This window comes from Diprion similis, chromosome 3 (assembly GCF_021155765.1).
Source record: "Diprion similis isolate iyDipSimi1 chromosome 3, iyDipSimi1.1, whole genome shotgun sequence".
Classification (NCBI taxonomy): domain Eukaryota; kingdom Metazoa; phylum Arthropoda; class Insecta; order Hymenoptera; family Diprionidae; genus Diprion; species Diprion similis.
In genome coordinates this window covers 6,785,231-7,018,070 of record NC_060107.1, presented here as the reverse complement: position 1 = coordinate 7,018,070, position 232,840 = coordinate 6,785,231, and the positions used below count along the sequence as shown (strand labels likewise).

The 232,840-nt window shown below is 36.0% G+C and overlaps 15 protein-coding genes and 1 pseudogene across 27 annotated transcripts; 11 read left to right on the top strand and 5 right to left on the bottom strand.

Moving 5' to 3' along the window:
* Positions 1-13,194: 13,194 nt before the first annotated feature.
* LOC124404202 (prothoracicotropic hormone-like) lies at positions 13,195-14,119 on the bottom strand. The gene is made up of 3 exons (XM_046878151.1): positions 14,085-14,119; positions 13,688-13,960; positions 13,195-13,433 (listed from the first exon to the last, which is right to left on the bottom strand). The coding sequence occupies exons 1-3, from the start codon at positions 14,103-14,105 to the stop codon at positions 13,266-13,268; spliced, it is 462 nt and encodes a 153-aa protein (XP_046734107.1). The 5' UTR covers positions 14,106-14,119; the 3' UTR covers positions 13,195-13,265.
* A 7,704-nt stretch (positions 14,120-21,823) lies between these two features.
* LOC124404459 lies at positions 21,824-37,573 on the top strand. Of its 3 annotated transcripts, none has more exons than XM_046878596.1 (4): positions 21,824-22,100; positions 32,128-32,215; positions 36,835-36,930; positions 37,003-37,573. In XM_046878596.1, exons 1-4 carry the CDS (start codon positions 22,005-22,007, stop codon positions 37,347-37,349), a joined length of 627 nt encoding a protein of 208 aa, XP_046734552.1. In that variant the 5' UTR covers positions 21,824-22,004; the 3' UTR covers positions 37,350-37,573. The 3 variants fall into 3 exon arrangements, with proteins under 3 accessions (XP_046734552.1, XP_046734551.1, XP_046734550.1); XM_046878595.1 differs by having other exon boundaries at positions 36,835-36,966; positions 37,003-37,572; XM_046878594.1 differs by having other exon boundaries at positions 36,835-37,568.
* Positions 37,574-48,031: 10,458 nt separating this feature from the next.
* Positions 48,032-49,803, top strand: LOC124416803 (hemolymph lipopolysaccharide-binding protein-like). The gene is made up of 3 exons (XM_046898141.1): positions 48,032-48,161; positions 49,058-49,139; positions 49,278-49,803. Exons 1-3 carry the CDS (start codon positions 48,053-48,055, stop codon positions 49,675-49,677), a joined length of 591 nt encoding a protein of 196 aa, XP_046754097.1. The 5' UTR covers positions 48,032-48,052; the 3' UTR covers positions 49,678-49,803.
* Positions 49,804-50,510: 707 nt separating this feature from the next.
* Positions 50,511-51,649, top strand: LOC124404004 (annotated as a pseudogene).
* Positions 51,650-59,117: 7,468 nt separating this feature from the next.
* LOC124404872 (protein lin-7 homolog C-like) lies at positions 59,118-61,933 on the top strand. The gene is made up of 6 exons (XM_046879338.1): positions 59,118-59,328; positions 59,623-59,664; positions 59,847-59,959; positions 60,159-60,404; positions 60,506-60,760; positions 61,867-61,933. Exons 1-5 carry the CDS (start codon positions 59,292-59,294, stop codon positions 60,662-60,664), a joined length of 597 nt encoding a protein of 198 aa, XP_046735294.1. The 5' UTR covers positions 59,118-59,291; the 3' UTR covers positions 60,665-60,760; positions 61,867-61,933.
* Positions 61,934-62,223: 290 nt separating this feature from the next.
* LOC124404868 (rho GTPase-activating protein 1) lies at positions 62,224-67,430 on the top strand. Of its 4 annotated transcripts, none has more exons than XM_046879331.1 (10): positions 62,224-62,565; positions 64,139-64,246; positions 64,995-65,138; positions 65,306-65,489; positions 65,601-65,819; positions 65,893-65,991; positions 66,357-66,544; positions 66,620-66,820; positions 66,911-67,017; positions 67,106-67,430. In XM_046879331.1, exons 1-10 carry the CDS (start codon positions 62,517-62,519, stop codon positions 67,277-67,279), a joined length of 1,473 nt encoding a protein of 490 aa, XP_046735287.1. In that variant the 5' UTR covers positions 62,224-62,516; the 3' UTR covers positions 67,280-67,430. The 4 variants fall into 4 exon arrangements, with proteins under 4 accessions (XP_046735287.1, XP_046735290.1, XP_046735288.1 ...); XM_046879332.1 differs by having other exon boundaries at positions 62,227-62,565; positions 65,309-65,489; XM_046879333.1 differs by lacking the exon at positions 62,224-62,565 and adding an exon at positions 63,000-63,150.
* Positions 67,431-67,936: 506 nt separating this feature from the next.
* On the bottom strand, positions 67,937-72,894 carry LOC124404871 (ras-related protein Rab-21). The gene is made up of 4 exons (XM_046879336.1): positions 72,470-72,894; positions 72,210-72,377; positions 71,382-71,500; positions 67,937-70,982 (listed from the first exon to the last, which is right to left on the bottom strand). The coding sequence occupies exons 1-4, from the start codon at positions 72,617-72,619 to the stop codon at positions 70,742-70,744; spliced, it is 678 nt and encodes a 225-aa protein (XP_046735292.1). The 5' UTR covers positions 72,620-72,894; the 3' UTR covers positions 67,937-70,741.
* Positions 72,895-73,994: 1,100 nt separating this feature from the next.
* On the top strand, positions 73,995-83,429 carry LOC124404870. Its single transcript, XM_046879335.1, has 6 exons — positions 73,995-74,219; positions 77,019-77,127; positions 77,852-78,005; positions 78,099-78,276; positions 78,416-78,602; positions 78,717-83,429. The coding sequence occupies exons 2-6, from the start codon at positions 77,054-77,056 to the stop codon at positions 79,324-79,326; spliced, it is 1,203 nt and encodes a 400-aa protein (XP_046735291.1). The 5' UTR covers positions 73,995-74,219; positions 77,019-77,053; the 3' UTR covers positions 79,327-83,429.
* A 7,653-nt stretch (positions 83,430-91,082) lies between these two features.
* LOC124404313 (rhythmically expressed gene 2 protein-like) lies at positions 91,083-92,131 on the top strand. Its single transcript, XM_046878348.1, has one exon. It carries the CDS (start codon positions 91,254-91,256, stop codon positions 92,022-92,024), a length of 771 nt encoding a protein of 256 aa, XP_046734304.1. The 5' UTR covers positions 91,083-91,253; the 3' UTR covers positions 92,025-92,131.
* Positions 92,132-94,571: 2,440 nt separating this feature from the next.
* On the top strand, positions 94,572-108,582 carry LOC124404437 (laminin subunit gamma-1). Of its 2 annotated transcripts, XM_046878557.1 has the most exons (26): positions 94,572-94,838; positions 95,224-95,576; positions 98,559-98,820; positions 100,654-100,955; positions 101,044-101,249; positions 101,471-101,574; positions 102,554-102,742; positions 102,867-103,092; positions 103,228-103,484; positions 103,567-103,739; positions 103,810-103,942; positions 104,011-104,235; positions 104,362-104,550; positions 104,711-104,896; positions 104,989-105,191; positions 105,278-105,493; positions 105,563-105,839; positions 105,931-106,106; positions 106,192-106,322; positions 106,517-106,627; positions 106,736-106,934; positions 107,085-107,322; positions 107,408-107,583; positions 107,648-107,833; positions 107,960-108,077; positions 108,227-108,582. In XM_046878557.1, exons 2-26 carry the CDS (start codon positions 95,436-95,438, stop codon positions 108,460-108,462), a joined length of 4,860 nt encoding a protein of 1,619 aa, XP_046734513.1. In that variant the 5' UTR covers positions 94,572-94,838; positions 95,224-95,435; the 3' UTR covers positions 108,463-108,582. The 2 variants fall into 2 exon arrangements, with proteins under 2 accessions (XP_046734513.1, XP_046734514.1); XM_046878558.1 differs by lacking the exon at positions 94,572-94,838 and having other exon boundaries at positions 95,175-95,576.
* Positions 108,583-109,796: 1,214 nt separating this feature from the next.
* On the bottom strand, positions 109,797-115,118 carry LOC124404441 (syntaxin-6). Of its 2 annotated transcripts, XM_046878568.1 has the most exons (7): positions 114,837-115,116; positions 113,789-113,991; positions 113,212-113,306; positions 113,035-113,094; positions 112,675-112,907; positions 112,455-112,549; positions 109,797-110,170 (listed from the first exon to the last, which is right to left on the bottom strand). In XM_046878568.1, the coding sequence occupies exons 1-7, from the start codon at positions 114,869-114,871 to the stop codon at positions 110,094-110,096; spliced, it is 798 nt and encodes a 265-aa protein (XP_046734524.1). In that variant the 5' UTR covers positions 114,872-115,116; the 3' UTR covers positions 109,797-110,093. The 2 variants fall into 2 exon arrangements, with proteins under 2 accessions (XP_046734524.1, XP_046734523.1); XM_046878567.1 differs by lacking the exon at positions 109,797-110,170 and having other exon boundaries at positions 110,789-112,549; positions 114,837-115,118.
* Positions 115,119-115,663: 545 nt separating this feature from the next.
* Positions 115,664-120,897, top strand: LOC124404440 (probable medium-chain specific acyl-CoA dehydrogenase, mitochondrial). 4 transcript variants are annotated; one of them, XM_046878565.1, is made up of 10 exons: positions 115,664-115,835; positions 115,972-116,050; positions 116,241-116,408; positions 117,955-118,055; positions 118,972-119,052; positions 119,357-119,487; positions 119,747-119,855; positions 119,930-120,070; positions 120,151-120,423; positions 120,607-120,897. In XM_046878565.1, the coding sequence occupies exons 1-10, from the start codon at positions 115,821-115,823 to the stop codon at positions 120,757-120,759; spliced, it is 1,251 nt and encodes a 416-aa protein (XP_046734521.1). In that variant the 5' UTR covers positions 115,664-115,820; the 3' UTR covers positions 120,760-120,897. The 4 variants fall into 4 exon arrangements, with proteins under 4 accessions (XP_046734521.1, XP_046734520.1, XP_046734519.1 ...); XM_046878564.1 differs by lacking the exon at positions 117,955-118,055 and adding an exon at positions 117,440-117,540; XM_046878563.1 differs by lacking the exon at positions 117,955-118,055 and adding an exon at positions 118,368-118,468 and having other exon boundaries at positions 115,665-115,835; positions 120,607-120,896.
* A 1,344-nt stretch (positions 120,898-122,241) lies between these two features.
* LOC124404444 (arabinogalactan protein 1-like) lies at positions 122,242-190,726 on the top strand. Its single transcript, XM_046878571.1, has 2 exons — positions 122,242-122,541; positions 190,634-190,726. The coding sequence occupies exons 1-2, from the start codon at positions 122,253-122,255 to the stop codon at positions 190,660-190,662; spliced, it is 318 nt and encodes a 105-aa protein (XP_046734527.1). The 5' UTR covers positions 122,242-122,252; the 3' UTR covers positions 190,663-190,726.
* An 891-nt stretch (positions 190,727-191,617) lies between these two features.
* On the top strand, positions 191,618-221,468 carry LOC124404438 (nuclear hormone receptor FTZ-F1). The gene is given in 6 exon segments (XM_046878559.1): positions 191,618-192,463; positions 213,055-213,743; positions 216,913-217,171; positions 217,391-217,491; positions 217,702-217,749; positions 217,751-221,468. Coding segments are annotated over 6 exon segments (2,064 nt in total). The 5' UTR covers positions 191,618-191,712; the 3' UTR covers positions 217,967-221,468.
* Positions 219,223-223,632, bottom strand: LOC124404442 (glycine cleavage system H protein, mitochondrial). Of its 2 annotated transcripts, none has more exons than XM_046878570.1 (4): positions 223,132-223,632; positions 222,469-222,612; positions 221,725-221,977; positions 219,223-219,361 (listed from the first exon to the last, which is right to left on the bottom strand). In XM_046878570.1, exons 1-3 carry the CDS (start codon positions 223,280-223,282, stop codon positions 221,748-221,750), a joined length of 525 nt encoding a protein of 174 aa, XP_046734526.1. In that variant the 5' UTR covers positions 223,283-223,632; the 3' UTR covers positions 219,223-219,361; positions 221,725-221,747. The 2 variants fall into 2 exon arrangements, with proteins under 2 accessions (XP_046734526.1, XP_046734525.1); XM_046878569.1 differs by lacking the exon at positions 219,223-219,361 and adding an exon at positions 220,648-220,894 and having other exon boundaries at positions 223,132-223,631.
* Positions 223,633-224,470: 838 nt separating this feature from the next.
* Positions 224,471-228,110, bottom strand: LOC124404439 (protein arginine N-methyltransferase 5). 2 transcript variants are annotated; one of them, XM_046878561.1, is made up of 12 exons: positions 227,990-228,110; positions 227,441-227,583; positions 227,244-227,362; positions 226,930-227,153; positions 226,563-226,745; positions 226,271-226,480; positions 225,958-226,166; positions 225,613-225,735; positions 225,346-225,521; positions 225,059-225,262; positions 224,774-224,955; positions 224,471-224,684 (listed from the first exon to the last, which is right to left on the bottom strand). In XM_046878561.1, the coding sequence occupies exons 2-12, from the start codon at positions 227,527-227,529 to the stop codon at positions 224,532-224,534; spliced, it is 1,872 nt and encodes a 623-aa protein (XP_046734517.1). In that variant the 5' UTR covers positions 227,530-227,583; positions 227,990-228,110; the 3' UTR covers positions 224,471-224,531. The 2 variants fall into 2 exon arrangements, with proteins under 2 accessions (XP_046734517.1, XP_046734518.1); XM_046878562.1 differs by lacking the exon at positions 224,471-224,684 and having other exon boundaries at positions 224,792-224,933.
* Between the last annotated feature and the right edge of the window lie 4,730 nt (positions 228,111-232,840).

Genomic DNA, 232,840 nt, shown 5'->3' with positions numbered 1-232,840 from the left:
GTCACACTAGATTACATTAGTTTTATCTTGAAATTACAGAGATGTGTCAATAGCGAACGATATAGTAGCTATTGGTAATGCAGTTTTTTTGTCGCCAATCTTATTGCCGTCAAGAATATCGGTACGGCAGCGAACGACTTACCATCAATCACGCAGCGCGCGTGCAGCGTAAGCAAAAAAAAAAAAAAAAAAATCCGTAGATTACCGGCCGTTCATCGATCGTCAGATTGGATACAGTAGGATGAAAAGATCTTTCATTGTCAGCCAGTTAAAAAGTGTGATTGCCGCGTGATTCAGTGATGATATAATTATTCAAACAACCTGAGCGATGATGAAGAGACAAGTTTATAATCAAGTCAATCCTGAATTACTAAAGACACAACCAGTTCACACAGCAAAGGAAACTCAAAATGAGTTCCAAAAGTGTAAACATAACCTCAAACGCCACGAAATAACTGATAAATATGAAGCTTTCGACTCACCCTCGGCAGTTATTTCACCTCGATCCTATCGCCCACCTTTCGTCTAATTTAACGTAGTCTTAAACTGTAATCCGCATGCAGCCGGTGCAGTTCACTAGATTCACAAAACGTTTTCCACGAGATTTGACACACATGCATACACGTGCCTATGGACCGCATACTCCGCTTTTATTATGGCATAGACGCGACGTTACCGACCGGGCAATTGAAGAAACCGTCTTACCGGCTGTGACGCGACGTGCTTTCAGTCGGTAAGGTTACCTCGGGACGTGCCGCGGGCTCCGTCGGTAAATTCGGTACCTAAACTGCGCTCGATCTATAGGATATACCTACTGCTAGTTGTTCGACGAAATAGTGAAGACTCCGTGAGCGAGTTTAGATGTGACTAACCCTTCGTTGACCACATATTTTTCCGTTAGCGAACGTGTACGGAATTCGTCGATAACTGTTTTTTATCCACTTAAAAGCAAAACAATAACTCAGTTACCATTTGAGTAGGTACTTACTTTTAGCAATAATAAAAAAAATCTGTTTTACTAAAAAATCGATATCTGAGGGTGAAGTCGTTTCAGTATAAAAATATTGTAGGAATTGACTATTGATAATATGGTCTTTCAAAAAAAAAAAAAACTCATTGGCATTGGCTCCGGTTCCAAAAACCCTATTTATTTCGTGACGTGAATAAAATGGTCATTTTGGATGCAAGATTTTGAATAAAATTTAATTATTTATAAAAAAAATACACCTTTTATCACAATGCAATATCTTATTTCAGTTGCATAAAACCATAAATCTGAACATTATAAGTTATCAGGAAAAATATTTGCATAAAAAAGTCACATCATCCCTCCGTTAGCCAACGTATACGAATTCGTTCTAGTAAATTTTGAAATTCAATTCCTATACTTGAATACCGTAAAAGTATATTGAAGAAAAATCTTCATCAATCTTTTGAGCCTCGAATTAAATTCATTCTTAGTAAGTAAAATGTACCGTCAATATAATAAAAATTTTCAGTTTTTCGCATCTTTTTTACGGTACTACATGGGGTTTTGCCACCGGAAAGATTCCGACCCTGAGTCGTGTTATGTCGAAGAGAATTTCCAGCCTGACAGTCAATCAGATACTGTAGATATTTACTGTCCGACTTTACGTTCGCGATTTCGTTTGGATGAATTCACAATTATCTTCAATCATGACGGGAAAAGAAATACTCGAAGCATACAGCCGACGCATGACGAGAAAGAAGATACGACAATAATCGAAATGAAATTCAACGTTTCCCTTGTTTCGTCTGTTAATTCAACTCGTTAGGCAATTGAGGCTCTCGATTTAACGATTGCTTCTCACACGTGATACGAAAAATCGTAGAATACAAATAAAGAACGATCGATTTCATTTACGATTTCAACGCTGTGTCTTCGTAGTCAGCAACGCCAAAAAACCAAATTTAGATCCACCAAATCAGATTCACGATTTTGAATTTTTTAAATCCAATTTCAGATCCGTAATCAAGAACCCCGAAAAATTATAATTTATGGCAAACATGTATACGGAAATGGATTATTCCTTCAATCTTCACGATTTTTCTCAATCAATTTCTTTCCAAAAATATTAATCAGAAATAGAAAAAAATAAAAAAAATAAAAATAAAAATAAAAAAAAAAAAACGTTGAAAAGTTCTCTAAATATTATAAAAAGTTGATATAAAATAGGTGGTAAGAATGCCTACCACTATGAGTCAAAGGGTTAAACCATGCGCCACACGGGAACAACGTCGAGGCGCCGCAGCTCGAGCTTTTCGTCGAGCTTTGGTACCGGCTGATTTCGTTAACGGAAGCTGAGTGCATTGCCAGTGCATTGCTAGTCCATTTACTGCCCTCGCTTAGGCCTCTCTCAACCTCGTTTACCGCCACGTTTACAGATAGTAAAACTACTGCTGCGCCTTTATTTATCTGCGGAAATGTGAAGATAAGGAGGATGCAAAAAAGAAAAAGGAGAAAGAAAAGGATTTTTTCAATACAAATCTTATTCCCGTGAAGGCGTTGATCCAAAGGTATTATTCGATTCCACTAATCCTGCTCCGAAAATCCCAAAAAACTGTATTTTAAATTATGTAGGGAAGGGTGAGGCAAAGTGGTCCCCTTAAGAAAATAATGTCTAAAATCAGAATAAAATGTTTAGATTAATTATGATTTCCGAATATTTCATATTTCATAAAAAGTTGAGGTGATTAATTTTATCCCTCGTTGTTTAAAAAATTTCAGGGGGCCCACTTTGCCCCCAAATTTTTTAAGATATCAAAAATTTTAAAGTGCCCACTTTTCCCCTCCCTTCCCTACAATAGATATACAAGTTTTAGCTTTAATCAAGTATAAAATTGAATTCTTGTCGTCTTACGTGTAACACAGAAAAGAATAAATAAATAAACTAAATAAACTAAAATAAAATAAAATAAAATAAAAACAAAAACCAGTCTATTTTTGTTATAATCAATCTACAACCCCGTCCGTCCATTTGTCAAACCCACAAAAAATAATCTACGGACGAAATCACGATCACGTATCATAGGCGACAAAATTATTTCATCTTTGTACAAAGAAATTTGTGCAGTTAATAGAAAAGTAACACGAATGAAAGTCGACAGATATTGTATACGGTAGGTACTAAATGAAATTGGAATTAGAAAGCCGACATTCCCCGCAATATTATTTGTGAAAGGAAGGCTATCGATTATCGGGTGCAGACCCTTTTCTGTCAGGACTTCTAGGTGTTGCTCGTCTTTTGAGAAGACGAACGATGAGACGGCTGATTGAGAACGAGGACGAGGCAGTCAGCCTGCCGTTAAAATGGAGCAATTTTTTTTTTTCCCCCTCACATTTTATATCCCTGCACAAAAGCTACTACCGATCAGATTGTAGTCGATCAATCGTGGTTTCTCTCCTTTTTTTCTCCTAGGTTTCACCTTATTTTATGTGTAAACACGCAAATCTACGTATATATACATATATATTAGGGTGGCGCAAAAGAAAACTACCATATTTTTTTTTTCTGAGTCTCGTGTGACAAAATGTTAGTTTATGATGTTTTAAGAGCCCACTCCAAAGGACAGTTCAAAAAAAAATTTTTAAGAGGTTGCTCAAAATTTTTTTAAATGTCAAAAATCGTCAAAAAATTACATTAAAAAAAATTGTACTTTCAGTATTTTGTTTGATTTTTAATTCATGTCGTGGTGTATTGTTATCGATTCTTTCTTACTAAATCAAAGAAAAAAAATTTATGAAATTTTAATATAAATATTAAAAGGTCGCTCGAAAAGATCTAAAGAAATGCACCAAAAAATTGAAAAAAATTTATGAGCGACCTTTCAAATTTCAAATTTTGAACTGAAACTTTCAGAAACTTAGTTTTTTTTGTCTATAAAACTATACCGTAGCGAGAAAAAAAATTGAAAAAAAATAAATAAATTTTTGACGACTTCTGACGTTTTAAAAAATGTGGAGCAACCTTTTAAAAAATTTTCCTGAACTGTCCTTTGGAGTGGGCGCTAAAATAAATTTCGAGTGGCATCTTTTTTTTTCTTCGACAGAGTGAAACTTCCAGTTTTATTTCCGAAGCACCCTGACTTTTCCCCTCTTGTAGTGATAAGCTGCCCGAGTTTTTTTAGGTTTTCCCTGTACGTCGGAGGCCTGAATTGACTCACCTAGGAGAGTGCAAGCAAGCAAGCAAGCAATCAATTGACGCAAGACTCGGTATAACCGTCGACAAGTGCTTTTCAGCCGCGGGATTATAGCGAAGGGGTTTGGTAAACATACGAGAAGTGCTTATACGCGGTCAGATAGTGCCTGCAAAGCTTTTTAGCGAGGGCAATCAATTGGCACGGACAGATAAGTCCTATCAAAACCGGATGTACAATCTATTATCCGGCTAAATTCAGGCTGAGCAGATGGATTACGATCACCACAAATAACACCTGTTCGCCGCGTGTTGACGCGCACCATTTTCGAGGGGATTCGACTTCATTCGATATTACAAATCTGAGATCTGGATACAAATTTGCGTAGCCGAGCTTCGAACCGAGTTTGATTTATTTATTCAATATTGAATAAAAAAAAAAAACGATATTTCTTCGATTTTTCTTTTGTCGAATTTCGATTCAAAGGGTGCCAAGATTGTAAAAAACCTGAAAAATCACTTTGTTTGCAATTTCGTGTTTTATTTATGCATTTATTTTTTTCGCAATAGAAGGAAAAGTAATCGGTATCTAAATAAAAGACGTTAAAAATCCGACAAAAAGGGGAATCATTTGTTAATAATAAATAAGGTTTAAATTAACTTATCGATAAGTGTATATTATACTAATAACTTCGTTAAATATTATCATCTAATTACATTTTCTTCCATTCAAAAAAAAAATTCTCAAAAGTTTTTTTTTAGTTTTTTTTTTTTTTCAAGTTTCCACAGTGGTGTTACCCCATAAGGCATAAAGTAATCGGATTTACAATTCTATGGTAATTATTGGCCAATGATTCTAGGGCAATTGCATTGTTGTGTAACATTTTTTTTATTCAGTACAGAAAATATATTAACTTTTCTTTTTACAAGTTTCTACAAGGTTGAAATTGAACCGTTTCTCAACTTTGCAATGATTTCGAAGAAAATTAATTTTCAAAGTACGTACATCTTTCATTTTATTACGATTTACGCAACACTTGATGTTCTTTCATTAAAAATCCATCGTTATGTACATACATTAACCTTACGAAATTCAACCTCATGCGGTAAATCGCTAGAGGATATTAATTTTTTTTCTCAACCGGTTAATTCATCGTTACAAACGCGCGTGAAATAAAAAAAACCGTTATATATTTTAGCTGTGCGAGAAGAAAAGATAAAAAAAAAAAAGAAGAAAAAAAAAACTCTTGCTGCTTGATTAAAGAAAATATTAACATTACAGGGAAGTTATTATACTGCACGTTCGATTTGTAAATAATCTAAAGTATTATATACTACCAGACAAAATAAGAACTATTAGAAACAAACGATCTTTCTCCAATTTTTTCAAGGAGAACAAAAACTTGACATCTCTCTTATCGCGATCATCGATAAATAACAGAACTAATCATTTTACTTGTTACTCGAATTTGCCGGACGATAGTTTTCAATTTTCTTCATGCAGGTGATAATATCGAGGACATCTTCATTCCAGAAATAAATTTCAAACTTCTAAACATCTTCAAGCCTAATTTCACAATATTTTCTTCTTTATTATTACGAAAAAAAAATAAAATAAGAAAAAAAAATTTCTTCCCCACAATAACTACTACCCACAATAAAACTAACGTCATAAATTGCGCGCATTGTGTCATAATCTAGAAAACAATTAACGACGCCTTAAGATTACTCGAATCCGTGATTTTTTCCCCGAGGAATTCGCAGCTCTTTGCGGCCTTGTCAAATAAACAAAAAAATAAAAAAATAAAAAAAAAAAATAACCATGTCATGCAGCCATATGTATATAACCCAGCTCCACTTGCACCTCGTTTAAACTTCAGGCGTCAATTTACACGGCGATTAGATGCATCGCAACGCGTGTGTGTTAAATCGATTGCGAGAAAATCGCTTCGCACGGTATAACAATAATAATTATATGCATACGAAACAACGGCTGGTAGGTAATGACACACACGCGATTATTATAGTCCACTCGATTGAGTAGTTATCAATTATTATCATACGAGTCATCGCGTGTGACAGTTTATAAACTTTCGAGTCTACTCAGGTATTTGTTACAATCCTCGTTAAGTCTGTAATCAGGAGTAAGTAAGTAAAAAAAAAAAAAAAAAAAAAAACACCAAACAACAACAACAACAATAATCATCGCGTAAGCAAAAAGTTATATATCGGTTTCTTTTCATCTTGTAAAATATTCCCCGGAAACGGAAACTCAATATTTTTTTTTATATATAAGCTTCATAAGGCGAGAGGGCGTTGCATAAAATACCTACACGGTATATATAGGATATATGTTTCCAGGATATCTTCAGGAGTATTCCATTACAGCTGCATCCGATTCCCAGTTTCCACAGGAATATTCTCAATCTATATTTTCCTCTGCATTTATTCATCACTTTACCCGATTGTTTTTGATTTATTTATTTATTTATTTATTTTTTTTTTTGGTTCTCTGTTTTTTGGTTTTTAAGGACCCGTCACTCCAGCCTCAATTTCTTCTCAGTATACGAATTATATATGTATACCGCGACTTGTGTACACGTATGTATAATTTATATATATACATATACGTATAAAATAAAATAAATGTGAAAAAAGTAAAGAGAAGATGAGAGAAATAAAAGAAAAGAAAAAGAAAAGAAAGGTAAAAAGTGAGAGAGACTAACGAACGAGATTCACCGAGGGAATCGTCGGTCATTACCCAAAGACCTAAAATATATAACCCAGACTCAGGATCAGCTTTCATCGCTAATGCCGTGCAATTAAATGACTCGGTCAAATCGAGTGATATCCCGGCACTAGCTGATGCCAAAGTATAAGTATATGTATACAAGGCACCTTTGAAAGATGAACTTTTAGCGAAAAAGCCACGTCGATAAAGTTGCCAAGTAAGTATTTTCGCGGTTTGTTCATCTCGGCTGAATTTTGCTCCCGCGAATCAACCCTTCGAGTGGTGGTGGTGGTGGTGGTGGTGGTGGTAGGTGTTTATTATAAAAAAAAAAGTACCACCTATTTTATACACAATTTTAGTATAATTAAAGAACTTTTCACGTGTATTAATCAGTTTTTCAATACTAAGAGAGTTATTATTGCGATATAAGGTAAATTGTTAATGTTATAGAAACAAATTCATTGAAAATAATCGTAAACATATATACACGTTTTACATAAATTAGAAATTTTTGAGGTCGGTGATTACGAATCCGATGTTAGATTTTAAATATTCAAGATGCGTACGAAAATTTCAAATTTCAAATTCCATCGAATCCGAGGTAAAAATTCTGCTCAGATATTTTTGTTACCGCCGATTACGAATCTGAAGTTAGATTTTGAAAATTAAGTTCAGCGAACCCAAAAACCTTTGCATAAAGTTTTTTGACCGGATTCAATAAAATTTGAATTTTCTATCCACCGTATTAAATCCGCCATCTCAAATTTTTTAATCTTAATTCAAGATTCATTATCACAGAGTCAAAAAACCACAGAATTACTATCTTGTTATAAAAGTTGACTCAAAGGACTAAATCATTTCATTGTCAGATGTTAAAATTTTTCGAAGCTATACTCACCGAATAATCATCGCTACATAAATTTCCATCGTTTATTTTTCACCTCAGGTATAATATTACTGGCTGTAGGTTACGCGGAAATTGAAGAATCAAGCAATCTTCCCCGGTCTCGTTTGTTACAGCCGATTGATCGCGGGGCTGGAATTTCGTGGTCCGTATATTCTATTAGCTAGCACAGTCTTGAGCTTATCGACTTTTTCTTCCCTCGAATCTCCGTCAAATATTACGATCAAAATCAAAATTTTGGCACGGGGGGAAGGTGGGATGGGGGTGAATTATCCCTACACTGGATTAAACATCATCTCAGTTTGGTTATCCTTGCAGGAAGTTAATTCGAGAACATGCTGAATTGACAATTGACATGAATTGCCTTTTTAAACTGATTGAAAATTGATATTTTTTTTAACCTATCCCACAATTTTCCGAAAAACTTTTCATCCTGAAGATACGACGAGGAGAAAAAATGTGCAGTAAGATTTTAAGAAATGGATGAGAAAAAAAAAAAAGGTAAGAAAAAAAAAATTCAATCAATATTTCTGAGTTATTAGTTATTCACCGAGTATCTAGACTAATAATTACACGATTTTTTCAAGTAACAAATACAAATGTAAAATACGGAAATAAATCAATCTTGTCTCATTGATCTTCTCAATATTCGTATAAATTTCTCTCACAGATTAATTCGCTGGGATTAATTTAATAGAAAATAAAGTAAAAAAATCACAGAGAAGAGTTGAATTTTTCTACAATTCTGTGAATTTCTAAATTTTCTTAGCAAGACTTAGCAATTAAAGTCTACCTTGAAATAAATGACACGAAGCAGCTATAGTCGATGTTGTAAAATCTTTTTTACCCCACCCGATCGATCATCGCTATAGGTGTTTTAGTATGACATACAGGGTGTGATTTTAGGATTATAGGGTGATAATATTGGATGAAAACGGTGGTGAGTCAAGGCCGGATTTGAGGTTAGAACAATTGGCTGCCGGCATGGGGGACATCCAAGACCACTCAAGGTGGTGTTCGGTGCGTAATATAGATCAAACTTGATCCTGAGCAGCAACTGCGTTCCGGGGGTTGTGTAAGGCGCGATCAATCGAAGTGAGTGTAAGATGCTTGCGCGATTACCCCGAGCCTTAGGGATACACGGACGGTATCGTCATGATCGAAATTTAGGAAATCAGGGAAACCCGTTTGACGTATAAAGAGGAAAATTTTCCTCTTCTTTATTTTGTTTTTTCAATAACTTTTTCCATTCAGAAAAAATTGGCCCTTGGCACGTATCTACGTAACATCTAAAGGGAAGAAGAGAAAATTTGAAAAAATGCTACTTTTTGAACCTGTGAGTGGCAGTTTTTTTTTTTTTTTTTTTTTTTTTTTTTTGTTCCAGAAAGTATGTATTTACCAAAACGACTGTTTTTCTAAAAGAAAACAAAATTATTTTGAAGAAATGATAAAAAGAAAAAAAAAGAAAGAAAAACGCACTTATATAAAACATCCTTTTTTAATTACCTCAATTTCAAATGTCCAGCAATGTTGTCTGTGCTAATGACAAATCAACAATTTGAGAAAGATCATTTACGAAATTTTCGATTTTAATGAATGAATTTTTTTTTAAATTCTTTTTTTTTTTTTGTCTGTATTCTTAACTTTTGAGCTGGACGGTACTACGGGGGTGGCAAGTTCATCCTCAAATCGACACCCCGTAACCGCGTGCATGTGGTAAGTACACGAAATGGGCATTGGGTGTGTATTACGACGCGTCTATAACGTTTTCCATCGATAATAACAAGGACGTGTCGAGTCTCGGCTAACTCTGGACAGGAGAATCCATTAGGTAGGCAGAGGCAAGTTTCCAACCAACCTACCGTAAACTCCCGTTTTCGACATGGGCCAGGCGACAGCCTAGGGTTCCTCGTTTGCGGTCCTCGCGGTCCTTGCGGTCTTCGAAATCAACTCTCGAAACTCGCGAGGCACTTTTGAGTCATATCGTTTCGCGTTTTCGAACCTGTTTCAAAAAATTTCTTCAAGATTTTGAACGTTTTCAAATTCTTTATCAGCAATTCCGAGATTCAACGGTATAATGACTGCCGATCGGTGACACTTTCGAAAATCAACATTTCGAACGAATCATCTTTCTGTTATTTTATTTTTCCATGTTTGAAGTTTCGATATAGTTTTAAGAGCCCACTCCAAAGGACAGGTCAGAAAAAAAAAAAATTTTAAGAGGTAGCTCCAAATTTTTTAAAAATGTCAAAAATCTCGTCAAAAAATTAAATTAAAAAAATTATATTTTCAGTATTTTGTTTGATTTTTAATTCATGTCGGGGTGTATTGTTATCGATTTTTTCTTACTGTATAAAAGAAAAAAAATTTATGAAATTTTAATATGAACATTAAAAGGTCGCTCGAAAAGATCTAAAGAAATGCAACAAAAAATTGAAAAAAAATTATGAGCGACCTTTCGAAATTCAAATTTTGAACTCAAACTTTCTGAAACTTGTTTTTTTTTTTTGTCTATAAAATTATACCGTAACGAGAAAAAAATTGAAAAAAAAAAATAGATTATTGACGATTTCTGACGTTTTAAAAAATGTGGAGCGACCTCTAAAAAATTTTTTTTCTCAAACTCTCCTTTGGAGTGGGCTCTTAAAACATCAAAAACTAACATTTTGTCACACGAGACTCAGAAAAAAAAAAAATAGTCGGTTTTTTTGCGCCACCCTAATATATATACACGAGTATATCGGCCATTCGAAATTTTTACACCCACCCACAAGAAGATACCTTTTCCTTCTTCTTTCAATATTGAATAAAGCTTGAAAAAAATCCGGTGAAAATTTCTCTCGTATACCGAGCCAATTTTTGCAACACTGCCTGTTTAGCTGCTCAAATAATCGCAAAAGAATAGTATTTTGAACCGTAACACTAATATGTCATTAAATTGTACTTACATATTACACTATACCTATATCTATATATAACATTATATGTATGTATATGTATACAGTTAGCGTAATTTGAAAATTGTCGAGATAGAACGAGGACAATTCGCAATTAGTGTTAACCAGGTAGAAAATCCCATAAAGAGAAAGAAGTCAGCGTCGTAAAACATCGCCTGATTAAAGATCAGTTGCGAGGATAAAAGCTGGAAATGAAATGGAACGGTACGTTATACACGGAAGACGGTAAAAATCAATTACAAATGCACTCAGGCTCGGAAAGTCTTTATTGAGAAGTTGAGCCCTGCGCTTTATGCTCACTTGCAACATACCAAGTCGATGAAAAGAAGCCTGTATACATGTACGTATACATATACATACACACACGCACACACGTTGTATACCCGTTTAAAAAAAAGAACAGGCTTTTACCTACAACATTTGCAACGCCGTTGAGATTGTTTGAATTTTTCAAATCTAAATCACCCGATAAACCCGATTTCAAGAGAGTAAGGAAAGAGGCTTTTCTTTTCACTTGATCGAGCAAATTGGACGAGTCAATTCAAGCGTCTTATGTAGCAGAAATTAACGAGATCCGGGAAGCCAAAGGCTAACAATAAAATTATTTTTTAGCGATGTAAAATTGGTGAAACGCTTTCTTCTTCTTTCCACCTCCAACTTAACCTGTTTACATTTAATCCGAACCTTCCTCCAAACTCCGGCGCATTAATTCTCGGTTATATCTGTAATACAGGAACACCTTGTTCGCTATATATAATTAACCGGACCAGCAAATTTTTGTACATATTAGCATAGTAATAACAAGAATTTAACCTGCCCAAGTGAAAATTCTCAAAGGAAAGTTTTTTGCAGGTAGACTTTAAATATAGATATACATACATATACCGGTTAGTTAAGTAAACTATTAAAAATTATAGCTAGTTAGTTAAATTAATTTATATTATATAGTATTTACCAGAATTTTTCACAGCTTGTTACATACAACACAATCAGCGAAGGGAGGGAAGATTTTTCCTTCATTTCAAAGTCTCCGAAATCGCAATAAACGCATACGAAACAGAAAAAAAATACTGGGATTGCTTTTGCGGAGAAGAAAAGTCTTCGCAGGCGGCTCAATAATGAAACAAGACTTGACGCAGGTGGAGTTCATCTAAAAATCCACCATCTTTCAATATATTCGTACATACATAAGTATTACTCCGGATCCCGGAGTCTCGTTACATTAATAAAGGACAATAATTTTTGTTAAACAACGCGTGCGAGGAAAAAAAAATTGTAAAAAAAAAAAAAAAAAAAAAATTCGGGAGGAAAACAACGGGGAAAAAAAAACTCTAAAATTTAGGTATATATTTTTCACCCCCCTCAAGACGCGTTCTATTTTTTCTTTTTGTTTTTTTTTTTTTTCTTTTACACGCGTTGGAAAATAAAATTTGGTTCTCTTTCACTTTCTTTCCCTTTCTTCGTCATATTTTTATCCCCCCACAGTCAGGGTACTGTCAAAATGATCGATGAAAAGCTCTCGGCTCATATTATATGTGGCATAATAAACACACCTTTAACCTGCGCATTATATAGATCCAGTACCGTACTTATACATACATATGTATATGTATATGTATATATATATATAAATAAAATAATATAAAAATATATGTATACTTGTAAAGAATCTCACGCATGAGATTATAATAATTTCCCATTTCTTTCGAATAACTTGTAAAAAATTGGCTCGTACAGAGTGACGAAACGATACAGAGAGGTGATAAAATCGCTGTTGATCCTGCAGTAATCGAATTTGGGGCATAAGTTACGGAAGGATATGGGGAATAGAAAGAGAAAAAAACGAGAACCAAAGCCGAAAAAAAAAAAAAAAAAGAAAAGAAAAGATTACCAGGCGCGAAAACTTATCTAAGCCTAAATAAGGTCAAAGCGAGGTTGCGGTGGCGAAAAACTTTCGAGGGAAAATAAATCTTTAGAAATATCAAGTTCTAAACTTGAATATTAGGTTACTTCTGCGACCGGATTAGGGATCATGTCCGTCTCTTCCTTTCAAACCACTCGCGGACGTTTTTTCAGCTGAGATTGAATGACTTTCGCATTTTTCTTCTTTTTTTCTTTACACACTTTTTATTACTTTCTTTTAATCTCATTCAAATATCAAATACAAAGGTGTTCTATGGGTGTAATAGCAAAGAAAAATTCTTTTCAAGGCAAAAAATAATACTGAAAATTTAAACATGAAAATATTCGACTCCACTACTGACGGTTGTAGTATTAATAAATAAATAAATAAATAAATAAATAAATAAATAAATAAATAAATAATAATAATAACAACACCAATATATCAAGTGTACGTTTTGATGATGTAACAAAACCTCCCAGATAAATTGGCAAGAATTTATTGAAACCGACCACAATTATAAGGAGTGAAGTCGAAAAGATTCTCAAACACAGATTTACCTACAGTCGATAAAGGGTGAAGTTCTGATTTTCATAAATTGAAGAGTGTACATTTAATATCGTTCAAAAATCCGTTTCTGCTTAGATTGCGTCCTCACTTGGACAGGTATGCAGGCGACTGAGACTTTCTTTTCTACACGGTGCCATACTCTCGAGCATGGATTTGATTCTGACAGCGAATTTTGACCCGGATATTCCTCGTTATCTCTGAACACCGTAACCTGTGAATACCAAGTTGGAAGAAAATTTTTTCTCAATCAATACTGCGAAAGAACACAAGACAAGAAAAGAAAAATTGACAAATATTTAAATAAAATATAAAGACAATCTTTTTTCTAAAATCAATTCTCCATACAAATAGCAAAAAAATCTTGATATTTCTCCCTCGATCCAAAACCTTTTCTCCCATCATTTCCATAAAAATAAAACGAATCCTTTCTAAATAAAATTAGATTTAAACCATCATTCGACTAACGTTGAGAGTGTAGTACAGCTCTTCGCACTGGTTGAATCCATCACTGCACAGTTTGCTGACGCAAGTGTTGTTCACGAGAATACTAGGATGGCTGTCTTCTCCAAGGTTCATGTAGTTGGTGTTGGACCGGCAGCAAGAAGAGTCCCGAATACGCCGAGCCGGAAACAAGCTCGCCTCCCGCATTTCCTCCAGCTCGTCATCCGGAACGTTCGCCATGTTCACCCAGTGATCAAAGGTGGCAACTCCGATGGCGAAAACCAGGAGGGCAGGAACCTGATACGATTTCAACGTGAATTCGGAGGATTCAAAGGTCCGGATCACCCGTTTCCGGTTATGGTGTTATGCGAATGATTAATGGTAGGCGAATGCGAAAATTAGCGAAGAGTTGCGAACTTACCGAAAGAATGATCATCGCCATCTTGATGTTTCTCGGCTGAGTTGTCGGGAGATAAAGTGATCAGGTATGTGCCGAGCGTCTTCTTTTATACGCAATAAACTGGATGAAACCGTGGATTTCCAGGTAAAAAAGAAGAAATGAGAAAAAACGACATCGATCCTGAGACGCGGGTGATTTTGGAACAAAGAACCCATTACTTTTTGGTATCAGATTTCCAAGTCCTCCGAGGTATACGATAATACAACTTTCTCTCCCTGTTTCTATTTTGGTAACAATGCTTCCTGAGCTTCCAAACTAGCCGAACAATGGATTATGTGGGTAACGCGTCGACGGCTTCGATGATCCGAATCAATATCTCAAATTCTTGATACCTCGGCTGGTGTTACTCGAATTTACTAAGATTCTATCCATGTTACAAATGTTGTTCGATTCATTTTAACTACGGTAGATTCATTGGAGAGTTAATTTTCTCTTCTTCCCTAACTTCAGATCAAGCCAGTCAATTCGATACTTGCGGATGTTGAACAATGGAGAAACGTGAATCGAAGCTCAAGCGAAGCTCCCAAGGAACTTGTTTCGATGAGACCCCAGAACGGTTAGAAATTTCGGAACGAAGCAAGTTTTACGCGAGCTAACTTTTCTAAATGAGCAACTTTTGAGCTCATCTGTACAACTCGGCGTGCATAGTTTGCAAAAAGTTCTCACGAAGTTCCGCTGAGAATTCTATGATGTGAGATTTCCATTGACAAACTTCACCTACTTGCAACACGTCATTTATCATTCGTTGCCAATTAATGTTTCATGCAAAATCAACTGCATCCTCTGACCTTAATTTTTTTACCTGACTATAATTTTCTTTCATATCAATTAGAATAGCTTCCACAGAGCTTCGGTAGAGCTTATTTGAAGTTTTGAGTGCGAATTTACTATAAGGAGAAATAGACTCTACTGTGGAGAACTTTGGGAAGCTTTCCATGAGCTTTTCCTGAGGAATTAACGGAAGGCTTTTGGTGTTTTTTGAGGTTAAGGTGCTTATAAAGACCCGTTGTACACCTCGAAAACGCGGGGATGCAAAACTTCTATACCGCTCAAGCGATCAGAGTGAAACTTGGGCAGTTACTGCCTTATTTTGGCAAAAAGTAGAGCGTTTTTTTACTTTTTCAAAATGTTGAAAAAAATTTTACAGATTGGTTACCACTCACAGAAATTGGCCGAATTCTCACAGTTGCACTGAATGGATCGACCTATCTGGTATGATGCCACTCGGCGGTGATGAAACACACATTTTGAACCCAGTTTCATGAGATTTGATGGTGAAATGACGAAATGGCAGCTGATCTGGTTTTCGATTATGAAGTACACCGAAATCTCATTTTGGCGACATTTTTTTACCGACATTACGCGCAGGCCGGTAATGTATGCGTGTAATGTCGGTAAAAAATTACCGGCAGGCATGAAAGGTCGGTAACAAATGTCGCCAAAATGAGATTTCGGTGTTCTTCATAATCGAAAACCAGATCAGCTACTATTTCGTCATTTCATCATCAAATCTCATGGAACTGGGCTCAAAATGTGTGTTTCATCACCGCCGAGTGGCATCATACCGGATAGTTCGATCCATTCAGTGTAACTGTGAAAATTTGGCCAATTTCTGTGGGTAGTAACCAATCTGTAAATTTTTTTTCAAAATTATGAAAGAGTAAAAAGACGCTCCACTTTTTGCCAAAATAAGGCATTAGTTGCCAAAGTATCACTCTGATCGCTTGAGTGGTATAGGAGTTTTGCTTCCCCGCGTTTTCGAGGTGTACGACGCTTTTTTATAAGTACCTTAAGGTGCAAAGAGTGAATGAAATTGGTCATACGACATCGGTAATACCCGCATTACAAGAACAGCCTTTCGTCGAGACAAACAAGATCTCGTTTTGTTCGTCGGTGATCTCCAGGGACGACTCGTACGTCATCTTAGATACAAGAGCCGAATACAGAAGAAGAAGAATTGAAGTACCCGGGTGAAAAAGCGACTTCGACGTCCACGTAGGGATGTGCGGAGTTGAAATTGAGGCCAGTTCTGATGGAAAATTGAAGCTGTGAAATAAAAGTATCTACTTGTTGAGCTGTCTTTCAAAACCGTCGCCTTAAGGCGATGCCCTGGTCGATTTTAAGGTTATCGTACACATCTTCAGATATCAAAGTCCGCGTAGTTTAAACGTAAAAAAGGGTTCAGTAGCCCCATTCTACAAAGAATTCTGAACAAAAAGACTGCCATGCATTTTTATTTCATGTAGAAATAAAGAAATGGCACTAAAACTACGAATTCACTATTACGATTTCGTAGTTTTCGTGCAATTTCTTTATTGTTACATCAAATGAAAATATTTTACAGTCTTTTTGTTCAAAATTGTGTATAGAATGGGGCTGTTGAGTCTTTTTTGCGTTTATAAGACACGTGGACTTCGATATCTGGAACGTGAACGACGAAATCGACGAGGACTCCCCTATAACTTAGTGAACTATTTATCACCATATCTCAGTTTCGGTGACGGATTTTCTTATATGTATGTACGGACGTACATCATACATATTAAACCGTTGATTAAAATCACGATCAAATATCCCAAACAATAAAGCAGTGAACAATCAGGAGAGAGCTTCGCTTTTCAGAGTAAATTAATTCCAATATCAAAGACGCCGAGTATATTCCTGTTGTTGTGAAAATCTTGCAAAGGATAATAATAATCAGCCTTTTCTCCTTTACAATCCAAACAGGTTGGGTATTGACAATAAAAAAAAAAAAATTTAAAAAAACTACAACAAAACAAGCCGAAAAAATAATTTTTTCACGATACTTTTCACCACCATCGTGAAAAGAGAAGAGTCTGTCCGACAAATTTCTGCGATCATCTCGAAAACGGCCGAAAGAAAAATCTGAAACTGATAGTTCTTGGCAGACGAAAGAAGAAATTGGAAGAAAAAAAAACTGTCTGAAAAACAAAAGTCTTACACATGTTATCGTTGAATAATTATATATACACTGGGAGAAACATAATCGTTTATTTAGTAAAATAAGAAAACAAAAAAAAAAAAAATACTAACGAAGAGGAAAAATTATATATTTTTCGATAAGACATTGAAAAATCGATTTATTTCCTTCTAGAACCAAAAATTAGAATTAAACGGTCGGTGAGATGAAAAATTTTCGCGAACATCATTTCGTTACAAAATCCCTGTAAGTTTTAGATTTCATCATCGAGCTGTTTGCGAGATCATCTCGAGAATTTGTCGGAGAGACAGGCAGATCGAAATTTTTCCAAAAACTTGTTTATTGAATTCGCCAAAGTGATTTTCGACCAAAACCAATATCCTCGTCTCACGTGAGCGAAGAAAACGATAAGAAGTAAAAACTGGCGATAAATAAAAAAAAAAAAAAACAACGATAATTTTGTTTATCCTCTGTATTTTTCCCCAACTAGAGTATTACTCGAGCCTTAATTTTCGGTGAAAAGAAAGAAAAAAAAAGTAAAAAAAAAATACCCGATCGGCTAATTAAATCCGGCCGGTATGACAGATTGCGTATTAATCACCGCGTTTCCATAGATAAAAAAGACAGGAAAACGGTATTCAAACGGTATAAATCTTCGGCTGATACGTCGAGGATTTAACGCAAAGCTGAACACCCGCCCACTCGACACACGCCGATATTAAAAATTAAGACCATTCGCGCATTGGCGGAGGACATTTTTTTTTTTTTTTTTTCACACCTATAACGCACGATAATATTATTTCCGAAAGTATCTTCGAGACTTCAAAAGCATCGATAATTTCAATCCCTATAGAATAAACAAAATAAATATATATATATATATGATATAAAAAAAAAAAGAAAAAAGAAAAAAGAAAAGAAAAGAAAAAACAATCGATTCGCACACCTGAGATGCGTCAGATTTTTTGTCGCAGTCCGTCATCCCCCCTCACCACTCGGTTTGAGAGATCCACCCCTCTATATCGTAGGGTAGGTAGGTATGTACCTACAACGGCTCCGCTTCTGCATGCAGGCTCTTCATTCGCTCGACCTACATGCCACAGCTTGGATTACCTATTGTGTACTATTTATACACGCATATATGTATATATGTATAATGTATATGTATAATGTATATACATATATACTCTCATTATATACACGCACCTTTTTACCGCACGTTCTCAATATTATTACATACATACACGTGCATATAGACACCGATTATATAAAATATGATTACTATTATTATTAATATTATTATTGTTGTTGTTATTATTGTTTTTATTTATTCTCCTTATATTTCCCACCAGTTCTCGGCGTTGTTGTACATTTTTAGAATCCACCTTCGAAGGTGGATCGTCGCATACCTACATACACGTGTGTATCATACAAGGTAATTCTCTGCAGTAGGTATAGGATATAAGTATTATTACATACTTTCTCTGCGTCTAATTTACAAAGATGTTATATATATATATACATATATATATATATAATACAATATAATATAATATCCACGTGGCGACAATTTTCTACAGTAATTTCTTACCACCGAGGAATAAGGTGGGAAAAAAGCCAAAAAGTAAATGCACCTAAGAAGCGTAAAGAAGAAAATCCCTTCTTTACATACATTTGAAGAAAGAGAAGAAAAAAAAAAAAAATTTATTATTAGTTTTTCATCATTACCACATTTTTTCCATTTAACGCGGAAGAGATACTCTTTTCATCGTACGCGAGTGAAAGACGACAAGGGAAAGAAACGCGAAACAAAAAAAAAACAAGTAAAAGTAAAATTAAAATAAATCCGACGACGAATGATAATCACGAAAAAGTTTGGAAAATTTTTCGCCCTGTATATACATATATAGGAGAGGATTTCCCAGTTTCTGAAAACACGTCATATATCGAGGTAAATACCGTAAGGGAATACGGTTCGTAAAATAATTTGCCGTGCGTTGCCTTGTGATTTAGCTTTGATCGCAAAGCAGGCGAAGGAAGGAAGGAATGAAGGAAGGGTCTTCGTACCTAGTTTCGTTTCACGTTTACACCCTGATCCTCGTCGTCAACGACGGTGAGTAAACGTGTAATCACCCGACGTCTCTAGTATAAGCTGGTTAATTTCTATATTAACAAAACATATTTATCCATGTATACAATATTATGTACAAACTTAATATTACACGACACACTCTCGGTTACAATTTACATTCCAAATTATATAGACGTAATGGAGATTCCCTCTGATGCTCTTCCAGGCCTGTAATTATGTGCGTAGAAAATTATTCGCCTGTTTAAATATATTATTTTACCTCATTAATCTGTAACAGGTGTGAAGAGAATTTCTTTCTTTCTTTTTTTTTTTTTTTTTTTTTTTCTATTACAAACATAACTTTCATTTGCTGCATCCTGTGCAGCTACGAGAGATATTTTTTCATCACTAAGAAACAGCTTGTTGATTATAAAATTATATCAAAAGATTTGAACCTGACGTAAAGATGAACAGGCGTAATTTTAATTAATTATCAAGGCTCTTTGAAGGAGTGAAAAATGATATCGATCTTATATAAATTCGTGGAAACGTCCGGGTGAAAGGAAAAAAAAAAAAAAAAACACTGTGTAGATTAATTCGGAAAAACTTTCATTCTCGTTTTTTCGTATATTTCGTCGAAATCTGAAATTCAATTTTTATACCTACAAGAATAAAAAAATTATCCAACATAAAATTATTATTTTATATCGTTCTTTTTTTTTTTAAACATTACAAATCACTTTTCATTCATTTATTTATTTGAAAGATGTCGAGAATTTGATTTAAATTTAAATTCTTCTCCTAATTTGTTGATGTTTTTTTTTTTTTTTATTATTTTTTTTATCTTCTACTTTTAATGAAACATCTGCAATTTTTCTTACGTACAAAACCGATTATAAGCTTTGGAAAAACTATAAACAATATAAATCCGTCAATAACCTGAGCGATTTCGCATTTCAGAAATAGAATCGGGTCGATTCGTCAAAAATGCATGCAATGTAGGTGAAGTAATTTGAAAAAGCTCCGTTAAACAATCCTTCGAAATTCCGTCGCGTGATAAAATTAAAGTATAAGAGAGAAAAAATTTCAACAAACACTTTTCATATATTTATCGAAGAATCAGCGCAGTTTTTTTTTTTTTTTTCTTCTTCTTCTTTTTTTAGTCAAAAAGAAAAACAATATTAGCAAACATTGACGAACGATTCTCGAGTTGGAAGAACGAGCTGGTGAAAAACTTCTGATAGAAATCGTAGACGGTCAGGGTACGTATAATGAACGTTATTCGACGTAGAAGCGGATAAACTGTTGAACTAAAAACAACCGCCTCGATAAAACAAAGTGGCTAAAATAATTGCGCGGGTAAAAATGATTCCCAGAACACCAGTTTCAACATTGAAGCTATTTCTTTTTCATGAATTCTGCAAACGACGGTGCGCAGCTTCATCGACGTCGTAAGTGTGATAAGGTGGCGAAAAGAATAGAAGAAAAAAGAAAGTGAGAGAGAGAGATATATATATATGTATAAGGTGTGCGTGTGTAAAATTGTGTAAGATATAGATTTTTCAAAAACAAGCGTACCCGTAAGAAAAGAAAAATAAGCAACAATCGTTGGAACGAATGATAAGGAAAAACAAAAAAAATGAAAAAAAAACACAGCAAATCGAAATTTGTTTTCGCTTTTTTCCTATCGCTTTAATTACATACATTTTAAAATTCTTTAAAACAGTTTAATCAGCTTTCTAAAAATACGATATTGCATCATCGTTAGATTTTTTCGATTCTCCCAGATTTTTCTACCCCCCCCCCCCCCCCCGAGCCTATTTCAGATTTTCCTAGATCGACTTTTTGATGTTTCAGCATTTAAAAAATTCTAAATCTGAAATTTTCTCGTTTTAGAAAACTTCAACACCGCGTGATCCCTAATTCCGTATCCCGATCATTCTGTAACGATGCACACAAATTTTTTTAGCCGAAGTAAAAATTTGGAGATATCAAAAAAATGGAAGAGCAAAAAAAAACGCCAAATTTTCAAACAAGCGAAAACTCAACAATGCAAAAAACGAAAGGATCATAGAATATCAAAATATAGAATCGCAGACTTCTTCTCAATAATTTAAAATCACATTAAGATTCTATATTGTCCCAATTCGACTTTTCTATCTCTCTACATCTATTCTTTCCCTACTTCGACGATCTGCGCTAAAAATTTTCCATCCACGAATTTCCATACATTCCACAAATTCAGCAAACAAGTTTTTCACGTCTTTGAAAATTATTTCCAAAATACAATACATACATACACCCCCACCGTACTTCTACTACAATCAATGATTCTAATTTTACGGGAGGCAAAAAAAAACAAAAAAAAAAAAAAAACCTAAATTTAACCGACAAAGAAAAAAAAAAAAAAAAAATCGTTCTCCGCGTAACGGCAACATTTTTTTTTTTTTTTCTATTACTCCTGTACCGCTACTCGAGAGTTAAAAGGATAAGCTGATGATAGTTCGAAGTGCGTCTGCAGCAGCAAAGCGAAATGCTATCGCTACCCTATATCCACGATATAATAGATAAAAAGGGGGTTGATGCGCGCGCATCGACACCCTCTCTCGCCGCCGCATGGGGTTCGCCATGACTCTATATATATTTGGGTACGACACGCGTCTCCGACACAACGCAGGGGACACGACGTTCACAAGCAAGTGATACATAACCACACACTCTCCATCTCTGTCTCTAAACTTCCTCTGTCACACCTGGTAACAAGAATAAAACGCGTCTGTCGAAGAGTAAAGATTTTTCACAGAGTAAATCCGAGTCTCCAACATCTCACCTCTGATTAACCATCATCGTCCCTCGAAAAAAGTAAAAAATGGCACGACGTTACTTGAACATCACCGACGTTTTCATCGGTATTGCAATCATCTCGGCAACCGTCGGTTCCTTCGTCATCGCGGCGCCAACTCAGGTAAGAATATAGAAAACGAAAACAAAAAACAAATAAAAATAATCAACAAAAACAACAAAAATAATTTTACCGTAAACGTAAATTCACATTCACTCACACGCACGCACGCACATATCTCATCCCCTTTATTTTCACCCCAACGCAATTTAGCAATAAAAGTTATCAATGATGGTGTGGCCAAAATTGGAAATTAATACCCTCGTGGCTCGGGTAAAAATATAATGCCAATAAAATTATTATTATACCGATCAATCAGCCAGCGTTTTACGCACGTCCGCAATTTGGAAGGGGGTGTAAGGGGGGAGGGAAGTTCTCGATTTCCATCCGACAATGTTTGATTAATTACACCAGTCAACACGAATTTTAAATCCGGGTTCTAGATGTGAAATTTTCATTTCTATTACGTATAATTAATGAGAGAAAAAAAATATTTTTATTACATGAAGTTTGCTTTTTTCAAAACCGGAACGATATTTCAGATTTTTTTTTTTTTTAAATTACCTGTTTTCTTCAAACATTTATTGCAAATAATGATTAAACAATTTTCAGTTTCGCATTTAAATCAATTTTATTGAAAAATGATAAATAATCACAGTTTAACGGGATTATTATTATTATTATTGTTTTTCTCTTCTTTTGAGTTTATATTTTAATGAATAAATTTTGATCCTATACATCGAATAATAACTAAAATCTTTATTTAATATTCAAAATAGTTTGCTTTTAAGTTTTTCTTACGTTGTTAAATGAGTCCTGAAATTTTTTTCTCACAGCTATCGACCAAAAACCGCAAAACCTATGTTATCAACGTAAAAAAGACAAAAACTAATAAACGAAAATTTTGCATATTATTATTCGATTTATTTTATATTTATTTAAATACAAGTTCAAAAAAAAAAAAAAAAGATTTTTTTTTTCAGTTCATCTGTGTTATTTTTCACACATGAGGCCGCTCTGCTGAATTCCTGTAAAAGTTAGACAGGCGTTATTACACAGGTCGTTAAATGTTTACCCTCAACTGATCGTTTAATCGTTAAATATATATATATAACAGAAAAAAATGTTTGCAGGTATACTTTAACTCGATTCTGTTCTACTCAAAATTATTCTAATAATCTTGTACTGCAAATTGTCGACATTATTTTATTGTTATTCTGACTTTACTTCATTTCAAACACGCGACATATGGCTTGAACAGCTTTTTAATTTCAACCCCTTTATCGACTTGTCAGTATTTGACTTGGTCCAACTTTATAACCAACATTGCGAGGCGGAAATTCGACTTTGACAAGGTTTTTCGGTGTTAACACTTGTCAGTAATAAAACTTTCGTAATGATATTTGAACAGAACAGATTTAAAAACTTTACCATTCATAATTCGCAGTTATATGAGCAGAAGCACGATTAATACTCAATTAATTGTTATTTATCTTTTGTTAAAAATTAAGTCCGAGATTAAATGTTCTTTTCATATTATTATACAATAAAATTTTTGCACCTTACTTACTACCACAACCATACACGAGCAAAAGACGCCGCCGAGAATAATGAAAAGACAAATTATAAAACGTCCCAGCGATAAAACTTTTTTTATTCTCAAACCGCGGAGTAAAATATTCCCGTAAAACGATCGAGGGAAATTAATAATTAACGAGACTCGGCCTCGTGAAGAAGAGCATGACAGTTTATTCTATTCACTTCATGATCGTTATTGATTTTAGACCAAGATACACAAGCGAGTGGATCCAGAAATTGAATATTTATTACTGCGTTGCATTTCACAATTTTATGCTAATAAGTAACAAGATGAATAGCAAAAGACGAACCGCGTCATTAATTTCATAAAAATTTACCGTCGCTATTTATTTATTTATTTATTTTTCAACGTTAGATTACTTCTGTCTCTATTCCGTAACGTATTTATACAAAATTTGAATATTTCTCTGAATTTTTATAGACATTTTTTACGACATTTTTTATATTTCCCGCAGAGCTCCGATAAAGAAATTAATTTTATAACATAGTTTCATCAGGCTTATGTAAAAAGTTCTGTAACATCGAGAGAACTTGATGCAATTACCTGTAATTATTATTATAAAACTTTGTGCCTGCGATGTACGATAACTTTTTATAAAATATCGATCAAATATTTCAAGAGTACAGGCAAACTACCCTGCAATAATAAAAAGATAATAACAAATAATCTAAAAGTATTTAAAAAATTTTACAAATTTCTCTACAAATGAATAGGAAATTTTTTTTTTTTTCATCGGATATAGTAATTAAAACCAAATTGTGCAAATTATTGGTAAAAATATCCCTCCGAAAAATGACTGTACTCAAAGTCTGTATATTATTATTATTATTATTCTCCGTATGTTCGTCATTTTATTTTCTTCCTTTTTTTTCATATTCTTTTTTCTCGCTACTTCATCCCTCAAGGCTCAACTAACAAAAAATATCTTTTCCATTTTCTCGCACGTTTCTAAAAATTGCGAAGGAATTGCACTTGAAAAAAAAAACAAAAAAAAAAATTCATAGGTATACAAATTAACGATTCAATTTTTCAATTCTCAGTCTTACGACATACCTGATGACACAAAAGTACAGGCTCGTTCCTTTTTTTCTTTAATCGCGCTCTCGCTCTTGAACTTCTATCATTTTTCTTCTCCCCCCCCCCCCCCTCCCCCCCCCGCATCCCAAGAATTCTCATTTATCTGCGCAAGCTAATTCTGGGTTACAACGTCGATCTGTATTCCGGAACTTGATATCGCTGCAGCAGGTATTTAATTTGGAGATGGAATTCTCAAGTACAGAATTCCCTGACGTAAACCCTAATCACCTTCAATGAGAATTGCCGACTATGTAGTCGAGTCAAATAGTCCATAAAAAACAACAACAACAAAATTTTGAACGAAGCTTCGAAATATGCGAACGTTGAGTTATTTGGAAATTTTTTGAGAAATTCATAGCAACGAATGTTTCTTCGTTAAATCGAAAGAAAAGAAGAGAAAAAAAAAACAAAAAACAAAACCACCATAACGTCAGTGGGCAAAAAAAAAAAATCACAATTTTGTCCCAACAACTTAAAAAAGATTGAATTATCTCGCCGTTTCCTTCCTCACCGCGAAAACAAGAAAAAAAAAAAAGAAACCATCGTTGTCCGTACAAAAACGGACGAAATTTTTACGATGAAATTTCGAATTTATTGTTCAATTTTTTATTCTTCTCTTCATACTTCGACAAAACGCACAGTTACGCATACAAAAGTCAATTAAATCGGTTTAAAAAAAAAAAAAGAAAAAAAAAAGATCCGTCAATTTAAATTTTTACTTAAGCCTATAATTTCCCCGAAAAACTGTACGTTCCGAAGATTCCCTTTTTTTTATTCACTTTTTTTTTTTTTTTTTACACATTCATTCGTATAAATACAAGGAAAAAAAAAAAGGCCTAACCAATTAACAGGGTATCCAGCAATTTCTTTTTATTATCTCGTTCGCGCGTTCGTTCGATTGGCTCGTCTCGAGAGGATCGCACAGTGCCTAAAAAAATAAGTCGAGCCGTTTAGCCGACTTCTTTCTGTAAAATAGACGGCGGCGTTGATCCAAGGTTTTAGACGGTGGTAATGAGAGTAAATTTAATTTCTATATAATAACATATGGATTTGTCAATTGTAAAAAGGAATTTATTCGTTTCGACTTATCGAAATAAAAGTAGGCGGAAATCGAAATAAAAATATGACATTTCACGTTTTTGCGTTCGTTTCGTTACAACTCTTTTAAATCCTAGAAGGCGCCCCCCCTCGATGCCGCCCCTGAACTGAAACCCGCAATCCACTCTGACTTTCCCGTGTTATTCCCCACGGGACGCAGCCTCGCTATCCCGCGGGGCAAAACTCGGGGCAAGGAACCCCTCGCCGAGTCCTTAAGGTACAACTTGTTGCACCCAGGCCACGACTTGACGGGCTTAAGTGCGCTCTAAGTGCGCTTTAACCGACCTCCGTGAATTATGGGATCATCCTGTGGTGTAACGGGACGAAAAAAAGATGATTTTAACAATATTGTGTTTTTATATATATATATATATATATATATATATATATATATATATTAGGGTGGCGCAAAGAAACCGACTATTTTTTTTTCTTTGAGTCTTGTGTGACAAAATGTTAATTTTTGATGCTTTAAGAGCCCACTGCAGAGGACAGCTCGAAAAAAAATTTTTTAAGAGGTCGCTACAAATTTTTTAAAATGTCTAAAATCGTCAAAAAATTAAATTAAAAAAATTATATTTTCAGTATTTTGTTTGATTTTTAATTCATGTCGTGGTGTATTGTTATCGATTCTTTCTTACTAAATTAAAGAAAAAAAATTCATGAAATTTTAATATGAATATTAAAAGGTCACTCGAAAAGATCTAAAGAAATGCACCAAAAAAATGAAAAAAAAATTATGAGCGACCTTTCAAAATTCAAAAAAAAAAATTGACAATTTTTCCACCGCTTCACATTCTCAGGTTATAAATAATATTTCCAATGCGGATAATTTCAGAAACTTGTCGTAAGCTTTGAAGGAAGTTAAATAAATGAAGTTGAAAGTAAAAAATCTTTTCAGCGAATAATACGATTTGAAAAAATTCACAACGACGACAAGGATAATGAATAATTAATATCGCAGCGAAATTTTCATCCCGGACAAAGTTTCTAACAATTAACAATAGTGAGATGGATGAATGGTGTCGAATTTAATCGTAGGTAAAACTCGAGTGTAGGTATATATTATATATATATACGTATATGGGGAATTAAATAGACATAACCGTCGAGTGAAAGCACATATAACGTTTCAAAGTGTGGCTGACGGATGTCGCGTGTGAATTAATAAACAGGCAGGCGGGTGCCTGCAGGGTGAATTAAATTCCCAACTTCTAATCCTGTTTTCCACTAGAGACTACGCTTCGCGGTGTCGCGATAGTAACGAAATCATATCTAGGGAGCATTCCACGCCAACTTGTCATCAGCCAGGCTGTTGACGTGATCTACAAGTTTTTCATTCCTAAGAAAGTTTGTCAGGTGATCGATTCAAACTTTCCTAAGATCCCGAATTTTTCCAATAATTTTTTTTTCATCGTTAACACAATAGTTTTTAAATTATAAATAATAAATGTTCGTTGTTGTTGTTTTTTTTTCTTTTTTTTTTCGTAAGGTATAATTTTTTCACTCATTATACGGAATCGCCTCAGTAATGGAATCGTTAATTTTCTATTCTTTTTTTTTCTCAATCTTTACCAGCATTGAAAAAAAAAAAATTTTCAACGGTTCCAACATATTTTAGAATCGATAAAATATGAAAATTACGTATCATGGGTGGAAATGAATTTAGCAATTAACGCTTTCAACTTACTTTCAGTCCAATTTTAACAAATTTCAAACGTTCATCTGTCCAAATGTTTGTCTTTTCAATTTCGAGAAAAGATACGACCACGAAAATACCTTCGTCGGTATATTCGTACCTCAAAAACAAACGATCGCGCGATGTTATAAAAAAATTTGAAAATAAAATCGGGAATTTCATCGAATTTAACTATCCGTTAAGAGGTGAGAAAAAAAAATTTCGATCAAGTTTCAAAGAATTTTCCGATCAAAAACCAGCTCGATTTCACACGGAATGCCCAAATTAATATCGTCTAGAGAGACAAGCGATGCCTGTGTAATAATCCGACCGGCAACACGAAATCCATTATTCAAATTGCGGGGGGGGGGGGGGGGGGGGGGGGGGATGATGACACTCGAGAGTGAAATGTACTGGAGATAACAATCGGTGAGAATTAAGTGTCGGCCTGGTTTCAATGCAGGTTACCAACATTATAAATTGGCTATATAGGTTGCGAAAAAAAAAAAAAAAAAAAAATTATAGACTGTGTATTGCGTAAACTGTATAAAAACCTTTCACAACGGACAAAAAGGTACGTCAACCTACGTTCATTAATTCTCCGGCTAACTGAGAAAACACGAGATAAAACATAGCCTCCCCCCCCCCCCCCCCCCCCCCACGCACATACAAAAGAATTCACTCGTCATTGTAGGGGAAGAAGAAGAAGAAAGAAAACAAAACAAAAAAAAGAGAGAGAGAAAAGAATTTTTTTTCGAACATTTCATCGGAGGAATTTTTTCTCCCTGTGCCAAAATACCGGGACGACCATCTCATGGAGGGTTGGAAATGGTCCAGAAACAGTCATGGTATTAAAAAAGATGAAACGTGTGGCGCCTCGATGCCGGTTTATCCCGGCGCCCTGCTTGTCTACGAAATGATACTAGAGTCGGCGAAATTTCGCGCCGAAGGTCGAAAGAAAGCGAAGAAAAAGGGGCAAGGAAAAATGGGGGGGGGGGAGAGGAGTAAGGAAATAACTATAGCGGAAATGAACAGATGTCACGGCTTATTAAATGTGTTATTAAAACTTTTTCCAAAATTCAAAGACGAAAATTGTCCAGCGACTTTATTATTATTACTATTATTATCATTGTTGTTTTGTTGTTTATTTTATTATATTAAAAAAACGGATTCAAAAATTAAACTTCAGGCTGTAGATTTTCGTTCGAATTAACATTAAGTCGACAATTTTTTTTTTTTTGCTCAGGCATTGATTGATCTTAACTGAAGATATTTAGGAGAGGAAAAAAAAAAATCCAAATAAATATCGTAGATCGTCCTTTTTGCAACGAAATAATTACCATTTATGTCATTATAAAAAAAGTTCACCCATATCAATTATAAATACTTCTACCAAATTCGAGCAAATAATTTCTTAAGATTGAAGAGAATTTCATCGATATGTTTTGTTTTTTCTTTTCTTTTTGACAATAAAATTATTCGACACAACGAGAACACGGTGAACAATTTCTCTTTCGACGATTTACTTGTAAACGTGTTAATTTGAATTTTCTTTTTGTTTATCCTTGGTCTTGACCATCCGAATGTTTTTTTTTTTTTTTTTTTTTTTTTTTTATCAAATATTATGCATATTATTTTTGCCCCACCACAAGTGTAAATTGATCTACAAATCGCATAAATTATTGATATTATATATTAAAAATTTGCAAGTTACAGCAGTTTTTTTCTACAACCGGAAATCACAGACGATAACAATCGTACGCATACATATAACTACTTGATTGACTTTTTACCGACGAAAATTTTGTCGAATGAAAAGTTTTGCACGGACAAATTTTTTTTTGTTTTTTTTTTTTCGATTCGCATCGATTTCGGACTGTGTAAAATCCCGCTAACGAAATGAAGGAAACTCGCCGCGCGCCGCCGTCCATATTTGGACGAAATTGAGATCGAGATAAACTTCTCCTCTACCGTGCAAATATTACGATCCTTCAGCTGCAGCACAATGGTTCAATCAACTGTCGTATGTGACGCACATATTCTATATATACACACATATACATATATAACATATCCGTAGACGTAATATGCATGCGTACAATACAGGCGTTGCCTGCATAGAAATGTACGAAAAGTTTATATCGAGATTGATCAAAAGCTCACGTCACTCACAGAAGAGATCGCGAATATTTTTTCCCACCCTTCCGAGGAATTCCTGTTCTTATATGTATACGAAATTCTCGCAAGAACGGATTTAAATCTATTTAATATGTGAAATCGGTCTTGCGTGAATGTCGTGCATACATTTTTTTATTCAACAAAGTTGAAAAAAAAAGTTTCTCGCCAAACACCCCGTATTTTAGCATTAATTTTTATTGAAATATTTTCAATTTTTCAAAAGTATTTTTTATAACAGATTTTTTTTTTTTATCATTTTCTTCTTTTTTCAATCGTTGGAAAATTCAAGAAAATCGGGCTTCGAAAAAAATGTAATCTTATTTCAAAAGGAAAACAAAGAATAGAAAACATTAAATTAAAATAATTTTAAACATCTACCGAGACTCCTTAACAGTGTGGTAGAGCATTGAAACTTTCAGAAACTTTCTTTTTTCAAGGTAAACTCAAAATTTTTTTCAAGTTGGAGCATGAACTATACATATATATATATATATATATATATAAATAAATTATAATATGTATTAGGTAACGTGAAAATTCGGAATAAAATAATATTCGTTTGATATATACGTTATAATAGCCGTGTCTGCAAAGGAAAGGGAAAAATAAAGAAGTCAGTAAGAAGGAACAACGAGGATAGAAAAGGTATTCGGCGAGAATGTCTTGTTAAACCCGCGACAAATTAGGGATGAGCCGTAAAAGGCGTGGAAAAAGTCTTCCAAGCCGCATTTGAATGAGGGGGGGAGGACTTGTGGGTCTGGGATTCGTTTATGTTTATTTATTTTTTCTTTACCCTCCGTACCTTCATCCCCTCCCAATCTTCTTCATCCCCTCCAATAATACATGAGGGATAAAAGCTAAGCCAACTCGAAGGGTTGCAAAGACGCGGAAAACAACTGTGTGTAAAGTAATAGAATTATAAAATTGCATTTATTTTTATTTTCTCGCCCGTTTATTATGTATTTTTCTAATGCTTCTAATCGTGGGTAAATTGTTTATAAACCTTCACCTTCGCCATTTAACGATAACGACAATAATTAACGAATAAATAAACCCGACCACGCGTTTCTGCAAAATAATACGATAATCTTCTCCCTTCAATTAATTCCGTAGATTAAGTAAGGACGAATCTCAATCATTCTCGTCTATCCGGTAATGGCGGTAATTTCCGGACCGGATATCCGGCGGCTATCGGACGAGTTTACATCGCAGCAACTGCAATACGCTGTACGCGACTTCAAAGAATTTATTACTCCCATCAGCAAATAATTGCACAAGTTGAAAAAGCGATTCTCTTCGAAGCGGATAAGATTTTTTTTTTTTAAACTTCAGGTCAACCTTCGTTTTGCGTTTACCAGTTTTTAAAACGAATGGTGAACGATTCACCCGTGCGAGAATAATGGAAAAGTGTATTTGTTGGTCTTATTATTGTAATTATAATTAAAATTCGATTTCTATATTTTCGTTGCGGTAATTTGTACCGAACAAATATTCGTGGGAACCTCGCGTAGTTTGTGCCAATATCAGCGTGTGAAAAATTTCGCGAATTGAGGTAAAGGTATGAAATTCACAATCGAGAAATTCGCTCTTCATATTTCCTTGTCCTTGCAAAGTATGAAAAAATCTGGAGAGGCTGAAAAAAAAATGCGCTTATTTCACCCTTTATTTATCCGGACTGCTTCCCCTTTCGCTTATATATATATGTGCGTCCTAATCACAAACATCCCGAGGGAATAATGTAAGTTAATTAATATAACATTTTCGGTTCGTATACGCTTCAAGAATGAAAACGAGTTAAGAGAAAACAACGGTAGAGATTTGCCAACATCCGGAAGTCATAGAGCGATACATTTTTATAACGATGCATCCCGAGGCGATTTTTCCGATAGAGAAAAACGGGTTAACCGAAATCAGCGAGCAAATAAACGGAACAACCCTCTGCACGGATACGGAAGTTTGCACAGCAGCCCGTAATTCTATACATGCAGCCTGCAATCCGCCGCATTTCTTTATTAGCTATACGTTTCAATATTGACAAAAACCAGAAGCAGTAATAAAAGGGTTAATTTTTGGAATTCATATCATATCTCGACAAACAGTTATTCCATTCGATTGGCGTTTGTTTTTATTCGAAAGTTTACAAATCGAGTATAACTTGATTTTTTGTTGTTTTTTTTTTTTTAAATCAGAAATCGATCGACATAAAGCATTGTTATAGAAAATAAGGTAAACTGTTTTTCAAAAACGGTTTGACCGATTAACTTTAAATTTTTGAGAAAGTATTTTTTTGGACACTTTTTCCTATTTACCACGACGTTGGTTCATTTTTATTTATTCATTTATTTATTTATTTTTGAAACAATGGAGATCGTTTCATGCTGAAATTATATTTTCTGTGTAAAAAATTGAGAATATATTTAAAATCCGATTAACGAACAAAAATGCAATCGTTGTTTCAGCTCCAGAACGATGTCATAGAAGCCGACCCTCGTATTTTCGCTCAACCGGAACTGGCGGAAGCTCTTGCAAGGCATTACGAGGCCCTCGGTAAGTTCTCAGACGAAATGTGACAACCGTTTAATGAAACTGTATATACATAATAACATATATATATAAATAGTCTCGTAATCGATGCTGTGTAAATATGCGATGAAATGTATTTTTGTTTCTTAATGTTTATTTATTTTTTCTCTCAGGTTTACTTACTTATTTATATTCGATTTATAATAATTTCACAGCGCGAAAGATTTATTCGAAATTCCGTCTGTTTAATATTTCAAACGCAAAGCAGTTTTGTTCGACGGTTGATAAACCGAACCGCGCGGCTATGCGAGATTTGCGAACATCAGGACGTGATGCAGTGGAATCCCGGTAATTGTGTTTGGGGATAATAAAATTATTATCATCGGTGATTGAATACAAATAAAATTATTAGCATCGAACAACCGGGCCTGCAGTAGTAGGTTGTCGAATAAGCGAATTTCCAGTTGACACGGTAATGTTGAATCGATTAAACCGAACGGCAGAGAATTTGAGGAATGAAAAAAAAAATTAAATCCCTATTTTCAAATTCTACAAAACAGTAACGAGGAAAAATAATGAAAATATTTGTTGTTACCTTTTTTTTTTTTTTTTTTGTAATAAATAAATTTGTTTCACGACGGAACCAGAGTGGCTTAATTTATTGACAATTATTTATCATTAATAAAATTATTATTGATAAAATTGGCTTAAATTATTGACAAAAGTGACGGAATTGCTGGTCGGATTAAAACCTAAATTCGGATGAAACGATGTGCCAATTTGCGAAGTTAATACTTGACTTGATCGTAAATGTTATGGAATAAACGTATATGTACGTTGATTATTTTCGAATATTTATAAACGTTCGGAAGTCAATCGTGTAACGCGTATTGAAGACTTTTTCGATTCGCAATTTATACCGACGCAGATTTTTACGATAATGTAACGTAATAATTTATTCAGGCACCCTGTCGAAACGGAAAAATAATTCGTTGAATTATTATTCTCGGCAGGTTTCGTCTGAAGTTTGCCGTTCAAGACCGCTGCATTAATATTTAACTGACTGCTTAAATAAAAGAAAAAGTATAACTGCGAGTTTTTCTTCCTCTTTCTCTCTCTCTCTCTCTCTCTCTCTCTCTCTCTCTTTCTTTCTCGTCTTACCTACACACGTTTCTCCCACCATTCATAAATATGTATTATAAAGATATTTCTATGCACTTTTACAAAATTAATTGAATGAATAAATAAATAACTAATATTAACGTTTTGTCGAAGAAACGATATACTCGAGATAACAGGTGAAAAATTGAAATTAACTTACAGTGATGAAATCCCGATGGGATACTCTCGTTTCAAAAACTCGTATTGTACCTACACCAAAAATTTTATAAACTTTAAGTGAATTGAATATCAACAGAAAATTCTTTCTACTCGATCGCGTTGCTCTTTTCACTGCATATCTTTGTATTTTTCTATAGACAAGAAATCAAAAATAAACAAGGAAAAAAAAAATGTCAAATCCTTAAAAATCCGAAACCTCGAAAATATGTAAGTATATCGATGAAAAAAATATCAAGTGTTTCGAACGATACGTACGTTCGTTTCTTCATTGTTTTATTTATTTATTTATTTATTTATTTATTTATTTATTCATTTTTTTTTTCTCTCTCTCTGAATTTTTCTCGAAAATTGAAAAATCCTCTAACAATTCGAATCGGACCAAAAAAATTTATCGCGACTTTTTTCCGACTAGATTATACATACCATGTATACTCTAGTCAAGAGATTGTATGTCAAGCGGAGCTTCTCCTTCGAAGGTGTTCGATTGTCACAATTAATTAATTCCATATACCGCGTGACGATCGTTAGCGCAACAGCCGGTGAAATCACGATTGGATTGATGTTCGGTACTTGCGGCGGCTCTGACTCGTGGCTGACTTGTTAGCGGCGAAACTACTCGTCGACTGAAGATAGCAGTGATAAAAGTTACGAAGTGGTCGAACCGGGTGTAAAATGCATCAGTATTTCGAGGGAATCGTTGCATCCCAAGAATGAATAAATTCTTATTCCAATATTTCGTTATGATCGATTAGTTTCAAAATATTAGTGAAAAATTTTGACAAATTTTATCAATCATTTTTACAACAAGTATATAGAAAATTTGATTACATACTAGATATTTCAACCCTTTTAGGCATCGTGGTAAGTATTCTTATCTTATGTCCATTTTTGATAATATTTGCCACGTCGGTTCCGCAATTTTGAATTTTTGAAATTGGAAATCAGCGAGCTTAAAAACCACAGAATACTATCACGTTATAAAAGTTGTCTCAACACAATAACGTGTAACTCAAAGGGTTAAAATTCTCAAAGAAACATGACATTTTCATTTCAAAAATAAAAATTAAAAACTCATGTATCATATCCGGATGAGAAAAGAAAAAAATTCCAATTCCAAATATTTTTGCCCCAGAAATCATCAACTTATTATACTTATTTCCCGCAAGAACCATACTCCAAAACTACGACATATAATCTATCCGAAAACCTCTTACAATTAGATAAAAAATTATTCATTATATTTTTAGGGTTCCGTTATCGCGTCGTCTGCACTGTTGTGTACGTATTAATTAACGAGGGTTATTGATGATGATAATTAAGTTTTCTTGCCGTGTCCACACACAGCCTTAACCGTTATACTTGTCCGGAAGTTCCGACTATCCGCAGAGATGATTACCTACCTACCTCCCCACCCCTCTCATCATATCAGCCGTCTATAATACACTTGAAATGTAAATGAACCACCCCCTTTCAAAATATTTTCACAGAGTTGACTCCCATATTTATTTAAGCCCCGTTTGCTATCCCCTCACAGTTTTTGTAAGTACCTTGAAATCGATTAACACGTTTCTCTTTCGTTCCTCCCGCATATAACTGGCAGAAAAGCTGATAAAACGAAGAGAAAGTAGAATAGTTGAAAAAAAAAAAAAATAAGAAACGTTTCACTTGGTTAAAAAAAAAAATGTTCAAATTTTGTAATTGATTAGATTCGAGAATGGAAGTGAATAGTAACAAAAAAATAAAAATAAAAATAATACTAAATCGTAGAAATTAAATCTACTTGCAATAAATCTGGCGCTAAATTTTAAACTTTCAGGAAATTGAATATAATATTAAAAGCAATGAAGGCTAGATTCTGCAATATATACGAAGAATGAATACCTCTACCTCGGTGAGATAATCAGATAAGGGATGTTAACACGGCTAAAACATTGATGGAATGGAAAAGAGAGGAAGCGCATAAATTATCAATAACGCATTACTGCCTTCGGGATAATGATGAATAAGCTCGATCCGTATACCAACTTCAACATTAACTCCATTGCAAAGTTACTGCAAAAGCTTTTAACAAATTTATAACCATAATTGAACCCCGAGGTTCGACCTCGTCACGATGGGAGGTGAATTTCGTTCGCGAAAAGTGTGACGTTGAAAGAATTTTCCGATCAATTTCTACATAAACTTTTGTACTACAAGTTTATTTTGTATTCATACATATATCGAATCATGAAACACGTACGTGTATAAGTTATAAAATATATTACACAAGGCGTAAAGAGGATATTAATTATTAGGAGTGTGAGAAAATCCGAGGCGAGTGTACAGAACGAGATTATACAATTTTTACAACAACATTGATGACCGAGATTGTAAAGTCAACAGAGGATAAAAATGCGCGGCAACTTGTTAAAATCTGAAACGTCGTTGAAGCTCGATTATTGGCTATATAAATTTACGTTTTCTCCTCTCTCTCTCTCTCTCTCTCTCTCTTTTCAATCATATCACCGAATCACCGCAGAGTTTTACCTGTTATTTTATTCTTATTATTCTTGTTAATACCATAACACTTTACGGTGTATGGACATAAAATTTATGTCAGGATATAACATGTAACGTAACGTAACGTAACATAACGTAACGTAACGTAACGTAACGGGATTCGTTATCCCCGGGTTAAATTTATTTCCACGTACGATACAAGTTTTTGCAGTTCTTCAAATATAATGGGTTGTAGGATTCCGATAAGCCTTCGTGATCGACGGAGGTCTGTACATAAAACCCGTTCATTGCCTGTTTACTGTTAACCGCTTTTTCTGTGTACATATCAACCTTTGTAAATACTGATCTGTACAATATTATATACTTCCAGCGGTTGTGACGTCGTAACACGTAACGTTGTCTACATATTTATTTATGCTTAAATGAACGAAGATATCCAAAGATTTTTTCTCAGGTAAGCAGAAAAAATATGCCAATTTTTTTTCATCGCAAATTCAAACCACCAGACTCAGCATTTGTGAAGTTTTTATAAATAATTGTAACGCTTGTTAAATGTCCGCGTTTTTAATCGAGTATTGACTTTTCGCATCGCCAAGCTCAGCTTTTGCAATTTTCAATTTTATACTGTACGCCTACGCTGCTTGCTTGATCACACTTTCATGCTAAACTTTTTCATTCACATAACTACAATTTCGAAGCACCGATAAACAAATATTTACGTACAATATTGCAGCGTGATTGTTCATCGTTGCTTCAAATATTACGTCTAACGCATATAAAATGATGAATTTTCATTCTTTCAGAATGGAATACAAAACATGAGAAATCCCCAGAGAATGACAATCAACAGAAATCAAAAAACTTTTATCAACAACTTCGCAATTTGGACAGTATCGGAGGTGCGAATCTTTTGAGAAACTTGGACAGCATCGGAGGTGCTAATCTCCTCCGAAACTTGGACAGCATTGGAGGTGCTAATCTTTTGAGAAACTTGGACAGCATTGGAGGAGCCAATCTTTTAAGAAACTTGGACAGCATTGGAGGAGCCAATTTATTGAGAAACTTGGACAGCATCGGAGGAGCTAATTTATTGAGAAATTTGGACAGCATTGGAGGAGCTAATTTATTGAGAAACTTGGACAGCATTGGAGGAGCTAATTTATTGAGAAATTTGGACAGCATTGGAGGAGCCAATTTATTGAGAAACTTGGACAGCATTGGAGGAGCTAATCTATTGAGAAATTTGGACAGTATTGGAGGCGCTAATCTGTTAAGAAACTTGGACAGCATCGGAGGTGGCAATCTAGTTCGGAAATAAATAATTTGGACATATAAACTATAATGCTTATTAGTTTTAAAATCGGTTAAGCATATAGACGACTGTGTATCAGGTATAGGTAAGAACGTAGACATGTTACACGTATGGCGTATAAAGAACCATTAAATACAATAAGATAGCAGTGAAATTTGGTGAAGATTGAACCCTAAAATATCCATAGAATCCAATCCATTCCCTTCAGACTACTGAAGCAACTCTTTTTCATTCATACTTTTCCAGCTGCTCAACAAGGTTTCATAAAACTGCTTGCATTCATTAACAGGGTACGTATGGTTCGTTCAGACGTTGGAATGCGGAAACAAGAGTAACGGAATTTGTCTCCACCACGAACCGCTTTCACCCTGGAAAATTTTTGTCCCAGACTAAACCTTCTCCGTTTAACTTGACCTTTTGCCGCAGGATCAGGAACGGGGCCTCGTAACCTGGACGGCATCGGCGGCGGTCATCTTCTACGTCAAACTCGACGAGGCCTGGACTCTCTATCCGGCGCGACATTCGGTGAGAACAAGAGGTTCGATTCCCTGAGGTGAGTAAAAAAGAAGCGTTTAGGGACTCCGTGAATTAGAGGGAAAAAAGCATCCCATGCATACAAAGAGAATTTTATTCACGATCCTCGATTCGGGACCCCCTAATACTCCCTGCATATGTACATGATACAGAGTCATAAAAGTCCTTTTCGATACCTACACCGATAAGCTTTCGCAAAAACTCGCATTCACCGCAAGTGCACCAATGCATCTCGCGTTGGGGATCGAAATCCACCTGATATGTTGTACAGATAAGTTTTCGTGTTGTTCTGAAGAGGAACTTTGAGAAGCACCCGCAGTAGTACCAACCAACATCAGACTGGTGAAGAAATCTCATTAAAAGTTACCCGTTTTCCATTCAAGGAACAGAATGACTTCTACCGTATAAAATCTCTTCTTCCTTCGATACGACGAGCGTTTAGCTACAGATCCTTTGCCGGAAGCTGATATTAAATTTACGTTATTCAGTGCCACACCATCCGTTATTAATTACCTTCAGCGCACTTTTCCTCGAATCAATTACTTACAGTTTAATTTACGCCACCTCGTCGTCAATTCTGAAGTAGCTGTTCACTTTTAATTATTTTTTCCTCTGCAACTACGTGTTGTCGAAAAAAAAAAAAAAAAAAAAGTCTTCAACTTTCAGTCGAAAGTTGATGATACCAACGACTGATATTCTCCCCACTACGGAACGCAGATGAAGCAACAGGTCATCCTCGATTAACACTTTGTATTACACAACTCGCGAGCCACGGAAAAGTATAATAACGAAGCACCGGAGGGTGAAATAAAAGCACTTCTTCATCCGGTTGTTAGCATCCGGCTGTGGCTAATAGCCACAAAAACGAATCTGAACAAACATATAAACTAACTCGAGGGTTAACCAGCTTTGACATCCGATGTTCGACACTCGATGAAATCTTTCTATACGAGTATCGTAGGTAAATGAAGTCCGAAGAAACAGTGACATGGACCGAGAAAGATTTCATTGAAAACCGGTGAAATCTTCTAGACAGCGATATATCCACAAAGAAGCGTGAAATCAAGTCAACGAACTCATTCTACCCTTTATTCTGAAACAATTTTCTACCCCAGCCGGTCACCTGGTGTGTAATTCATAGCCCACCGAGGTGCAATGCCAAGGAACTCGTTTGCAGGTAACTACAGTCTCCTAGTCTAGACGCTAGGAAATCCGAGGAAAAGTATCTCTGAAGAAAAAGAGAGAAACAATTCAGTAGAATAAAAGGAGTCCTCAGTTGCTTCTCCAGGCTGTTCTCGCCTTGTCGTCATTGCTCCCATCGGACTGCCATGCCAGCAGCAACAATATGATGCGAAAACAAAACTGAGCAGCTAGCCGGGATTCGTGCACCACTGAAAACATCACTTCGCGACATTTCGGTGGAATATAAGTCATTATTGGGAAAGCGAAACCTTGTACAATACTTATGGGAACATTGAACTGGTCGTAGACTGACCTCCAACCTCCACTTCGTACCCAGACCGTTTCAACCATCGACGCGAACTCTCGTCTCCACTATTTAATTTCAATACCAAGCATATTTGCGGTGTCAATTAACAACGATGTGAAATTTTTGCAATATCATTTCAACCTCCAATTACAATTGCTTGTGAGAAGTGAAAATGGTACGTAACGAATAACAGAGAGCTAATTAGATGGGTTTTTGATTTGGTACCTCGGCTTGAATTGATGGTTTTTGAGGCGGTCGGACCGTTTAGCAAGCCGCATGTTTGCAAATCGGCTTACCGAGTAGTTACAGAGACTAACATGACCATAAGACTGGACGTATAACACTGCTGAGTGAACTTGTAGTAAATTGTTACAAAAGCAAGGGTTGAGACCCGAAGACTTGCTCCCGGGTTTGTTGTAAATCTTCAAATTAGGATCTTCTATGAAGTTTAACCAAATGATGAACGTATTCATTCACGTGTGATCCGTCTGCCGGTTAGAATTTCGAAAAGCGAAGAGCTGGATGAAGAGTTACTATAATAATCTCGAAACACCGTCGTGGCTTCTTTTGTTGATGAAAACTTCGTATAAATTGGCTCGTATGGAAGTTGACTCCTTTGAAGAAGAAACTCACTTCGAGCTTATTCACCAAATATCAAATCCCTCGGCAAGATTACCAAAACCGGGTTTCACCCCGTGCACGGTGACAATGCTTGTAATCATGCGCTTTGTTCGCCCCGTTTTTCAGCCCAACAATATACTCGCTCTGCGACTTACTCTTGAATCAGCTGCGACAGTCTTCAAACTTCCCTAAAGCTCCCTAAAACACAAAAGTTTCGTTATCAACATTGATAATTCATCCATCCTAACTTTTATCCAGTATGTCTGCGTTTCTTCGTACGAATTGTACTCCAATTTCCTATCACTCTTTTCTATCACATAATACAGATGTTGTTTCATTCATTCTCCCTACCATTGTTACAAACTTTTTACTTCCCTAACTCTTGACTCACAAGCTTGCCAATCGATCCTTTACGTTCAGGGATGAATGATTGACCTGCATAACCAAACCCAAAATGTTATTGGACTGGTTAAATTTTATTATTATTTCAGCGGCATCACTTTCGGAACGCAGAAGCGAAACTTTGACGAAATAGATCGGAGCGCATTCAACAGCTTCGCCAAGAAGAATTTCGACGAAATCGACCGTAGCGGATTCGACAGTTTCGTCAAGCGAAACTTTGACGAAATCGACCGCGTTGGATGGGGTGACTTCGTTAAACGGCGACTGATCGACGCCTATCTCCAAAAAAAGCAGCAGCATTAATGCCTGGGCGACCCCGTCTAAGCCCCCCTCCCCTAACCCCTCCCCCCCCCCTCAATTCTGAGATCTCCACTCTGCCGAGCTAAATTAATTTTAACAAATTAATCCGACCAACGGCCTACTTTTACCCTACTTACGTCGATTCACTTTACAAAAACTACCGATAACCGAAAAGATTTAGGAAGATAAGATATCAAAGTCGCGAATTGCATCAAGAGTATAATAACAATTTTACTTAGATTTGCTTAGAAATTTTTTATTTCCTCCTTTTTTTTTTTTTTTTTTTTTTTTTTAAATCTACCGAGTTTCAACCTTGTTTCTTATTCTTTCCGTTATTATAATCGGAGAATTTTTTTTCGTTCTTTGTGCATAAGACACAAAACTTTGATCGATATTTCAAAGGACAAGTAATTCTTTAATTTAAAAAAAAAAAATTTTATCGTCAATTTGCGTGTTGTAATTTGTAAAGAAATCATGTATCAGTGCCAACGTAACATTTTTCATTATACAAATTGTCACGTGCGTCTCTTTCTGCAGACTCGACGTTGATTTATTATCAATTTATTTGTGAAATAAAACAAACAAAAAAAAAAAGCAAAATAAAGTAACAAATTCTATCAAACCGTATCCAATCAACCTGAATCAATGTCTCACGACTGCGTTCTAGAAATAAATAATTAATTACAGTGTACTTATAATTGTTCAAGAAAAAAAAAAAAAAAAAAAAATTTCATCTCCAGCGATGTATAAAAGTATTGTATCTAATATATATATATACACATATATATAATACTTGTCTTGAAAAACCGTCACAGTATTTTAGAATTTAGTCCCTAATGTATTCGGTAGCAAGTTGAATAACGTCAAGCAAAATTACTGTGTGTACCTTTTTTTCTCCCCCCCCCCCCCCCTGCCCCTGTTCGCCCATTCCCGATTTTTCTAATTGTGTCTCGTTGACCCTGTTCTGTCTGTTTGTATAAACTATCAAGAATTCGTATAGCTAGATAAAAAAAAATTTCGAAATTTCATTAATGTGGAAACGTTGCTAATTATATTAGAGTAATCAGAATGAAACGAGAAAACAATATATAATATATACTTATATATATGCATTTAGCGATTTGAATAAAAGTGCTTGCTCTAAGAAACCTGATCGATTATATGTATATATACGTGTATATATTATACATATGTATGTACGTATAAGGTATACATGTAGAACAGATAAAATATATACATATATGGGTATATTTTTCTGTTGTCAACGATTATGATTGTGATGACCTTAGAAAACGGAAAAAAATAATCATAATGATAAATAATAAATAATAAATAATAATAATAAATAAACTCTTTATCGTTTACTCTGGACAGTGTAATAAATAAATGTGAAATGAATTTGAAAAACTTGAGACGTTTTAACATAATATAACAGACCTAAGAAAACAGCGTCGTTGGTAGATTTTTGTGTCCAAAGTAGAGAGTGGATAAAAACTGTAAAATTTTGATGGCGTTTAAATATTTAACCAACCGCGCTGGTGAAAGTAATTTTGGTATGATAGAAAAAAAAAGACGATTCACCTTCAATTTGGCTTCCGCTAAGTGGAAAAGTTTCCTTAGCCAATTTTAATTAGATAAGATTCTGTAATTAGTCGATCAAAAAAAGGAAAGAAAGCAAAAAGAAAAACGAGAGAAAGTAAAAAGCCTTAAATCCCAAGAAATATTTAACGAAAAAATGTAAATGAAATCTTTCTCCTTCGCTCAAATTCAGTGTGTAATTGATCTACTATTTTTCTTTGTATAAATTATTACCGAAACTTTTTCAGTCTCGATACCTGTGAAAATTCACTTTTATTCAAGGATTTTAATAACTCGTGAAAGAATTGAGTATAAACGTGTGAAATCGTGACGGTTTCATTCATCTTTCTCGTGTCGAGTTGCAGGAGTGGTTGTTTTTCCCGTATCTTTTTTTTCCCCTCTTTTTTTCGATCCCTATACTGAATAATCCAGCGTCAGTATTACTTCGTCGGTATAAAATGAAAGTCACGATATTTTCCTTGCAGAAAATCGTGGAAAAAACACGTATCCAGCTTTTCCTCACTGCAGAAGTGACTTGAAAATAATTTTAAAATAATTCCGATTGATCCGTTCGGCAAACAACAGAGTTTCGCTGAATACCAAACAGACGTGAAAAATGTATCGCTTCGAGGACTGGCGTGAACGTAATAATAAAAACTGCTGTGTGAGTGTTTCGGAGAAAAATAATTTCCGATTTTCCACCGCAGCACCCGCTAAAAAATTTGCTTTGTTTTTTGGCAGGATGAAATTGAGAAGAAAAAAAGAAATTTGAAAAAAAACTCATCTTTCGATAAAATCTATCTTTTAACTCGAGAAAAACTTTTTAGCAGCTTCTACGTTGAGAAATGTTAAATTATTTGTCCCCGAAACACTTAACTACAAGCATAAAAAATTGCAAATATTTTCTTTTCATCGATTCGCCGATATTATCAAGCATCAGTAAAAATAAAAAAAAGGCTCTTCCGTTTACGTCAAGAATTACTTTCTATAATAAGAACCGATTCACCCTCTTTGATATGAATAAGCGAGGGATAAAGAGGCGATGAAACCGCTGATCCTCCGTCGTAATGCGAAACACACATCCTTTAATCCGTAGAAGCAGCTCTTATCCTCTAAAGAGGATAAACAAACAACATATACGAGCATATTGCAAATTTAATACAACGCAACAGCGTTTTTCCGCATTAAGATGCACTAAAAAAGGAAATCCTCTGCGTTCGGGATATTATTAACCAGGATAATTAATTGGACATAACGAATAAAGATTTTGTCGAGAGCTCTGTAATATAATCCGTAAAATTACACTCACGCAACAATTAAGAATACGTTTATCGTCACTGCAGAGTCTTCAGAAAAATTTTTCACCGTAAAAGCTTTGTGTTATTTATACCTGTTTATGTACCTATCATCGCAAGTGCGGCGACCGCAGTTTCAGCCGCATACAATAGAGTAATTACTGGTGTAACGATCCTTTGACGTCCCCTGCGTGACAGCCGTTCGCAATCCAATTTGCAGGCTCCATATGACCTGAATTTTCCGCATCACGAAGTCAGGCATTCGCCTCATGGGCGAACTGATGCACCGACAGACCGGAAGACACGTGGAATTTTCGAATGAATGAAATTTCACGAAACTAACCCTTCAAAGTCGAAATTTAACTACCTAGGGCTTAAAGATAGTAAAAGGGATTCGATTTCAAAGCAATATCAGGCCCTAACTCGAGGCCCAAAATGTCGGAAATTTCCCAATTCACCAAGTTTAGGCTCAAAGTAGGGTCTGTTTAGAACCTTCTTTGACCCTTGAGAGTTAGGGTTCGGGTTAAGCCCTTCAAAATCGTACCCCGTTGATAAAAGTGCATAAAAATAGGTTCAATTATCTACTTAGACCTCCAAAGTAGAGTTTGGAACTTTAATTTTTAGGAGTTGAAGGTTCAATACAGGATTTCTGGGTTCAGTTTCTTGCAAAGTAGTTTTACAAGAATTTCATTGAGGTAGAATTTAGGCGCCAACTTTCGACCGGGATTTAGACCGTCACGTGACTGTACAAGGGATCGGTTTTATCGCCTACACACCCACGCACGCACACACACAATTGTGAAGAAACTTTGGATCGCTTCCGTATTTTTCCAAGAAGAACAGCCAAGCCAACTGAGGGATAATTAGTTCTCGGTTTGTTTGAAGAGAAACCGAATAGACGGATTGAACCGACGGTGACGTGAGATACGAAAAACAAGAGAAAAAAGTTTACATCAATTACGGCGAGTGATTTCGAGCTTAGGATTTTAGATACTATTCGAAGGATTGATTCGAAAATTCGAAGCCATGTAAAATTTTTACATTTAATTTTAAATATATTTCAGGATGCCTGATCGATTTCTGATACTAAAAATCTGAGAAAACCCAGAGATCTACGCGTCGCACTTCCAGGAAGGACGAAAACCGATTGGTTTTCCATCGATCATTGGCCGCTGTTCCCTCAGGAGTTGAACAACCGGCGTAGCCGAGCCTCGAGATCGCTCAGCATCCGGTTCCTCCGATTTCTCTTCGGTAAAAATTGACTCTATTCTGCATCCGGTCAAGGAGGGAGGCGCGGTTGATTTCAAGGGTGGATTTTGGACGGTGGGAAGAGTTCCCATGAACGTCGTCGTCGAGAATTTCCGCTTTTTTTGAGCCCTGGGCTTCGTCTCCGGCTGCTTGAGACTCAGCATCTTTTTTACCTCGTCGTTTATGCTCGCTGGTGTCTCGACTTTCACGCTTTCCATGTTCCAGTCTGTTCGGACCATCTGAATTATAATTCGTTAGTGTTAAACGTATTTTAGTCGAGGTTTAAAAGTTTCGATTTCGCTAATTTTTTTTCTGACTTTTGAGCACCGGGTATAAATTGTTTTGATCTATTTCGAACAAATTCATCATAATATTTCCATATTTTGAAATAGAAAAAATTTGAAGGATTCCATTTTACCCAAAATATTCTATATGGTTTATAGAAATCGATTATAAACTCGCAATGACAAAACTGCTGAACAAAATATACATTTTTTTTTTGAAAATTGTTTTTGGGCAAAATTAGGTTCCTCACATTCCCCTATGCTACAACGATTTGTATGGAAAAATATTGATTGTTCCCTTACTTATAGGTAATTAATTTAAAATTTAGATTCATCGAAAATTCTATATAAAACAATGAATCAAAGGTTAGAAATTCACGTTTACACGGAAATTTGATAAGGAAACGCTCGAGTTCGTTCTGACAACGTGACATTCCACGCACCTCGATCACGTTTTCCTCCAAACTCGTAAAACGCTGATTGACCTCAGCCAGCTGAGTTGAGAGTTGGGTCAAGCGATGAGTGATTTGCAATTCCTTGTTAATGTCCCCCTCGATCTGTTTGACAAAGCGCAGAATCAAAATCGAGTCGTGTTGAGCAAAGCTATGAAAAATCTATGCGATTGTCTAGCAAATTGAGATAATTGAAGTACGTATAACACGTTTGGGTAGTTGGTTTAAAAAGCTCACTTCCTTCATAGCGTCCGAAACTTTCTGCCCTATGTAATCGAGACTCGATCGCGATTTTCCAACCTAAAAAATATGTCACACGATTACCTGGAATCACCTATACGTACAATATGCGTTAAAAAAAATCCCTGTCAAATAAACAACGAAGCGTATCTCACCGTGTAATTAAAATCTGCGATTTCCGCCACCAATTTGCTGTGTAATCTCATTGCGTAAAAGAACTAGAAGTTGGAAATAAATAATTAATACGAAGTCGAATGTTTGTTTCGGTAAGTAATTGTGCTTTCAGATTACGAAGATAATAGGATGATTCCCCAACGGAACTTGATGCTGTACGGAATTGAATTTCATTGAAGTGTGTTGAAGAAACCTCAAACTTCAGTTTATATTATTGTATCAAATTTATTACTATATTTATACTCACGCGTCTACAAATGTACAGGCCGACGATAATATTGATAAACATGAATATCACACTGTTGAATAAACCGAGTAAAAAGAACATTTTTGTCATATAATTGAACTACAACTGACTGATAAGATTTTATTCAATAACCCTTCGTACTCCATGTTTTCCTAAAACAGATGCGCAATTCTAGTTTATAGTGTTATTTTGTTGTTTTTTAAAACGTCAATCCACTGATTGTGTAACGAATTATAGATGGCTTGTACAGGAATTCGATTAGTTATTATACTCCCTCGGTTACAGAGCATTATAGAATCTAATTGATCTCATAATACCGTTAAATTTCATAAAATTAATTACATTTCAATAACGTTATTCGCTGGAGAACGTCAAAGAACTTCAGCTATTGGCTTAAATCCGCACCAATTGAATTTTACATTGACCGATGGTGGAAACGGTTCCTGCAACTTTCAACCGAAAGCTTTGAAAAAGCTGCAGCTCGATGGTAAATTTTTTGCCGTTAACCATTTGCAGATACGGCAGATTTTTACAATCGAAAAGAATCGCTTTAGGCTTGATTGCGCATGGAAAACAAAAAAATTTCAAATGAAAATAAATTCTTCGTATATTTAGATGGATCAAAGAGCAAGAAGGCTGAAAGAAGCCGCACTTCCGGTTCACGTGTCACAATTCTGGTAGCGCGTTCTTACACGAAATAGGTTTTTGAAATTGATTGTCGATATATTATCGACAATATATAAATGCAGGCGGGCTGCAGACAGGTTCTTTATGCTGCTTTACCGTCACAATACCAGTGGATAACAAAGAGCATATTTACCATAAAAAAATGCCGCCAAAAAAGTGTTCAAAACTGAACAAATCATAAACACGGCCGTGTAATAAACCCATCTTTACCGACCGAGCAAACCTTATTTTTCTTTTAACCAACAAATAAATGATAGGAACAACCGGTTCAAATTTCGACAGTATACTTTGCAAACTTCAAATTTGTGGCAAAAATTGAAGATTATATTAAAACTCATTATTGTAATTGCGAAACATTGATATATTGCATTTATCGGGATTCACTCTGAACAAACTATAATGAAAATACCGAGTTTATAACGATTCGATTACGCGCTTCAACTCGCACGCAGCGAGTCTATTCATCGCGGGAAATATTATTAAGAAAACATGATCCGATTTTCGGGAAAACATTATCCGAGTCTACTTGACGAAAAAATGAGAGTGTTCACAGAATATCAATCATGAGACGATGATTCGGGTAAAAAGGTCTAAAAAATTTGAAAATCAGATAAAAGACGCAAAAATTGGCAAATCAAAAAAAAAATTGTTGGCAAAAATCCTACCGCAGCCTCTCGCTGACGCAATCTGAGATTGTGATTATATTTTCACCAGTCAAGGACGAGGATAGCAGTCATAATGGAATATCGTCAATAATAAATGAAAAAACTTGAATGTAGATTCGTAATCAATGACCTCGAAAACTCTCGAGTAAAACCCACGGAGTTTACCCAAAATCTAACGAGTTTTTGGACTTTAGTCTGCCATATTCAATCCGCCGTTTCGATTTTCCAAATTTCGCGTTCAGGTTTGTAATCAACGACTAAGCAGATACGAGCATATCAAATTGATGCTAATCCGTTCATAATTGGTGCAGATATTCAAAGTGCTACTTGGTATAAATAGAGTCATAACCAGTTCTGGCACTTTTTTTCGCCCCATTAACAGTTATGATCAATATAACTGGTTAATCCCAAGGCACCGACGCTCAGTTGACTTTGTGAAGAATCTCTGAAACGTCGAGACCAGTAAAGCTTTCGGTATATCTTAATCTTAGCCATGGCAATCATCTTCGTTGTGATTCAAATATTATTCTGTGCCACACTGGCAATGGCACAACAGCCAGTCCCTTATCCTGTGATAAACTGGTTTTATCAACCAGCACTCGGTAAGTTGTTCCCTTAAGAGAAAAGGTCATAATTTTTGTAACATAATATGGATTTTGTGTTGATGTTTTTTGCCTCGATTCACGGTATGCTTAATTGACTAAAAAAACTCCGGAACGAACAATAAAGTATTCGAAAAAAAGACCCAATTTTCGCACACGATACAGTATATACTATTCATATAAGAATTCACAGTGGAATCGAGTTATTTTTCAACTTTTCACCGTCCGTGCTGCCATGAAAAAGGTATTTATTTCGATGAAAAACAAATTTTCGTGATTTGAAGAAAACTTTGCGTTTTTTCACTTCTAGTATCCAAAAACACGTTTTTTTTAAGGGTGTCGGTCTCACTGTCAGTTTGTTTCAATCTGTCCCGAGAGAGTCCCGCGATAATTTTGAAAACGGCTCGAAGATATTTACAGGACTTTACATTAAAATGATAGATACGAAAAATTGCTTGAGCTTTTTTTTACCGTATGTTTATACCAAAATAAAATTGTTAATTTTTTTTTCATCGGACCAATGATCTCGGAAACGGGGCGATTAAAAGAACTCAAATGTACATTTCGATAATGGTCATGACAAACTGATACATCCCGTTTAATTTCAACATTCACTTTAACCGGAAAATATTTTACCCGTAATTACTATTTACTGACGTACCTACATTATCTATTTCCATTTTTAATCACACGATATGTATCCCAGAATTCAAAACATTATTTATCAGTTGCAATTTGTGTTGCATTTGTTTCTAATAACTCCCGCGGTAATCAGTGACACATTTCAAACTATATGAAAATTGAAAAAATATATTTCACGCGAATAGGTGTTGGTTCAGCCACAGGATTTTCTTGGTAGTTATACATAAATAAATACTTATAATTCCTATGTACAGGCTGCAACTGTGATTCAAGTTATATGCAGAGACCGCCATACCTGCCGTGGAATCAACCGTCCGCGAAAAGAGACGATTATACGTAAGCCTTCACTATCAATAGTTAATCAGATATATTGACGTAATAGGTGTACGTTTGTTCCAAGTGCACACTGGTGCACACCGTGTGACAAGTTTTGCGGAACTCCTGTTCAGTTTTCTAAATGTTTTACACGCACAGGTACACGCCGAATATTGGCGGATACAAAGTTCACACGCGAGCTGTTCCGTGGAACGATGCTCGAATGATTTGCGAAGAAGAAGGCGGTTACTTGGCCATTCTCAACTCCATAGCCGAAGCGAAGGTAGTCACTGAGTTGTTCAAAAATGCACCGCCAATCACTGGATCACCTCATCCGGATTTTGTCAGTATTGGATTTCACGATCTTTATCGGGAAGGCCAACATGTGACCATCCATGGTCAGACATTGGCGAAAGCTGGTTTCACACAGTGGGCAGGTGGACAACCGGACAATGCGGGTGGTGCCGAAAATTGCGGATCCTTGCACAAAAGTGGCGGACTTAACGATATCGATTGCGGTACTTCGTTTGGTTTTATATGCGAGTCACCAATCTATTGATGAAGACATCAAAGAAGATTGATCGATTTTCATTGGCAGATGTTATGTCGTTAATAAATAACGAAAAATATAAAATAAAGGAACCGTATTTCAGATAAATACATGTACAATAAAAAATACTTCAATCCTTAAAAACAACTTGTACCTAGATATATTCCGTCTGCAATAGATATTCCGATATGAATGTGATTGTTGAAAGTCAATAAAGCTGGGACATTGAAGTAAAATCAGTGCCTTGAAAGTTTTTGCTCTGATCTATTGGCTCGACTATTGGATCCAGCCTAAACGAAGGGACCAGGGATTAGAAAACTACTTAGAATGAGTTCGCAAGATATTCCAAGTTTTGAGCGAGACTTCGAGAATCCAAGTTTACGTCAAATAAGCAGCTATACTATAGTACATAGAAATAAGCAGAGCTGTAGATACATTATGTCGATAGAACAATCCATTGACAATGAGTCCTGCCTTGAAATTTAATTGATTATTCTCGATTCGTGAATTTCTTTAAACACGGATTTACCCTCGAAAAACTCGCAATTTCACGGGAGTCCCCTTTTAAAATTGAATCACCTGAGTAAATGAGAATTTTTTCATCGCAGTTGAACAAATTGTTTAGAAACATTGCAGACCACACTATTTTCGAGACACGTATAAAGCACTCGTGCGATAAATTTTCATTTTGACGGCTTATAATCGATCTTTCGAGGATTGACGCTTATCACATGTGACTAATTCGCAACGACGCCATTAAATCGCGCAGCTAGTGAACAACAGGTGTAATAAAATTCGAATAAACCTCAAGGTAATTTTCTCAACACAGTTGCGATGATTGAATGATAAGCGGATGAGACACGGTATATGAAGCAGGGATTAAGTCTAGATCAGGAACAGAGTGCTGCGGACGCACGACCATCATGAAGCTCAATAATTTATCCGCTATTCTGACGTGTGCTTCGTTACTTCTTGTCCACGGAAGCTCAAGGTCAACCGTGCTCGCATCGCCGCACAGCAACAACAATTCTAGCAGACGCATCATAAACGGACAACAAGCCAACCCCGCAGATTTTCCATTTTTCGTGAGACTCGACGGGGTCGGATTCTGCGGTGGCAGCGTAATAAGCAACTACTGGATCGTCACTGCGTGTCACTGTATATCCATTGCTAGATGTCCAGATCTAAAAATTCGCCCTTCGAATTGGGGGCTTAATCAGCCACCACCGATACACGCTGCCGAATGCGTGGCCCACCCCCAGTTCGAACCGGGACGATACGCCTTCGACATCGCGCTCATAAGAACTGTGGAAGACATGGTCAGCGTTGGACTTAAAGTGATCTCCCTTGCGCCACCAGGCACCCGTTACCCCCCTGGCACCCCGGTTACCGTCGTGGGCTGGGGAAAGACAGGACCCAACGCATACCCCCAAAGTCTTCTACGCGGAGAATCGGTGCTTGTGCCATGGGACGAGTGCAATTCCGAGTACAAGGGTGGTTGGAATGGTTGCGGAGGTAACCCGAACTGCAACATTGGAGATATACCGAACCGAGTATTGTGCGCCCGGGGCGCAGGGCCAGCTCCGCAAAGTATGTGTGGCGGTGATTCTGGAGGACCTGTGATTATTAACGGGGAACTAGCAGCGATCAACACTGCTTCGGTATACGATAGTCAGCCGATAACGACAGCAGGATGTGTAATTGGGAGTCCGACGATACACACCAGTATCGTTGACTATCTACCATGGTTATTCTCTATTGTTGACCCTAGCGTCAATACAGCAGGGTTTCCAGTAGGTCCAGAATCTAGCAACACTTTAATGTTTCGTTGAGACATATTCCCGGGCGAATTGACAAGTTGGCATCGAGTGTTTGGAAACAAATGGAATCTGAGTAGTATATATGGCTTTCAAAATTTTCCCCAGTTACATACGATAATGGATTTACTTTTGTTCGACCAAATAAATACATGGGAAAATTCCGATACTGTATTTAAACACAATTCCCGACCATCCCCTGAAATATATGTTAAAAGCGTCGATGACGATTACTTGTAAATTAACAGGTATCTTTCTATTAAATAGCTAGTTTAAATGGCATGGCTGTATGAGTTAGTGATTGTTCGTGAAATTTTGTTGGGAGGAATTTGCAATTACTTTTTTTTTTTAGTCCTTCAAAAACTAAAAACTCGATATTGTCGCACCGGAATCCACCCTTAAGAGGATGATCATTAAACATCCAAATAAAATACGTACGAAGAACTATTGCAATGATAAAAATAACGTTGATTTTTTCAGTACAGCTAAAAAAAAATCAGATTCAACTATTTAAACAAAGAATAATTCGATTTTAAAGAAATAATGCAGAAAAAATTCTGATTTTCTACTACCGTAGCTAATAAAACCACATTTCATTGCCTAAGACAGCTCACAGTCAGAGTGTGATTAATTAAATAACTGCATACACATAAATAAAAAAGATGACTATACACCCCGCGATTGCTATCCCCGCGCGTTAAGCGCACGTCAGTAAATGCCGCGCTTTCTCTCAGTATCGAAAAGTATCAAGTCCACGCGCAAAAGGCGCGGTCAGACTTAAAAACTTTGTTATCCATAACAAAATTGACCGAAGAGCTCAAGAACCAATAGATCAAGAATGATCTATTTTTTTCATAAACAGTTGCAAAATTGTTCCATAAACTGCGATCGATTAATCTGTAGAAAAACTTCAAATATCTAAAATTTGTCGTAAAATTCTGTAGAAATCCAATCCGCATCTGCGTCTTTTGGTATCCAACGCATTGCTATGCGGATTGTTGTTCTCAGATGTAAATAAAGTCCGGAAGGGAGGTTGGGGTGAAGGAAAAGCATGCATTATTGAGTGGCGTGACGGTCGGCGATCCTCTTCGACGCGACGTTTTCGGGCTCAGTATCTGTTCTCATCCAGCGTACCACGGAACGCGATGGATGATTCAGAGATGCGTTTTGCCCATTCAAACGATCACAGCGATCAATATATTTCATTGAATAATGATTGGCAACAGCTGAATAGTTGGATTGGATAACGCCTGAAGCATGATTACAGAGTGACGTGAAGTGGAGAATTGAATCTCGTTAAAATTTAAAAGTTTACAAATAGTCAAGACACTCTATTACCGAGTATTTTATGTGTTTCAGGAGGATAATGTCTGTGATCGATTGACGCTGTGGATTACAAAAGTTATTAACATCTCGGTACATTCCGACCTTCCTACCCTCGCCTGATTCCCAACGAAACCACCCAACGGAAACGTTAAAAAGAGACTCTCACACACACATGCATACACCCCGCGACGGATCCCGAAACGATCACATACCTACCCGGTTACCTATATTCGATCTAAACGATTCTCCATTTTTTCCAACACACACCATTCCTCCTCATTCGCACCGTGGTTACTGTGACTTACTTTTTTGTTGATTACCTGTTGAAAGCAAAATGTTTTTCGTACTATAGTCGGCCAGCTGTTATGCGATACATTGAAAAGAGTGACATTCAAAAAATGATAACGAACCATTTCAGTAGAAGCAACTTCAGAAGCAGGTTTCAACGTACTGCTTGTCAAGTGTACATTTAGCTAGGTTCTAATGATTTTCCACCGGGAAATTCCCTTATTCTAGCCGCCATTTCTACTTTAACCGACTTTGTCTATCTCATATTACGCGTTGTCGGTAAGAAGGCATGGGTGGCCTACCTTATTATTTTAAGTATTATTTTAGTACTGGCGGACCATCAGTAGATCAACCTTTTGTTAAATGGGTTAGAAACATCTTGTATGCTTATCAACATTTTTCTAAGCGAGCTAAACTTGCAGTTGATCAATACTTAATGGATGTTAGATAATAGAAAATGACTCACAATATAACATGCAATTTGATAACGTTACACTATGCCAGATGTTGAAATTTCATTGATCAAAAAATCATGTGAATTTGACTGAACAATCGTTAGATTATGTTTAAACCTCAGGTGAAACTATCAATTAAACGATATGATTGATTAAATCAAACGTTAATTAAAATGTCAGTAACTATACACAATTTGTTGTCACGAATGCCGAGTAAGCGATGGTAACCTGTGATCGTTATACTCATTCCACTTTCAGCAACATGCAACATTTCTACCTCTGATTAAACTATGATCAAACAAATTGCAATAACAAAATGATTCAACTGAAAGTCTAGCACCGTTGCGATGGTAAATGAGCGTATCCACACAGTTAAGACATTGAAAATTTAAGTAACAATTGTTACCGCCACGCCACATGACAAAGGAAACCTGGGGAAATACCCGTAACCTAAACACATGCAAACTCACCAACGTTGCCGGGTAATGGAGAAGTTACACGGATGTCTCTGCTTAAATCTAGAAAAACCATAGAAGAAAGCTTGAATCATGTAATCAATTTGTATTTTCAGTCCTTAGATTAATTATTATTGTTGTCTACTTCCAGATTCATTCATTGTATTTTACGCAAGCACAAAAATTTCGCTTCCAGTGTACCATTTTAAATTATCAAACACTTAATAAAATAAGAATTCTTACCTCCTCCAGGTTGCTCCACAATGTGCATGTGTAGTTCTCGTAGCATCTCAAGGTGAATGGTGAAGCGACGGACTTTAACACTGCACTAAGAATATAACAGAATATTATTTACACAATAAACTTAGATCATATTTCATGCTACTACAGATAACCTGTGTTAGAAAATGGTTTTTTGGTTTCTTGCACAATATTTCAGTAGTTTCTGATGTATTACCAAGTAGATCGCAACAATTAATAATAAAAAACTAATAAAATAAGCACAAGTATTGTGTAAATGCATAAAATCGGTGAGCAGCTAAAATCATTTCCAATGAAAAGTGACATAGCAATTAAAAATCATATCCATTACGTACCTTCCAGTTTTGTTCACTGTAGGGGTTCGTCTAGTTTTCGTCTATTAAGCTTGCTAAAGTTTAATTCTGTAATTAGATAAAACACCACAACATTTGGTTAATATTTCATCTTCAACATCCACATACTCATTATCAATATTTAAACAGATGCAATTTTAGTGTGTTTTATATTATGCCAAGCCTCGGAAAATGTTATGGATTACAATAAAGTACGGAATCAAGTGAGACATGATTTGCATTGGTTTATGCTGTTTTTTAAGGACTCTAGTTTATACCTGTTGATTTTCTGCAATGAATTTGTCAGTTCTTTTACCAAATGATGTCTTCCAAGATTCATCGACAGGGTCCTTCGATCCAGATAATCACTAACGCCATCAACGTTGTTACTATTTGTTTATGTAATCAGATAAGAAAACAGTGTTTCGTTAGATAAGTATCTTGAAAATCAAATTAAATAGCATTCGAAATTTACTATAATTATTCAAAAACATAATAGGTATGAGGAAAAAACAACCATCAACGATTTACATTTGATTGAAATTTTGAGATAATTGTGTAATCCGTAGAAATACATGCAGTGATCAAATAAATGTAATAAATGCGTTGCTATTGGATTTTGCAAACATGTTTTCACACGAGCTTCTCGATCCGTGAACCGAAATCCGAGTCACAAACTAAAACCAAGGTCACGTTTTCCGTAGTCCGTATAATGAGAACGTAAAATAAAAAACCGCACGGAAGATTATCGGGACATTGTCTTGTCACAAATCGCATGTGACTAATTAAAAGTCTGTCAATAACCTATCCAGTAAACTTTCGAAAGCTATGATTCCAGAATCTGCACCGCAATAACACTCGATTCCACGCTTACCCTCACCTTTTCTGCTGTAGCTAGCTGTTTGAACAGAGAGAGAAAAACTTGCTGACAATGCAGTTGCGCATTTACCGTACATTTAGCCAAACACTAAACAAAAACAGACGCTCGTCGTAGAGAAACAAAAAAAACTCGGTATCACTCAAAGCTGAAGTTACACAAAACAATAGAAACTCGAGACACGAAACTCACCTTGGGTGCTCGCAGGTTGTTTTTATTGCAGTAATCCGTTTGTTGTCTGGGCCAAACGCTGCAATCGCTAAACTGCAATTCGTGTAATATTCACCGCCGATTATGGGAGAAATGAACTGAACTGAAACTGAACAGAATTATGGAATGATCCTGTGCGAGGTTTCGCCCCGGCTGCTCGAACGCGACTGACGTTCGGATTCGCGATGCCAGCTGCCCGCAACTCACTGAGATAAATTTACAAAATTTCTCTAACAGCAGCGTCAGGCGTAAATTTGAATCCTCTGACGCCTCTATCGACTTTCCTTAGTAGAGATCGGTGCTTTCCTTAGAGCATATAAGACATGGATGAAGTCTGAGCTGCGTTCTAAAATCTTATTCGAGTTAACTCAGGTATCATCGTATCTCTGTCAAACGCGTAAGATCAAACAGAGAAACAATGATACTCGAGTAACTCGTGTAAGGTTTCAGAACGCAGTTCTGGTATACCCTGAGCCGTGGTATACCATGTTGTGCAACTATGTAAGTGGGAAACGACATAGAGAGAAAAGTAATGAGCCACAGATTTCTACACACACCTTTGTCTAAAGCACCCGTGAGAGATAGTAGAAAGAGAGGGCATCTGGTCAGTAGTCACGGCTTACTATATCCCTCTCTCTCTTTCTCACACAAACACGCACACACCGCGGTCTATTTCTACATGTATATGGTTTTAAGAAGAACTTCATATAATTGGGCAATATTTGAAAATCAGCCGATTTTAGGGTGCGTTCCGAAATCAGGTAGAAGCGCTAAAAACCCTCTAGAACAGAGGCAGAGTTACTCACGAAACGAAAAAAATATTTTATATTTAAAACTTTGTAAGGATGACCCTAATATACAATACACACCCACACACACACAAAATGAGAAAGTTCAGTGTAAAATTCTCATTTTGCAAGAAAATGTAGGGCATTTTATACATTTCAGACGATTTTACTACACGACAGAAAAGTTCGAAGAACGGCACAGAATTTACTATGAAACTCTGTTGTCCGTTCACTTGGAATTTAGAAAATGTTCTTTACGATCAATATTCCTTATTGGATCCAAAATTCAACATGTTTGACAGTATTGCCGAACAGGAGGATGTTTTTCCAGAATTTCTATTGGTTTATCATCTCTTGCTGGCCAATGAAAATGTATTAAGCAACGAGGTTCCAACTGCTATGGAATGCGTCGAGAATGCTGAGAGAAGTTTTGCTGATATTGAGGAAAAGTTTGTAACAGAATTTAACATATCTCATTAATCAATTTTCGTTTTATAATACCAACAAATTTATCCAGTCAAACGTGTCCTAAACTTTTAATATTATTCCATGCAGATTTTATCATGATTTCTGTAATTGCTTGTAGCAATAGTCTAATTTGTTCAGTGATGTGTCATTTATAGGAAATTTTGAATTACATTTCATCTTTTCACCATTATTGTATCATTTTAACACCCTAAATTAGGAAAACACTAACCAGCGTTGAAAATGTTCTGGGACACATTTTGAAGGGAACAAAATACTATATACTTAATAAACTGGGACAAATGACGGAAGCACAGGATCTGTTGGAGAAGATACAGCCTATTGAAGATATGAATCCAACAGAATTGGCTATGTTAAACGGATGCCAATGTTTGGCCTGGTCAGTGTATAGCAAGATTGATTCTTCAGAGGCAATAAAATGTGCTCGGAAAGTAATTGATTATGAGCCTGGAAATGGCAAGTGGCATTTTCTGCTGGGAAAATCTATACGAGACTTTAGAAGGAACCACCTACATCATATGGCTGGCCGACACATAGTAACTGAAGAAGAAGAAACAGCTTTCCGAACTCCGTATGAAATTTCCCAAAACGCTTGGTTTGGCAGTTCATTGGCTCAAATGTATAGAGAATCAGGAAACGATTCAAAGGCAAATGAAATGTATGTGCAAGTTTATGAGCTAGAACCAACTGCTTGTAGAATAAAGCTGGAATTAGCTCTGGGATTTATACGCTCAAGAAAGTGTACATTGGCAAAACGTTGTCTCGATTATGTAGCTGAAAAAAAGTCTGGCTTCTACGCGCACGCACATTACATGGGTATATATGAGGAAAAATGCAACAAAGATTTTATGGTAATACCTATCTTACGTAAGGTACAAGGAGCAGTTTCCAAATATCTCTTGTCACAATGCAACACTTATTTGGGAATTGTGATAAATGTTTTTGGTTGACTAGACATAATTTATTCCCTCTAACAAAAGTATTGCTGCAAGTTTCGTCAGACTTAAAAATATTTTGAAGTAACAAAGTTGTACATTACAAGCAGCAAGTGAAATCTCCAAAATGGTATTTAGTTTCTGGTTATATTTGTAGGCTGCCCTTCCTCACTACACACTAGCAAGAGAGTCAACAAACTACGCAGCAGAATGGCAATACATAAACTGCAAGAATAAAGTTGAACCTGACTGGGATCATCTCCAATACATATTAGAGCTGCCAAAGAAGTATGAGAAAAGTGATAACTTGAATAAAGAATCAATAAACATTGAGATTGGGTGTTATTATATCTTCCGTTTGGACGATGTTCTAACAGCATGTCAGTATCTTGTGGAAGTTATTGACCTTCAAGAACATGTCCAAAGACTAAAGGTACGTAGTGAACTTGAATGTTGTTCGTCGGAGTTACATATAAAATTGACAGCTAACGATCCCTTTTAACATTCACGATTTTTTTACCTTCGCTAGTAATTTGAAATTGAGTATATTTCAATACACACTTTAAGATGTAAAAAGAATATTTACTCTATTAATTGTCTGCGATGCTGCTCTGCAAAATTAATTTTTTCAATAAATAAGCCCTGGCATTTATTAGTCCTCACCAAAAGTTTTACATCTATACCATGTTACCAAACTATTACGTTTTCGTGCATAAAATCCATACAATTTTGTTACATTTCATTCATAACTCTTAACTCTGCAAATGTGAAATTCTTAACTTTGAATCACGTTCTGGGGAAATTAGTTCTTTCTTCTGTTGCTCAAATTATATATTTGAATTTTTTTTTTTTTATTCAAACTAATAACCGTATTATTTATTCGAAAAAAAAAATTTTGAAAATTTCACATGTATTATACTTATGCATTGCATGCATACATAAACTTTACGATTTAAATTTAAAAAAATATCACTTATTTTGTTCGAAAATTGAATTTTTCTAGAGTTTATAATATTTATGTATAAACATAATGTTGCAATGATTAAAAAGAGAAGAGTAAATTTTGTTAGGCAGAGTACTGCGTAATATTCATTCAAATTAAACCGCGCTATGAAAATAGCGAAGGGGGGGGGGGGTATTGGCGAGACATTTTACGATGATTTTACGACCGTAGACTCGGAGTTCCACCTATCGGCTATCGCCAAAGGCATTGAAATTGTCTGCATTGGACGGTGTTCGATAATTATTGTTGTGGAATTTGGAATGCATCCAGCGTCATTGATAGAGCAAGAACATGTTGGTGAAAGTTGAGAAAAAATAACTTGGTGATCATTGCGGAGAACAAAGATAGTAATTATCATATTCGAAATATTTGTGATCTCGCTTAAGAACGATGGCAACGATTGGGGAACCTCTCACATTAGCCAGGGGTAAGTTAACTTGGTGCTCTTGTTCACTCAGTTTGGAGTACTGTCAGTTCGGGGTGCAAACACCGTAAATTTTTAAATTCGTCGGTACGCTTCTGAGTGTGATTAGTAATTGAATTCAGCATGTAACTGTAAATTCATTGAATAAGTAATTGTAGAATAAGAAATACATAATCTGGTACTTCAATTCATTCGTCTATATGCCTGTAGTCTTATCTAATTATTAGCTGCTAGAATATATTCAACATTTAGTATTTTTATTTGTGGTACTGACTCATGTTTATTTTTGTCTTTCAGATGTTAAAAGATCGATCGAACTTCTCGACAAACTACAAAAGAGTAAGTTGATGGTTAACATTCTTTTAAGACGACTTGTGTCTTTACTGAAACAAATACTTGTTACGCTATTGCAAATTGGTATGGTTTCTATAAATTTTTTAAAATAGCACCATAAAACAGTGTATTTATATTTCAATCAAGTTTATCTTGAATAATTATCCAATGGTGCTGACTTATTTCAGGTGGCGAAGTACCAGCTACAAAGTTAGCAGCTCTGCAGAAGGTACTTCAAAGCGACTTTCTCAATGCAGTAAGAGAAGTCTATGAACACGTGTATGAGACCGTTGATATTCAGGTAATACTATACATGTTTCATAAAATAATCGATTTTTTCTCTGGGGCCAAAGTTTTGGAGAATATTCAAAACGATTCCAAACTATGCTTTATTTGGAATCTGGCATCCACTATTCAGAAATTTTTGAGACTTTGTTGTTATTAGAAGTAACCTGTTTGAAACCTCTCGAATATAAGGGTATGAGGAATTTTTTGTCCAGGGTTCTCAAGATGTTCGAGCTTCCGCCACAGCTAAAGCAACTGTAGCAGCGTTTGCTGCAAGTGAAGGACATGCCCATCCGCGAGTTGTCGAATTGCCGAAGACAGAGGAAGGTCTTGGATTCAACGTGATGGGAGGAAAAGAGCAAAACTGGCCTATATATATATCTCGAATTATTCCAGGAGGTGTGGCTGACAGGCACGGTGGTTTGAAACGTGGTGACCAGTTACTTTCTGTTAATGGCGTGGTAAGTAATGTGAAATTCTTACATTGTTGAAAAGTTAAGATTTAATAATTTGTTATAGATTTAAGATAGTGTAAATAACTTTTTTTTCTCATTTCCTCTAGTGTGTTGAAGGCGAGAATCATGATAAACCTGTGGAATTGCTGAAACAAGCTCAAAACTCGGTGAAATTAGTTATTCGGTATACTCCTCGTCTTTTGGAAGAAATGGAATCGCGGTATGACAAACAAGGGGCTGCACGTAGGCGCCAACGTGTGCAGTAGACTTGAATGACTATTTTTATTAATACATGTATAGAATTTATGAGTAACTGATATAGGTACAATGTAATGTTATTTATATTTAACATTATAGTTTTAAAGGGGGTTCTTGGTTTAGAAGGCCCAAAAAGAATTTTTTTTCGATAATTTTTTTAGAACGGCAAAAAAAACTTAGCACAGCAAACTTTGGGGTATATTTTCTCATGTATTTGAAGTGTAAAAATAATTTTTTTCAAGTAGATGCAATTATAAACTGCAGAGCAATGAGCGCTTTCCGTGCGTACCTTGAAAAGATGGAGTTTGTAATTCTTGTCAGGAACAAAAAAACGAAAAAAATTCCCAATCATGATATATTTTTTTTCTGGATGAACTGCGAAAAAGTTGAAACGATCATGAAATCACAACTTTTGACAGGTTTGAAAAAAAAACGTGTTCTGTAGAAAAAAGCACTTCAACGTGCTGTAAAAGTTGTTTAAAAATACTTTTTTAATAATTCTGTTAGTTCATTTAGAAGCGAATTCAATGCAAAAGCGAACCAACTCTGGTTTGACCCGATAGTTCGTTTAGTTTTTTTGCTATCGCGTCCGCCAATGTAGAATTAAAAAAAAAAATGGAAAATCGAGAAAACGCGCCTTAAAGTTTTCGATAGGAGAAAATATCAAGTTTTGTTTTTTTACGCTAATAATCGGCTAATCAGCTATTCCTGGGTCCACATAGTAGTCCTTCTGCTTCCGCAAAAACTTATTCTGATGGATATGTTTGACTCTACGAGCCATTACGACAAATATTGAACTATCGACATCGTCAAATCGGGAATAAATTAAATGTCTGCGCAAACCTCTGTCGGTAAGTTATCTGTAAAAAGTGAATCAAGAATTCAATAATGGGATAACATAATGAAGCGGATTCACAATTATATCGTCGTAGCTAGCAGTTGTCATTTTTTTCCCACGAACTAGATTATGGCTCAGCATAATACTACTACAAATTCTAAGTCTACTTTTGAAAGACCGTTGATCCTGTCTCAGGAAAAAAATTCCAAATAGAAGATAGAGGAGCGAAGCGCGCACACCTGCTCGATGGCCCCCTGCATTCGGCGCTGTATCTACGAAAATACTTGGATAGTTTATCTATCGATTTAGACAATAAAAAAAAAAAAAAAACGATTATTTGTACATACCTTCCAAACCAGGACCCCCTCCTTGAGCGACGAATCAATATCTGGCTTAATTATCATGTAATTCATCACCTAGGAATGATTTCTGCAAGACCATGTGCAGTAAAAAAATTATCACTATTTTTTAATGGGTCATTTAAAATTGATCCAAAATATAATTCAATCCAATCATAAGTACGGATAAATCCTCAAGACTTTAGTCCCTCATTAAACTTATAAGTTCGAAGGAATTTCGAAAAGTGAACTCATAAGTGTGTTCCTCGGATAGCAGCGATATTAGAAGCTCGCAAAACGGCTTCGATCTCGAATCACCCCGCCATTGAAATTTCATCCACATAGAGAAACCGTCACACGGCATTCTGAGACGAGCTGAAAATAGCAACAATTCACTAATCGATTGTAGACGATGTGAAGTAGTGAAGTGGCCGTTGATCTGAAGTGGGAGGTGACGATTATTGGCTGGGAACTGAGTCGCGACACTAAACACTTGGGCAGATGCAGATGAGGAAAGTGTGTCGCGAGTGTGCGTGCTTGCGTACGTAGTTGGGTTTACGTTATCGCGTATATAAAAATGTGGCAAAGTCTAAGGAAATAGTATAAATAATTTTCGGAAAAGGAAAAAAGAAAAATATAAAACTGAATTACATTCGTTCGTCTTGGTGAGGCTATTTTCCAACAATGGAAGCCGACTATCAACCAACGCCAAGTCCAGCCAGAGTTTTGACAGGTAAGAAAGTCAATTGGAGAATGAAATAGATATCGACAACGGCACACATCTGACAGCTAAATGTCACTCGGCGTGTCGATGCGTCAGAAATCACAGCATGAAAAGGTGTTCGACAAATCGTGGCCTTCGTTACTCGATCTTTGAACGATACTTATCTTGGAACTATCACACCTGCCGTTATAGAGGTTATAACGCGTTCTTACTCATGCACACCTACGTACAGATACACAAACGTACGTAACGCGTATTCCCACCATATTACGCGACGACGCAATTGTTGTTTGACTCTCCGGAGTTAGAAGCGATAGTGGGGGAGAAATAAGCAAACAATCTTCTAAGAGTGGAGAGAAAAAAATTTATTTCGAAAGTCGCCTACTTACTACTCCACCTTTTCTTTTCTCATAGTTTCACCGATATATGTATAGTTTTTCTTTTTTCTTTTTATTACTTCGTACTTTTAATCAAACGAAATAAGCAATTGTCAAGTACTCTCTAGGTGTTGCTGTGTACTCGCAATTATATCTTTATTTTCTTATTCTGTACGAGTTGACACCATGAAGTCTGTCAATAACATCGGCAAAAAACGTATGTGAAAATGTTTCCTCATGTAAGCTTTTAAATTAGTCAAATAATCAGCAAGATGAGGAGAGTAGAACATGAATACTGGTATCCAATTTTTATCATTGAATATTAGAAAATCGTCTTTTCACTTATAAACTTAAGTTCCAATGCTCAAGGTAATTCGATGTCAAAAGATTCCAAAATTTTGTTCCATGATGAAAAAGAAAACAAAGTTATCACTGAAGAAGTAAATTATCCCTGGCCAAAAACATGCTAAAATAAAACAAAAGATTCGGATCAAACACGAACCAAAGCACTAGTTACACTGCTCGTAATTTATACCAAGCCTTCCACTGTTTGTTATCTCAAATAAAAAAAAATCTGCTTTATCACGTGTTTTTGAATTGACAATCATCTCTTATGAATGCGTTTCATTATTGGAAATTTTAAGGAAACACTTGTCATAATACACCTGTGCTGGATTGAATGCTGTTATTTTTAACACGATTTGCCCACCAGATTGCATGTATAATAGTAACGCATGACTTTCGCAGTGTCGATCTGTATTTACTCGCCCTCAATAAATTTTTCACGCCAGAAATACTCTATAACTAACGAATTACTAATTGCAAAGAGTAAGCATAAATTATATGCTCGATATTATGTCGAATTTTTTATCACCATTATGCATGCCTCAAAGCTATGGGTATTTACAGAAATAATTATGGTAAAAATCACCCTTTTCCTCCCTGTTTCTCATTCTTGTAAATAGGACGTAATTACCAACAACTTTTCTACAAAGATACCTTACATTAATACTTGTAAATCATTTATGACGAAATTGCTTTATGCTCAGTGAGTCAAAGGTGGGCAGATCGATACAACAAACTTTTACCGTGTGGTTACTCAAAGACTTAGAATAAGAAATTGCCACCGCTTTGTCATCCGTTCGCAATACCTTCCTGTCCTAAACCCCTTCATGTGTATTGACGTACCTGTGTCTGTGTGGTAGCAATGAACAATGAAGGTGAAGACCCGTACCCGAGTCTATCGGATTATCATGATTATGAGCCCAACTTGGAATTTGACGACACCGAACTCCAGGCAACTTCTGACAGCGGTAAGGTGTAAACGAGGCCTGTTCGTTATGTAGCCAAGATTATCATTTGCCTAATTCTCGTTTAATATCTCTGTAATACTTTTGAAATTTTCTTAAATAAATTCACGCAAAATCCAGTCAAATTTCACTAACCACTAGAGACCAAAGTCTTACATTATCTAGCAGAACATAACCAGCTTTTCTCTCTTTTGATTATCACTTAACTTGGTACAGGGTGTCCAGTGACCTTAGATTATGTAATAAGTTGGTATAATCCTTCTAGCCACTGTACACCCTCTGCTATCTGTTTCCGAGGAGGAAAGTCTCCCTTCAATATACTAAGAGGTCAGCTTAACATCCCAGACAAGTTTTTAACGCATATTCTTGCTGCTTATGATTCTGACTGCTTTGCTTCAAGCTTTCATAACTTAATTTCACCCTAACATGATTCTACTTTAAGCTGCCAGCAAATTTTCTCTCCTTGGATTTTTTTTTTTTTTTGCTATTTGTTTTGTTCTCGACATGGGAATCATACCTTAAAACATTTTTTTAAGTACACATTAACATGAATGGTTCGTCATAAATTTGTAGCTTTATTTATTTAACTTGATTCAGGCATTATTATTATCTCACATACCATAATTTACTATTACCTCAACATTTTTGACCAGTATTTTGGAGCTAAACAAGCAACGTATCACATCTGCCATACTTAATTAGTTCATAATTTCTTTAAAGTTATTTATTGATTGGAAGTCACACTTTACAGCTGTCGAACTGCTTGAAGAAAAATTAGATTTAAGCGCTAGCTGTGCTGGAACAGGACTGGACTACTTAGAGAGCCCCGTAAGCGATGGAACAATAGAAGAAAATTTTGAAGAGGCTCTGGTGGATGCTCCAGTTATTGAAACCGGTATGTGGCCTTCGGATTTCTTGGTACATTCCTCAAATGTTGGAGATCAATAACTTTTAAATGATCACAATTAAAACTATTGATTGGATATTATAGTATTTTACCTGAATAAGGAATACGAGTAAAAGAAATGTACAAAGTATTGAGTAACGATATTCTATTCCAAGCAGCGGACGATCTGGCAGCACTTGAAGGTGACCTTGTGGACGAAGAGGATTACCTTGATATAGCAAGACTTGGGATTGTTGAGGTAGTTGGGGACGACAGTGCAGGGAGAAAAGTGATTGTTGTTTCTGCCTGTAAGCTGCCGTCAAATGACGAGGAGACCTTCAATCATGCCAAGTTATTGAGGTGAAATAAGTTATTCCCAAATTAAATAAGATGAAAAGTAAAAACACTGCACTGCTTACGACAACAACTTTCTAAGATTTATGTTCAGTTACGAATTATTAATATCTCCAGATATCTAACACATACCTTGGACACTTTCGTCGAGCAAGATTACAGCTTAGTGTACTTTCACCATGGTCTGACATCGAAAAACAAACCGCCATACGCATGGTTGCGTCAAGCATATCGAGCTTTTGATCGAAAATATAAGAAAAATCTTAAGGCTCTTTATTTAGTTCACCCAACGAATTTTATCAGATTTGTCTGGCAAATCTTTAAACCAGTGATCAGGTAAGAGTAACATAAAATCCGAAATTACTGAAGCTTTCGATTTTGCTCTAATATTCTTATTCTCTGTTTTCAGTGCTAAATTTGGGCGCAAAATGATGTACGTTAATTACCTGGAGGAGCTTGCACAACATATCAATCTTGATCAACTTTGTATTCCTCAGCAAGTTTTACAGTAAGCAGCTGGAATTGACAATGTTTTTTTTGCCCTAAATACATGTAGGATATAAGAATAAGGGGTATATGTCGGCAAATACTGTTGTTAGCAAAACCAGAAAAGGTGGTAAAATACCTTGCACATGATAGAAAGAACCTCGCAAGATGGTTTTGATAGAAAAGATTAAGTTATAAAAAGTGTTACTTGTTCTAAAAGGTAATGGTTAAAAAAAAAAGAGAAAACTAACATAGTTTTCACTAATAATACAAGGTCAATCCTGCAACCAACTGTCTGAAAAAGTTGTGAACCAACTCATACCTCTGTTCCATCCATCCACACAATGCTTTGCACGAATGTAATATCGAGTATTTAATAATTTTCAGACACGACGAGCAGTTAATGATGAAAAATAAAAAAAATGTACCTGTAAGTCCACCACCAACAACTGTCGTTACTCCAGTTACGACAACGCAATTTGGCGCAAGTCTACAATTTATTAGAGAAAATAATTGCGATGAAATGATACCACCTATAGTAACACAGTGTATAGAATTTTTGGATACTCCAGATGGTGAGGCAGATCATTCAATGTTTCTTGCAACGCAGTATGCGAACAACAATAAAAATCATTAATTTACTCCGCCAGCATTGGAAACTGAAGGCCTGTTCAGAAGATCAGCAAATGTAACGGTGATCAAAGAACTCCAAAACCGTTGTAACCTAGGATTGCCTGTAGATTTCCGAGGGGATCCTCACATAGCGGCTGTACTTCTAAAAACATTCCTTCGAGAATTGGACGAACCACTTATGACCTACGAACTTTACGATGAAATCACACAGTTTCAAAGTAAGTATGAATAACTCTGAGTCAATGTCTTTCTACATTGACATCAATTTAGAACCTATTTATCATTCATCTTTTTCTGTCCTTCCGAAGGTTTATCAAAAGACGAACGACCTCGGAAAGTTAAGATATTGATTCTTGAAAAACTACCTGAAGCTAACTATCGAGTTTTGAAATATATCGTTCAATTTTTATCCAGGGTGAGTTTCATTCTCATCGATTTTCTCACAGTAATTCATGGAAGATCGTAGCCACAGAACAAATACTCATATTTTTCAATACTCGTAGGTAATGGACAGAAGTGATCTTAACAAGATGACATCGAGTAATCTGGCAGTAGTATTCGGCCCTAATTTAGTAAGAGCTCCGTCATCTCGAGGAATGTCACTTTCAGCAATTGGTCCGATCAATCAGTTTACCGACTTTTTGTTCATGTACCAAGATAAAATATTCATCATTTAAGACTGGGTTAGATTACCAAAAGTGTTGATTCATTGAAGGCCTATAAAACGTTAACAAAATTGGTACTCGTTTCAAATAACAGACTGAAACACTAATCAGATTGTTCAAATTGGATTTGTGGAGAATATGAAAGTACATGTGTCAATTACTTTAACAGAATCTATTTGGAGTGCATTGGACACTCGCTTCACGGCTTTCATTTTTGCATAAATCATTGCATCAGTAAAACTTTTATATTTCCCTCGATTTTAAACATTTGATTTACAGACTTGGAAGGAACACTGCAGGTCAGTTATTGAATTTTTAATAATATTTTTCTTTATATCAAGTATAGCTCGAAGCATTTTTATATTCACAATATGGATCCTACAGATGAGTACAATTCGATAAGGAGCATATAGTATTTTTATATAAATCACAGTAGCAAGTACACGCAAATCCAATTTTTAATATCTACAAAGAAGCCTCATTTTTGAACACACGTTCTTATGTACTGTTCTATGAAATATTTTCCTTTTTGTCTTTGTCTTATAAAGCATAGTTGATATTTTTTACTAATTTATATACTTGCTAAAAAGCAAGAAGCGTACACAGTCACAGGTTTTCTTCATAAAGTATTTCATAATGATGAATGCACAACTTTTTTTTCTAGCCAAATATGCTGCGATCGTCATGAGTGTTTCGTAGAATGAATGCGAGCAAGCTGATCAGTGTTGTATGACAGTTTTGAACATGTGAATAATATTTATACAAAAAAAAAGGAAAAATTACCACTGTATACCAAAGATAGATGAAAACGTCATGTAATGTAATCAGTGTAAACTGTAGGTATACTCACAAAATAGTCTAATTAAATGGCTAAAATTAGTAATTATTATATTTTTTACGGAATGATTATCGAAGATTGAATATTTCTTGGAAACAAAGTATTTCAATGCGTTATAATACTGTGAAAGATAATCGTTTATATTCCAAATTAGAAGATTGGTATGTGCATTTGCTTAGCTATATTGAATTTCTTGCGTACCACCAGTAACAGTTTTATCAATATTTCAGTGTACACACTCTGTATAGATTTCAGTAAATGGTAACCGAAGTCAACTTTCTCCTCAATTATATTACATAGAATAGTAATTTATTATACTCAAAGAATTTTGTCACACAATGTTAGACAATCTTCGACACATTCCGTACTGTAATTTATAAATTGTAAATAATCTCACGGTGTATAAATTCATAGAATAGATATGTATAGATATATATAAATATAGTACTGATTTTTAAATAAAATATTAAAAAGGCGTATAAGAATAAGATATAAATACATATAGTAACGAACAATGAAAAAAATATTATGATAATCGAATTAGCAAATTATTCAATATTGTTTTATGCTGGCATAAGAATGATGAATAAGTGCGATACTGAGATATGATGCATTTTCTTTTCATTTATCATATTCCGTAGTTCATGTCATATTTTGACCCTCTTAGGTATTACTATTCACGAACAGATAATAGATGTACCTATGTAACAAAAAACAGAAATCTTGAACGAATTCAGTAGAAAAATTTTAATTGGCGACGTAAAAGCTATATTTCCACAGCGTTAATCATACAAGAATTTAAATAATCATTCCATGGTCAGAAACTGAAATTGTGAGTTAAAGAAAATCTTATGCATACGCATTTAATTTGTTTTCAAAGAAATTACAAATCTATTTAAAGAGAGTATCAACAAATATGTTTAGAGAAGAAAAAAACCGATTTTGAAAAGTACATGTGTAACTGTGTGAAACGAATTTGTTCTGTCGTGCATCTAACAATATGAGACATGCACACAATTTATGAAAACATAAATAACTTGCCACTGACATTTCTATGTGATCTGCATTACATAATTGCATAATTGCCACTTACGAACATGACAAAAAACATATATCAATCATAGGTTGGCTCGTCATTCCGAATACTAAATAATTTACATGTCAACACATTATTCAACGAAATATCATCATATATTAAATTGCATTATAGTTCTGACCGAGAGCTGTATATGTTAGGATAACTAAATGTATGCACGATCCATGTACCTGTGATAGAATAGCACATTGTATCTTTATCTTTCGAACATCATACGGATCTGAATAAAAACAATATAGTACTAAAATCGAATTATACCAATCGAATTCTCATTTCTTCTATTTATAAAAAACCATTCTATGATCAAAGAATCTCACCTAAATTAAGAAAACATCATCAATACTATTTTACAGAGTCCCAAAGGCTAATACTAGTGAAAAAACAGTAAGGTCGTGAATTATATTAAATTTATTCGTGTAATTATATGCCAATAGACAGCAATATATTTACAAATACAGTATATGGCAACGCAAAACAACAAGTGTAATTTATATAATAACATCATTTATAGTCTCTGGTATGGGTACGGTAATTCGATACAGTAGTATGCAACACCATGTCAAAGACAATTATGAATTTACACAGTCTGTAACAGTAACGCAAAATAGGTATCCTTATAAATCTTTTCTAGAATTTTAATGTGTCAGTAATTTGAAATTTGATTTTTTCTTTGTTCAATGTTATACATTAATTATACTTTTATATATATTACGAGCTTGTAATCAATAGGAACATTATGCTGTGTAAAATGTTCGGGAATTTCAATGGCAGATTTACGTAAATTTATTTTGCGTACAAAACACTTTTATCAAAAACTTTGACGAGGTTCTCGAAAAGCCCCACAGCAAAAAAGTTTCGAAGTCGTTATTAACAAGTTATTCCTATAATAATCCATGTGAAGCTAACTAATTAACATCGGATAAGAACTGAAGTAAGCATTATATATAACTTTCTTTCACATTTTAACACTGCGAGTATTGTAAAGTTATTACAGTAGCTGCTATAAAATTAATTATTATATATTTGAATCTACGCAAGTATACATGGAAGTGATACAGCTAAAAGATTGCTGAATATCCATTCTGTTCTACTCCTGGTGGTACACCACGTGCATATGATACGGTATATCGCTTAACAGATAGTGTAAAATATCTCCTGTACTCTCGACTTCAGTGGGAAGCTAGCTACTGATTTTACTGTTGACATTTCTAATTGGCTTGTTCAAGGTATAGAAATTTCAAACTATCAAAGATATACATATAAAGAAAAAGTTTATTCATTTCAACATTGTTCAATTTTTATGATCGACTGATGAATGAGACACTGATCTGATTGAATACAATTACGTTTTCATATACGTGTAAATATATCCACCTAATTCGTACTTGATCCACAGGCTGTGTGTGTTCAAAACGACTACAGTATATTTGATCACATTAAAAGTTGAAAATTTTTATGGTATATAATTGTAAAACAACTGCTATATACAATGTATGTATAACTCAAACCTCCTAAAAAGAACTTAAGCCACGTCATCGACCTATGAACTTTGCGAAAATCCTCCACAGCAGGAGCTTGAAGCAGGTCTCTCTTGCTCAGCTTCGTCTTCGACAACCACGACATTCCGCCGCGTGCTATTTGACCGTGTGAGAGTAGATTTTTGCTCAACTATATCCGCATGTGCCATCATGCGGCGGGTTAAATCGAGAAACATTTCTTCGATGTTTTGATTCTGTTTGGCCGATGTGTGAAAGTGGACTGCACCAACTTGTCTGGCATATCTGAGGAAATAATTCGTATAAATTGATCCTGTTAAACATAAAATAGTTAATTGGTAGCTCGCTTCCTTAATGAGAATATAATGGAAAAATGAATATCTACGCTTGTGCATTTATATCGCATTTAATTGTTTATTTTTTCTCAGTCTAGTCTAATTATAACTTTGTATGTTGGGTCAAACAAAGCAGATTGATGATTGAAAAAATAAAAAACAAGATTATCTTATCAACGAATAGATTCAGGTTCGCTGACTGATATTTTCATACTTGTTTTCGTTCTTCTTTGTTTTCATATACTTTTCTACTTCTGCTCAAAGTGATGTCCAAATACTTCTATCTAGTTCATAATGTGAACTGACATGTACTTCACTAGAACAAAACAACGAACAATGGGTAACTCACTCTTCTGCTTCTTCTTGTGTTACATTCCGATCCCTCTCAAGATCTAATTTGTTACCAGCTATGACAAGGCAAATTTCGCTGCCAAGCATCTTTTTCAACTCCTTCACCCAGTTTTTTACCTGTAAATGTATAATTATAAGAAAAAATTAAGAGTTGAATAAATTCAAGAAAATTTTCTGCAGTGAGGAAGAAAAGGTAAATATGAGAAATTGAATAATGGTTCAAAAATATTGAATAAAAAAAAAAAGAAGATGAAGACGTGTATAGCTGATATGGAAGATTGATAGAAACGAAAGGCAATTTAACTGATGGGAATTTTTGCAATTGAGGAATTGATAAAAAATAAAAGATGGTAAATAACTAATTTGTAAAAATGAATGATCGAGTTAAGGTAACATAAACATCGTCTATTTCTTTGGTGTAAAGTTGAAATAACTTGACTTAACTTCTATCTATGCTGATAAGAAACAGGTTGCATAACAAACCAGTAAAATTTAATCCAGTAATTTTCAAAATATTCAAGTTGTTCAAATCAAAGAGTCTAGTGAGATCGCAATACAAGATCCTATCTCGGTTCTATGTTTTTCGCGTAAGGTTGAGAAACAAGTATTGTTGGCGGTAATATTGCCACGTCCAAGTTAAGTCGTATCTTTAATTGAACAAGTTTCGGAGCAAAACTCACGGTAAATTTGCATATTCAACTACAACGTCGTATCTCGAAGATTATTGATCCAGATTCCAGATTCAATACGCAGTTTACCAATTGGTTTTTAGTTAATTGTAAAATAGGAAATGTGTTACAAGCTGGTGTTCATTCAGTGTTCGAACCTTTTGAAATGAGTCCTCATCAGTAATATCGTATACCAGAATTGCGCCGTTTGACATACGATAGTAGATGGGGCCTAACGCATGAAACTTTTCTTGTCCTGCCGTATCCCAGATAGCCAAATTCACTCTTTTTCCATTAATGTTGAGTTTTTTGTTGAGAAACGAAGCCTGCGAATAAGTAAATGGGTTACAAGTTGAATGATTCATGTATGCACGAATCGTTGGAAATATGATGAGGAAAAATATAACGGTTGAAATACCTGGAGAGTGGTGATATGTTTGTCGTTGAATTTGTCCTCGACATAGCGTAAAGCGACAGATGTTTTGCCTACGCAACCTTCGCCGAGCAAAACAACTTTAAAATTGTAACCGTTGGTTGAATTATTTGCAGTCGGTGAGGAGCTGGCCATTGTTTACAATAGCAAAGTAATATAATTGAGAAAAGTGATGACAATAAGGTTTTGTGGAAAAACTATCTTACGCATTTATCATTTACGTACAAACTAGTATTTGTCATTATATTCTATAGGCCTGGCTCTCTGACAGTAGAAATAATCGATGTATGTCGTATGTATGTACGTAATTTTTTTTTTTTTTTCTTTCAACAACTACTATCTCTCGCGCGGTTGTCCATGGAACGTCAAGTGCGAAAGATCAGCTGTTCTCACCTGTATCATCGCAAGAAATTTTCCTCAACAGCAGATTTAAACGCATGCGCGATCGTCGTGCGGTATCCACTCTTATTGATACGGAGGTTAGAATCATCTACAGTAGATGGCAGGTGGTCTACAAACTCTAGGCAAAAATAAACACACATATCCCGCAGCCGGTACGTCAATCCGACGTCAACAAATGGTTTTTAATTAAATCAGTGCATTAGAACGGTTTCCAATCCCACGATCGTTTTGAATCGAATGGAAACTCGGAACCATCTTTGCTTTGCAATGAATTAAATGCATTACGATCATTCCTCGGGAAATATTTAAGAGACGAAAGTAATTTTAATGCGTTCAAATGTTATTGCTTGGCGTCTTAGCTGTCTGGGCTGCCGGATCGCATTTGAAAGAATTGTATCTATGAATCTTTGAAACTCTCTAATTGTTGCTAATGTTCATTCAATTCTCACAGACTTAAATGTACGAAGTTTCTTATTTTTCAAAGAAACTGACTCGTCGACATGTAACCTGAATCAACCGGTGGAAATTGTTACAAACTTAGCGAAATATTATGATGTTCTCCATTTGGTGGTACCTAGTTTTTACATAATTAATCATTTTATCGTAAGAAGATATCAACCCGATTGAGTAGCATTGAGCAAAAGTATCAGCTATTTACTCTACGCTGGATAAAAATATCGGTGCAAAATCTACTGCAATGACGGGGCAAACCTATTTCGAATGCAAGTGCGCATTTGCGGTAACCTTAAATTTTATGTCATGCCGTATGTCGACACAAGGATTTTGCTGTATTTATGCATTAATTCTCTGTGGATGGAGAGGTGGGTTTGAAATGAAAAATTGAACGAATTTTGTTCGCAAGTTGGCGTAATCTGCGCAAATATTTGTGTTGTGGGAGAAATTCGAAGACTCGAACGTTAAGATTCGACATCATGACAGACAACAACAGACAACACAGCTCAGTGGTCCATGAATGTGATGGTACAAAAATCACGAAGCACTCTAGCGGCGTGATCGAAAACTCTCGTCTAGCAACAAAACTCAAACGGCGCACAGGAAGCGAATCAACGATAGCCGGAAGCTTAATTCTGACAGCCGGGCAAGTTGCTTGACATTTTGTAAATTAAAATCTAGGTGAAACGCGGTGCATATTGTCCGATAAAATGTTCTATCGGTACGCGGTCAATAAAAATATAACAGAATTCCGGCATGAAGTAGTTTCCAAAGTTTGTCATCGAACAGCTGCCAGCTTGACTGACAGCGTGAACCAAAGCCTGCGCCTTTAGAGTGCGCAGAAGAATTCTTGAATCTGGCCGTCACCTGTATTGAAAAGGTAAGCAAATCAGTGATACTAATTTTAGCGTTTTATGAGAAAATCTCAGCGGATTTAATGCGAGATTATCATATTTAGCCAGCGCAATTAGCTATTTACATTTGGAACTATTGTCACGTTTGTTTATCCCTCTATTATCAAGAAATATGTGACTAAATGTCAGCGTCTCCGGCCTCTGCCGAACTGCCAGCCTGCTGTATCATGACATACAGCAAGCATTTTCTAACAGCAAATATTTTTCGCGTGGATAAGATCGTAACGTTGAGAAAAGCATTTCTCCCTATTGCCCGGTCGGTCGCCGGCTCGTGCCATTCTATCGTTGATAATAATTAATATACATATCGAAACTTTCATCGCAAATGTACGGGATAAGATTTTGTGAAATATTCCGCATTTTTCTACCACGCGTTTGACATCTAACGAAATGCCGCCGATATCTGTCATTATCATGAGATAAATTCCGTTTGTTCATTTTTCTCCTTCATTTTACTTCGACAATCGTGTGATATCAGCGTTCGATATAGTCCTCCCTAAAATGGGACGCCGTTCTATTTCGCAAGTTGACTTGTTTGTTTGCGTACTGTATCATCTGTCATGGCGTTCGTATGGCGGGGTCTCAGCCGATGGGCATACGATATTCGTTGACGCTTGCACGTCAGTGAATTCTGGTTTGACAGCGGCAGGGTTTGTTTATCTCTGACTCAAGTTCCTTCGCATCAATTTCTGACTATGTTCTGTTGACAATTGCCGCGCGTCGACGTGTATATTATCCCCAAACAAACGACGATCGCACGCTTGTTTCTTTCCTTGTCGGTACATTACAGGACCGATGCGAAGCGGTTTGGTTATGGCGACCGCCGTGCGGTGCCACGCGCCATGCCTGCCTCCTTCTCGCGCACGTCGGTGCGTCTCTCCATCTGTCATGCTCGTTCCACTGCTCCACTTTCTTGTTAGGGAATTACATGCACTCGCGTACTTCACCCTGACATCTCAAATTTCACCGTATAATTTCAATCGCAGTCAGTCACAGGGGTTTTCCCCCCTCACGCTGGTTTCTTGCATTTGTTTTATCATTATCGAAGTATCCGAAACCACAGTCAGCGTCATGACTGGTAGGTAATATGTGTAACTCATAAATGTAACACACGTATTGCGTTGTTAGCGAGAAATTCATTGGGTTCCTTCCCAATTCATTGGAATGTTAGTAAATTCTTGGTAAAAAATTACTACCGCGAAAACGTAGTCGGAGAACGTTTTTCCAGCTGATTGCAACGTACGCCTGTATCGTTTCGTCAACTTTGTATTCGGCGGGCCAAGCGTCAATTACGTACAATACATACGTCGGGTAAAAGTGTTTCGATTTTTTTTCGTACGTAACACTTTGCGGAATTAACAGCGACAGTAAAAATGAGAATGAAAGTTTAAAGTTTCAGGTAATGGTGTCAGGGGCACGTTTATATGTGCCTTGCGCGTCTCTCGATCGAGGTTTCACCTAAATACGTTCCGTTTCCTAGTTCGTTCAGATTAAATAATAGAAATTGTATAACGAAGCGTTAAAGTAAGTCTAGGACAGGGACGCGTGATGTTTCACAACGGAGAAATGTGTCCGGTGTTGAAAGTGCCACAAATTTCATACGGTCGTGTTCCATTCCACGCCACTCGTTTTCAAGTATCCTCTCATTCTCCACGCACATCGTACAGATACGCAATCGTTAAGATAATGCTTATTCGTGAAGCGCATCGTTATGTTCTAGATGATGTATCAGACAAGGTGTTTCGCGATATTGCAGCCGAGTATTCTTCCATCTCTCCACATCTATTCCTGGACCGCGTATTTACTGTTGCAACATAACTCGGTGAAGGACAGTTTTCCATTTCAGTAATTCTTTTCGCGTTCTCGTTATATCTTGCTCTAACGCGCGCCGCCGACGATGGATGCACGCAAGTTATCAACGAAATGTCCCTAATATACATACGCAGTTATAGAGGTCCACCTAGCACGAATTTCCGATTGCTCCGAAGTCAATTAGACTTCAGTTTCACGGACGTTTCACGGTACACGAAAATTCGAAAATTGACGATTTCAGTTGACTCGCCTGCCGGATACTGGACATGATGTTTGATTCTATTATAAAGCTTGTCAACTTGACTGTAGACCTTGAAACTTTGATATATATCGAAAAATGTGGAGACTGCAATACATACAAATTGAATGGAATTCGTGCTTGCGCTGTCGACGTACGATCGGTATGCGAGAAAAAAGCAACAAAGAAAGCCGCCAGATCTGTGCCGGTTAGCTGTTTTTTCATACTGTCATTTGGGCTTCCATACTGGTTCTTCTGTATGCATATATATATATATATATATTTATACGACTGTTGGAAGTATGTAGCGTTATGCGTTTATTGCAATATCATTCGGTAACAAAAATAATTCGGCGGTGCAGCTGCGCTGCCGCGTTTCGATCGCGAAACCGAGTAAAAAACGAATAAGAAACCAGAATGATAAATACGTACGCACGGTACATGCAAGCTTTGCCTGTAACTTTTGAAAGCGTGTTGAGCAACGGGTATGAAAGAAATTGTAACAGCAGTGGCAGTCGGGGGCGGGGTGCAACGAGAAAGACGGAGACGCCTTTTCTCCCGCCCCTCTCACCCTTCCCCTCGTCACCCCCCACCCTCTTCATGGCGTTCGTGCGTTTTAGCGCGTCTCGCGTCACCCTAGAGAAACATGTGTGATACAATGTATGCCTTCGATTTAGGATTATTTTTTATTTATACTTTTTCTCACCTTTTTCACAGAGACAACGTGGAGATCCCAAGACCAACGCCGGTATGTTTAGTTTTCACAAACCGAAGGTGTATCGGTCGACTACAGGCTGTTGCATCTGCAAAGCCAAGTCGAGCAGGTAATAATTGTGATTTTATACTTATTCATTAGACGGAAACCGGTTTTGTATTTTTAATGGATTATTTTTATACTTTCTGATCTTGAAGTTGTCAACACAAATTGTATTTATTCACTTTGCATTTTTGAAAAAAATAATTATTATGTCGATGAAACGCAATTGCAAAGATCATGGAACATTCAACAATCCTGGAAATTCTTTAAATATATGGTAGTTTATAACTCCCCGAAAATACCTCTGATGTTGTCTTGGAGTTTCTGCTATCTTATTGTTAGAGTTGTTTGACGGTATCTTAGAGTTTTACTTGCTTTCTCGAAATTTTCGCAACTTTTCTCAGTGATTTATATTTTTTGGGTTTCTTCCGGTAATTTTGTGTTTGCCATATCTATGGCACTTTAGTGTACCATTCTTCCCTGATATGCGCAAGCGTTTTATTTATAATCATATTATGATTTTCATTTCTGATGAAACGCGGAAAATTATTATTTTCTTTATTTAAAAATTCAAAACCAATTTCATTCGGACATATAATATCTAATTAAAAATGAAATATTATATGACTGTTGAAACTTGTTGAAATGTGATTTATTTTCCATCTTCCAAAAGACATTACTTAAATCTCAAGTCCTGATAAATTAAACCTCTAGTCTCTAGTCCTAGATTTTTCCAAGTCAGTTTTACTTCTATCACATTTTTTAAACTTAATATCTGTTATTCATTCCAGTTCACGGTTTACGGATAGCAAAAAGTACGAGGATGATTTCATAGAATGTTTCCAGCTTCTGGAACGCCGTACAGGAGAGATATGCAATGCTTGTGTTCTCCTCGTAAAACGCTGGAAAAAGTTGCCTGCTGGAAGTGATCGTAATTGGAGTCACGTAAGTAGCTTTCAGTATACTTAAGTACCAAAATGATAACGTTATCGTATTACACATTAGAAAAAAGCTTCAAATTTAATTTTTTTTATATAGGTCGTTGATGCTCGTGCCGGACCTGGAATAAAATCTCTGACAAAGTTCAAGTCAAAGAATAAGAAAAAATTGAAAGAAATACAAGACAAACATGACAAAATCGTAAAGAAGAAGCATGTTTATCTGAAACCTGATCGTGAAAGGGAACAAAGTCCTGTAATGAGTGATGATTACACCGGTTAGTACTACTAATTTTTATTTTCTCGGGGGAAAAAAAAGTCTTGATGAATTGAAAAATCGCAAGATGTTTTCCTCCATATTTTATTTCATTGATTGAAGGGGGAAAAATGTATGTAGAATTTGTTTGTACTTTGCAGAGGACTTTCTGCCAGATAATGGAGGAGGTGGCAGTAAAAATTCAAGCCGTGCTGGCAGTCCTACAGGAAGCGACGATGGTTTAACAGGAGTAAAAAGGTTAGCTGTGGAACAAGGTGAATCTGGAATAAAAAGACGACTGCCTCAAATACCAGTCAGTGGTTTCATTGACCTGACATACTTCAAGAGGTAACTAAACCAATTTTATTGCATTGGAGAAAAAGATCTTGAATTTGTGCAAAATAAATACACGTAAATGTGTATCGTGCTAATTGAAACAACCTTCATACAATGTTTTTACAGAGAAAAAATCTGCTGCGGAACAATATTCAAAGGTCCGTACGGAGAAGTAATGGTCGACCCATCATTAATAAAACCTTGCATTGGGTGCTTGGCTAGGCAAGAGGGACAGAGACAGGCAAACGCGGTGAGCAGTAGTCCTTCGCACAGTTCAGCATCTGCGAGTCCTGTGCACAGTTCAGCGTCAGCGAGTCCGGCGCACAGCTTAGATTCGACTGTAGAACCGACCGTTCCCAAACCCGTGAGCAAATCGTTCAGTGACTCGTCTTCGGATTCGGGCTATGACGAGTCTTCCAATCAGGGAGTTGGTGAGAGCAAGCTAGCGAAAATAATTCCAAATTCAAATCCGTCTATTAAGCAGGAGGTCAAGACTATACCTATAAAGAGTGTTCAACTCAAGGCAATCCCAGTATCTGAAGCAATCAGGCTAGACTCCGACCTACCTATTAAATTGGTACCTCTGAAACAGGTCGACCAAATTTTGTACAAGCCGATTTCGTTAGCATCTCCTGCCATCGTTACCACGAACTCGCATCAAACTGTCAACATCTCCGAGAATCGTTTAGTCGACTTTGCTATACACGCCTCTGCCAGACAGTCTATTGCTAATTAATGTCAATCTTTTGTAGAGTTTTAATTTATTCTTTCTCATGTATGTAGCTAGGTAGGTGTACATTCTAGCAATGAATTACTTACCTTATCATTCTGTGATTATTGTCACAGTTTTATGAAGACATGCTCGGACAGCAAAGGCTGTGGATGAGTAAGTCTCGAAGGAGAGAAAAAATATATATATATATATATATATGCATATATATATTTTTCATGTAATGTATGTTAGATAATATGAAAGCGTTTGTATTTTTTTTAAATTAATACTTAGTTTGACTACTGCCTGCTAACTCGTGACTCTTCATAAGTCAGAAAGAAAAAAAACATCAAATGTCTAATGAATAGACAAAGTGTTCAGAAAAAACGAAAAAGTTTTTATTCTAAGACTAAGCTTAGTTGAATAGATCAAAACACTGTGATGATAGTGTTAATTTTCACGGAGTATAATGTTGTTACTGAAAAAGAAAGAAAAGAAAAAAAAAACGAAAAAGAAGCTTCAAGTAAAAAAAATGAAATAAAAATGCTCGACTTGTGGCAGTTTTTTTTAGGAAGTTATTCGAGATTTTTCATCTCTTTCAGTTGTTGTGTATATATATATTTTTTTTTTTTTTGTTCTCTTCCAAAATCATTTTAATGCGTCTACTCCTGGTAGTAAAATTTCTCATCATCCACAGCTCGAGTTTTCTGAGACAATCTATTGTTGCAATTATATATATATATATATGTGTGAATATTGTATAGGTATTCCGAGATGCCAATCAGCTTTCAAATCATATTTGGGTCCAAAAAAGAAACAACAAAAATTTGAGCGTAATAATTTTTTGGAAAAGATCGTCATACCGATCATGCGTTTATCATACGTTTTAACATACATGTGCATTTGAAATAAATGGCGTAATGCTCCATGACACTATAATTAGGTAACAATTTTAAAGGCATGGGTCACCCTTTTTCAATCAAGTTATCAAAAGCCGAGTTATCAAAATATCAGAATCCCGTGTTTTCAGACCGAAGTTACATGGTTATTTTGTAGGATTTAATTGATAAAAATGACAATATTCAATTTAATAATGACAAAATCATTCAGCCGAAATACATATAAACAAAATTTGACAAACCAACGTATGATGACAAAACAAGAGATTCTTCTCCGTTTCAAGAAAACGGTCTGTCTTTGCGAATCAGAGCAATTATCATAGTTTACAACCAGATATCATGAATGTTTTTTCAGGATTTATAGATCTCGAATTCTAAGCGACTTGCCTCAAAAACTGTAGTTTTGTTTGATGTAAAATAACATTTGATATCCGAATTAAAATTGAAACTGCATAGCAACAGCTATGTTCATATTGAGCCAAAAATTTAAAACCCACTAGTGAACATAATGAACAACATTTTCCTAGACATTGCGAACCTAGAATTGTCGGACGTTATTTAACGCCAAAAATTTTCACCAAATGGATTATTTTTTCATCAAATGTTCGATGTAGCTATATTCGCATTAATAGCGTACTTTACGTCCCGAGTGTTGCTCGATCACACAAGGGGCTCATTTCTGAAAATTTAATGCGCCAAAATGACTATTACAGTAATATTCATTAAATAATGCTCTAACGTTTCAGCTAACTTGTCTTTGGTTCGAAACAAAATGCAAGTTCAATTCAGTACGCATTATGTGACAATGATTGGTGACGTAGATCACCTGAGAGAATGGGATGCATTGTCACATAATTCGTTTAGAACTGATGTCGCATTTTGTTTCAGGCCGAAAACAAGTTAGCTGGAATGTTAAGGTATTAATGAATATTACTGTACATGTGTGGAAAAATGAAACATGGTGGGTCTTTATGACCACCTGGAACTTTGGAGTGATACACATTTACCACGGTTGGTCTATCTAGGTGTCACCCAACTTGGCTCCCAATTCGCCGATTCTGAGTTGGCACATAGGTGACCCATGTCCTTACTGAAAATCAATGTGTTCGGAAACAGAGCTCAGATCCAAGTATAGCAATAATAAAAGTAATATAATTATGTAATGAAAACATGAAGTCTGTTAAATAGCATCGTATTTGTTATGATGATATATTAATGCAGTATTATTACTACAATGGACAGCAGCGACGTGTAGAGAGAGTACGGAAACTAGATCAGTTAAGGGACTGAGTATTGAATAACTCAATGTTAGCAATGGACTTAATCACATTGAAATCTGCTATCAAATTGAGGCCGAAGTGTTTGGGTGTGTGTATATACATAGACAACCTTTGATAATGGATAGTTGGGAAGCGTGATTCCTAATTTTGAAAGATGGGTACGTTATGAAGTAAATAGCACAAAGATTCCTGGTGCAAAGATCTTTATTATTTAGATCTTTATTATTTTTTTAAACCCGCACTTTCCCAGCTGAGTTCATAGTTTTCCATTTAATTTGTTCGATGATCACATCAAGTAAGCAAGTTTCAATATGTTTACAGATTTTATAGATTCAATCTGTTGCGAACCTTTCATTAATTTTGAATGAATCTCGCTCGGCACAAACTAAATAGTAACTTATAGATAACTACGTGACTTAAATTTTATAATTAGAATTGAAATACACAAAGTATTCCCATTCTTCTTCAAAGTCTCAAACTTCAATTCAGCTCCATAGAATGTCAATATTCTGCTAATTAGTTTACAAGAGATATTCGGTCTTTCTTCACTTACCCCAGTAGCTAGCAAATTAGTCATTACTTACTGCCCATCTTACCTAGGCTCAATGACAATCTTTGTAACGTAGCGGAGGAACACGTAGGTTTCTTCGCTTGGAATCAAACATCGAATCTGCAATTTGTCGGGCAACGATATAAATCGTCTTGTTGCCTGACAAATTATAAATTGTACATTTGAATCTGGATGCTCAATCAAGTCTCCATGAAGTCTTAGTGATGAACGTAATTATCAGAGTTTTGAAAGTGCAAACTCTTGTGCCACATGGTCTAGTACATAAAAAGTAAGCTAATTATCGGTATACTTATTTATTTTAGTGATACACTCTTGTGTAATCGTAATATCTAGTACACTTCTATTTGTATCAAATTTATACTCATTTTTTAATGCAAATTAAGTATCCAATTCTTTATAATCAAATTCCCGCCACATAGCCAGAGAGGATAATGTTTGATTCCAGGTAATATATTGGCGATATATTGAGAAACTTATTTATTTTCATCATCTATTTTTAATGAAAATGACTTACATTTTTAAGACTTGAACATACATTTTTCATAAATCATGAAACGCAATATATAATCGTTATTCATGTTAGCATAATATCGGTAACGGAACCCACACAAAAAAATTTGTGTTTCCGTAATACCCTGAACTGAATAAAAAACCTTACGCTGTCGAATGGGATGTTAAAAGTTCTAAATCAAATTCAATTTGAATTGTTTCATTCAGTATGTGTGATGTTCGGAGGTAACGGTAAATATATGACATTTTCTTTTTGTTGTTTTTATTTTCTCTGTAAAAATATCTTATATTTCGTTCAATGGAATACATCATCCATACCAGATAATTACATAACACCGTTTATATTAAACAAAAATGTTTGTATTTTATGTTTATTATATAGATATGAGATAAAGTATCAGCAGCAAAGAAAGATACATTTAAATAAATTGATAGATACCATCGAAAATATAAAATTGTACATCATTAACTCCTAATTTGATTGTAACCCATTTGCTTTAGCAAAACCAGCATAAATTTGCCAATTATTGTACCAGTTAGTAAAATTCATTTTTATCTTATACCATGTCAAGAACGAAACGTGGTAAACATAAATTAGTCAGCAAATAGTAAACGTTCAATGCGTTTATAAGAAATTGAAATTACTTGACAAAGCACACAGCAATAGGATCACCATGATTATATGTCCGTAGCGAAACATATATCATTGTGCAATTTAACTTATAAATCAAATATCTCAAGGAACCTTGAACACGGCTGTTTTAATCTAACATGTTGTCTAATTATATTCTTATCACCCAAACTATGCATATAAACTAGATAAAATCCTGTGCCAAGTCATATTTAAATAAATTCAATTTAAAGATTTTTAATACAACCATCTTTGATACACATATTTCAAATACTCACTTTATGCCGATGTAACGTTTTTATATATACCTAAGATTCTAAAAGATTTATCGTATTTAGTAAGACAAATGATATATAGAATGAACTGAACTATCATTTGGCATCTCACTGACATCTGACTGATGAGTGTCACTAATAATTAGTCAAATACTGATACCTTGGGAATGAGCGAAATTCAGGGTAAACAAGGCGGCAAGTAACAAACTTGCAAGATTATCCCTTACTCTTCTACTATTGTTATTCAATCCTGACAATACGTACTTGATCTAATAAAATTTGTTGGAAATAATGACAATTTGAAAGTACCGTTAGACACATTAAATGAGTTTTTGAAAGAGAGCATTTTAGAAATGTCACGAAGCTATAAATGAAAAAAATCATTATATGCCATTTGTAAAATGAGCATTAATATCGGTCAATACTAAAAGTAATATCTTATTACAAATATGGTGATTTCACTGGGTAAATGCTATTTATATATATATATATATATATAAAAAAAGGAAAGAAAAGAAAAAAAAACACGTTCAATCATCGAATAGTTCAATTGCATTATAGAATTTCTATACAAATCATAAAATTATACTTGTGAGACTGACCGATGTACTAAAATGAATATTCAACTCAAATAAAAGTAATAAATGAAAAACTAAACAAAGATTATTGCCATATATGAAATTCTGACAATGAAAAACTATGACTGCCATAATTATTGTCAATTGTATATGGTTTATCTGTACATACATGCATACGTGCATACATACTTACATAAAAACATAAAAATAAATTTATACATTCATATATAGCAAAATTAGTATGGTAATTGAAACTGAAAATGTGATGAAGCTTACTGTACTATTACAAGATGTTGATTATATTCTCGAAAGTGCATTTTAGTAGATGTTGAATTGGTCCTAGCAAGTAGATTTTGGTATAAAATATTCTACTGTCTTTGTAAAATAACAAATATCACTGTTGTGCAATTTACCTATTCCTAAGTATCAATCAGTCACAACACAAGACATTGTATATTTCATGGTTTCAAAGCTCCCTTTGAAAATCGCAATTTCATACCGTTTAATATACATATGTCGTTGGTAAAACCAAAAACATCTGTATCATAACACGTAAGGCTTACATGAGAAAGCTCGTTTTCTAACTACAATTTAGATGACATAAATTAGTGAATAGATTATATTTATTATTATTATTATTATTATTATTATTATCCATAATGTTGTTGTATACCGAAAATAGCATTTAACGCAGAATTTTATACTAAAATTTTGATAGATCGTATCAACTTAAATCTAAGTATATCTTCTAAGGCCTTAGGTTTTTCGTCTTCAAGGAAAATGTCGACGGAAAGACTGTAAAAATTATTCGGTGTTTAACGAAACTGTATTACAGTTTTTTTAAATTTCGTTTCACATATTTCAGCAATGAATTTGAGCAAAGAAAGAAAAAAAAGTTTGAAATGATCCTGAAGGTCAATTTAAAATTCGATTTACGTGCATAAATCTCGATACTTTCTAAGTAGACAAACTTCATTTTATTTTGCCTCCTTGATAACTAGCTTATACTGTATTTGCATGTGTATGAATCGATACATTCGCATACGTACATAGATATGAAATGATTAATTTCGTGTAATTAAAAATAAAATAAAAATAATGATACGATTGTGCAATTAGATATGATTGACGACTAATATTAATTATGCTGCTGGGTTTTACAAAACATAAAATAACGTACAACTTGCGAGGAGAGCAAGGTAGAGGATAGCAGATATCAAATCTTACATATAATGTAGTTCGTAAACTATAAGAGAGTCTTTAAGAATTTTAAGTGGTCAATATGCAGAAAATGGTAGTGTACCCTAAATCGCAAAGAAACGCCTCGCGCAAATGAATAATGGGAAGAGCAGTTAAAACGAGTGAAACGATATTACAACTCTTGTATTGTGATGATCTATATTCTGGCATAATATGTCATTTGCAATTCGACGCGAGTTAGGCAGCATGTATAAGTTTGTGGATTGTTGACTGATCTCTTACTGTATAAAATAAGGTCAGCAGACAGATTTGGCAGTGGGCGAATTAATTCGTTTCGTATTGTGTAGTCTAATAATATATTATATTTAAGGTTGTTATAATATAATCCCTAGATTATTATACTATAAGCATACACTTAGTATCGTATCTCTCTTTTGTAATTTTTTTTTTTTTTTCTCTTCTCTTCTGAAGAGAAGTAATATAAATTTATTTTATGATAAACTTTACGACTGCACATACCAACACAGATCTTTATTTTCTACAGTAACTTATAGTCGTAAGTAGTATTGTTTAAGTAATTGTACCATTTTTAGTAATCTAATATTTGTAATGTCTGATGAATATCTCATTATTGCTATTATTACAATGTACCGTACTCCATCTGGCTAATGTACATTGCAGACTTTATACACTTCAATCCATGTCTTTATTTATTTTATTTTATTTTATTTTATTTTTTTGTCTTTTTTTTTGCAATAATTGTACATATTGGACAAAGTATTACAAAATATTCCATTTGTTAAGAATTGATTAAAGTATTATATAAAGAAAAAAAAAAAAAAGAAAGAAAAAGAAATATATCGATCGTTTTTCACTCCAGTCTACAATATACCAACACTATTTTCGCTAGAGAATCTATGAGATTTTTCGTAACTATTTGGTTTTTAACTTGTGCTGTAGTCTTTTCGTGATGTATATAATGAAACATTCAAATCTTGTATTTCCGCTACGGTTATCTTTAGCGCAAGTTTGCGGTATCATGAATCACCCGGAAGTAATTTTATTGGGACTGCCGTAATAATGGTGCGAATAAATGTGAACAAATTTACAGCATTCGAATAATAAATCAATTATTACTATAAAAAACAAAAATTATAAAAATTAATTAAATCAATTATTATTCGAATAGTCGGAAAAATAAAAAATGTTTCTTGTTACTTATTCCTGGTGAAATATATTTTGTTTCAACATTCCGAATGACACTGACAGTTCCACTTCCGGCAGGATTGCGATTAGGAAAACTCTCTTATGATTACTCTGGGAGGCAATGAATTTGCACGTATATGTTGGTCAGCTTCAAAGATTGAAAGCGCAGTTCATTCAGATACATTGAGGTCTCACGACGCCAACATCATGAATTCCTCAGTGGCGAATGGTAAGACACGAATTCGATATTTGTTTTACTTAATATATATTTATGATGTTGAGTGCTAATTTCTTATTGCAATTTGAATTAAAAAAAAAAAAAAAAAAAAAAAAAAACTAAGCGGAAATACAAATGCGGAGAGCAAAGGTCCTTCTCAGGACGTTGGAATTTAGTCAAGGGTGTTACAATTATCTTAGATCATTTGAAGAAATCGGTGCAAGATAAGTAATATGGTTACATTTATATATGATGTTAGTTGAATATTGAATAAAATACATGAATAATAATGAATGGAGTAATTATGGTGGATATTTGTGAACTTTTGTACAGAAATTAAAATGAATCTGTTTTCCGATCTCTTATAAACAAGATAAATAATGCAATTTCTGTTTTCGGGTAAATAAATAGTTATTAGTTTTTGGTTTCTTCCTATTTAAATTCTATGAGGACCTACTAAAGTTGTAATGAAATATGTTATAACGTTAATATTAATTAACTTTCAATTAATTAAGTGAGAGGAGCTCGACAGTGTCGCGCTTGGTTCTAGATGGCTTTCCGGTGTTGTTACCGTTTTGTCCTGTTTTCTCAAAGTAAATGGAGTTAAATATTTTAGATGAATTTAGTGTACGATTTCTGACATGTTACAATTTAAAGTAACATATCATTTTTACACTGAGAATAAGGCTTGTATCCATTACGATTGATTCAATGATACTTACGTTCGGAAATTTTTACTGTAAGTCAAGAAACTGACCCTCTTATACGAAGATAAATATTTTTCAAGTGTAATCGTTGAGAAACAAATTCAAAAAAAATTTTCGTATTAATAATAAGTAATATAATAACTTATTGCTCATATCCAATTGTAAGTCCAATGCATTTGTTTTAGGAGATTCGTCACACAAAAGTTTAGGTGCCGATGATAAACCGATAACGAAACTCAGTTGTCCGTTCACCTGGGGCATGGAAAGTATTCTTGAAGACCGGAAAAAATCAGAGCTCTCGAGACAAGGTTGTCTGCAACTGCTTTACGACTATGGGGATGATTTTCCAGAATATTTGCTAATTTATCTTCTCATGCTGGCCTACGAAAGCACAATGGGCAACGATCCCTCGATTAGCATGCAATATGTAGTAAATGCAGAAAAACAATTTGCTCTTATTGAGGAAAAGTTCGTAGCAACATCATAGATATTGTTTCGTTAAATTTAGGAAACAACATGCAATGAAATATATAAACTTATTGTTTTTTTTATAGATCTTATAAGAAATCACAATCTAATTGCTTCACTTTTTATTGATTCAACAATGCCAACTACAACATTACTTTATTAAAAGTTGAAGGCTATCTTTTATACGTGTATTATGCCAATAGCAACTAATGTGTTGTTTACGGAAAAGTTACCATTATCATGATTCTAATTATTTATCATTTCAGAAATACTCTGAAAAATGAGGAAAACATCTTACGACATATATTGATGGGAACGAAATACTGTGTCCTACTAAAAATGGAACAGTTAACAGTGGCAAACGAATTACTGGAAGGAATATACGATATCGACTATACATGTAATACCGAATTGGGTATGCTGGAAGGATGTCAATGTATGGCTTGGTCATTGTATTACTCCACTTACATTCCAAAAGCGATAAGCTGTATTCAAAAAGCTTTGGAGTACGATTCTGGTAATGCTAAGTGGCATTATTTGCTGGGAACGAGTTACAGGAGATTGAGAAGGAAGATTGTATCGATAACAGAGCGACCAAGTCCCGAAGAAGCATCAGCCTTTCAGACTGCTTACAAGATTTCTAAGAAACCTTTGTTTACCGTATCTTTGGCCCAAATGTATAAAGAAAGTAATAATTTTGTTGACGCTAATCAAATCTACAAAGAGGCTTACGCTCTTAATCCAAGTTGTTGCACGGTACGCCTGAAAATAGCTCTAGGATTTATTCGGGGAAACAGTTATAGGCTGGCCAAGGAGTGTCTTGATTACGTACGTCAAAAGATGCCAAACCACCCTATGTATGCTCATTATATGGGTTTATACGAGGACAAATGCAATCAGGATTATCAGGTCAGGAGTAAAAAATTATGCACAGTAACTGCTGATCTGTTTATCACGAGTTTACTATTTACGTATCTGACAGCTCTTGCCCATATTGAGTCAAATAAAAATATTATACCAAATTTTATTTGATTAGTACATATAGATGATATATCGAGTTAAAAAACATTTCTGCAATAGGAGATGCAATATGTTAAGTATGTAGAAATAAACAATAATTAGTTTTTGATTATGTTTCCAGGCTGCTCTTCCTTACTACGAAGCTGCAACGCGAGGAAACACTTTTGGTGCGGAATGGCAGTTTGTAAAATGTAAGCGGATAGTTCACCTTGAATGGGACCCACTACCATATATGATGGGTTTGTTGAAGAAATATGACAAAAATCCTGATGATATCATTCAATGTATAAATATCGAAATCGGATTATACTATCTCTTATCTTTGAATGATATTCCGTCCGCATGTCAGTATCTTACTAAAGCCATTGAAATTCGGTCAGATGCCCGTATGCTAACAGTGAGTCAAAAAAATATATATAACTATATACGCATAGTTATCAATTATTAGCATAATTATGTTGTACAAGTCATTTTAGAACATTTTCGACTGAATATATTGCAAAAAAATCAGAACCTATACCTGTTGGAGAACTATTTAGATTTAGATTTTATGAAAAATTCTGAGGGTAGAGAAGGACACCAGGACTGAATTCTCATTTTTTTAATAGTTTTAGATGATTGTGTTATTTTTTCAAGATATTTTTTAGTAGGAAAGATGTTTCAAGATGTTGATATTTAACTGAACATCTGTAAAGTGTGCCTAATTTGAATTAAAAAGGAGAAATGCATTCTATTTGGCCCTGTTTGCAGCATAAATAGACTATCATAGAACCAATGCTAGCAATACTTGTTGTGGAAAAAGTTAGGCAACCAAAATGTTCATTGTTAGTTGTGACTGATCATATGATTTATGTCAACAGAATGTACTTTTTTATTTCAGAACTATTCTAGTTTGTTCCACAAAGGCAAACTAAATATATACCATATTTTGAAAAGTAAAATTCAACTCGCATTACAAAAGGAACATGCAATATATGACGAAAACAAGATTGTTCTCTTGCGATACACGTTGGACCTCTGTAGTAAGAATGGCACAGATTTGACTCCAATGCAGGTACAGACAACCCAGAGGACTGCGAATATCAAACCAGCGAGCACTCGTCATAGATATTATAAAAATTGAACATTCGAATTGAAATTGAATTGAATCGATTGACAATCTTGGGAAATTGGGTGTAGTCGAGACATTTTATTGGTTGTAGGCTTCACAGTGGTTCCCCTATTTCCTTGAAGGTACCCTAATTTTTTTTTCATCCCCTATAAGCACACTCAAACTGAAGCTTTTCCCTAAGTGTACCCTAATGCAGTAAATTTTTCCCTGAAACACCCCTATTTTGTGCTTGAGAACAATGTTTATATTTCCAAATGAACACAGGACCAAAAAAGAAATACATTGAATCTCAAAACTCTACCGTACTTCACAAAACCGTAATTTTTGTGGTTTAAGTGAGCGTCGTTATCTATGGAATATGTGCGCTGATCTCAAGTTATTTTGTTCCTACATTTAGTTGGAAATATAAACATGGTTCTCAAGCATCAAATTAATTTTTTCAACAAAATATTCAGTATAAATTTTCAGTTACAATAAAAATGTCGATCTCCCCCTGGCACGTCTTAATATTATATGAAAATCTTTACATTAACAGGTGATTTTTTTTTCTGTAATATGAACATATTTTTGGAGTACAATTGAAAAATTTTAAAACGACCAAAATTCCCTGTTTCCTGAAAAATAACTATTCCTGTTTCCCTAAAAATTACCTGGCTTGAGCATTGTAAAGCCTTTGGTTCGAGTAATTACATATTATAGTTATTCTACACGAAAATCGAATTTCATTCCCATCGTTGTTGAGCCTCAACACAAAAGTTTTACTATCGAATTTGATGCATAATTCCGTATCATTATAATAATAACTAGGAAAAATAACAAATTATCTAAGATTATTTATTCAAAAATTCCGCTGCTCAGAATCACGTGATCCTAAATTTAACGCACAAGTTCTTCTGGGTCACTTAACGCTGGAATTAATGTAGATTGTAAGAAATGAATTTCTGACCTTTGTAATAAAAAAAAAATATTCATAGAATCGGTAGGTAAATTTGTACAAAATCACATAATTCCGTGATAATATGTTTATGATTTAGGCATGCTACACGGGGGAATAGTATGACATCACAAGACGTAGAAGATGCGCGCGTGGATGCGCACAAGTATCGAAAGGCGGCCATTTCTGCAAGCGTTGGCAGCACTGGTGGGAATAAAAAATGAAAGCTCATTTTTTTCTCAATAGATTTGCAAATCCGTGGCGGTTTTGTGTTTTGATCGCGTGAAAGTCCGAGTTAATTGAAGTTGTGCAGTATTAAAAATTCATAAAAATACAGGGTGACAATGAACGCTATACGACCGCGTTTAGTCACGTTTGACGTGACGGGAACTCTGCTCATGACGGGGTTGGAGGTTCACTACTCGGAAGTAGGATCGAGATACGGGCTGTCGGTGGACCCTAGGAAATTGGCGGGAAGTTTCAAACAGAACTTCAACAAACTGGCGGCGGATCATCCGGTGTTCGGAAAGCACACGGGACTTGGATGGGAGAATTGGTGGCGAACCATAGTGCACAACGTTTTCCGAGAGCAAAACGAGCACACTTGCGAAAAGGCACTCGACAAGGTGGCGAGCACTTTGATCGAATGTTATAGTACGAATGAATGCTGGCACAAGTATCCCGACACGCTCAATATACTCGATTACTTGAAGAAGAAGAATGTCGTACTCGGCGTCATATCCAACTTTGATGCTCGTCTAGAGTCTGTACTCGTCAGCACCGAATTGCGCCCGTATTTTTCTTTCGTTTTGTCCTCTTACGACCTTGGAACGGAAAAGCCGGATCCATTGATATTTGAAGAGGCTCTAAAAATAACGAAACGTTATTGCGATAGATCGGTTCTACCCCATGAAGCCGTACACATCGGAGATACGTACGACAAGGATTATCTTGGTGCCAAAAACGCCAAATGGAATGCTATACTGATCAAACGTGATGACAAAAAGCCAACTGATAACACGAAACTACCTCATCGCGACGTTTACCGTAGTCTCAACGATCTCAAAATTCACTTTGACAAAGTCTTTCGGTACGAGTCGACGGAATCGCCTTAGCAAATCAGTTTCACATATAACTAAATAATTCCAAGTCTCTTTGTCGTTGACTTGTTCCTCACTTGAGAAATAAGTAAATTAAACTAGAGTAAATTTTTTTCGATTGTTACAAACGTTGTATATTGCTTGATTTTGAGTACGGACCTATCCGGCAATATTTACTTGCTGTGGATGTCTTCGTAAACAATTCGTGCAATGCAGAAAATTACTGTCTCCTAATAACTTTAATATTGATGATGAGACGTAGAGGCACATGTGTATTACCCGCATGCAATATAAAGCAAATGGTTAAAGACATGTACACATTATTTTATGATTGGCTATGAATATCTATATTGATAAAGTTGTGACGCCGCGGTTAATTCGCACCGCAGAAAATCTTATTGTTAGTGATACTGTATAGTATTATTTTTAATATATTTTGCTCATATGAACATTTCAGATGTACAAGTTAATGAGTACTAAGTAATGTTACGAATCATTGATTTGGTACAGAAAATTAATCAATGATTGATCGTACTAATTAAAGTCATTTGTGTGTAAGCTTGAAGATAATATAATTTTATTATTGTTAGGCGAAATAAATGTGTTATATTTTAATACTCGAGTACGATTTATGCAATGATTTCGATTTTATTGTCATATTGAATTGAAAATTCGTGAATAAAGCAATAAATGTAATAATGTTATTCAAAATATTCTACTCGTCTCAATTTAAACAGTACTATCTTTACAACACGGCCTAATTTTCAACCCCATACTGTTTTAGGCCTATAACAGTTATCGCTTCAGCCTAGGCATGGAAATAAAGAAATGTTTCGGTTCAATTCTCCTGCCGTTTCTATACGAATATACTCCGCGTTTTCACTACATTTAAGTGTACAATATGTCACGTCGTCGATTTTCACAAATTGAATTGTGCTTAAAATAATTTCAGTCGAAAATCCATACTTAGGATATTCTTACAGAGCTAAGAAAGTTAACCAGTTCATCTTCGTCGACATGGAAGATAACGCACACAGTTCTACGGTGTAGCTACGTGCAGATGTTAGCTGTGTAATTTGTTGATGTTGAAAGTTGAAGAAAACTAAGGAAACAAAGTTTATTCGTCGGTCATATTATCTGTGCAATACAACATACACATACGCACAGTAAAAGCTATCTGTTGTTTTTTATGCTTCAAAGTGATCTCGATGTTATTTAGGTCGATTCCATCGGTGATTTTGTCAACGGAGAAGTTCCGTGGACCATATTATACATGATATCGAGAAGATATTCGATGAATGATCAATCGCCCAATATTCGATCCCGCCAAGCGACTGACGCATGATTGCAGTACACAAATACCGTATAACTAAATCGAGAATATTACACTATGTGTATGTACAAACACCGAGATACCCGCGCTCGTACCATTGTGGTCTCGAAGCGTGGGAGGCTCACAGTATCGCTTGTCGTTTCCGGGTAAAGAGATATCTATATCATTTGCCCCATAGCACATCCGACCTCCACCTCACCGTCGTCTCATTCTCCAGCTTTACACATTTTATCGTGATCGCCAGTGTCCGCAGCCGTTAACTTACGAAGAAATTGACTCTTTAGAAATTGAGAATGAGAATGGAGTTAATAACTTAACTGTAACTATATTTATTTAGGAAAAATCGTTACTTCGTGCCTTTAGCAATGTCCGAAATTTAGTAAACCATGAAAAGCCAATTCCTTAAAAACGATTCTAAAATTTCTGAATATGATTTATGCCCTGATGTTTCGTTAGGTCAACATTACTAATTTCAGCCTCATAATTCAAGATACTGAGAATAATCGTTGAGTATAAAATTATAATAATTGATTCTTGTTTCACGCTACAAGACAGTATTACAGTTTAGCACCTCGTAAATAGTATACATATCTAACAACGACTGGTGCACGCAACCGTTTTATTTTCTCCAGTGTTTGTCGATGAGATGACACTGAAGTCCACAGCCGATAATGCGGAAGGAAATATTGTCGACATCGCGTGTCGAAGTCAGAGAACAGGGGCCTGGAAAGTAAAGGGGTAGACCACCGACACATGTCGTTGGGGTAGACCGAGACGAGCACGTGTCGCGAGGTGCAGAGACGTGTGAAACCTGGCAAATCTCGCTAATAATGCGCGCACCCATGATCGTGGGCGTAGGGCGCCGGGCGAGCGTCAGGCTTCCACACACGGCGCGTGTCGGTGTCTCTCGAAGCGAAGCGCCTGCATTCAGCATTCATTTCCAGCAACACGACGCGACGGAACGGGTCGACGGATTATAGCCGGAGGCTTGGCGAGCCGAGCTCTCGAGGAGCAAAGGACCGAGGGCGAGGGGGGGAGCCTGCAGCGAAGGGAGGAGAGGTTCCAACGAGAAGGAGAAGAATTCTCGGGGACGTTCGTTCACGGACTTGGTGTGGTGGTCGCATGGGTCGCATCGACGGATCACCACCACATCGCTGCTCTCGAGAGCGGAGCGCAGCCGAGGGCAAAGGAGGCGAAGCGAAGCTGACAATGGGAAATATAAGGCTCGCCGAGTGCCGCTGCTGCCGAGCCGAGAGAGTCGGAGGACGGAGCTGAGCCTAGTCCGCAGTTGGAGTCCGCCAGGCGGAGGGTGTTCAGTGTCGGTTCCACGGTTCTCGTCGTCTCTGCGTGCGTAAGGACTCGACTGCCTCGCCGGTGCTTTGTAATTCATTGTTACCCGATTATCCTCTTCCTCGTTCTCCCCCACGTTCCGCGTCAATCCTCCGACACCACGTGCTGTCTATTATATTGTTTACACGGTGTATGCATGTATGTACGTACTACACACGTACGAAAAGGATTATACCTAGTATCTTCTGTCACGAATTGATCGTCGCAATTAAACGATATACACTACCGGTGGGCATTCGCAACTTTTATTCATTTCGCGATCTATCAATGGTTCTGGACTCACTCCCTTTCCGATCCGTGAAACGTTGATGATTACAACGAAAGTTGCCAATGCCCGTGGTTTGATGTTGGAAATTTGTAATTACATCTCGGATAAAGAAGCGCGACTGGTTGTATATGTATATCGTATAACTACCGGTGAACGACATCGGCGAAAAAGCGCGTAATTCTTTGTAATGTGGTAGAAATAATATCATTAACAGGGTTATATTTTTCTGCGTCTTGTAGGTGAATAGTGAAAATTTATGACAGTGCTGAGGATTGATGAGGGAACTGTACTATCACTAGAATAACGAGTGGTGGACTCGAGTGTTTCTCAGCTCCTATTACACGCAAAGAATAAAATCGCGCGCATAGATGAGTGAGCGGAAGAATCGGCGCAGCGCGTTCTTCGAAGATAATAAACAGGTTTAGGTATAAAACTGGTACGGACAATATCGGCACCGTGAAAAACTGCTGACAATATGTGTGGGGCGATGTGGAATTCGCTGCTCCTTATTGCCGCCGTGAGCTCTTTCGCAGTTATAGTGCTCGCGGATTTCGACCAGGTGCCGATCACGCGGAGAGATGACAAGTGCTACAACGAAACTACCGGAAGAGCGCAGGTGAGTCTCCTCGATGCTGTAAACGTAGTTTATACAATGCGAGCATGGTTTACGCGTTTTTCCATACGTGTTTTCCGTGTACAAAGTACCCGTTTCTACGACGATCGAGTGAATCTGCGAATGCGCATGCGCGGAATACTGCAAATACCAGTTTTGAGCCCTAGGAGTTGAAAGGGATCTTTCCTGTACTCCGCGCATGCGCTGTCGCGAAAAAATCTGACGTTACGCGACCATAACCTCAATTTTACGCTTCGTGAAAATACGCGTAACACACTCTTGTCATATAAAGAATCGTGTGCAAATAGGTTGCAACGGTCTTTTCGCCTCGCGTATTTGCAGTATTCGACTTCGGCTCACCTAAGACTCATACTGCAAAATTAGGGTCGTGCCGAAAAGACCGAGTTTGCCTCCTTGTTACACAATACGCTGTTAATGGTTGTAGGCTACATAGCGTATAAAGGCAATGTAGCGTAGAAGCAGCGATGGAAGGAGAAGATGATACGTTGAAGATGGTAGATAATGGCGAGAAGAACTCGCCGGTAAAGCGGTTAAGTAGTTTACACGACGCTGCTGGAACTGGAACTTGAAGAAGGCTGGAAAATCGTAACTCCACGTCTTTGCATGGTCTGCAGCACATGCCGCGTGTATAGCGAGCACAACGTGTCGAGCAAACGGGAGAAGAAATGACGATCTATTTTTAGATGACTTAATTTTGGGTTTTGGTAGGGACGCCTAGGGTGCAGGAGGGTTATCAACGAGTTCGAAGTTGCTTGAACTCTCCGCAGAGATAAATACACACCACAGATAAATACGCGATACTCGCACCGCCGCTCTGCTCGTTCGAGTATGTATTTATAATAAAGAATGATGTGGTTACGTGTACAATATTCATTTATGATACTTCTGAGCTTTTCCAATTTTGGGCACGAAATTGTACAAATTCAGTAAGAATAATTTGTGACATTCCGAAAATTGTTTGTCGGAACTCCATAGAAGGACATCGATTTCAAATCGCTTATGCATAATATGATGCAGGTTCGAAACTTGCCCCGATGTTTTCATGCCCAGGATTTTCCGGGATTATCGATTTTCAAAAGTTTTTGGGTTTCTGAAACCATGATTCTCACCAAAGACCGAGTGTAATCAGTTCTCTCGTGAATACAAATAGGCACCGCAGTTACCTGAATCGTTGAAAGACTGCGGCCGATGCGGATTTAATTATGTTGAAGTTAGTAACGTTATTGTAACAATTCATGCTGAGCAAAAACCGTTATTTCGCAATTTTGGAACGGTTTGAAATTCAGTAAACCGTGATAAAACAAAAGATACTTTGATTCTTCAATTCTAGTTACTTCAGAATCAGTGTAAAGATGAGAAAAGAGTGATTTTTTCTCAACGTTTTGTTACTCCTATAACGTTAAGAACTTTTCAACCTCGTTGGATTTATCGGTTCAAAGCAGAAGCTGTAGAATGTTCGTTAGAACCGTCGACCGAGGGTGAATCGTCCGTCATTGGTAAATATTTGCCTGTGTAAGGGTGATTGTGAGCGGAAACAAGGTCCATACGTTCCAGGAAATGCATAAGGATTATTCCTCATAGTTTCCCCCGGTTGTCCCAGGACTCCTATTGACTGGCTGTCCGACCTCCGTCGGTCGAAAATTTTGCAGGGCTTGTCCTCTTGTAGCATTCTTTGCGGCTTATTCACCGGCCTTATTGTTCCAATCATTCTTCACCGCCGCAATCCGCTTAGGTATAGAAATTCGAAATGTAACGCCTAATGCTCGAAGTGATAAAACAGTGTAAGAATAGAATGTATAAACCATATTGAGTGCAGCGAACAAGAAGGCGAAATTCTGTCGTATTGACTCAGAATTTTTTGTAAAGCAACAAAATATACATTATTATGATATACATCGAACGATTTATATTTCAACCTCAGGTGAAATGTATTTTTACCTGAAAAAATGGAAATATTTTTCTAGGAATAGGTACTTCATGTCGTGTAATCTTGTGTGTTCTAAGTTCACAAGTGCGACGGCAATATCGGTAAGAGTTTCGAGTGCAGCATGCATCTATGCACCTGCTTATAACGAGGGATAAGGAGAGCTCTCGCTTTGTCGTCTAGGTACTCCTTGCTCTGTCCGTCGCGGCTAGAAAGTTTCAATCTTTACAGGCTAATAACTTACCGCTCCATTATGTGCGCCGACTGCTAGAAAAAGGAGTAGGAACGAGAGAACGAGATGGAGAAAATTATTATAATATCGTATATTATACAGTAGCTTTTCCGCAAAAAACCTCGTCTACCTATCATACTCATACTATATAACCTGCAATGATAGTACTTGAGATGGAAAGTAATAATTAGACGCACAGAAATGTGAATAGATCTTTAGTGAACACTTTATGTGAATAGAACGGAAATTAAAGTTAAAAGTTTTCTCAAGCACCGAGAGCAGAGCGCTGCAATTCCATTGGAGACTTATTCGCTAAATATATATAGAACTGCGTTATGCATACTGTACGTATAATATGAGAAGGAGTGACCGATAAACCGTCGTAGTTGCAAATATCGATAAAAGTCGTTAGATGAACGCGGAACGGATATCAGCTTTGATTGGCGAATGAACCGGATAAGACGGAACTCGGATCGCCGGTTAACGACGATTCGATGTAAATAATTATTCCGGGGAATCACCGATCAATGTGACTCTCTGTACTATCGGTGCCGGCTCAGCATATTGTCGTCAGCAGAATCCAAGGTTCGAGAAAATATAATATATATCTATGATTTGTGCCACGTTTTGAAAGGCCCCGATGATCTTCGCAACGCTTTTACGAAGCAGAAGAAAAATTTGATTAAGAGCCGCGGTGTACTTACGCAACGACGAATGACCTATAATATGTATCATTTTTTCTATTTATATTGCACCTACAAGGGACGAGGTAGGCTTGAAAATAATAAATTGAACAATATTGTTTCAGAGGTGTATTCCCTCGTTTCTGAACGCTGCGTTCAGTGTTCCCATGGAGGCGACAAATACCTGCGGTGAAAACGGTATTCCTACCGAATACTGCAAACAGACCGGAGTCCAGCAAAAATCGTGCGATTTTTGCCAGGCGGGTGATCACCCTGCCTCTTACCTAACGGACCTTGGAAATAACGATAACGCTACGTGGTGGCAGTCGGAAACAATGTACGAGGCGGTTCAGTATCCCAACCAGGTCAACCTGACCCTTCACCTGGGTACGTTTAAAATTATTCTATTAGAAATAATTCCCACCAACTTCTTCGGCGATCTCTAAAAAAAAACAAAATCAAAATACCCATTGCATGCCATTCGAATTTCAAGAACATAAATTTTCATTTTTCTAACGATGATTATACGAGTGTAACTTTTTATGATCGTTCATCAAGCTCTTAATTTTGATGGTTGAAACGTATGTATGCGGCAGTGAAATATACACTCGAACTTCAGACAGAGGCACGCTTCTACATTTTTCTGCATGGCGATGCCACTGAACTACCTTAGCCGTGATTTCGACGTTATTTATATCTCCTGTCACTGGTTACAAGACTGCAACATTATAAACACGCACGGGCTTATTATGCCTACGAAATGCATGTACAGGTAGCTCGCCCACCTTGGGCAGTACATGTGAAACACGTGCGTGACGTATTTTCCGGTAACGCAGCTTGATGCCTAAACGATTTTTATATTACTTTGTTTTCACTTCGTTATATCGTATTTTTACGGAAAAGTTAGCGATTTCCAACTTTTTTTTAAACTAATTTCTATCCATTAGGAAAACCGTTTTATTCCATATTCTTGTTGCGAGTAACAAACGAACATTGAGGATACGATATTTAATTTTGTTGCAAAGATAGTTGACGTATTACTAAGTTTCATATACCTACATCCGGGCAGATTCATGATTATTTTTCTTCGTTGTTTTTTTTTTCTATACAGATAAGTACTCGTAGTCATATCAGTTCCCAGACGTACAGCTGTGTGTAATATCATACAGACGGGTATCATATAATATAATATACCTATATATGCATGTAGTGTGGCGTTTAGCTGCTGCAGGACTGTACTATAAAAGATTCATTCATTCGTTACGACTATTATAATGACAGAGGAGCGAAGATATAAGCTGATATATAAGAGACGAGAGAATCAAAGGAGAGAAAAATGGAATGGGCGGGGTGAAATATTGACCTCTTTACTCATAGACTGTCTTGAAATTCTGCCAGATAAGGTTTTGTGGCGTTTTATAACAGATTGCCTGTACTAATTATACTGATTCAGGGAAAGAAGAAATTCGTTACTTTGATATTCATTGATCTTTATTGGCTTATGGTAAAGGACAAATATATGAATAAAAATATTATAGTTCATATTGAAGCTTTGTATTGCTGCAGTATTCTCTAATTTTCAACATAGAGTTATACAAATATTTGGAATAAGAAACAGCATGGCTTTTCGAGGGAGAAATTTTTGCGAGTTAACGATCATGTGGTCTCGACGGAATAACCACCGAGACCTTATGGGCCCCACATGTTCATTCATAAAACAACCGCCGACTTTCTTAGGCTTTCAACGTTGATCTGCACCAACGTGACGAAGACCACCTACTAAGCGGTCTTTCTACGAATTTTTAAAAGGACCGCTGCTGCTGTAACATTAAAGTATTATATTATACATTCTTTCTCATTCTCGAAGAAGCTGAACGTCCAAACGGTTATTATTCTTCTGCGATTCACGCCAATTAAGTTAGCAATTATTCGTTAAATGAGTCGGCGAAATGTGCAGAGCATGTTTATACCCTCCAGAATTTGGATTATCAGAAAAGTGTAAACGACGAGATGCCCAAAGGAACTGGAATTTGTAGGATGCAGTAATGGGATTTTTTTTTCTTAGAAAATCTCGAACATTTATCGCTAATCAATAATCATTCTTCACTCATTGTCAAAGGAAACTATTACAGATGCCCTATAATTTGAAGCGAGAAGCATAAAGATAGTATACTTATAACTAAATGTTCGCCGTAATATTTTCGAAATAAAAAATTTCAGGAAAAACTTACGACATTACGTACGTCCGGATACTTTTCATATCACCGCGACCCGAAAGCTTGGGTATATACAAGAGGAAGAACGAGAAATCCCCCTGGCAACCGTACCAGTTTTATTCGGCTACCTGCAGGGACACCTACGGACTTCCCGACTCCAAGGAAACCGTTCGCGGCGATGATACGAGAGTTTTGTGCAGCTCCGAGTACTCGGACATATCTCCCCTCACCGGCGGCAACGTAGCCTTTTCCACCCTCGAAGGACGACCCTCTGCTTACTGGTTTGAGACCAACCCGGAACTGCAGGTAATTAATTTCGATTGTCAAGATTTTTCGGCGAAGTCTTTAAAGATCTTTCGTTACTTGCCCAAGCTTCTTTTCTGTATATAAATAGGAATGGGTCCAAGCCAGCGACTTGAGGATCACTTTGGATCGTCTGAACACGTTCGGTGACGAGGTATTCGGGGATGATCAGGTGCTAAAATCTTATTACTACGCCATCGCTGAAGTAGCGGTTGGTGCACGTTGCACCTGCAACGGACACGCAGGCGAATGTGTTCAAAGTACCGGTATCGACGGATCAACTCGCCGCGTTTGTCGGTGAGCATTTAACTCGGGAATCCGTGATATTTAATTGCGGAGCGTATAGTCTGGACGAAAAATGAAATCTTTACATTTTCATAATCTCTACATTTTTTTCTGATTCTATAATGTTTACATTATAATTTCCCTCTGAAAATATATATCAATTACACCAACACGTTATTCAACGATATTCTTTCGGACAATGGAAACTCATAATTTAACAACAATTTTCGCAGCTGTGAACACAACACCGCTGGACCCGATTGCAACGAGTGTTTACCATTTTACAATGACGCACCCTGGGCTCGAGCCACGTCGTTTAACGCCAATGAATGCAAAGGTATAATTATTTTCATGATATTGGTTTTTTTTAGATTAATTAAAAAAAAAAAAATTAAATCAGAATCCGACAAAATTTATTATTCGAATCGGTAACTATGCAGCTTCGGCCAGATGCATAATTATATCTTCGTGATCGCGATACCCGCGAGCATTCTGCCGCTTCGCGGATCTGTTGAGCGTTTTTTCTCCACGTATATCCACGGCCAGCCCACCGTCTTGCTCGGTCGGCTTAGAACCCCATTGTGCGGCCTCACCTTATATGGACAAGTCAACCAAGTCGCGAAACGAACGAATACCATCATCGCCAAGCTTCGCACGCTCTTCGTTCTCGATACAACGATAAGTAATGCAGAACGTGAGTCGTGCGATAGCCGTTACGGGGTTCTTTGAATTTGTATGAAGATAAAATAAACGAATAAATAAATAAACGATCCCCCGGGATGATTGAAATTCATTATGTCATCATTCCTATAATATATATGCAACTGATATTCCCATAAACAGTGGAAAACTAAAATGAATTGATCACTCTTAAATTTTTAGCGTTCTAGATTTTAAAAAAATTATCACTTTCGTATCACAATCGATCTTTGCTGTCCCAAAGTATTTGAAATCTCGAGTTAGCCAATTGTTAAGAAAAAATGGAAGAAAATTGAGAATAATTGTGGACAGGAAATGTTCTCCGATATAGTGACACGAAAAACAATCGCTGATAAAGTAGAAGTCATGCGGTCTTTGAAAAAAATGACCTACCTTCCCTTTCGCGGAGACTGCGAAGACTTCTTTGTGAGAAGCCGCCGCGATGTATCTTGCATACTCACTTAAATACACACACACACACACAATTTCCTTACGCAGCCCCGCCTTAGTGAATATGCATATTAGTTTTGTAAGTTTCGTTGATTTTTAACACTTTACATGGTTTGTTATACCTACGTAATATTCTTAATTAAATGCATTTCTTTTCTCAAAATCAGCTTGCAACTGTAACGGCTACTCAGATCGATGTTACTTTGATAATGAACTGTACAAAGCTACTGGACACGGAGGGCACTGTTTGGACTGTAATTTGAATCGCGACGGTGCTAATTGTGAAAGATGTCGTGAAAATTTCTACGAACGTTCTGAAGACGGCTATTGCATTCCTTGCAATTGTCATGAAACTGGTAAGTGAATCATAGCTTTTGTGATAATCAGATAGGAATCTGCTACAATTGTGGAAATAGAGTTTGAACATACTATTTTCAATCAAAATATCATTTATTTCATTACGGTATTCGATTTTCACAGGTTCAAGAAGCTTGCAGTGTAACAGTGAAGGCAAGTGCCAGTGCAAACCTGGTGTCACCGGAGACAAATGTGATCGTTGTGCTCCCAATTTTTATAACTTTGGATCACTTGGTTGTACTTCCTGTGAGTGTAACATTGCTGGTTCATTGGGTAACGTTGAAAGATGTGACCCACACACCGGAGACTGCCAGTGCAAGGAAAATGTTGAAGGAAAACGTTGTCGCGAGTAAGGACTTCGATATTCAGCTTCAATCAAATAACGAATTTGAAATTTTTTTTAAAGTTACTTCAAAATTATATTTTATTCAATTTTCACTCAACATCCACTCATTTGTAATAACTTCTCAACCTTCACCCGTAGGTGTCGTCCTGGCTTCTTCAATCTTGCTCTTTCAAATGTATTCGGGTGCACCCCGTGCTTCTGTTATGGGCATTCATCAGTCTGTGAGTCTGAATCTGGATATTCTAAAGTTGTTATTGAGAGCATGTTTGCTAGAGGTACCGAGCGCTGGTCAGCGGAAGTCAATGGCAGACGTTTACCACTCAATTACGACTCACTGACACAATCTATCAGTGTTTCAGCCCAAGATCGTGAAGATGTGTATTTCGTTGCACCTGGTAAGTGTAAAACTTGTGAAATGTGAATGTCAATCGAGTTATAAGTTGTTCATAATATTTTGATCACTCATGTCTCTTGTAGACAGATTTCTCGGCGATCAACGTGCGTCTTACAATCAAGATCTGACTTTCAAATTGAGGATAGGAGATAGAGGTGCGGCACCAACGGTACGTGACGTAATTCTTGAAGGAAGGAATGGGCAGCCGATTGCCCAACCAATATTCGGACAGAACAACCCTTCGCCGTCTGGTGTAGTACGTATATAATTATCGAAACACCATTGTCTAGGGTTTGATGCTATCCTAATTCACACTTTTTCCACAGTTTATGGAATACAGATTTAGACTGCACGAGCATCCTGATTATGGTTGGCTTCCGCAATTATCATCGCGAGATTTCATGTCCGTATTGTCTAATTTGACCGCGATCAAAATCCGCGGAACTTACACTCACAAAGGTAATCAAGATTTACTCATTTTTTTCTGTAAAGCTTGTATTTTTAATAATTCTTTGCATGCACTACAGGCAAAGGATTCTTGGATGACGTAATGCTAGAAACAGCACATCGTGGCGCGCCTGGTGAACCGGCGGATTGGATAGAGCACTGCACCTGTCCTCAGGGATACATTGGTCAATTTTGTGAATCCTGCTCGCCAGGTTTCCACCATGAACCCTCAAACGGTGGTCCATTCGCGCTTTGTGTACCGTGTAACTGTAACGGACATGCCGACATCTGTGAAGCTGAAACAGGTGCGTATTGCATTAACGCCAATATGACCAGTATGCAGAAATCGTCATTGGTGAAAACCGGTGACTTACAAGTACAATCGGAAATCGATGCAATAATTTTAACTTTCTCCTGCTAATTATCCACAGGCCAGTGTATTTGCCAGCATCACACTTCGGGAGATAATTGTCAGCACTGTCAACGTGGATATTATGGGTACCCATTAAAGGGGACAGCTGATGATTGCAAACCATGCCCTTGCCCAGATCAAGGACATTGCATTCTACTTGATAATAATGCCGACCCAATTTGTTCGGAATGTCCTCTAGGACGTACAGGTTCGTATCCAACAATAGTGGAATATAATACTATAGTCATAGTAGTATAATAATTGTCAATACGATACTGGAAGCATAAAATCATTAACATGTATATTTAGTAGCATATTGTATAATGCCAACATATACTTGAATACTGAATAAACACATTCGATCACAGGTGCCCGCTGCGAAGTTTGCTCTGATGGTTACTTTGGTGACCCTGAAAATAACCAAAAGTGCAAGCCTTGTGAGTGTAATAACAATATCGACCTGAATGCGGTGCGAAACTGTAATCAACTTACGGGAGAGTGTTTAAAGTGCGTGAACAACACAGCTGGCTTTAACTGCGAGGAATGTCTTCCAGGTAATCTACAATTTGCATTTTCTTTGATGTGAAAAAGTTTTTCATTTGCATAATAACAGGCAATTCCACAAATATTTCTTGACCATTTCCAGGATATTATGGTGATGCCTTATCTGATCGTAAAGAGGATGGCTGTGTAGCGTGTGAGTGTTATGCTCCAGGCACGCAGGAACTTGACGACGGAAGTATTGCTCCGTGTGACCAATTGACAGGTTATTGTAGATGCAAGCCTCATGTGACTGGCCATAACTGCGACAAGTGTGAGGACGGATATTATAATATTGCTAGCGGAGAGGTAATTTCTTGGAATTTTTAGCTAATTCAGATTCAAGAGTGATACGTCACTCAAGTTCATATATATTGTTTAAACACATATTTTAGGGTTGCGCTCCGTGTAACTGTGACCCTGAAGGATCGCATGGTCGGACTTGTGACGCACTGACAGGACAATGTCAATGTAAACCTGGTGTAACATCTCAACGTTGCGATGCCTGTTTGCCCTACCAATACGGATTTGGTAATGAAGGATGCAAGCGCTGTGACTGCGATGAAATTGGTTCACAAGAATTGCAATGTGGTCCAGATGGGCAGTGCCCAGTAAGTTATTCATTCTGTACTAAGCAAGGCAATTGAGTTTATTCTAACGAACTTCCTGCTATTTGTTAGTGTCTACAAAATGTGGAAGGTCGACGTTGTGATCGATGCAAAGAAAATAAGTATGACCGGCAGCGTGGATGTATAGACTGTCCTCCTTGTTACAACCTGGTTCAAGATGCCATAAATGCGCATCGGAGACGATTAGATGATTTAGAAGATACATTAAGAAAAATCGGTGGCTCTCAAACTGCGTTTAAAAAGGATACGGACTTTGAAAAAGAATTAAAGAACGTTCAAGATCGTGTCAAAACGTTGTTACAAAATGCTCAACAAAATTCTGGAAGTATGTGGTATCTATATTGCTTTCAGCAGAGTTTGTATTTTTGTTATTCAAAATGATGAATTTCTCACAAATGAAATTCTATATCTTTTAGGCGACGAGAAATCTCTAGTTGAACAGTTGGATGACTTGCGTAATCTTCTGAACGAGATAGATGACAATTCACGTGAGGTCGAATTTATTGCTGACAAAGCTAACGAGACCGCTACTGATGGCCAAATGAGTATTGAAGAGGCCGAAACAGTGTTGGATACAATTCACGAACAGCTGTCTGTAAGTCTATTATTTTATAGTTTTGAAGTAGCATTAACGAATAACGTAGTCACGCATCAATGCAAACTAAATCATTTAACCACAGGAAGCTGAAGCTTATTTAGCGACTGAAGGCCGAACTGCACTAGAAGATGCTAGAAAAAGAGCCGAGGAAGTTGGCCAGCAAAATAATCAGATGACCGCTATTGCGCAGAAGGCACGTGAACTAGCGGATATGTAAGTTACCAACAACGCGTTTTGTGATACACAACTATGTATTTAATATCTTCTCTCATTTGCTCAAGCATTTATTCATCTAAATACAGCTAAAACTATGCGGCGAAACTTGAATATACCTATATGACTTGTAATAAAACTCGTTTGAATCATATGAAAATTATTTCTAAGGCTTAAATGAAATATTCTTACAGTAACACGAACGAAGCTAAGAAAGTTTATGACATTGCAAATAATGCAAAAAATAGAACACTGCAAGCTTATAATCTGGCAAAACAAGCTATGTATAAAAATACCAACATAAGGTTAGTTTGAAAATTTTTTCAATTGGTGAACATCTATTGAATACAGTGAATATTCATTGACAAGAAATTTATATGGTTTTCGTATTCATACATTTTTTTTTCCATCAGCGATGAGATTCGAGTATTGGATAATGAACTCCAGTCACTCAAGGATAAATTTAATAAAGTCAAGGATCTCACAAAAATTACAGCTAATAAATCTGCCTCAGTTCTAAAAGAAGCATTGGTGATATCAATTGTAAATCTTAGTATTCCAACCATTGATATTAATGAACTTCAAAGGCAAGCCGATATCATCAGTAACGAGGTGAGATTTTACCAAAGTTCAAATTTTTTTCCACTTTCGTCTACATTCCATACGTCTTTTTTTCTTATGGTTTTACTTTGCCGTATACTTGAGTGGAACATTGTTATTGTCATGCTATCTCATAAGTTATATCGTCTGTCTATATTACAGGGATTGAGCATAAAAGAGCGAGCGCAACTATTACTTGAAAACAATGATGATTTACTGAGAGAAATAAGTGAGAAAATTTTGAACAGTGAAAAGTTATTGGAAAGAGCGAGAGATCAACAAGAAGCGATTGGCGAACTATTCTTGGAAGCGGACGATGCGAATGCAAAGGTTGATGAAGCTGTTAAAAGGGGTGATCACACTCTTAAAGAAGCCCAAGAAACGCACAAGAAATTGAGCGGTTAGTGTGATTTCATATAACTGAATCATCAATTTTTTTTTAATTTGTTGGATGGTTCCTAACTTACAATTCATGTTTTACATAGAATTTGACGAAGAAGTTCGACGAGAACAAGTGATAGCACAAGCATCCTTGCGTGACATTGACGAGATCAGAAAACTGATTGAAGAAGCTTTTAACAAAACTAAATCAGCTGATCAAACTCTGAATGGAGCTGAAGTTAATGCAGTCAAGGCAAGGAATATCGCTAAAGAAGCGCAGGTAAATAAATACAATGTTTTATTTAACTCTAAAGTTGAGAAGATACTAACTGTAAGTATTCCAGGAAAACTACGCGAATAAAGCAAGTGAAAATGCCAATAGAATCAGGAATGAAGCGAATCGAACAAAATCCAAAGCCTTTACTTTGGGTCAAGAATCAGCAAACCTACAACTTAGGCTAGGATTCACAGAGAGTCTTATCAAGGAACAAGAAGAACAGGCAGCTAGGGACGCTAACATTACTAGCGAGGTCAGATTTTAATGTAGACAAAATATGTATAATATTCTTCTGTTCAACAATAATTTCTCGATTATTTCGATTTTGCTTGAAGAGTACCACAAGAAAATAATGTTTATGTTTATTTTTTGTAACCAGGCGAAACAAAAGGTCGGTCAATCGAAAACCAATGTTGGTGTTGCATCCCAACAAGTTGATAAAGCACTTACAGAAGTAGCAGAGATTATAAAGGAACTAGAGGCTTTGCCCGAAATAAGTAAGTTGTGTCAGAAAAGAAACAATAATCTAGTGAACAGCATAAAACATTTTATTTGAGAAAATTATATTTATACATATAGTATTCGTGGATGATATACAAATTTATATGGTTTTTTAATAATTTACTATAACATTGCATATTTTTAGACGAGGCAGACTTGGATCGTTTGGAAGAACGACTTAATGCAGCTGAGGAGCAAATAAAAGCTGCTAATTTGGATGAAAGAATTCGTGCCTTGACACTGGCGAAAAATGTTCAAATTCAGTGGGTTAAAAATTATGAAGAAGAAGTCGAAAGGCTTAAACTTGAAGTTGATAATATAGAAACTATTAAATTAGCTCTTCCAACGGAATGCTTTAAACGAGTCCGTCTTGAACCTTAGACTTTCATCACGTCTGATACAATATGCCCTAGAATACTTAAAAAAAATCATGAATTTTACGTTTCATTTACTTGAATGAAACCAGAGCTAACAAGTCAAATTATACACAATCCAGTATCGTATGATGCTACAAAAAATATTTTAAATTAACACTGAGAATGCAAAAAAATATAATTATCAGAAAAAATACAAAGAATTGAAAGAAAATGGACGAACAAAAAAAAAAAGGGGCGTAATTTAATAGAGAAAAAATAAACTTCGAATTTTTTAATAATATGACGCTAACTTACTAATAAAACAATGTAACAACAATGCTAAAACAATCAGTGGACCGTTTTTCATGTCCATCGTCATCAACTTCGAGATTTAAATTCTCTATTACACAAAACTCTCAGTTTGTACAATATTCTATCTGAAAAGAACAACAAAGAAAAAACATTTAAAAAAACTATTTTAATTGTACATTAATTACTAGATTTTATTATTTAACAGATAAGTTAAAATATTTTCTCTGTATTTTTTGAAGTTAAACTACGTTGATACTTTTTATATAATGATAATCCTTGCAATCATGATTATTATACCAAAGATTTAAATAATAGAACCCTATTCAACATTATGAAATTTTCAATAATATACCTTTGCCAACTATACTCTGCAACTTTGAAGGATTTCCTAATTTCATTTTCTAAAATTCTGAACACACGTTTTCAAAACTCATACTAGAATAGGTTCCGAACTTTGAGTCTCATACAAAGGCTATAACTCGTATCACCAATGCGTTATGGTAAGCCTCATCATGGTTGAACAACTATATCAATCATTATAACATTCGAGATGGATCATCTGTTCTATCGTTAATGGATTGCAGTTAAGTTGGCGGTTTTCAAGTCTCTTTAAACCGACAAAGTAAGAAAGAATAATTGGCAATCTAAATTAATGTCTCTGGTACTTCAGCCAACTTTAGGAACTTTGATTACTAGTGTTGTTTGGCAATTCATATTACTTAATATTGTACTCTTTAAACTTTTTACTTATATAAAATTATAAATAAAAAAAAAAACAACATTTGTATGAAGTTTATAGTTTAGAAGAAAATGTAGCATATAAAATATAACAATAAACAATTATAAAATCATTGTATTCTTGTAACACGGAAAAAATAATTACAATGATTCATAATTTTTGTGTGACCTCGTTGAGATGTTTTTTTTATGAAAATAATTTAAACGTGAAATTGAAATTAGTAGAGGGTCTTTGATTTAAAAAAATGAACAGGAGTTGATCATTTTTATAACTAATAAGAAAAGAAAAAATATCTTTTGTCAAAATTGAAGGTGACTACCTTTATTTTACGAGATATTGATTTTTCTTCAATTATACAAAGGACAAGTTAACATTATATGTATGGTATATGGCACTTTGTTTCTAACAACAACGTAAATATCTTTTTATTTATCTTCGGTAAAACAGTAGTCTAGTCAATAAATATGCGGTTTAACAAAAATCATATATATATATAAAATACACATATACATATATGTATGTAATATGTATACGTGTAATTTAAATTCTAGTAAGAAAATTAATCACTATAATTGATGAACAGTCTGTGAAATGAAATAAGTTATTCACTTAATTATAAACAAAATAATTAGGAGTACCAATATCGCAGTCAAGACGCCAATGGCTACCCATTGTCTCCGATCTAAAACAAACGGAAAGTAACATCACATGCGCCACTTATAAAACTACATTTTTTATTTTGTTGATTCTGTGAAAGACAAATTATTGTTACTGTAATATGTAACAATTTGAAACACAAATAATTATTACCCTAGTTTAAACTTTAATACCAACAATCAGAAGAAGATTTTAACATTAAAGTTTATCATTATTTTTGTAATATTGGATCTTTCAAATTATTTAAATATTCAACAACATTTTGGGAACTAATGTGTCTTTAAACTTGAAAGGTATGATCGAAATTTATCAAAAAATTAAACCATTGTCAAGCAGTACAGTATATGTATACCATAATGGTTAGAGTTATCAAGTTGTACAACAAGTAGATTTCCTTTTTACATTCGTCTGAACGATCATTATTCGCAAGAATCTATAAATTCCATATTATGATGTTGTTTTTTGAAGAAATCTAACCATGCGAAAATATCTGCTAAAATCTAGAACTGATATGCGTTTGAAAATGAACCTAGTTAATAATGTAGATTTTGTAAGGATTGCATTTCGGAACAGTACCATTTTCATCTCTTTATATTAGCTGCAAACGAGCTTAATTTATATTTTCAAACTTCCAAAGAAGTTGTAATTTACATGAATATGTAGTCTGGAGTATGATGCAACTAAGCGACGTATACCTATAATCATTTGGTGTTCAATTAAGACGAATTACTTTTCACTTTGCCTCAATGACTACTGGTTACAGTTTTCTAAAATCTTTACACAAATACGAATATTTGGATTGAATGTGTACTTTCTCTCAAAAACATCATTTAGAATGGTTAACATCTGGTTCCAATGAACTATTAACGTTTATCTGTTCATCTAGGTATACAAGTAAGTTTTTCTATGCCCCAACAACAGAATAATCAGCTGAGATTCTACACTTCTACAAGTTCAGAATCAATGCTTCAACCGATTCTACAACAATTTTATAACATATGTATTATAATCATAGTAGTTGTCAACAACACGATTTTAATATCTAATGTAATACTATGCTATATGTATACAAATTTTTTTTAACTTCAGATCTTGTTAGACTAGGTATACGAGTGACATTATTTCATTATGCAGTACAGAAAATTTGATGCTATTTGCTGATTCCTCTACATATAATTTTACTCTTACTAAAGGAAAACTCAAGTGTACATCCCGTTCAATATTTCTCTGACGTTTAATGGTGGTAACTATGTACAATGTACATACAACAGCCTAATAGGTAATTATATTGACACAACCTTTGGGATGACAGTATTTAAAATACCTACCATCATAGTTTTAACTAGTTGAAACTCTTAAAAAGTTACCTTATAATTCTTCTTTACCATTTTTTGATCAAATAGATAGTACATTATTGTCTAAAGCACATATTAGATAGAGGATTTTTTTTACACATATGTGAAATAGTTTTGCTGCAACAGGACACTTTTTTTAGATGCATGGTGACTGATTTTGACGGTACTCGCCATGAAAACTAGATTTGAGTTTATAACTAATCCAATGTTATACATTCCAACATCAAGGGATAGAAAAAATATAAACTTGGGTGACTTTCTTGAAACATGGCTAAAAACCAAATTCTGAGTACTGTCGAAATTGGTAGCCTGTGTGTACCAAAGTGTTTCGTTTGAGTAAGACTATGCCATGTAAATGGAATACATGCATTCATTTCAATGTATTCAATCATATATTCACCCCCAATATACGTGTATACTTTATAGACACGGAAAATACTATTTAATCAGGATAATCTGTTGTAAACTATAAACTCTTTGTCGTACCATTAACCCGTTCAGTCCTGAATAAATTAATTTAGATTCACAAATTTTTCTAAATTCCGCGTATTTTTCTCTCGTGACCTTGTGATGCACCAAATTAAAATTAAAATTGTGCAAAGTGATACTGCACAGACTGAACAGGTTAATGAATATTACTTATGTGAACATAAGCTGCTGTTGTTGCAATATAATTTTATTTTCAAACTTTGTTGCAAAATGTTACGTTCAAATCGAAATTTTTTGTTAAATCAAGCGTACATCAACATGAGAATTAAGAATTACAGGGATTTGCAGCTTATGTTTACATGACCAGAACACTATTACCAATATTCTATTCTGCGGAACACAAGAAACAGTTTGTTAAGGTACTAGATAGAGAGGATAAAGAGGATAAAGAGGAAGGCTTAGAAATAAGGTCGGATGCTGTAGACGATGAGGTGGTAGGAGCAGGAATGTAATTGTTATAGTTACCATTGCTCATGTGAAGGACTTTTGCCATTTTCTTCATTGTTGCGTCCAATTTTGAGTCCGTTACTTCCAGCTCATTTCCAAAGTCATCTAGCATTCTGCAAGTATTTAAAAAATTAAATACTTTATCGAGAAAACTTTTCTACTTGTATAATGTCATACTAGTATCAAATCCCAACTTTTTCTTGAATTTCCTTTTTAAAAAATATGATGTCAAACCTACACAGCTTGCTCGTCTAGCTCGGTGTTTATCTGACGAGACACGGTTTTCAGAGTACCAATACTTTCTCCAATCATGTCTAGCTGCTCGTCTTGTTGATGCATCATTGTGCTTTGCTGCTGTAGCGTGTCCTCAAGGAACTGCCTGTTAGGACTGTCCATTTCATTTTCCAGCTTACTGTACTTTGTTGTTCCGTGAGTGACGGGAACTCTTGCCGGACTGTTGTCCAGCAGAGGCTGTATAAATCAGGTATAAACAACTTTTCTTCCTCATTTTATGAATTGATTAATGGTATTATCTGGATAAATTGACTAATAATTTCCTTTTGCATTCAGTACTTTGTGTTCACTTAAGAATACTGACCTGTCTAGCGGTATGATCGCGGTCTCGTCCTCTGCTAACATTCATTTTTTCTTTCATAATCTGAAAAAATGAACAAGGCTTCTAATCGTGCTTTTGAAGTATGGAAGGGTGAGTAGTCATGTAATATTGGTATGCCAAATTTCAGAGAAACAGTAATCCTTAACTGCACAACCTTACCTTAACCATCTCACGAGTCTGTTCTATGAAGTTTCTTCGGATAGTTAATTCCTTATTATCGATTTTAAATTTATTTGGATTCTTTTCTACGATACGTATGTGTGAAGTTAAGGCTTATTTGCTAAGCTTTGAATGGCATAAACATGTTGTCAACAGGCAAAAGATTGTAAAGGAAATAATATCAGTAAAGAGAAACGTTTATCCTCGACATAGCCTATTCACGATTTCCCTATAAGGTTATCACAAAAGCTATAATATTGTAAAATATTGCTAACAATTTATTCATTGTTCAACTTACTTGATATTCAATATCAGTACGATTTTCGCCACGGTATTGTCGACTACGCCAAAATTATGACAGTCAAGTTTTTTTTAGCTAAATTTCACATTACGGACGTGCGTGCAAACGCCAATAAACATCTAATAACACTTCATCTGACGTTTAAAAACTTTCGTCTACAATCAGCCGTGAAAATTAATATACGTAGTGTTGTTACTTATTTTTTTTTTTTTTTTTGTTTTTTTATTACAGATAAATATTTTCGCGAGGTTAAGGCATAGAAATGTAAAAGGATATAGATCGTGTCCTCTAAATCTTCTAAATCCCACTCGATAGATCTGAGAGCGTTCCGCAATTCCGTGGTCGTCCACTCAAGTTCTTCACGCGAAACCGGAAGTCCTCCGACTACAGTTGGAGTTGATGTTGCATTCGACCCATCTTGTAACTCTGTCCAACGCCCGTATAATGCTCGTGTTTTGTTTAGAGCCTTGCACACCTCGCTAAACGACAAGTTTTTTTAAAGGTCTTACAGAATTTTACTACATACAAATTATTTAAATTATTCAAACACGCCGTAGCCATGCAACTTTTCTAAGTCTTCTATACATTCGCGTAAGTCATTTCAAATCATTTATCTACATCGTTTATAACCCGTATATTTATTTGATAAGAATCAAATAAATTATTTCACTCTCTTTCGGTTTAAATTCGAATACGAAAGATTGTTTATATTTATTCAATATATTTTAGAAATATTTGACAATTGATATCTTTGATCTATTTCTCGCTTCAAGTATTGTGCACGTATGAGTTTTGGATTAATATGTTAATTAAGTGCAGAGGATAATTTACAGGATTGTAAACGACGATTGTGGTAAAAATAATACGAATCTAAATTGTTGTAAATACATCGAGTACTACTCTATTTAATTTTAACAAAGACAATTAATTATAATTATTCATTTTTGTCAAAAAGCAGTGTAGCTATTTTTTAACAACATTAGCGAAATATAATGCTACAATTGATTTCGGAAATGAAGAATTAAACTACAGAAATAAACGATAGAAATAATTTTAGTAATTCAACATATCGGTTTACGAAAATTTAAAACATGTGCTGCAATTTATTCCGAGATATTTGAATAACTTCTTCAACATAAAACGCGTGTATTGACAAATACAGAAAATGATGAATGGAAAATTCTGCCTGTTGTTCAGAAAGAAATAAACGATGCGATTTGGCGGCATATAAGGCGCAACGCCGTATCCGAGATGAAATGTGAATAAAATAGGTATATAAAACAAAGAAAATATTGATAACGTCAGCCCCATTTTGTGAACTTACTCCTTGACGACAAAGAAGGGGTCTTCCAGCGTCATTCCTTCCCCGGAATTAAAAGGGTGGCCCTTCTCGCCTCCCCGTGGCACCCTCAAAAATTTTTAAGCGCAATTTCTCAATCATCGGTATTAAATAACAGACTGTAATCCGCACTGTTATCAAACATACAACAATAATCAAATTGACACTTGCTCGCACCCCACTCTACTCATCTGTCCTGTATTATGACGTCTGCCACTGCAGACGACTATTTATTCGATTTTGACGTTTACCCCTTACAAAGATCGTCTAGATGGCAGTGTACGATCGATGCTCAAGCCCACAAGCCGCGAGCTGCGATTGGCTGAAACGGGAGTTCTCAAATTTACCGCGTGTTTGTAAGCTCTACAAATCGACGTAGCTAAGGGTGCGTTCTGAAAACAACTGCCAACGCTCAAACTCCCTATGCGTTAAACAGACGATTGAATTCCAACTTGTTAGTCTTTCATGCCTAGGATACAAAAGATATTTTAACATATTTCCGTAGAACAGACTTCATTTTGAGACATATTTCACTGCATCTTCTTCACTTAATCCAAGGCGCTTGTTGCTACGAATTAAATATACGCTTTCCACTTTTAAAAAGCGCGCCAATTTCATAACTTGCGGTATCTTGAATGAGATTTATAAAAATGTGTGCTAATGTGGTACTAGCACTGCGTATCAACTGCTTAGCCATCTAGTGCTAAATCCAGCAACGTTCAAATAGATCAACCAATGACAGCATCGGTACAACGGATTGTGCCAATCCAAATGTGATTACATCAGTTTAGATCATGTATTTAGCTCCAGATGAAATCTTAGTCATTGTAGGCCATCACCGTTGTTCGTTGATTACATGTATTTATCTCTGGGTCAAAGTACATTCGAGTTTCAAAACTTTTGAACCTCTGCAGCTGGACTCTCACCTCAATCGTTTCTTCAACGTCGATCATCGCGTTTATCTTCAGAATGTCTCTGAGCCAGGTATAATTTCCCCTTCGAACGTTTTCTATTTCCATTAATGTTCAAGACTACGCACAGCATGAAATATTATTCAGCGTAATTTCATCGTCATCAGCCATTCCAAACTTTTTTCCTTCATTTGTTCGTCCAATTGCAGGTGATTAGTAGGTCAGTGCGACAAGCAGCGGTCAGATCCTTCTCTTCTCAAGCTGCAGTACCAAATGGCTACAGTTTTCGTTAGTATCAATTTTTTACTGTAATTACATTATATTTTAACAGTTTAGCATAATAAGTAATCCGATGACAAAAATTTCAAGTACCGCATGCATTACTTTCTATAAACTAAATAGAACTGTTCTGCTTAATTAAACCCTGATTACAGTACAGAATTAATCCAGAATCGATTTTGATATATTTTTTATCCAGAGCTTTCCGATACACAACGTGAAATGCAGGAACTTGCCAGGAAGTTCACAAGAGAAGAAATAATTCCTGTAGCTGCAGAGCATGATAGAACGGGAAAATTCCCATGGGAAGTTGTCAAGAAAGCCTGGGGCCTGGGACTCATGAATGGACACATTCCACAGCATTGCGGTATGTTCTAAATATTATTGGCTAAGAATGTTCTTTCGATGATGCGATATTTCAGATGCGTATATAACATATATTACACGAGTTTTTTGGACAAAAAAACTCTACAAATTTGATAATACATTTATCAATTCGTATTGATTCTGATAAAAACTGTTGTACACATTGAAAAATTTCTTCAAACATCTAGCGTAGTATAATCTCATTAATATTTTTGTTTAGATAAACGTTGAGCGTTTCCACCATTTAAGATTTAAATCTTGAACCTTTTGAAAAACTCATGATTTCGGATTGAAATAATCAGGAGCATAGGTGTGTTTTAAACTTTAGCCCATTGTGATATGTTATTCTATTATATATCTGCTAATCAAATTTGCCCCAATCTGTTTTCTTGTAATATTTATCTAATCAGAATAGTGGTACAATGATCGCTCTATAAGATATCTGGTAATAAATGACTTGTCATGCCAAAACAACAAGGTCAAGATATTTGAACTATAGTCTGATAATGTATTAGAAGATTTAGTATATTTTGATGTTGATTTAGCATGGATGGTTGAAAATTTAATTTGAAACATGAGAATCTACGCACCTGTTCAAGGTCAAATACAACTTTTTTATGTATGCGGTACAATGAAAGGCAAATATCCGTCCAAATCTAAAACTTCTGTTCGTATAAGTATCTGCATTTGTTTTTTTTTACAAAATATTTATCGAGACTAAAATTGAACAGTATTTCTCAACGTCAATTTTTGTACTGTATCCTAACAAAGACCGAATACCGCAATAAATTCTTTTCACCATCACACGGAATGTGTATATTAAACAATAATAAATGCTGATAGTTTACCACGGTCAAATAACTTAGAAGATCGATATGAAGCATCCACTTTGCATAATCGCACGTTTTTAACTTCACTTTTCTACAAATTATTATGTAACTAAATCAACATGAAATTGTTCAACTATGTGTCGAATTCGATCAGTCACAGCCAAATTAATATGGTGACTTTCCGTTATAATTGAATCTTCAGGAGGAATGGGAATAGGTATTTTTGAGACGTGTCTGGTTGGTGAAGAATTTACATACGGATGTTCTGGCATAGCCGGTGGTCTTGGATCCACAGATTTAGGAGTAAGTTTCTGCCAGAGGATAATGAAAAGAGTTCTTAAAAATTTCATGTAAGCTTATGGAGCACTCAGCCCGTTTCATTGTGACTCATCTCATCCTCCTTCTGCTGTTTGTGGCCTTTCGATTGTTACCAAATTATACAAGTTTACATAGTTACTTGCTACAAAAGCTTAATTTATATTTACGACAATTCTACAGGCTTTCCCTAATGTTTAGTTCATCAAATTATCATGGCCACTTTACTCTTATGTCCTCGGTCACTTTACAATTATGCACTATTACTGAATGAATCTTATGTCAACAAAACAATCAGAATACTATTTATAGGAAATTATGAGTAAAATACTTGTTGCTCGTTGCAAAGCAATAGATCAAACAATGTCCTTACATTATATACAGTACTATTTTGACATTCAGGAGGTATCGGAATGAATACGTTTGATTCTTGTATGATTGGGGAGGAACTTGCATACGGATGCTCTGGTATTGCCAGTGGCATTGGATCTACAAAATTAGGAGTAAGTGGCATTCGGAAATCTAACACTGCATCGCAATTCATAGTTCTTGAGATGGTATATGTATTCATGTTGAAGGGATTTGAACGTCGTTTATCATATCATTACTGTCAGTGTCGATTTCTTGTTGGATTGTATTACTTCGGCATCAAAGCGATATTAAATATTTTATGCATTTACTTGTGGATCAAATAAATATATTAGGGAAAAAAAATTACCCGATAAAGAGAAATTTCAACATCGAAACGCAAAACGTACAATATGCCAAAATAGCCATGGTATGTGATACATTAAATGGCTTTTGGTACATTCCAGGAGGATTAGAGTGTGGTATTTTTGATGGTTGCATGGTGGCAGAAGAGCTTGCCTATGGCTGTACGGGGATAAAGACTGCAATGGAGGGATCAGGTCTCGGTGTAAGTTCATTCTGCTCAAGATGGAAATCCAATCTATTTGTCTGTCTGTCTACTAACTTAGAAATTAATTCGAAACATTAACATCGTTTCTCCACGATCGACGGTACTTGCATATCGGATTCTTTGATAAATAACAGCAGAGTCTTGAATTAGTGAATTTATGTTTTTTAAACTTTATCCACAAAATTTCACTCTGCTATTTTCAGTTTCTAATTTTTGAAATAGTATCAGTACTTGCTAGCTTTTGCAGGTGAGGATTCGAAGTAGGGAAAGAAAAGAGATGTTCACTGTCTTTTTTGTTTGATGTAAGAAATTGCTGCAGTTTAAATGAGAATGCCTGTGCACCATCTGTTATGTCTCTCAGTCTGATGTTCAAGTTTACCTGGGTATCACTTTGCTGAACCACAACCTTTGCCTAGTCATATAAACATTATTGCTTTCATTGTTATTTTTTCAAAGCCAATTCCGTATTTCCTAAATATATATTAAAATTATTTACACAGCAAATGCCTGTTATTATTGCCGGAACCAAAGAACAACAAAAAAAATACTTGGGAAGACTCATTGATGAACCACTTCTAGCGGTAAGTTAACCTTCTATTCAGGAACCAGAGTGTGTCGTTCTTCTATGCATAGTTTATACTAGTCTACTAATGTTTTACTACCTAGCATAAGAAATTAAATAGTAAAAAAAATTTTCTTCTAATTTCAATGTTTTTAAAATCAAATTATAGTTTGAATACCAAGGTCTGTGCTATATATTTCATACAGAGTGGTCCAAAAGTACTGAGACGCGTGAATAACTTTTCCAAGAGTTCCAAGAGATAAATTGAAATTTTCAGACTATGATAATAAGTAAATAAATTAATAATGATGTGTTCATGGCAGGCTTACTGTGTAACTGAACCTGGTGCTGGATCTGACGTAAGCGCCATTAAAACTCGAGCAGAGAAAAAAGGAAATGAATGGGTTATCAATGGAACTAAAATGTGGATAACAAATGGCGGTGTTGCCAATTGGTAATGTTGAGAGTAGAAATTTACTCTTTAAATTTATCTAGATGTATTTAAAATCTAGCAAGTACAATCTTAAGCACTCCGAAATTCACTTAAGCCCGAAATAGTTCATGAATTCTAATAAAGGGAAAGGTGGTAAGAGATTTAATATTACTGAAAATCCATAACTGGTTGTTTAAAGGCATTTTTGATTTGATGTGAATTTTAGGTTGTAGCAAAATGACAAAAACTCTAATCCTATTCAACTTTTTCATTTTTTTAGGTACTTTGTTCTGGCTCGCACTAATCCAGATCCTAAAGTATCGGCTAGTAAGGCATTCACAGGTTTCATCGTTGAACGGGATACCCCGGGTCTGACTCCTGGACGTAAAGTAAGTTTGATAATTTGATGAGTTACTTATTACCTCACGGGTAGAAAGTTAACGTTCAGCGATAAAACTTTCAGGAATTGAATATGGGGCAAAGAGCATCTGATACCCGCATGATAACATTTGAAGACGTACGTGTCCCAGCGGAGAATGTGTTGCTTGGCGAGGGTCAAGGTTTCAAAATTGCAATGGGAGCTTTCGACAAAACTCGTCCTCCGGTAACCATTCATTCATTTTTCTGTAATAGAATTGCGCCGTGGAATTACATATTCTTTGAAAACTATTTCATGATTGCAAGGTTGCGTCTGGTGCAGTCGGACTAGCGCAGAGAGCATTGGACGAAGCTACCAAGTATGCTCTGGAACGAAAAACTTTCGGCAAACCTATTGCCGAACATCAGGCTGTAGCTTTCCTGTTGGCTGATATGGCAATTGGAATCGAAACAGCTCGACTAGCTTGGATGAAAGCTGCTTGGGCTGTCGATAACGGCCAGAGGAATACCTTTTTAGCCAGTATTGCTAAATGCTATGCCGCAGATGTAGCTAATAAGTGCGCCACAGATGCAGTACAGGTTTGTTCCGGAATTACAATTGTATATTCAATACGCATTGCATAAAAAGTTTTTATTCATATTCATTAATACACAATGCTAATTTGTATAAAGAGTTCAGTTTTTTACATTTGATTTGAACCTACTTAGTGTCTAATCATCAATAGCTATAATCACTAAGTTTCAACGTGTAATTTTTTACAGATATTTGGCGGTTGTGGTTTCAACACTGAATACCCTGTAGAGAAGCTAATGAGAGATGCTAAGATTTATCAAATATACGAAGGTACAGCACAAATTCAAAGAATGATTATATCACGTACTTTATTGTCAGAGGCTCAACAAGGTGGTAAATGATGAAATCATATCAATCATATGTACAAATCATAAATATCTGATTGCACCAAAAGTGTTCAGATAATATTCAATGCACTGTTATTGTTACCGATACCATTGTACATACATACAGGATAACATACAATAATTCATAATACTCGTGGAGTAGCGTGTGTTCAAAGTATGGCTCACAAAAAATATATATTTTTTATTCTCGTTACTTAACTGAAGTTTACTCTAAAGCGTAAATTATTCTATACCTGTTTCCTAATCCATTTTAAATTGTAAATATATTATCTCCTTATCTTCATAACAATTCATTCGTTATTGTCGTAGACTGTATAATATACAATATTTATAATACACTAGATTCGACAACTTCAGCATTGCCTATACGTATTTGTAAAAAAAAAAAAAATGGCTTATACATGTGAAACTCTTGGTAATTCTGGAATTTTTGTATTTTATATGTCCATTTTATCAAGTTCTTCGAGGAGTATATGTTTGAACACCGTCAACGGTTGCATTTTTAACACATACGTGACAAGACGAGGATGAAACAAAGCAAAAAAAGGTAGAAAACGAAATCATTCGGACGATGAGCGTATGTTGTAATGTACGTGTGCGAATGTGTAATCAGCCCGGCGAGATTAGAAAGTGAGAGGAATGAAAACGAAAGTAATCTGTTTAGAATATCTGCACGACGGCTCGTCGCGCGTTAGTCAGGTTGATTTTCGCGGTCATAAAAGTTGTAGGTGGCGCCTCGGCGACGAATTCTAACGTGCTAGTCAAGTGCGCCGCTTATTAATGAAATACACATTAGATCGTATTATCTGAGGTTCTATTGTCGATTTATCAAGGTTTATACACCGTTTGAATTAACGGTATAATAAATGTGAAAAACGGGTAGTAAAGCATCGTCAATACACGAGCAATAATATTGTGACATCTGACCTACTTAATGCCTTTCATCATTGTTCCCGAGAGGAAAAAAAACCACCTATCCGCGGTGGAATAAATGATCAACGAAATCATTGGCCGGGTAGAATTAACCGATGTATCGTATCGTTTCGATACACGAGGTCGTTTCGAGGGCGAGGTGTAAACGCATGGGGTTAAAGTAACCGTAGTAGAGCAAATAAATAAAAAAAAACGAAGACGTAGGTAATTCGGTTACATAGGACCGTCGGCTGTCAGTCCCTCTTAACGAGGCTACGACCAGTCGCGAACGCTCGCTTGACTAGCGAGTCTCCGTCTCTGAATGCAAAGTGTAAGTGAAGTGGCCTACAGACCTACATTTATCTAACGTTCGATTTTTTTTACCCGCGTAGGGATTAATAATTCGAAGGGTTGGGGTCGTCATGTCGGCGTGATAATAAATGCCCCAGTAGCGTACGGTGTTCGCGCAGCTTCTCGAAAAGGGCGTCGGGCATTAACGGCGTGGTGTAGGTGTTGTGCGCGGCAGAAGAGACGGGCGCAAGAGGACAGACAGAGCACATACATACATAACTAGAATGCACGAGGGCCGAATGGCAGCAGCTACAACCGACGGAGGGGGTCCGGGTAGCCCACCGGCGGCCGCTCTGTCCGAGGCCTCCTCGGTCACCCTGGCCCCTGCAACCTCTGCCCCTGTACCTGTCCCTGTCCCTGTCTCAACCTCGGTATCAGCCCCTGCCCCGGTCCTGGGAACGGGACCACCGCAGCCCCAACAGGTACAAACTGAAACTGCAACGCATCACCCACCTACACTGGCCGTGCAGGGCAGCGCTGCTGCCGTGCCAGCCGCCACCGTCGAAGCCACAGGTATGAGCCAATTGAAAAACAAGTGACAAAAAAACAAAAACGAACCGATAAGCCAGCCGTACTTTAACTATATATAAATATAGTATATACTAACTCCGGATAACCGACTACTACAGGTGGTGGTGGTAATCCTCTTTGCCAAACCTTATACGAGTTCGTTTGTTTCTTTGTTTCGCTGTTCTTTTGTCTATGGTCAAAAATTCTGTACCCATAACCCCCGACGTTTCTGTCAGGTTTTACATACCCCCCCCCCTTCCGCTGTCGCACTCTGCGTACCTGCTGTTCTCACACTTGTACGAAATGCGTTATTACAACACCTACCCGTGTGCCGGTATAGTTGTATTGTGTTCGTACCTACGCGCTGACTCGCTGGCACACGGTAGACGGAGTAAACCGTGGTCGGGGGTCCGTCTATCCAACCCCCCCAATTCCAATTCCTTCCCGCCGTTTCTATTCCACGTTTACCCCATATAATATATTTACTCGCATTCTCGTTCCTTTTCAACCACCAATGTTGCTGGTGTTGATATATTGTTGCTGATAAGACTGCCGCTGCACAATTATTGCTACCGTGTTACTACTTTTACTCTTGCTGCTGTTTTGCTGTTGCTGTCACGCTGAAGTGACACATCTGTCTCGTCGTTGAGACGACGGGTTACGCAACCAACGAAAGGAGGATCAGTCTCTCTGAAAAGAAAGGATAAAAAGCACCGCGAGTAGCGATGTGCCTGCGAAAGCGAAACACCTGGTTATACTGGGACAGACGGAGAGAGAAAGAGAGAGAGAGAGGGAGAGAGGGAGATCATTCACTAAAGTTTCCAGCCTGTGGCTCGGCCACTACGTGTCGTCGTTGCTCGATCGCTGCGCGCCGAGAAGAAACAGAAAGAGAAAGAGAAAGAGAAAGAGAAATAGGAGGAGGCCAGGAGGCCAGGAGGACAGGAGGGCAGGGACGACGCATCGCGCCTGAAAACCGGCAACGCCGTGCCATCATCGGCATATCCAGCCGCGACATATGACGCTACGCATCGTCTCTATCTGCGATAAATTCGCATACCTATACACCCAACTAGCTATACGCTACGCACGTAGAGTACTTACGACGCACGCGTGTATACACGTGCGTACAATGTATATACGTAGCGCATGTAATCTTACACGCGTGCCCGCCTGGCGTGGACCTAGAAATTACACTCCTGCCCCGGAGACACATGTTACCAACATTCAGCAACGCGGTGCGGGTTGTTTATTGGCACGCAGATTTGGGCCAGTGTGCGTGCGTTGCAGCTACACGCACACGCTGTTCGTGAATTGCACGCGTGTCGCGCGATCTTGCCAGGCCGCGGTCTGTACGCATGCATGTACAACCGCTAATAATAATTCTCCCAATCCCAACACACGATGCACATGTATGTATGTACATGTTATATGCTTCATATTGCTGTGAAAATAACTCATTCTCTCTCGCGCAATCGTTGACTTGTGTCGCGTTGTGTACATGTAATACGTGTAATCGTTGCACAATTGCAACAAGCGTTGTGTATTGTCTCAGGTTATTCTATTTTTCCATCGCTCTCTCACAATCGGCTCTAGCGCTGCAGGTAAGTTCGAGCGAATCAACGAACAATCGGTCCCGAGACATTGTATTATTTTTACTCTTTATTCTTGTTTTCGCGCGGATCAATTAACGTGTATATATACATATATATACCAGTGATTTCACTTCGTATAACGCTTGTTGCCGCGGACGTGTTAAAATGTTCGTATTCATTTGTTATATGTTAGTGACGTGTGTTCAAGGGGAGGCTTTGGTCGATTTCGACGATTACGCGTGTGCCTTGAAATATTGAAAAAGGGCGAAACGGGGGATGACAGCCCGGTTCCGTATGCAATTCTCAACAAAAACACTCCAATCTCATTTCGTCTGATGCAGTAATAAAGAAATGTCACGGAATCTACAAAATGGTAATAGTAAATTCGTAGAATTCGTGCCATTTCTTTATTTCTGCGTCGAATGAAAATGTGTCGGAGTGTTTTTGTTCGGAATTGCGTGCAGAATGGGGCTGTTAAACCCTTTTTCGCATTTGAGATACATAGACTTCGATATTGGGAGATGTATACGTAAACGTCGAAATCGTCCAGGGCACCCTCTTCACGACCTTCTCCTTAGGAAACCCTGCTTAGAAAATCCCAGATACATTATTAGACGTGCGAAGCAAACCGTGACAAATTCAGGCTACGTTTATAAATTACCGCTGAAATACCCGCTAGAAATTTGCAAAGAGGCTAATTGCTCACGTCGCGTATCTACACGTGTATGTATGTATTGCATGCAATATAAGTGCAATTGTGTGCAGTACGGCGCTCCGTTTGACCATTTTTTCCTCTCCTCGTCGTCATTGGTTGTAAGAGCTGAAGTTAACGGAGAATAAACCGTCTTCCTTGTAGAAATAATGACTAACAAATATATGTATACCTCTCTAATGTGTACCCGCGTAACCGATTTCATATTCATTTATATCATAAATTTATCGGCAAAATGAGTGACGAACTGCTGTAATGTAAGCTAATAAGGAGGAAAATATCAGTCACTTTTAACTCGAACTTATAATTATCCTCGCACATCCACAGGATGTGGGATCACAGCGTGTAGGCACTGTGCGAATGCAAACCTCTGTGTCCGTTACTCGCGTCTTCTCACACATCGCCACTACAGATGTGGCGAATAAAACCCTTTCTTTAATTTATCTTACATTCACGATCAACGATGCGACGATCAACGCGTTAGTTTAAGTTGGAACAGGTTTCGCGCGTGGGTTTCGTCGGGTTCAGCCTTATAGAGAAAGACGACTCTGTGCATGCTAATGCATATCAGTTGATGGAGGAAGGAGAAGCTCATTCGAAAATATGCGGATTCATCCTCCAGACGCTTTGTTGCAGAAAGAGAAGCTTCACCGTCACTTTTACCTTAAATTGAAAATATTTTTTTTACCAAACAGTAGAAGTGACTGGCTAATTTAAATTTTATGTCGCCAAATAATGCACGGAAAACGATTAGAAACTATGCCTGATCACATTCTTAGTGTTTAGAGAAAAATGAACTCACAGGTTTCTAACATAAGTTAATTGATTTAGCTTTAATTGTACATAATTCATTCTCTTCTTCGTTGCAGTATATTCTATAATCTTCAAATTTGATTCACCGCTCGTGGCAAATTCATCGTATATCGGATTCCAGAGGCAGGTAACTTCCTTTTCTGAGGTCTCAGCTTTTCCAATGGTCGCGAAAAATGAGACATTCTTTGACGACTAGGCTGCCCTTTGCGGCACGTGCCTTCTGCTGCTGCTGCTGCTGCTGCTGCAATGGCAAGGTGGGGAAGGGAAAAGGGCGCAGTTAATCTTCGACACAGACTCCCCGCCGGGTTTGTTGACGACAAGTCAATACGCGTGTTTGATTCTATCCTCACACCTTACGCCTAGGTATACCTTGTACCTGCTGCTGCCTTGCACTTGTTACACTTCCGAAAGTAAGCGAGCGACGCCCTAACTTGGGTCGACTGATCTCTATGAGGCACCTTGCGACTTGCGACTTGCCAACGCCGTCATAAATCAAGATTAAAATCTTACTTTCGTCGCAACGCCAGTTTCAAAGGTATTACACACACATACAACCGAGGATATTTGCAAACAGTAAACGGTCATGGCATGGCATGGCATTGCAGCAGGTATACCTCCTCCAGAACTCTTCATGATCTTTTCTTCTTCTTTGTAACGGTTCATACTTTCACCGGTAAGGGAACCTTCTCTCCTTCGTGTATTATTTTGAAACAGACTGTTTCAATATTTACCTTAGTATTATCATGTGCAATCGCACGTGTGTTTTTCTCTCGTAACTACAGATCAAATCGAATCGCAATACATATTCATGTACCTCGTCAGAAGTATTCCCTCTTTTCATCTTGCGTAATGTAGTTTTACCTACACGTAGTTTTACACTGCTCTTCGTCGTCTCTGTACGATCGAATCATGAAATTAACGAAATTTCATCGGCAAACATTGACGAGTATTCTCTTATACATATATACGTAGCCAGCCATTTATTATTTGCATTATACAGAGGGTTCGGTGGTGTCTGTTTATTGTTCGCATCCTTGGACGCACTTGCAGGTTCATTAAAATTAGGCACACCTGCTCGGAGTCATTTGGTTATTTTAGATCGCCGGGCTCATCTCGTCTACACGCGACATAGACGCTGCGTACCTATTACGACTATTAATTACCCGAGGTCGCTAGTCGAGAGAAGTTTAACGCGTTCCAAAGCAATCGTAGTTGTAACGATAACGTCGATGATTCGAAAACCGATTTCAATCAAGGACGATTCCGATTATGGGAATGCACCGATTCAATCTTTTTACAACAGTCCTCCTCGGGTATAAAGGGAACGTATCTAGACAAAAGTGTCGATCGCAGTTGCAGACGGCGCAGCGTTAACAACGTCTTGGAATTACGTGAAATTTGCGAAACTCTTGATATTGCGACTTGAAAAAATAAACCTATCCTCATATATATATATATATATGGGTGTGATTAAAAATGAGGTTTTGTACACAGAAGCTATGATAACACTGTAGAATCAGGTCGTACTTTATGCAATTCAAATAAATGGATTTACCAGTACATTTGAACCCAGAAAAGTATCAAAGATGAAAAAGTTTTCATTCTTTTTTTTTTTCTTCTCACAGACCACTGCACAATAACGACCTGATTCTAATTCATTTCTCGTCCAAGGTACACCTGTAAAGGTATCCATTGTTCAACATAAACCTAGCGTTGGATGGCGAGTAAGTTATAAACTCGACAAAAGTTGAGAAAGAATTTTTCTTCTCGCTTTTCTAAAACATCTAGGATACGTTGTGTATTGACCTATGTAATTGAACTTTATATCGTTACTTAACTTACCAACTAATTCCCGCGGTTATTTCTTCGTTCGAAAATAATTGTAGATATGACAAATGGAATCGCAGACGTTTCGTGGTAGTTTCCAATCAGCCAAATTTGAATGGTAAAATTCGGTAACCTTTGTCGGTACAAGGATGTTGCAACTGCAGGCGGAGAGGTCGCATTGTTGTCACACTTTCCCTTTTTCCGTGACCAAGTGCATGGCGCGAGCCCGCGGGTGAAGTAAGAGTCTGCCACTAAGTGAGTGAGTGAGTGAGCGAGCGAACGAACGAACGGAGGGACGGACGCCATTAAACCAGGTCAAAATTCACACGAAATCCATACCTGCAGCAGCGGGGATCCGGGACGACGATGAGCCCAATTTGACAAAGGACTAAACGCCGCTCCTAGAGCCGGTCCCCTCCTTTTTGGCACGTGCCTAAAATCGCAACCCCCGTTAAAATCTGCTCATTTTCACGGTGCTATTCGTTCAGGCGAGTCTCTGCAGGTGGTTCGAGTCCTCCTCTTCGCATCGAATCGTCACTTGTTCCATTCACCCTCACAACTCGCGTCCAATAATGGATAGACTCGGGGTTGGATTCAAGCTGCGTCTCCTCGCAATTAGGCACACGTAGTACCTCCTACCTCATCGGGTACTGTAACAACAGAGTTTAGACATTTCACCCCTCTGTTATGGGTATCGGTTAGGATGTGTACCCTAGTCATTTCCGACTTCTTCTTCACCGTATTTTACAACCCTCGACGTTGTTGAGCCAACTTTCTCACCGGGGGTGGAGTAGGATTGACGATTTTACAACCTTTTGTATTTATTGGTGTGTACGCAGCCTGTAAAATATAATACCGAGTTAGCTGCGGAGCGGGAAATTTAAAGTCTCAATTTTATCCTCCACGTCGTCCCGAAGGGAGGAGGAAGCGAAACGATTCTTAAATGACGCTTATGCTGGCAGCGACAATCAGCGCAGTCAAATATCGTTGAGATAATAATTCTGTAAGTTATCACGACTAACGAGATTGTATGATCGTATAATATTTTAATTTTTCTTTTCCTTTTTTACTTATCAAAAATACACTGTTTGACAGAAATGTTTTTTTTTTTTTTTCTTGTAGGAAATTTCTTCTTTTCGATTTTTGTTAATCACTTCGTGTCGTTGTCAAAGATGACTGTGAATGATCTGTGATGCTTCGTTTGTATCGCTGAATTTTTATCTTCTTTCTTCGTTTTTTTCTTTTTTTTTTCTTTCATTCACTCTGAGGTTGAAGAAATCAGGTTTTACGAGAAATAACTTCCACGTTTATTTGTCACAGTAAAATTTCGCATTTGTCAATCAATTAATATTGAAATGAACTAGAACAAAATTTTATTTTAGATACATACTTACCGTGTAGATATTAGTTTGGACAAAAGTTTAATTTTGTCTGTTAGAAAATAAAAAAAATTGTTTTCCGAACATTTGTTACAGTTAACGCTAGTGGTCTTAAAATATGTATATTATACATTATCACACGGTAAATCGAGTCCATTCTTGAATGTTGAATAATTATGTAAACGTTTTAATTAGGTATTGTGCACTCGTGCCACGTATATCTATAGATATGTAATACTCAAGCATGTGTATACCTAGTTGTTCTAGATCTGATGTATACATTTTTTGTTTTCCCAGTTTCTATTTAAAATTTCACTGTTATTTCATCAATTGTAATATATATTATAACACGAATATTTCAATTAATAATTAAAAAAATTTCAAGGCTATACTGTTTCGTTGCTTGCGAATATAGGTTGAAATACTTAGATTATGATGGAAATTGATACGAAGTTACGATTGAATCGATTAGGGTACGGCAGTATTTTTTTCTTTCATTTTTTCTGCAATCCTTCTTACTTTTTTTCGTTTTCTCTTTCTTTTTGTGTCTTCCTCTGCGCGTGCAGTTGAGAGGAAACGTGCAGAAGAAGAGAGAAGTACACAAAAGTGGTTGTAAAATGGCATAAAGGCATGAGGAGGAGAAGGAGAAGAAGAAGGAGGAGGAGGAGGTGGATTGAGGATGGTGGAGACGGAGGAGGAGGCGGAGGAGGGGGTGGAGGGGGAGTAGGAGGAGGAGGAGGAGGCACTGGTTGCCAACGAATTGGGTAACGTTGGCGATACCCTCGGGTTCCCCGCGTCTCTTCTCGTTGCCCCTCCGCTCAGCTCCGTCGTCTCCCACGCGTATACCTCAGTTATTGAATCGCTTGACCCACTTCGATAAACCCGCACTGGAATAACTCAATAATACACCACAAAGTTAACAATAATTATTATGCACGTACTTAACTCTTTGGATTCTGTCTACCTATATATCTATCTATCTATCTATCTATCTATCTATCTAACTATATGTCTATCTATCTCTATCTCATGTTTATACGAAAAACGCGACGAGTGTTTGTATAATTTATATTGAAGCCTAGACAGGGTGCAAGTTATAAATATCAATTTTATATCGGGTTGGCACAACGATTGTCTGGCATATACATCATATATTTATGTACATAGGTATATAGGTTCATACTTGACGACAGGAAAGTTGCGTGGATTTTTTTTTTTTTTTGTTTATTCTGTTTTTTTTTAATTTTTTTTTTTTTTTTACATTTTACAACTTCATATTTTAGCAGTTAAGGGGGTAGAATAATTTGGTCGTGTATTTTTTTCTTTCATTCAATTCGAAACAAAGTTTTAACACTCGTATGCACCGGTTGAAAAATGGTATCGTACAGTACGACATCACCGCATCCATCATGTGCTAAAGTATACTTAAGTGTAATATATATATACACGTTGATATCGCAGAAGCGGTAAAATTCAATTGCACACAACTTTTGCAATTATCCTTTTTCATGGAATTTAACAGGACAGCCAATTATTTAAAAATACTACCGTTATCTATACTTTGCGTACGTTGTATAAACAACGGGATATTTACTTTATTTACTTTTTTTTTTATCCTATTAAACTTTACTAAATATTAGATACAATAATTCTTTCTACGAACATAACCTAGTTCTGAAATCCCAAAGTTGTATTACCGCCGTAAAAATAATCTTCCTGCTTGATTTTGTTCGACGTAATTTTCTTTTTTTCTTTTTGTTACGAATTCTTCAAATTAGCGTAAAAAATTGGCTCGATTTTTTTTTGCTTACATTCCATTCTTCACGTTGGTCACAGTACGTATTATACTTCATTCGCAACGATTATCAATAACATTATTCGTATTCAGGTTTGCCCTTTTCACTGTATCTTCTAAATATCTCAGACAATTTCACAAAATTATGCTTCGTGCATGGTTTTTTCTTTCTTTTTTTTTTAAAAGGAACGGTCGACATGTTCCGTTCTCCATTATTCTATCCTCAACGATATGGTGGTTCCTGCGTCGATAATGCACACTTTTATACGTGACTGCGCGTACATATACATTCAAATATAAACGTTACATGCGTACCAAATAATATCTATATTATACACTCGGCTCATGTTTTGTACAAAAGGAAACAGAAATCAATGGAAGAGGAATCGAGGAGAGAATGAGGAAGAATTTTTGGCTATAGTAAAAAAAAAAGTGTGTAATATACAATATTTAATTTTATACATAATCTTTACCGAGAGAATACAGTGCGTTAAAAATATATCATTATATCTATAGTATGCTGTATGTGTATGTATTACACATTTAACCATACGTGTAACACACATAATACATAAAACACACCCACAACTTAGAATTAATTTGCAATGTTCGAAATTACGTAACTCTGTGATAGATAGATAGATAGATAGATATATAAATACACATAGTTTTATAAATAATAATCCATTCCTGCGGTAAGCTTATGGAATTTGTGCACGAAACTTGTCCGCGAAGCGTAATAAAAAAGGCGAAAAGATACGGTGACCTCGAGTTGGAATCAGTTTTGCGTTTAATTCAGATCGCGATGTGACGGGTGCTTGACGCTTGACGCTTGATGCTTGATGCTTGATGCCTTACACTTGTACCTACTTTTTCTCTTAATACGGCTACAACACCATCTATCGGACCGTTTCTGCATGGCTGTTGTGAACCACCGTCTTCTCTTGCAAGCCTTCATCTTTCGTGAACGCATATAAGTTGAGAAGGAGGAGGAGGAGGAGGAGGAGGAGGAGGTGCTGCACATTAGGTTTGCAAATGATAAACGCCGGCGTTACTTTGCCAATCGGTTGCAAACTCGCGAAACGGTTCCTTATTTAAAAAGTATGTACATTCTATGAAATCAACGACGTTTTACACGGACTTTAACACCAGCGCCGCCACGCGACCACTTTCAGGGATAAATGATCGACGGGCCTCCTCTACTGACGTCACTCGGCCCACTCTGTCTGCACCATTCGATAGTGTAGATCGCTGTCGCGGAATTGCAGGACGTATGGGACGAATGATCGTGGACAGTCGGGTCGAAAATCTCTCGACGAAACGAAAACGTGATTTTGAGACGTTTTAAGACGCGTGATGGAATTTCAAATACGAAATTCACGTGATTATTGAACTTGTAACTTGGATTGAAATTTTTTATATCTACAGCGATTCTTAGTTTGAATCAGATTTTGTTAATACAGGCTTTTTCACTCGTCATTTTTTCTCTGTAGATAGGGTTGTAGAAAAAATGATAACGTGATCCTGAAGGAGAGAGAAAAATATTTGAAGACTTTATTTGTTTGTAGAAATATTCTCATGTCCGCAAAGTTTAATGAGAATGATTTGAACTTCGAGAAGATTCACTTCACGTAAGTGAGTCAAATGTATGTGAAACATCATCAAAACCAGAGACGAGATTTAAATTTAGACGCTATCGAATCACTCGAATTGATACTGTATAAATTCTCTTCGTAATGGATGACTTTCAAACAACGGCACTAGGCTTCTGATCTATTAATAATTGATCGCATTTACCTTATGCATTATTTATTATTTATAAACAGTTTCTATTTTCGACGCTATGCTGAACGAATGCAAGAATCGATAAACATAGGATTGCATGCAACATTCAGAAATGCGTTGTATATTGTAAGTAAGGCTTACTTTACTGCACAATTAGTAATTATATGACGAGTAAAAGTCTGCCGCACAAATAGTGTGAACTCGATATGTCTTTATAGTTACTTGGGTGCCTCTACATTATACATATATACTTACTTCGGAAGTAACACGTCAGATCATCGGGAATGAAAAATTTGACATCCAAAGAAGGAGCAAAAATAATTAACAGCACTGAATATTTTTATCACAAAATTATTTCTTCCCAAATTGCTGATCGATATTGTTTTTAATTTTCCATACAACTTCATTAAGAAAAGAAACAATCGTCATTAAATTTCAGTTGAGTAATGAGTATTTATACAGGTCGTGATTGTAAATATGAAAATTGATTAATATTGATAAGAAGATTCTACACTATTTAAGAATGAAAACACACATTGTCAGCAGGAAGTGAGTCTTAACAAGCAAAACTTTTCTTTTTAATTTTATAGGTCGATAATAGATCGCACGAATGATAAGGCAGATTCCTATTTTTCACGCTAATATTGAAGAAAAAATCTATCTCGAGCCGATCATCGTTTCCTTGGGCGTGATCGTGATCATATAATTCAATAAGTGGTGATCGACGGTTCGTTTAAAAAATACAAACGGGTCATGTTTACTCGTTGTTTGAACTATGAGTCGAGATGAAGTTAACCGGAGTGCGGATCTTGCGTTTACTTATACATACATATATACGTATGTACAGTCTCTAATTCGCAAGCCGAGATGCAGGACCAACACACATGCGCAAATTGTTTGGTTCGTGAAGCGTCCGCGTTACACGATTCGAAATTTCAATAGTTGTTATCAGCAAATAGGTTGAGAAGGAAAACCGTGAAACGGGAAAGTCCTGATATTATTATTAACGAATGATGTTGATTTCTTGGATATGGAGGTCGAAGTATGAAAACAAATACTATTTCACACCGAAAAAGAATAAATCGAATCCAATAAAAAGTATATATACCGCTTATCATTTGCAAAGATCATTATTATTAATGATGAGGCTGGAGTTAGTTACGTTATTCTAACGGTGCGTGTTTAGGAAAAACTTAGTCAAAAATTGGTAGAGTTATAGGCTGGTGAAGTGGGGGCTACAAAAAAAAGGGTGCATCCTGGTCGACGTTATTTAAACCCTTACAGTAATCTGAAATAAGAAAAATTGAAAATTTCTTAATCAGTAAAGATGTTTCTATGGTTTAACTCTTGGAAAAGAGAAAAAAAAGAAATATTCACAAAATGGCTACGATATGAAAAAAAAATTTCTCTAAATCCAAGGGTCAAATTATAGACGGATATATAAAGAAGATTGCCACCAAATTTCAGGAGAATCGTTCGAGTAAAACTTGCGATATCATGTCAACCAGCTCGAAAAAGCAGTTTCGAGAAAAACGCGTTTAAAGATTCCTCCCGGCCGGACCGGTTTAGTTGGCGCGTCATAAAAATAATTTGAACTTTCAAAAATCCTCTTAGAGGCTTTTATTCTTAAATTTTGAAAATGTAGAGAAAAAAAAATCGATTTTCTCAAATTTCGAGACCAGAATATCCCCTTAAACGGCACTTGTCCTGCAGGGCGTCGATTTTTCACTTTCAATCTTTCTGCGCGGGATCAGCGAACATCTGGCGCGTTCATGGACCAGTTGGCACAGTCCATTAGTCTCCGTTTTCTGACCCAATGGTCGGTTTGTGCCGAGCCAGACAGACGCGCCTCTTAAATTTCGGGGCTGCAGGTCTTCTTCGTGTTCGACTCTTTTTATTATCCTTTGCATTCGTGTTACATACATGCACGTATGCTATATTTGTATTATAAAAAAGGGAGACCCGATTCCAGACCGCTAGATTAAGCGTCTCGTTCCATCTTCTCTAATGTGGTTACTGAACGAAACTAAAAAAAAAAAAATAATATGATAAATCTCGTACCCCGGGTTACAAATTTAGACGCTGCAAGTACTTTTTTCATTTTTTTTTTCCTTTTTTTTTTTAAATTTTCGTTTACTTCTTTTTCTCGCCTTTTCGTTTCTCGCTCTCTTTATTATATGCATATACATGTATACCTACCCGCTTTAACGTGAGGTTGGTGAAATTATACATTCTCTATACGGTGACGTTGATTAAAGATGCGTCGGGTGTACAGTCTAGTAAAAAAATTGCCGGAACGGTGAAATTAAGGAACAGGATTTACATTGCCTGTATATTATATATTAGTGAAAAACTATACATCACTTTGGAACAGAACAAGTTATTAAGTACCGTGTTTTTCTTTTTTTTTTTTTACCGAAATTTTTACTCTTACGATGAGGAAAATTTACCAAATTGTAGTTTTGACAGTTTCTTATTGTGAAGTAAAAAATAATCACCATTTCGCAGCTTTGGAATGGAACTTGTTAGACGTCGAATTAAAAAATTGTCGAGTTTGTTAATTGATTTCTTTTTTTAATTTCGAATTATTTTAAGGTTGCGAAATAACTAGTTAAAAAAAAAAGAAAGAAAGAAAGAAAATTGTTAAAACAACTTTGCAACCTTCAATTAAATTTAAACTATGGCTTCAATTCAATTCAATCATTTCAATTTCTCGGCTTCGAAATCATTCGAATCGCACGTTTAATAATCAGCTACGTTATTATAGCTCTTCTGCAATTCCACATTTATTTCGCCTCTGCAATTTGAAACTAGGTCAGACCTCCCACTTTGCATATTTTTACGCGTCTTCGGCACACTTTCACGATAATTCAATAAAATCTGAAGCAAAATAAAGAATTAGAATAATCTTAAAAAAAAAAACAGTTTTCGAATTCACCCGATGGAGAATATAACTGCCTTTTAGTACTTTCGCCTGGAATCAACACACTGATTCAGAGTTATGAAGTATCGTAATCGTTCGTAATCATAGACGACCATTTTATTTACAAAAAAAAAAAAACAATGAATTTGATTCTTTCACTCTTGTGATACGTGCTTTCCATGATTTTTCGACATAATTTGCTATCTTTGAGAATCTTAAGGCTATCATGGTGAAAGAAATTTGGCAAAACAGGATTGACAATAATTCAGGCATGTGTAAATCCACGTATTAGCAACAATTGGGTTGTTCTTTATTGTTGGACAATGTTACAGGTGGTAATTACTGAAATTCTGATACGTCAAATTTTTTAATTCTTGCTTGCAATTCTTATACATATACATATATATGTACTTACACTGTACCCAGCAAAATAGTGTGAAGAAAAAAAAGTTGAATATGAACTGTTCCAGATACATACCAGATTTTATACTGTGTATAACGCTTTGAAAATTCATGGCTATATTACAATGCGAAACGTCGATTTGAATGTCAGATTAACTGAAACCAAAAAAGAATAAATCGAATCCAATCAAACGTATACCGCTAATAATATACATTGTAGGATAACCTACAATACAATCGATGACTTATCGTTAAAATTCGGGAAGTCGGGATGAAGATAAAAAAAAGAGAAAAGAAAAGTTGAAAATAAAACAGCAGAACTGCCTGTATAATTGTTTGTTGAAAATATTTATATTACAATTAATCTGAATCTAAAAGTACAATGTTAAACGAATCAAAGAAATGATGATTTCTGTGCGTCTATGGATTCATTATGCATGTACAATATTAGATTGCTGAAGCCTTAATCCTATTTTAAATGAGCAAAAAACACTCTATTTCACAACGAATTAAGCGCTGTTTGGAAATAGAAAAATATTCCTTCACTAGTGGGTAAAAACAGTTTTTTCCACACTAGTGAAGAAATGATTCATTATTTCCCAACTCGTACGTCATTCGTTGAGAAATAACGTCTTTTTTTTTGTTTCACTTTCAGCCGGTGGTCAAAACCGCCTACTACTTCCACGTTTGAGCTACGAAAGAAAACCTTTTTTCACCATACCTGCACCGAAAGTACAACTTTCAGCCCCTCGCGTAAACGAGAAATTGTACCTTTCTCTTCAGGGGTTGGTGAAAAATTGTATACGTCAAGCATTCTTGTCAACCTCAACCGAATAGCCTACTTTTCCTCCTTATATACGTGCGTAATATACTATTTTTCCAATCATTCCAACTAAACATTGTAATATTATATGTATATATATATACATATACACAATACACAGACGTTATACATAGACGCTTACATACAGTAATATTATAATAATAAACGCGTTATCCTACATGCAGAGAGACATTGTTAGTTACGATGTTAATTCGATTGGGTAACCGACAGTTTAAACGATCATCATGCCATGAAGTAATAAGGAGCAGCAGCAGCAGCAGTAGCAGCAACACCAGCTCATACACACCCTAAACCGCGTGCGCGCGCGTGTCCCGCCGACATGGGCATCGTGCAACGAGCAATGGGCAACGGGCAACGTGCAATGGGCAATGGGCAGCAGTGCAGGTTTCGCGCACGCGCACGCGTGCGCTCCCGCAAACCAGGCATACATCCTCCACGTAATACGTCTTTATGTATGTATGTATGTACATACCTATATATATATATACATATCCAAGAACACGTCACGCGGATAGCGCCGCGCGCGGTTTTTTAATAAGCGTCCTACTTTCCGCGGTATCTCGCGCGACGCGGCGGCGCCCCCCTCCCCCACCCCCACCCTGGTCTCCCTTCACCCCTCGTTTCCTCCCATCCGCCCCCACCATCAGCCCTCATCTCCCTCTCCCTCTCCCTCTCCCTCTCTTGCCCCCTCGCCACACTGGTGAGATAACGTCAAAGAGAGTGAGTGAGAGAGAGAGAGAGACGATATATAGAGAGACCTGCGCGTTGCGTGCGGTGTTGCGCGACTCCTGCTCCGTAGTGCAGAAGCGAAACTGAAAGTGGTGTCCCACTGACCCACTGACCTCCTTACCCACTGACAATGACACCGATCTCTCGCGGTCTGACTGACTGACTGACTGACTGACTGACTAACTGACTAACTGACTGACTCGCTGCGCATGTCTTTCTGTGTGTACGACGTGACGTACCTATAGAGAGGAGGCGAGGGAAGGGTTGGGGCGAAAGGGGGTCGAGGGGAGGGGGGGGGGTGGAAATATATCTCTTCCTCCCTCTACGTTACGTACATCAATACGTACCGTACATAGCCGAACGCTTGTTTCCCCCCACCCCCCTCTCGCCCGTGAGTTCCTCACCTCAACCCTGTCCGGGTTGGTTGACGCAACGATGAGAGGTGACGTAGAATTATTATCGACGTCGTCGTCGTCGGTCGCTTAAGAGCGATTATTAATGAATTTTGTATATATTTTATATATTTGATACTTATATTGTATGGATGTGTTGTACGGTTATAGATATATAACACACGCACGTGCGGATCATTTTTTTTTTTTTTTTTTTTCCGTCTAGTCTTACAGCTCGGTTTTTTATTTATTTATTCCAATGTATATATATATATATACACGCAAGAAATCAACGTGCCCTTCGAATGAAAATTATTGTACCGGCTAGGACTTGTATAATTCGTTACTTTAACAGGATTCGATAATTATTGTACAAGTTATAGCAGCGGTGGTATATTATGTATAATATATATTTATGAATGGTAAGGTGCAGGTATTTATCCTTATTGTATCCTTATAATTTACCAAATCGGCTAGGTTTCAGGTACATATCTTCGGTCCTTCGCCATTTTTTCTTTTCTCAAGCTGCGAGGTATTTTATTATTATTATTATTGTTATTATTATTAGTATTATTTACCTTTTCTGATCTTTGTTTCATCGATTTTTTTGAAATTTATTTTTGGAAAACGATTTCATTCGTCGCTTGCTTTCACGATACGCCATTATTCACGCGTGTATATAACCACAGAGTGTAACGTGGTGTTATTACAAGTAATTATACGCATAGGTCATATATGACGCAGTTACGGATGTGAGTTTAACGTTTTTATATTTATATATATATTATATATTATATAGACACACATTTTGTCTGTACGTGCAATGCCGGATTTAACTGGTACACGGACTGTACCTATACGTGGTGAAGGTATTGGTCTGTATGAGTTTTCAAGGACTCGCAATGCACTCTACACGCGATCATCGGTATCCTATGTCCGTAAATGGTATTGGAAATCGAATAACGTTTGTTAAGGGGAGACGAGAAACCTGCGGATATTGTGTACAATGAGAGAAAACTACAATCATTCGGTTGAAATATCGGATTTTTATTTGACAATATGATACGGCGAGATCAGGATTTATTCTTACCTCTTCCGGTAGCGAACATCATTCTCTTACAGAGGATGGAATAAACCGTTTTACCACCGGCTTTAATTATCTAGCAGTCATTGTAGATATAAAAGCATAGATAAGAAACTCTCGTGTGTTATATATATATATATATATGTGTAAACCGATATTATATCCTAGGTAGTAACAGCCGGAAGCGAGTACTGAAATTATCCGAGCCAAAAAACGGTTTACGGGCATGCCACGTACAATATTTTTTACGCTATGGGCATTGAAAAGCAAAACGAAGAGTGAGGTTATGTCGCGATCTGTTCGACGAAGCTACTTTATTCGGCAGTTCGGGATGCGCACTTCGAACTACGCATCAAAACTGCGGAATAAAGACTTTATTCCGCAACTTTGCACGCTGCCGTATAAAGTGTCACTTTACGGAACGTAAACCGCCACAGAAAGTAGACTTTTCAATGCCCATGCCGTAAAAAAGTATTTTTCACATTATGTTTCATTTATTCTTTAATGCCTAAATCGTTACATTATTTGTTGTTCCCGCCAGAGAAAAGGGAGCACAGTGGGTTTAGCCATTTAATTATGACTTCCGTTTCCGACACGCGGCATTTCTAATCTTCTTACTGTGTACCCGTACATATTATATAAACGTAATAAAGTATCCGTACTTGAAAACAAATATAAACCATATTGATCGCGATGAAGAGGAACCTTTTTCCGATATTGCTCACACGTGCCTGCTGCGTAAGTTACCTACCTTCACGCAGTCCTGCGTTGAGAAAGAAAGATCTATCGGTTGTCCGTGATATTGGAAGGCCGTTACCTTGTATTTTTACTGCGACGACGACTATTTATTCACACACAAAATACAGTTTATCGGATGTTACAGTATAACGTGTAATGTATATTTAAATATCTGATTCCTATATTTCAGGGTTAATTTATTCTTTGAAATTTCAATTAATTCCAATAATCGAGGTTGAAGCGAAATAGTTACGAAATGATAAACAAATGTCAGAAATATTTTTATGTATATGTATATTTATATATTTATTACATATATATATATGTATATATGTAGATTCGATCTATGGATAAATTCGTTCGAAAATTATGTTTGCACTTAGGTATACTTGACGTGTGAAAAAAGGAAGAATATAAATTAAAAGTCACGAATTTTGATTACCACAGCAAGATATTACGTACTTCGTCAATAAATTTTACGCGGTAATTTCATAATTCGAAATACTTAACCTAATATGGATTTAGCATTTTTCACGTTTCATTTCTAAATCCTTTTAGAAATTACTTGAGAAGACATTTTTTTGCTCAGGTCCTCTGTTGATTGTGAAAAGAAAAGAAAAGAAGTAGAAGAAGAAGAAGAAAAATGGACGAAAATTTCTCCATAACGAAACCGGCCTAGAAACGTGTTCCAAGTAAAAAATAGAAGTCTTGCAACATTTTTCACGAATCTTCCTATGGTTCAAACAATTTTTTAACCGAGAAAAAAAATTTTACAGTGATAAAGAAAATTAAAAAAAAATCTACCCATCGTGAGCACGGTCTCAAATTGTTTCGAATAGAAAATTCAGTTTCTGAGAATATTTTTAGAATTTTAAAAAAGGTCATTTCCAAAATCACTTCAAATATTTACAAATTATCGAGCAGTTGAATGAAAAAATCTGAAAAAAATCACGGTTACGCTTGCAGAAATGTTTTTTTTATTTTCAAACAGAATCAGAAATGGTGAGGGTGAAACGTTGATCGGGTTCGTATGGAATTCCCCATATATATACACCAGTACAAAGAATATTGCTAATAAAATTTGAGAGGCGGGGGGGGGGGGGGGGGGGGGGGGTCTAAAAACTTATTTTTTTTTCTCTCCTCCCTTTTGAAACCCAACAAATTTTTATCCAGACCATTGAGATCCATTCATCCTGAAACTGGACGAAAAGATCCTCGCTCTTTTTCTTATCGGCCCTCCCCACTTTTGCGGTGCAGACTTGTTGGAAGAGCGCAAAATTTCAATCCTTGCCGCGTGTCACGTATGCCATGGGATAGAGAAAAAGAGAGAGAGAGAGGAGCGACCGTTCTCGCTTTCGGCGGGACGCGTTTCGCAACGTTTCCCTGCAACCACACACGTTCGCGTATTATTTCATCCTATATATAGATATACCGTGTTTCAAGCCGTGATACGACGCCTACTTTCGCTAGTTTGCGTAAGAATCTGTATCTGTGTATCTGTGACGTGTTTACGCATGTGTATTTATCTTACTATATATATACCTACTACACGTTCTCTGTGTTCATTATGCTGTTAGCTAATGCTCGGACTCACTCACTATATTTGTATGCACACATATATGTGTATATATATATATATATGTATAAATAAATTTATGTGTGTGTGCGTAAATTTTCTACATCCTACGGTAAAATTGTCGAGAAATTATTATTATTATTTATTATTTATTATTTTTCCTTTCATCAGTTAGGTGGAGAAGAAATCAAAATTCGATATCTAGAAATCAAATTGAAAATTCATGGTATTTTTAGGAGGAAATATAGCGTACCTACGAAACTCGAAGTTGAAGATCTGGGTTTTTTTCTCATATACTCTGGTGTTCTTTCTTTTTATTCTTCTTTTTCATCCAAATTCCAAATTCCTCTTTCGTCTTCTTATCTTCCGCCATATTTAACTGATCCTCTTTTTTTTTTTTTTTCATAGATGTAGGGTTTTTCGCGTCTGCGAGGCTTGAATCACTTTAGCAGGAATTTATTACAGCTCATTATAATATCCAAGATACTTTGAAAGAATTTCTTTCGTCCTTGACTGAATTTTTATTATTATGTGACGCAACGGGCTTTACCTTAGATTATTTGTGAAACTGTCCGATGATTCCGGATCTCCGGCTGTCTGCAATGGTAGCGTTTCCTCGCGATTTTGCAATTCGTACAAACTTCATCTAACAAGCGTGATTTTAAAATTAAAAAATATTGTAAATGTCTGCGAATGAAATCAAAAATTTTGCGAGAGATAAAATAAAAATTAAAAATAAAATAATCAACAAGCGGAAAAAAAATACTTTTTCTTCGTTGCGTGGTTATTAATTTCTTTGTTCTTTGTTTGTTTTTTTTTGTTTTTTTTTTTCAAAAAAACAAAATGGCGCTTAAAGCGTTCTTTTTTTCATTCTCCGACAATTAACAACCGCATAAACCGGCAACGGGATCAAAAGTTGTTATACAACATTTTGATGCCACGTTTATTCTGCCCTCGTTTCAACTTCACGTTACATACGCACACACACAGACACACGTAATTATATATAAATAAGTGTACTCACTCCAGCCAATCGATACAACCGTTTGGATCAATGCGCGCTGTATCGTTGGTCATTCGTCAGATGATTATCTTTCACAATTGATCTGTCAGCAATAATTGTCATGCATGTATAGATAAATATAAAGTATAAAAATAATTATTATTCACTTATCAGTTTCACCGTTTATATAATTCCTCTTCAATTGAAAAATCGGTATATTATATGGGTAATAAAGTAAATTTCTATAGGTGGATTGGATCGCGATATTATTTCTCTGTCGCAGGATATTTGAAAGAAAATTGAGAAGAAAAAACTTTACCAATTATTGTAATATTTTTTATTCGTTTATCTGTGTCCACCTTACGGACATATAAATACACATTTGTTAGTTTGTTTTTCTTATTATTATTATTTTTTTTTGGTATCGTGGTCCAATTAATTGTTCACCAATAAACAACAAATAAGTCCGTTTCCGTAAGGTAGGCATATAAAAATAAATAAAAAATATTCCAATGGTTGGTAGCGACCTCTAAATATTCTCCTACTTAATCCAGGCTTCACGACAATTCTTTTCATCAGTATTGATACGAAATTTTTCGAGTGGCACTTTAAAAATAAAAAAAAAATGTTAAAAAACAAACCACCCTGATATGTATATGCATATATATGTATATATAGACATACATATAGATGTCATACATAATTCATACATAGATCGTACGTATTTCTCTCGCCGTTATGGTAGTGATCACGATATATTTTTATTAGCCTGGTTCCTCAGCCGCCGCGATACAAGTTGCGAAACGCGTTTGAAGCCAGCAACACATGTATCATGATCATTCTTCTTTGCGCATTTATTATATGAATATATATGTTTATAATAATACGACAGTATGTGTTTGCGTATCATTATGTTGCTGCATACACCTGCGGCTAACGAGTTGCTCATGTCGTACACATGCATATGTTTATACAGTATACCGTATGTGTGTGTGTGTGTGTGTGTGTGTGTGTAATGAAATGGTATAATTTATTTACCTCGTATAGTAGAGATTACATGCGGTGCACCTTGATGTGTGTATAATGTATATTAAATACTTGCGTATCGGTCTATATATAGATATGTTTGTATATATAAAGAGAGTGAGAGAGACAAACGAGCAAGCAACCCCATTCATTTTGACGGAGGTCACCCAGTAGCAGTAAGTAGGTCTCGACCACTTGGTTAGTGTGTCATGGCACACTCGGTATTGAATATACTTAATCTCAATACTTGGACTAATAAAAAAAAGCTCCGTGTCAGAAGGAGGTTTACCTTTTCGCGATGCCGTATAATGTGTATATATACTACGTAAGGACGTGCATACACATTGTATATAACGTAGACCGCGCGAGTAAGGAAAATTTGAAAAATATCTAAACGCAGACTGTGTGTCATATTTTTATAACTTAATCGTATGCATTTGCATGTTCGTATGCATGTACGTAGAGACATGCTTGACGTCTAACGAAATTAGTAGGTTAGCAACCCTTGAAAAGGAAAAACAGATTCACCTCGATATTCTTTATTTTATTAAGTGGTGTTTTTTTTTCTTTCTTTTTAATTCTAATCTTTATCACATCTTCGTCAACAGGGTTGATAGAATATAAACTTTTTTCGTATTTCAAATTCTAACAGGGCGCAAAAATTACTATCTCGTAGTATTAGAAACACGGTCCAATTTTTTTTTTTTTTTCTTTCTTTCTTTTTTTTTTTTTAGAGGAGCAGGAGGGGGAGGTTTCGGTCTGTCAACCTTGGTTTCAATGTTTTATATTTTATTTATAAAAAGTCAATTTTCGTATAACTACAATCGAAAAATAGTAACTATTTAGTATTTAACTTATTGACGCATTTATACCGAGCTTAAATGGATTAGTTTCTGTTTGAAATAATTTTTCAACAAAACTATCAATCGATATTACATTATACAGTTGCATTCTTTCTCTTTAAACTCTTCGACTTGATAGTAGATACATAGGCATGAACATAAAAGAATCTAATTGACGGTTATTTAATTTTATTTACATTCTAACATCCCGGATGACCCTTTTTTTAAATTATTATTATTATTATTATTATTACTATTATTATGCACAATATGTCGTATAAAAACGAGAGGCAATTGGTATAATAACAGTCAAACGTGCATACTATCGCATTTTTAATAAAAGTAAATATTAAATGTGGGTCAAATTTGTTGAACAGCTTTTATTATATATACATGCACATATATATATATATATATATATATATATATATATACATATTATATAAAAAATATTATTATACCCGTATAAATTCCAATATGCAGAACAGTACGTATTTTTATTTATTTATTTATTTTTTTTTACATTTTGGTGAAAAAAAAATTCACCATCTAGGGACATTCTGGCATATTAAAAAGGAAATTAATTTCAAATAATCGCAGTGTATGATATACGAAACGTGATTCTGATTATTTACTCTCACTGCTGGTCTGATTCATCGGGTTAGATATACTACACTTGTTATAGTTTTATTGATACATAATTATATGCATATAACACGCGTCACATACCAACCAATAATACTTATAACGCGAATGAATTTTTATTTATCTGACCCAAAAAGACGCATTTCTCTGTGTATGTGTGTACTAAATTCCGATATATATTTATATATATATATATATATATATATATGTATGTATATTGTTCTTTACTTATTTTTTACCATTTATACATAGTATGTGTATTATCATACTATACATGTATAAACGATATGCATATTGTGTACTTAATTACTTACTTCACTAAACCGCATGCAAGCTGATTACGCAAGCTGATATAGTTGCGGCGATCCAACCGAAATCTTATCGTAGAAACGCGTACTAGTTGAAAATACAAGAAAACAAGGGGGGAGGCGAAAAAAATAAATACATATAATATACACTAAAGGGTGTAAAGAAAGAAAGAAAGAAAAAAAAACATATATATATATATATATTATCGGAAAATTGTAAGAAATAAGAAAAGTACTGCGTTATGTAACATATTACGCACATATGTACTCCTGCGTTTCAAAAATATGTTTGAAACCTTTTTACGATGTTTTTTTTTTTTTTTTTTTTCCCTCAATCCTATACCTATAATAATATGATATATATATATATCTAACAGACATTATATAGGTACATATTTATAATGGCTTGATTTATTACTGTACGCGGGATATATTTTTCGTCATCCGATCTTGATTCGTTAATGTGTTTACCTTCACTTGAGCGGTTATTTTGTTGTTTATAATTATTTTTAATTTTATTCTCCTCTCTAACCACGTGTGATACGCATCACACATTTTCCTTTTTTATATTATTGTCAAGGTTTTCGGGGCGCCTTAATACCGACTTCGAGGTCTCTCCGATGTAAATTATACATAGATATTATATACATATATACATACATACACATACACACACACATACGTAGATAGACGCGTTACCTCTTTATGTTACATACAGAGAAATGTGGGTAATTACGATTGTCAATCTTACAGTCTTGTGTGTGTAATATGAATATATATATATATGTATATATATATACGTATGTATATATATCATGCTTTTTAAGTAGAACACGTACCGCATAAAGTTATATTACAGGTATATAACGTGTACGAGGTACAGCGATGAATTTGTAATATATTCGCACACATCGTCGATACTCGCGGGTGTAAACTCCAATTATAACACCTTGTGTTCACATACACGTGACATAATATACAGTGTACCATAGATATACATATACGATATGGATTATTAAACGCACTGCACCTCTAACCATGGGGTATACATACGTTGTTATAATCTATAGCACATATATCGCATTAACACAAATTGTATTATTTTTCGAGAAAGGTGAAGAAAAATATGAAAAATCAAACAAAAAACACGAAAACAGTTTCCGTTAATTTTTTTTTTTTTTTTTTCTCAAATTTCTTGCAGAAAATTGCGTTTAATTATGTTTCGAAATCGGAATCTCGAGAATTGAACGACGGTATTTGTAGAATTTTAGTTTTTTTTTTTTTTTTTTTTCTCTCTTCTGAACCAAGTTCACGGGTTTTGTTACGTGCAAGAAATATCTCGTTGACAAAATTGTTAAAAAAAAAAAAGTTAATTTTCAACGACTCATTGTGTACAATATATAGCTGGTAGGTATATATTATTATAACGAATATCGAAACCTTCTCTTCAAGGGCACGTCGGGATGCTGCTGCGAATAATTTATTTATAATAATCTCGTGTATAAATAGAAATAGAAAATTATGTGTAGTAACAACAGCAACAACAATATCAATAATAATAATAATAATGATGATGATTGTAATCAAAAGGGCTTAAGTTTCACTCATGCAAATTTCCTCGCACGTGTTTAAAACGTTTCATCGATAATAGTTTATTATACAGCTACAATATAACATCACACGTCTATATGTAATAAAACGAGCAGCCTGCCCTCAAAAGCAGCCTTTTAACCTGGTTATATTTAGTATTTGGTTCACTCGATCGACGCCCCTTCTTGCGAAATAACGAATCCTCGCACCCCGCCTATAATATGTATGGATATGGTTATGGTTATGCAATTTTCCAGCATATAGAGACTATATTATATGCTTCGGTGTTACGTTGCATATAACTTGTTACAGATGTGATGTTATAATGTGACATTGACATTTTGTCTAATATTATTTGGAAAGTGCCGAATGCATCTGCAACTTATGAAGCTGATTGATAATTGCAACAAATAATCACAATCATGATTATGGTGACGCGTAAAGGATAAAGGATGCAACGTTCATCCGCGAATTTTGAATTCTTTGAAAACCATAAAGATTGAATACTTTTTTACAACCTAAGTATAATAATAATATCAAGAAGTGCGGAATGAAGTAAAAAAGTGCAATAAACATTTAAAAAAAAAAAAATCAAAACCTATAGAAAGAAACTTCGATTTTAAAAACTATTTTTCACAATACTTTAAACTTGTCCTTGAGATTAACAATATTTCGTAAAAAATTATCACATACGAAATGCCAAATGGCGGCTGCGGGTGTCGTCTGTTTGGGTAGGTATATATATATGTATATAATAATGTAAAACGTGGAAGCGATGAGGAGGAGTCTAGGGATGTGCGAGGATAAGAAATGTGTGTCTAGTTTAGTGGGCAAGTGGGTCGCGAGCGAAACCATGGCGTAGGTATATAGGTATATAGGTATAGATATAGTTACGTAACTCACTCAGTTCCAGTGTTATACAACTATATTGACTCACCGGATTAACAAGTAGGCTGCGCGCGAAAACGAAAGCTAACCACGAGGCGAGTCGTGCCTCTGCGCACCTATTAAACCTCTATACATGCATACATACATACATACATACATACATACACACATTACACATTCATTTTCTACGACTGACTATGGCAGACGTCGCCGTTGTGTAAAAAAAGTTCCTCGGCGAGGAGAGGGAGGAAAAAAATTAATAAAATTATGAGTAAGTGGAGTGGGGATGAAGTTCCGGATTTCAAGAGTCTCGAAAGCGTTTGATTTTGAATTATTTGCTGGAGAAACTTGATGTGAACAAGTCAAACTTTGAAGAAACAACAAAGTTTCGAATGATCGAAGAAAACGACGGGTTTAAGTTCAGGATTGTAAGATTTCGAAAATTCAAGGATTCGATAGAGGGAAATTCCGAAAGTTAAAATTTACTCGCACATCGTAGTTTACTATCCGCGAGTTCGTGTGAAAAATCAGTAAAACCGAAAATCGGAATGAACGGAATTCCGAAGGTAAAAATATCGAAAGTCAAAAACAAATTTCACCGAGCCAGAAATTCACGGAACTGAAAATCTTCGATCATTCTAAATTTTGATGTTTCGTCTCAAAGTTTAATTCGTCTTTCTTTGCTTTGATACTAGATAGTCGCACATTGAGGATTGAATTAAAAAAAAAAAAAAACAATCATTCTTTTTCTCATACTCTTCAAGATTTGCTAAAAATTTTCCATTCGATTTGATGTCGCGAATTTTTGTTTCGATCAAACAAAATCTTCCAATATACCTGTGATACCTGTTCCCAAAAAAAAAAAACAAAAAAAAAACGTGTAATCTTACAGATTTTTGTTATTATAAACAGTATATTCAACCATGTATCGTTATTATTATTACTATTTTTCACTGTAACCGAAAAATATGGTTACTTTTAATCAGACCTAATCACTACACTAAACAGTTCATACCTACTTCCATACATACATATATATATATACATATATATATACGAAATCTTACTTTCTTTGTTCAATTATAACAATTTGAAAAATAACATTATAAAATAGCATATTAGAATAATTTTCATATCAATTCCAATATTGAGAACAATATTTCACTGCTCACTTACGTTAGAAATATATCTATGAAAATAAAAATTGAAAATTGACGTTGTTTACCGTCGAGTCAAGATAAATGAAACAGTTTCTCTCATCGATGACGACGACGCTGTAAAAGCTATAGTGGCGACGGATTTATTTTACACTGACTACTTTTTAAACGTGTCTTGCTTACATATGTACATACATACATACATATATATATATATATATATATATATATGTATAAAACACGCACTCTTTCGGGGACTAGAATTCCTTCCGCGATTACGTCGGTTGGGGTCGAATCGATAGCCGGTGACACGGTTACCGAGTAAACCTGGCCTTGTTTCCCTCTTCGAGCCGTATATTACTCCCCGATTCTCCCTCCCGCACCCTTAACCTACAACGTGTAGTGCCCCAAGAACCCGGCTCGTGGAGTAGGTTACGCTTGTAGAGCCACTCGGCTCCGCAATCTTGATTATCACGAAGGTCCGCCGACGCCCCCCAGGGTCTTCGTGTAATATCCCTTACAGGAAAAAATTGAAGGTTTCTACGCCCTTCCGCAATGCATCAGCCTAAAGTCTCTGTTTTACAATAAGAAATGCAGACGAGGTTTAAGGGAGGTCTACACTCAGTTTTTACCGACAGAGTAAAATTTCACTCTTTTTTTTCATTATTGCCATGCTGAACAGTAATATCTACTTATAATTTGAAGGAGGTTTAAAAAACGTGGAAGAAATGCACAAAGACGACGTATAAAATAGTTTTACACTCAGTTTTTACCGACAGAGTAAAATTTTACTCTTTTTTTTTTTTTCACTTTTATCAAATCCTACGCAATTCTAAATACATTTACGAATATAAGTATACATTTATCGTTATTGGAGGATTGAAAAAATGATCGACTTATATTTCATCACTTGTGCTATTCGCGTGATCTGTAGATTGTCATGAAAGTGCTACTGCGCTATGCCGTATACACAAGGTAGAGATTAATAAGGAATCTGATATTATACATAGAGGGATTATTTCTCTTTTCTGACGACCTGCCCTTGGTACGTTGATTGCTGTTGTATATTTTCTGCTGCAATTCTTTTCTTCATTGATTTACCGACCCGAAGTGAGAGAGAGAGAGAGAGAGAGAAAGAGAAAGAGAGAAGAGATGCCGGGCTGATTGATAAAGGAAAACTCGATCTCCCGTTTAATTTTCTCCCTCTCTCTCTTTCTTCCATCGGAGAGAAAATTGTATTCTGTATCACAGGGGATCAAAAGTTCAGGGATACCGACCCGTTTGTAATACGAGAGGTAATTTCTCGTTATTATACATCTAGATATAGGTATAGGTATAGCTATAGATATACATTATACATACGTATAAATTTGTCGAATACCTCTGTCATTTTGTTATTTTTCTCAACCGCACTATTATTTCAAATTCACTCTACGTATATTTGCACTGCGATCTTATAATCTTCCGCAAAAAGTAGAGCAGGTCGCGTTTCATCGCTGCAGCTTATCATCATTGCTATTTGTCGATTTTCCATTCGCTTATCTTAGGCTTCAGAGATATGTAAAGACAAAAGAAATAAAAATAAAGAAATTTTAAAAAGAAATTAATAAATTTATTTAAAAAATACTACAACGACAATAATCGTATCACATATTGTTCTACGTATACGTCTGTTAGCAACAATTATTTGCCGATAAGTTTATTTTCTATTTTCTTTATCTCTTATTTGCTTTTATTTATAGAGTCCAAATGTTTCGCAAAATTCTGTGTTGAAACATATATATATATATATATAGTTAAATTACTCTTTCTCGAGATCCGTGAAATTAGACTTTTTAGAGAAATAAGAAAATTTTAACGCTGCACGTAATCGACGAATTATACATCAGTGCTACTGATGTGCATGAATTATTCCCGAATATATTTCCGCCCGGTTTGTAATCTCCGCGCCCGCATCGGAATCACGCTTTCCTTTTTTTATTTGCGTATATTAATTTTTAACGGTGTAATAAATTATCTCACACGTTCATATTACAGGTATGCATGCACAATGTACAGGTATAATATCGCACCGAGTTGAATGCGATAAGAAAATTTCACGTTCCCCCCCATCAACAAACGTCAATGTCTATAATCTATATTTATCTTCGTTATTACAGAAATTTCCAGATGTCGTTTGAAAGTCTTTTGACAAATGCAGATAAAATATGAAAATACTTTTTTTTTAGTTATATACATTACAATACAATTTGTACTGGTCAGGAAGGATAATCAACCAAAAACATTAGAACTGGATAAAAAACACCAGATTTCAATAACTTTTAGTTTTGTGATTAGAAAAGTTTTTATTTCATCGATTCATTTCTAGCATCACAGTAGTACGCAGAAGTTGTTTAACCCTTTCTGAACTCGAAATTCAAATATTCAAAATTGCGGATCCAATTCCAATGTCGGACGTTAATTCAAAAAGTTATAATACTTTGATGAAACTTTATGGTACTTGGTTTTTGGGGTCACTGATTACGAATCTGAACTCGAAATTCGAAGATTCAAAATGACGGACAGATGCTTTTTTCGTGTTAGCATACAAATTTTGACCATTTATTTACAACTGCTAGTTCCGCAATAAATAAATAAACAAGTTTTGTACTTTTTTTATATTTAGAAATATTTCAGGAACCACGTAGAACCAGAAAAACTCGACAATCGTTACGAAAAAAATAATTTAATAAATAAAAAGCTGCAAAAAAAAAAAAAAAAGCGAGACCCCGAACATCCCTCTGTGACTTTAAGGGTTAATTCGTATTCATTAACTCCAGTGAAAACCCCATTTCTGGAGACTTGTCAAGTGTTTTTTTGCTCCTTTCCCAACTTCCGAATCTGACGGGGTGGGACTCATTCATCCTGAAAACACTCGAGGGATGTGGCAAAAGCGTCTTTGTCACTGCGGTCGGTAGGGGCTCTTATTTTCGCCACGAGGCGAGGGGCGGTTCTGTTTCCTATTAAACTCAGGGCAACAGGTTGCTAATTGTAAAACCCACCGGCTCCTCTCGAGCTTCAAGTGCTTTTTCACCCCAGAGTAACCCGGCCTCGTCATCATCACCATCATCCTCATCCTCGTCATCGTCATCTTCCCCCACCATTACGACCGACGTGTGTGCAGAGCCTCGTTAAGAGCTTCACACTCTTCTCGCTCGCTCCACTTGAACGTGAAGATCATACGTTTAGAACTATTAAATTGTGTCGAGATTATTTCATAACTGCACTATTTTCCTCGTGATATTATTAATCTCATCTATTTTATTCTGGTTTTGTACGTACATACAGTATAATCTGTATTATTGATATTAATTGTGATTGTTACACACTAATTGAGCCCATTTTGCATAATTTATTAACAGCCTGTCTTACTCGGATAAATCTGAGAAACAATTTGATGCCAGTTTCACGTCAATCGGTTCACTGGTTCTTAAGTTTATCGCTATCAAACCGACAAATAGACAAAGGATTTTGTACGTACATATGTTTGTTGTGTATTATATACAGTGTAACTGAACGGGAAAAGGTTACATATGTATATCGCAAATCTGACACGACATCGTCTTTTACATTTGGATACCTGTAGAAGAATTTGCGTTTGTTAAGAGAACGCTGTCATTTCATATATGTACCTACAATTTAATGTCATGTCAACGATGACATTTCGTGACGATTATGATAATTCCGTAACGCCCGCGCTCAACTATATCTTGCAAATATGATGGTGGATTATACCTACACATGTACCATACATATGCCTATACGTATTGTATTAGCTTGTGCTGAAAAGAATTTTTAGTTATGGTTACCGTAAAACGTCCTTAAATGGTTTCGTTTTTTCCTTTTGTTTTTGGTTGTTTTTTTATGTCATAAATCGAAAATTATTCTTCTGGGTAGAAAGTTGAGATGAGTTTTCTCGTAGCTTTAACCATGCATAATATCTAGTCGTATGTTTTAATATTCTTTGTTTGTTTTTCTAATTTTTTATTTTTTTCATCACGATCACTCGCAGTGACAATATTTTTTTATAACTATAATGTAATAATTCGACGTTGAAATTTTGTTAGATTTTACTTTTGTCAGATTTTCTTCTTCCATGAAGCAACAATATTCAAACCGTTATTGTGACTATACATGTTTACCAACTTTAATGGTTGCCCAATATTTCCAAAAATTAACACTCAGACGTTAGATAGAACCGCACGTTTTACACACTACGTTGGATTATGAGGCTGAAGTTGGCAACGTTTTAACGTAACGATATATCGCGAGAAAAAATTATCACGTTGCAATTTTAAGCTGACTTTCATGGAGTTTGCTTTTCAGAATTTGCTTATATTTTTTTTTTTATCACGGTTATCACTTAATTTCGGTAAGTCATAAAGATGCGAATTAATGATTTTTCCTGAATATGCATTGTTACGGTAAACTTACCGACTTTAATTCTCAATTTGGATTGGGTTCGGGAAATCGTTGCAACCTTATATCTGCACTGCATACTGCTGCATACAAGACAAGCGATTTTTTTTTTTTTTATCGATGAAACAGCTGCACTCTGGGAATATCCAGGATACGAGGAGTCGGCTCGATAATCGACCTCGTCTTTTTGTTGAACCGTGAGACAGAGTAAAATAACCATTTTTTTTAAATTTTTTTCGTTCTCTGTATCGACCAACAAAGTCGATCGCCTATATTATGCGTGATAAATAAAGCTACGCAGAAGTATACATTATAAAGTATAAGGTGTGTCTAATGTATGAATAATGCTTGTCTATATTCCTAGTTTTCTCTGGGCTAGTCCGTACACCCATACACACACACGCGCAGAGTTTTGTTTTTCTGCCTCGTTTCATCAACTCCTTGTCTCTTTCACATGACTAACAGTAGCGCTTTCCCTTTGCAGTAATAATACCACCCTTTCCCTCTCTTGTATTATAATATAATAGTTGGGGGGCTACCTTGAGCTTGTTTAGTTTCTTTTTCGACAATAAAGATTAAGCCTTGCTGTAATTACCACTGCGTTATTAGGTAACTAATATATATACATGTATGTATTTATTTATTTATGTATGTATAGTATATCTAAAACCGCGCAACGCATTGCAATAGGAGAAAATTGGATTTTTGTTTTTACCTTTTTGCTTCAATTTCATTTTGAAGCCACTTAATTATTCAAAAATTTTCTCTCTTTCGTCGTTGTAATTTTAATTTCTGTCCATTCGGTATTTATCTTGACGTATTTAATTCGTTATTGCTATTCATCGAATTGTTATATCATTGCGGTGAACGAGAGGAAAAAGATTGAAATATCTTCTTCGTCTAATTCTCAAGGAGAATTCGATTTTTAATAAATATTATTTTGTTTTTCTTTTTTTCGGCGTATTCCCCGAACATTGTCGAAACACGACGAAATATTGTTTCAATTTTGTTTCCCCCACTTTTCGAAGAATGTTATTATTGTCGGTTGTCTTTTCTGTATTCATATTCGAAGAATATATATATACGTCTACCACGCAGATGGCAAGGAAAAAAAGGAGCGGAAATCGCAGAGAAAATGAAAAACGATTCTGTGTACAATAAACGGGGTTAATTCCAACGACTGAATATACTCGCAAAAACCAAGAAAGGAAAACGAAAAAAGGGATATCCATGCACGATGTAACTGATAATGATAATAATAACAACACGCATGTACTGTTGTACAGTATAAAGCAGAAATCTAAAATAATTGGATGATGGATATAATTTTTGGATCTATTATTATATTAATGGATCTATTTCACGGAATGAAATTTTTTTTATTGGTGTTGGAAGAAGTTGGAATCATGGGGAGATCGTAGATCGAAATATAACTGCAGACTGCACAATGTAAGCATACGTGCATTATACGATAATGCAATTACGTATTCACGGTTGCATGGCGGTGACGTCATTCTCATATAAAATTCTCGGTTGCATTGTGTTATGTGTGCAATCTTTCTTTCGCTTTAGCCTCTCTGCATCTTTACGGGAAAATGTTGCGATAACGGAAACTGTAGGGAGAAGAAAAATTGGTAAAGTCATACTGATTCAGCAATATAATTCCATTGAGCAGTATTCTTGGATGTTACATCAAAATATGTAATATACCTAGTATAATAACTATTGTTCTTTATCTCGTTCAGTTCGGTTGTAAAATCTATGATTTACGAAAATAGTGACGCCGTTACATGTTTGAAAATTATTCATTTTCATTTCAATTATAAGATTAGGCATCCAGAAATTTATTCAAAGCTAATTATTATTCATTCAAATAGTAGGGAAAATTCCTATTGCGGTATGAAAACGTGGAAAAATCGTAAAATTGGATGATTGCGTAATAACGAAATTTCAAAGATGCGAGAATATATTTCATACAATTTCAAAATCCTCACATTTCTACGTTACATAATTCTCATTCATTTTGCAGAAATCTATATTTCCACTTCTTGTCAATATTTCAACCAATATAAAATTTCATAATTCTTCCCCTTTCGATTATACAGTCTCATTTTTTAAAATTCGCTATCGACCCTTTAACTTTCCAATCACCGTCTGATCCATTCAAATTTCCATAAAAAAAAATTACCCAAAAAAGAAACAAGAAAAAAAACTAACCAAATACCAAAATACCGCGGCAAAAACTGACCTACGACGCACGCCTGTACGTCGAATTCATAACCACCGCGTGTCGCGCGGCAACGGAACCGGGTATAAAAATGAAAATGAGATAAAACGTCAGGGCCGTGCGGGACGGGGGGCGGGGCGCTCGGTACCCCACCACCCATGCGCAGAAGCCAATTTCACGTTTCTGCGCAGCGACGAGCGCAAGCAGCACGAGTGATGCATGCACAGAGACACAGCGAGTGACGCGCCGCTGGTTCTCGAATCGCGGTCGGTTGGTCGGAGAACCTCGGACGAGGGGCGCGGCGTGTCAGGAGCGGGGCGGAGGGGCCAGAGGGGGGATTTGTGTCAAGGACACAACGCGCTGAGCAGCGGTCCGAGACGGGCGGGCCGAGCCGAAACGGTGCGCTTTACCTGCCGCCTGCTTGGCAATCTGTCTATCTATCTCTCGCGTCTCTTCGCGGGGAGCCGCGGTCGCTCTCCGTCTCTCTTTTTCTCTCTGTTTCTCTCTTTTTTTTCTCTCTCTCTCTGTCTCTCGCAGTTGGGCACACACCGCCGCCGAACGGGGCAATACTGCACGCCGAATTAAGCGAATTAAGACAAGAGAGGTGAGACGACGGTGAGTTGCACAAACTCGTCTTTTCTACCTGATTCTCTCTCTTCGGCTCAACCTTCTACATATTTAACTTTTTCATTGTTTTTTTTTTTTTGTTTTTGTTTTTTCTCTTGTTCGCTATTCGTGATCCGTATCTCTTTCTCTCTTTCTCTCTCTCTCTCTATGTATGCTTATGTAGAGATTTTATATCTATATTTTACTTTATAGCTATTGCTCTTTTCTGTCTTGATTTTTTATCTCTCATTTTTACCACAACGTGTTGTGGGTTGGATTATTTTCATCGACTCTTTGCCGCCACCGCCAACGCCGACGCAGCGGACGCCGACGCGGTAGTGGCGGTTATCCTGGTTTTTTTTTTTTTTTTCTTATCCTCTCGAAAACCGCGAGACAAAGAGATATTATTTCGGAACACTTGGTCGTGTGTTATTGCGGTGATTTATCCGTTTTACCCACTTTTCTGACCAATTAATTGTTACAACGTATCTCAGACTTTCCGTTACTGGTGCGCAAACTGGTCTTTTATTTGTGCGGTTTCACTCCTTACTGCATATAGTCATATTCTATGGTTTGATCCATCATATAGTTCACGTTATTCTACACCGAGCTGCGGCTCTGGTCAACAGTCATTGGTTATATTATTTGTAGATTGAAATGACGTTGTCGGTTTTTACCATGCGTTCGAGTATGACTTGTGAGGGGATTGATTCGTACACTGTCGGAATTTGTATGTTACAAACAATGAATTGTCCGTAGGACAAAATTGACGTATGTACATACTTTTACAATTGGTATTGTGGTTTTTTATGTTTATATCGATTCGATGTGACACAAGTTTTTCTGAAAATTGACCAAGTTTCACTGAATTCGCACATTATCGTCCGATCAAAGTGTCCGCAAATTCTTACAAATTGACAATTTTTCAATTTAATTCTGTTGTTCGGTTGAAACAAAGAAAAAATTTGTTTCCGCGAGGAAAGTTACCGATTGAAAATTCTAACAATTTTGGGATGCTCGGGTTTCTAAAATCGTTAAAACAATTTGTCGAGGGATTTTTTCGTATTCGTAACTTTTTCTATAATATGCTGTAGAAATCATAAGCGTTATAATAGCGGTAATAGTAGATACCTAATCGACCGACAGATGCATTTATTTCTTTTAGGTCCGAAGAAAAATCAGATAATTTTTCTAGAACCGAGCTCGCATTTTGTTTCGGACCAAAAACAAGTTAGCCGGAAGTCCAAGGCATTAATGAAAATTAGTGTACATACGTAGACTGTACTTTGTAATACGTTTCGTTGGAATTTTCTCAAGTATTGTTATACGTATCTCTGTACGATATAGCTAATGTATGCAAATTATACGTAAACATGGATGTGGGTAAATGAGTTATCGCCGCTTGTGCATCCACCGAAAGGCCTTAGGGTGAATGTATACGCGATGAAGATGAGAATTTTCGGCTTGTCAAGGGGAGACCAAGGCAGGAAAGAGGTGCAGTTCATCACCTGTAACACTGTAATGCATACGTATAAGTCCATGTAGAACGATGCGATGGGAACGTTGTTACATGTATTTCACAGGTAGAACGCAGGTCGGTAATTAAGAAAAATTTGTGACCAACACGCGTGAAGTTTCGACGCACCGTTGCACCGGAAGTTTGTACAGTCGGTGGTCACGTTTACGATCTTCTTATAACAAAAGCAAGAGGATTGCGCAACGCCTAGCACGCTCGCCTCGCGTATATATATATATATATATATATATATATATATATATATATATATATATATATATACGTCTGTAGGTATATCTGTATATCTCCACACGCTATACGTTTCGACCTAAATACCAGTGGGCGGGAAATTCAAACTGCAAAAATAATTCACACCGTCCGTAGCACGTATTAAGCGTGTATCAGGGATATACGCGTGGCTTTGACCGTCTGTGAGCTCGACTCGGATTTACTTTTCAACTACATACCGAAGCTTAGCAATACTTATATATTGCAGATATGTCAATGGCGGGATTCTAAGTCCTGCCATGTCTTTAAATTCACTAGCATTTATAATCCAAACCGGTATCGACAATTTTACAACGTTTTCATGGAAATTGAGACTCTTCTACAATGTTACAACGAAATCGTACCAATCAGAGCAATTATACTTTACTTGTACGAAATTATCTTGCTGTAAATGCAGAAGTATAACCTAAAGGTTACTCATGATCGAGTAATGGTATACCGATTCCATCACTTCCTAGTAGCAATAAAATCTTGTAAGTTTTCCGATGAACATTCGATAGACCCGCTTCCCCTCAACTCTGAGTCCTACCAATGTGAAAAAGATTCATTCGGCGTATACCTCTGTCTCTGCTGGGAAAATTGAATTTTCCTCATTTCTGCATATTCCAACACACAATAGTAACGAACATGTTCGAAGCGTAGAACTCCGAAGTACAGCCCAAGTTGTAAACCCGACATGCGGGGTGACGAAAGAACCTCATAATTTCACAGGGTATACCTACACGTGTAACGTACAGCAACGGTGCACATTGGTTACATGCCGTATAAAATATTACATACATATATATATATAATACTTATGCACGAGGAACGGAACCTCGTTAACCGCGTTCATTCGACCAGTGCAGAGTTTATTATTACATTTCTTGCACGCGTTGCGCTTTGTGCTTTGTTCTGCGGTAGCAGGAGCAGTGCGTGTATCATATGCAGGTTGGTGCCGGTGATGGTGGTGGTGGTGGTGGTGATGGTGGTGGTGGTGGGCATGGTATCGGATTGAACTGTTCAACCTCCAACCTGGTAGCTTGCTGCAGAGTCGCGGGGCTCATAGGAATTTGGATCAAGGAGGGCACTGGTCATCGAGCGTGACGGTATGCTTGACACGGGGTTTAAGAGTTTATAAGGATCAAGATAGATTTACAGTTACGGGCTCGAAATCCAAGCGGTGTAATGTAGAGATACCTTTTAGACGTATGAACCTGCATTGAATGCGTATGCGAACCGAGCTGGGGAAATAATACGTCAGGATTTTATCAACTTCGATGTAAATTCGGACGCAAAAGGCTTCTTGTGTTCGTGTAACTTGTCGTTACTCATTCGGATGCATCTTTTCTACGAATAGTCTTTTCGATAAATTACTTTCCATGCATTTGAAATTATTTGATATTCGATCGGAGTTGAAGATTAGCCGATCGAAGAGATTTCTTCACGGTGATTCGGATTTCAATGATAATATAATCGTACGTTAATGTTCGGACAATATTGTATTTATATTCTTTGTTCTTACCGTGTTCGTTGTTCGAGAGACAAACGTATGAACTTATTTTTTCAACGGGATATTTCACGTTATAATTATTTCGTTCAATGTTCTTTGAAGATTTAGAAGTCAATGTTAACAAACATTTTTCTCTTAGATGTTCGAATTTTTTTTTTATCGTTTTTTTTCGTTCAGGACTCGATCTCGACTTCGAATATTGCCAGAGGCGTTGAGTCTATACATATATACCTGTAACGTTTACCCGCATGAACGAGAATTGGATTTGTCAGATATTATTATCCAGAATTTCCCATCGAACAAACTGTTTTAATTTCAATTTTCAACGAGTCTGTTATAAGTATGCCTGCTCGTGTCTGCGTGTGTGTGTGTGTGTGTTTTGTAAGTAATTTAAGAGCGACATATTTTCCCGAGATTTGCATTGAGTGAGATCAGTATTCTTCGGACTTGCTGAGATATAAAAGTAGAATCTAGGTCGATATAAATATCAAACGATATATAGGAATAACCGCCTCGCTCAACCGCGAGCCTTGATGCGTGTGTTTGTTGTATCCTAGTGCTGCCTGTAGTTGCCCTGATGTTAGGAACAAGAGGAAAGGCTTCGTCTCGTCTCGTTCTGACGATAATTATCGCATAGCCCAAAAGTACGCCGATCCAGAAGTTGATTTTTCAATCTCAAATGCAAGATTCAATTCATTGACACAAAATCATGCTGTAATACGCTTGAGATCCGGTAACAGCGTTAATCATTCATGTAGTATAATTAGATTATACAAAAGTTACCCGAGTTATTTTAGATTTCCACCGAGCTCAAGAGCTTTTTTGGAATCGAGTGCAAAAAATTCATCATTGAAGTTAAGCCAATTTTCGGAAACAACGACCTTAAACCTTGTTCTTTTTTTTCCTCCGTCTCTCTGTCTCACTCGTCTGTTTTTACGATTTTTCCTTCGTCTCAAAATACGTACTCGTACTAAATAAAAAAAAAAAAAAAAAAAATCACCTTGAAACTAAAACTGAATAACATATTCGTTTATTCTAAATCCATCAGAGATCACTTGTGATATAATCCTCTTATGAAAAGAAAAAACACGTATGTGTTTGTAGGATTTTTTATTTTTTTTTTTAAATTTATTCTTCTCTCTCCTCCACGTATTTTCGACAATTTTTCACTTATCGAATTGTGAAAATTTCATTGCAGTGATATAAATACAGAAGAGCATCGTTAGTAAATATTGCAAACCTAATAAGGACGTGTTTTTTTCCTCATTTTTTTTCTTTTCTTTTTTTTTTCTCCAACAACGGGCTATTCAACAAATTCCTTCGCGATATTGTGGAATTTTTCATTCGAATCGAGTTCTTCTAATACATATACCTACTCTCTAGGATGCAGGCTCTCCTTGTAAACGGCAATCGTCCTTTTCCAATGACCCAGTTCCTTTTTCCTCTCTAGATACGTTTTTTTTTTTTTTTTAACTTCCTTTTTCTAATTTTATTCAATGTTTTTTTTTCTAAACAACCAAGATGCAAAGTGCTTCTGCTAATTATTCTTGCTCTGAACCAATGACTGCAACCACTTACGTTACAGGTATATATGTAGTAGTTTCGATTAATATTATACATATATATGTACACACTGGAAAGAAAATAGAGTCTTAGTACGAAGCGAGTTCCGCTCCGATGAGCAAAGGCCCGTCTCCCTTGCCTATGTTGTGCACTTGTCTTTTATTACGTTGTGATTTGAGGCAAAGATGATGGGAGTAGATACAGGAAGTGAGAACGAAATACCGGGAAAAGAAGCAAAAGGAAAAGCAAAGAAAGAAAGAAAGAAAAAAAAAATGTAACAAACATATCCAAAGTAAAATAAAAAACGTAAAGAACCGAGAAACGAGTCATGCACTTGAACGTCGGAGCATTGTCACCATTTCTTATGTTATATGTATACGTGTAGGTGTTTATATATATATAACGTACTTGCGCTGTTGTGGCCTGGATTTTGAATACGTTGTGTCACACGTTCGATTACAATTAACAATGCAATGCGCGTGAAATTCACCAAATTAAACCTGCCGGTGCGATAATATTTAACACCAGTATACCTGCAATATATATATATATATATATGTGTATGTATGTGTCATATCTATTTGTGTATATATGTATGGGCGTGTAGAGACGGTGAAAAGTAATTTGGAACAGGTTGCACAAAATTGCACAAAGTTGCACAAATTCTACGTCTTGCCTTAAGATTTATTATCTATATATCTGCTGTAAATCGACCGTCTATTCTGTAATAACATTTAATTATTGAATTTTAAAAATAATCTTAGAATATCGATAATTTATATTATAAATATTTACACGTTTTCTCTCGCAATGGTAAATGAAAATTAAAGTCGAAGAAAATAACATCTGAACAACCGCGAATCCGAGTACGAGAATAGTTTTTATCGATCTCAAGTAGTGATCGATGAGATTAGTGTAAACACACGGATGACCAAATAATTTCGAAGCGAATAACCAATATACTCCTACGTATTGCATATGCATATATACATGCATATACTTGCAGTCTGAAATTAGGTAAAAGCACTGGCACAATCGAGTGTTTATTTATAAAACAGTATACCTAATCGACCGTTGAGATTTTTTTTTTTTTGCGACAAGAAAGAGAAGAATAATAATAATAATAAGAAAAAGAAGAAAAAAAAATGTAGGCTGGATTCAGAAATCATATAAGTATTTGTATAAATGTAACACGTGCTGCATCGCTGCATTGAAATTGAGAAATGATCAAACAATTTATTGACATGATTTCCGATGGTGTATATTACATGTATATTGTATACGTATATGTATACCTATAACTGCAATTGCATCAGCTGTTGCAACTTTTCTTTTTATTTATTTATTTTGTTTGTTTTCTTTTCTTTCATATCTTTTTTGACAGTTGACCTCATTCTTTATTCACGAAATCTGTGCAACCTTTCTCGTCGGTGCTTCTCTGTAGTACGTATACATAATTTTAGATGTATAATCGTTGCGCGTTAACGAAAGTGATGAGTTTCTCGTTTTCTTCTCTATTTGATAATTTTTTTTTGATTAATTTTTATTTATATATATATATTTTTTTTTTTTTTTTTTTTTTCAAAATCTCGCATCTTCGAATTTTACACCCCGCTTATGAATATCTATACCCTGTAAGATTTCTTGAGATCGGTTTTGATCGGTTTCCTTATTCTATGCTGTACCCTGATAGGTACAAGTGCTTTCACTTATTACCGTATATCTTGAGGACACGTTTTATATTTGGTCGCGTTGTTGCTGCTGCTGTTGCTTGCTGCTGCCGTGCAACAGTGTCCCAACCCTTATAATACCTATCAGTTCCGAATCTCCCCGGCAGTGCGCTTTCACACGGCCTTAACCTACTTTTACCTATACCTTTGCGGCTTAACTGCCTTTTTTTTCACTTATATGCTCTGTAGGAAAATTTTTACGAGAAAAAGAATGAATATTTTTTTTCCCCGCGACATGATGTTCCTATAACAACGATAATATTTAGTCTACTTATGCATATCAATGCGCAGCTAATGTTGAAAGTAAATCTGCACGTTTAATCGTATATAAAGAAGTTCGAGATTTATTTTTCAACCTTTGAGTCGCTCATTATTGTGTAGTAATGTTTGGTTTTTAGGGTCGCTGATTACGAATCCGAAATCAGATTTTAAAAATTCAAGATTACGGATCCAAATTGGCGGACAAAAATTTCAAATTTCAATGAATCTGGCCAAAAAACACTGTCCAACAATTTTCGGGGTCGATGATTGGATAAAAAAAGATATATAGGCAATAAAAAAGATAATATAGTTGTTAGGTTAAATGAAAATGAATTAATTATGTTCTGCCGGGGGGTGTGAAAATTCCGAAGACGACAATTTACAACGAAGACCCCCGTTTCTCTCTGGTCTCGTGGATGTGATCCGTGACAGTAGTACACGCAGTCAAAACCTCTAAAAGAGTACGAAAGAGTACGAAAGAGTACGAAAGAATACGAAAGAGTAGTAGACAGGTAGGCATGGTGGGTAGGTAGAAGTAAGTAAGAAACCGTGCAACCAGGCGTGCGCCTCGCCGCGAGCTGTCGTGCGTGGAATAGGATCAAGGCTGCAACGGTGCAACGCCTGCAAGACTCGGGGAGCAGCAGCAGCAGCAGCAGCAGCAGCAGCACAAGCGGTGGACGGAGAGAAAATCCAGACAGACGGGTGGAAAAACTAGACGTTGCAACGAGAGGCGGAAAAATGAATAAATCGCAGCCACGCCGCTCGATCTATTATTATAATTAGGCTTAGAGGGAATAGGAAAGAGAAAGAAGGGAAAAGAATGGAAAAGGTGATGAACGACTAGGTTTTACATACTTGAAATTGGAGAGAGAAAGAAGGTTTTTTTTTTTTTTTATTTTTTTTTTGTTAAGTTTAATTTGTAAAATGATAAATTTCGTCTGGAATCTGGGACGATCGCTGTGTGCGTAGCGAGGCGGGGTTGAAATACCGAATTTTTAAGGTGTGAAGGAGTCTAATGGCGAATTATTTGGTGGCGAAAGCTGAAGTGAAGAAATTAAATTGCTTTACGAAACAACGAGGTTTCGAATGGTCCGAAACGTACGTGACGTGGGTCGGCTCAACGATCCGAAATTCAAGATTATTATACGGAAATTCAAGTTATATGATGAAGCTAAGTTCGGAAAAGTAAAGTTTTTATAGAGTGAAATTACGAAAATTAAAATATATTCACGTGTGTAACTTAGTTTAATCGACGAGCCGGTGTAAAAAGTTAGTAAAACTGAAAATCGGATTTACCAGGATTCCGAAAATAAAAATATCGAGAATCCAAAACAAAGAAAGATCAAAGTGGTGGAATTTCACCGAGCCAGAGATTCACGGAATTTAAAATTTTCGGTCATTCGGAATTTCGATGTTTCAGATTTTTAAATTTCCTCATTTTCGCACTTTCGAAACTTTGACGTTTCGTCAAAACTTGATCTCCCTCCTTCAAGTTCCGCCACCAAAAAATTAGAGATTTGGCGTTTTGGAACTTTTTCAAATTCGGAATTTCAACTCCACCTCGACAGAGTAAAATCTGCTACATTTCTAGTAAAATATATAGTTGACATCGATATTTTTTATTACAAAACCTTGATGCGTCCCTCTGGACCTGCAGTTTCGTGTAAAATCTGTTGCTTTTTCTCTTCGGGTGTCAGGAGAATTCGAATAACATTATTTTCAGCACAAAGTTTATATTCTTTCTCACATGAGCTCAATTCGACTGAAAATATTTACTATTTATATCCTTATTTTTTTCGATATAATATCAAATAAATTTATCCTTAATATTTACAGACTACATGAATATATAAAGAATGTTAACCGCTGTTTATATTTTTTTTTTTAATTTTTTTTTATTTATTATTTGCATATAAAAAATAGACAGAATTCTATCTCATTATGTCAGTTTTCGTTTTTCCTTTCTATTTTCATTCATTCTTCAACGTATAGCTCTTTTCAGTTTTCTTGCTTCAGTTTGTTTCGAAAATTCAGCTCCCCTGAAGTAACCCGCGCGTTGTTCCGAAGTTTCTCACAATTGCGACATCGTTGTATAGACTGCAGGTAGACAGACAACAGGTTAAATACCTGCACACAGCGACAAAACATTCTCATTGAGAATCCGTCGTCTAAAGAGGCAAGTGGGCCGCCAGGTAATAACAGGCGCCAGTCATTCAAACCGCACGATTCAATTCGATTCGATTCGATTAGATTCGAATGGCAAAAAATCGCCTCGCAAATCACTACACGCATCTGTCCTTTTATATACATATATATATATATATACATTGTTCAAAAGATGATTCAAAATTTTACGGGAATGTGGATGGTAAGTGACACGAATGAATAATTTTGACGGAAATCTTTGGAAAAAAAAAATTTTACCTTATGTTATAGATATACATATGTAATCAATAGTTTTCTCGTAAGAATTGATGAAAAAACGATTCTCTTCATCGAACGATGTAAATATATTATATACATATACATATATATATTTGCAGTTACTTACGCATGTACATTATACATAGGACGCAGGGTGTTACATTATATACAATCAGATAAAAATAGCAGACCTTGTTCACCGCTCTCACTCTGCGCGTGACGAGGAGGTGAAATTGACTATACATATATGTATATATGTATATATATAGATATGCATATAATAATACATAGACATGCTTTAAAATAACGTAGCATCGTGCTGTAGCGTAAAACTATAGGAGGGGGGGAGAGATAAAGGAAGAAGATGAGCAGTAAAAAGCTCGAATGTACAAAAGCCTTAAAAAAAAATTTAAAAAAACGTCCTCCACTGCCGTACTTGTTATCATTTTCATCGGAATGTGTCCTGTAGCATTTCCATCAGACAATTTACCTACTTGTGTGTGTGTGTGTGTGGGAAAAGGGTCAGTTGAGAACAATTGTTTAATGATAGGTAATTGCCTCGAATTCACTTTTATTTATTATATAAACATACATTTATACATTTGTCGTTATTATTGTTTTTATTACTTCCTTTAATCGGGTTGCTTGGATTTCCCAAATGCGATTAGGTATGCAATTGGCGAGGTAAAAGGGAATAGAAACAAATTTGTTTTTTTTCCCCGCTTTCAAAATAGTTACAAAAACACGCGGCATGTCGACACCGCTGGGAATATACGTGTACGAATTATTCTACTTGTACGTATATGTGTATGAAAAAAGATTATTTTCTTTCTCACACCGTTACAAGATGTAGAAAAAAAATTTTCTACGTATTTATGTATATATATTAGGTATACGTATAGAAGAAAAAAAAAATTAAATTATCTACTTAGAGGAGGACAATATCAGTTGCATCGTCGATAATAATTCGCATCGTCTGATAATACCTATACCTACCTTGTATACATGATGTATGTATGTGTCGTCATATTTGCGAATACATAAAATATTACATACATGTACCTGTAATATCGGTAAGTATCTATGATTTTTTTTTCTTTCACATGCAAGAACGTCACTTTCCATTTACAACATGACACGTAATACATACAATGTATGTATACTAGGTAAGCGCAAGTACGAGATGTATATATACATGTATGTACATATAATTGTATTAAACATCTCGTTGTTGCAACATGTTTAGTATCGCATAATTCAAGGTCTTTCGCTGTCGAATAATTCGATAGAAAACGACGAGTGACGACGATTATAATCCGAGTAATAAGCGAATAAACGAACCGGAAAAAAAAAATGAAAATAAAATAAAAAAAAAAAACAAAACAAATGCAACGCAACGCGACGTAAAATTATAAATAAAAAAAAAAAAAAAGCAAAGAAAATATACTTCGTCAAATATCTGGTAAAATGATTTTTAGCAAGGATCCTTCGCGTTGTTACACACGTAGGTATATATCCCATCACTTCAGAAGCGTGAATTACGTGCGAAAATTTGTCGAGGTCGAGTATTAAACGTTTTTTTATTTTTATAGTTTATATACTATGTATGGGGTATACCACGTGATATTATTGAACACGAACTACGTGCCACGCGTTAAATAATTTTTCTCCCCCCTCGTTTTTCGTCGATCGACGATTCCGACATGTCTTCTCTTCTCCTGCTGAAAATTTCTCCCCGAAGCTTGTGAGTATCGAGAATTGAAATTGATTGCGTCAACCTGCGCGCGTGTGCCGCAGCAGCTCGTTACGAGAGGTAAGAAATAAAAAAATAAATCCGTCAAATAAAATATACAACACCTCAAGGACTCGGATTTGTATCAGTGGTAGTTACGCGGCTTGTTTCTATCTATGTTTCGATTCAGGCTATTACCAGAGAACGAGAACAAGATAGGACGAACATTATATAGATATGTAGGTAGATAGATGGATGGATATATGTATAGATATACGTTGTAGATAATATCCAATTACTACATTCGCAAGCTATGGCGAAGAGCTCTTTAAAAATAAATAAAACAATTTTTTAAACACACAAAAAAACGATAAAAAGATAAGTAATTACATTGTGGACGAAAGATTCGATGTCGATGTGTCGGTCAAAGTTGATTTGAAAATAGTTGAAAACCTGTCTTAGATGATTTCTTCGATTTCGGTGCACAATGGTTGATTATTTTATTCGGGAGCAACTGTTTTCGACAAATTTTATTGATACACTTTTTTTTTTTTTTATCGTTATCAAGAAATCTTAATAGTGATTGAATCGACCGGTTTCATTTGAAGAAAATAATTCTCTTACTCGAATGATTATCTATCTAGATAATTCTTAGTAAAAATCTCTAGCAAAATCTACTATATTTTTTAACACGATTTCTAAGCTATAACTCGAAACGAAGCATCGTTACGATCGCAGCTTTTGTTTACAATTCCCAGTATCGTCTATTCTTGTATTTGTCAAAGTATACCTCGATAACAACTCAACGTACATACATCCATCCATCCATACCTCTATACCGGTACATACTCTTTATTTAAAATTGATAAAAACGATCGATTTTCGTCCAACCAACCAACCAACCAACCTCCTCAATTATTCTTCAACTCGTTCAATAATTCATTCCGGCTTTTCCGATAAATTTCGTTTTTTCCCCTTGAAGAACATACACTATCGTAGCACACGCCCGCGGCTCCACACGTGCGCAGAATCTAGTAGAACCGTTCTAAAAGCGTCGGAGGGGCGGAGGGGAACTCAAAAGATGGCGGCGGTGGGGGGAGAGTGAGAGAGAGAGAGACGCGCGTCGAGCATGCCGTGATGTGGCTGCAGAGGCGGTCAAGTGTACTGGGTAACTGGGTCAATGAGAAACGAACGCGGTGTGTGTGCCTCATCGTATAAAGCCGCGAGGATCACGCGGGTACGCCTAACCAAACCACGGAGATGTCTGCGTGAGCGGAATGCGTCTATCTTCGTCCGTATCTCTGTCTTCTACCTCTTCTCTTCTCTTCTCTTCTCTTCTCTTCTCTTTTCCTGCGTACCTATCATATTTGGTATGCCCCCCCCCCCCCCCCCCCCCCCGCCCCTCTCACACCACGGCGTCTCTTTGCATCGGCGTTCATATGTGAGTCTATTATTATCATCGTGTATCGCCACATACACACATACCCGAAACACGAATTTTCGTTCTGGAGCTCAGTCGGTAATGTACCTACACACGCGAGGAACAAAGGACATATGAAGTTGTGATTTTTGATAGCAATATTTTCTTTTTAATTAGCGGCGGTGGTGACGGGGATTGTTGATATTTTAAACTCAAGAATTTCGAGCAGGTTCTGGAGCGGCTTTGGCCGCCATATTGAATTTATGGTTTAAAACGTAAGGAGGAAAATATCGATCGTAAGGAAAATATTGTTGGGAATAAAGTTGAAGAGAGTTGAAGTTTTTTTGAAGTTTGATTATTATTATAACGTTTTTAGGCAAAGGTTGAAAATGAGCGAGTTATTTGATGGAAACTAATCTTCAGTTAGATTCAAGATGGCGGCCGAAGCTACTCAGAATCTGATAAAGAATTCTCGATTTTGTCTGCCAATGATTGCTGCCTACTACGATTAGAAAAAGAAAACAGTGGTACCTAAAAATTGTGCAGTCGTTTTTCACATAATATCGAGAGCATCGTTTATAAAGAGGTTTTTTTATTTATTTATTTTTTTTATTATTTTTTTTTTTTTTTTTCTTGTCTCTCACGAACTTCACGTAGCCGTGAATTGACGTATGCATACGTACGAAGGTATAAGATGAAAGAGAGAAAGCGACGAAGAGAGAGAGAGAGAGAGAGTGACAGTTAAACGAGGAGATAGAGGAACTGCTGGGCGTCGGTAAAGAAGGTATCTAACGTACCTTGGGAAATCAGGAACCTTGTAAAGGGCGACTGCTCGATGAGATTTAAATTACTTTGCCGATGCGAGAACACAGATTACAGAATACAGAGGAGAAAGGATACCTACTTATAGTAGATATAGGTATATACGCACGTACAAACAAATAATACGACATATACCTAGCTGTAATGTAAATATTGTTATTTTATAGGAAACAATATTTTTCAGTTAAACTCGTTGTTTAACAGGAAAAATACCGGATTTGCCCCGAGGAATTCTGTTAGCCTGCTGTTTAGCCGGTATTTTATGTAATACACACAAAATGACTACCTCGTTCATTATACGTTGCGTACGCACTTGGGATTGGTTGTGATTAATTTTTTTTTTTTTCTTCTGTTTGTTCGTTTTTTACTTATTTCCTTTTTCCTCTTTTTTTTTCCTCTTTCTCGCAGACCTTTGGTCACACTTCGGTATTCAGCTGATCAACCATTGTTCGTCGTCGTAGCGGAAGGAAAAAAAAAAAAAAAAAAATAAAAAAATTAATCTATAATGCAAAATGGGTAAAATCAGTGTTCAAATTACAAGTAAATATGGTGCAAATAACTATTAATTGTCATTACGATCGTCAACAATAAATTTTCTCCACGATTACATGGCGATGTTAAACCCGTTTGTTTGGCTGGCTAACTTTTTTTTTTCTCTTTTATTCAGTCAAATAAGACCTTGACATCAATTTATCATTGCGCCAACATCGAATTATCGCAATAGTAACAAGAAAATTAGTAAGCTGTATGTATACCGGTGACCAAAGTAAAAGGAAAAAGGAAGAAAAAAAGAGGATCGAATAGAAAAATTTAACGAATTTTCCGGTCAGAGGAATGAAAATAATAATAATAATAATAATAATAATAACAATAGTAACGAAAGATAAATACTTGTTTTTATTTTTTTATTTTTTACACCGAATCAGTTATACTATTATTCGTTTACGATGTAAAAAATGAATATATTTTAATACTAAAATTATTATTAATTATTATAAATTATGATGCTAAATTTATATGTACGTACATACGTATTATAAGAAGATTTTTTTAATTTTTTTTTCCCCCCTGTATCAAGACGAACGTCGGCGTCTCCGCGGCACGCGAAGAACCGAAGGCGTCGTTTGTCGATATTAAATGTGGTCCAAGTGCACCGGGTAAATGGGTCAAGTCGCGGAGGAGGGACGACGCCGGGCGTCGCGACGCTCCCGAACCTAGCCCATTCCACGCTCGCCGATGACCCAGATTCGAATATTTCCCGTCATACCGACGACGAAACGACGAAACGACGAAACGACGAAACGACGAAACGACGCGACGACGCGACGGTTACGCCCTATTATCATCACACAATCTCCGTGCGTTTATTTTATAAACTTTCAACGTGCGTTCAATCATACGTATATGTGCAAAGCTTATACGGAGAAGAAGTTATTTCCTCCATTTTTTTTCTTTCGTCATAATTTAAGAGGATAATTGAAAAACAAAGTCGGCTGTTAGTGCCTGCAGTGAAGAAATTTTTGTAAACGAAGAAAGAGCGTTTTTTCTTTTTGTTTTATTTTTTCTTATACTTTTTTTTTTATTGGGATTTTCATTTTTAGGTTTTTATTTTTTTTTTTTTTTTTTTTACAAAAAATGGCACCCTCAGCCTTTTATTTAATTCTCCTCTTTAAATTATGGATGTCTTGCGTTATAATAATTGATTTGAATGGTTTTTTTTTATTTCTTATCGCTTAAATTCGTAGACGAAATTGTTTGTTTTTTTTCCTGTTTTTTTTTTTTTTTTTTTTTTTTTTTTTTGACAAAAATAGCACCGTTCAATTCATCGAGGCGCAGTTGCGTCATAATGATTGTGATTAAGCGACTTGTCGTTTTGGAGGTCAAATCCACTCATCGAATTACTGCGTAAACGATAATATTTATACATATTATATCTAATTTTTACAGTGTAAAGTTTAAATTGTCTTTAATTTGTATCATATTTCACATATCATTAGATATAATATTTTCCCTGACTCGCAAATGACTCCTTGATCGTTATTTCCTGCTACGGTCTATTTCTAAACGATTCCGGAAATTTCCTAACGTGTTCCAACAGCTCTTTGAATGAAAATAGATTTTAATAGCTTTTATAATTTTCACGATTTTATCATACTTATAAAACAATTAATTGTACCAGACGCTTCGCTGTCGACAATTTTTGATGCATATAGAAACCCTAATTGATGTAGAATTATACCTATAATACGATATCCATATCAGCGTTAGATATATAAATTTTTTCTTTTGTTTTTTACTTTCTTATATACATAGCCCGCATAAATTTTCGTCATTGTGAAACCATTTGGAAATATAATTAAAGTATCAGATATATACGAAGTGTTATCGGGAATGTAATAAAAATCGATACTCAATCGTTAAATGATTCAAACTTCGTTGAATGAAATCTCTCTGATTGATATTTTATTTTTCACTTTTATCAAGCTCTCGTAGTTTATACACGTTACCCCCGTTACCCTGCGTAAAATTTATTTTTCCACCAAACGTGTACGCATAGTAAGTACACATGTACAAAAGTTTGTTGCAATACGATGGTAGTAATGATAATAATAATAATAATAATAATAACAATATAACCAATGATCCTACGCCTGCGGTACGATAATATACATATATATCTGGTATAATCTAATTAGGTATGTATAACGGATATACATATAATGTACACATATGATATATGCATAGATCATACAGGACGATACAGTCGAAGATATATATATATATATATATATTAAAGTATATGCAATACGTACTCTAGTGCCTATTAGCGTGGGAGATGGGGGGGGGGGAGATGGGGGGGATCGAGAGTATGAAGCGAGCATTACCTCAAGAAGCTTATCAATATTGCGTACGGATTATATTCATCTGATTACACATCTGTATTATACATATAATGCATATTGGTCGACTGACGATGAGATGAGACTAAGCCGTTGAATGGTTCTGCTTTATTATCTAGTTGGACCATCCTAGTATGTAAATATATGTAAGACCTCTTATTTTGGACACTTTGAAAATTTTACCGGGAAGTTCCTTAAAATTGGTTCGGAAAATACTAAGTAGAGAAAAATTTGTAGGGAAGTTCAGTTCTTCATCTCGCGATCCTAAACCCTCTCGCAAACTGTGCGAAATTTGCTATGTAAGAATAGAACTATTTACATATATATATATATATATATATATATAGATATTTTTACTCAACTTTTTAGAATATATATGTATAATTTGTAATTATTTGCATAATAATCTAGAAGTGCATTTAAGTTATGAATCAGTATCGATGGTTACTATGTATTTGATGAAAATATTAACATCGTCGATTCAATATTTTGTGTCAATTTTCCAGCGATATATCTAATTGATACAAAATTTGTTATAAACGATTCTCATATTTTTATTGCATATTAGAATCAATGCTCACTGATTTCTCACAGTGAGAAGAAGTTTTATTCTTCTTCTTATTTTTCTTACAAATAATTTGTCCCGTGACGAAATATATCCTAACATTGTGATAGAAAACGTGCGTGTGTGTGTGTGTCTGTCTGTCTGTCTGTCTGTCTGTTTTAAATTGCAAACTTCACAGCCGTTGTAATATATGTGATTTGAAGAATAGTTTTCATTTATTTATTTATTTATTTATTTGGAGAGAATCTGCGTGATGGCAAAGTCGAATTTCGAAAAAGTTCAAACCTCTCACGCATAGTAACTATACCCGAATCATTTATATTAAATATGCATAAATTTTTTAAATTTATTTATAACAATAGTAGAGTGCCAGACGTAAATATATATTTATATATATATATATACATATATATTTATTGTGCTGTTGTATCGTGTAATAAATGCACACGCACACACATATATAGATATACACACATATTGTGTACGTTATACCCTCTGCATGGCGCGGCACTCTCGGAATTGGGTCACTTCTATCAAACTGACCTACATTCTTTATCGCACCTGTTATCTGCAGCCGCTGATAACAAATTTATATTAACCTTATAATTATACGCATAATGTATTTATGTTATATACACACACGTGATTCATCACCCCGTTCCGTTGCATTCGAGGTGTGCAGTCAAAGCGCACAATTTAGCACACTTGCATATAGCTATATGTATAGTATACATAATATGTATGGTCAATATTCACGAATAACATTTTAAACAATCCACCCTTAGCAATATGTGTATACACTATACATATATATTATTACAGCATATCGCTCAACGGATATTATATTTTAGTCGATGCTTGTTTGTTTGTTTCTTTGTTTGCTTGTGTGTTTTATTGATCATTGAGGTCTTTTATTCTTTATCGTCTTCTTCGTTGTTTTTATTATACTTATCGATATTTTTCTTGGTTTTATTCGTTATATAATATATTAATTCGCGTCGCGTCCGTTGTTGATTCATTTCATTCTTCTTTCTTTATTGTTATTATTATTTTTTGTTTTTCTCTTCTTATTCCCTCAGCACCGCTGAGACGGATTATTATTACAGCTTTAACTCTTGAAGTCATAGTAGTTAGTATTCTTAACATCTATTTTATAACCATTTTTTGTATATTTAGAGAATTTTTTTGACACAGTTCTTTGCAGTTTTTTTTTTTTTTTTTTTTTTTTACAACTTCTGATTTTTCGTACGATTCTACGGTCTCAAAAAAGCAGTTCTAAATTTTTTCAAAATTTTCCCTCCAATCGTTAATATTATATGATTATTCAAATCCGTCTAAAAATTGTTTTTCTTTTTTTCTTTTTTTTTTTTTTTTTTATATCTCAAAAATCTCGTCCAAAATGAGCCGAATTTTTCTCATATTTAATTTTGTCTTCTGCCCTCATAACATTTCAAACAAACGGAACACCATTTTCCAACGTTCCAAAAATTAAAAAAAAAATTACCAAAAATTCTCGAACCGTATTAAAAAAAATCATGAATCGAATAAAAAATGGCGAGGGTTTTTCATCGGTCGAGTTCGCATGGAAAGTCCCATATATATGTACGTATAATTACAATACGGGACCGATGAGAATCGCATCGGATATCGGCAAGCTTCATTGGTATGGGTGTGCATACGATATATCAATATATGTGTATACATGTATGTACATACATACAGATATATACATATATACATATTACGAACATGCAGGCAGCGGATGCCCGGCCCACTTTTCCGTGGGAACGCGTTACAACGCGTCTGACAATGTACAGGATGATGACGTTGGCGGATCAGCCCTGCCAAAAGAAAAGAAAAAAAAAAAAAAAAAAAAGATCCAAAAAAAAAAAACTAACCCTCTTTCACGGACATTTCCTTCTTTTCGTATATATACAACAATATACGCGTAATTACATGACGCTTTGCTTGCGTCTCTACAATAAATGGAATTGAGCGTGTATGTGTGTGTGTGTGTGCGTGTGTGTGTAACTTGAGAGAACAAGTGCAATGTTTGTCGGTCGAGTCTTTCCTTCGTCCTTTGTTCGGAAAATTCGTTCATTGAGAGAACGACGATGTACGAAATGTACGGTATAGAAAAAAAATACAGTTTCTGAGAATTGTAGAGAAAAAAAAAAAAAAGTCAAGTTTCAAAATCGTTTTGAATATTTATATGAATAATTGAGCTGTTGGATGAAAAAATTTGAAAAAATTTAGGGTACTGTTTCTAAGAGATTGAAAGAATTGCGGGGAAGTTTTTTTTTTTTTTTTTTCTTAAACAAAATCGGACATTTTTAGGATCATACGTTGGTCGGATTCGCAATCGCGTAGAATTCCTCGTGTATATGCATATGTATATATATATATATATATATATATAACGAATTATAGAAAAAAGAGATAATTTTGGACCGCAGCATCCAGCAAGAAACGATTCAAACAACGCGATGTTTCCAAAGTGTGCCAACATCGCGTCGTCGAGTCGCCGGACGATGATCGATGAAAGTAGGAGTAGAGTGCGTTACTTCACGGTGAGGCAAGCCTCGCGTCGCGTCATCGCTGAGGAGAGAGACGGAGAGAGAGGGAGAGAGAGGGAGAGAGAGAGAAAAGAGAAAATAAGAGAGAGAGAGAGAGAGAGAAAGGCGTCGGTACATCGCGTAACCGGCGTAAGACTCTTCGCATAATCGGCAAGTAAGAATCGCTGTCGCTGCCGCTGCTTCTGCTTTTGCTTCTCCATTGCCAATGAAAGTCCCCCCGCCACATGTCACAATGAAAGTAAAACCGTTCTCGGTCTCGTTCACAACCGGCTCAAGTGTTTTCACTCTCTCCGATCCGTTTCGCGCAGCGATTTTATAGTATCGTACCTTTTTTCGATTCGTTATATTGTCATTATTGTTGTTGCTGTTGTTGTTGTTGTTGTTGTTGTTATTATTATTATTATTATTATACGGATCAATGTTACGCGATACCAAAGATGAAAAATGAAAAGAAAAGTAAAGAAAAAAGAACGCTTTTCACCTCGGTCACATGCCGGGAAAACCTCGGGAAAACCTGGAAATGTCAGGAGAATTTTTAATTTAGTCATAGTAAAATAATGAAAAATATCAGTTATCTCTGTCGTGGGAATTGGAGATGATTTTTCGACGTGACTAATTTACTGTTTTTCGTCGAGGAAAAGAAATTGACTCGAATTGACCATTTATTCTTTTTTTTTTTTTTTCTTGTAGATTATATATATATTTTTTTTTTAAATTCGAATTGAATTTGAAACGATTATAGAGAGTTAACAACCTGAACTATTTACGTTTTAGTAATTTACTAGAAATGGAGAAATTTCGTGAAATTCTTTTTTTTCTAAAACTTTTCGGTCATCCTGTTTTTCGCTAACCTTAAATCTTGCCTTTTTATATCGATTCTAATCTGTGGGATTATTTATTTTGGCATTTTTTTTTTAGTTCTTGTATTTCTTATACTTTCAACGAATAAAAGTCGAGGATGGTTAATGGAAAGAAAACTTGTAATTTCAAGCTGGCACAGATAAGACGATTTTCAAGTACCAATGACGGTATTTCAATGATCGATTTGAATCTGAGATCGAAGTTCATGATTTCGATGGTGTCGTTGTTGTTGTTGGTTTTTTATTCTTCATTTCTCAAGTTTAGTAATTAGTTATAATCGGGATTGCATGAAATTCTAAAATATCGATCTTTTTTCAACTTTTTATAGTCTACCAGCCACAACATCTTCGAATCGTGACTAACAACAACAACAAGTAACTAGGAAATAATGTTTTAGTTTATTTTTTATAACAGATAAAATGTTTATTTTCTAAAAGCGCAAATTTAAATACATCGCGCAATAATGAACTTACAAGTTCGTTAGAGATAACGTTTCGCCTTTGTTTACTTTACTAATTTTATAAACCAGAGGCTCTCTAACGCATCGCGTGTGACACAAGCGGGTGTTTATAATATAATCTGAGGAAGATATTCGGCGTCCTTCGTACCGAAGGTGTCGTATCTTATCTCTCACCTTTGTGAGTCGAATGTCGTATCAAGGCCATGGCTTGTAACCGAAGCGTGCCACTACTATAATTAATCGGAAGATGGATACGTATTAGCGTGTGTTTCGTGCACGTTGTAACTACGGGTGAAACCGATAACCGCGCGAGTCCCTCGATTAGAACTCGGACTTACATATAATTAAAATATTATACCTAATATACATCGATATCTAACGCTCGAATAATTCGGTTTAGTTATGAAATGAAACAGCTCAATGTCACGTGCAGGCTGTATAAATTGTTCTAACGCTTATTATTATTGTTGTTGTTGTTTTTATTATTATTATTATTATTATTCATCGATTAAATAAAGAATTTTCAATTTTGTTAGGTTGGCTAAAATTTTGTTTCAACGATCTGAATATTCCCGAAAAATTTTTAAGTGAAACTTCTATTCTTCACTCTACTTGGACAAAAACTTGGACAACTTTTTTTTCCACAACCTCAGATGGAAACCGACAGAGAAATGTTCCAAGTGAAAAATAGAAGTTTTGAGAATTTTTCGAGAATTCTCAGATCGTTGAAATAATGTTTCAGTTGATAAAAGAAAAAACAAAAAAAAAAAATTGAAAGTGGTAAAAAAAAAAAAAAAGTAAATCAATCGGCTCACTATGGACCCGATCTTAAAATGTTTGAAAAAGAAAATAGAGTTTTTGAGAATTTTAAAAACGGTTCTTTTCGAAATTACTCTAAATATTTACACGCAATTAACCAGTTCAATAAAAAAATTTGAAGAAAAAAAATCACGAGTACAGTTTTACAATTGAGACAATTGCAGAAAAAATTTTGAAGAAAATCCAAAAATTGCGGGGTCGGGTTCGCATGGAATTCCCATATATATATATATATAGTATTTCTTCTTCCGATTTTGAGGAAAGCTTCGTGCATTTTATTTTATTGCACACTGTCAGCGGTCGTCGCGTCGTTGCGAGGAAATTTTACGACGGCTTGTAGAGCCCTCGAGAGGCGGAGAGAATGCAGTGAAATGCAGAAAATGGGACCGATGACTGCAATATATGGTCATTCGGGGATGAAATTATAGCTGCAGTAAATAACAAGAAAGGAAGGAAGGAAAGCATAAGTAAGCATCCCTACGTTTTGAAGAGAGCATTTTCGCCACTGGGTCATACCTTCTTCTTATACCGGTTATAACAATTTACGGACAATGAAAAACGCTTTCAAAATATTTAGATGGTATGTAGCCACGTTACCCTTACTCGTATGAATTATTTATTGCGCTACCATGCCGCCTAAATTAAGCTGCTTACAACTTTCTCCGAAAATTACGGTACGCACGGATTTCTTTCCCATGACAATTTTATTTTTCTTCCTAGGTTCACGTATCTACTTTATGCCTACTTTGCTAGAAATTGATTGTACGAGTCGAAAGAATAAGAAAATTATCAGATATCATTTCCGCTTCTAACTTCTTCTTCTTTTTTTTTTTTTTTCTTTCTTTTTTACTCATCTATTATATTTGTTTATATATTTTCTTCTTTATTACATTTAAATAAAAATATTTTACCGGACAGTTATGAATTTCAAACGTACCTGATGTTTTTGTAATACATTATGTACGTAATCGAGTATTGTTCAATAGTTATTATTGTTGTTGTTGTTATTGTATCTTGCAGTTTCGATTATCATATTTATATATTATCTTTGAACATGTTAGCGAATGTATACCAGAGGATTGCTCAAGTTTTGTAATTGTTATTCATTATTCCGCTGCATTTTTGAATGGCAATTAATTATTTTACCAATTGTAATGTGATATCACTTTCTTATTGTAATCAATCTACCGGCGTTCACGTTACGTATCTGCGTTTTTTTTTCAGTTTTAAACACATCTTTGCTTTTTTCCTTTTCACTTCTTCAGCTAATACAGAATCATTCGTATTTTTTCTCTCTTTTTATTTCGTCTTTCTTGCGCAAACGAAGAACAAATCTCATTAAAACAGGCGATGCTGAGTTAAAGGACGTGTCGGATGTAATATGTATGGAGGTATTTATCTATGCATGTATGCTTGTACGTATATATAGTACGACTCCTTCGGTAATCGAAGAAAAAATGTCGCAACGAGATATTTAGAATATAAGTACGATAAAAGCTTTTCAAAGTTAAATTATGAAGTTGAGAAAATTGATTTTGACAATTGACAAGTCGATTTATTTAATGTAAAAAATTCTTTAATCATCGGTGTAAATAAAATGTGCCATTTTATTATTATTAGAAACTTTATATATTACATGAAAACGCGATAGAGGAGCATTCGCAAATGCAAATAATCGATTTAAAAAAAAAAGATCGAAGACGACTCGATTGAGTCGATAAAAACTTAATCAGTTAATCGATTATTTTGTATTTTTTTAAAACAGTGCGTTCGAAACAAAAATTTCGTAAATTTCAGTATATAGTCTTAATAGTGGAAAAGTTTTTTTTTTTTTGTTTTCATGGTTTATAGTTTTATTCAAAAGTATTTTTCAATATTAAGTGAAAATATTCATTCATCTTTCACTTATTAATATCAAATAGGTAAAACTTACTAAGCAAGACAATGATAATAATAATTGATAATTTAATCACATAAATTGATATTATATTGCATCGTTCGTGAGAGTAAAAAACAAAAACAAATTGTTAGGAAAAATAATCAAGACGTTCAATTGATCGGGAAAAAATAATCGATTAAATCGAAAATCTAATCATTTTTGTTTCGAGACATGCACGAGAGGCTCTATTTCAAAATATATAGGTACATTATAAATATAATTTAGCACGTTCATGAATATTGCCCAATTTCTCTCTCTCTCTCCCTCTCTCGAACGACGAGGGCTCGCATTGCAACGAGTTGACGATCTTTCGCAACATTTTTTTTAATCCTCCATCCCCCTCCCTTCCATCCTGCCAGCCCTACCCGAAAGCACTTCCGTGCATACCTTACGTATACATAATACACCATATCTGTACCTCGAGTACGTGATCCTCGATTTACGTTATATATTACACATAGCTATGTATCACACTGTATATATATATATATACACACGATACACTTTTATTTGTAATGGTCATAGGTGGTCTGCACGTAGACATGACACAGTGGCGTAACTCCGGGTGAAAGGGCCCGTGGAGAAATATTCATTATTATACATATACGTGTACGAATAGTATACATATACATATATATTTTTTTATTATATTTTTTCTTATTATTATGATTTATCGACAAATTTTTAACGCCCTGTGTACAAGTAGCTTTTACATTTTCTGATCTGTGGTAAAAACGAAGGTTAAAACTTTTTGAAACGATAGAGGATATTGTAGTGTTTTGTGCGATTGCTAGCTTGAAATAATGTTTGGATAAAATTTATGAAAAATTAATAAATTTATTGATATTCAGTTATACGTAGTTTTATTATACACACATACAGAGTAGTTAACGTTTTCATAACCTCAATAATCGGATGAGAATCAGCTGCACAATTATTATTGTTATACAGTTTTTCGATAAGATCGATTTTTCATACTTTTTTTAATTATCGCCAAAGCGGCACAATTGCGAAGACGAATTTTATTTCTATTTTTTATTTCTTTCTTTCTTTTTTTTTTTTACAAAAATCTTATACCAAGTCGACAAGATTATTTAAAACAAAAGAAAGAAAAAAAAATTTACATCAAAGGGACATAGAAAAGTCAGTATATCGTGATAGTTTTGTAATTGTCGAAAGCAACGCATCGTCATGACTATTCTCTATCTTTTATTTTATCATTTTTTTTTTATTCAAGTTATACTCCCAATCATTTTGAAAAAGCTATTCCTTTGATGTTTTTCGTCGATAAGCATTTGAAGAAAGAGAAAAAGAAAAAATCAAGAAAATTCCATCGTAAATATCCAGGTTGAAAATAAATAAATGAATAAATAAATGAATAAATAAATAAATAAATAAATAAATAATAAAATTTGAAAATCGAATTTTTTCGATTACACAATAAATAAATTAGGTTAGAGAGGTGAAATTTTCACGACTATTTTCATCGATTTACTATTTTTCACATACATATATGTATAAACATTCAATACACCCATCTGCAGATTACGGTTATTTCATATTAATAATATCTACAATTTGAATTTCATCTCACGTATCTGTCATGTCATGTGATAAGCCTCAAACTAGCACAGCAAAGCCAATAATAATCGTGCACAGATCTTCATGGGATCTTCTATCGCAATAATTTAAATTTAAATTGAAATATCATAACGACGTGTTAAATTGATGTGAATTTTCGATAACGAATCTATGCAAAAGCTCGTGCATAATATAAACCTATATATATATATATATATATATATATATATATATATATATATATATTATTTATCTACCGCAAAATCGCAACATGTATATAATTATATATACAATACATGTTGCAGCTTCGTTGAATTTCAGTAATAAACAATTTATACCGTATATTGTATATCTATATAGAACTTTTTACACGGTATACGTATACGTAGAAATGCGAGATAATTAAAAGTAAGAGTTTTGCGAATATTTCTCAGACATTTTATACATCCATCTCTCTCTCACCCCCGCCACCCCCTCCACCCCCTCCGCGAGTCATTCTCTCATTCTCCATGAAACGCGCGTCGCCGGTCTGCAACCCAGTTCGCACGGCCTTGACACGGTTACCCACATGGGGGATACCTGCTGCCCAGCCTTACCTGACACTCTACACCGACACAATTAGAATTTATAATAAATTATATTTTATACATCTCAAGTCTATTGTATATATCTAGCCTACACCTCATCTGTATATACATATATGTAATATTATGTATATGTATGTACACTGTACAGTACATACTATTCGTATATCGTCATCACCATCGGTATTGTTACTATTATTATTATTATTGTTATTATTAGAGGCCTGCGTACAAACGAATCAATAGAGAGAATATCGCGTCCTACAGACACTATGTTTAAGTATATTTATTTATTTATTTATTAAACCAAAATGATTTACATAATAATCACAGAATCATTAAGTAAATCCCACAGATGTATAATCGAAGTTACCTGCTCGTGCCTTGGTAGGCAAAAACTTAAAAAAAAAAACTAATAATACAAAATCCTAGAATTTCAATTAAATAGAATATTTACCTTATTTTAAGTGAACATACTTATAGTCATATATTTGATAACATTTCAATATTGTAATATTTAATAACTTAACGATACGTATTTTTTTTTTTTTCTTTTTGTATTGCATCACTTTCGTGGAATTTTCATTATTTAAAGTTTTGAGCTTATTCGGAAGTTTATCGTATTCAGATATTGCTCTTATAAAACTATTCTTCTTTATATTCTTACTCCTAGTGATACTATTTGAGGTTAGGAATTTTTTTACTTTCAATTTACTATAATAATATTTTAAAGATTCAAGCGAGAAGATCTGCTTGAAATTTAAATATCATATTATTGTTGTTATATTTATTCTTATTTTATGCATCGGGCAATTATTTAAATCCGAACGTCGACGATCGTTAATTCTGATCCCTAGTTATCACTGATTCTCATCAATCCAATTCGGATTCTGCGACAATTTCATCATCCAGTTGTTACGAATCGGGATTTTCGCGTACTACACTCGGTTCATTTATGATCCAGGTGTTGTTGGTTCATTGTTGTAGGAAAACATATTCATTGTTGCACTTTACACCAGGTGCAGCTGCTGCATCCGTCAATTAGGTAAATGTGGATAGCCTACGATTACGATGATGCGATGCGAGGTGCGTTTATACACAGTTTCACATTATAGGTATCTACCTACACATCACGTGTAGCTATATCATGTATAATTAAGTCATTGTGTGTGTGCAGAGTGCACCTGTAATACCTGTACGGTGTTGAGATATTACCCGGTGCCTTTTTTTTTTCTTTTTTTTTTTCTTTTCTTTCCTTTCAATTCCTCATTTTTTTCTGCTCTTTGTATTGTTATAGTTAATGTTCAGAGGTTGGTTGTATTACATACATGTCATGTAACGTACATGTATTATTTTAACCGAGAATTAGAACGATCTTGAGCAAGATCATTCTCAGCATTGATGACTCTATTGTTTCGAATTATTGTGAGATTCCTGGAGGATTCTTCGTTATAAAAGAGAGACGACACATTCACATAGAGACAAATTAGATGTTTGGTTAGGTCCAATGGCAACGAGCGAGAGATAGAGAGAGCGAGATTTAGTACGATGAAAATGACTTGCAATTTTCAATACCCCGTGCCAAATAACGAAAGATCGGTTCACTAAAATGCACCCTGCAAATTTGGAATGAAGAATTTTCTTCGATAATAATCATCTTACCGAACGACATCGTAAAACGGTTCTCGTATAATCTACAGGTGATCTTTATTCTATAACGACAAAGTTTTCTGCCGCATTTGCAATTATTGTATACTGTATAGAGAGATGAATGTGGTCAGTAAGTCGAAGTATTTCTACCCATAATTATGATGATGGTGGTGATTATCATAATGATGATGATGATATAGTTTGTAGACAATCATGCACTGAGTGCAAGGTACCCTTTTTCCCTAGCTTTTTCCTATCTTCTTTCAGTTCGATATACTCGTATGTGTTTTAACGGACAAATAGAAGAACTGCAATTGTGTATATATCGATGCACGTATAAGATGACGTAAATTCTTTATTAGTACATATTACGTTACAGAGTTGAACGCTGATTGGTCATGCGGTACATAATACGTACAACCAACTTGTGTATAGTAACACGTTGTTGTTATTATCATTATTATTATCATTATCATTACTATTCAACCATTTCGAATCCAGTTTCATGCATACGATGTGTTACCATTTTTCTGTGTAGGTTATACAGAAATAGATAGATAGATAGATAGATAGATAGATAGATAGTTTATTTCATCCATGACAATATTGGACAAGCTTGTTGTACATTTAGACAGAAGACATGCACCGTAAGAGAAAGAAAGAAAGAGAAGGAGAGAGAAGGAAAGAGAGAGAGAGAGAGAGAGAGAGAGAGAGAGAGAGAGAGAGAGTGAGAATGCCCAGCATTGCTATAAGTGATACAATGAGTTAGATTTTACTTTTAGTTTCGAAAATGTTATACCAGCTAGCGCGGTGGGGACATCGCTCGTTATGCAGCCTTGGCACACTTTTGCCGCGCACTTATGACAAATATTACGACTAGGTGAAGAGAGCATTTGTAGGTATAACATAGGCATAACACCTATACATATGTACATACGTCTAACTATGTACATACATACATGCGTAGACGTGTATTTACCTACACACAGGTGTATATATATATACATTGTGCATGTATGAAACGCGTATCGACCGGCGGCCCGCGTTAGCTTATCTGCATCCACAATAAAACTATCTCAATTACAAATAGATACATATATACATGTATATACGCATGTTACACGCATTTTACATATGTATGCGTGTTTAAGTTGATGTTCGTACACCTGCGTTACGTATGTGGCCGATGCATGCCTGCAAGGGAATTCTAAAACACCTTCGGGCTTTTGGGTGAGGTTCAGGGTCGATTAAGAAAGAAAAATATATGAATAAATAAAAAAATTAATTGAGAAAAACTTGACAAGATTTTCCTGACCTGCGGCTAATTGAATGTATCTCTGCACATGAATTATAAATCTATTGGATAATGTGTGACGTATACGCGTTACAGATGCGATGTTTTCATTATTATTATTCTTTTCATTCGTTTTTACATATCAGTCTAGTTAATGATTTCAATAACGACTTCAATATAATTGCCACCTGATCATCATTTTTGTAACTCTTTCAACGAAAAATTGTATTATCGTACATTGATGTTTTTTTTTTACATTACAGAGGTACGACACAACTTGATAAACAATCTTTTCGAGAGTTTTTTTAGTATCTAGACACTTTTTTTACTTCAATTTATTTATTATACATCCATTATACATTTTCTTTTCACATCTTTTAGTCCACGTTACTGATTGTAATTCAAATACTGTAATTTACAATTAAATACCGCGTACGTAAATAATTTGAAAACAATAGGAATAAATAGATGGGGGTCTTATTTTATCGTTTGGCATTACTCCAGATATTAAGTATAGGTCACTGGTCGATGTAGCAAATGTACATACAAGCACCTGAGTATGCATGTATCTACATACCTATTCGCTATACCTACCAAGCTGGCTAATTCCATCACGTTCAAGTTAGGTACGTTATCTTAACAATTCCCTGCTGACGAAAAACCGTCATTTCCCAATTTTGGAACTATTTGAATTCAGTAAATCGTAATAAAAGAAAATATATTTTTCAATCTTAGTCACTTAAAAAATTATTGTAAAAATTAGAAAATAGTGATTTTTTTCTCAACGTTTCGTTACTGTAACGTTACTAACTTCAGCATCGTCTAATTCCTGCGTTGGATTCGAATTTGCATTGGCAGACATAAGCTTGAAATCATCTCAAGAGAAATTGACCCTCGTCGACCAATATTCCTGATTTATGTCGTAAGATGGAAAAAGAAACTGACTGACCTACTTAGTTTCGAGGGATCATTTCGGGCCTTTGATTTCGCCTGTTGTCGTACAATGGTAGAAATTAGTTGAAAGGAATATTGAACGTAAGTAAGACCAGAGAAAATTTATGGTTCTGAAATTTTTTTGATTCGTTATGTACATTGCATCTACACGTATTATAGATTTGTCCAACAATTTTGCTGAGTGGTAAAGTTAACTTTGAAATCTTATTTTTACATTACAATATAAATCTCTATCATATAACATCTATCATGAAGTATCGTCAGTTTGTCACTTTTATGTGTACAATATATAAGCAGAAGATCATCACTGACAATTGACGGATTTTCTGAATTTTGGAAAACTTGACTCGCCTCACTGATCATCTTCGTTGCAGGCGTAAGAAAATCGAAATCTTTTATGGAAATCTTTACACACTTTCGCCGTCCACATTCGTCACGCGGTTGAGATGCAATGTTGGTTTCCTCGAAGCGTCATAGCCTGATTTCTTCGAATGCGTTTCTTTCCACTCCCTTTCTTTCTTATTCATACGTTTGATCCTTTCGGTTGAAAGCTGATTCAACACAAATTACATGTCACGTTGGAACGCCTGCGTTAAAATGAAATACTACACGTGAATACTTTTGAACGAATTTCTGATTCCTTCGAGTTTCTCCTACGATACAACCATGACTTTTCGTTACCTCCGCACTTCGCTGTGTTCTTCGAGAATTTCACGATACGACCAAGACGTTCCATCCAGTTAGCGGTCTCGCACCACCGTTTATCCAATTTCGAAATAACAAGCGTAGGACGAACGGCTGTTAAACGGCTATCGGGACACGACGCGTTTCGTACTGCAGCTGACAAAGTTGTTGCAGTTACACGTGGCTCGCAATCGCGATGCAGGGGGTCGCGTGCTATTATTTCTACGACTAGAGAAGTCAGCCTGACACTCGCCAGCTCTCCGACTTTCCTTCGAGTTTCAATATCTCTAATTTTCTTCAATTCACTACGCCTTCTTGCTAGACCCGGATTTAACCTGCAGTTTTCCCTCCCACTCATCGCAGAGCTCTTAAATCCTGTATTTCTCAATTTCTTGCAGAGAAAACGACGTTCCTTTCATTCTCGCATTTATTTTCTCTTCTTTTTCGTTATACCGGTGTACTTCGTTTGAAAATAAGGTCCTCACAACCTGCTTCATAATTTTTTCCGTATAATGTTGGGTATATCAGTTATTTATATAGTTCAATTTCACTCTGCAGGCTGTGCATAACCGTAAATCAAAAAACCCTGCAATACTTGCACATGTAAACCTACGTGACAAAATTCCATCACGCTTATATTCAAAACAATGACGGATATACGTATATATATATATACATATACAGGTCATGTCATCATATGATAAAATACTTGTAACATTACGTGAAATCGTGTAACATAAAACGCGTCATTGCAACCCGCGCGTCGATGTATAACTCCTCGCTGACCATAGACGCTGGCTGTAAGTGATTGTAATAAGTGTGTTACGCGCGCATATCTAGCCGCATGTCCAAAAGACGATCACGCTCCATTGCAGGGCTGGTTTCGCTGCAGGTGTACCAACAACGCAACGACGCGACGCCGCGTCAGGATTACAGGAATACCAGGATCCCTCTATCTACAAATCAGACATTAATACTCACGCTTGTCATAAGACACAACGAGCCGTGAGCATAAAGATAGAAGATGGATAGATCGTTAGATGGATCGAAGATAGATAGACGTAATAGATAGACGTACAAATAGATAGACGTAATAGATAGATCTACGGAGAGGGCTCGCCGTAGAACAACGTTGCGGCGCGGTGATCTGTGGGGGGGGGGGGGGGGGGGAGTCGCGGCTGCGTCATGTTCCCGGCGAACTGGGTCAGTAGGTCTCCCCTCCAGCGGCTCTCGCTCGCATCGACACCGCAAGCTCGCTGCTGCTGCTGCTGCTGCTGCTGTTCGATGCTCGACGACGGGAGTGCCAACGGCGTTGCTGTTGACCCAGCTGTAAACAGCGGCCTGCCCGGCTACCGAGCCAAAGAAGTTCTTCTTCTTCTTCTTCTTCTTCTTCTTCTTCTTTGAAAGCAAGAGTTGTGCCGCGATTTAGCGTTCGGCGGGGATGTGACGTGACTCTTTGAGTAGCACAGAGCGCGTCGAAGAGTCCATAATAAACCGAGTTACTTTTACAAAGCGTGCGACGCATCTCAAGATGCGTAATAATGCACATGTGAGGGGATGATATTTGGAACTGATGTTCCGATACCGTTTTTCTTTTTTTTTCTTTTTTTTTTTTTTTTTTATTATTTCAACGGCATTGTTAACATATGGCGATGAAATAACACGTATAATGGAATTTGATTCAAGGATCGACGCGTTGTAATTCTGTCGCAGGGCGAGAACTCGTTCCTAGAGAGAATTTTAATCTCCCTTCGTTACCTGTGCACACTTCGGTAGATTCCAGGGTATTATGGTACATGGTGTTGTATTAGCGGTGGCAGCGGCTACCACTCAGCCAGTATGACCAGATTCTTTTACTCGCAGCGGTGTGTTACAACACACTCGCGGAGAGACGTAAACGCGAACGCTATACGAAACTCGTCCCATTCCAGGCTGTGCCAGGCGGTCACAGTCTCAGTCTACCCACTATTCTGGAGACTGCGGATCGCAATCAGCAACGACGACGAGCCTGCCCGTGTTATATATCTCTACCCCGTATCCGCGGGCCAATTATTATTACTGCCGAATGAATAATCGTTATATATGACTGCAGGTAAATTGATCGAAATCGTTTCGATTCGAAGAGAAAGAAAAGTGAAAATATCGCGGGACGGGGCTAGAATAATGTCGGTGACGAAAATTTACCTACGATAAAAAAAATTTCTGTACATACTCGAAAAATCGTATATCGTAGGTATATATATACGTATAATACACTGTAGCATTTTAGGGTTGACGGGACGCGACAGCGGGGCGGACAGAGGCACACGTGGCTGAGAAGAACGGCCCGCAGCAGCGTTAAAAAATCCCCCCCTCTTCTCCCCCCTCCCTCTCCGAATAAGCAGAAGCGGTAGTACAGCAGCGAGCCTGCCAGCCGCCAATACTTGTCCGGCCGACATAGACCTGGTTCCGTAAGTGGGTCATCCCCACCGCGGAGACACCGGGCCGTTTCCTCCGCCTCCGCCTCCGCTGCAGCGACCCTCTCCCCCTTCTCATTCTCCTTCTCTCTCGTTCTTGCCCCAGTCCCGCGCCGCTTTGTCCGTCTCTCTCCTTCAGCCCCCCTCTCCCCCCGACCCTCCCGATGCTTGCGGAGCGCCCCGCAAGTCCTTCCCCCCTTCCCCCTCCCTCCCGCTATGCCTCACCCCCGGCACCTGGTGGCATGCGCTCAGCCGCTGTCGCTGTCGCTGAATCACTTTCACTTATGCCGTGCGCTGGTGTTGGTACCGAGTTGTTCGGTGGAGTAGGAGAAGGTGGTGGTGAAGAAGGAGGTGGTGGAAGAGGGGCCGCAGTCGACGGTGAGGACCGGGCGCGAAGCGGACAACGACTACACAACACCACCACCACCACCACCAATAACGACGACGACGACGATTATACGACCCGACTATACGACCGTAAACGACGGACGGAGAGAACGCGACACGTCGGGACGTCGGAAGAGCGAAGCAGAGAGAGAGAGAAAGAGAGAGAGAGATAGATAGATGGGGGGATAATAATTCGAAGAAGTAGAAGTAGAAGTAGAAGTAGAAGAGAAGCAGTAGAGGGCGACGATATGGGCAGAGGGTCGCGTTCGGTTCTCGGAGCAGCCGCAAACGGGCGAAATGCAACAAGAAGGGAACTAAACGGATAGCGCGGAGGCACGAGGCTTTGTAGACACACCACCGCGCCGCGCGCGAAACACCGAGACACCCGTGCCTTTGCCTCTGCCTCTGCCTCTGCCTCTGCCTCTGCCTACCTATACGCGCGAGAAGGGTAGGAGGGGTGGCGGCCCTGCCGACCGAGCGAGGAGGCCGAATCAACTAGTCACGAGCGGATACCCGAGACGCATGGTCGAGACCGCGGTGCTTCTCTTACTCCACGAATATAGGAGAAACGAACGGATATACAAAAGCAACGAGCAAATACGCGTGTTCTAACACCGTGTCCTCTATATAAAGTATACGCGTCGCGCGCCCTGTCATTTCTTCCAAGGAGAGGAGAGAAATAAACGTATTCATTTATCCGATTGTGTGTCGTTGGGATTGATCGCGATCAATCGATCGATCGATCCGAGTTATTATCTGTTTTTCTTAGTTTTTTTTTTTTTTTTTTTCCCTTTCTTTAAACCGTTGTTATTTCTCTCGTTTTACTTGTTGTCGTCGCGCACAGATCGGACTGTATCTAAACGTTCATCATCCACCGAGTGGTTTTTTGTGCTTTAACTCTGGTTGATTCATTCGTATGATCGAATGTATGTTCGTTTAAAAATCGTGTGTTTTACAAAAGTGATGACTTTTATTATTACTATTATTATTACCGCACATCTGTAAATCGTTGTTGGATTATTACACTTTACAACGAATGACAATTATCATATCGTTATATCACCGATTACTTTTTAATCCATCTTCAACGCAACGTTCGTCACGCCGCGGGGTGGTTTAATCTTGTTTGATTATAATTTCGTTGTTGTTGCTGTTTTTTTTTTGTTCTTCAATCCTCAACTCAAGTGAATCCTGTAAACGGTTGTACAATCGTGGATACTGTGTCAGCGAGAGCCGTTTATTGGCTTGTTATTTATTTATATTTCTCGCGCCGCACGGCGGCAGTTCGCGTCTCTATACTCACGCGTGAGCCAGTGTGTTTTGTGTTTGTGGGTGTGTTTCGTTTTTAAAGCACGCGCTAATCGCCCGCGTGTGTATTACAACACGATACCTTTGCACCTCTCTCTTTATCGTTCTCGTTTTCTCTCGAGGCCCCCCCACCAACCCCCCATTCACAACGAAATTGCGAAAATCATACACGTACCAAAAAAAGGATTATAAACGATTACTCGACGACGGTGTGATTATTATGTGGTGGAAAAACATTGGATAATATAAATCAAATAAACCAAATAAATAAATTGAATAAAAAAGAAAAAAAAAAAAAAACATACAAAGTGTCTCGTTGACTTCTGGTTACTGTTTTTTTTTTTTTTCGTTGGTTTTTTAATATCGTCGTTTTCCCCCCCTCACTCACTTACACACTCTCTCTCTCTCTCTGTCTTCTTCGCTGATAAAACATACTGTACACAACATATACAAATAATACATGCCGCTTCCGTGCCTCTGGATTACAGTGAAAATGTGTCACATTGGTGTTTCGTGATATCCACAGAAATATATTAGTATACAGACAAGCAACAAAACGCACGTTAATACGTACATACATACGAGATTTTTACATCGTACAAATATAGATACGGTAAAACTGACTACGGCGAAAAGAAAACAAACAAACAAATACATAAGTAGATTAAAAAAAAAAAATAAAAAAATAAAAAAAACAAGAACTGTCGCAATTCAGCTACAATGAAACGGACGCTTGTGATATTATCAAACGACTATCACCACTATATTAACAAAGTGTACCACCGGCTCTTGTTATCTCAGTGAGAGACTTGGTGGTGAATTAAATAATAATAAAATCAACGAGATTCGTGCAAGGTGGGGGTGACATCGATCATCGGCCTGTGTCGTCTGGTGTTTCGTTGAGAACCTCGTGTGTCGCGTATATACATCCGAAGGCCGAAATTCGGGCGTAGTGTGTTGAGGCAGGACAGGGACAGGCTTTAATTACTCGTAGAAAGATACCTTCTTACGTTATATACATGCAAAACATTCGATACATCGAATCTAAGTGAAAAGAAATTTGTGGAGACACGGATTTCCCTCGAATCAACCTTACCGCCCCCATTCTTTAGGGGATTGGATTCATGCATTACCCTCCGAGGAGCAGGAGGGGCAGGAATCGTAGCGTTAGCGATAGCAGCAGCACCACCACCACTACCACTACCACCAGGGGTAGGAGTGAGAATTGCGCTCGCGGGTTAGGCGGTGTAAGAAAGTAAGCGATAGCTAGCGGGTTGATTGTGTGATGTTATTGGAGATGGAACAGCATTCTGGCCTAATGTCGTTGAACATGTCGCCGTTCCACCTGAGCCCCCAAGGCAGTCCCTCGCAGGGCGCCGCGGGGGGGCAACAAGCGGCGGCTGCCGGCGGTCATTACAGCTCACCGATATCCTACTGCGCCCAAAGTCCGCCGACTACGGGCGGCGGTGTTTGCCATCAGCAAACTAACAGCACCCCCAACAACAACAACAATAACAACAACAACAACAGTAACAGTAGTAACAACAATAATCAGCAACAGCAGCAAATGCAAAGTCAGCAGCAACAACAGCAGCAGCAGCAGCAGCAACAGTCACAATCCCAGTCACAAGCCCTAGGGCTTTCGGGAATCGATGCTGCTTTCTTTGACGCGACTTGTCCCGAAGAAAGGTGCCCCATGTGCGGCGATAAAATGTCCGGATATCAGTACGGGCTTCTAACATGCGAGTCCTGCAAGGGATTCTTTAAACGCAACGGCTCACCGAGCGTTAGCAAGAAAGTGTACACGTGTTTGTTCTCGCCTACAGGGGGTGGAGGAGGTGGAGGAGGTGGAGGCGGAGGCGGAGGAGGCGGTGGATCGTCCTCCGGAATCGACGGCGGGACCTACGCCGGGGGTGGAGGAGGCGGCGGTAACGCCGCCGGTAATACTCCCGGAAGTGCCACCTCCGGGGGCGGTGGAAGCATGGGACACGGAGGTGGTGGTTGCGTCGGTCAAGTCGGTGGCGCGGGGGGCGTCGGCGTCGGCGTTGTTACCGGCTCGATACCGGGATCATCCGAGTTTACCGACGCCAAGGACATTATCGAGGAATTATGCCCCGTTTGCGGGGACAAGGTGTCCGGTTATCATTACGGACTTCTCACCTGCGAATCTTGCAAGGGTTTCTTCAAACGTACCGTACAGAATAAAAAGGTCTACACTTGCGTCGCCGAGAGGTCTTGTCATATCGACAAGACGCAGAGGAAACGATGCCCCTTCTGCAGGTTCCAGAAGTGTCTCGAGGTCGGGATGAAGCTTGAAGGTGAGCAAATTCAACTTTATACTTTGTTACATTTTTATTTTTTTCGTTTTTTTTTTTTTTTTTTTTTACATTTATTATGCATATCTGTATTGTTTCATTCGTTGGTTGAACTCAAATGTTATATCGATAATAGACGTATTAACGTCCCTATACGTCAAACCGGGGACATTCTTCGGGACCAGATTAAAGTTAGTTACGTTAACGCAACGAAATATTGAAACTAAGGTCATTGTTTTTAGAGTTTAATTATCAAAGTCTGATGTACAGACTTTGATTTTTCAAAATAGATTGATCAATTTCAGATGATCTTAGAGTTTCGAAGGTATAATGATCGTTGCCTTAAACATGAATCGTTACGTTAACGTTACGGATTTTAATCTCTCTCTATCTCTTTCTCTTTGGGATTGTTTTCAGGGTATAATGTGAGTAGAATGAAGCTGAAGGTGGTTAGCAAGCAGAGTTATGTTAAACTTATTGGAAATAGAAAAATGCAGTTTAGTTTTATCCTTATAATTCTATGAAAGTATTAGAAGAAAGTGAAGTTATTTCGGAACAGTAAGATCGCATCAAATTGAGTAATCTATTTTTAGAAAGCTAAGTGTATTCGGATTTTGGAAATTAAACGCTTTTAAATTCTTTCGAAATTTTCTAAACAACGATTTTAGTTTTAATATTTCAAGGTATTTCACAAAATTTTCATTTTCGGACTACACTTATACTTATTCGAATGATCATTAGAGAACGTTTCTCTGCTAATTCTGGCTGCTAGCTTCGTTCAGCCTGTAAGTCGATCGTCTATCGTAGACAATTTTTGTCTATTCACGACCACAAATTATTGGATATTCTTAAATCTTTTACTTCGCAGAATTCGGATTTATTTTATATGCACGATTATGTACACGAGTGTTCGTAAACGGTTTAATTAAGTTGAGAATGGTGTAATATTTGAATCGTAGTTATGAACAATCTAAAATTTAGTGAGTAATGTCCAGTAACTGTTTAGAGAATCTAAAGTCCAGGTAACTAATAACTATATTCTTACCCTCCGCGAGAAAAATTATACCGAATATTATTTGACATGTATATTTTTTTTCTCTCTCTCTCTTATCTCTCAATTTATTTACCGACAAAAAATTCATTTCTTCAAGTTTGATTTAACATGTTAATGTTTGTGTGAATTTTATACCTGTATATATCGGTGTTTGGAAAACTTGGCTTTGCCGCCGCGAGAGATTGTTGTATAAATTTGAAAATGAAATCTTTTCCACGAATACTTTCATAATCCAATTTCGAATTTTAAAATTCACGCTACGATAAAAGTCAAACTTCTTAGTAGAATTGTTGTGGAATGCAACTCTGTACAGCGATTCGTTGCTAGAGGCACTCTGTGAAGTAAAAGCAGCTCCGTTTGTCGTTCGTTCCTTCGTTCGTTCGTTCGTTCGTTCGTTCGTTCGTTCGTTATATTACAACCAGGCGTAGGTACTTTAAATTTGGTATTGGAATACGACTATAATACGTCGTATTTTGCAATAACTATACTAGGTTTATTCGGCGTACGGATCAACGTTCCGTGGAGAGCAGACCTGCCTTACAATATTATATTCAGTATATAACGTATATACATGTTATACACAATTATTGTAACAAACGTTTCGTAAGTTTACTCTTTTTTTTTATCTTTTTTTTTTTACTTTTTTTCTTGAATTTTTCTTTAACACAGTATAATACACTTACAATTAGTTGTGCATTTGTTATTCTATCAATTATGCCACTAGAATTCAACAAGTATCATAAAGATTGGTATGTGTTTTTGCTACGTTTGAGGGTAAAGAAAAATATACTTATACTAAGGTGGTCGTTGATTTCCAAGGTATACTTCTCACCCCTTGGAATCGTTAGATATGGACGAAAAAACAGTGGCTGAATTATTTTGAGATTTTCTAGCTTGGTTGGAAAGGGTGCCGAAATCAATTTGAAATTGAAAAAAAAAAGAAAAAAAATTTGTCAAATTTTCGAGAAAAAGAAATTTAAAACTATTGTGTAATTCGTTTTATTTGGTCAGAAAAAAGGGCAAAAATTTTCTCTTCTCTTCTAATCAAATATGTAAAATGAATGAAACGATAGTTTTTCAAATTTTTACTTGAAAATTGAGAAAATAATTTTTTTAAACTTGATATTGATTTTCCGGCAACCTTTTTCCAATCAAGCTAAAAATCTAAAATCATTCGGAGACTGTTTTTTCATTATTATCTATCGATTTCAACGGTGGGAAGGCATACCTTGAAATTTGACGACCACCCTAAGAAATATGTATAATTTAACAGAGCGTTTTTTGGAAATGGCAAAAGCATCGTATTACAAAATTTTTATTATCAGATGATTTGATGAAAAAATTAATCCGAATAGTCTACGTTTCCGGGGGTTTGGCCTTGAACAACGGCGCCGGGACTTTAGTCTTTTTCTTACCGTATGTCACGACATATGTATACGTAAAGTGTAAATATATGTTTAAACGCGTATTTAACAGCTGAGAAATCGGATTGCCGTGCAAACGATGAAATAATCGTTTCATTGATGAAAAAGAGGCAATATGTGCATAACGAAAGGATTTTGTGTTTGAAGGGACAACATAAAGTTACTCTTTTATGTCAGATCTTGAGATTGATGATTTTTTTTATATATATTTTCAATTTTAACTGCAATTAAAAACGTTCCTTATCCAGAATAGGTGAGGAATTTTGTTTACTATTTTATAAAATCCCGGAGAAAATCGAAGTGGAAATGGGAGAGAAGAATTTTCGTTCAGGTTGTTCCATTTTTTTTTTAGAGTATGTTACAGTGTGTATATATATATATATATATATATATATATATATATATATATATTCTGAATACTTGTAAGCTTATTCGAAACTTCGATGTTTCGTCAAAGTTTGATTTCTTCACTTCAAATTCCGCCACCGTAAAATTCGGGATTTGGCCTTTTCGCGAGTTTTCAAATTCTTTTTTTTCTTCTCGCTAAATACGTGAATCAAAGTGGCAAGATTATCGGCCTTTTTCTTCTCTTCTCTTCTTCATCCCACGTGTCTCGACAATCGTTGCATCGTCGAACCAAACCATCGTTCAGGCAGCTCTCTCATCGTCACACGAAGACCTACAAAAGTGGGCAAGGCCGGGGGGGGGGGGGGGGGGGATGGGCGTGTAACGTTTATGTCACATATATGTATATGTATATATATTATATACACACTTGCATGCAATCACTGCCGTAAGAGTGAAGGAGAAATGTCGAAGTGTTGCCTCGCCTCCATGTCCCCCGCCGCTTATTACTAGCGTGTTACGTGGTGGATATGTACCTACGTACGACGTACGTACGTACGTACGTAAAACACAATACGTATGAAGTACACGCGTGCGTATACATTAACGTGCTATACGTTTATTACACTGCGTGCAGACGGTGACAATGACTTTGTCGATTCGTCGCAGGCCGTTTTTATTTACTTTTCACAAGGGAATCGACACGTGAATGTTTACTGATGATATAATTAACACCTTTCCGTTAGTCGTCTTATATATATATAGTATATATATATAAATATAAAAAAAAAAAATATATATATAAAAATATATATATATATTATATATATATAAGATTTTGTTTAGACACGAAACAAGGATCTTGATTAAAATTGATTGTGTAAGAAACGTTAGAATCGAGTGAAACTAAAGTGTGTTACGCGTGTTTGTACTGATTTGTATCGAAAACAAGAGACGAAAACGAAAAATCAGAAAAATTACACGTGAGCGATCCTTTTTTCTTTTTTACTTTTTTTTTTGCTTGTACAGTGATTTAGAATAGAAAAAATGCAACTCCAATTTACACTTTACTTATTATAAGTTTATTATATCGCCACAAAATAATTCGAAATTAGACGCCTTCGGAACTTTGTACATACGTATAAGGGGGGGGGGGGGGGGGGGAGTTAATTAAGGAAATACTTAATTTTCGAGGACTCAAATACGGTGTCTTTTTTTTCTTAATTATAAGCAAACAAAATAAAAATGATTTGCAGTTGTAGGGGGGGGGGGGGGGGGGGGGGGTGGAAAATTTTAAAAAATTGAAAGCAATTCTCAATAATGTTTATAGAAATCATTTTAGACTATTTGAGAAATATTTTGAAAAACAAAATTTTTTTGCTGCCCTAAACCCTATATACGTACGCAGAGCAAGAAGCAGCATCGACTAGACTTTGACCTACGATTAATCGCGTCGTTCTAATTACTCAGCTACTGCTGCTGCTGCTGCTGCTATTGCTGCTATGTCATTATATATACCTGATTGCCTGATTACTGACTGCAGAAGAGAAAGAGAGAGAGAAAGAGATCTCAACGTCGAATCTTCGACGGTTAAAAATTGGAACGTTTTCAAGTTCATCGCTACGCGTATCGTGTCGCGCGTACGTTTCTCTGTATTTTTGTATATATTCGTGTGTGTGTGTGTGTGCGCGCTATCAAAGCTGACAAGTGTCTTTTATCTATACACTGCGTTTATTATAATACACATATATAAATGTATAGGAATAATATGCTTCGTTTAGTTGACTCTTTTTTTCTTTCCTTCTTTTCTTATTTTCTTATTCTCGCTTTCGTCGCGTCTTCTCCCTACGTAAGCTAGTAGTTTTCGGATCTATTATCGGCTTGCGATTTTTATCATTACGGTGTTACATGACTGACAGTGTAAGTGCTCTCTTTTCAGTATTTCGACTTGACTAATATTCTACAGCGTAGCAGTGCAAGTTAACTGATTTAATATCATATCAGACGGGCGGGAGAAATTCTACAATTATTTCATACTCTAATCATATTATACATATTATTTTTATATACAGCGCACATACAGGTCGTGAACGTCGAATATTTATAAATATTTCTCTCGTTCTTGGACGCTTCTCCCTCTTTCTCTCTCTCTCTCTTTCTCTTTCTCGCTTTGCCAACTTTGTCCGGTGTTCATAAAACGTTCCATTTTTATTACACTTATCGATGTATATATATATAAATATACGAATTTGTTTACTTTTTTCTTTCTTTCTTTCTTTCTTTCTTTCTTTATTTTCCACTTCTTACCAGGAAACGAAATTCTTTTTTATTCTTCTGACAAATTGATATTGTCTTTGAAAAATATTATACATAAAGTTTCTAGATAATAAATAAATCGATATAACATATTACCTATATATGTATAGATGCGTTAATCAAATATTTTGCTAGTATATTAACTATGCGTCTATCTTTTTTCTTTTTTTTTTCTAGATTCGTGAAACTCTCTCTCTTTCTCTTTCTCTCTTTTTTTTTCATTGACTGTGTTAGACACTCATTATGCATACGGATGTTATCGAAGAGTTTGGATTTTTTTGTATTTTTTATCTTATTTACACACGTTTCAAGCCAAAGAAAAAATAAAAAATAACAATAAAAATAAAAAATCCACACGCTTCTCCGCTTCATTCAACAAAATTCTCGTGACTCATAATCGCACACGCGTTTCTTAACCTTTCTCGTTCTAGTCTAGTAATACCAGACGTTTGATTCTTTTTTTCTCTTTTTTTCCCCCCCCATCTTTTAAGATTTTAAGTGTTTTCACTCCTATCTGGCTGAAGACCAATTAATTAAGACAAAACCGGTGTTTGGTATCATAGAGAATGAGGTGAAAAAAAAGTCTCGTCTACCGTTTTTTAATAGGTATGCCGATTCTTCTTGCGTAAATCTCACAAGCGCGCTTTTGTTGTATAATATTGCTTTGGATAAATAATTAATCAGAATTGTATAACTTGTATAATCACTAATTATGACAATTAATGATCATTATTTTACGAATAGAATAAAAAAGAAACTAACGATAAAGATAAAGACAAAGACAACGAAAGAAGCAATTAGAAAATTCTTTAAAATTAAATTAAAACACTCGTGGTAACATTTACGCAAATGAAATTTCAACGTATACGTATAAAAAACTCGTGCATCGAACGAATAATTCTGTAAATTGTTATTACCGTGTAGTAAAAGTTTTTTGTTTTTTTTTCTTCAAAAAAGAAGAAGAAAAAAAATAACAGATAGAAAGACCGACATTCATTTGCAGTAATATCGAAAAAAAAGTAGAAATTAAAATTTATCCATCCACATATTTATAAAAACTATATATTATTATTATTATTATTATTATTATTACACCAATTATTGCGATGAGGTTATTTTTTCATTAAGATTATTATTGTTTTTACGTATAGTATGTATGATTTAAGTGTTTTTGCTGTACGTATGTGTATGTGTAAATCATTACAGACGTTATACTCTCGGCGATATGAATTTCGTACTGATGACTAAACCCTCGCTCGAGCAGTTATACGCCCTAATAAATTTAGATTTCGTCATTCATAGAACGCGGTTGTGTTGTGTGCAGTTGTGTTCGGTGCCTATGAAAGAGGTCAGTTTCACAGTTTCACAGTTTTGCAACGGTCCAACTTAAATAAATCCGAACTGCAGTTATAATAAGCATTTCTGTACACATATAAAAAAAATAAAAATAAAAATAAAAAAGCCAAAATTCCTCCCTCCGTCAACGACGACGACTATTTGCTCATTTTCAACATTTCTCTATATTATATATTTAAGTATATATATATATTACATATATATCTTTATATCATACTTCTTTCCATCGAGTTTATTCACACGTACAAACATACACATTTGTATGTAATTTATTAAACTATACTTGGTTGTAATACGTGACCTACTTTCAAAATACTTGCATTTTCTTTAAAATCTTTCTTTCTATCTCTCTCTCTCTCTCTCTCTCTCTCTCTCTCTCTCTCTCTCTCTCCCTTTCTATAGTATATACTAATAACCATACGCGTCGTCTCTCAGTTTCCCTTTGCAAATATTGCACGCACTTGAGGTTAATTGAGCGAATAATTTATTATTTGTTTGTTTTTTAGTATTTATTTTTTGCTCTTCTTTTCCTCCTCCTCCTCCTCCTCCTCCTCCTCTACATTCACCTCCGCTTTTTGACGTACATACGAAATTATTTCATTACAACACTTCAACACGCTCTCACGAATATCTTGTGCATATTACACGTATTGGCCAATGTTTAATTAATTATTGCAATGGGCATCGTGACGTCACGAAGAATTTAATTTTGTGCTTCTCTTTATTCATCTTTATTATCATTGTTGTTATACATATATATATATATAATTTTTTTCTTTCTCTAATGGTTTCGATCATTCTCATTCTAGTCGAATTTAAATACGTGGCTAACGCACCTTGCTTGCATGCATGCATACGACAGGTATACATGAGTGTGCGTGTGTGTGTGTGAACATGAATGTAATACACGTATTGCGTCATCGCATGCGACGGGAAAAGATCAACGCGCGTGCGCATGGATTTCAAAATAAAGATAGTTATCGTTGTTGTAATAATATATTATACGCACATCTAGCTCTTCATCTACATTTAATTCGCAACAGTTATGAATATGTCATATGTTTAAAAACTTTTCTCATGTATTAACAACGTATGCGCCTATCGCTAATGTTTTCTTTGTCGAAATTTTTTTTTAAATTTTTTCTACATTTCGGTAATAATCATATTTTCATATTACGATTGCACGTAGGGAAGGGGGCGGACAAAACGGGATTGGTGTGGCAAAATGAGTAGATACCCTTAAAATTTTATAAAAAACATTTTGTTTTTCTACGTTTTTTTTTTTTTCTTCTAAATAGTCAAAAATTAAGTCTATATAAACTTTATTGAGCATTATTTTGAATTTTTCAAAAATTTTCGAAAAAAAACAAAATTGCTTTCTTTTCCCACCCGACATCTGAAAATCATTTTCATTTTCTTTGGTTACAAAAAATAAAAAAAAAAAAAAAATAAAAAAAAAAAAAATGATTTAGCGTTATTTGAGTCTGCGAAAACTAAGTATTATTTCCTCAGTTACCCCGTCCTGCCTCCCCCCCCCGCCCTCCTCCCCTTCCCCCCACCCCTATATATATATATACATACCTAATTTTATACTTGACTGACATTCAACGGATTACGTATAGTGTTTGTATTATACGCATACTTATCGTAATATGTACGCACGTGTTATTAATTCTAAGAGGAAAACGATTTTCCCATTGCAGTAAAAGTGAAATTTTGTCGGGATTTCCTAGGCAAGCATGTGTGCCTTAGTTGCTGCGTGTGAGTGTGTGTGTTTGTTATGTATTACGTGTACGCTTGCATGGAAAGCTTGATGAATTTTCGGCTCCTCTTTTAATCGAATTGCAGGAATATCATTGCTGCTGATATATCCACTTGTTATACACACAAATGAAGGCAGAGAGAGAGAGAGAGAGAGAGAGAGAGAGAGAGAGAGAAAGACAAATTACAAATCTATCAGTGTGGAGAGGAACGGAAATCTAATTGTGCGTTGATACACTTGCAGGTTACACGAACACGTTTAGAAACCAACTTACAAATTTCATAATTATTGTGTCACGTTTAAATATTACTATGTTATATACCCCACACCTCTCCACCTAGCACTTGTTTCACTCACTTTCCCTCTCTCATTCCACTTATATACCCACCTACCTATCCTATTCTATCCTATCCTATCCTATCCTATCCTATCTTGTACTATCTAGTTAGTTATCTACCTATCTATCTACCTGTTTGCCTGCCTGCTTACCTGGCTGCCTGCTTGGCTGTTTAACTGCACTCGCGAAAGGTTAACACACACACACACACACATGCATATATACGTATATATATATATACATATATATATGTAAAGAGGCGGGGTTGTGCAACGTACCGCTACTGCTGTGCGATCCCTGCCTGCACTGAGCACCTTTTTCTTTTTCTTTTTCTTTTTCTTTTTCTTTTTCTTTCTCTCCTATTATATACCGATGTGTAGGAAAAATCAATTCTCAGACTCGTTGGAGAAATTCACCGTTGTCTTACATGCAAAACGAGACACGATATGAATTTTGAAAAATTTCATCCCTTTGGTTATCAAATTTAACGATACTGGGGGGGATTAATGAAATCCGCTCTATCGGTTATATCGATAAATTGTCATATTATATGGATTGAAACGAGGTTTTTTTTTTTTTTTTTTTTTTTTTTTTTCGGAAGAAAGGCTGAAGCTTCGCGTTCGTCATATTAGTTTTTTGGTTGCATTGAAAATTTGCTTTATTATTATTGCTATTGTTATTGTTATCATTGTTGTTGTTTGTTTTCGGAAAATAGTTGTCGTTGCACGATTTTTGTCTTTTTTTTTTATTGCGAATAAACAAAAAAAAAAAAAAAAACCAAAAAAAAAAAATTTTTTTTGCAATCTGTTTCAGAATCGGAAAACGAACAATTAACGTTAGTTTATTTAAAAATTTCTGCATCCGGACCGCTTTTTTTTAGATTCAGTCGATTAATATTTCTATGTAGTATATATAATGAATGCATACGTATGCATACAATATCTCTCTCGTTCGTGAATTATAAAACCGCGCTGCAGGATTAATAAACTTGATTGTTATTATTTATCTGGAATATAGTGGAGAGAGAGAGAGAGAGAGAGAAAGGTAAAATGTAAAAAAAAAAAAAAAACTCGGAATTAAGAAAGGGTGCAACGGGTGATGACGGTGATTTTTAAACCGGTGTAGATAATCGACAGATTCTTAGAGTGACGCCTTTATACACGTATATGCTACGTATGTGTGTATATAATAATATACAAACATACATCAGTATTATCGTATATGTATACTATATATAAGGAGGGGGACGTTGAATGAAAAATGGGGAAAATTTTTCTTAACCGTTTTTTTCCCTCCCTTCCTCTCTTTTCTTCTTCTTTCTTTTTTATGTTTCGTTTTTTTTTGGTTTTTTTTTTTTTTCTTACTCGATCCCTCCCCCCTCATTCTCTCACTCTCTCTCTCTCTCTCTCTCTCTCTCTCAACTGGTCGTCTCTGGCCTTGGAGCTGCGGATGCTCGCACATTCCTTGACTTGAAGATAACCAAAACACTCGCGAGTAGGTATATAGAGAGAAGGAACGCGAACAACTTGCTTGATCTCATGCATCGCGGGTGCAGTGCTTATGCAGTGTGTTGACGCCGCGATTTGCAGGATATCGTGCAGTCTCTCTTTCTCTCTTTCTCTCTTTCTCTCTCTCTCTCTCCCTCTCTCCCTCTCTCTGCATTTTACCTACCAGAGTGTTGCATGCATGTATGGATGTATGGACGTACCTATGCGTGTATCACAGGTATATGTACTATGTATGAATGTATAATATGACAGGACGAGAGGAGAAAGAAAGGCTGGCGAAGAAAATAACCCGATCTACCGGCCAAAGTTGAGACTGACGTCATTGTCTCGCATACCTTTACAGTAAAATAATAATAATAATAACAACAACAACAACAATAATAACAATAATAGTAATAATATGTACAATACACACGCATTATTACTGCTATGTACGTACGATGTTGCATTGCTGGTGCATTTTTATTATTCTCCAGTATACGTAGATTTATGCATACATACATGCATACATACATATATATTTGTTATGTGTTATTGTAATACATGTATAATAATTTATCATGTGTCATTACAAACGTCGTACATCCATGTGGTGCACTGCTCGTTACAACTTATTGTTTACTTGAGTTCAACTGATCTGGAATGTTTAAACTGCACTTTAACACGCGGTTCCTTACTCTGCTCAACGTATGTACGTACGTAAGTGAAAACTTTCGTTTTCGTTTTCATTTTCATTCGGCAAATGACAAACACTCGCGACTTGCTGTACGTATCGCGTACATATATACCTATATATATATATATATATATATATATATATATATATACTCTTCGTTCCGTATTTGATCTTTTTCCTGTTTTTTTTTTTCTTTCTTATTTTATTTTTAATTTTTAATCTCACTCTTCGTGGAGCGTATATTATTTATTTACTTATTTATTTATTATTATTTTTGATATTCTGATTATTGTTGTTATCACAGTTGATTTCATTCATTGTTTCTTTGTTTTTTTGTGCGTCTTTTTTATCCAACAAATGCGGACATTTTGGAACATCTTGAAAATGTGTGTGAAAAATTTCGAGCAATTTTCGAATGCGGAATTGATTTTTTTTATTTAAGAAAAAAAATTATTTTTTTTTCATTTCTTTCAACGGATGACAACGCAACAATTGTATCGAGTTTGTTGCATTATGAGTGCAATGCCAACATGATTCTCCTTTTTTCCGTATACATATACGACAATCAAAATTTGTGTTAGTCAATAATACCTATTTTTTTCCTTTGGTTTCTCTCTTTTTTTTTTTTTTTTTTTTTTGTTTGCTTCATCTCTGTTCTTTTCATTATTCTTATTGTTGTTGTTGCTGTTATCATAATTATTAGAACGTTTCGAGTCGTCGCCGCCACAGTTTGATCGCCGCATATTATTACGTACGTCACAATGACGTAGTAGAATGCATCATTCCGATACACATGTGTAGGTATAAGATTAATAGTATACAACAACGTATGCGTATAGTACAATACGTATATATGGGAAATTCCATGCAAATTCAACGAACGTCCCCGATCCTCACAATTTTTCATCTCGTTCAAAATATTTTCTGCTATTCTGAAATTTTACAAAAATCTCACCATAATGAAAGCGATCTAGAAAAAAATCTTCCAAGTGAAACACAGAAGCTTTGAGATTTTTTTTCTTGGCGGGAGGAGGGGGAGGGGGGGGGGGGTCCGAACCGTTTAAACGATATTTCACAATTCGTCAAGAAAATTGAAAGTGCTGAAAAAAAAAGATGAAAACATTTTTTAAAAAACTTGATCTTGAAATGTTTTGGAAAGGAAATAACAATGTTTGAGAATTTTTTGAGAATTTAAAAACAAAAAAAAGGTCCTTGACAAAAACACTCTGAATATTTATAAATAATTGACATCGGATGAAAGATTAAAAAATCGGTAAAAAATTCAGGGTACCGTTTCAGAATTGAGAGAATTGCAGAAAAAATTCTAAAAAAAAATCAGAAACGGTGAGGGGTCAGACGTTGGTTGGGTTCGCATGGAATTACCCGTATGTACTACAGTAATACACTCACGATGCCACGGTTGCGTGTATACCCAATCGATGTTATTGGTTCGAAAATTGCAACGCGGTTTTCATCGATATTTATAATGTAATAAAAAACGAAATAACATATTTTTATACATATATATATATATATGTATAAATACGCACGCGTAAAACGGCTGAGGTGAAAAACTTTTTAATTATGTATAATGAACCTGCACTCCACACCGTTTCAGAGGGTATTGGCATCGCGATGACGAGAGGTCAATCCAAGGTTAAAATGAGATACAGAAACGCGCGAGGAATTGTTATATATATATATATATATATATATATATATATATATATCTTTTTATTTTTTATTTATTCGATTTATTTTTTTTTTTTTTTTCCTGTCCCTTCTTTTCTACCAGCCGGCAATCCGTCTTCTTCGCATCTTTAATTTTCGTTAAAAATTTACACTCTATACTCACCGAAATCGACCGACGACGATAACATCGATAAAGAATTTATTATATACGCGGAATGTAGTCGTAAAATTCTGAAAAAGTTTGGAAAAATGATCTTTCCTTTGTGATTTTTATCTTTCTTTCTTTTTTTTTTTTTTTTTTTTATCTTTCTCTCTTTTTGACTTGTTTTCCTCGTGGCAATCCTCGCGTATTGTTTCGCTAATTTCGAGTCTCATTATATTACGTTTTATATTATACATTATAATTATCAAGCTTTTGGCGCGTATTTGTTGTAAACGAAGTTTTATCCACCTGGTGAATGTACGATAATAAAATAGAATAAAAACGAATGATATGTTATAGCTGCATATTGTGTGTGTATATGTATATATATATATATATGTGTGTGTGTGAGTGTGTATACGTGTATACCATCTACGCGTCACAGGCTTCATAAACAGTAATTTTATTGCACCTAACCTGCGCGATTCTTCTCGCGAGAGATGATATTTTTTTGTCCCTTGTCAAGAGAGAGAGAGAGAGAGAGAGAAACTCTCACTGTATGCATATTAATGACTACAAAATGATTTTTGCCGTTCAATAATTTAATAATTTAAAAACTTCCAGAAGCGCGAAATTTCGTTTTTTTTTTGTGCAGGCGAAACTTGGTAGGACAGAAACCAAACTTTGATGTTTCGTCAAAGTTTTATTTATAACACAATAAATCTTGTGTGTGTGTGTATATATATATATATATACACACAGTGAAACGCTTATGTATTATATTTTAACCATAATTTATTCGAATATTTATATCGCCATTCAAAAGTCCGTTCAACTTGTCAAATACAAGAATAATTGTCGTATGTGGATATTATTACAGAGTGTAAATATTTTCGTTGATTGATAAATTTTCTGTTTATGCAATTTTAATTTCATTTCATTTCACGTTTCTTTCTCTCATCGGCTTCGATCAGAACCGTTCCACTTCGTATACTTTTTTCTTTTCTCATTTATTCATCGGACTGATCGTTTCAATTTTCATCGTGCATTCTGCTCTGATACAAGGAAAGTTGAAAAATTCAAATCAACCATGAGAGGTAATAATCCCAGTTACGATTTGAGTCAGTCAATCATTGTTTTACATAAGCACGACATTATCTGAAAATAATAATCATACAATCATATTATCGATCTTTCACCTTTGATTTACAACTAATTTTCAAAAATCACCAAGGATTTTAACTCTTTAATAGAAAAAGAATTAATAAAAAAAAAAAAAAAAAAAAAAAACTCTTCATTTCCGTATAATTATGAAATTAAAACATTCACCCAGTTTTCTTATTTATCATCGCTATGGCCTCAATATTATACAGTTAATTTCTTCATTCCGTTTCACATATTTAGTATATACATATATAAAGATTACGAATTTCTTATTTCTCGTTATGATTTCTTCTCGCGCATTATTAGTTTACTTCATATCATATGAATGTACATACATACATATATAAACATATAAACTTGATATTTTTCATAAACTAATTCTTTGGTCTATCTTATAAATTGTCTTATCAGTGACGTGTGTCAGGTGCGGAGTGTCTAAATCGTTTGTTTATTTGTTTTTTTCTCTCACCCTCTCTCTCTCTCTCTCTCTCTCTATTTTTCATTCTTTTTTTCATCTTTCTTTTCTTTAATTACAAAACCGTGAAGCGAGAATTGTTATGACATGTCGATGCCCGTTTCCGGTTCCGGGTTCTCCGCCGTCTCGAAGCCCGTGACATTGGAGCAAAACTTACAGCTACATATATGATATACAAATCGAATATGTATATAAATATATATGTAGATTCCCTTATACCGTCACGATATTATACATTATCCTACGATGTGTGAATATGCGCGGCGAGGAATGGGAAAGTGTTATCACGGAAGTCGAGAAAACGGCCTTCGTCAAAGCTCTGCTTCTTATGTATCTACATCCATCCACATATTATATTATTATAGATATAGTGTTATTCGTGATCGGTATGTGAGTATAATGTCATTGCTAGCGGCATAATTGATCCGTGTATTCTTATACCTACGTTGTGTATACATACCTATGTATTATCCTACCTCTACCTGGTATTATAGGCACAGGTATGTTGGTACTCAACAATGATTATTACTATTTCTACCCCGTTTCAACGTACCTGCGTACATATTAAAATAATGAAATTTTCTTCTAATTTTCTTCTTTTTTTTTTTTCTACCATTTTTGTCTCTTCACAGTAAGATAAATTTTGTCTTTCTCTTACAGTATAACGAGTTACAAATAATTCTGGAACAATAATAATTTACAAGTGAGAAGAAAAGAAAAGAAATGCTTTGAACGAACTGTCGGTTAGTTGTTTTTTTTTTTTCTTCTCTTCCGACAGCTATAATTATTTCAACGTACGTGAAAATAGACAAAGAATACTTTCATGTACTTGAGCTTCGAAAAAAAAAAAAAAAAAAAAAATCAAAATCCAGACATTTCGATATTTTATAGAATATCTCATAGTTTTGTACGATAATTTCACTTCTTTGTAAGAACAACAAAAATTCCATAACTTAGAAATCCAATCGTAGTGGATGAGGAAAAAAAAAAACCAAACAAACAAATCACCGCAATTCAGAAATATCAAATATTTGTGTAAATTCGGAAGAATAGAGCGTATTAATTTCATTTTGACGGACCAAAAAAAGCAAAAAAAAAAAAAAAACACGAAGCAGTTTCACCACACATACATATTTTGAAATTAATACCGAGTGTATAGCGTACAATCCGTGGTATACTAAGAAGTGCCAGTAATTTGATTAGGAATTTAGAACAAGAAAAATGTAGACCTGTACCATATATTTACGTTTGACACTCAAAGGTGCAACGTTTTTTTTTTATTTTGCGTTCGTAATTTAACATAACGCGGAATGTAACTCGTCGGTATCTAACTTCAAGGTATCAACTTCACGCGATTCCAATAACTTCGTATTTTGATATAACAGACGGGACATAATTTTATTTATGCCCAAGTTACGATGGGCTCATCTCATATCAACCATATACCTACCTACACACGAGGTTGGTATAGGAGCCTGGCATTCTCTATATAACACCGAAACGAATAAAATGGCTGAAATGCATGCACGCTACTTACAATTGTGTGGATTACATATACATACGTACGATATACACGAACGCCCATTATAAACGTATATATCTAGACACTCGGTCATAATATAAGCACGTTGAAAGTGAAAGGAGGTTGAGGCGCTCGACTTGCTCGGCCCACTGCCCCCCCCCTCCCCCCCGGCATCCCTCCTACGGGCCCAACAGGCCCAACTGCCCCCCACCCTCTAACACTTCTCTCGACGAGGAGTAAAACACTGGTCCCATAGAATCGAGCACATCTTGCCGATTCCCGCGTTTTATACGAGGATTCGTAGGTGTGATGCAGATATTAGCCGCTCGTTCGTTTTATTGTTATTGTTATTATTTTATTTAAAAAAGAAAAAAAATTCCGATTCATTGTTTTTGACTTTTTATTTATTTGATTTTATTTGATTTTATTTTATTTTATTTATTTTTTTTTTTTTTTGCGAGGGCGTTCAATTTATTTACCGCTTTTGTTTTGTACGATTTTTGTGGAATGTTTTTTTTTTCTACGTCCGGCTTCAGGGTTATTTTGAATATGAATCGAGAATTCTTTGGTGTTTTTTTTTTTTTCTTTTCTACTCCTAATCTCATTTGGACCAAAGACGGTTTTTCATAATACTTAAGTAACTTCTGTTTGTTTTTTTTTTTTTTCTTCAATTTTTGGAAAGAATTTTTCCGCCGATAATTGTGCGCTCTTTAATTTCTTTATCGTCATTTTCTTCCCACTTTAATCATCAGGTTACTTGTTTTTATTCTGAAGAACTAACTGAAGCTACCGAGAATTCTAGTTTGAAGAATGCATCTACAGTTTGAGCAAGAAAATTTATCCATACTCGTATACCGTATTCAAGCTATCAGTTGCAAAATAAAAGTTTCCGCAACGAATCTGCAGTTATTAACCTACGGAAATTTTCCTTTTCTTGAGCTGTTTTATTTTCCTATTCATTTCAAGTTTGGTGAAATACTAATGTATAAAGAACAGGTTACTAAAATTCGAGAATAAAAAAAATTTATCTCCGTTTTACGATACATTTTTAATTTCAGTTTAATCGTCACTCGATTCACCGTGAAATTATTTCGAAATCACGAATAAGTATAGGTAAGAGAAAAATTCCCGCAGATTGGACATAAGCGTATAATAACAAATATCCGAGCGGAATAAGAAATGAAATGGACGTGTATATATTTGAGAGAGAGAGAGAGAGAGAGAGAGAAAGAAAAAAAAATAATAATTCCCTCTAGAGCAACTCGGGACTCCGATCACGTTCTAAGTCTGCATCACGAAGAGTGTGTTTTAGTCACGAAGTTGTCGTAGGTATACCATAAACGCACAACGGCTTGCTTTGTTGTGCCATCCTCTCTCTCTCTCTCTCTCTCTCTCCGTTCTCTCGCAATAATCTAATCTAATACGATGTCAACGCTGTGTTTATTCGATTCGGCCGCGTGCCACGTTTACGTATGAATGAATGAATGTGTGTATGTGTATTTACCAGGCCGCATTTAAGATGGGAATTGGACCTATAAGGTTATGCAGTGCTGGTGCAGCGACGAGATTTTTTGTTATTCCATTCGTCCGAGAAATTAATAGTCGCTACTGCAAATTAGTCCAGCAGTTTATTTTCAAAACACATCTTCTACAGGCATTGGCATTAAATTTTGGCTGCAATTCATACAATACGATTATATATGTATATATATATATATATATATATATATATATATATATATACACATATATGTTATTGTAGGCAAAATTATTTTTCTCTAGTTCATTTTCCAATTCTTTCAAATCAGTCGTGGCACCTTTAGAAATATTTGAAATTTAGCTGACCGTGATAAGAAGAAGAAAAAAAAAAACGTTCTTTTATTTTGACAAACCGAATCCTCGAAAGTTATTATAAAATTTCGGAATAACGCTTTTTTCAACCTGATGTTCCGTTACGTTAACGTTATCAACTTCAGCCTCGACGGATTCCTGATCTTCCGTGTATAATGGATAATCTTCTGGAAATTTAATTGAATATTCGAAAAGTTTGGGAAATAATTATTCAATGAATAAATAAATAGGTCGATTTACGGAATTGCGGTTACAAGTGAAGCTTTCGCTGTACTTACTTATTACTGGTTGATCTGAACATTGCTATTGTTCAATATTCGATCACTTGTTTTACCATTAATTTTCAATCTCCATCGTTAAATGATATTCGCAATAATAATAATAATAATTATTATTATTATTATTATTATTATTATTATTATTGAACAACTTTGAATCGACGAATTGGAAAATTTTCAAATAACGATTATCTACGCAGAAACCTAGATATTCCTCACTTGCCTTTTCTGTGCTTATTCTAAGTATATAATAATAATTAATCTTCTTTCAAAGCATTATCGTTTTTCATTTCATTCCTTTCTCTTAATCTTCTTCTTCTTCTTCTTCTTCTTCTTCTTCTTCTTCTTCTTCTTCGTTACACGATATATCGCAGCTTAGACATATATATTATTTATTCATTCATTTATTCATTTATTTATTTGGAATAATGCAGAACTGGCGTTCGAATTGCATGTATACGCATACACACACACACACACGCAACATTAGTGGGGATAGTCGAAAGGAGGTAGGATTATTGCGGAATACGAAATGTGTCTCCCTGCAGTCCGATTCCCCCTCAAAACGTCGACACTTTGGTTTCCTAAGAGAACCTTCGCGTGTATGTCATACACTCCACGTGGTATAGGTAACTACGTATGATATCTGTGCTATGGCATATTATATTGCCGACATGCGAAACCAGTTTATTTACGTATGTATCTATACATATATAGTATACATATACGCGTCAGTTTGGAAGATCAATTGTATACTAATTGCGTAAAAAATTTGCGAAATTTTAAGAGGCGTTTTACGTCTTTTTTCTTCGTTTTTCGTTGTTGTTATTTTTTTTTTTTTTTTTAATTTTTTTTTTGTCTCCTCTCTCTTCTTTTTTTTATTTTATACCGCACGCGGTAATTCACGCGACGCTTCTAATTCGCAAATCTTGAACGATTATTAGGTACACGGGTAGGGACAACGTACCTATTGCAAAGATGCAGGGATTAATGTCTGTATATATTATCATACGTTTGTTGAACAACTTTCGAGCAATTGATGTATTAAATCTGTTTTCTTGTTTTCGTTTCTACATGATATTCAAATTACGACGTTATACGTATATCTACTTGCGAACGAACTAGTCAATTTGGTAAAAAAAATTATACATTGGCTATAATTTCATATTACTGCATCATTGAATATTATCTCACTGGAAAGTTAATTTCGCTGCAGCATCCAAGAAATTGAATGTGCGTTGGAATCGTAATATATAGCCGTCATTCTCGTGCCTGAAATTTCCACGTTTCATGCACAATTGGACGTACCAATAATCGCCGCCTTTTATTTGAAAAATGAAAAAAAAAACAAACAAAAAAAAACACAGTCACATTCTTTTTTCCATCAGTTTTATACACTCAATTTCGGATTTTCAAAAAATTGGCGAATTCATACACGCCCAGCGCCGCAGTTTGCTTATAACTTTCTCCATCTCTTTGGATATATACATATATTTCCTACATCACATTAATTTTTATCGTTACGGTTTTTTCTTCATTTTTTTATAATAACAATAACAATAATAATAATAACAACAATAATGATGATGATAATAATAGTGATAATTATTATTTGCTTTGTTTCGTTTTTACAAATTGTCAGCAGCTGCGGACTGCAGAAGTTTTCCCTTAATTGCATTAAGTTTAACCGTGATGTATGCATGTGTGCGCGTGTGCGTGAGCGTGTGTGTGTATGTAGTATGTATACGTACTTGGGTACGGTATACATACAACGTGACGAGCGCACGCGTTATCCGTTCTAATACGAAATGACCCAAATTACCGCAAGGAGCGTGTATATGACATGCATGTATACCTACAGTGTTGTAAGGTGGCTGCGTGTAAGTTTACACTATACCTACCTGCCAAGTAACCGCGGTGTTCGTTCAGTTCGGACTATTGGAAAGTTTAATTTGCCACTAGCAGGTGGGTAGAAAAATATACGTGACAAATATATGTCTGGTGTCTCTCTGTGTATATATATATAATATATAATATATATACAGTATACATACATACATACATACATACATGCGAAAAGTGCACGTAGTTGTACGTACCTATGATGTATATATATATATATATATATACAACTATATATTATATCCATATTGTATACACTAAAGTTAACGCTATTGGGAAATTATACTTTACACATGTATCACATGCTGTCCGTAAATGGGTATTTATAATGAACTGTTGTTGTTTTTTTTTTTCTCTTTTCTTTACTTTATTTTTCCTTCTTCATTTTATATCTCAAACAGCCAAAGTATCATGGTTTAAAAACGTCGTGTTCAGTGATTTCGATTGTTCGAGAGAAAATGAAGATATGGTTGAAAGAAATGTTTGGCTTCTGTTCGTACTGGCAGAATAATTGATCGATAAGATTTTACTTTTAAAAGCCCATATCATGCTTTGAATTCCGCACAGTTTTCTTTGATCGAAAAGCGACGTTTGCAACGTTCCATCAGATCTAACGTGAAAATAACATTTTATGACTGTATATATGTATACGTGCAGTCTATATATCTAGGCACCTGGACAGCTAATTGAAATACTAGATTATCATTGAGACAGAGAACTTTTGTTTCGGATAGAATAAGTGTTGGAGAATGATTATGTGACTAAAGTTGCGCGTTTTTCCGTCTTTCAGCCGTACGAGCTGACAGGATGAGGGGTGGTAGAAACAAGTTTGGACCGATGTACAAAAGGGACAGAGCGAGGAAGCTGCAGCTAATGAGACAGCGTCAATTGGCCCTTCAGACGATACGAAGTGGCCTCGGTAGCGAGGTTGGCTATCCGTCTGCCGTCACGCCGTTCCTCCACATTAAGCAGGAGATCCAAATACCTCAGGTCTCGAGTCTCACCTCATCTCCGGACTCGAGTCCATCGCCGGCGGCGGTTGCCGCAGGACTCGCGACGACGCAGTCGGGACCAGGAGGAGCCGGTCAGCACCAGCTTATAGCCCCGTCTTCCCAGCCGACGATATCAGCCGGCAATCATCTCCACAACGCCAATCCAAACCTCGAGAGCAAACTATGGCCGGCAAACTCGACGACGCCGAGTCCGAAGGCTTTCAACTTTGGCGAACAGTCGCAGCAGTCTCATCAACCGGCCAACACACCGTCCACAGCTACCCTTAAAACTAGTCCGATGATCAGAGACTTCGTTCAGACCGTTGACGATCGGGAGTGGCAATCCTCGCTCTTTACCCTATTGCAAAACCAAACGTACAATCAGTGTGAAGTGGACTTGTTTGAACTTATGTGCAAAGTGCTCGACCAGAATCTCTTCTCGCAGGTCGACTGGGCGAGAAATTCCGTTTTCTTCAAGGATCTGAAGGTTTGTCAATTTGCATTTTTAACGACGCTGCTCCTTTCGACATCCTCGTTACACCTCGGTACACTCATTTCTTGATCTTTCCAATCCCACTCCTCCAACGCTCTTACAGAGTTTCGGCATACCATTGTTTTCAATGGATATAATTAACATCAAAATCATGTCTAATGTATACGTACTACATCTGTAGGTACGATTAGAATCAGTTTTTTACTTTGTTTTTTCTTTTTCTTTTTTTTTTTTTTTTATTCTAAAGTTATAAAGGTTTCTTCCATGCAGCGATAAAGTTAAAGACGAAAATGGGTATTATATCTAATCTTTGCGAAGTATTGAATGTTCTTTCTTGTGATTCGATGGAAGAAAAAGAAATCTTTAATTTGCTTAAAAACACAATACAAAAGAAGACAACAAAACGATTTCGCACAATGTAATATATTTGTAACTCAGAACGGCTCTCATTTGGGTATACATACTTTATACTCTCTGAACAGTATATTTTGGAATATATTAAAGTCGTTAGACTCTACGGAGCTCTTCGTATCTCCTATGCGATTTCATTTCCATAGAGTATCGCTGGCAGGTTGCCCGCCGTCCTTGAACGTCCTGGAAGTCCTGAAAATCTTGCGAAATATCACGACAGTCCTTGATATAGTACGGCAATATCCTGGAAGCCAACTCGAGTCCTCGAAATATTCTCAATTCGGGTACTCGGGACCCCTGAGGGAAATGATCGTATCACTTTACTCGAATAAGTGTTGAGTGATTTCTTGGTTATAGAGTATAATCGTTGCAATTCATCTTTTTCTTTTTTTGCTGTTCTTCATTATTTCACGCGTTGTTCAAATCACCTGCAGGAATAACTTTTTGTAACGAAAACTGACCTTTAGATGATAACTTTGGATACGGTCATACGTAATGTTAACTTCGGAAAAATGTCTACGCCTATAATCGCGCTCAATAATACGTGACATTGTTTTATAATCACGCAATTATAAATAATGGGACACGTGCAGACCCGCGTCAATCATTAATAATAATAATTTTAATAATAGGAATACATATACATTGTTCGCAAAGAAATATGTGCATTCATTTATTTTCGCACTTTTCTAATGCTACGTACAGAAGAGAGGTCAGCTTTATCAAATTCATGTTAATTGAATACAGGGGCGCCAAATGGAGTTCAAAACTTTGGTTTTGTGATGATCCCACGGCAATATTTCATATTTGACGATACTCATTTTGACATTTGGATAGCGTGTATATAGAACGATATAAATCTTCAAGTTGAAAAATTAAATTCCAAATGAAGATTTTAAGTCACTTTTGAATTTGTTTAGTACAGGGAAGTACTTTTGGTGATCATTGCCATTTTTTGGCCACCCATTGTACCAATAATAATTAGCGTTTTGCTGCTCCTCATTTTCAATCATCCGAAGATTATTATTTGAGAGAACAATTCGAGAAAATGAAATTATAAAATTTGTCTCCAGCGATAGAGTATCCTACGAACTAGTTAGTGTTTTACGTTTATTTCGCTCATTTTTAACAGTGCAACCCACAGCCATTATCAGGTTGAATTTTCGTAAAAATTCCATGTGCATAATACAGCATGTACGTTTCTTAGACAAGACGTAAAATTTGATCGTGAGATAGTCAGCTTGTGTTCAGTAACGAAAAGGATGATAATTTGACAATAAAGTTTTGCTTTAATTCGAAATACAAAATTCTCTTAAGTATGTTCTCTGAATCCTGGAGCCATTTTGGTGAACGGATATGACGTCATGCGGCAAACGCGACGCACACGACGGCACAGAATTCTTCACCGTTCACGATCAGCCATCAGCCATCAGCCATCAGCGATCGAGCAGCGACGTTGTACGTCCAAACTGGCGGCTGGTGTTGCTGCCTGCCTGCTTGCCTGATTGCATTGCAGTCGGCGCGACGGCGTTGCTCGATGTTCTTACATCAACAAGTCGTCGTCGTTTCGCTGTAGTGTGTTGTCTACGAGGCCCCCCCGAGTGTGTAAGAGCGGGGTATGTGAGGTAACCGCGAGGTATTTCACAATCGGTGAATGATTTCAAGCATCGCCTCATATCTGGGTCATAACACGATACGTTTCTAGGTTATGGCGGCGGCTCTGGCTGGCTGGCTGGCTGGCTGGCTGACTGGCTGGCCCGAAGCGGGCCCATAGTAATTTACATTCTATGGAGGTCTACGTTACTGTACGATGTTATGTCTTCGTGCATTACCTTGTCCAAAATTCACTTACCTGCCTTATACCTCGGCACCCACGCCGTTGAAAGTGCCCCTCCTCCGCCTCCACCGCCTCCTCTTTTTCCCTCTCTTTCTCTCTCTCTCTCTCTCTCTTTCTGACTCTTACAATATGAGAGTCAGAAGTCGATTGCTGCAGAGGATGAGCCAATATCCGTAACGGCGTGTATACCCGCTGCCGGTTATACATGTGGCGATTTTTATTCCTAATTGCTTTCCGTTGAAATTTTTTCTAAAGATTTTTCATCTTCACTTTGCTTTGTCTTGTATACCTATAGGTACATATAATAATATCTGTATTCACTTTCACCGCATGGTCATACGCTCGTGGTTTTATAGCCACGGTATTATAAAATTCGAGTAAATTTTTTCTGGCTGCAGTCTGTTCTTAAATTAGATATGAAATAAAAATTTTGAGGAAATTTATTATACATGTTTGAAATCGAAGATATCTATTATACGGAATATCATTCATGTGGAATGTGTGAAAAATTTGTTTAAATATAAAAGAAAGTTATTCATATTTTATCTTTATTGCAAAATCAATCGATGAATAATATAGTATTTCGGAGTTTTCGAAAAGTAAATTGCTTTCATACATTCTATGAAAGGTTAAAAAAGTGCACAGAAAAGTCACGGCCGTTTCATTTTTGCATCAATGATATCACGTGTGACATTTTCATGGCGTCATTAAGTCTAGATACAGCAATTGAGAAATATCTTTTTATATTGAACTGGAAAAATTTAAGGAGCTAAAATCTTTTTTGCTATTTTCTCCTTATTAGAGAATAGGTTCTATTAATATTCTTATTTGCCAATGATAACAATTGAATGAAACATTTACATTGTAAATCGATATCACTAACTTTTTTCATTTCTTTTCTGTACATGCAATTAGGTTGATGACCAAATGAAACTTTTACAACACTCTTGGTCGGATATGTTGGTGCTTGACCATCTCCATCAAAGGTTACACAATAACTTACCTGATGAAACAACTCTTCACAACGGCCAGAAGTTCGATCTTCTATGTCTTGGACTTCTGGGTGTTCCTTCACTGGCAGATCTCTTCAATGACTTGTCCAGTAAACTTCAAGAGCTCAAATTCGACCTATCTGACTACATTTGTATGAAATTTCTCATGCTGCTCAATCATGGTGAGTTCTAAATTATTTGAAATCTGTTACTTTATTAACCGTCACTTTGCAATTATCTATTTAATACTGAAAAAAAAATCCGGGTTCGAATTAATAGAATGGAAATAGGATATATCGCCTGAATTTTTTTTCTTCAAATTTTTGCTTAAAAAGCTTTTTGATGTAATCTTCATAAAAAATTTCTTCTAATTAATGCAACGATAAAAATCTGTTTTACAGATGTACGGGGATTGGTAAACAAGAAACATGTGCAAGAGGGACATGAGCAAGTACAACATGCTTTGCTAGATTACACATTGACTTGTTATCCGTCGATACCAGTAAGTTCTAATTGTCGCATTGTTTGGTTATTATTAATAAAAAATGATCACTTATGTTGAGCGTTGGATGGTAACATTCACTGCACTGGCATTCAATTGAACACTAAAATGATAATTTTAGCAAGAATTACCTACAGGAATTCTTCCAGCTTACCCACAATTAATGACTCGTTTAACTTGAAATTAACTATCGCAAATTTTTTGCTGCAGGACAAGTTTCACAAGCTGCTGACAGTATTACCAGATATCCACGCGGTGGCGAGTAGGGGTGAAGAGCACCTTTATCAGAAACACTGTAACGGAGGAGCCCCGACGCAGACCCTTCTCATGGAGATGCTTCATGCGAAGAGAAAATGAAATGATCAATTATATGGACAGCTGTGCTGTCCAGAGAATATATTGTACTATATTAAAAGTCCTGGTACCGCCCCTTGCCGACGGACGAAATGGACCTCACGTATCTATCACAAAGTAACGCGATTTAGGTATTGTACCAAACTAAGGGGCCCTGGTTCATGTATTACCTATGTAAAGATGAAAATGGAGAAAGAAAAAACAAATCAAGTATAGACGTACATACTTTACATAAATACATAGTATATATGTATTATAAAAGAAAAAAAATGTATCTAAATATATATAAACATAATGATATATATTTTCTATATTTGATGTTGAAGTTTTAGAGATGTATCCGTGAAGAATTACCCTAACTCGGGGGGTATTATGCGCAGGGAATAGTAAGCAAGATGCCTTGAAAACAGTACAAAGGGTGGTTAACAAAATATTGGTCAAAGGGCAGGCAACTTTTGTCTGAATAAGTAAAGCTATTTTTCTAATATTAGAAACAATATTATTTTTAAGTAACAATACCACTGAAGCCTTGCTCTCAACTGATAATATCCTATTGTTGGAAAAAGAAAGAAATAATGAAAGAAAAGAGAGATGTGTGTGCGTGCGTGTATGTGTATACTTGCATGTACGTATATGTATACGCGTATATACCGATCTCTTCAGTTATTCGTATCTCTATACGGGATTCAACGGGCATACTTGAATAACACAGTGAATTTGCATGTGACATGTTTGTTGCACGTATGTAAAGGCCACCAGCCGGGCATCCTTAGAACTTCCTATAATTCTGCATTTTTCGTCACACTTGCACACAGCAGGGATTATCTTCTTGTTCTTGTAAATATTAGTTAACACATTCCAATTACATTGTATAGTATAAAATCATGTTAAATATGTAATTACAATAATTTGTGTATAGTTTAATGAAATAAATTTATTTCTGTTGCTTACTGAAAAAATCCTTAGCTACTTAATGTCTTCACTAATTTTAATACTTTATTCTTGAATGTATTTTTGTCTTATCATTTTATGTGATTTTTTGAATTGTTTTCTGTTTCCCTTTTTTTTTTCTTTTGTTCTCAAATAGGTGGCGGAAGAAAATAACCACGAATTGCGATATTTTATTACTACTTGTATATTGTACCATAATAAAGATTATATTAAGAAACAACAGAATCACTGGAGCAAGGTTTATGTGGTCCTAAATTGTGTTGTAATTAATAATACATGCATAGTAATAATAAGAATATTACTGTCTTAATCAAGTTGTTAAATATAATAATAAATATTTAGTGAATGTTAAGATAGATTAGTTTTATGCTCGTATAGCTATTTTTCATCAATAGATTATTATATTATTATTATTATTATTATTATTATTATTATTATATATTGTTTAGCTTTTAGTCAGAAATTGTTCAGTGCTGTGAAGGTTGTCATTGGGACACCTGCGGAGGCTACTAACGAGCCTCCCGTTATAATTGTCGGACTCGAGAGGCAGAAACGGCCAAACTGACTGAAATCATTGCCCACGATGGTCAGTAATATTTAAACAGGGGTAAACTTTTTTCTTTATCCCTGTCCCACTCTCGCCTCCTTCTATAAATTCGTTTGACTAATCGTTCCGCTCACCATAATTTATATTTCTGTACATCACGCACACTACCATAGTTTTTCTGGTTTCTTTTTTTTTTTTTTCTTTAACAACTCTTAAAGACATATAAGGTCATTTTGCTTCTATATCGAAATAATCTGTCATTGCTATGAAGGAGTGCACAGAGTTTCTATCCAGAGTTACCATATACGGCGAATAGCGCTATTTTACGTGAATATACTATCAACCGTTTGCTTGAGCCCGTTGCCTTCTTGTTATTACTAGCTAAAGTTTATGCCTTGTGCGCAAGGATTTTGGCTGCTGGTTGGTCACTTTCGACTTCGGATCCTGACACTCTATAATATTACCATGTTCTAAATGTGTCAAATCTGCTGGTTCGTTATAATACAGCTACATAAGTATATACATATATGTGGTCAATTATTTAGGGATTTCCAACAAGAATTTCCACTTGGTACATTTAGTCTCTTGAAATATCTTAATGCTAAAATATACACACTGTGTATATTAAAGCCCATTACACCATGGAGGGGGGAAAAAGTGGGAGTAAGAAGTAACGAGTTATCTTTGATCGGTTTGAAGAATCATTCATACTTCCTATTTCAGATTTTTTCCCACGCTTTGTTATGAAATGGTTATGAACTTTGAACATACGACTATTACCTCAAATGAACATATTTCACTTTTGTACTTTTACAGTTTTAATAACTCTCGATACCTGAAGCATTGCAATTTGTTCCTAAATTAAAAATGTGCCGCGACCAGTAGGTTTGACTACTTTTCGAATATGTGATACGAAACCATCCATAAACATCACCCCTGAAGAAAAGAGGAAAGCACCTTTCAATTGAGGTCTTTCTCCGCTATCTTTGTATCTATAAATACCCATCCTATTTAATTGTCCAATGAATTCCATTACATCCTGATTATCAACAATTGTATAATTATTATAGATACGATAATTATATGGTGTTATGTACATTGTGTTAAATATTAAATGTACAGTTACCAATTACAATTGGCAGAAAATTGATTTGATATCATTGTGATTATTTAGTCCAATTGATCATTGGAATTAAATTAAAACAAAAACGAAGAAAAACTTTGAAAAAAAAAAAAAAAAAATTCTTACGCATTGTTGACACTGCCATTAGAAACTGGCAATTGTAAATTATGTAGAAAATTCATTGATTGTAAATATATCTTTATTATTAACATACAATTGTACCTTCTCAGACTCAACATTAGTATTATCGTTGGATCTGTCGCTTCAGTTCTTAAAATGATGTACAACTCGCCCGTGAGCCAATAAACATTTAACATTATCAGGTTTGGGCAGCTGACGTAAACTTCTGAAAGCCAGTCTTTCGCACAGCTATGCTTTACAGATTGAATTGGTGAATCGAGAGGTGGATTACCCAGATTAGCATACACCTGGTAACAATGAAAATGAAAATATAAAAAAATAATGGAATCTTGGTAATGATACCTAAGCCAATAATTATAAGCTGTATATGTAAGGAAATTAATACAATACATATATTACATGAAGAATATAGATTATAAACAGTGCTAAATAATCAAAAAGGTCCTTTATTGAGTCGCATTGATAAATAATAGCGAAGACAATTTGTTGTTTCAATCTATTTAATATATTACAAAAAACGTTCAGAATAAATATACATTGTAACTGTCATTCAAATCTCTAAATCTGTATTACAGATGTTTGCCAATTACTGCACAAATCATAATGATTTTTTCTACCAAAGCACTATATGTTCTGTACACAATGTATTCTGGCTCATAAACCTTATTCACGTGATCTCATAACTATGACCTACGTCCTTTTTGACCCAAGATAGGCTATTTTAGAGTAGGTCTATTTATATTCTTTTCAGTATGGATGTATGCTAACCAGAAACTTTACCATCGTTGTACCGCATCAATTTTACTGTCGAAATGAAAACTCTGCGTACATAAAATTAGTGCCTAAGGAGTTTCAAGAGTTGCTAAATGCCAAAGATAGTCCTAGAAGTGCCGGTTGTCACATATACAAAATTTGGTACATTGTTTTTCTTTATAATTCCCTTTTCGATTCACGAGCATGTTGCCGATACAAATTCTGCATTTCCCTTGCAAGAGTTTCCTCACAGTCTAAAAACTATACTGATAAAAGTTATGAAAATTTATTGGGCTCCGGAAACTCCTCATCCTATCCGATGATAAATAATGGAACTATATTATTTCACAAATTATTTACGTACGATTTATTTGTACATATTCTTATTTAATGGCTATCTGTTTTCAGAAATTGATCGTATGTCTTTTCATCCATCAATTTCTTAATCTCGTCTGGATTAGCCAGTTCAACTTTGAAAAGCCAGCCCTTTTCGTAGCAGGAAGAATTGATTAAACCAGGACTACTTTCAACTGCCTCATTTTTTTCCACTACTTTGCCAGACACTGGGCTGTATAGTTCTGACGCTGCTTTTACGGATTCCAATGCTCCACATTCATCTGAAACATTAAAGGATATGACCCTCAATCAGATAAGTAATTTTATCCATTAACATTACAAACCACATAAATTGTTTCAGTTTCGTGTCTCGTTTAGTATAAGTTGATCAACAAAAACTTTATATTGTGACCCATCTTTGTAAAAATCAAAACTAGATATGGCTAAACAAATCTTTTTTGCCATTTCAGGACAGCACAGCTGAAGTCACAGTCTTGTTAGCAAATTTTGGAAGACGATACTGATTCAATATCGGCATCATGAAATCTATCAAGGTAATTTCCGTTTAATCCCCAATCTGATAATCGTAACTACTGTCGAGAATAATGTGACTCAGTATTGTTTCATCCATTATGCTCAGATTGGAAACATTTGAGTTAAGGAATTTCGTGAAAATATTTGTCATCAAAATATGTACCTGCATAAGACAATGGGTCCAGGTTTTAATGTAAAATCTGAGAAAAGGAGCACCTGAAAACCAAATTATGGGTACCTTTCTGACTGATGGAAGTACCGACTTCTGGAAGCTGTGCATAAACGACGTCGCCGAGGGCATCTTGAGCGTAGTGTGAGATCCCAATGGTACCGACTTTGCCATCAATTTCTACCCATTCGTGTTTATCTGTATACCATCTCTCTGAAAAAGAAACAAGAGCTGAAAATTTGTTTGCTAAAAATTATAACCAGTCCAGCCTTTGATGCTGTGAAATGGTGAGATTGAAATCGTAACTTTCACTTGTTAAAAAATGTACTTGTCCGAATGAATACAGATAATGAAAAAATGTAAATTCTAGTCGATGCAAAGGTTCAGATTTCACATACAAGTAAAAACATCGAAAAAATAATATCCGTACATTGTATTGCGAAGAGTTTAAGCGTATTGGTGAATAACGACATTGTTGAGTCTTAAAATTACGCAATCTATCATATCGCATATTACACGTTATGATCAAAGATCTTATTCTCCCTTCTCTGTCTGCTGTTAGTTTAAATTCCAATATAGGTTAGGCTAGGTTAGGTAACTTGTTGCAAACACAACCAAACCGACGATATCGAAATCATAGTAGTGCGTTATAAATTATTCAGAGATGTGTTAGATGTCAATTCCTATTCCTACTATACATAAAGATAAATGAAGTGAGAAATTTTCACTCACCGGTACTGGACATACACCGCGATGTGGTTATTTTTCGTGATAAAGGTATCTTTGATCTTAGGGAAACACCACTATTAAACATTTGTTTACCACGAGTAGACGCGATAGTTTTTGCTGTACATCTTAAAACTTGCGTCACGTATTGAGCCATTGATTAAACTTTCGTTGTTACTTTCTGGGGATAAATTGAGTAAATAGAACTAATAACGCATTAGTAAACAATTTACTACTCTTCTGCTACAGTAGCGTCGTCTGCTAGGCTTCAACTAATTCGCGATGTGTTTGACAAAACGACCGCAACAAAGCTTAACTTGGAACTCCCGTAATGCACACAATAAAATGTTCGAAATCCTTCTGTTCCGATCTGGGTAGACTCTCCTTTGCGCTCCCTCTCTTCTTTTAATATGTTTATAATTGCGAACGATCTTTCCCCTCCCCTCAATCGCTGCTTCGGTATCAGGCAGTGCAGCGAGTATAAACGACTTTGACGCGGTCTTTACACTTTTCAAACGATATTATTTATGACCTTTTGAGGTCGTGCGTTCACGCACCTATAAAGATCTAGAATAAGCATGAAATGAAATATAGATTATAGTATATATTATATTATAGTTAAAGAAGAATATATTGTGAAGTCATCAAAAAGTATTCCTAAATATTTTATTACAAATGTTTACCAGATATCTTTTAAAAAATTCCTTCCAATCAACACTGGGTATATTTTTCAGTTTCCCTCTGGATGATTTCTCAAAATGTGCCACTTGGGAAGCTATATTTCCTATATCATCTAAAACTGCTTCCATCTTTTTTTAAAATGTTGGTTTAATTTCAACGATTGATAACGTGTGTAATATTGCCGTCCGTGCGACAAATTTTTGTATGGATATCTGTTGCTTCAATAGAGTCCGAGATTTATGATTTACGCGGTACTCTGTGTGTGGTATCAGTACATGGCTGTTCTGATCACGTGAGGTCAATGGATTATCAGTTGGTTACAACATTTCTCCAACGTGATTACAGCAATCATGTTATGTATCAAAATTCTACGTAGTACCACCTACATATGTGCAGGATCGCTGTAAATAAGTTGCAAGGGGCGGTAGCTCGTCTATCCGTCATATCAATGCAACAAGATTACGAACCACAAATACATATTTCTAATCGCATTGAAATGCATTCTTCCATTCCCACAATGAGCAGTTATTGGCTCATCGAATAAGAAAGAACTATTCTCTAACTTGATTACAAATACTGCACCAAACGATCTGCTCGATAAATAAGAAAAAAATATTTTCATTCAAACAACATTGAAAATCATTTTTTACAAAATAACGAAAAGTGGTTCTTTGTTTATTTAATTTGCAGGTTTTTAACCTTCACATCACACAGCTCATTGTAATTCAAAGTCCAATTGTATAAGACCGCCCATTTGGATTATGGATGGAACTTGGCGCAGGTTTACTGACACACCACTCGTACCAGACATTTTTTAATGTACACCTTCGCCAAAAGTGTACCTCGACCATATCACCAGCACTGAGTACAACGGCTTCCTGAAAAATTGATATCGTATTTTGTTAACAAATCTTTGACTATCTCCTTCCACAACATGTAAAAAAAAAAGATACATGTGAATTATTACCTTGATAGGAAAGAAAATTGGGAACCAGCTGACCATGCCTGGACTATGTGTGTTCGGTTCTATACTAATAGTCGCATCTTTGTACAAAACGGCTTCAAAGTAGCCGGAAAAGCCATGCAATACAGAATTTTGTTCTGCTACAAACTTTTTCACTTCGTATCTGTTGTTATCAATAATTGATTCTGAAGATGCAAAAATTAAATAAAAAATTTTAATTATATTGAAATCAGATGAACAGAAATTTTTCGCAACTATCAGTTACCATAGAGCTTGATCACCTCTTACCTCTATTAGGATGAACGAATGTGAAGAGAGGCTGTGGTTGCGCAATATCATACTTGTTTTGAAGATGAACAACATAAGGGGTTTCAAAGTGAGCCAGGGGGTGCTTGTCTTTTTCTTTACATTGCCTGACTTCATTATACAACTTTGACGATTGCACTGGACTAATGTACGACGTGTATGAACAAGGTATACTTATTCCATCATCTATCAATCAGAAATATTTAGAAGACATGTTAGTCTGCTAATAAATCTATACGAATGAATGAAAATACTGATGCAATGTGTACCACTTAGGAACTTTTGAACTCCATCCAAGCACTCCGGCGAAAGCTCGTTATCGCCAAAAGATCCGAGGAGCTCAGAGACAAGAATATCTGCTTTCTCAGGAGCAACCCACTCTCTCATATCAGATGATATAACAGTGACCTTGTCTCCCCATATTTCTTTTTCTAAAGCCTGTAACCTGTGATAAATAATCTGGTTAGTATTGGCAAGTTGAGAGTTATGTACAGATTTAGGTGATCAATCTGGTTATCAAGACAAATTATGCGTACGTTAGAACGGCATTAGGGTTTTTCTCGACAGCATAAACCTTGACTTTTCTTTGAGCTTTTTCAGCAGCATTCAAAGAAGCCCGTACCAAGGGTCCTCTACCTGCTCCAACAACCATGATAACTCTGCATCATGTAAAACGTTATAAGATTTATTAATAACTTTGGTTAGTGGGTATACAGTGAAAATATTGTTTAATCTGAGAATAACAGGTTGCCTAATCATGAAAGTCATCAGTGGTCTCTACTCATTCATTGTTGGAATCGAGTTCTTGGAAATGATATTTGAGGTAATAAATTCAAAAACAAACATAATTCTAGTGTAAGATTGAACACGTTGTTCCTTACAAAGTCTTGGTATCCTTTTCAGCTTCTGGAACCTTGTCAAGAATTCCTTGGTAAATAGCGGTCTGATATTGATTGTATTTGAATGGGTCTTTTTCAAATATTTCATATGTCTGAGATTCAAGATTATCCATCAACGGTTGCAAAGGGCATTGCAAATAATCTTCATAGCCCCTGGCAAATCTTTCGACTGGTCCATTACTTTGATAACTCTGTGAAAATGGAATAATTTTACAGACGTTTTGGCCACAGACAGCAAAATAAAGTGTATAATGCACTACGCAAGAGGGAAATAGATAATTTGGATTCACCGTACCTTTGCGAGATGATCAAGATAATTATGGTAAAAAGTGATATCCTGATGTCTGTTTGATCCGGATAAAATCATTTGGACCCTTAGTGGAGAAAACTTCTTCAGTAACATTTGATGTGCCTTACTTAATACTGGATACCCTTTTCTATTGGTAATAAACAAGGTTGTAGGTAGGATTAGGCACTTCAGAGGTTCACCCAACCATCTATCTATCTGAAGTTAGATCAGGCAATACAGAGATTAGATAAAGCAGAAAAAAATCATGTATTAGGGAAATATCAATGTTATAAGTCACCTCTTCTGCACTAGGAATATCGTGACTAACAATCAAAGCAACACCAAGCTTCCCGTGGAAGTCGCAAACTAATCTCAAGGAATTCCACCACTCCCATGTGCTTTCAACCGCATCATCTCCCTTGTCTGATCTATACGTGTTGGCTTGCTTAGCAGGGTTTTCCATTGGAACTTGAACCCATACCTACGAAGGCCGATGTCATTAAATATAATGATTGAAAAAAGTTTGTTCAAACCGATCTGTAATGGTATTTGGTTTCGTTTTTCACAATTAAACTTTTTCGACTATATTCTATAATTTTATATTAGCAGCTAGGTCAAAATAGTGGTACACTTGTACAGAAGTAAGCATCAATATGCAAACATACCTGGAAAGCACAAGGAGTTGTGGACTTGTTGTAAATAATTCGAGCAAAATTAATATTCTGATTCATGTTTCTTGTAAGCTTGAATGTGATCGCTGGAAGACCCAGGTGTGTGGCCAATGCCAATTCCTGGTTTAACGTTTCCTCGTTATTCTTTCGGGAAATTGGATTTATGCAATCTACATTAATGTAAGGCGACAATTTGCCAATCACCAAGTTATTCCAGTCTGTGAAATGAAAGTCACTCAGTGGTTTAGTCTAAGAATTCTGATAAGCAAGTTTAAAAGTTAACGTAAATAATTCTCTTTTTAGCTTACCGGAGCTGCATAGAATCATGTCAGACCTTGTGAATGGCCCAGGGCGTTTTTTCAATTCAGGATCAATAAATTCACGTTTGAATTTTGGATGTACCAAAGGTATGCAGATAAAATCATACCTGCAAATGATATTCGCGAATCAGAGATTTTTTCAAGTACTACAACATCATATTCAAATGACAATAATAAATACATACCTTGAAGATGTTGCAGTCATTAAACAGTTGCTTAAATCTGGGACTGAACAGAAGTCCAGACCGCAGGAAACTTGTTTCTCAGCGGCCATTCTCGCGATTGTGAGACAAAACTGTATCCCGTAGATCAGAGAAACGTGTATACGCTGCAAAATTGCATTTCACTCTTGAATCAGAATTGAACTTATTAAATAAATCTTTTAATTAAAATAAATATAAAAATTATAAGCAGGCTGTTAATTTATTGTGAGAGAATAATTCAACATACTTAATTAGATTGAAATTCATAAAGCTAGCATTAAAAGATCGAAATACATGTATCCCAGTTTGTTATTTGATACGTTCATGTGATTATTTGTGCATCAATATGCATTGAAATTAGCAGAATAACAGAACAATGTGGATTAATTCAGACGCTGAAGGAAATTACCACATTGTTATCGAGGTTAGGTTATGCACGCTCATTTTTTTCTGATAATATAGTAACAAGTTATGTTCATCCTTTCTGAAAGTCTGCATTATTGATTTATCGATTCTTTGCTGTAGCCGTACCTGGGGTTCAAAGACTGCAACTCAAGAGTTGGTACTAGCAAAATGTTGATGATACCGGAGCCCGCATTGACATTCGTACTCTACCAGCCAACGAGCACCAAGCTGCACCAAGCCGCGGCAGATCTATCCCTGAACTATAGTCGTAGCAAAGATAGTGTACCCACTGGAGTCCTGAACTCTAGTAATGTGCGATATCTATCGATATTTACTGATATCGATAGTGAGAAGTCAAATGAAGATATTTTTTATCGATATTTTACATATTCGATAGTCACAGTCTCGATACTTTTACTGAATTATCTATAAGATTGTATGCAAATCCAAATAACTGGAATAAATTGAAATAAATTTGGTTTCACAAAACCTGAAATGTTATTATTCATGTAGTTTGGCAGCTTAAGTGTATCATTGTCAAATGGATATCGTTTATTATCGATCGATATCGAATTATTCGGTATTCTACTTGAATAACACAGGCTTATACAGAAATATGAAGTGTCTGAACTCGGGGTGCGAAACATATTTTCTTACGTACTTTTGATCGCTGAATCCGAATGTGAATGCTCGCTATTATCATACTTTCGAAGGCCATTTCCTAAAACTCAGCCGAAAGCACACTCCGTTCCCAATTCAGACTAGGCTTCGGCTAGCAAAAGTACATAGGAGAACATGCTTCGCATGCCGAGTTGGGCGGTTGTTTTTTCTTTGCGGGTCTGTGTATTTATAATTGATTTACTGTATGGTAGAATGTTAACGCTACATTGAGTCTAATGGATAACTCGATCTTAGGCTTTGTATGATAGACTGATCGTGGTAGTTTTGTGATTACACGCAGTGCGGATACGCTGCGAGCAACAGATCTAGATTGACAGCCAAACATCAAAAGACTTGTATCGTAAATTTTTCTGCTCGTCGTCTCTTCGACGTAGTTTTGCGGCTTTTGGTCCTACGCTATTTTTGTTGTATATTCTAAGTTCCTGGGCGTCATATTACTCGAAAAAGGGTGATTAAAATGAAATCCCAGACGAAGGATTTTCTAGCCGAAAAAAGAAAAGGCTTCGGATTTTTAGCGTAAATTTCAACGACTTTGAAAAGTGCTGCGATTATTTCTGTGAGGCACTATTCCGACGTAATTTTGCGAGAGAAATCGATTGAGCGTAGTCCCAATACGCTGCGAGCAACGCCTGCAAAGTTACAGCCAAAAAACTGCAGATTTTGGTCGTCATTTCTCTGCTGTTGGTCCCACGCTAATTTCCATGTGTTTTTTGAGTTCCTGGGGGTCAAATTAGTCTAGAAAGGGTCATACGAATGGATTCCAAGACGAGAAATTTTCGGCTCAGAAATTGACCAAAAAAGTAAGGCTAACCCCTTTGGATTTTTGGCGAAAATTTCGACGACTTTGAAAAGTGCTGCGATTGATTCTGTAGGGCACTATTCCGATGTGATTTTGCGAGAGAAATCGATTGAGCGCAGACCCAATACGCTGCGAGCAACGCCTGCAAAGTTACAGCCACAAAACTGCAGATTTTGGTCGTCATTTCTCTGCTGTTGGTCCCACGCTATTTTCCATGTGTTTCTTGAGTTCCTGGGGGTCGAATTAGTCTAGGAAGGGTCATACGAATCGATTCCAAGACGAGAAATTTTCGGCTCAGAAATCGACCAAAAAAGTAAGGCTAACCCCTTTGGATTTTTGGCGAAAATTTCGACGACTTTGAAAAGTGCTGCGATTAATTCTGTGAGGCACTATTCCGACGTAATTTTGCGAGAGAAATCGATTGAGCGCAGTCCCAATACGCTGCGAGCAACTCCTGCAAAGTTACAGCCAAAAAACTGCAGATTTTGGTCGTCATTTTTCTGCTGTTGGTCCAACGCTATTTTCCATGTGTTTTTTGAGTTCCTGGGGGTCGAATTAGTCTAGAAAGGGTCATACGAATCGATTCCAAGACGAGAAATTTTCGGCTCAGAAATTGACCAAAAAAGTAAGCCTAACCCCTTTGGATTTTTGGCAAAAATTTTGACGACTCTGAGAAGTGCTGCGATTGATTCTGTAGGGCACTATTCCGACGTAATTTTGCGAGAGAAATCGATTGAGCGCAGTCCCAATACGCTGCGAGCAACGCCTGCAAAGTTACAGCCAAAAAACTGCAGATTTTGGTCGTCATTTCTCTGCTGTTGGTCCCACGCTATTTTCCATGTGTTTCTTGAGTTCCTGGGGGTCGATTTAGTCTAGAAAGGGTCATACGAATCGATTCCAAGACGAGAAATTTTCGGCTCAGAAATTGACCAAAAAAGTAAGGCTAACCCCTTTGGATTTTTGGCGAAAATTTCGACGACTTTGAAAAGTGCTGCGATTGATTCTGTAGGGCACTATTCCGACGTAATTTTGCGAGAGAAATCGATTGAGCGCAGTCCCAATACGCTGCGAGGTACGCCTGCAAAGTTACAGCCAAAAAACTGCAGATTTTGGTGGTCATTTTTCTGCTGTTGGTCCAACGCTATTTTCCATGTGTTTTTTGAGTTCCTGGGGGTCAAATTAGTCTAGAAAGGGTCATACGAATCGATTCCAAGACGAAAAATTTTCGGCTCAGAAATTGACCAAAAAAGTAAGGCTAACCCCTTTGGATTTTTGGCGAAAATTTCGACGACTTTGAAAAGTGCTCCGATTAATTCTGTAGGGCACTATTCCGACGTAATTTTGCGAGAGAAATCGATTGAGCGCAGTCCCAATACGCTGCGAGCAACTCCTGCAAAGTTACAGCCAAAAAACTGCAGATTTTGGTCGTCATTTTTCTGCTGTTGGTCCAACGCTATTTTCCATGTGTTTTTTGAGTTCCTGGGGGTCGAATTAGTCCAGAAAGGGTCATACGAATCGATTCCCAGACGAGAAATTTTCGGCTCAGAAATTGACCAAAAAAGTAAGGCTAACCCCTTTGGATTTTTGGCGAAAATTTCGACGACCTTGAGAAGTGCTGCGATTGATTCTGTAGGGCACTATTCCGACGTAATTTTGCGAGAGAAATCGATTGAGCGCAGTCCCAATACGCTGCGAGCAACGCCTGCAAAGTTACAGCCAAAAAACTGCAGATTTTGGTCGTCATTTTTCTGCTGTTGGTCCAACGCTATTTTCCATGTGTTTTTTGAGTTCCTGGGGGTCGAATTAGTCTAGAAAGGGTCATACGAATCGATTCCAAGACGAGAAATTTTCGGCTCAGAAATTGACCAAAAAAGTAAGCCTAACCCCTTTGGATTTTTGGCAAAAATTTCGACGACTCTGAGAAGTGCTGCGATTGATTCTGGAGGGCACTATTCCGACGTAATTTTGCGAGAGAAATCGATTGAGCGCAGTCCCAATACGCTGCGAGCAACGCCTGCAAAGTTACAGCCAAAAAACTGCAGATTTTGGTCGTCATTTCTCTGCTGTTGGTCCCACGCTATTTTCCATGTGTTTCTTGAGTTCCTGGGGGTCGATTTAGTCTAGAAAGGGTCATACGAATCGATTCCAAGACGAGAAATTTTCGGCTCAGAAATTGACCAAAAAAGTAAGGCTAACCCCTTTGGATTTTTGGCGAAAATTTCGACGACTTTGAAAAGTGCTGCGATTGATTCTGTAGGGCACTATTCCGACGTAATTTTGCGAGAGAAATCGATTGAGCGCAGTCCCAATACGCTGCGAGCAACGCCTGCAAAGTTACAGCCACAAAACTGCAGATTTTGGTCGTCATTTCTCTGCTGTTGGTCCCACGCTATTTTCCATGTGTTTCTTGAGTTCCTGGGGGTCGAATTAGTCTAGGAAGGGTCATACGAATCGATTCCAAGACGAGAAATTTTCGGCTCAGAAATCGACCAAAAAAGTAAGGCTAACCCCTTTGGATTTTTGGCGAAAATTTCGACGACTTTGAAAAGTGCTGCGATTAATTCTGTGAGGCACTATTCCGACGTAATTTTGCGAGAGAAATCGATTGAGCGCAGTCCCAATACGCTGCGAGGTACGCCTGCAAAGTTACAGCCAAAAAACTGCAGATTTTGGTGGTCATTTTTCTGCTGTTGGTCCAACGCTATTTTCCATGTGTTTTTTGAGTTCCTGGGGGTCCAATTAGTCTAGAAAGGGTCATACGAATCGATTCCAAGACGAAAAATTTTCGGCTCAGAAATTGACCAAAAAAGTAAGGCTAACCCCTTTGGATTTTTGGCGAAAATTTCGACGACTTTGAAAAGTGCTCCGATTAATTCTGTAGGGCACTATTCCGACGTAATTTTGCGAGAGAAATCGATTGAGCGCAGTCCCAATACGCTGCGAGCAACTCCTGCAAAGTTACAGCCAAAAAACTGCAGATTTTGGTCGTCATTTTTCTGCTGTTGGTCCAACGCTATTTTCCATGTGTTTTTTGAGTTCCTGGGGGTCGAATTAGTCCAGAAAGGGTCATACGAATCGATTCCCAGACGAGAAATTTTCGGCTCAGAAATTGACCAAAAAAGTAAGGCTAACCCCTTTGGATTTTTGGCGAAAATTTCGACGACCTTGAGAAGTGCTGCGATTGATTCTGTAGGGCACTATTCCGACGTAATTTTGCGAGAGAAATCGATTGAGCGCAGTCCCAATACGCTGCGAGCAACGCCTGCAAAGTTACAGCCAAAAAACTGCAGATTTTGGTCGTCATTTTTCTGCTGTTGGTCCAACGCTATTTTCCATGTGTTTTTTGAGTTCCTGGGGGTCGAATTAGTCTAGAAAGGGTCATACGAATCGATTCCAAGACGAGAAATTTTCGGCTCAGAAATTGACCAAAAAAGTAAGCCTAACCCCTTTGGATTTTTGGCAAAAATTTCGACGACTCTGAGAAGTGCTGCGATTGA

Excerpts from the sequence above, each read along its gene's own strand:
- LOC124404202 (XM_046878151.1), bottom strand. The coding sequence starts at position 14,105 with ATGGCGATGATCATTCTTTCG. Across the intron at positions 13,961-14,084 it reads TGGCGATGATCATTCTTTCG|GTTCCTGCCCTCCTGGTTTT; the intron begins GTAAGTTCGCAA and ends AAATCGTATCAG. Across the intron at positions 13,434-13,687 it reads AGCTGTACTACACTCTCAAC|GTTACGGTGTTCAGAGATAA; the intron begins GTTAGTCGAATG and ends TGGTATTCACAG.
- LOC124404459 (XM_046878594.1), top strand. The coding sequence starts at position 22,005 with ATGGCACGACGTTACTTGAACATCACCGACGTTTTCATCGGTATTGCA. Across the intron at positions 22,101-32,127 it reads TCATCGCGGCGCCAACTCAG|CTCCAGAACGATGTCATAGA; the intron begins GTAAGAATATAG and ends TCGTTGTTTCAG. Across the intron at positions 32,216-36,834 it reads AAGGCATTACGAGGCCCTCG|AATGGAATACAAAACATGAG; the intron begins GTAAGTTCTCAG and ends TCATTCTTTCAG.
- LOC124416803 (XM_046898141.1), top strand. The coding sequence starts at position 48,053 with ATGGCAATCATCTTCGTTGTGATTCAAATATTATTCTGTGCCACACTG. Across the intron at positions 48,162-49,057 it reads GTTTTATCAACCAGCACTCG|GCTGCAACTGTGATTCAAGT; the intron begins GTAAGTTGTTCC and ends TCCTATGTACAG. Across the intron at positions 49,140-49,277 it reads GCGAAAAGAGACGATTATAC|GTACACGCCGAATATTGGCG; the intron begins GTAAGCCTTCAC and ends TTACACGCACAG.
- LOC124404872 (XM_046879338.1), top strand. The coding sequence starts at position 59,292 with ATGGCAACGATTGGGGAACCTCTCACATTAGCCAGGG. Across the intron at positions 59,329-59,622 it reads ACCTCTCACATTAGCCAGGG|ATGTTAAAAGATCGATCGAA; the intron begins GTAAGTTAACTT and ends TTTGTCTTTCAG. Across the intron at positions 59,665-59,846 it reads TCTCGACAAACTACAAAAGA|GTGGCGAAGTACCAGCTACA; the intron begins GTAAGTTGATGG and ends GACTTATTTCAG.
- LOC124404868 (XM_046879331.1), top strand. The coding sequence starts at position 62,517 with ATGGAAGCCGACTATCAACCAACGCCAAGTCCAGCCAGAGTTTTGACA. Across the intron at positions 65,992-66,356 it reads ATTCCTCAGCAAGTTTTACA|ACACGACGAGCAGTTAATGA; the intron begins GTAAGCAGCTGG and ends AATAATTTTCAG. Across the intron at positions 66,545-66,619 it reads ATTTTTGGATACTCCAGATG|CATTGGAAACTGAAGGCCTG; the intron begins GTGAGGCAGATC and ends TTACTCCGCCAG.
- LOC124404871 (XM_046879336.1), bottom strand. The coding sequence starts at position 72,619 with ATGGCCAGCTCCTCACCGACTGCAAATAATTCAACCAACGGTTACAAT. Across the intron at positions 71,501-72,209 it reads ATGAGGACTCATTTCAAAAG|GTAAAAAACTGGGTGAAGGA; the intron begins GTTCGAACACTG and ends ATACATTTACAG. Across the intron at positions 70,983-71,381 it reads ACACAAGAAGAAGCAGAAGA|ATATGCCAGACAAGTTGGTG; the intron begins GTGAGTTACCCA and ends TTATTTCCTCAG.
- LOC124404870 (XM_046879335.1), top strand. The coding sequence starts at position 77,054 with ATGTTTAGTTTTCACAAACCGAAGGTGTATCGGTCGACTACAGGCTGT. Across the intron at positions 77,128-77,851 it reads TGCAAAGCCAAGTCGAGCAG|TTCACGGTTTACGGATAGCA; the intron begins GTAATAATTGTG and ends TATTCATTCCAG. Across the intron at positions 78,603-78,716 it reads GACCTGACATACTTCAAGAG|AGAAAAAATCTGCTGCGGAA; the intron begins GTAACTAAACCA and ends ATGTTTTTACAG.
- LOC124404313 (XM_046878348.1), top strand. The coding sequence starts at position 91,254 with ATGAACGCTATACGACCGCGTTTAGTCACGTTTGACGTGACGGGAACT.
- LOC124404437 (XM_046878557.1), top strand. The coding sequence starts at position 95,436 with ATGTGTGGGGCGATGTGGAATTCGCTGCTCCTTATTGCCGCCGTGAGC. Across the intron at positions 104,551-104,710 it reads ATGTCCTCTAGGACGTACAG|GTGCCCGCTGCGAAGTTTGC; the intron begins GTTCGTATCCAA and ends ATTCGATCACAG. Across the intron at positions 106,107-106,191 it reads CAATTCACGAACAGCTGTCT|GAAGCTGAAGCTTATTTAGC; the intron begins GTAAGTCTATTA and ends ATTTAACCACAG.
- LOC124404441 (XM_046878567.1), bottom strand. The coding sequence starts at position 114,871 with ATGACGCTGGAAGACCCCTTCTTTGTCGTCAAGGA. Across the intron at positions 113,992-114,836 it reads CCCTTCTTTGTCGTCAAGGA|CGAGGTGTGCAAGGCTCTAA; the intron begins GTAAGTTCACAA and ends CTTGTCGTTTAG. Across the intron at positions 112,550-112,674 it reads GAGCTAGACGAGCAAGCTGT|AATGCTAGATGACTTTGGAA; the intron begins GTAGGTTTGACA and ends AAATACTTGCAG.
- LOC124404440 (XM_046878565.1), top strand. Across the intron at positions 120,071-120,150 it reads TCGACAAAACTCGTCCTCCG|GTTGCGTCTGGTGCAGTCGG; the intron begins GTAACCATTCAT and ends CATGATTGCAAG. Across the intron at positions 120,424-120,606 it reads GCGCCACAGATGCAGTACAG|ATATTTGGCGGTTGTGGTTT; the intron begins GTTTGTTCCGGA and ends AATTTTTTACAG.
- LOC124404444 (XM_046878571.1), top strand. The coding sequence starts at position 122,253 with ATGCACGAGGGCCGAATGGCAGCAGCTACAACCGACGGAGGGGGTCCG. Across the intron at positions 122,542-190,633 it reads CGCCACCGTCGAAGCCACAG|TGAAAATGTGTCACATTGGT; the intron begins GTATGAGCCAAT and ends TCTGGATTACAG.
- LOC124404442 (XM_046878570.1), bottom strand. The coding sequence starts at position 223,282 with ATGGCTCAATACGTGACGCAAGTTTTAAGATGTACAGCAAAAACTATC. Across the intron at positions 222,613-223,131 it reads GCGGTGTATGTCCAGTACCG|AGAGATGGTATACAGATAAA; the intron begins GTGAGTGAAAAT and ends TTTCTTTTTCAG. Across the intron at positions 221,978-222,468 it reads TACTTCCATCAGTCAGAAAG|ATGAATGTGGAGCATTGGAA; the intron begins GTACCCATAATT and ends TTAATGTTTCAG.
- LOC124404439 (XM_046878561.1), bottom strand. The coding sequence starts at position 227,529 with ATGGCCGCTGAGAAACAAGTTTCCTGCGGTCTGGACTTCTGTTCAGTC. Across the intron at positions 226,167-226,270 it reads ATCTTGATCATCTCGCAAAG|AGTTATCAAAGTAATGGACC; the intron begins GTACGGTGAATC and ends CCATTTTCACAG. Across the intron at positions 225,522-225,612 it reads AACCCTAATGCCGTTCTAAC|GTTACAGGCTTTAGAAAAAG; the intron begins GTACGCATAATT and ends TATTTATCACAG.